The sequence below is a fragment of the Condylostylus longicornis genome, unplaced genomic scaffold (assembly GCF_029603195.1).
Source record: "Condylostylus longicornis isolate FDR11 unplaced genomic scaffold, ASM2960319v2 ptg000064l, whole genome shotgun sequence".
Taxonomy (NCBI): Eukaryota; Metazoa; Arthropoda; class Insecta; order Diptera; family Dolichopodidae; genus Condylostylus; species Condylostylus longicornis.
In genome coordinates, this window is record NW_026578032.1 from 56164 (window position 1) to 344521 (window position 288358).

The following is a 288358-nucleotide window of genomic DNA, read 5'->3' on the forward strand; positions in this document are numbered from 1 at the left end:
AGTTTAGCCAGAAAACGCGTTTAAAATTTTGCAAGTGATTTTTTCATATATCTCCAAAAATATTTTTGCTACAACCTGTTATCATATATCGGCAGAATCTGTGCATTCCCAGTGATCACAAAAAACACGTAGAATCGCTCTATCTCTTCTAGTTTAGCCAGAAAACGCGTTTAAAATTTTGCAAGTGATTTTTTCATATATCTCCAAAAATATTTTTGCTACAACCTATTATCATATATCGGCAGAATCTGTGCATTCCCAGTGATCACAAAAAACACATAGAATCGCTCTATCTCTTCTAGTTTAGCCAGAAAACGCGTTTAAAGTTTTGCAAGTGATTTTTTCAAATATCTCCAAAAATATTTTTGCTACAACCTATTATCATATATCGGCAGAATCTGTGCATTCCCAGTGATCACAAAAAACACATAGAATCGCTCTATCTCTTCTAGTTTAGCCAGAAAACGCGTTTAAAATTTTGCAAGTGATTTTTTCATATATCTCCAAAAATATTTTTGCTACAACCTATTATCATATATCGGCAGAATCTGTGCATTCCCAGTGATCACAAAAAACACGTAGAATCGCTCTATCTCTTCTAGTTTAGCCAGAAAACGCGTTTAAAGTTTTGCAAGTGATTTTTTCAAATATCTCCAAAAATATTTTTGCTACAACCTATTATCATATATCGGCAGAATCTGTGCATTCCCAGTGATCACAAAAAACACATAGAATCGCTCTATCTCTTCTAGTTTAGCCAGAAAACGCGTTTAAAATTTTGCAAGTGATTTTTTCATATATCTCCAAAAATATTTTTGCTACAACCTGTTATCATATATCGGCAGAATCTGTGCATTCCCAGTGATCACAAAAAACACGTAGAATCGCTCTATCTCTTCTAGTTTAGCCAGAAAACGCGTTTAAAGTTTTGCAAGTGATTTTTTCAAATATCTCCAAAAATATTTTTGCTACAGCCTATTGTCATATATTGGCAGAATCTGTGAATTCCCATTAATCTTCTCGTTTAGCCAGAAAACGCGTTTAAAATTTTCTAAAAGATTTTTTTAAATATCTCCAAAAATATTTTTGCTACAGCCTATTGTCATATATTGGCAGAATCTGTGAATTCCCAGTGATCACAAAAAACACCTAAAATCGCTGTATCTCTTCTAGTTTGGCCAGAAAATGCGTTTAAAGTTTTCCAAAAGACTTTTTTTAAATATCTCCAAAAATATTTTTGCTACAACCTATTATAATATATCGGCAGAATCTGTGCATTCCCAGTGATCACAAAAAACAAGTAGAATCGCTCTATCTCTTCTAGTTTAGCCAGAAAACGCGTTTAAAGTTTTGCAAGTGATTTTTTCAAATATCTCCAAAAATATTTTTGCTACAGCCTATTGTCATATATTGGCAGAATCTGTGAATTCCCATTAATCTTCTCGTTTAGCCAGAAAACGCGTTTAAAATTTTCTAAAAGATTTTTTTAAATATCTCCAAAAATATTTTTGCTACAGCCTATTATCATATATTGGTAGAATCTGCGAATTGCGATTGACCACAAAAAATACTTACAATTGCTCTATCTCTTCTAGTTTAGCCAGAAAACGCGTTTAAAATTTTCTAAAATATTTTTTAAATATCTCCAAAAATATTTTTGCTACAACCTATTATCATATATCGGCAGAATCTGTGCATTCCCAGTGATCACAAAAAACACGTAGAATCGCTCTATCTCTTCTAGTTTAGCCAGAAAACGCGTTTAAAGTTTTGCAAGTGATTTTTTCAAATATCTCCAAAAATATTTTTGCTACAACCTGTTATCATATATCGGCAGAATCTGTGCATTCCCAGTGATCACAAAAAACACGTAGAATCGCTCTATCTCTTCTAGTTTAGCCAGAAAACGCGTTTAAAGTTTTGCAAGTGATTTTTTCAAATAACTCCAAAAATATTTTTGCTACAGCCTATTGTCATATATTGGCAGAATCTGTGAATTCCCATTAATCTTCTCGTTTAGCCAGAAAACGCGTTTAAAATTTTCTAAAAGATTTTTTTAAATATCTCCAAAAATATTTTTGCTACAGCCTATTATCATATATTGGCAGAATCTGTGAATTCCCAGTGATCACAAAAAACACCTAAAATCGCTGTATCTCTTCTAGTTTGGCCAGAAAACGCTTTTAAAATTTTCCAAAAGATTTTTTTAAATATCTCCAAAAATATTTTGCAGCCTATTATCATATATTGGCGGAATCTGTGAATTGCCAGTGATCACAAAAAACACTTAAAATCGCTCTATCTCTCGTAGTTTAGCCAGAAAACGCGTTTAAAGTTTTCCAAAAGAGTTTTTTAAATATCTCCAAAAATATTTTTGCTACAGCCTATTGTCATGTATTGGCAGAATCTGTGAACTCCCAGTGATCACAAAAAATACCTAAAATCGCTGTATCTCTTCTAGTTTGGCCAGAAAACGCGTTTAAACTTTTCCAAAAGGTTTGTTTAAATATCTCCAAAAATGTTTTTGCTACAGCCTATTATCATATATTGACGGAATCTGTGATCCCAGTGATCACAAAAAACACTTAAAATCGCTCTATCTCTTCTAGTTTAGCCAGAAAACGCGTTTAAAGTTTTCCAAAAGAGTTTTTTAAATATCTCCAAAAATATTTTTGCTACAGCCTATTATCATATATTGACGGAATCTGTGATCTCAGTGATCACAAAAAACACTTAAAATCGCTCTATCTCTTCTAGTTTAGCCAGAAAACGCGTTTAAAGTTTTCCAAAAGAGTTTTTTAAATATCTCCAAAAATATTTTTGCTACAGCCTATTATCATATATTGGCGCAATCTGTGAATTCCCAGTGATCACAAAAAATACCTAAAATCGCTGTATCTCTTCTAGTTTGGCCAGAAAACGCGTATAAAATTTTCCAAAAGATTTTTCTAAATATCTCCAAAAATATTTTGTTTTATTTTTACATTGATACTTGAGCTATTGTATCAAGAATTGGGACACCATATCTGTTGTCCCAAACAACGAACAATAGAAGCTTAGTTGCCTTCTCAATTCTCCAACTTTTGACAGAAGTTTTTTTATTAAATATCAAAAATTACAAAGGCAAAGGCATAATGTACTCTTTGCATGCTTTAAACACATTTACTTTCTGCAGTGTACCTTCTATAGAATGTCAAAGTGTGTAAAATTTTTTTCAAATATAGTATACGAGTATGTATTACTTTTTTGTGAATTTGGGCTCATTTTTTTGTGAAAATTAGTGATTTTTCTATTAACACATCTGGGCACTCTGATTCCTAACCTATGCATACATTATTATTTTTGAAATATACCTATACATAGCTAACTTTTTCTTTTAGAGATGCAAAAGAATATTTGGAAAAAAAATAATCTCTTTACAAGTAAAATGGCAGAACCGTTTTCGTATAAAACAGTTAAGACAAAAAAAAAATCTCTTAAAAGCTTTTCGAAGTAATATTTGAAAAATATTAAAGACAAAGAAAACGGAAGAACAAAAAAAATTATAGATTAATTGCGGATTATAGGGTACTTCTGAAACTGTTATATTAAAATAGACTCTTTCGAAAATATGCTTAGAAAAATAAAAGTAGAAGGCACCAAATTCTCCGAAAATGAATAAAATTTGTAATAACAATGAATTGAATTTATGGAAATTAAAAATTTTCAATTCAATTGAATTTATAAAAGTTTAGCTTTTAATCTATGCGCAGGTACCAGTTAGGAATGGTACACCAACTTTATAAGAAATATTTAAAAAAATTTTTCTTCACTTCTTTTTCTAGACACATAAAAAACTTTTAAAAGAAAAAAAAAAAAAAAATTTTTTTATGGCAGTGCATATCTTTTTGATACGCCTGTTTATCACAGGTGAAAAGAAAGACAAACTTTTAGACACAAAAAACAAAATTCTCGACTTCTACTTAGCAATAATAATAATGTACTTTTTATACCGCTATTTAAAATACATTCATAAATATAATTGTATATGTACGTAGTATGTGTATCAGCAGGTTATACTAAATTTTATTTGATTTTCAGATTATTATCCTTTTCGGAAGTTTTAAAGTACACCGCATGTTACGAAAGCGTATAACATAATGGCAATAATAATGCTCCTTTATAAGAGTTAAAGTTCAAAATATAAGTTTGTTATAATTTTTTTCTCATGTTTCTCTGAGGGGGTTTTTTCATATATCAATATGATTTTTTATAAAAAAAAATTTCTCTTTCATATTCTCTCTTTCTTTATTAATTTTAGGAAGGAAGATTTTATCATGTAATAATGTCCCATATTTTTTGTACATATTCAATTTATTTAAGTTCTTATAAAGAGCAAAGTTGACAATATTGAAAGTTAAATTTGAAGGATATTGAAAGTTAGTATGTCTGATATTTATGATGTAGATTTACTAACTAAGTAGAATGTATAATTTTTTTGATTTTCCGTCAATTGGTTGAGATTTAAAATTTTGCTTGTGAAAAATCCATTAAAGCAATATTAATGTTTTGATATTTTTTTTTAGTAAGTCTGTTTTTTAGAAAACACATCGTGTCGCCTCCATGACTTATAAATAAAAATTTATATGAGATGTTTTAAAATTTCATATGCATTTTTAAAGAGTATAATAAAAGATAATAGAATATTCTTAACTGATGCATAATGATAACCTGAGTTAAATATAGTAAATGCATTGTCTTAAAAAATCTACACTTTTTTTAATAAAATGCAGAGCCATACAAGCTGACATTTCTTTAAAAATAATACCTATTTGCTGTTCCGGAAAGGTATTTTATAATAAAATGCATATATGGTTGGTTGAGGCAATAATTTCTGGTTCCTTGAAGTCAAAGCATTCGGATACCTTTAATTTGTTTAAAAATATTTTAAACAAATTAAATGAATTATTAATGCGTGATATGTGAAGAGATAAATTTTTCCAATTTTTCTAATATTAGCAGAGAGGTATGTTAACGAACAGACAGAAAACCTGGGTTCTGTGCAATATATCAGAATTCTAGATAATGTAAATAAATTATGTATAATGAAAATATAGATCATCAAAAATAGATACTTATATATGCAAACACTACAACTTCTTAAATTATATGGCCTTGTTAGAGTCTGCATCAATAGCTTTGTGCTGAGTTTTTGCTACAATTGTTTAGTTTTTATTTCAGCAATGGGGGGTTAGCTAAAAGCGATTATGGAAGGATGAACCAAACTCATTTTTGTAAAATGTCTCTTGCGAATTCCGAAAACTTTGTGACCTTCTTGAAGCTTTTGAAGCTAAAAAATGTAAAAAGAATTAATTAATATTACTAATTCTCTTTAGGGTCGTGGAATGCAATAATACTTTTAAAATTTGTCAGACCTCTGAATGTATCAGAGTTTAACAGTGTCTAAGCATTATTGAAAAATCATTATTAAAACTATTCTCTTTTAGAATATTTATAGTGAGCACATTCAGAAACTTATTGAATTTTGTCACTGCATCTTAATTTAGTTTTTTTATTTCAGAAGCATAAATGAAAATATTTGAATTAATTTCTAAACTATGAATAACACATTTTTAAAGAAACTAAAAAAATAAGCTAAACCTTGTAAATATTAAAACTGTGTTAGGACTAGAAGAACAAAAAAAAAAATAAGGAACATATGTACAACAAGAACAACAATGTTCATTACTTGCTGATATTCAGAAAATTATCCCTTTTGTTGGTAAAATATAAAATTCAGCAATAAAATCAAAATTTAAAGAGTTCATTGATTAAACCAAAAATTGAAAACAATATTGCATTTTTTGATAAATAAATTTGTTTGTATGAAATTACAAATTCCAGAGTTGTCACACTCACCAAAATATTTAATACAATAATGTCAAATTAATGTCAAATTAATTTTAAGAACCCGTCTATTGTAAAATCGTTTCTTTAAAAAATTAATTTTTACATGAACAGTCATTTGCTTATATTACGCTTCTTGCATTTGACCCAGTAATGCAAACGTATTTCGAAAAGTATTTGTTCAACATAAGTATTAACAGTTATCAAGCAATGGTACTACAAAATATAATGGTATTTTTTCGAAAGAAGAAGGTACTACACACCTTATAAGTGGAAGAATAATTAAGGTAGGATTATTAGGTTAGTTAGAACACCACGAAATATTAAACTTTCTAGGAACTTTAGTATTTACTCGTCGCAAAATCGAAATGTGATGATTTTATAGTCAAAATAAAGTAAAGTAATGGTCGTTGGCCAAAGAAAAGCCAAAACGAGAATGTGCGACAACACTACTTCTCAATGTAAATGAACCTTTGCAAAACACATAAACATTTTATTTTAATTCGTTTTTAGTCATTTAACAAGTTTTTACCACAACAAAAAAAAAACCGGACCAAAAATTACAAACAAAATGTCCTTTAACAACAATTTCTTAATGTTTTTACTATTTTCTTTTTTTTTAATTTGCATAAACATGAACATAAGCTTTTTTAACTGCTCTGTGAAAACAACATAAAAAAATCTGATGCGATCAGCACATAACCGACTGCAAAGTATATTGCTTAGTTTAGTGAAAGTATAACAGAAGATTTTGAAAATGCGTCTTAGTTAACAAATGTAAAAAACCCTAAATTTGTTACTTGGCAAAGTTTCGTTTTGTACCATTCGAATTCACTGAAAAGTTCGGTAACAGTTAGTTTTAGTAACAATCAGAACTTAAGTATTAAATTCCAAGGAATTTCATCTATTAGTTCTGTAGATCTGATAAAATCGGCTCCTATTTTGATTCCCGAGTCCTGATCTTTCAAAAAAAACATTTATAGGTTAATTGTTTTTACAACCGGAAAATTTAAATATTAAATATCAAGGAAATTGGTTGATTATTGCCCTTTATAATATGGCCACAAATATAAAATCGGCCCGCAAAAGCGTCGAATTTCCAACGCCTGACATGTCCCTAAAGTGAATCAATTTGCAACATAGCCGAAATAAACTCACATATAAAATTCCATCAAAATTGATTTAGCTGAATTTAAAATAGACGCTTGCTTACAGAACCCAACAGGCCGACAGACAGATAGACCGGTATCTCCCAAAAAATAATTTATTTACGCTATCCTACCAAGAAGAAATGCGTTCTCACCGAAAACTCTAAATCCGAAATTTGATGTTATCACATAACCTCCCTTTTTAATTATAAGCAATGCGGTCAGTAAAAATTATTAAAATAAAAATCAAATAATAAAACACAGAAATTCTTTTTTTTTAACTATGAATGTTGCTGAAACATACTAAATAAATTGCAGTCATGTTGTTTGTCATTAGAGTTCTATATCATTTATTTTATATATATATATAAAAATGTATGTGAATGATAAAGGAATAGGGTAAAAAATATTTCTCTGTTATTTTGTTATTATGTTATAAATTTTGTTGTACATGAAAGTAAAATGTCATCCGCAGGACACACAAATGAACTAACAAAATGTGAGAAATTTTGAAAAATTGTATTATAAATATAGAAACAATCAGTTTCCATAGCATTTTTAACTATGACTGATTATACTTTTAACAGATTTCATATAGATAAGATTACCATATGTAACACGTATGATTCATATTGGACAAATGATTGTGTTTTGAGTAAATTTTTAAAAATATTAGGAAAAAACGTATAATTATAATATCCGTTCGTATGAAATGCATTCCATACGTCTTTTTACGAAACTTTAACAATGGTACAAAAATCCTATAGAATTGTTGTAAAAAAATTTTGTAAAAATGTCCACGGACAGACGGACGGACAGGCGGAAAGAATGAATTTATACTTTATTTGGATATAAAATTAATAAAGTTTTAATAGTGTGTTCAAAACAAAATTTTAAATAGCATTCTAAATACAAAATATTATTATGCAATTCCATTATTTAAATTTAATTCAATTGTTTCAAAAATTATAATATTTTTCATATATTCTTACTTAATTTAGTCTATAAAACACATATACATACCTTAATTTATGTATGTATGCGGACTATATTGAAAAATATAAAAAATTTGGTATCTAAAAGTTTTTCGTTTCCAAAACAAATACGTAATTTTTTTCTTCTTTTCTTTATTAAACAAACATAAAACTTTTTTTTTTTTTTTAAATTTAATTTTCTGCTTGTTTAACTCAAATGTGCTTAATATAATAATATAATTCTTAATCTAAATATAGTTCGTAACCTCCCTCATAAAAACAAACAGAAAATGATTTCAATTTTTCAATAGCCTAACTTGAAAACTTTTCATTATATTATGTTTGCAGAATATCAAAAAATACACTGTTATACATATAATTATATAGTAATATAGATACTGTAATACATACTATATTAAATAGACCATTTCAATACTATATCATATATTGAATAAATAGAATAAATAGTGGCCATAATAGCCAAAAGGATAATAATATTTGTATTTTGTATTATTGAAAAATGAAAAGGAACAGGAAAAAATATAATAATATTGTTATCCTTTCTATTCTAATGATAATCATGTTGATAATAATAATATCTATATATAAAAATAATAAATTGAGTATAACAAATAATATAACAATAAAGAGGAAATAAATGCAAAATAAACATAAGGAAAATTCATTGTATAAAATAGACGAATAATATTATTATGATAATAATATATTAAACAAATATTTATTATTATATTAATAATTACAGAGTATTCTGGTACCCTCTCTTGGACTAACATATTTTACTTTTGCTTTTACTTTTTGTTATTAGTACAATTTATTAGTATATTTGTTGTTTCTTGGTATAACAGAGAAACTTTCCAAATATTTTGATAAACTTAAAAAAATTAGGTTGCTGATTGGAGCAATTGGACCCGGATCAAAAAGGATACTTCTGGATCGAATTCAAACTGAGAACGATAACAAAAATTAATGGTAAAATTAAATTATACACAAAACTGTATTTAATATATACGATTCTTTTAATGAATTGTAGACACTGTTTAAAAAATTTGAATTTTTTTTCTAACATAATTTATAAAATAAGCAAGAAACTGTGATTAAAAAGTGACCCAAAGTATTACAAATTAAGTATCTCTATTTCTTATTATATTTATAAGTACTGATAAAATTTTAAAAGTTTTAAACTTTAACTTCTTGTATAAATAGTCTACCAAATTCAAGTACAATATACAAAATATTTTAAATTATCTCAACTTCAATGAAAAAACAGAAAATACTTTTTATAAAAATAAATTTCCGAAATAAAAATATTTTTTAATTAAATTTTAATAAAGTTGAGTCAAACCAATGATTTGTAAATTAACAACCATCAGCAAGTAAAAAGATTGCCTTTGAGAACAATCTACTATATTGTTAAAATACATAGGTAAACTAAAATTACATATTAAATTTACTTTCATTCATATACCAAAATATTTAAAAAAATTGCATATATTTAGGATGAGGCAAAAAAAAAAAAATTGGATTCAAGGGTTAATTGCATGAGTTAAAGAAAATAATTGTATTTTTTAATGGCATGGCATATACCGTTCGCTTCCTTTTTGAATTTATAGAAATTTTAGAAATGCTTACGGTTTCGGAAATATAAGGTGCCGAAAATTCAAATTTTACAAATTTCGAAGAGCAATAACTTGAGATTGGATCAAGATACGAGTATAAAACAAATTTTCTGCTAAAGAAATAAACTCTTTATTAATATCTAAGAGTTGTTATTCAAGCAACTTATCGCCTAAAAGGAAAATAATGCCAAAAATTAAAAAAAAAAAAACGATTTTAAATAACGGTTAATTTTAACGGCCATTTTGTTTTTTTTTTTAAATTCAGTTAAGCTGTATCGCGGTAAAAAAAAAACCATTTATGCATTTGCAAAATTTTAGAATTGCTTATGGTTTAGTTACAACTAAATGCCATTTACCATAGTTACAAAATGACATTTTTAGGGCTTTGTAAGGGCTATAATTTCCCGAGAGGGGAAGGAGAACGGTAAAAATGTCCTTTTACGGAAATAAGTTTCTAGTAAAAATCTATGTACGAGTACGTATAAAATTTAAGCTTTCTATCTCCAAGGCTGTAGAATTTTTGTAAGCGTATCCTCTGGCGGGCGAACGGGCAGATAAACAGAGTAAAACTAATTAGCACCTTTTTTCTAAATTTTTTTTTGCATTATTTTATATAGAACATTATCTTCTACGTAGACACATTCTAAAAATTTAATTTATAGACATTGTCTGTGCTATTAAATTACATGAACACATGCATTTCAAAATGCATACCAACATTACATGATTATATATTTCAAGTTTTAAATAAAACGGATATATAAAATGATTTATTAGATATATATATACATATTTCCAATATATAATATATTATATACATATATACTTTATAACAATATCTAATTTTAATTTATGGTGTTTTTATTACAAGGAATTATGCAGCGTATTTAATTAGATATGAGAATTTTTATTGTATTGCATAAACTAGAATTTATTTAATGTAATAATTTTGAATTTACAATAATTGAAGAAGAAATTAATTTTTAAAATTTTCTAAGTAGCTTCTTTACTTCATCAATATCAGAAAAATTAATTTCAATTGTATTTTCAGTAGAACTTCAAGTACTTGTGCTGGGTACTATACTGTAGTTCTACTGAAAATAATTAATTATTGCTCTGTTGTAATTTTGTTTATTAAACCCGGGAATCTTATATGAAAACATAAATTATCCCGACTTATATAATAAATTTTAAATTCACAAAAAGTATATCATAACGATAATTGGAATTAAAGTATTTTATAAACTCATATGGGCTATTTTTGCAATTTAATGTCCTTTGCAATGTCCTTTTTAACAAAAATAATAAAAATGTAAAACAATATTTTAAAAAACTTAATATAATTTCAGATGGGGCCAGAAAAAATTTTAATCAAATGCAGAATTTTGAATTTCTAAAAATTATTAAAATTTTATTGTTAGAAAAAGATTTTTTTTTAATAAAAATTCGATTACAAAAATATGCACATCTGAATTATTAGAAAAATTATAATTCAATAAATTTACTAAACAAAATTTTAACAGTATAAAAAAATTTTATATTAAATTTAAAATTTAATTTTTAATTTTGAATAAATTTAAAATATATAATGTTATACTATAATTATTGAGACGTTAACTTTCAATTATTAAGATTTAAAAAATAATTTAGAATTAATCCATTCATTTTACAGAATAGAGAAAGAAGAAATTTAACAAAATAGCAACAAAAGTTGCTTAGAAATAACCAGAAATAATTCAACTAAAAGTACTACCACGTAGTAATATTGTGGTGAATGGCATACATTATACCATAACTGATTAAATATCAAAAATCGACTGTCTATATAGTCAAATATCAAAGTACAATTAGTGAGGAATACTGCATTAGAACAACAATCCTTCTACTAACTCATAAAATATTAGAAACCAAAACAAAACTTGATATTATTTATGAGGCAACCTGATTGTACATTTAAATGTATTTTTTTTTCTTTATCAAGGACAAAGGATAAAACCTACCACTATAAAAATTTTTTGAAAATACTATTAAAAATTTTTTTTTTTGTTTTCTCTTTTCCTACATTTTCTCTTCAGTTTTTTTATTTCCTTAAACCCAAATTACTTTAAACATAATAAATTTAATTTTGTTCTTTCTATTATACTTGGAATATAAAGACATTCTTGAAAATAAATTCTTTTTTTCTTTTTACAAATATACTTAAAACAATTCAATATAAATCAATAAAAAAAAAAAAAAAATAAAATGAAAAAAAAAGAATGGAAAAAAAGGATACAAATAATTTCAATTTTGGTCCTTTTGTTTTCTTTATATGTACATGTATAAAAGTTTAGGGTTTTTAGCAATTTTTCCTTATTTAACTTTTATATTCATGTAATACAAATATAGTTCTTATAGGACTGTAAAAATCTAAAATGAATTTAAGACACTTTTTTTTTTTCAAATTATTTTATATTTTTAAGATATGGGTCTAAAGGCAACCAATATTTCTTTAAAACGAGCTCAGAGGGAAAACAAAAAGAAAAAAAAAAAAAACGAAAATAAATAATTGTTGACTAAAGGTCAGACCCACTTTTTATTACATTTAAATTTGCGTGTTTTTTTTTGTTTTTATTTTCTTTCCTAATTAATTTAAAAATATCTTTTATATTTGTTCAGCTGCTATATAAAAGAAGCATTCATTTCATTTCTTAGAAATTTTTAAATGATTTTTAAACTTTAGATTTGCCCATACTAGTATAAAAATACAAAAAGAAATTGAAAAACATAAAATCCAGCCAAAAATTTTTTTTTTGTTTTTTATTTCGAACATTAAATTTTTCACATGGATTATTTTTATTACGAAAAAAATTAAAAAAAAAGAAGCAGAAGAAAAGAAATTATAATATTTTTTTAATGAATTATAATTATGACAAGAGCCATTCAAAAATTCAACAAGTTTTCAATTTTATTACTTATGCTTCCATAGTGTTTGGTCCAGCTTTTTTCTTTGCATCTACTATTTAAATTATTGTTTTCAATCTAATATGTATTTATATAAAGAAAAAATTTAACTAAATTTTGTTAATGGTTAAAAAAAAAATGCACTTGAGAGAATAAAATAAATGTATTAAAATTTTATTATACAGTTACATTATAACAGTTTTTTTTTGTATAACAGTTTTTGTATAACAGTTTTTGTATAACAGTTTCTGTATAACAGTTTTTGTGTAACCGTTTCTGTATAATATGTATTACAAAGTTTCAAATTTTACTGTCTAATAATTTACAATGCTGTTTTCGGTCGAAAAAAATGTAAAATGAAGAATTTACATATCATCACTGTAATGGTTACTATTGATAATTTTTCATATTAATATTATTACTAAATACCCTAGTGATTTACAACATACAATTAATTTTGAACTGCTATTATAATGAAGCTTCTGCTTATTGAAATAAAAGGCTTTATGACATTGTCTTTTTCTGTAGCAATAAAATATGAAAATTTTAAAAAATAGTAAAATTTTGCATAGAGGCCATAGACTTTTAAAGTTTGATTTGAATAGTTTTAGTTAAAATCTATTCATTTTGATAACTTTAAAAACAATTTTATTAAAATTATTAAAAACTATAAGAATTTTAAGCAGAGCAATATAACAAAATTAATAATAGTTAATATTAAGCCTATGAAAAATTTCCAAAATAAAAGTTTTCATGAAAAACAAAATATCATCTAATTTTTTTCAATTTTTTATACAAATTCAGTGTTTTAAATTTATAGTTCAATTAAATAATAAAATATTTTTGAAATCAAATCCATGTATATAAGTTAAATATAATTTTAATGTTCAAAATAATGGTTTTCATAATAAAAATCATGATAAACAATTTTTTCATAATAAGTCCTACAAAACTATATTATTAATTTCCAAGAATTTATTTACGATTTCCTTTTAATAAATTTGCAACTTAGTTTTATAAAAATTTAAGACAGATTCCAATTACAAAATCAAAATGACGATAAAGTTTAACCCTAATCATATTATACTTGATTAACTTTCATTTTATTTCATATATCATATACCTTTTCATACTTTATATATATCATATACCTTTTCATACTTTATACGGTATATAGGAATTTAATATATAAGAATGTACCACTGAATTTTACCACTAAACAGGCTTAATAAATATTTCGTCACGTCCGTAATAAGTAAAAAAAAAAAACTATTAATATAATAAAATAACTTATAATTAAAACGTGTAGTTATGTTTATCCTTGACCATTTTCAATATAACATATAAATTGAAAATAATTTTATTATTTATAAAAGTATAAAAGTAAAAAGTATGTGACAAAAATTAACTTTTAATTTATTTAATGAGAAAACCTAAAAGTTATAAAAGCTTTAACTAATTTTTTTTACTTTTTGCTTTATTTTTCATTTTACTTTTTTTTTTTTTTCGTTTTTTGCATTTAGACAAGTCAAAGATCATAAAATCTCTTAAATATATAAAATTAATTATTCAATATAATATTGGTATATATGTATATAACAAGAAAAAAGTTATAATAAATTTGCAGTAATAAAATATTAGTAGTTTATCAAAAAAAAAAAAAAAACTGTTATATACAGCAATAAAGTCATAAAACGTAATAATTATTATTAATAACTGAAATTAATGGAATAATATTTTTATTATTATATAATAAATGAAATGTTCTAAAATCAATCAGAATATAGAGAGCAAAAATTCTTTTGTTTTTGATCATTTTTTATTACATTATTTATATTATAACAGTATAACATTATAGGTGTTATCAAAATTTCACAATTGTAGATGAGATTCCTATAGATATAGTGTGTATTTTGTTATTGAATATCGAATAAATTTAATATATTTTTTTTGATTTAATCAGTGTTACGAGTACCATAATAATAAACGTACCTAAAATTTTTGGTGAAAGTTATACCCCCCCAAAAACCCTAAACATAATATTTTCCATATATTTATTGTAATGAAAGATAAGGATTTTTCAAATTTTGCAAACGCATTTCATGAACTTTACAAAAATAAAAACTTTAAAAAAATGGCTGTTAAAATTTACCGTTATCTAAAATTCGTTTTTGATTTCATTTTCCTTTTAGACCGCAAGGTTTAAGAATCTGAAATTTTGGCAGCTTATAAATACTAACAAATAGTTCAATCCATTAGTAGAAAATTTTTTTCCACCTTCACCCCCTCTCAAGTTATCGGCTGTAGAAATTTCTAAACTTCGAATTTTTCGCAAAACTTATATTTCCGAAACTGTAAGCTTTTACAAATTTTTTTAAATGCCATTAAGAAATATAATTATTTAACATAAATCACGCAAAGAACCTTTAAATTCGAGCATTATGTTAATGCCCCATTCAATTTTTTTCTTTTTTTTTATTTAAACAATTCAAATATATTGCTCGACCTAAAAGTATGCAATTTTTTTAAATATATTTGAATGTCAATGAAAGTTATTTTAATAATGTAGTACATCGCTAGTTTGTTTTTAAAAGCAGTATTTTTATTTGTTGAAGAAAAAAGTGCTTCATTACAAACCATTGGTTTGATCCTACATTCGAATGTAATTGGGTACACAGGCTTACACAAATCCTATAAGTTTAGAAAACATTATACAATTTGAATGTTCCACATTTGTTCTGCTTTTATAAATAAAATTAAGGACAAAATTGATTCTCAATTATAAGCTATTATAATAAATAGTAAGAAATAATTTTATTTCGAGAAACATTGAAATCTTTCAATTATAATGGTAACACTTTGATGATTTTCATCAGCAAATAGAATAAAAAAAAAAATTTTAATTTTATAATCTGAAAATATTTGATAATATTATATATGTATATATATACTAATATTTATGCATATAATGAAAATTTAATTTTCTATTATATTACTAGATTTATGGTATTATTAATATTTTTTATTAAGAGGACAAGAAACAACCTTGATCCTTTATTAACATTACAAAATATAATTTTTAATACAAATACGTGTTTATTCCATTAATAAATTTTCATTCAGAAAAAATGAAATTATTCAATTGTGTTCTTGGTGTAATATAACAAAAATGAAGTTAATATACTTAAAGAAATTATTCAAGATTAGTTGAGAATTGCATATAACATAAATAATTCTGAATTAGATAAAATATTATTAAATGCATTATTATTTTTGTTAGCGAAATTTTCACTAAGTCAAATCAATTTTTTTGCTTTTTCTATTAATTATTAATATTCTTAATTTAATAACAATTAATCAACATAATTTTTATTATGGTTTTTGGATATGATATACATGTTCGTCTGCCAAGCATCTTATGAATAATGCAAAAATTATTTATATTTTTATAATATTTTTAATGTCATGTTTCAAAAATATCATTTGTCATATTTTATCATATTTGCGTAGAATCATATAGAAATCTATTAATCTCCGCTTCTAAAATATGAAATCATGTCACTATAACATCATTAATTCCATATCTAGTTTATGTATAACAGATTATATATTAAGTAATTTAATTGAAGAATAACTTAAAAGTAACACAAAAATATTTTTCAATTATTTTATTTTTAGATTTGTTCTGCAGATGTTACTAATATTCCTTAAAAATAATTTTTAATTATTTCTTAAAAAATCCACTCTACATTAACATTGTTAATTGTCCTATATACTTTTTATTTTATTAATTTAATTTAATATAGATGATTATCATAGACTCAAGTGAATATGAATTGCAATTTATTTTGATAATGAAAATTCAGGACACTTAATATTAAATGTAGAATGTTCTTGTATAATTAATTATTTCTAAATATTATAGAATCTCTTTTAGAAAATTAATAAATGTGAATTATAAGTAATGCACAAAATTAGACTAATAAATTTTTAAATTTAAAATTCATAGAAAAAAAGATGGTGTAAAATTTCTTTAATATTTTGATATGATCGTAAATTTTTATATTGGTAAGAATCTAATAGAACAAATTTTTTAATTATTTACTAATTTATTAATTAAAGAAACAAAAATTACTTAATCAATATTAAAATAATAAGCAAATTACCTTTTTCTTAGAATAACTTTGGCATTGCATCCAACAAAATTTTCTTAATGAAAAAATATCCTTAAAATTTTAGAAATTTTCTCTTTTTTCGGCTCTTTTTAGAAAACTGTTGAATACTATTGTTTTTTTCAATAATATTATGCATTTTCAATTAAATTTCCTAAATTGAATTTCATTTTAAAAAATATTAAAAAATTTTTGCATCCTTTTAGTGTCTCTGAATTTATATTCCCGGTAAGGAAATAATTACCCTAAAATACGAAAAATTTTACAAATTTTTTTTATTTAACAAGAAAATATCGTATATAACAATTGCGTGTACCGAATAGATCTACAAATAATTTATAACTGAACTGTGTATGAACAATATATTTTAATCTTGTGAAAATTTTTATACTTTCAAATGAAAAAATATTTTTTTTTTTTTTTGAAAGAAAATCGAAATGAAAATTATACCCAATTCAAAAACGAAAAAAAAAAATTTTTTTTACGATATTAAAATCAAAAATCGGAAAAATGCAAAATGAAATTGTTGGTGTTGCGTTTTTGCGCAGTCAACAGTTGGGTAAGTTTTAGTTTTTTTTTTTTTTCTTTGTAATTTGACAATGTTATTTGGAAAGCAATATTCTGAATTTTCACAAAAAAAGCTTTGATGCTATTCAAAACAATGGGGAAATAAATTGTAGGTACATAAATAGAAAATTTTTAAAAAATATAATAATAGTGTGGTGAAAATTCACTAATTCACCACATCACATACATAAGTTTTTGTACTATAAATAATAATAATGTAGCGGAGTTAGATATTTTGTAGTGGAGAAAAAATTTATTTTTTAGAATAATCACAAGAGAATTTCAAAAAAAAAATAAAACAAAGCAAAATAAAATCCAACAAGTTGTTATTTCCTATAAAGCAACAAGTGGCATCTAAACAAGTGGGCGAAAATTAAATATTTTGTTTTTAATAGAACACATAACACTGCCACATATTATGTACTTTTTGTATAATTGATACTCTTTTCGAATTCTATAGAAATTTTGGATTTGCTCTTTAGGGTTTAATCTGGATTCATAAGAATCAAAATTAAATCCTGATTATACGAGACAATACGTTTTCTTAGAATAATAGTGGTGGATAGAAAAACAGCCCCTATAAAACACGAATAATTCTTAAACTCGAATACTTTTGTGAAAAAATTGGGAATATATAGAATTTTCTATACTTTAGTCAGTTCTATATAGCAATTCACATATATTAATAATTTTTATGTAATTGAAAAAGGAGTACGCAAATTGCACTTGCTATAATAGTCTTCCGGGAGCTTAAGTAAAAATGTAAAAGAGAATACTTTACACAACAAACAATATTGTTAGGGGCCAATAGTTTAAGATTAAAAAAATGAAATTATCCTTATTATATTTTGTTTGTCTATGATCTTGCTTCTGGAATCAGGAATAAGTGAATAACGAATGAAAATTTTTTATATACACACATTACACACTAAAATTTCACCAAAACATGAAAATTTAATTCCAAAACTTAAATTTTTTTTAATGCTAAAGGTCATTTAACAATTTTTTAATTCAACTACAATTTTCACTTCCCAATTCTATTTTATTGTTATCTGACATTTATTTACTACTTCTTTTTATAGTTTTTTTTTTTTATTTCTTATTGCTTAAAATTAAGTTGTTAATTACTTGTATGCATACACTTTTAGTTTTTTATTACTCACCATAATCATTTAACACGCATTTTAATAAAAATTTAATTAAACAAAACATATCATAATTACACTAGGCAGAAAATTAATTATGTGAAAATGCCTGACAACAAATAATAAATTTTAAAACATTGTCCAAAAAATAATTTCATTAACCCTCAATTAGGCGTATGGGGTCAACTGTCTATCTTCCTAATTTGCTGTCAGCTACAAAAATTGGTTGTGAACAGAAAACACTTATTCTAAAACCACATTTTAAATTATTTTATTGGGGTCTCCGAAAATTTATGATTTTATTGACGGCCTAACTCTGATTGAATTTGAGAATTGAGAATTTACAGTTTATTAATAATATTCACAGGTCCATTTCGGTACTCATTTATTTTTTCAAATGATATGCAATGTTTCATAAACGTTATGTGCAAGTAATTTATGATTCTTACCTCCTCAATGTTCTGTATAAATATACTCTACTTGATTTTTCGTTCCCTTCATAATTTGTTAGCTCATTGCCAATAAAATTCATGCAAAAACAATGGATTTTTAGACAAAAATTTTTAAAAATTTCGTTTCCTATTCGTTTTGTTTTCATATCCCGGATTTTTTCATTTTCTATTTCATTATAAGATTGTATATGTATGTATAACAAGACCTCAATTTTTAATTTATCCCGTTCAAAAACATAATTTTCGTTAAGGTCATAAAATATAATCCTTGACCCATTTTATACATTTAAACCAGACCATGTCATTTAAATACGAAATATATTTTGACCTAATTATATTATTAAGGTGAACAAGGATAAAATTATTATGTATACGCAACTGAAATGTATTATGTACTAAAATTTCTAAATTTAACCATTTTTTACAATAATTTATTTGTATACTTTTTAACTATAAGAAAACTGTTATATTCAAATGCATTATAACTGCTTTACCAATAACGCGCACCTTATATATTTTAAACACTAAGAATATTAATATTATATTACGTATTAAATCTAGCGTGGATACAAACCAATTTTACGAAAATTTATTTTCAATATTTTATTGAATTCAATTATTTGAAATTGAAACTTAAATTATTTGAATTATATTCGATTTACAGTGAAGCGAAACATATGAAATGCAATTTCGAAAAAGTTTAAAATAATGTTGATAAAAAAAAAATCTTTAAAAGCTTTCAAAAGCTGCTTAAAAATGTAGAAGTGAAATTCGAAATAAATTGAATTTTTTTGTGGATATTGCAAAGTAAAGAGAGATTGAACACATGAATTTTAAACAAATGTAATGGAAATTTTTTTGGCACTGTAATGAACGTAAAGCACTCTGAACATACTATAAACAGCCCATGCATTATTTCTCTGTTTTGGTTCTCATAAACTGTTATAAACACAAGGACGAGGATTGTTTTTCATAAATTTTCAATATCATGACCAAGATTACATTTCTTCTTTATTACAAAATTTAAATATAAATTCCAAATACCTTGAAGAAATTTTCATTTACTTTAATCATAGAAAACAAATCATCACTTGTTCGTTTCAAATTACAGCAAGAAAAAAAGAAAAAACCGAAACGCGAAAACCACAAATTAAACATCAAAAGTTTCCTCATTTAAAAGTAACCTGCTGTCTAAAATGCCACTCTCTTACAATTATTTTCTTTCAACTCTTGTCTCATTTATAGCCCCAAGGAAAACGAAAAACTCAAATGGGATATTATAAAAGTAAGAATAATAAGGAAAAAATATTTAAAATGCTAAAACTTTTATAAAAGGGAAAAAGTAAAAACAAAAGAAAAAAGGAAGACGGAAACTATCACAAAAGGATTAAAATGCTTTTCATTTTTGTTTCAATTTTTTGGGTTCTTTTAAAGAGTAACTTAAGAAATGAAATTATATTGGGAGATTTTTTTATATCCCTTCATTTCCAAATTAATTTTTCGCGCTCTAAAAGTTCTTTTTAAAATTTTATTAATTTTTCTATAAAAAACGCTTATATAAAATGAAAGTGTTGAAAAAGAACCATTTTACTTAACCTGTCCCGACTAATAAAAGCAATTTCATTCTGATATTGAATTTCTGTTTTAAAAAAAAAATCTTTATGAAAGTGTTAAGAGTTTATAAAACAATTTAGAAAAGAAATGTATTGGACATTTCCACGAATGTGCGTCGTTCTGCTACGCAATGTTGTTCGTTGCTTTTTTATACACGAGAATGCGTGTAAAAATGAGTTGAAAAATTATTGGAACGAGCGGCTTCAATTGAAAACTTAACATTATGATATTAAAATTTTCGAACAATTGTTAAATCCAAACAAATAACTAACAAATTAATAGTTGTTATAATAGAATAGTATAACAATATTATTAACACAACTAATAAAAATAAGAAATTAATAATTATATTAAGAATAGCATAATCGGCTGAATTATAATAATAATAATCTCTCAGATGGGAGAATATGAGTGCTGTATAGTAGAGGTCTAAGGCGTCATTTGTTTAACTGGCGAACATTTGAAAAGGACAGCCCGCCCCATAAGTGATCCCTGTAGAAGCTGCTGTGACGAAGAGGAAAAAGAAATGTTAACCTACCCTCTATGTTCACATCCAGCGCTGGAAAATTTCAGGCAGAGATTTCTTGGGTCTTATTTTCTCGGACGGGCTGTCGACTTAGCGAATGTGAACATAAAGCATTTTAGCCAGTTTTTGAGGAGCTCGTACTGATTCGAATGAGAGCCGGAAATATTTTGTTTTCCCCTCCTACCCTCCGGTAGACCACGACAACCTAATCTAACTTAAAAAAGGGAAGAACATAACATTTCTTCTCTCTATAATTTTATTTAAATAAATTTAACTTTAATCTTTTCTATGACCAGAAACTCAATGTACGAAAAATAAATTTTTATAACCCCGGATAGATAAAAATTCCACAAGTAAGAAAAAAACTTCATAATTAAATCATACCATTCATCAATGATTTTACCTCAAAATTTATTATGGACATTATGAAACAAAAATAAATTTCGAAAAATATCCTTTAACATGAACTCGTTATCCTTTAATATTTATTTAAATTTCTTTTTTACAAAATTTTAATAATTCGTTAATAGTATAGAAAAATTTCATAATGAAAAATTACTAACTAAAGAACTTCGTCTTCGGCAAAAAATTCTCAACTTTGAATTATCAAAATATTAAGAAAAAAAGACAGAAGAAGAAGAAGAACATGAAATAAAATTTTCATCAGGATCACAAAATTCTATAAAAAATTCTTTTTTTCTATTTTCTAAAATATTCTATTTCTATCTATCTTCAAATTATTAAGGACATTGTCCTTTATTTGATTAGTAAAATTTTTATGTGAAAACCTTTTCAAAAAAAAAAAAAAAATAAAAATAAAATGAAAATAAAATATATATAAAATAGATCTATGGAGTGATAAGGATCCTTCTTAGAATCACTCTATTTCTATTTAAATACATGGTTATATGAGCCTTCCAATATTTACAGAATCTACATATGTTTATTTCCAATATATTTACGTATATCATAAGCACATATCAGCTGGAACATATACATTAATTGTAATATATCATCCACCTTGGAAAAGGGTTATTTACTCGCTGATATGTATCTACTTGTTTACTAACTGTTCTCGACCAAATTTTACAAAAATGATTGAAAAAAAAATTTTTTTTATAAACTAATAGACGTCGTATAAGCTATAATTATTCTAGATTCTTAGAGAATAAGAACTATACCTAGCACGAATTCAGTCATTGTATAAGTATGTTGCCAGGATCCACCAATTTTGGATCCAGTCGTTCAAAATGTTGAAGGGATCTACCTAACTAGATTCATCTAACGCTACAGTTCCAGCAAAATTGGATATTTTAAAAAAAAAATTTACTTGATTTGAAAAATATTTTAACAGTACGTTATTAATAAGAGAGTGATGTTTAACGTTAATGTATGTACATAATCCAGCGTTAACTTGGACAAACAAATTAATATAATAGTAATTATCGTGTTTACCGTTTTAAAATTTAGCTGTACATCTAAAATTCGCCGATTTGGATTTACCGTTATAGGATTTTAATATAATTTTACTGATATTAAGTTTCACTTCTAATATTCTGCATTTGCTCCATGTACAAACAGGTCAGTAAGTATTAACAAACCCATTGGATACAGAGCAATGGCTAAAATTACCAACCTCAAAAAAAATTTAATTTCTCCAAAAAATCTAGACTTCGACAGATGAAATTTTACTACGTAGTACACAAATAATTAATAAAGTAAACTGCAAAATTTAGACAAAATCATTGGAACATATTTTTTTTAAATTAAGGTTGAAACTTTCTTTTTCAAATTGCTCGAATTCGTGCTGGTGGCGAATTAGAACACAGCCAACGATTTGCAATTATTATAGATTCTATTTTCAGAAAATAATTTTGTTTTTTATTATTTGTACATAGTAAGTTTTTTCAAGTTTGCAAATATTAACATTTTTTTTTCCAACAAAAAGGATACTCTTGAAGACTTAAGACTTTTATTTTTTTTTTTGCTTGTACAAACAAGTTTTTTTCTTCATTTCTATTACTAGAAAAGAATCTTTTATTTTATTCATTTTCCTCTTCAATCATATCGAAACACAATCAAATTTTATCTCTATATTGGGGTTGAAATCAAATCCTTTGAAGATGATTTCTCTGACCTAATGCTATCTGGATATATATGGTATTACTTTGACCAATAAAACAAATTTATACAATTGAATAAAGATTTTTTTTTTCTTCAAGTTTAAGCTACTTATTCGAATTTAAAAAATTTGTTTTTTTTTTCAGTAAAAATTTAAATTTATAATAATTTTGTTCCTTAGTCCCTTATTGAAAGACTCGTAATAATTATTTGTGTTAAATAATTTAAATAATAAAATATTATTGAAAATTTTAATATAAAATATGTGAAATTATTTTGTTAAATTTAATTTACATTACAGTCATTTAATTCATAAAGAAAAGCAATTTATTTAATTTTAAAATTAACAGGACTATAATTAATATTATCCTTTAAGGATTTGATGATATGTGTAATATTTATTTTTGTTTATTCACTTAATGTTTAATTCTCTTTTGGAAATTTTTATTTATTTACCAATCGGGTAGAACTTTTAAAAACTGGAAATTTTATTTCTCTATTAGAATCAATACTGGTATCAATATTTAATTTTTTCGATCTTCGAACAAAAACTCAAAAATTTTCAAAATCATTTTAAAAAAATTGTCTATCGTTTCATTATTTTCCCCCCGGGTAAAATATTAAAACTTTTCAATTGAATTCCATTAGTATGAAATTTTAAAATTGATTTTTATAAATTTTAATTTTAAAATCTATCATATGGTGAATCTATCTCATAAAATACAAAACTATTAGCGTTAACTATAAATTATATGTGCATTGTAATGGAATTCTAATACTCGTACTCGTATATCAAAATCCTTAAGCGTACATCATTTCAAAATTCACAGATAAATTTCATATCCTTTTCGTTTAAATTTTATGATGGTTACAATATTAAAGCTAAAAATTTAATTTCCTTAATTTTATAAACGCCATCGTTAATCATATTATTGCTTATAGTGTACATGTATATGTACATTTCACATACATATTATGTGTACAAGTAATGAAATTATTTTAATTTTATTATGAAAATTTCAAAGTTATTTATGATTATTTCAGTCTTTTATATGATTTTTTACACCATTAAATCAAAATTTTAGTGAAAATTTTATTTTGATAATCTAGTTTAAGGTTATACAAGGACCATATGAATGATTATAAATTTTTTTAACTACATTATTTTACTATTGAAAATTCAAAATTAGAAAGGACTTTGTAAGTTGTGCTCAATCAACCTCTATTATTTACTATAGTATATTTTTTTGCATAAAAGATGTGCTGTGTAAAATTGATACACAAGTATGTTATATTGTGATGCAAGAATCTTTAATACAAGTATATGAGTCTATATATTTGAAAATAATTTATCAGCCATCCTAAAAATATGCAAAATATGTAAAATAAATTTATTCATAATGCGGTACTTTAATAACATTTTTCCAAAAAAAAAATTTTAAATAAAATTTCTTATTAGTTTCACTTTGTCCGTCGGTCCGTTGACTCATTTACACGTGGACTTGAAGAGTCCGTGAACTTGAAGATAGAAAACTGAAATTTCATACGTATACATACATAGATCTTTACTATATAGAAACTTATTTCCGTAGAAGAAAATTTTTTACCTATTCATTCAATATTAAATTTAATGGTGTGCGCAAAACTTCTATACTCACATATGTATATAGTTAATTAATTATAATTTCAAATTCGATTGAACTCAAGATCAAATTGGTCATATAAAACTTAATTATTATTTTTTTCTTTTGATTTTATCTAGTATAAATTTTTGTATTATAAAAATTATATGATTTTACGAAATTCCAGACATAATATAAAAATATCATCATAAATTATTGTTCAAGATTGAAGGATGAATTCCTAATTTCCTCTCCCGTTTTCTCTCTCTATATATTAACTTCAATACGTATATATATTTGACTTAGTATCTCCAAGTAATAGAATTTTCTATATAAATGACGAAAACAATATTTTCAAATTTCTTATCAATATTTCAAATTAGATTGAAGATTATTAATCATCATAAATTTAATCTCAATTTAGTCTCAAGAGAATCATAGAGACCATATATATATACATATATTATATCTACATATATAAATTGTTGAACTCATCATTATAAGTTAATATAAATTCAATATATGAATGTATATGTGTGGACACAATATGTAATAACGCCCATGTTAATAAAATAATAAAGATTGCTATTTAAACGAAAATAAATTAAGTTCAAAAGTTATAGAATAATTAATACATGTATATGTATATGTGTATATAGAGCAATTTAATATTTTTTTATATTTTACAAAAATATATACATACATTCATACATATTTTCATTATATAATGTAAGTTATAAAAGTTTTATTTTATATAAAAAACATATTATCAAAAATTATTCGTCAATATGTAAGGATTACAGTGATAATGTGGTCAAAAGTCGGGTCATAAAGTTAGGAATAAATAAGAAATAAAGTTGGGTCAAACCAATGGTTTTTATTGTAGCACTTTTCCCTTCAACAAGTGAAAATTCTGCTTTTAAATACAGTCTATGTATACCTATCACACTATTAAAATTATTTTCATTCATATACAAAACTATTTCTAGGATTGCATATATTTAGGATGAACGATTTATGCAGTCTTTGAAATAAAGCAAAATTTAATATGAAGAGGGGTTAACATTATATTCGATTTTAAGGGTTAATTGTGTGAGTTAAGGAAAATAATTATAATTTTTAATGTCATGGAATTTACCGTTAGCTTTTTGTGTTTATAGAAATTTGAAAAAGCTTGTGGTTTCAGAAATATAAGGTGTCAAAAATGCAAATTTTACAAATTTCAAGAGGCCATAACTTGAGAGGGGGTGGAGATGGAAAAAAATTTTATTCTAACGAAATGGACTATTTGTTAATGTCTAAAAGCCGCTAAAATTTCAAGCTTCTACAAGCTGAGGTCTAGCAGAAAAACGACATCAAAAATTTGGAAAGAAAAGACTTTAGATAACGGTAAATTTTAGACGGCCATTTTGTTTTTCTAAAGTTTGACTATAGTATACCGCGCTAGGGGAAGCAAGCCGCTGCCATTATGCTTTTGCAAAATTTCAAAAATGCTTACGGTTTCATTGCAACAAATAGTTAAAAAAGGCCAGTTTTAGGGTTTTGGGGGGAGATAGGTAAAAATTTTGTTCTACGGAAATAAGTTTCTAGTAAAGATCTATGAACGTACAAAATTTCAGCTTTCTATCTTCAAGGGTGTAGAAGTTTTGTAAACAGACACACGGACAGACGGACGGCCGGACGGACAAAGTGAAACTAATAAGCACTTTTTTTCAAAAATTTTTTGGAAAAGTGCTAAAAATAGAGTGATTAAAATAATTTGCAAGCATATACCATTAAAAATATATTTCTTAAACTTCCAATTATTATATTAACTCCCAATTCTTCTACTCTCAATTATTATATTAATTATTATTTTATAAATCTAGTATCTGAAGATTTCTGGAGAGCCTTCTTGTTAGCCAATAATGCATGACTTTTGCGTGGTTGACCAGATGGACCCCCTCTCTTATTACTATTACTACTACTACTACTACTACTACTACTACTACTACTATCAATATCATTTAAAATATATTCGAATGGTATACATAGAATATTTTATAAAAATTAATCAAAATATAATTACACTATTCAAAGATAATTTTAAAATACATACTTGAAATTTTTTCTAAATTTTCATAAATTTACTATATACATATGTAAACGATATTTGTATAACAATTATATATAATAATAATTTCTCTTCATCTCTTTCAAGTAAACACTATAAACTTGCTTTATGTTATCAAAAATGAAAATTATAAACACAAAATCATGAAAACTCTTAACTTTTACACTCATTAAATATATTTTAACAAAATTTTCACCCCATTTGATGTAATTCCAAGAATTCAGTAAAGTAAAATATTTACAAATATATATATATATACATAAAAAGTTTACATAAACATAATATGTTTATGTGTGCTCTACTATTGTACATAATTTTTAATAAACTCTTCCTAATTTGTGGGAAATGAAAATGTAATTGTTAATAAAAGGCAAGAGGATAATCATAAAACAAAAAACAAAAACAACAAATTACTTATACATATATATTTTATATTTATTTTTTATTTTCTTATGGGTAATCCAAAATGTTTTCCCTCAAAACACAAAAAAAAAAAAATAAATTGGAAGATCTGATGTGATCAGCACATAACCGACCGCAATGGATATTGTCTAAATTAGTGAAAGTATTTCAGAAAGATTATGAAAATGCATTTTAAACACTTCTTTACAATTTTATGGACACTAAAAACCGTTTAGTTAACATACCTACTCGTAGAAAAATGTGAATTTGGCTCATAGTAGAGCTTCATTTTGTGCCGTTCGATTTTGTGAGTAATAACCAAACCTCTTATATTAAATTTCAAAAAATTCCATCTATTCGTTCCGCAAATATGGTCAAATATGTAAAATTGACCACCGCAGATCAGTTTCCGAGCGCTGATCTTTCCAAATAATTTATAGATTCATTGTTTTAACACCTTAAATTCAAATATTAAATTTCAAGAAAATTGATTGATTATTTCTGTTTATATACCCAAAATTGTAAAAAACGGGCCGCAAACAGGTGTTGTTCCCGAGTTTTGATATATAACAAAAGTTGATCAATCCGTGCCATTGCCAAAATAAACTCACACATAAAATTTCATCAAAATTGGTTCAGTCCAACTTGAGATATACGCGTGCACACACAGACCGACAGGTTACTAAAAATAGTTTATTTACGCTTCCCTACTACGGAAAAGTGCGTTCCCACCGAAAAATCGACATCCGAAATTTGGTGCCATCACATGACCTACCTTATTTTATAAGAATTATTATTTACGTGCATGTGTATATGTTCGCGTATAATGTAAATTATGATATTATCCTAAACTCTAGAAATTAAAAATTTATAAATGCAAAAGAAAAATGTAAGAAATTTTAACAATTTCAAAAATTAAACAAAGAAATTCAAATATGAATGTGGAGGAAATTTTTGATATAAAAGTGTTAATCCCATTAGAATTAATTTTTAACAGCTATTATGTAAAAAAAAATTATATAACAAATAATATTTAATATGACAAGCAAAAGAATAATATTTGACAACAATATTTTGTGATCTACATAATATGTGCTCATGAATTGTCATTTTGACACTTTTGCGAGTCAAATCTTTAATAAACAATTTTTTTTTACCATTTTACAGGGTAAATATTTTACAATCCTTCATCATTTGACTTGCAAAACTTATTTTCATAAAAATATCGAACCATTGAAAACTCTCGGGTTTTCGAATTCGAGCTAAATATCTTCTTCATTGCCCATAGTGATATCTATAAGGGAAGATATACAAGTCAGAATCATATTTAACATTTAAAAATGTACAATATTAAAATGTTCATAAATATTAAAATTATATTTGTATCACAGTGTCAATACAAACTGGCAACAAATTTTGCATATCGAGTTTTCGGTGGGAACGCACTTCTCCATGGAAGGGAAGTGTAAATAAAATATTTTTAATAACCTGCCGGTCTGTCTGTGTGCGCACGCGTTTATCTCAAGTTCGGCATTTATTTTGACTACGGCACGAATTGATCAACTTTTGAGATATATCAGGGCTTGGGAACTGCACTTTATAGCGAGCCTGTTTTATATTTTTGATAATTTTCATGAAGATAATATTCAACAGATTTACTAGAAATTTCATATATAAGCTTCATTCGAACATCCGCGAAATCTCATAACTTTTGGAAGAAATCAGGCGTCAGCAACTGGACGTTTACTACGGGCCAAATATACATTTTTACGTATATAAAGAGAAGTAATCAACCGATTTCATTAAAATTTAATATTTGAATTCTTGGGAACCATATCTACGGAACAATTTGATGGAATTTCTTGCAATTTGATATTTGAGTTCTGGTTGTTAACGAAACTAACTCGTGAGCATTTTAGGGAATTTGGGTAGCCAAAAGCGAAAATATTAAGAGCAAAATTTACATTTTTGTAGGTATGTTAACTATAAGCTTACTAATGTACTAAAAATTGGAAACAAGTATTTAACAGGCATTTTTATAATGTTCTGTAACACATTCAATTAACTAGACAATACACATTGTGGTCGGTTATGTGCTGATCACATCAAATTATTTGTAAATATTTTTATATTATCGATACTGTGTATAAAAATATTTGGTTCTGCTGTCGCTGAATTTAAAACGTTTAAGTGTTTTATCGTACAAGTGACTAGTTCTATTTAAATTTTATTTTAGAAAGCAATAATCAACAATAATTATAATTCCTCTACATGTTAAAAATTTATAATTAAAATTATATATTTTTAAAACAACAGAATAAAAGTCCAGTGATCTATTTTTACTTTCTTATTTTAAATTAAGTATACTTTCTTATTTTACTTTCATTAAATATTTATTAATTTATTTCCAGAAATAAATTATAAACTTTAATACTCTTATAATTTTAAAATTATATTGTGAATGTGTAAATATTTACTTAACATTTTTTACAGTTAAAGAAAGCAAACATTTATTTAGCTTCGGTTTAACATTTTCAACTTTCATTTCATTTCTTTACATAAGTGTATTTTTATAAATTTACCAAACAATAAATTAATTATCAATATTTATTTGAAATATATTCAACATTTAATTTTAAAAAAATATTATTATTAATTATTTTCTTTATATAAAAGTGTAATAAATAGTTAATTTTTGTAAATTTATAATTCAGTTAACAATTGGTTTTTTTAGCACAAAGCAGCCGTATACCATTTAATTATTTTATTAAAATGAGGATCACAACTTTATTATTGTTTCTTTTTTGTTTTTATTATAAGGTAAAATTTTAAATATTAAAAATTAAATAATTAATTTAAATTAAAATTCATTTGTATATACAATTTTAGATGAAATTTATTCAATGCAGAGAAATAAATCTTTTTACAAATTTATTATCAAATTCTAATGCAGACATTTCACCAACAATAAATTTATTAAATGGTTATTCATCTGGCCCTGATAAATTATTTTGTAATCAAGTTATAAATAAAATAAGTAATCAAAGAAATTCAGATACAAAAAGTTTAATAGAAAATGTTCTTACATCAATACACCAAGAACAAAATTCAAATTTACAAATTAGTGGACAATTATGGAGTGATTTAAATAATTTAGTTCCAAATATAAAACCACCATGGATTTCATTAAATGGATTTGATACAAGTATTACTTATTATTATAATGGTATACAGGTATATGGTGGACCAATTGATGTAATATGTTTAACAAGTTGTGATCCATTTTGTGTTTGGGTTGGTGATCTTGGACAATAATTACATATAGAAAAAGTGAATTGTGATAATATAAAAAAATTAAATGGCATTTCAATTAAAAAATGAAATTAAAATGAATATTTTATTATTTATATAAAACATAAAATATAACAACTATAATTAATATTAAAAATCGATAAATTTATAATTCAAACATTTCAGTAGAAGTACCAGCATTTAACATAATTATTTCAGGTGTAGTTGGTGCACCAAGATGATACCATTTCTTTTCAATACCAGCATCTTTACGAGCTGAATCTAAAGCATGTCGAATTGCAAATACTATTGAAACAGATAAAGCAATAGCTGGTTCACCAGTTGCTAAAAACATAAATAATATTAAATTTTATATATAAAAAATGTTATCAATTAAATTATCATACTTTTTGATCGCAAAAATCCAGCTGGATTTGGTGATTTTTGTACTAAATTTATACGAAAATCTACTGGAATATCTTTAACACCCGGTGGTTTATAATTCCATGTTCGTGTTGTTAATAATTCTCCGGTTTCTCTATTAACAACTAATAATTCAGTTAACCAATAACCTAAACCCATTATAAAAGCACCCTCAATTTGTCCTATATCAATTAATGGACTTAAACTTTCACCTGTATCTTCTAAAATATCAACACGATTTACTAAAACATTTCCAGTTAAAATATCAATTTCAACTTCTGATAATGATATTCCCCAAACATCATAATCTTTTAAATCTCCTGGCTTAAAAATACCTGAAGCAGTTAAATCAATATTTTTTAATTGGGCGGCATGAATTAATTCTTCCCAAGTACTATTTTTCATTGTATCTTTAATTGGTTTTAATCGTTCTAAAATTGTTTCACAAGCTCTTTGTGTTGCCTATGTAGAAGATAATATTTTTTTTTTTTTTAATTTTAATTAACTTTTTTTTTTTTTTGTAAAAAACTTACTAGACAAGCGCTTTCACTACCAACACCACCACCTGTAACCACATTATTTGGCGATGTAAATGTAGAACTCGGTTCTATTTTGATTTTTTCAATTGGAATACCCAAAGTAAAGGCAGCTACTTGAACAACTTTTGTATTTACACCTTGTCCCATTTCAATGCATCCATGACTAATTGCTACAGTTCCATCAGAATGAAAAACGGAAACAGTAGCATTAATATTTCCAAAATATTCTATTGGATATTTCATTATAGCAATTCCAAGACCTTTCTTTCTCCATCTATTCTCCTTATTGAATTTTTCAATATCATTTTTACGCTGCTTATATTCGGTAGATTTAAGAAATTCTGGTAATAATTTGGCCATTTTTTCCGTTTTTGTTAAATTTTCTAAACGTACATCAACTGGATCTTTATTAGTTTCAAAAGCAATATGTTCAATTATAGTTTCAATCATTGCAATTCCTTCAATAGCACCCGGACCTCTACACCATGTTGTACTTGGAGCATCTGTTTTAACAACTTTACCATCAATTTTCCAATTTTTATCAACTTGATAACAGTTTTTAGTGCATGCTATCGATAAAATAGGTATTGGATTTTCATTAGCTGTGCATCCGCCATCTTCATAAAATATATTCTTTAAAGCCAATATTTTACCGGCATCATTGAATTCAACTTCATAATCAGAATGACATGAATAACGTTTTCCCATACAACTCATCATAGATTCAATTGTTTGTATAAATCTTGTTGGACGATTTAATTTATGTGCAACTAAAGCACAAGCTGCTGCAACTTGACAACTTCTAGATATTTTTGCACCATAACCGCCACCAACTCGACGCACCTGCATTTTAATTGAATTTTGTTGAACATTTAAAGCTTTTGCGATTACAACTTGTGTAAGATCCATCCATTGACTAGCACAATATACTTCCATACCATCTTCAATTGGAATACATACAGTTGTTTGCGGTTCCATTGTATAATGATATTGACTATCAATATCTAAATATCCAGTTATTTTTTTGTTCTTATTAAAATCTGTACCAGATAATGAAGTCTCTTCACCTATTGAAAGGCAATCAACAATTCGCTCATTTGCTGCATTTTTAAAAACATCCTTCATTGTTGGTAAAACTTTTTTATTGCTAACTTTTTCGTATATAACCTTAACTAATTTAGCTGCTTTTTCAGCTAATTTAGTGCTACTAGCAGCTATAACACCAACTGGTTGACTAAAATATGCAACAACCGATGAACAAAATATTTCTTCAGCATCAGGGAATAAAAATGGCATCGTTTCTGAATCTATAAAATTATTTACACCTGGTATATCTTTTGCTGAATAAAATGCTTCAACGCCATCAAGTTTAAGAGCATCGCTAGCATCAATACCAACTACTTTTGAATCTGCTTTTGTTGCAAATACAAAAGCACAATATAATTCATCTTTTCTTAATGGTAAATCATTCATATAGAATGCTTCTCCAGCACATTGTACTAAAGCTTCAATTTTTGGAATTGCTTTTGTTAAGGGATAATTTTTTTCTATTGTTTCATAAGTTTGTTTACCACTTGATAATGGTCTATGCAATATTTCAGAACCTGTTTTATATAAAGGATTCATTTTTGCAGTAGGTACATTTGATAAAATACATTTATAAAATAATCCACAAGCTAATAATTGACGATATTCTGGGGATGCATCTGGTAAAATCCAATCAGGTTTAAGTTCATTTTTAAGAATTTTCATTGTTTCTTTAATCACTTTTGCATCAGATAAATCTTTTCCATTTAAAAATTCTTCTGTATTTTTTGCATGTACAAAATTTTCAGTTATCCCACCAAAACAAATTCGAGCTGATTTCACTATTTTATTAGTTGCCGGTGGTTTATTATCATATTGTATAAGAAAACTTCCATTTACATAAGCATGAGCATTTTGTGCTCTCGGCATTATCTATAAAATAATTATATATAAAGGTATGTAATTTTAAATTTACATATAAAAATTCATTAACTTCTACTTTATATGAATTAAATGAGAACTCATTAGCTGAATATCCGGGTAATACAAGTTCTTTTAATATTTTCTTTCTCATATCAGTTTTAATAAAATCTAGTACACTCATAGTTTGAGTTTTTACTGGATCTTCTAAAATAATTACTTGAGCATTTAGTGCTTCAAATGTTAAAAAAATATCTGATGGAAATTCATTGTTAGCATTTTTCATCATTAAATTTCCACCTAATGTTCCCATCTGAAATTTAAAATATGTAATTAGAATTTAATTATTCTATCATGAATTAAATTTTTAAAGTAATTTATTTTTTAACAATTCAAATAAAATTAATTGAAATTATAAAAGTCATTATGACTTGTAGTATTTTAAGTATTTTTTTATTTCAAAGTATTCGCGCTTAAAACTTAATGTACCATGTTAAAATTTTGAAATGTGCACATATGTATGTAAATAAAAATGAAGCTATTTATAGTACAGTAAGAGTATGATATATAATAAATAATTACTTAATAATATTATGGCCGTACTTAATGAGAATTAATAATGCAATTGAAATTTTTATATTGCCACATAACAATATTTATCATGCAAAAATCAGTATACCTAATTATATTAACTACATTTTGCAAATGCATAAGCATATTCTGTACTTACATTTCGTACAGGAACATTTGCAATAATATCAAAATGTTTCCATAATACACTACAATATTCAAAATTTTTTTGTTTAGATGCTTTATTAAAAATATCCATAGCTTCTGTTAAATTAACACAAGCACCCAAACGTATTTCATTTTCTTTAATTTCACTTGAATGCAAATCCATTATTTTATTTAAATCAATAAATATTTTTATATCATCTGGCCTTCTATAAACACCATGTCCAGTATTACCAGCAACTAACATATATTTTTCATTATTTGTTATATCATCGAAAGCTTTAAATATATCATCATAATTTTTTGCTAAATACCATTTAGCATCATCATTAGCCCGATCATATTCAATAAATTTCATTTCATTTCGTTTATAACATTTTCCATTTTGAGTACATTGTAAACCAGTTTTTGAACATATATTTTTTATTTTATATGAATCTTCAATATCAATATTATTTTTACATAAATCATAATCTTTAGCAAATGATTTCATTGCATCTAATATTGTTCTATAACCGGTACAACGGCATATATTACCACCAAATGAATTTTCAATCATTTCCATTGTTATATTATCATTACCAATTGATTCAATTAAACCGTACATATTCATTACCATAGCTGGTGAACAATAACCACATTGTGTACCATTTGTTTGGGCTAATCTTTCTTGTATTGGATGATAACCAATATTTCGATTACCAATACCTTCAATTGTTATAACATCTAATCCATCAATTGTATTTAATAATGTTAAACACTATAAAAAAAAATTTTTTTTTTTTTCTCCCAAAAATTATTAATTTAATTAGAAAAATAATAAATGTAATTATCTTACAGAATTTGTAGCATATGTACGAATATTTCGAGTAGCTGGATGTGGTCCTTTAAGTACACAAATACAAGCACCACAACCAGCTTCCAAACACATAAATTTAGTTCCGGTTAAACCAGCATGTTGACGAATAAATTCATTTAATGTAATATCAACTGGATAATCCTTGAGTTCAACTAAAATTGAAATTTTTGTTTTTTTTTGCAATAAATTAAAATTTATTTATTATTTTGCTTCAATATTTTTAAATATTTACTTGTATAAGGTTTAGAATTAATTGTAAAGCTTATAGACATTTTATGTGGGTCACACAATACAAATTTATTTTAAAATATACGAGCTTTATTTGTGAAAGGATTTTCTAATTTTTTTGTGCTTTATTCGAAAAAATTTTTCCGATTAAATTTAATTTTTAAACCGTTTGAATCGAGTACACTTTAATGACTAAATTTTGTTGAAAATATTCAGTTAGTTGAATTTGAAAACAAAAAAAGAAAACAGCAAAGTCATTAAGTCTTTTTTTTTCGTGACTTAATGATGACAGTATTTTAGTTTTTTTTTTCAAAATTTACAGCATCTACAGAATTTTTTTTAATTCGCGCTCTTTTATTATTAAAAAGTAAAAAAAAAATTAAAAATAAACAAATATTTTTTATAAATCATGAATTCACACGCATTTATTAAATATTTTATGTATGTATGTACAATATACAATTTATTATTACTTACATATAAGAGAAAGGATTAATTAATTATGCATGCTATTATTAAGATATATGTGCATATATTAAATAACTCTCATACAATATACAAAAATAAAATGCGCATAATTGAATTTCCATTAAAAATAATTTTAAAATCAGGTCAAAAGACCAAATTAAATAGTTGTCATTTAATTCTAATAAATTTGTAAGGAATTATTCGAAATCGAGGGAATTTTAATTTTTTTTTTTTTTTTTTGAGTTTTTATTAACAAATTAGTAAATTATTTTATATTCTTGTTCAGGAACGAATTCTGATTATACAAGACTATAATTCTCTTGAAATTACCCAAAACCCGATATCAGGAAATTTGTAAATTCCGATAAGGTAAATATCAGGTTCTGCAACTTGTTTAGTTCGAATTATATCATTATGATTTCAACAACTTTTAATATTCTTAATTTCTTAATTTGCTCATCGAGTGCTAGTAAAGCAAATATTGACTCTTTAGCATTTCAATTTTGTCACTAACTCAAGTTGACCAAAAAAAAAAAATGGTTTATCGGGTTTTGACAAAATATTTCCAGAGAATTACAATTAACACTTCTATGATAATTAATCGAAACAAAAAACAAATATAAATAGAAACTGGTATACAAACAAAAAATGAAAAATTCCTGTAATCTAATAAAAAATTTATTGTGTCATAAAATCAGCTGAATCTACCGTTAGAAAATTAAAAGTTGGTACTCAAGAATCTCAAAGTTTTAAAATAACAAATATTTTAAAAATTTCAGTTTTAGAAATATTGTATTTTTTTATAAATTTCACAAGAATTCAGGATATTTTAAATTAATCACTTAATTTAAACTTTAAAAATTTAAGCAAGTTTAACAAAACTGTTAAATTCCGTAGCATATAAGTACTAAAATTTTCTAAAAAGTTATATAGGAAATAGAAATTTATTAATTACGATATTAAATTTTATTATGGACACAAATCAATTGCGTAAATTGGTTTATGTATACACTAATAATATTGAAATTTTTTTGGTTAATAACACTGTTATTTGTTTGGTTTGTTGAGAGGACGGGGCCAGTAAGACAGGTGTTAGTCGCGTCGCATCCTAATCCACAAATTGTAATCCGATATTCAATTACAGATCGCTTATCTAAACCACGGGATTCTTTTGAACAATTTGTCTATGTTTCCGATATTAGTATAGAAGTATTGAGCAAACTGAAACAAAATAAGATTATTCTTAAAATATAATGTTCAAAGTGTAGGAATCAGAAATTAATCTTTTGTTATAAAACCGTTTCCTATACATATAAAAAAGCTTAAACAATCAAATAAGTTAGTTTACGAGTATTATAAACGTTTATGCTTTTAAACAATTCCTTATGAAATTATGCTACTATATAAAGTTTAATTTTTTAATATAAGTTTCTAAAACTATTATATAAACTAATCACTTACTCAGAATACTGAAATATTCAATTAAGAAAATTTAATTTTCATATTATTAGTATTCCAAACTGAATTATAAGTTTTTAATATCTTTAAAATTTATCGCTTGAATCTGAGATCGAAAATTTCACATTATTTTATTATGTAATTTAAATACACAATGAATGTATGCATAAGTGTGTGTATACATACGCGTACATATGCCTTAAGTACCTAATTATAAGTTATAACAACATTTTGTTGTCTTTTATATTCCCAAATATACTCAGCATAATTTATGGTTTCGAAATTATAGCAAAAGCAAAAAAAAAATAAAAAAATTTTTTTTTTGTCTAAAGTTTTTTGAATTGGTCACCGTGAAATTTTAATTTGTGAATTTTTTTTATATGCGTTTACCTAAAACGGCGTAATTCAGAATGGTTTGAATTCACTGTCATCTTCAACCTCTATTTTTTGTTTGTTTGCAGCTCGACTCATAAATTTAAAACCTTTTTCGGCAAAAGCTGGTTTTAAATTTTTTTTTTTTTTATCTATTCATTTTAATCTTTGGATCTTTTTAAATTTATTTTTATAATATTTTATAATATAAGAATTAGAAAATTTTAAAGTTTTAAGTTTATTTATAATTGAAAGCATTAAAAACAGCTTTTTTTTATATTAAAATTTTTTGCGAATATGCGCTGCGCGCGCCGGCTTTTATCTGTATTACCTTTGTAGAATTTTAAATATGTAGCCAACTACAAAAAGTAATTAACATAAATTAATTATTTTTATTTTATTTACTGTGTATATTAATAAATTTAAATTTAAAATAAATATTAAATTTATTATTGTAATTTTGCATTTTTTTATAATCAAGAGTCTTGTCTAGGTTTATGCTACTTAGTACCCGAAAATAATGACAAAATGATAAAATTTTAAAGATTTTTTTGTTACCAAGCAAAAATTTTTATTTAATATTAGAAAGAAGAGCTGCTTATGTGGGTCTGATAATCAATGAGTCAAAGACGAAATACATGCTAATGACACGAAATGATACAAGAAGGTACTCTCAAAACATATATGAAACTATTAGCAATTACAAAACTTTAAAGATGTAAGAAGTTTTACATACCTGGCTGCCTTAATAAATTATTACAAAAATTATATGCACATAGCAATTAATGAGAGAATTCAAGCATCACAAAAATGCTATTATACATTCAAACGACTAATCCAGGCTAATAGCCAAGTCAATTAAATTTCGAATGTACAAGACATTAATTCAACCTGTACTAACATATAGAAAAATGAACCATGACAACAATTGACGAGGAATGAAGTTAAAAATATTTCAAAAAAAAAAAATTGCTCTGAAAAATATTTGGTTCAAAATTAAATGAAAATGGGGAATATGAGATAAGATCAAATCGGGAGCTAGAAGAACTTATTGAGATGGATAGGACACGTATTTCGAATGCCAGAACATCGAGCGCAGAAAAGAATCCTAGATGCAAGACCATATAACACAAGGGCGAGAGGCAGGTTTAGATGGCTCAATTGAGTTTGACGGAAAATTGTGAACGAGGTTAAGGCTCACCTGGAACTGTAGAACCAAAAGATGATGATGAATTTTTATTTTTACTTTATAATGTTCTATAATTATATGAAGTTGTATGATAAATACATGAATGTAATTATTATCATAACAGTAGATATATAGTTATATAATTTCCTGTATTATTAATTCTTTTACAAAAACTAAAATTTTATAATTAAAATTACATTGTAACCTTATAATTAACAGAAATGATTTTCGATAAAAAAAAAAATATAGGTACAAAGTAGACGATCATTAATGAATGCATGTATGTATGAAGAATAATTACCATTTTTTTTTTTTGTGAATGTAATTATTATTTTTTCGCTATTTAGAAAATAAAATTGAAAATATAAAATTATAATAATGATTCAAGTCAAGTAATATGCAGTTAAAAAGCTTTATTTTAAGAATAGCCCATTTTTTTTTTCTTCTGTCTATCATTGTGCATCCATCAAATAAGTAAATAATTTTAACATACATACATACATGCATGTTAGTACTAATTCACAGAATGTATAAATAACGAGTTTTATTACAAGAATAATTATTTTTTCTCTTTCAACTGGGAATTAAATAAAGCTATTATACATACTAGTATAATAATTACATAATGTGAATATAATGTGAATATAAACAGACTACTTTGTAAAAATGTTAGTTATGACTTGATGTAATTATTATTCGACTTTCGAATTACTTTTAGATCATTTTTTCAACAAAGTGTTAGAGTATATAAAAGTATACACCGACTTCTGTTCAATTAAATGAACGGCTCCTATTCAATTAATTGACTTGAAATTTGTTTTAGATCAGACAGATTATAATAATATTAAACTTTAAGAAAGACAACTCCTATAGACAATACTAATATTTTTATTGTTATTTAAAAAATTTTTAACAATTTTAGCTTTTTTAATAAAGTAGCTAAATTTTTGCTTTTTTGACAAGGTAAGAACACATTCAAAATTTTAAATTTTCTTTTTAGGACAAGGCTTTCCAATTCTCAATATTTTAATTAAAGCTATTATTGTCCTAAATATAATTAATTCAAGTTTCCCTAGACTTACGACTCGCTAATCCCAAGTTCAACGAAAATGATAGAATAGATTTATTGATCGAAGTTGATATATTTGGTCAAATAGTCGTGGAAGGTTTAATTAAAGATGGAATTGTTTTTCTAATTGCCCAAAATACGGTGTTAGAAACTCTCCGGCGAAATGACTTTTAAACAGATTCACGGCATCTCGGATGCATCCATAAAAGCATATGACACAGCTGTTTACGTTTGCATAATTAATAACGATGGGAAAAAAATGTGTAGTTTGAAAATAAGGATATTGTAAATGCTTACGTCTCTGCCAGGAAATCACCAAATGAATCAGGTGACCAAAATGAGATCGTAGTTGAGTTTTCGAATACGGAAATCAATAAAATTTTGCAAGCGATAAGAAAGAAAAAACTAACAATAGATATATTTGGTAAAACAAAATCTTATTATGTAAACAACGGTAGTAATAGAAATACCATACAACTGCTTTTCGATAATGAAAGAACCATTAAGTATTTTGGTTCATTATTTAAAAAAGCTAAAAATCCAAAGAGAGATAAAAAGATTGCGTTTGGGTTAAGAATGGTAAACTGCTCATTAGAAAAACATTAACGTCTAAAATTATAAACGTTCTTCAGAAAACGGATTTAAATGTTCAGTGATGATACCCATGTTCAAAAAGATATATAACGATGTTTACAACATTCCTTTTTACAATAAAAATTCTTTAAAAATATTTTATTTAAACAATCGCAGCTTAAAATATAAATTAGATGATGTTAAATGTATGTTGGATGCTTTTCAATACGTTTTTGGAATAATTTTTATTACTGAAACTTTCATTCTGGTGTATGATGTTGGATCTAAAAATATTGATTGTTACTCCAAAGTTTTTTCGTGTAGGAAAACAAGAACAGGTGGGCACGCGGCAATCTTCATTCACAACTATTTGACGTACTCTGTGCAAGATATCAATTGTGATAACTACAATAGTTTAATAAAATATTAAATTATATCAATATGTATATCGCTCATGGTGCTGGCAATATATAGACCTTCTGTAAGCCCTTCTACTCTAGTAGAAAAATTTCTTGATAAATTTCAAACACAATTAGAGAATCTAAAAAAAAACTCTATGGTAATAGACGATTTTAATTTTAATATTAAAATTAAGATGAATAAAATATTTGCCACAAAGAAACTACCAGACCGGTACCAACTTCTGTCTAGATCAAGAAATATCTAACAATATTATAATTCGGGAATATGCATCACACTGTTTCACCATGATCTTTCTGATCATCTTGGAATAGTTGTAGAGGTGGAAGAACTATTTATTATTAACAAACAAAAACTTTAGCAAATTAAAATCATAAATTATTAATATGTCAAAAGTGAGTTAGGTAAAATTAATGTTTTTAGAACAGATGTAGATAAGATAGCATATGAATTGTCAACCGATGTCAAACATAATAAATGGTGCTATCGCCGTGAAAAAAAATTAATAAAACATGTAGTAAATTTACTGCACCGTGGAATAATGTAGATTGTGTTGAATTATCAAGTAAAAATAAATACTGAAATAATAAAAAATTAATATAAAACAAAGAGTCGGAGTTAGTGTACTTAAATTTAAATTTAAGTACTGGTAAAATAGATATACACGTTTAAAAAGAATAAAAAAAAGCGAATATGACAACAGGCAGTTTGTGAAGGCTAATGGAGATCCAAAAAAGAATTGGAATATTATTAAGAAGATGACGGTTTTGTACGGGTAGTTACGAGAACTAAAAATTCAACATTAAAACGCGTGATAACTGAAATATACGAACAATCGGTCAAGCAAGAGAACTTTAACGAAAAACTAATATCAAATTAAATTCAAATTAAACGAAATACGAACAAAATTACAAAAAAAAATTTTTTAAAAGCACTATACCAAAGAGACCGATCCAATTTAAAAATAACGCGAATTTAAGACCTAGCAAATTTCTACTTAAAAACAATTCTAATACTTGAAAAGTAAACAACTTAAAAATTATTCTAAATAAACTACTATAATATTAAAATTAAAAAAATTATGGTCGTTGCATTTCCTCCCGCATCCTTAAATCCTTTTGTTGCTGTAAGCAAATCATGGCGCTATAAGCCTTTTATTTTCTTATCGAATTTCTTCTTCCAGGTGACGTCATGTTCAACAGCAACAGCAAAATAAATTATAAGAATTTTAGTATACTCATAGGTAATATTTATAGCTAATAGTAAATGCGGAGGGTGGCGTCATTTTCATTCGGTGGTAGGGACTCGAACCAAGACTAGTTCATAAAAGTAAATATAGATGCCGCCCTCAGTAATTATATGTTTATTTTGTACTTTATTTTTTGTTTTGTTTATTTTGTATTTTTAAAAAAGAATTTGAATTTAAAACTTTATACACAAAGCAGAAAATTAACAATAAGTTTTTAGTTTTATTTATTAAACAAATAAACTTAAAAAAGAGAACAACAACAATATTAGAAGGTATTCGTTTTCTAATAAGGCATAATTGTTTTGTCTTATTCAGCTGCTACTTGTTGCGATCCATCATCATTTGCCGTGTACATTTTTGTTCCACTATCTATTCAAAGTGATCTTACCCTTGTTTTGATATGTATCCAATAGCAGCTGACATCTTGGTCTGTTTTAACATATAATTCTGGCACTACCTAATTGACCGAATGTAGCTACAAAATTATCAACTCCACAAAATAGTACGATTGTATAAGTACCATTTTAAGACGAAAAGGAAAGAGAAAAGAACAATGAATTCACACTCATCACAACCATATGTTTTAATAGAAAGGGCTAATACATTTTCAAGAAGAAAAAGTAAAAGTTAAATAGATCCATTGAATAGAATTCAAATTTCATTTGAACAAAAAAAAATCATAATTACATTGCAATAATTAGAAGAAAATATGTGTTTTTTTTATTTCAATTGCAAAAAAAAAGTGATCCAGATGAGTGGCGGAGTTACGTATAGTTTTTTGAAATTTTAAAATAGAAAATAATTTTAAATCCGCAAAAAGATGTTTAGTGGCGAAACACGCATAATTTTATTTCTTTCATTTTTCGTATAATTTCATTTTTACCTTAAGTTTGTTCATGAAATTCCGCCTTCCTCATGAAAATAATAATAAAGATTAACAAATCAATATTTCCAATGAGTATTCATAACATAACTTTCCGAAAATTTAATTCTAACTTAGTTTCAATGTTCGATAAATCAAAATTACAAAATCTTGCAATCAAATAATGTACAAATATTTTAAGTTTAAAAAAAAAAAAAACACTTAAGCGAATTTAAAAATTCGGAAAAGTAAGAACAGTAAACTAGTTAGTTCATGACGCATAAAAAGATTGTTAAGATTCCAGTTAGAATCTGCGATTTATTAGAATATAATTTATTAGAATATAATTAGAATATTTAAGTGCAAATCTGAACTATCGAAAATCTCCTTAATTTGTGACTGCTACTTATTTTAAGAAAAATTAAATTTAGTTTTTAATAATTTTTTATTGTTGCGATAATATAAATTTTGTTTTTTGTTTGTTTTTTTTTTTAAAGAAATAATTTAATATCAATACAATTTTTATTTTTTTTCTTTTTTCTCTTATTTTTTAGTTTTATTAATTCTTACTTAAGTGTAAAAAACTACAAATCTAATATTTTTTTGTTCATTTTAATAATCGATTTTTTTTTAATTTATTTGTTTTTTTTTTTTTAGTATTTATATAATAATATTAATAATATATTAATTTTGTTTTTATTTATTTATATATATATATATAGTCTTTCTCAAAAAATGTAGAAAAAATTTATTATTTTTATTTGTTTAAATTAAATTTTATAATTTTAACAAATATTTATTTTTTATTGTTTTTCCTAACATAATTTTTTTTTTTATATTTTATGTTAAATTATTTTGTATTTTTGTTTATTATTTTGAGATTTTTATTACAAGATTTTTGTTTTTTTTTACTTGAATATTTAAATTCTTATTTTTTTAATAAAATATTAGCTTATAAATTACAATGGAGCCTCTAGAACTCGAACCTCTACAACTCGAAAATCTCCTTACCTCAAAACCCATCTGAGTTCCCTTGAACATTGGCATAACTTTTTTTTTGTCTTCTCAACTCGAAATCTTCATAACTCGAACTGTTTCAGCGTTTCCGTGCGACTTCGAATTATAGAGCTCTCACCATATTTTATAAAATAATATTTTATTTTGTTGCGAATATTGTTTCGCTTCATTTTAGGAATATTTCTTATTATATTTTTTAATTTATAATTTATTTTTGATTTGGAAATTTTATAAATTTTTGTAATATTGTATTTTTTTTTTGTTTGTTTGTTTATTTATTTAATATTTTACAATTTGTCTGGAAGACAGTTGACATTATTTTTTATTTCATTTAATTTTGAATTTTTTGCTTTCTTTCAATTTCATGTCTCCAATTCAGGGGGGGGGGGGGCTAGAGTTCTCTAATTTATTAAAAATGTTTTATTTTCTAATTTTTTTAAATGTAAAAACAAATAATGTTTATTATAAATAATAATAATTTTTTATAATTAAAATTATAATTAAATTTTTAATATTTTAGGTGTACAGAATCAGAAGAAATTTGAAAATTACTTTTTAAACTTGTGATTTTTGAATTATTTAAAAAAATTAATATAAAATTTATAAATTAAACTTAATTAATTTGTATAGTTTTTAAAATAAAATTAAAATAATTTTGATATTTTAAATTTGAAATATTGTTTTCCGTCTACAAATTAACAATAAAAATTTTTTTATTAAATTTGAAATATAATTAAAAATATTTAATTTGAAAATTATTTATGTACATATAAAATGTATTCTGATAAAATTTAATATTATAAATTTAAGTTTTTTAATAAAAATATTTAAAAATAAAAAATTTCAAATTAAACTTAAAATTTACGTGAAAAAATTGTTCTTCCATTACAGTTCAAAATAAAATTATTCTCAAGAAGAAGTTTAATATTAAAAGTAAAAAATTAATATGAAATTGTAGGACAAAAATCAATTCAAAAAATTCTTTCAAAATTTACATAAATTTTTTAAACATTTTATATTAGTTATAAATGAAATGAAAATAAAATATAAGCTCATGACTCATTTAAAAATATTATTAATTAATTATTAGAATTATTAATTAATTTTATGTTACATAATTTTAAGTTTTTTTTTTACATATAATAAAATATAAATTATAATTTTTATATCTTTATTTAAATATTAAAATATATTTTTTTAAAAATGCATTATTAATAATATTAATATATATTTGATATATGCATTTATTCATACAATATATAGAATATAAAATGGCGAATTGAAGAAAAAAAATAACCTAAAATATAATCAAATCTATTTTACAATTTTGTATTTTAAAATATTTACCAATTTGTTTAAATTGAATTAATTCAAATTAATTAATTTTTTATTAACAATAATTTTGAATATTAATAATATTTTCGGTTTCCATAATCATAACTAATTTCAAAATCTACAATGTAACAGATTAAGTTTAGTTGGGATAACGGAATAAATTAATTAAAAAACATCATAATATTATTTACATACAAACATAAATAAATTTTATTTGTTTTCATATAAATTAGGAAAAATTAGGAAAATAATTTTTATAATTTTTATTTTTAATAAAAATTTAATTAAAAAAAAAATATAACAATTAAATAATAAAATAATTGTTATTCGTTTTAAAAATTTCGTTTTATTATTTGTTAATAAAGAAATAATTAATTATTTTTAGAATAAATTGTTATTAAGTTGATTGAATTGACAAAAAAAAAATGTTAAAATAATAATTTTTTCGTTTAAGTACAATTGCCATAATAATATTATGAAGTGAGCTACAAATTATTTCGGAATAACAGAATCAACTGGAGTACATAGAATTAATATTACAAATTATTTAAAATTTATAAGTAGTAAGAGTTTGTAAATTGTATTTTAAAAAATTCCTGGTTTCTTGAATGACAACAATATTTTTAATGGTATGCCGAAATTGAAATTGGAATTTAATTTATGTCAATGAAAGAGGCATTACTAGTATGGATTTGGATTACAAAGGGTTTTGATTAAAAATTACATTTAAACAGAATACATATTATTAATATAATATATGAAGAAATTCCAGAAATTCTAAATACTTATATGGAATACAATAAGTTGTGAATGGGGTAAAAGGTATTTTAATTGAAAATTTTTATTAATTTAAGAATTATTTTAAAATAATGAAGTTTTGCTATATATATGAATGACTATTTTTTTCTTTACAGTAATCCCTCTCATAATGTAATTTTGGGATTTCATTATAGGGGGGTTCCGAAAAAACTAATCAGCTCTATCACGAATTCCATTCGTAGAATCCTACGAATTACGAACATAACTACTACGTAGACTTTTGAATGATCATAAATTCCTTTCGTAGAGATTATAAATCACCAATAACAGTATCATTTTTCGGATTATCAAAATCACTATTTTATTTCAGCTATCAAGTGTAAAATTATACTTTATTGTTGCTATTTGAGGAAACAAATTTCATAAAAGAGGATATTTTTTAAAATTTTCAGAAAAAAAAAACTTTTGTTTTGGCAATATCAATTCACTTCTATTCATGGTAGCTGTATTAGAGTAACTCAAACAAAGAAATTTAAAACTTGAAATTTTAATACAACCATTCTCTTTAAATTGCTTAAGTGTGATTATTTCTTTCACACATTCTGAGGGTAATTTTTACTACGAACGTAAATTATGATTACTCCATTACGAATATCCGAAGCAGAATTTTTGTAATTCGTAATTAACAATATGATATTCATAATTTGCCGAATTTCTGAGCTATGAACGAAATTCATGATAGGGCTGAATGTTTGCCGAAATTACAATTTATTAATTGCATTTATGAATTTAGAGAGGAGTTCAAAAGTAGTAAAAATAGAAATTGGATTATTAAATATTACAAATGACTTTATTTTGATTTGGAAGTTTTTGATTGCTTTTATTTGCCGAATACGGTAAAAATTACGTTAAATGAAAATAATATGAGAAACAAAATCTACATACGAGTATTATATTGAAATTATTTAGCAAGAGGTTACGTTATAGGGAAGAGATATAATTGTTGTATGTATCAATTTGTATGAATATTTTATGCATATATCATCTTAATACTCTTATATAAAATAAAATTTATATATAAATATATATATTATTTTATACATTATTTTATACATTAATGTGTATACAAAATTTAATATTCTTATAGTATACAATATAATATTATAACTCTTAAATATGTAAGTCTATTTATCGCTTAAATTTTAATAATATTGTTTTCCAATTTTTTTTTCAAAATTCTTTTCAAATTTACAATAATATTTATTTTGAAAATTAATATAATTAAATAAAATAATAATAATTACAATATAACTGTATTAAAACACAATAATATTATGTTTTGTGTCGTCCGTCTTATGTGTTAGATTTTCTCTGTTTGTTTTTTTTTTGAACAAAATTCATTCTTACAAATATTTTTTATTATTTCTTAATTTTAATTTAGTTTTTATATTCTATTTTTTTTTTCTCTTTTGATTTTATTGTATTTTTGGCAGTGAGCACGAAATGAAAAATGAAATTTAAAAAATTGCCAAAATTGCCTATTTTAGAACAAATCAAAACAAAAAAAAAAATAATTAAGAAGTTTTTTTGTAAAATATTAAAAATTAATTTTATAATATAAAAAAGGGTTTTTTGTATTTTTTTTTTTTGTAAATTTATAATTTTTTAAATTTTTTTTATTTTATCACAATGTAGTCTTTTTTTTTTTTTTAATTATTATTATTTTTTTTCTTTCTTGGTATTTTTAATTTAGAATTAATCAATTTGATTGCAATTAATATCCGGATATTAAAAATTGAGAATTTAATTCTGAAATCGGTAAGAGTTTCGAACCGAAAATTATAAGAAATTAGAAATTATTAAGGGAATAATGAAATTTTGCCAGTAGGTTTTTTAATTTAATATATTCTTGTAAAAGAATTATCGAAAACTAGAAAACATATTTGAAAATTTAAGCTCCCTTGCAGGTCATATTGTTAAAATGAACATTTTAAATTAAAAACTTTTAGAAAACCAGTTGAATGCTGATGGAATACAGTAAATATTTTATATTCACAAAAATATTTCTAATAATTCATTATTTTCAATATGTTTTCAACAAATTTAAGGTTCCAATTGTCTGCTGAAACCAATTTTCGCTAAAATGAAATAAAATCCTACTGGCAACTGCTGCTAGAATATAAAAGAATATTTCATTTAAAATATTCCGATTGAAACGTACCATGAAATTAAATGAATTTATTATATGAGACTTGTGTTATCGATTTCAGAAATAATAATTTTAAAATAACCTCAATATATTTTAATTAATTTTGTTATTTCTTTATTTATTTTCCAAATAGTTATTAAGAATAGTTAAGGAATATTATAAGGTATAAGGTTATTTTATACAAACGGGTTTTATTTTTCAATTATTATTAGATATTTATAAAGCCATTAAATAAGTTTAAGTTATGTTCCAAGATTGAAAATATTTCAATTTAGAGATTTTAACTAAATTTTCCATTTAATTATTTGAAACGATTTGTTTTTCTTTTCTTTTCTAGTTTTTAATAAGAGCTTTGAATAAAAATTTTCGATTTTTAATTAATTAAATTAAAAATTTTAGGATTTTAACTGGCGTAGGAACGTCGAACTGGAACTGGTGGTGGAATTTTTGATTTTTTCATTGGTGACGGTTGTTTTTTAATTGGTTGTTCTTCCTAAAAATAGAAAAATGGAAAAAATTCGAATTAAATTAAAGAAATATAAGAAAATATGCCGAAAGATAAATTTAAAATACAAGATAAAATCAAATATACAAGATTCGGTTCAAAATGCATTTCTTTTACCTTTTTAGGTGAAGTTGTAGCTATTCTTTTCCAGCCATTACTTTTTCGCCATACTGAATTTGATGTACTATAACTAGTGCTAGGTATTGCAATTTCTTTTAATTTAATTGCCGATTGCGGTATCATAGATGATTGTACTTCACTTTTTATTGATAATTTATTTTTACTTGTATTCGTTTTATTATTAAGCGTTAATAGATTTTCATCAATACTATAGGAAGGATTTAAATTTTCACATTCTTTTAAATAACAATTTGTATTTGATATTATTGGTATTCCTTCAGATTCACTTGAAGAACAGCTTGTAACTAATGCACGACCAGCTTCACTTGGTGTTGGACTTGGTCCTGATTTTTTATTTTTTGTTGTTCTAATATTTAATTTTTTATCACTATTACTATTATTTTCTTTATTTAAATTATTATTATTTTGTCCTCCCATTTCAATAATAATTTCATCATCATCATTAGAATTATTTTCTATTTGATAATGATTATTTTCATTATCATCATCATCGTCATCATCATCTTCATCATCAGTTTCAGCATCCATATGAGAATAAAGACTATGTGTACTACCGGATGGAATATTAACAAGTTTATAAAAATCTCTAGTAAAATCAGTACATGTTAATTCTTCATCATCAGAATAAACGATCTATGTAAGAATGAAACAAAATTAACAAAATTAATATAATATATTCTTAATTAGGCAACATATTAATTAATTATTACCGTTTCTTTTAATAATTGTGATATTTCTTCTGATTGTGAATCAATCATTGTTGAATTTAAATAACTTGAATTCCATATCCAATCATGTTCATGTTCATTACCATCATCATCTAATGTTATAACACCCAATTCATCTTGTGACATACTCCAATCTTCCATTTCAGCTGAACATGGTTCAGCTGCTAATAGCCATTGTTCTGGTTCTTCTGGTAAATCTTCTAAATGACTATTTGATGGTTGAGGTTGTCCGCTACTCATAGTACAATAACCTTCATCTTTACCTTTAGCAGGACTTGCTGATAATGCAGCATTTTGAGCTTCTAAATCTTTAACACGATTTTTTAACATAGAAACCTCTAACTTAAGACTATCTTCATTAACTAATGCATGAACTATTTTGCCCATAACATCATCTAAACAATGCTCATATTGTCTAACACGTTGCTGTAATTGTTTATTCTCTTGTTGTAATGTATTAAGAATAGTTTCTTGTCTAGCGAATCGAGCCTATTTTATTAAATACGAATAATATTATTAAAATTATTTTAAATTTTATATAAAATTTTTTTCAATTCTGTAATCACCTGTAAAGCTTTATGATCTCGACATACTTGAATTGCTCTCCTTTCTTTTGATTTTATTGTGCGATTCATACTAAAAATATAAGATAAAATAATTATTAAAAACATTTTATCACATAAACGATTAAAGCTGATTATATAGTTCAAATTTTAATATCATAAGCTGTTGAGGGTTTCTTTAGTACTGCGCGCTTAGTAATTTATAGATTCCTTTTAAATAAAATCAAAATCAAGAAGGTATTTTTGATTTTATTGAATGCATCCCACTTTTCACAAGAGGGTGTTACCTGTCTTCATTTACTACTCTATAACTGATGTTATAAAATATTAAAGAACGTCAAGAACACAAAAATATTAAATTTTATTAAAGACTAGACGAAAGATGTGTGATACCGTAGCATGTAGGTATATAAATTATTATTTTGTTTAGCAACTTATATGACACCCGTCAACACAAAAATAAGGTAAACAATAATTTATATAATAAAATTTACCTACAAAATACTTGAAAATTTAATATTAACTTTATTTTGCTTCGGTATTTTGTTGAGAATTTTTTAGAAAGCAATGAAATTTTTTTTTATTGAAGTAGAATATTGCAGTAGATTTACTGCACATTATTAATTGATCTAATTATTGATTTAGGATGAGACAACCATATGTTGAATAATTTTAAAGTTTTTAAAAGGTAAAATTTAAATTCAGGGAAAATTTGTGATATTAGGGTCGGCCCATTAAAGTTTGGTATATATTGAGGGCATTAATACTTGATTATTAATACCTGATTTAACATTCTTGCTTTTATTAGGATTTCTTTTATGATGTGCCGATCAAATTAATTTATTCCGAAAATATCAAAAATATTGTAGACGAGTTTTTGATTTTCAGTTTGAAATTTTTTTGTATCAATACAAAAATTAGCATATTATATTCACAAAATCATCGCAAATAATGGAATATGCAGACGATATACTGATAATGGCACGAAGATTCAGGGCGATGACTGAAAGCTTCGCAAAAGTTGAAAACGAAACATCCAAATTGGGCCTGAAAATAAATGAAAACAAGACCAAATACTTGAAAATGACCAGGCAAGTTAGTAGAAGGCAGTTGCAAAATATTACAATTATTTTATAGTTTATTAACAGTAGTTTTAATTATTTTGGCTATATAATTCGTCAAGATAGCAGCATGCATTCAACAATTCAGAGTAGAATTTAGGTGGGCGACTACACAAACAGGAAATTAATTACATCAAAGTTATTGCCACGAAACTCAAAATTGACGATTTATAAAACATTAATACGACCTGTGGTAACATACAGTAGTGAAACATGATCGATGACAACAGCTGATATGGATGCTTTACGAATTTTTGAGAATTTTCGAAAGATTTTTAATCCGAAAAAACTTGCAAATGGTGAATAGGAAAGACGGAGCAACAGTGAACTTAAGCATCTGATAGGGGGCGAAGATATAATTAGATTTATTATGTCACAAAGGTTAAAATGGGCTGGTCATGTCACTAGGATAGGTGAAAAAAGAGCATAAGGTAGAGTTTTTAGAAATCATCCTTATCTTACTCGGCCGAGAGAAAGACCCAGGACAAGATGGTTAGATGATGTTGAAAATAACGCACAAACTATTGAAGTTCTAAATTGGAGAACGATGGCTCAAGATAGATTAACATGGAGGGGCATTGTGAAGAAGGCAAAGGCTAACCTGGGGCTGTAGTCCAAAATGATAATGATGATGATGACAAAAATTAATAAACTTAAGAGTCGAATTGAATTGAAAACTATAATGAACATGAGTTCCTACTATACATAAAATGATATTGCATGTTATCCTTGAGGCAGAAACTTATGACCATTGCAGAAAAGAGACTCTGAATTTCTTATACATTACAGACATTTAATTATATTGTACAAGTAAAATAGAGAAAAAAAAAATAATTTGTAAAATAAATGAACAGTTATTCCTTGTTTTTTTTCTCTTACCTTTCTAATTGTTCCTTCAAATCTTTTTCTAGTGTCGGTGACCCGCATTGGCTCTGAAAACAAAAAAAAAGAGTAAAATGAAATTCGTTCATTAATAATAATGGTTTATAATAAAAAGAATAAAATTGCAAAAAAAGTTGAATATTAAAAAAAAATCCTAGTAATTTTTGAGATACCAAAAAAAAACAGTAGTGATTTCCTTTGTTTCGTCTCTAAATAAAATATAAAAATTACAATTCAAGCAAAAAAAAAAAAAACATGCAATATTTCAGAATTATTTTGAAAGAAAACAAAAGAAAAATGGTGGACTGAAAAGTGGACAAATAAAAAAAACCAAAATTGCATTAAAATAATTACAAGAAAAATTTTCTATTTTTATTGTTGTCAGCAACCGCACACTAATGATAATAAAATTTTAAATTTTTTTTGCTGTCATGATAGCAAATACATAGCTAGTTGTGCTATCATCACAATGTCCGCCATGTTTATACTATTCATTTATAATTATAAATGCGAAGTCATCAACACAATATTGCGTTTTTCTATTCGCAAATTTTTTTGACATATAGAGCAGGTATGTATAATATTAATTTTTATTCTATATAATTTATATAACAGCTACTAACTAAAACAATTATATATACTTCAATTATTATTAATATTAATATCAAAATTGAAGTTTTTTCTTCGGAATTACGAAGATAACACTTCGATTTTCACATATAAATAGATTGTTATATTAGCAATATTCCGTATTGTCAAAAATAAAGTTTGGAGGCCGCCTTTATACCGTACTTAAATCTTAAACTAGATACAATAACTCGGCATTGTCCAATTTGTCAAATTCGGCAAAACAAAATTTTTGCTTTGCGTTTCGGAATAAAAATTATTACTTTTTTACAATACTATGATTAACGGACGCTGGTAATACTTATCGTTAAAATTTTACCGAAAAAACACTTAAACTAATAAGGAAGGCGATAAATGGTCAAAATTTGCGTTTTTTTACAATATGTAATACATATATTGTCACTTAAATAGTTCGTAAGTTTGGAGTTTGTTAGAAAGGCGGTAGCAATGTTTTTTTCCTGTAATTGAATTTTTTCCCAAAAAAAAAATCATTCTGTATAGGAAAAACAGGAAAATAGTTCTTCTGTTGAACAACCACGATAATAAAAAATTTTGACCAATTTAAAAAAATTACCAAAAAGAGTAAAAATGTATCACATAAAGGAGAGTCTGACTAATTTTTATATTTTATAGTTATTTTAGTGGTGCACCGCATTAAAGTTATGTAGGTACTTAAGAAAAACTAAGTTCTTATGTTTTCGGGACGTCTTTTTCATTTACTTAAAATTATAAATAATAGTAAAAAAATACTAGTATTTTTAACAAAAAACTGCTTCTTTGGTTATCCCATTCAAAAATTTTGTATTTAATTATTATACTTAATTTTTTACTAAAAACATTAATAGAAACTAATTAACACCATCATATACAATGTGCTGTCCGATGTCCAATCGCAATATGTTTAATTAAAATTGCATATTTTTTTTAATAAAGAAGCTTTAAGATTATAATTTGTTGAGACCTCATACTCAACACCCATGCTTATATAGAAGTGTTTTCATATAAAATCATTCATTTTAAATACAAAATTTTAATTTATTATGCATATGAAATTGTTCATTGAATTTAAATAAAAATTTTAATAAAAATTTTTCATAAATTTTTTCATTTTAAATTATTGGGAGGCATGGGAATTTCATCGAGATTAATGTGCATGAATTAATCCAAATCCTGTAAAATGATCAGAACTAGAAAGCAAAACATTTAATGTTCATTTCAATTTCATTTTAAATTTTCTATACATTTACAAAGAGTACAAAATTTTTTAAAGTTGAGCATATAAAAATAAAAGCGAAAATTTTGGGGTAAACGGACAAAAAAAAAAGAATTATGTTATGTCCTCATTAATATTCAAATATATTTTATCACATTATTATAAAAATATTTGTATATGTATAGTTATATATGTGACACGTACATAATATATATTTAAGGACAATGCAACAATCAACTGAAAAAAAAATCATCCCCCCAAGAAAAATATACTATAGAATGTTTTTTTTTAAGGAAAGAGGACAATTCAAGCAAACCTGGTTATTCTATATAATCTACATAGAGAACTACAATGAGATGAAAATGGTTTACATTCTAACATATATACATATATACATACATATACATAAATTTATAAATTGATATAACCATTAACCGGGAGATAAGTTTTTTGTATTTGTTTATATACAGAGAGAAAAAAAAAATGGAAACACTTAACTGTATATGATGTCCTTTTTAATGGTAATAATCTTTTTAATATTGTATGAATAAATATGTATGCAAAAAAAAAATATAACCTCAATAAATTTTCAAAATTTAAGGAACAGCTTGATTTAATGGAAAAAATGATTTTTTAGTTTTTTTTTTCTTAAATTTTCAATGTTCTTATATATAGAGGGAAAAATTAAAAAGAGTGCGTGAATTAAAATTTATGATTTTTAAATAAAAAATTTAAAATTTCCGCATGGTCATTGTACAAAAATATTTCGTAAATTTAGTACGAGAAAATTTGAGTTTTATTTAACTAAAATGAGAAATGTATGACGACCAACCTGGCCTCTTTTGTCTTTAAATATTTCGAGTAAATTTTTTTTTGTGAAAATTTTTAAAAATTTATTGATGTTTTCTCTTATATGTTCTTATTCTCTTTATATTGTTTGTTTACGCCAGCTAAAATAATTGTCATTCTACACAGTAAAAAATTTCTGTAATTTTACGCAATTTTTCCTACAACATTATTCATAGTACTCACAACGATTTATTAAGCAAAACTCTCAAAAACCTTATTTTCTCCGAGTAATTTTACATTCTTTATGCAATATTACAGATTTTGCTGTCTACATTACATTACGGTTAATATAAATTATTACAATGAAATAGTAAAAAACTGGAGTTCAGAATGAGGAAGTACACAAGAAGTATGTGACAATAAATTATTAGCCATTAAAATTCAAATAAATTCTACATAGCAATTAAAATTGTAACCCATAGCTGTATGAAGATGACCGTCATATAGCAATTAATGTTTTTTTTTCCGAAAGAAAGAACTGATGTGCCAAATACATAAATATAAAATTAGAAAAAACTTAAAATAGTAACAATTAATGCATGTTTTAACAATGAGTCCTAAATGAGAAAGTATAAAAAAATTTAGAGATGATGAAAATGCAGATATATTTGATGAACAGGATACAAAGACATTGGAAGCCGTTGATAATGAGTTATATCTGGTTGATGATCTGGGATATGCGACACCTACCATTCCCAAAATTTCCAAAAATTGAATATTAGTTGCTGCTACATGCGTAAACTATTGAATGGCAAATGTAAATTTTTAATTTGAAGATTAAATTGAAAACCATTTTGAAAGTGTCCTACAAATATATCCATATCAAGGAAGATCCTATTTTCAATTTTGAATAAAAGTCAAAGAGAAGTCAAAATTGAAAAGCTAAATAAAGTATGTATACAGTATTGTCAAGTACAAGTTAGAAATTCTAATTCAATTGCGAGGCAAGCTATTAAATAATAATGAAAAGAGAGCACCTACTAACAACATTATAAATTCAATAAATTATGTAAGTATACGAAATATGCCATAATTAAGTTTATTTATAATTTTGAAAAAGGAGCGACATTTTAATTATAAAATATTATGATCGTCACACAAGAACTGTTAATATCCTCACTGTTATATCCTCAAAATTATTAGAGGTTTCCGAGTAAACATGAATATTAAATTTATTAATACAAAATTTGTTTTTACCTAATTTTAGAAGCACAAGGGCTATTAAACTACTACTTCTAATATAATTTTATTAAATTTTGGGGCAAACACATACATATATACAAAAATTATAATTTATGATCTGTAAACTAATATACTTTTCTAATTTATTTAATGTGGGGCATGTAGGCATTAAAAAAAAAACTATTCATTTGTTGTTTTAATTGTCCCTCTCTTACTCATTGTTTTTTAATTTATTTGTTTTGGTCAGCAATTTTTCACTATTATAATAATTAACTATTTTTCCAAGTTTACACTATACTATTATACAGTATAACATTTTAAATGTAATTTAAAAATTTTATTATGGAAATAAACAAAAATTTATTGTTTTTAATTTACTTAAACAAAACTAAAAGTTAATAAAAAAAAAATTTTACTGCAAATTTACTACAAATTTTTTTTTTCCAATTTCGCTCGAAATATTCGCGAAAATATGCTGACTCACATGAAATTTTCCTTGTAATAGAAAATCCTTACTATTTATAAATTTTAATATTGAATTATTATTGTTGTTGAATCAAAAACCAAAATAACATGTAAGAAAAGCGAACGCCGAACATAACTCCGTTTTTATGTGTGTCTGTGCGTCTGTCTATTCTATATAAATACACATAGAAACTTCTATTGTCTTCTTATTTATCTCTTATACTATGTGATTTTATTCTTATACACTTAAAACTCTTATGTATATGAAAGTGTGTATGTATATAAAATTACATAATCTATATATATTTACTTACATTATCTTTTAAATCATTAGATAAGTGAATTTCAATGCCATTTGAATTATTTTTCAATGTAAATAACCGCAATTTAAATATAAAATAGGAAACTATCACACCACATACTATAAAAAGTGAAAGCTTATAAAAAAATATTATATTATAAAAATCTACGGAATAGAAAATTTTTGGTTGTATCATAAAAAACCGACACCGGAAAACTGAGTCATACAAAAAATAAGAAAATACCTTAAGGCTACCATGTTGACTTGTTTTAAAAAATACAAAAGGATCAGAACAAGACAACAAACAGAAAAACAGAAAATATAAATGACAAACAAACCAAAAAATACAATAGAAAAATTTATAGGAAAAATTCTATTGTTAAAATAGAAGAAAAATAATAAAGGGAGAGTCCTTGTTGTAATTTTTCACATTCGCCGAATTAATCGTCGTCGTGTCTCTTAGGGTTGGCGGGTTCGATTTGGTCGTTTTTCATTGTGTTTATTCTTTTATTTTTTTAAACACGCGTTATTTTGAATATATGGAAAAGACACATTGGAAAACTCATCTACTTATGTGTAAATAAATGAAATTATTGTTGTTATTTCTAAGAGTTATTTATATACATACATACATATATGCAAATAGGTTTTGCAAATTTAAAAAATTATTGATAAAATATTTTGAACAGCTTGTTAAATAACATTGTATCTAATATGTTCACATATTTTGAAGAACAAAATAAGCTTTCGGTTCGTTAAAATGGGAACAGAAATTCCGGGTTTACTCAAAATATTTGAAATGTACTACCGAGTTTAAGACCCTCATATGAGATATTTTATAATTAATATTTTCTAGTCAAGGAGGAATTTATATTGATAAAACGAAAATTTAAGTTTCAGAACTTGCGAAATCGATTTCGAACTTTGTAAATGAACATATTTCTGTAGAAATTGAACAAATTACAATTTGAATATTGTTATTATAGAGATCCAAATCAACCATTTGACATTGATAACTGTAACTGTGACAGGCAAGTAGGCTGAGGATTTCCGGATCAGATGATTGCCGGGAGTGTTAAGACGTCGGGCTGATGGGGGACGAGTACGCGTTTTTTCAGCGAGAGGCCCAGTCTAATTCGAAGGAGAAGACGTTTTTTGAGAAAATATCGGTTTGATGGATTGAAAGAGCTTGAGAGACCCCTGTGGGTGATTTACTGAACTTTGTTTATCGATTTGGATGGGGAGATAAATTTAGCGGGTATTTCGAAGCAAATTAAACTATGACAAGTGAAACGTCAAAAGGGACAATTAAAACAAGAAAAATTAGAAACAGTAAAAAAAATTCCCGCTATATTTTTAAATGTTTGTTTATCTTCTATATAAATTTATGTATGAGTTAAAAATAGAATATGAGTAAACAAAAATTCCTAAATAAATAAAATTATGAATAAAAGAGAGCATAAGTGGTATTATAATAGTATAGTAGAGTATAGTTTTTATGGTAGTAGTAGTAAAATAATCGTAACATATAATGTCAATAACAATATTATTAAAAAAAAAAATTGCCAAGAGTAACATAATCGTAAATTATATGTGATTAAAAATTCCTTTTTAAGTTTTTCCACTCATACATATGTGAAATTTATTTTGCATTTTCATTATAAACTACTTACACACATACAATATATTTGAGTTCCATGGAAATTTTAAATAAGTGAATAAGTGCATGAAGGGAATTTTTTTTTTTTAAATGAAGTGGGCTAAATGGAAATGAAAAGAAAACATAATATTTGCACCCTTTTTAATAATAACTCACAAAATGAAAAACTCCGACCCTTCCGAAAATTTTTTCTCATTTTTTTTTTAAATGATTTGGTAAAATTCATTTTCGAAAAAAAAATCACAGTATGGGGTTGAATTGAATTTGTTAATACTAAAATTTTCATAAAATTTTCCTCTCTTATTTTTTTTACTATTGTTTTTTTTTCATAATAAGTTTAAAAGAAATGAAAGAAAAAAAAAACAAGTTGAAAATAACTGAGGTGAATATAAAAAGTAAATTAAGCGCATATTTGCATTTCACTTGCCGCCACACAGAATAAGGAATAAAAAACAACGCAAAAAAAAATTCGTAACAAATTGTGTGCAAATACTCACTTGCAGACATTAAAATAAAAAAAAAAGGCTAAAAGGACAACAGAAGAAAAAAAAAACATAGTATTAAAAGTTGCAAGCAAGTTCAAGAAATTTGTTGTTTATGTCCTTTTGAGTTAAAATGAGAGTATTATAGGGTAAATTATAAATTTGCGAATTATGTTCATATTTTTACAAGCCTTATTTGTCATTCCGTTAATATTATTAAGTTGCCGGGAAGTAATAAACTTGAAATAAAATTAAGCTAGTTGTGTTATGGAGTTAGGGCAGAATTTTTTTGCGAGGGGTATCCGAGCTCAATTGTAAATTTTATTGCCTCGAATTTTAGGCTACATTACTTTGATTATAGTCTAAACATTTCAAAATTCACAACAATTGTAAAGAAATTTAAAGTTTTCTCGAAATTCTTAAGTAATTTTTTGTAATTTTACAATTAATTAAAGATATTTGCATACATACCCGAGAGTAACGAATACGAGTACACTTGATTATAAAACAGATTTACTCTCTTGGTCTTGTATACATTTTTCTAATTTAAATATTTGGCTGTAATCTATATTCAACTATGCCAAAACCAATATCCAAAATTTGGAATTAGTTGATTTAAATTGGTGTTGTAGTAGCTATACTTTCGTAAATTTAGAAAAATGACTTCATGTAATACGCAAATCGCAAATGTGCGCATGTGTAATTAGATAAATTACTACTATATATTGATTGCGCACATTTTTGACAAATGTCATTCGCTAAATATTTTGTGTTTTCATTTATATTAATTAAAAATAGAAAATACGAAGTACATAGAATCTTTCATTTTTATATTTTATTTTACTTTAGAATTTGTCAAATATTCTAGCAAATGTTGGCCAAAAAACCGTTAGCAACCTTGCGTTAGCAACTATATTTTCGTGCATATTTTTGTCACAAAATTATTTACGCATCGCACCGCAAATGCGCAAAGACTTGTGATGCGTGTTTTTTTACATGTTAGGGCCCCTTGCGTAAAATATAATTTATTGGACCTACAATTTTAAGATTTGATATTTTCTTTTGAACTTGATGCAATATTTTGACCTATTTTATCTCATCAAAAGTAAAAAATTTGAAAATTTGTACTAACTTTATAAAATTACTCAAATTCAATTCTAATATAAATACAAAAAATAACATCAATTCAGAAGGTATTCTACAACATTTACTCGAGCAATGTGTACAGTCATATATACATTCATATTTATATCACAAAACCATTAAGACCTTTCGTATAATATAAATGGCATAACTAATTTATAAATACTGATCACAACTGTACCAAAACGACAACAAATAATTATTATTACAAAAAATAGGAAAAAAAAGGCAACCATTTAAATATTAACAACCATTTTTATAACATAGATAATGTTTTAATTAAAACCTAAAACATAACATGGGTCAGTTCCATCATCCTATATAATTATCTCTCTTTTTTCCTTTAATAATATAAAAATGTATAATCTTTTCAGAAAATTAAAAATAAATAATGCATTAAACTGGCATTAACTGACTTGTGATTGAAGTGACTCTACTATTCATTCATTTATATTTCAAACACAATACAAAAGAATACATACTTGTTTGACAGTTTACAAATCCAAAAAAATTCTACCCCAAAACAAAATTATTTTGCATTAAATTGTGCCAAACGAAACACACAAAAAAATTTCATTTTAAAGAAGAAAAAGAAAAAAGAAGGGGCCAAATAAATTAAAGCACTTCCAATGTTCTTCATTGGAAATTCCCATATTTTTCTTCTTAAAAAATGTTGATAAATACTTGGTAATCCTTTGAATTAATGTGATGTCACGATAACGAAATGTGACGTCGGTGGCGGCAGCGGAAGCAACAGTGACATTCACTGTAACAATATTAACGGATATTTCTTACAAAACCAAAGAAAACACATGTATATGAGACGTAAAGCTGTGAGTAGAATGATTTGAAAATGTTATAAAGATTAAAAACAATGAAAAAAAATTAAAGAGAAATAAAAAATATTATGATAAATACCTTCTTTTCTCCTTGTTTTTGAATTATTCTTATATTATATACAAAGAAAAATGTACAATTGTGCATTCAAACAAAAAATGAATTAATTTCATTTCTTGTAAAATGACATAAACTAATGATTCTGTTAAAGGTCCATAAAAAACACACACAGAAAACAAAAAACCAAATCGTTAATACTTGATGGAGTGTGGATCTGTGTTCAAATTACTCATACATTATAGTCCGTAACCCATGCGAAGCACTAATTCGTGCATATTTGTATGTATGTATAAGAAAACAGGAATATTCTGCAAATGATTGAAATGGCACGTGCTTAATATTAAAGTGAAAAAATATCAGATGGAATGGTAGATTTCAAATCGCTCTTTCACAACAGTGGCTCTTATAATACATATTATGTAAAATTGTAAAGCTATACGTAAGAAAGAGTATAATTTTTGAGAAATTTGGCTAAAATTTTTATGAATTATTAAAATTCTGAGTGAAATTATTAAAATTCTGTTCTGAGGTGAAAACATAATATTTTAACTGCTTTTGATTGTAATAAGAGTGTAGTTTAGATTGTCGTAAATAGTGTAAGAGATTTGAAGTGATAAGGTATATATACCTCATGTTGAGGTGTGTTTGGTGTGTTGCAACAAACTGTTTTTCACTGTTTCACATTTCTTTTTGTTAAGTTAAAGTGAGAAACCGTCAAAAGAGTGCTTATTGCAATATGTGAGATAAATAAAAGAATGCATACATCTCAGACACAGAAATTTGCAGTGTGATCAAGTTTTTAGAGTTTCCCGACATTATGGAGAATGAAATTAAAATTCCAAATAGAAATTGACTTAGAAATTTTTGTTTTTGCAAATTCTACCAAAAAGAGCCAAATAGGTGAAAAACTCTTAAATTTGTATAATATCCTTGTAATTATAGTTGACTCTCTGTAAACAAATGCCGCCCTAATTTAAGTTGAGGTATCAGTCATAAACACAAGAGTAGCTGAGCAGTATTTTTCAGTATTTTTTCCTGTAGATGTCGTTAATATTGTTATAATGAGAGAAATAATTTCAAATTCTAAAAATTTGTTTACTTTACTTACTTCTCGGGAAATTTACGTAATTCTGTATGAAAATCTGCATTTTTTTTTCAGAAAGATGAATTATCAGATGAAGATGAATTATATTGGTAATCATATATGTAGTGCTTATGAGTGCAATAATATAAAAAATAAGAATAACATTTCTTATAAATTATTTGCTTTTATTATTTTAAATGGGAAAATATAAAAAAAAATTGAAGGGAGAAAACAATTGTTTCTAGGACGATGATTTTTTATAAAAAGGATATGATTAAAATCATAATTTCTATTGAAACTACTTATAAATTTTTGTGTAGAAACATAAGGATATGACATTCTTCTCATCTATATAGCTATACAGAAATTAATAATAATTGTTGAATTCCTTCTTGCGTTATTTTAATTTTTTTTTTTACAATTTTCACAATTTTTATATTAGGGGTAATTGTAAATTTGTATATATATTCTTTATAAATATAAAAGGATTTAAATTTTGCATTTTGCAATTTAAAAAGAAAAATTATAACACAAATGGGATGCAATTGTATGCAAAAATTGAAAAGACTCATTCAATATATAAAATTGTTGCTTTGATAAATGTGTTTATTAGCTTTAACTCATTTTCTTAAGGATACTAAAGAAAAAAGCTAATTATCCTTATTCAAAATTTTAAGTACAAAATGTATATGTGAACTAGAATATATATATGGTATATACCGCTATATACAAGGATTATATTGGCGCCAGGATTATGAAAGGATAGAATATTTTAAATAAGTGTTATTCATTTATTTTTTTTTTGTGTACCGTGATTTGGTAATTTTGCAAATGACATTTTCAATCTTGTGTAGATGACAATAATTAATATTTTTTTTTTGAATTTTATAGTGAAAAATATTGTTGTGTTTAAATATTCTTGTGCAATTGGAAAGCAATGTGAAAAACAGCAAAGATAAACAACGAAATTTTGTAGTAAATCTCCCAATTTCAGGCTCTCCAGAAATTTTGGAAATCTCATAAAATATAGCATTTAAACGATTTTTGAACTTGGAAAACAGATATAACTATAAGATTCCTACTTAAAAATAAAATACCGAGAATCTCTTCAAGAATATTAACGTTAAATCATATGAAAGAGGTAGCGGCAAGGAGAAAATTCCAAAAACCAACTATTTTTTAATCCACCACTGTATGTTAAACCCTGCGAGCAGTACAACGAAACTAACAGTCGTATTTGATGCTTCGTGCAAGACCGCACATTCAACCTGTCATTGAATGATATTATGATGAAGGAAGGAAAATTACAAATTGACTTGTTTGACATTCTCATCAGATTCAAAAAGCGGAAGTACATTTTTACAGCCGACATCAAATAATTGTAAAGACAAATACGAGTAATCGAAGAGGATCAACCAATGCAATTGATCATTTAGAGGGGCAATCATGCAGATAGGCTAAGATAGTTTTGACTAACCAATGCAACATATTTAAAAAAAATAATAATAATTAATTACATATTTACAAAAAACATGAAATTACAATAATTTTTCAATTATAATTGCGATTTTAAGTTTATTAAAATATTGATATATACATATACATGCACATATATGTATACATTTAGATTATTGTAAGATATTTAAGTATTGTATTTAATTTTCACATATAAGATTTAAATCATGTAAAAAAATTTCAATTTACGCAAATTAATATAAAATCCTTTCTATTTCAAGTGATTTATTAGACAGATTCTTTCTTCAATTGATGAATACATAACCATTAATTTATAATTGAAATATTTGAATTTTTTACATCAAACTAATTATATGAAATTGACCTCATATACACATTAATAATTAAATCTACATATGATTGATTAAAACTAATTATTTACAAAAAAAAATTTTACATACACACATACAAATTTAAGCCATTTTGTTTTATTGATGTTCACATTACTAAGTGAACGTCCGCATTAAAACCAGCATTTTGTAAAATATTTCGAATTGTTTGAGGACTGCAGTTCTTCTCTTCTAAATCTTTCATTTTTTACTGAATAGAAAGAGCTGAAATTTTTTGGTTCTTTTATTTACCATGTTAATAGTAGCTCGCTGTTTTTTCGATGTGATAGTTGCTGTCCCGTTTTCTTCATAAATTTTTATCAAATATTGAACCGTGGCATGACTTATACCTACACTGGCTCAATTTTCTCAAAGAGATAATTGCTCCAAATGTAATTTTACAATTAAATTGCGCATGTCTGTTGAAATTTCTTTGCTTCTGCCCATATTTTTTTATAACAGTAATTTTATTATAACAGTTATTTTATTTATAACAGTAATAGAATGATTTTTGAATCGTCTGAATTATTGAAATACCAAGACTGCATGAAAACTTTTTTAACTAACTGTATATGATTTTTTCGCCTACGTAGACCTACGTATTTCCGAGCCCATGTACTTTTATATATTACGTACAAATAAAATAAACCCAAAACAATGATAAATTCCAATTCAATTTTATATGGTTTTTTTAATAATCTTCAGCTTAACTGTTATACAATATAACAATTTTACGTAGTATACGAAATCCTTGCATATAATTTAAAAATTCCAAATCGACTTATTCATTGTAAGGATTAATTATTTAATTTTTTTAATAATTCGCATAAATTTCGAAATAAAAATAAAAAAAAAAAATACAAAAAAAGGGGGAAACCCCATTTTTTTATTAATTGCTGCCGATTATTTTAACTAAAAACTCTCTTATTAGGTTTATTCTTGTTTTTGTTTTAATAAAATAAATACCAAGTCCTTTCAAATTATTATAAAAAAAAAAAAACAAAAAGATTTCAAAAACCAAATTTCGTCTCCCTTACCTCAGTTATTTATTAGTAGTATTTGGGGAAAATAAAAAATACATCAATCATTTCCGGAAAACGGGCCCCGGTTGTTAAACCAAAAACATTTTCAACATTATATTTTTATCAAATTAAAATATTCAACGATCTGTAAATGAAAATTAACTAAAAAAAGAAAACAAAAAAAAATCCCCAAAATCAATTTCCTTTTTCTCCTTCCTATATAAATGTATCCACACTTATCCTTTTCCACTATACACATTCTTCTTCTTCTATAGTGGAAAAAGGATACAAAATTTATTAAGGGTAAACCCATTAATTTATTATTTTATTTTTTGTTTATTTTATATCCGAGAAATTGTTAAATAACAATTGAATTTTATATTTTTTGTAAATGGCAATGCACCCACGCACCTTTCTTCTTCCATCAAAGTCGTCTCCATTACTTTTATATAGTCTATGTCTCTCTATTTCAATTCTATATTTTAAAAGTACTTGTATATGTGTTCATTCATTTAAAATGATGATTAAATATCGAATTTAAAATAAACTAAAATTAACTTCTATGATTTTGTTTTTTAATATTGTTTTGTTATGTACACATAATGTTATACAAGTTTACAGTATATACACACGAACATGCAGTTAATGATGTTTGTTATTTATCCTTTTAATCATTTTTATACTACTATTTTGAATGTATAAATAATCTTGTTATATTACAAAATTCATTCATTAGTAAAATTGATTTGTGTTTTATAAAAGTGTATAACAGTATGTTGTGTAGTTGTATATGAGTAGGTATAGAATTTTCCTATGGAGTTTATAGTGTTCTCATTCTAAATACTGTAATCGTCTCTATATTGTTTAATGAATTTGAAGGGTTTCGACTTCAATATTTTATCATTGCTTGTATATTGTGTGTAATATAGATATTAACTAAATTTTTAAACAATTCAGGAATGGATTTTTAACGTTATATATGTATAACAACTCTAATGAAACTAGTTACATTAATTTTAAATTAATATTTTAAATTAATAGTCAAAAAAAAAAACGGGATTGATTTGCTTGATTAACAATTAATTATGTAATGGTTTGGATGACACATAATGAAAAATATTTCAAAGTTATTCATTATTTAGTTATTGAAAACAAATCGGGTTCTGAATTCTTAAGTGATGGTCCATTGAATAAAATGCCATTCATATACATGATTTTTTAAAATAAAAAATATAAGGAGACATCTCTGGTGCGTTTGCCGAATTTTCACGACTTTATTAAGTTATACAATTGAGATTTGCAAAGGATGAGAGTTCTACAAAGGAGAGGAAATACATATATAAAAATTTTCGGTTCACTATATATCACAATATATTATATATATAGAACTATATATAAATTATTACATTGGCATAAATTGAAATTTTTCTAAAGTTCGAATGCTTGTATTTCCGAAAAAAAAAATGTAAAACTTAATACTGCGTGTCTCTTTATTTGCAGCCTTCCAATAGCCCTTTCAGAAACTGTTTGTTTGAAGCTTCTATCTTTTGTGGAATTAAAGCTATTAGCAACTTAAAATCCCTATAAAATAGCTCGAAAACGGTTCCGATTTAATATTATGTCCCGAACAAAAATTTTACTCATTTTTGACCCTCTACCCGGTGATATATGGTTCTTAACTTCCTGAATCACCTTATACATTGTTCTTTATTAAAAATCCTTATTAACAATATTTTTGAAATCATTTGAATTTTCAAGAAGATTCTTTAAAAGTTTTGGCACCTTAAATTAACGCCTTTTTATGGAAATCCACAACCAAGTCTCCATTATACGGAAAATTATTGAAAAAGTGAAAATTACTTTCAAATACATTATAAAATTTTACATAATTTTTAATTCAAATTTTTAACTATTCTGCACAAATAACAGTTTACTGCGCCACTCATACTAATGTCGCTATATAACGCAAAAAATTAGTGCTATTTCTGAATAAATTAGGTTCGAAACATGACTAATTAATATGAAACCAAAAATTTCGCCGAGTTTTCGCTGTATATCGCGATATATTGCATTTATGAAAAGACCTAAAATGATAGGATCTGTTCCCAATTATTTGTATTTAGTATGCCAGTCCAAGATTTAGATCCAACTATTCTTAAATTCTCATATACATATTATTTGAAATTGAAACCAATTTTGTGTTTTCAACTATTAAAAATTTTAAATAATTCGCCCCCTCCTGCTGTCTATCATTGTCGTAATTTCCTTCATTATTAAAATTTTTTTTTATTGGAATTCGACCTTTATGTTTATTTTTCGTTTTCATTTAATTCTATTTTATAGTTAGTTTCATTTAAGGGTGATTATTGTTTAAGTATCCCATTTTATATCATTTTACATTTACAACTAATTTTCATTGAAAACATTAAAAAAAATTTCATTAAAATAGGAAAAAAAAAATAAAATAACAAGAACAACAATTAAGGAAATGGAAGAAAAAAAGAATTACTAGAAATTTCATCCGCTTACCATAGCTTTTTTAGCTTCTTCCTACACATACTGTGACTCTGCTAATATGGAAGCAATATACATAGGAATTATTTTTTTTTTTTTTATTTTCAATCTTAATCTTTCCCCAAATTGTTATTATATGCATGTTTGTATAATTTTGAATTTAAACAATTCACATGTACCTTTTATTTTTGGGGTTTATAGACTGCATTTGTTTTTTTTTTTTGTATAATGTTTGCAATGCGAATGAGTCTTGGAGTCATTCTATATTAGGTAATAGGAAAGTATGAAAAAAGGGTGGCTGGCACACTATACTATTATATTTAATATTATTTGTATAATTGTATATATATGCTTATGTAATTATATATAACAAAAGGTACATCAGTATAGGTTTTATTGGTAAAAACAAAATAAAAGTTAAGATTTTTTTGGGGTATTTAAAATATATTGCAAATGGGGAGAGAGAGAGAAAAGAAAATTAGAAAGGGTGTTGAAGAGAATTACCAAAGGCAACGACCTCATATAAAACACTATAAGTTACAATATTTTATATATATATATATATATATATATATATATATATATATGTCGATATATATAAAACTAACTAATAATATATATATTAAGGCCCATCATATTCTATCATCCCCCAATTTCTATCCATAAATTATTTGTACAGAAGAAGTAGGCATTTGAACATTACGTATTTGGTTTGGGGCTGTTTTTTTTTTTTGTTTTATTTTTCGGGGGGTAAATAATGGTTTTTCTTATATTAATGTATGTACATAGAATATTTAGATTTTATTGTGAAATATTTTGCTTTAGATCTATGGTACAAAATTTCGAAATTCAAAATTTTTTAATTAATTTAATACAATTTTTCGAAATTAATAAGTACGAATTGTAAGTAGATATTTATGTACTTGAAAAAATTTGCTTTCATTTATTTAATATGACTGGGGAGAGAGCCGTATACCATAAGTATTTAAAACGGAATATTATTGAAGGCAAGAACCAAGTATAATTTTTTCTCATACGGAGTAAAAGCAAGTAAATAACTTATCAAATTTTTAATTGACATTTTTTATTGTTCATAGTTCTGAATGGCTGCTTCTAAATTCTATTGGAATAGTAATGTTCATATTGATGCGGTTAATGCCATAATTCAATGTGCGATTTTTAACAGGATACTCGATCCAAATTCAAATTTCGACCAAGTAAACAAGAATTTTACAGCTTTTAATCAAAAAATTGCACCGAAATAACAAACCATGACATAAGAAAAATATGGAATTTTTTTTTTTGGAAAAACGTGACAAAAATTTTCTAAAATTCCAAATATTTGTACAAAAGATAATTGTAAAAAGATATTTGTACACGTTTGAATGTCACATTTTAACTTTGAAAGATATCAAATGATAAACAAATAGTGTGCAGGAATACCCTTTAGAAAAAAAAAATTGGAACAAGAAATTTCGAGAAAAAAGGACGAAAGTTTTAGAAATTTATGGTAACAAAAAAAAAAATGAGCAAACAAACAAAAATAAAAAAGCGATATTAAACAGATCAAAAGCAAAAAAATTATGGGGAGGTCTCCCCTTTATTGTTTTTTGCCATAAATTCATCCGGTGCAGGAAATTCATCTTATCGTGCCTCTAATTTAGTTCTTTTTAATTTAAAAATAAACAAAAAAAGAAAATATCAGAATATAAACACATATTTACACTTTACAAATATATATGTATGTAAGTGTTTGTACGTTTTTGTAACTTTGAAACGCAAGGACGTAATGTTGCAATGGTAACAAAAATCTCTATATATACAAGGCTTAATATTTCTTCTAGATTCATTCATTGCTTTTATTTGCATATTGTATATCTACGTACGTATACGCAGTTCTCGTTTTCAAAATATATTGTAGGTGTACAAGGTGTCCAACTATTGATTTGAGTGTTAAACAATTTTGATTTTACGCGAGTGAAGGATTAAATTTGAAAATTACTAACAATTTTTAGTATATTGAGGCACATCCATCGCACCTGAATATGGAGCATTACTAATGACTTATTTCTATGAATTTCACGAACCATTCGCTCTTTATCTTCGATAAAATACAATTTTCCAAAATCTCTCTTCTCTTATGAATCAAAGCACATTATTTACACATAATATGCATGAGCTCTTTCCTTGAACAGCCTACAAAATTTGTATAGGTACATAATTATAACAACTTGCTTATAGATATTTTCTAAATTTGCATTTCGATCTGATTCATTTCCATTTTTCATAAATAATATATCCGTAATTCTTTGGACTGTTTTTGATTACAATTACATAAAACATGTGTAGCTCATTAACACTGTAGAAGATCCTGCAATATCATAATATACGAGAAATTCATATTGTTTTATAATTGAATCTTCACTTACGTAAATGATTTTCTTCTTCATTTCCGCTCAAAATGGACGAATGCGAAAAATGTAAATTTATGAAGTTTTTTAATTAACTTTTCAGTTTCTACATAGGGTAGACATCATTAATCATCAACACGTTACTACCCAAATAAATTAATTTACTTTGGTACACCTTGTATTTATACATAATAATTATCTATGGTATAAAATTGTTATTCCTAAGCAATATTTGCGTAAAATGTTTGTTATTTTTACATTAAAGCTACAATAACCCCCAAAATTTTTGATTTTTTTTTTAACCGAAATCAAAAACAAAAGGGAAAAAAGAAAACTAGAAAACATTAAAAACACTAAAGAGAAATTTTAGAAAATGTAGGAAGGAAAATAAGAGAAAATGAGATGGGTATGAGAAGTAGGAGGCGGAGGCAGGGAAGTTAAAAGTTTTAAAATGTGGTGTTTTTGTTTTTTTTTTTTCGAAATCAGTCAAGGATAAGATAAAAAAATAAAACATTTTTTTTTTGTGTTTCTAAAACTCAAGGTGATGAGGACATTCAGCCGTATAGCTTGAGGTAAAGTTTGTTTCAAAAAAAAAAAATAATAAAAACGGGTATGAATTTTACGTTTTTTGACGTTTCCGTCTTGAGGTTTCGTATTTGTTTTTTTCTTTTTTATTTACAAAAGAATTATATTCTGTTTGCTCATATATTTTAAAATTTATAATGTTTAAAATGAATAAAATTTAAAGGGAAATTCGAAAAAAACACAAACAAAAAGCAAAGAAAAAAAAAGTAAAAAGTTTAAAAAATTTTTCGTTTACTCATGGGATTAAAAACAATAACAACAACAAAACAAATAAAAATTTTATTAGCTATCAGTGTAGAAAAAAACAAATAAATACATAGAAAGAATAGAAAAAGATTTTCAAAGTTAAGTTGATTTTCGTAATTTACATTTAAAATTAAATTTAATTCAAATTTAAAGAATCTTTGGTAGCGTAAATATGGTTGATTTAGTTATAGGTGAAAAAGTTTATACCTACAAAGGATTTATAGGTTAGGGTACTCTATATATATACTTCATGTATTATGTGGTATTGTAACAGGTGTCATAAAGGTAATTTATGTATATACGAAGCATATGAATATTAAATTATTTTTTTGGGTTTTGATTTTTCCTCATGCTTTTTATTTAGAAAAGAAAAATAATAAATTTAACATTGAATTTTTCGAAAAATGCGGCTTCTATTGAAAATTATTGTATGAATAATATTTTTTTGTGCTATTAATAAAATTTTCAATTCGTGATTCCTGATAACAAGATTACACATAACCGCAAATAATAAATTCAAGAATTTGATTTTGAAATTGAATTTTTTATTTAAAATTACAAAATTGCTAAAAATTCTTTTATTTTGAAAAATATTTTTATTCTTGTATACAAAAATTGTACTGAAAATTTGCCTTTCCATAAAGCAAACAATAGAATTTCATATAATGGAAAAGTTTTGGAAACAAATGGTATTCTTTAAACAAAACTGTTTAAGATCAGTTTTTGTATATGATCTTGAAAATTTTGATGACTTAAGAGAATTAGACCTCCAAAAATAAGGTGTCTTTTTGGCCTTTTAAAGTGCTCACATCGCCAAATATTCGGGATCACAGTTTCTTGTTCTATCATAAAGCTATATGAAGCCAAAAAATATTAAACGACTCGCGGGATCATCTTTTCGCTACGCAAAGGCCATAGTTGTTAAATTTGGAATTTGATATAGCTGATCCTTGTTTTTTCGTAAAACCAATTATAACTATGATGATTCATTCTTTCCAATAAATATCAATAATTTTTTAATGAATTGTGAATAAATTTGAATTTGCCATAGCTTTAATTTTAGAATTTTCTAAAATTTTCTATTAACCAAAATTTTTAAAATTATTGCTAAAAATCTATTGAAATTGTTAATTTTATTCCTGTTCAAAATCTTGTCTACCTATATATAAAATACTTTGTTCCAATTATCAAGCCCATAAAATTTATGATTACTATAGTAATTTGTTTTAATAAAATCATTCTAGTCATTAGCAAAAACTATAAAATCTAAAAACAATTTAATTTATGAGTATACATAAACACGTTATACATACATACTAGTGTTAAAATTTCTTATATGTGACCATGAGCATCTGCTAATTTAGAATTAAATCTACGCAGTTAAACATTAAGAGGGTATAGAATTTTTAAAAAATTTTTATGATAAACATTAGTTTTTAATAACTCCTCCGAAATTTTTCATCCAAACTTTTAATATAAAACTCTATTTAGTATATAGTTACATACATAATCTTTTCAAGAAAATCTTTTAAGTGATTTTTATAAATACTCTATTAAAATCAATGGAATACTCTAAATTATAAATCTATATTCGTGTACCCTAAATTTTCTTTTCTATCTTAAACAACAGAAAAGAACTAGATAATTCTTTCGAATACCCTCTTAATAATATCAACTGACTGAATAGGGATGGGGAAAGAAAAAAAGCTCAGTTGATCACATTATTATATAAAATATATTGTTATAAAATTAAGGGACTTCTATACACTATACTTTAAATTTAAGGAAAAATAAATAAGGAAGATGAAAAGATATCGGATAACATTTACTTGCACTATATTTAAAATGAGATGTTCCACTGATTCACTTCAAAAAGGATATACGTATATGAGCACTTTTAATAGGACAGACACGGTAACATATTATATATGCATAAATATATATATATCGGGTATACATATTGTAAAGATAAACCATTATTAAACCTTGAAAATTGGTTCACTGAATAAATACACTCCAAGTTCTTAAATAATAATCATTAGTTTTTCTCTTCTCTTATCCTTCAACTTCTTCAAAGCTATACTTGTTATATAATATGTTATATATGGCTTCTTCCACTTTCATTTAATATTGGAATATATTATTTTATGTGCGTATGTGTGTATAGTAAATAATTTTCATTCAATATCAATTACATTTTCTTAAGCTTCCAAAATATGTTTTTAAAAAATCTTCTTATTTTCTATTCAGTATAGAGCATATATGAAGAGTTTCTTAGACGTAAGTAAGTAAGTAAGTAGAATGATAGAGGAATATTCTTATTTAAGTGGGTGATATTTTTTTTCGAATTTGTTGCTTTTTTTTTGCTGAAGGTAATTTTCAATACATATTCAACAAAAAAAAATTGAAGTGCTGTTGAATTTATGTTGAACCTTTTTCACTTCATTCTCAATTTTTTTTATATAAATTATTTTTTTCACTATTAACTTCCTCGATAATATGAGAGAAAAAATATGTTTATGTTTAAAATTTCACATCTTACTTAAATGTCACGAAATTTTAATTCCGAATATTCTGAAATTTTAATGAGAAAATTGCGAGCTTTTAAAAATTCTCCACAAACTCTCATCTCAACAATATGGCAACTAAAATTATCTTGGATTCTTTCAATTTATAATGAATTTATAATGTAATCAAAGTTAAGAAATTATAAGAAAACATGACAGTATAGTCTTGTGTCTTGTCTCGGCTGATCTGATATGGCGCTAAAGGAAGCACATAAAAAACTGACAGTAATAATTAAAACACTATCTACGAATTAACCGGAGGTAACTAAAATTTAAAAAAGTTTTAATAGAATTTTTTTAAAGAATTGCTTTAGGAATTGAGTTGAAATCACATCATAGCCGGGAGAATTACAAGTACTAGAAGAGCTTCTCCAATTCCTGTTTGATTATTTACTATAATATTATAGTTTTTTTTTTATTCTTATCCACTTGAATTATTTTTCAGCAATATTCTTTTTCTTTCATCTGAAATTTTTTAGTTTATTACATAAAATACACATCTTCTAGTTCCGCTTCCACTTTTTCTATTTATATTCTTATTTTTCTCCCTCTTATATCATTATATCGTATCTGTTCAGTATACTTTTCTTTTTATTATCCATTTCAAGTTGAAGAAAAATTCAAGAAAATTTATACTCATCTTTAACTTTACTAACATAAGACACATTATCTAATGAATGGCTCTAATAAATTTAGCCCTATTTATATGAAAACGAAAGATTCTTTACAATTTCAATTCCTGTACATATGGCAAAGAAGGAATTTTTTTTGTTGAGGAAATGAACAAAAAATATAAAGAACAATATTCTTATATCCTTAATTTTATGATGATACCTTCCATTATTTCAATCGATTTAGCCATAATTTTTGAATTTCTAATAATTTCTATTCTGCTCTTTTTTTTTTTCTTTATCTGCTAATTTATTTTTTTTTTACTTTCTATTTAAAATGATTCCGTTAAAATGGCATTTTGCTACGGTACAGTAATAAATAATATTAAGGGATTTTTTCCGTCATGAATATTCTTAACTGTATAATATTAGAAAAGGAATGTGTTTTGTAAAGCTCCGCTCTACTTTTGCCTCTCTTCTGCAGTAAGGATATATAATTTTCGGCAAAAACAGAAAATTTGAAATTGGAGAACCAATACATTGAATTAATTGGTTACTTATCGCTAAACTATCGCATATACGATGTAATACCCCAGCTGTTCCAATGGATTGTAAAAAATAAGTAAATATCAGGTGTTACCGACAGTCTGTCCGGTGTAAGCAACTTTTTTCCAAATTTTTAAAAAAATTCATTTCGAAATTTTTTAATATAGAAAATTTCGCGAAAATCCATTGAAAATAATTCCAGTTCGAATCGGCCAGTTATTATCCAAAAGTTTGACTAAAAACCTTGGAAATTTTGAGAAAACCTAGACTCTAAATTTTGTAAAGCAGACTTTAAAATTCCACTGATTTATTTTATTTTTATTTAAAAGCAAGGTTCTGTTTTTGAAATCTAGAAAAATGACGATCGAAAAATAAATTATTTTAAGGCATTTTATTGGAATAAAATTTGAGAACGAGTGGCGTACGACCGTGGACCAAATTTTTTTTTTGACTCATGCTAGGAGCGTTGTCTTCTCTCTATAATGAAGCAAAATATCGTACAGGGACTAAACATCATGCCATCTTGCGCGGAAACTATAGCATTTATATATACATATATTTATATTTATATATTACAAGTAAGATTTCAAGAGGGAAACTTAATAATATTCCAAAATTTAAGTTTATTTTAAATTTATTTGTTGTATAAAAATAGCGCTATACTATATACTTAATTATAGCTACTATTTAATTAAAATGTGCAAGGTAAATGCAAGGAATTTCAATGCAACTACTATATTTAATTAACAAAATTTAAACTATAAATGTAGTGTGAAGAAGGAAAATACAAAAAAAAAATATTTTGTATGAACTTACATGATTCAATTGATCTTGAACTTTTTGTAAAGCATTTTCAAGTTCAAGAACTCGACGCTCCAACATCTCCTAAAATAAAAAAGAAAATAAAAAATACAAAAATAAATAAATGCAAAATTAAAAATGAAAACTTAAAATAAAATAAAATTTTATAAAATTTTAAATTAAGATCTAAATGAAATATCAAGCAGTTGTACACGGAAGCATACAAGTATAATGATAATGAAATTAGCATAATAAATTTCATGATAATATAAAATTAATGTAATTGTATTTTCACTGCATAGGGGGCAATTAAAAAAGTTAAAATGACAATAAAAGATAGAAAATACGGTCATTTAGGTACGTGTGCAAAGTTTGGTGTATGGGAAAATGAGGCTGCTGACCTAGCAAAGTAGAAGCTAAATCATTCTTATTCCCATATTTAAAGAAACTTTCTTCAGAGTAACTAAAACCGGGTAAGAAAAAGGTCCGTCTAATAATAAACATTTGTATAGTGGCTTGATGCAGTAAACAAAAAACTGTATGCTATAGGGAAATCCCAGATTAATTTATATAAATTTAAGGTGCACTGCGGGGGATGGTACAGCGCTTAACATTTTATGTATGAACTAGTGTCTATATATCGAGGTTATTACAATAGATCACGATTGGATACTGTAAAATTGCAACTTTATGAAGCAATCAAAATATAATCTACAGTTTAAAGTTTCTTCAATTATTGTGTACATGGAAATTTCTTTATGAGTTTCTTAATTCGTTAATCAACATTCACTAATCAGCATTTTAAATTAATTAACATGGGTTTCATTTTGTAGAAAAGGTTTTTATTATTTTTCACTTAATGTATCTTTAAAAATATATTCAAGTCACTCAAATACATTAAACTCACCTTATTTGAATCATTGCCAGAACAAGATTTAAAACTTTCATTAAGATCAATGTCATAAAAATCATTTGATTTAACCAAATTTGTTTCAAAATAATTTTCATTTTGTAAACTACACTCATTATTAATATTATTACTACTATTACTGTTATTGTCATTATTATTATTATTAATGTTATTATTACTATTATTGCTACTCTTATTGCTATTATTATTAATATTATTACTGCAGTTATTATTATTATTGCTATTATTGCTTCTATTGTTATTATTATTGCTGCTATTGATATTATTGCTTTTATTGCTATGATTATTATTATTACTGTTATTATTACTATTATTGCTATTATTATTATTATTATTACTGCTATTATTTTTATTATTATCATTACTATTAATTTTCCTATTATTATTACTGTTATTGCTATTATTATTACTGCTATTATTATTATTACTATTAATTTTGCTATTATTATTGTTATTATTATTACTCGTAATATTATTATTTAATTTATGTTGCTTATTAATTTGATTATTTAATTTATGTTGCTTATTAATTTGATTATTTAATATTTTCTGTTGCAATTTATTTGATTCGAAAGATTTAGTTGATTTAAAGTTATGTGTTCTATTGCTTTTAAAAGTTCTAAACCTATTCGATTCTATATTATTCTTATAGATTTCTAGATCTTCTAGAGTTACTCGAATAATTTCATAATATAAAAAATTATTTTCATTGTCATAATGTTCAATAAATTTAAATTCCATTTTTGTTTTATTTAAAAATTTAATTTCAATTTAAATATTTAAAAAATTTTTCTTTTTTTAAAATTCACTAATTTGATTTGAATAAAAAGCGAACTGCACTAAAGGAATGCGAACTATCAACTAAAATAATTATTTTGCGAAATTTTTTTTTGGTAGGTACATTAGGAGGTATCTGTTATGTTTATTCACAAAATATTCGGTAGGATCAGGTAGATATGTATATTTTACGATAGTGAATATGTATATTGTGTATTAATAATTAAATATTCTGTCGCGACATAAATTATCTCAAAAATAATTATATATTCACATGGAATTGTAAGCAAGCATCATTGCGGGTGTGTTTTAAAAATTTACCTTAAATGATACGTAAATATCGTCACCTTAGATCAGAAGTATCCTAAGTCCAACTTTTGACAAAATACATTTTTTTTACTCATTAGATTTTAGGACTCTTTTTGCTGCTGCTGAAACATAGGCTTCTTTAGAGTGGTTTTTCTTTTTTAAAATCCGTCAATTCTTTCTCCAAATTACAAACTAATTTTATCTCCAAAGCATCTTATCTGGACTTAAGATTCTTCTCCCCTTAAAACTTTTAATGGAAAAATATCCTAAGTCGTGATTTCCTAATAAAAAAATCCCATAAAAAATTACCTCTCAAAAGCTATAAACTTCTATTACTTCGATTTTGCCTAAGTGTAAAACCATAAAAGAAATGAAGTTTAACATATTTAAAATTGCTCTCCTGTAAAATTTTTGAAATGGGACTTATGATACTTCTGATCTGGGGTGACGATATGTCTTCTTTCTGTGAAATCTCTTTTGAAAACCAAAAAGGTAGGTTTTTTAAGATAAGAAGGTAAAAAAAAGGTTAAACACATAAAGTAAGTACCTTTCCCATGTGGAATGTTATGAAAATTCCGAATTTTAATTCTGAGTAATTTAAAATATTTTTATTATTTCCAAAAAAAATTGCAAGAACTAATTTACATATTTTGTTTAAAATATAGTGATAAAATTATGGTGAGTTAAAATGGGTGATTTTTTGTTGTTTGATTTTTACTATTTTTGACACTTTATTCGTTTATTCTGACACTATATTCGCGTAAAATTTATTCAGTTGTAAAAGTCAAATATATTATTGAATTGCCAAATGCCATTTAATTATGAGAAAACTGGTGTCCGAACTATAATTTTAAATTTTTTAAACTATTTAATTAATCGAATTACATAAAAAAATTCCGGATGCACGGTATAGATTACACTTTTGAAAAATAATTACATCGTACTTGTGGCCAATGCTCACAAAGTACTGTATATAAGAAGCAAGGACGGATGATTGATTTGTTGGTTAAAACAATAATTACTTGCAAATTTACAAGTTTTACAGTATAAACATAGATTCAGAAATAAATGCTTAATTATGCAGGTCAAAATTCTTTAATCTCTTAATAGAATTCCTTCTTAATTTTTCCAAAATTGTAATTTTAACACTATTTTTAACACAAGACAGGTAAAATTAGCATTTTGCAAGTCAATAAGCTGTTTATGAGAATACTTTTCTCTTTGTCACTCTCCTTCTAATTTTTTTTTTTTAAAATACTCCTATACTGTCTCGATGAATATATTATTAAATGTCACCACATGGAATTAAAATGTTCATACACACTTAGATATAATACGTTTTATCTGGAGTATAAATAATAATTACATGTGTGTGTGTGGAAAGAGGAGCAGTCAAATTGACAAACCAATTTATATCGTAAATGCAATTACTCCCGAAATTGTTCGATCAATTAAGTTTTAAATAGTCTATTAAACAATTAATTATGGGAATTTTAAATTTCCTTTCTTTTTATTAACAAATTAATTTTATTAATATGCTTTTTACAATTTTATTTTTATTTTGAAATAATTAAATTTTCCTGTAATTTTCACATGGTATACAATGTTTTTATACGTATTACATTGTATTTAATATCGACAGTATCAGTAATTTTTACGCTATGGGATATTAATAAATTAATATCCCATTTTACGCTATGGGATATTATAAAGGCGAGAGATAGAGAGAGCACATAATAAAATTAATTGGCAGCTTGTATAAATTATTTAAAAGAGCATTAATTTTCGTAATGTTTATATGGCAACTGTGGTAAAATAAAAATTTAATATTAATATTTTAATTGGGTTTATTATTCAGAAATATTTATAAAAGAAATAATGTGGTATTAATAATAAACTATAATTGTTATGGATATTTTATCAATTATTAATGTGTATTTTTGGCCTCTAAGGAAAAATCATCCTGACTGAAATATATTCAGTGTACTAATCAAATAAATTCAACAGAATTTTTAAAGAAAATTTGTCGAAAAGTCAAGAAGAATATTCGAAGAAAAACTGTTATATAATTGTGATAAATAAATTAACCATTCAAATTCAAGTGGATACAGGAAGAAAATGACAAATTCACAAAAGTGCATCTGGGTCTGAAAGGAATAAATTAATGTTGCGCGTCATGGCAATTTAGACTCTGTCACTGAATCATGTCAAGTCTGAAGACAAAGATGGATTCTTTAAGGAAGAATTTGTAATTGCTTAAAATTCACTTAGAACTAACAAACGGGGTTAGTAACATAAAAATGTTCATAATAAAATAAGTAACAAAATAAGATCAAATTTTTAATTTATTGCTATTAAAATGTGATCACACTTAAAATACCAATCCCGCCTATTGACATTATTTATGCTGTGCGTCATGGCAATTTAGACTCTGTCACTGAATCATGTCAAGTCTGAAGACAAAGATGGATTCTTTAAGGAAGAATTTGTAATTGCTTAAAATTCACTTAGAACTAACAAACGGGGTTAGTAACGTAAAATGTTCATAATAAAATAAGTAACAAAATAAGATCAAATTTTTAATTTATTGCTATTAAAATGTGATCACACTTAAAATACCAATCCCGCCTATTGACATTATTTTTATTTAAACATGAAATAGTTTAAAATGAAATCAAAATATTCGATACGATAAAAAATTTCCATTGAATAAATTATTAATTTAAAATTATAAATAAGACTTAATATAAAAAGTAAATAAGTTATAGATAAAAAAAAAAAAACATGCATTATAATTCACTATCTTCTGTCTGTTCAAATATTTAAAGATCTCTTTTAATTTTTGAGTCCTTACTTTTTAATACCCACTTAATTATCGATTCTAAACTTAAACATTTTTTCAACCAGTTTATGATAAACGGTAAAATTTTTATAATCAATGAATATTCATGCAGTTTCTATAGTGTTTCTAAGTAGAGTTGCCATCTTGTAAGAAATATGAAAGTAGATTAAGAAGTATGTGTGGGTGAAATCGATTTTCAAATATAATTTTATAAAATATTTCGGTACATAATGTAAAAATTACCAACTAATCATTATCCCGAACATAATAATTGTGATTACCAGATCTTTGTATGTATTTAACCCTTTCAAGCTGAGCTTAGTTGAATTTGTTCCCTATATTCATGAGATTTACTCATTTGATTTTTTCGCACAACCCCCCTTTCAAAACGATCCTTAATTTAATTTATCTTCTGCGTTATCATGTCAGAAATGTCACTCTTTTTTCCTGAGTGTGGCAATGCTAAATTTGTTGAACATGTTCGAAAATAGATACTAGATAAGTATTTGTTGTAAAATTTTATTTAACTCTTTTTTAATTATTTTGGTTTTGTAATTGTAAGAAAATAAAATTTTAAACACCATAAGGTTCTATCCAAATTTAACAAAGACTACTTTACAAAGATATTTTTTTGATTAACACTAGAGACATGTTTGACCCAATAAGTTCTCAAATTTTTAAACGAATAGACTTCAAATATCGAAGACTCATTTCCCTCAATAATCAAATTCGATTTTTCGAATAATATTAATTGGTCGCGATTGGTACAGGATGGCAATCTCAAAATTTAATTGAAGCATAAATTTTTGAAAATAAATAAAAAAGTTTTTTTATTAATGATAAAATTACTTTATAAATATTACAAACTATATAAATATAATATGTAAACTGCCTTGCTGTTTAATGATCATTATTAAAATTTCTTCATTATTGCTGCACTCATATACGATACGTCGCACATATATGGATTTTGTGCTATGCATTCACATTTATTTCGGTACAAGAATTTGTGCTCACAAAATAGAATATGGTATTAGTAATCGAATATGTGTATATTATGACGAGTCATATATAGGTACATACATAATATATTAAATTAAATATGGATATTGTTTCAGCTAAATAAATCACGGAAATTGTATATTATTAATTTCAGTTTATTAACCATTAAATTGTATGTACATTGGTTCGTTCCACCTTAACTCTTTTAATGTTTTTTTTTGTATTGACTTTCTTCTTAATTTTATTATGGAAAAAAGTGTAAATAATCAAGCTGCATGTTTATTTGTTGTTTTATTATTTTATGCATTCACCTGTTTCAAATTTTATGCATTGTAAGATTGCATGCAAAATTTTATTATAAAATTTTGCAAATCACTAGATTAGAAAATGATTTTTATGTAAAATATTTTTTCTGATGTTTTCAACTTTTGAGAATATTAGATTTGTATGAAGATTTTTGTAAAAGATTTAGTTCTGTGTATGATTCTTTATTAAGAATAATTTGGACACAAATATGAAGAGATCAAATTATAATTTGGACACAAATATGAAGAGTTCGAAATAAGAAATTTTGGATTAACTTTTAATAGAATTGGAAGAGGAAAGAACTGCGGCGGAGTTAGTTTATTGTAATTAATCAAATTCCTTCAAACATGTTTGAAAGCTATATTGGGAACTTTCAAACATGTTTGAAAATTCTATTGTGTTTCGAGATAACACCAACCAAGAAAGTGAATAACAGCCATTGAATATAATCAGAATTTGAGATTTTTGTTGGACAGTGTTACTGGATTTCTTGCATAGTGAGTTAATAAGTATCTTCTTTTTTAATTTCAATTATGAATATATAACTCTACTTTCAGTATCGAATCATATTATACGAATTATCATAACATATTTACTAATATGTGCCACGTTTATAAAAAGTATAAGAGAATAATTGTAATTCTTATTTTGAATAAGGTATTCGGAACGATATTATAATTAATTTTTTTTTTATCCAAGCTCCGATAGTTATCATTCCATATCACATTATTCATCTATGTTCTACAGTATAATTATTATATGGAAATATGACTTATCGTTATCGAAAAATCAAATTTTATATTCAATTTCTAATATATTGCAGTTAAAAAACTAACTTAATCATAAAGACATAACAATACAAACATACAAAGTGTATCAACTGCAACATACAACCGCAACATACAAACTGAAATATAATTAAATATTATAAGAATTTTATAAATCGCATTAACAGATGAGTTACGATCGCATTTGTACGCCTAAACTATTTACAAATAAATTAAAAATTTGTTTTTTTTTTTCTCTCTACGTTATGTTGCTTCCCTAAATACTGTGATGCTCAAAACAAATTCAAATCTCATAGAAATTGCTTGCTTCTATAATAGAAATTATTGATATAATCTTGAACTTGATTTTCCCACTTATTATTATTGTAACAGGCAGTAGTTGTTGTTGTGTTGTTATTGTTGTTATTATCGTTATGCTACTATTACTGTTTCTTTTTCCCCCTTTTCTTATATTTATGTACCTTGAAATTCTTTATTTATATTATTATTCATTTTTAAACAAAGTAATTTTATTTATTAGTTTATAAATTTTCTTGTCTTGTTTTTCTTGTTCAAGAAGACTATTTTGATAATTATGGCAATGCTGTATAAATATAAAATCTGTGTATAATAGTAAATTAGGAAAAAAATTCTAAATAATTTTTGTAATGCTTATAGACTTTTGTTTATGTTTTTTTTTGTTGGTGTACACGGTTGATATCTTACCTTAATTAGTCAATTGCCCATATAGATGTAATATGGCAAGAATTAAAAAAGAGAGCTTTGAACTCTTTGTATGTACAGTGAATAAATATAAAAAGGGGTAATAACAATTCTCGTATAAAATTAACTCTTTTAATGCAAAAAATAAAATTATAGAAAATTATTTGAATTTATAATTAAATTTGAGAATTAATGGTAACAGAATAATTACTATATATATAAAAGTATGTATATTGTTAACTATGGGATATGATCGGTATTGCTGATCGGTTATTACCGGTATTGTTGCTTGAAAGTTCTTGCTTGTTACCTAACCCACTAGTGGTGAGGCAATCAGTCCACTAGTGGCTATACTTGCTTATAGATATATATTCCCGCAGCCACCTTCTTCTGAATTTAAAATATAATTTTTGACTAACAACAATCCCGCTCTATTTAAAAATACTTTGAAGTATGTTCAACTTTCAGAGTAAGTTTAAATAAATCACTTTTATAAATATTTTTTATACTTATTTAGAAGCAATACAATTCGCCTACTACGTTTTCTGTTCCTCTCAAAAATCTTAGTATTTACGTACTGTGAAATTCGGAAAAACAACTATCTTTTACAAAGAAGTTTGCAAACAAATAATTATTATAAAAAAATGTTTGTCTCGAATTGTGTGTACGTATTGGGTTCTTTTAAAAATTTACTTGATTTTGTTTGTGTATTAGTTATCTTCTGATTAGGAAGCTGTTATTTTGTCTACATTTGCTTTATCGCCTTGTTCCTCAACAATAATTTCAGAAATATGAGAACAAAGCGCAAAAAATGTAATATTACACAAAAGTGAAAGAAATTAGTAGAATATTTTGATTTACTTACAGAATTAACGCACTTTTATCAAAGCATAATTAACGATATTCTAAAAATCTACATTCTGCCCCTATTTGCTTTTCTTCCAGAACATAAATTTAGCATAGTACGCATAATAATGCGCACATGCATAATAATAATAAGAATGAAATTTGCATTTTATGTATAATTATATGGTTGAATACCGTAACCATATATTATTTATTATTACGATATCTTACAGAAATATGTATAAGATCGTTAATATAGAAAATCAGTTTAGATAAAAATAACAATATTGTTTGATAAAAATTTAATTAAAAGAATAATATTGTAAGTATCACAATTAAGTATATCATGTGTACATTACAATTTATTCATTATTAAGATAATCTAAGATACACGCAAGAAAATTAATTCTAACCGGAACATAAAGCATTTCTTTAATAAACAAATTAACTCAAATAGCTTAAAATTCTTATTATTTTGTATTTACATTTGTAAGTAAATCAACATTTTCTTATACAGATGATAAAGATCTTAAATTTTTTTTGTCCTCTTAAGGAATGAATAAACTGTGAACAAATATTTTTAAAATTACAATATCAAAGTTTACGCATCATACAACTACTAACGCTATTTGCCGTGAAAGTTTACAAGTTTCAAACAATAAAAAACAATGTTTGATTACTAACTCAAAACAATTACAGAACAATTACACTGTGAAACAATACAACTAAAAACAATCACAGAACAATTATAATGTGATTTATATGTACAGCAACAATGACAATGTTATATATTATGTCTAAGCCTTAAGGCAATTTTTGTCTCCTAAAACAAATAAATTAGAAAAATCCATTAAATTTTGTGCAAAGTGAGAATTTGTAAAGTTAAAGTTTTAAACTTAAAGTTTTTGTCAATTCGAATATTGAAAATTTTCCTTGAGAAACTTGTTTTTTTTTTTTTTGAAAAATAAAATTAAAATCTTAATAATTAAAATGTATTGAAAGTAAAATGTTAATACATTCTCTAGGATTTTAGTTCTTTCTTAATAAATGAAGGATAATAAATTCATGAATAACGAATCACTGCCTATATAACAATCTACTACTTCGATTTTAATAAAATTATTTATTGAGTATAGAATCAAACATGATTGTGGAGTTGAGTATACAATCAAACACAGACATACCGTTTAGTTTGATTTATATGATTTAATTGTCATGTTTTTATTTAACTGTGTATGTTTATGTATATATATCCTCCCCACATTCGTAGTAAAAAAAGGTTTCAAACATAGTGCATAGCATTTACTCTTTACTGTGACTGTAATAATTAAATAAGCAAATATATTTATCATACATATTGTATGACACACATGTTGTATTTGGCAATGTTGTTTGTGCTTTGTGTATTTTCAATGTTTCAGTGTACTACGTACATATTTAGATTTTACAAAGAAAATGTTGAATTAAAACAAATAACAATTTATAGAACTATGAATTATTCTTGATAAGAAGGTCTCGCAATATTGAAATGAAATGGAGATGAAAAATCTTACAATTTTCCGACAAAACTTCTGTATTTATACATTATATACTTACATTTATGCATTCATTTTATCTTTTCGGTTTGGAACTAAATTCAAGTTCATTAAAACTCAGTATATAATAAAATAATCACTGTAGATTAAGTGACATTATATAATTTAAAATAATCGAATTTAAAATTTTATTGTACACAAGAAAATAATGAAACTTTAAAAAATGAATTTTCTTTTATCATTTTGCCTTTTTAGATGCATTACAGAATGATATCGTAATTTTTGCATTGAAATTTTTATCCCGCTATCTTTTTTTTTTAATTTAGAATAAAAATGAATAAAATTCACAATATAAAAAAAACGAAAATAATCGCCGTATACCTTAAGGAATTCAAAATTTATTTTATTGCATGTTAATTGATAAATCTTGTATATAACTTATATACATTTTAGATATACCAATATATAGAGTAGACTGTAAAAGACAAGATCATGATTTGACTGTACCTACATAATATGAGCATATTACGGTGAACAGGGCTTTTAAATCAAAGGAAAAACAACAGTAAATAAAATTATTATCGTAAAACCTTTTAGTTGCAAAAAAAAAAAAATGAAAGTTTTTTTTTCTTTTAATTGCATCCTGATGAAAAAATAAAAAAAAAAACCAAGACCATTTTTATTTTTTTATTGATCCCATAATTTTATATTGTGAATCACAGAGTGAATACGAAAGATAAAAATTTTATTTAGTTGAAGAGAAAAAAAATTGAATGTTATCAGCGAAATTCATGCATGACCATGCAAATTTTAATCGTAAACTTTCTTTTAAAGTGTAATACTTGTATACATATATATATATGTGTATGTGTATGTATGATATGGTCATACATTCATAATTATTTCACGGAGAATTTAAGTACAACGGATACCTTATAAATTTTTATACAATGAAGATATCACCATATAGCCAATTTCAAAATACGTTCATTATTTTTATGGCTATAATGATTGGCTGGTTACCTGTAGATTCGATTGAGAAGGGACAAAATCTACATTCGCATAAATTTTAATAAAATGTCGGTTGGTCGGTCTTTTTTTATAATTTTCTTATAATACAATATTGCTATTACAACATACAATTAATAAAATGATAACCAGCTTAAATTTTGATTGAATTTTTAAGAGCAATAATTTTGCTCTTAAAAATTTTTTGCCAAAAAAAAAAGGGACATGCAAAAGTTATTACAAATTTTTAGTAAATTTTTTTTTTGCACGACATTTCAAAAGTGATTAAACAATTTTCTCATTTTTTTTTTTGGGAAATCACATGTAAAGCACGAGTCATTTAAATTTCGGGTATGAAAAAATCTGGTTATTGCAATTAATGTAAATTTGTATAATGTTATCAAAATTTTTACAAATTACAAACATTGTTGCGTATGTAAAAGAAAATTAAATGAATTAATTTTGATATGAGTGGGTTTGATAATTAAGGCAAATCTGTTGATTAAGGTGCACAAATAAGAGTGTAATTGAATTGAAAAACTTGAAATCACAGCTAAAATTCTTGTGATGTAATTTTTACCCTTTCTCTGGAGTCATGATTTAAAAATTACCAAAATTTTATGACTTATTGTGGGAAAAATTTAACCTTTAACTGGATATGTACGTGGTAGAATTTATGACAATGCAAAAATTATTCGTTTAAAATGTGTGTAGCAACATCATGTCACTTGTAGTCTTCTCTTTTGCCGCTAATATTAATTTAGGTTTTAAAAGAGTGAGAGTAATTGTTTAAAATATAGTTTAGTAGCAAAAAGAAATACCAACATAAAAGGTAGCTGTTGAAGTTTTAAGAAGAGAATTTTTTTTCAACTCGTTCATATAAAGGTTTATCTTTAGTTGGAATTATTTGTGAAACACGTATAACATACACCAATTTTTTCAGGAAAACTACGAAGAATATCTTCCAGTGTCGTATTCGAAGTTTAAAGAAAAGTTAGCTTTATAGGCATGTTCCCCACTACTTAAACGTCGAATTGAATCTGAAAAAGAAGTCCAAAAATTCAATTTACCATTATGGCCTCGTACATAGTTAAGGGTTAAGAATTGATATATTAATTATATGAATTAGTATTCGAATATTTTATAAATTTTGAATGTTTGTTATAAAATTTAAAATATCAAACAGAGTTAGTGATCTTTTTAAGGAGGAGATCCTTTTGATTGTATAAAAAAAGCAATACAGTTCTGAACATATGACAACATTTTCATATAGCATATAATTACTAGTTCACTTCACTAACTGGGAATTATTCACTTATATTTATTTGATTAGAAGAAAATGAACTTGGATAAAATCTATAAATTTTCTAATATTTTCTTTTGACCTCCAAGTCATAGAGGTCTCAATATACATAAGTTTAATTTTCATTATTAATGAAATATTTGTAGCGTAAATAATACAAAAAAAAATTCAAATCTTTCTTTATTTAAAATAAATCCAATTTTCCAGAGATTAAATTTTTTTTCCATTTTATATAAAAGGATATTCAAAAAATTCCTTTGAATTATAAATTGCATTGATTCGACGTATATAAGAAGCTTTTCAAAGCAAAACTAATCAATGGTTATTTAAATTTTTTTTTTCCTTTTGCTTATTTTAATCTTTTTCTTTAAAAATAAATTCAATGTCCTTGTTACATAAGAAAGACCAGATGAATTATTTGTATATGATTAAGAAGAGAAGAGCATGATCTAGAGTTTAATCATTGTTAAATTAAAAATTCCGGATTTAAAAGAGAAATGAAGATTTTCATTAGAGAAATGAAGATTTTATGAGAACTAATAATTAGATATTTATTCTGTATTGAATTTTTATAATATCTTTGCCTTAGAAAATTTTCAAAATTGGCAAATTACATAGAATTTATATCAATTTTTGGAAATTTGACTTAAATATTTGCAGAAATAGCTCACATATAATAAGAAGAAAGAGAACATAAATAAAGAAAGAGAACATAAATAAAGCAAGAGAACTGAAAATTTCTCTCTTTGAAATAATTCGAAATACATATAAGCATAAAGAGGTGTCTTTTAGAGAAAAGAAATAATAAAAGTGAGAGATTTTTAAGGCAGTGAACAAAAATTATCACCGAATTTTCAGTTCCATAATAAAATCGCACCCGATTGCAAATTCCAATGTAAAATAAATTAATGTTGAAATTTTGAGTTTCATTCAACACTTAAGATTAATCTTGAAATCACAATATTATTAATTATTGTCCTAGGATATTGCGATGCGTCTTGAAAAATTCGAAGCTGCTTTAAATTTTTTCTTGACATTTAGAAATTTGTGACTTTCTGTACGATTTAAAAACTCTTGTTTGTCCTTACTTAAATATATGCAATTTTAAATTCTTTGAAGAGCACTAATGAAAGATCACTAAAAAATAGTTAAGAAAAATGTTACAAATGTTTGAGTAACGAATCTAAAATATTTTTCAAAGAAAACTTAAGTTTACTTAAGAATTTATTTTGTGTGCATCTTATGCATTTATATTCAAAAGAAGGAAACTTTTAAAGTTTCAAAAAGGCAAGTTTCAAAATTTCTTTATATGAGTTCAGTCAGACAATGTAAATATACTATGCATTTTATAAGCTCACTTAACTGTATACAATATTATAATTTTTCTCTTTAAGACTTTATTTTTCTCTTTATTTTGAAGAGGTTTTGTACACTTGAATACACTAACTTTCTTTATGATTTTATCACTTAAATTTTCCAAAAACTTTATGAATGAAATTTACAAAAGACTGAAAAGCATAGAGAGAAAATTTTTTTTTATAACCCTATACAAAAAAAAGAGGAAAAGTTCACTGCCCTATCATATTATAATTTTTCTTTAACTTGAAGAAGTTAAGGTTTTTAAAAAAATATTCTGATTTTTCCAAAAAAAAAAGTGTTTACTTGTTTCGCTTCGTTCGGTCGTCTGTGTACATGTTTACAAAACTTCTACACCCTTGAAAATAGAAAAGCTGAAATTTTTGTACATCCCCTTCCCCCTAACCCCTAGTCTTAACCACTCAAATTCCTAAAAATGTATTTTTTTTTACTTTTTATTGTTTAAGATTGCAACCAAAAACATTTTTTAATTTCGGCAAATGCAGAAAGGTAGCAACATGTTTCTTCAACTTCTGCTGTTAAAATTAACCGTTATTAGACGATAACCTCTAGGAGACTGAAATTTTACTAACTAACAAACGATTTATTTCGTTAGAAGAAAATTTTTTTCCACCTTCAACTTATTTTATATGACCTTCCAAGTTATTAATTCTCGAAATTCGTAAAATTTGAATTTTCGGAACTTTATACAATATTTCCGAAATTGGCGATTTTTTGTTTTTAATTTTCATAAAAGCAAAAAGGTGTCATCAAAAAATACTTTTTTTAGCCCTATTACTTTACCGTCGAATTCGACCTTTATAATGATTCTTTCTTTATTTTTTTTTTCATCCTAAATGTATGCAAAATTTTGAAATATTATGGTATTTTAATAAAAGTTTATAATTTAAATACATAGCTTGTTAGAAAAATATTTTTACATGTTCAAGTGAAAATTGCTACTTCATAAACCATTGGTTTATGAAGTACATTGCACATGCAAACACACAAAATTTATACATTGCACATGCAAACACACAAAATTTATAAACATAGCATATGTTTATGAGTGTGTACATACATGGTATCAGTTTCTTGAACTAAAGTTCTTCAAAGTTCATTTTTGTATACTGATACTTTTGAAAAAAATAAATAAATTTTTTGTTATTCTCTCCTTATGACAAACTGCGTGTGTGTGTGTATACAAAGCATCACTAACTAAAGTTTTTTATAAAAAAAAATTCAAAAATATAAATTTTTTGGAAAAAATCATAAAAAAACCTTTTCAGTTGATAACAAAGACACTATTTTAATTTGGTTATTTTATAGTATGTAAAAAAGAAATACAATTACACACTCGTATAGGAACCGTATAACTTTAATGTTGTGCGCGTTCCTACCAAAACAAAAAGAAAAACAAAACGTGTCCTTTAAATTTATATTGTTGCTGTTTTATACGATTTTTAAAGGATCTATATTGAAAGTAATATCTACCTTCAATGTAATATTGTAGTTGTTTTATGGGTTCTTGTTTTGGAAATAGCATGTGAAAGGACGCATATGTATAATAATTTTTAAAGAAATTGAGTTAAGTATAATTTTTTTAAAGACGAAATTTCGTTATCAGAAAAATAAATGAATTTTCACTTAAATTTGAATATACTATATATGTAGCATGTATCTGTACTGTCAAAGTATCAAATGTAAAATAACTTGCATAGAGTACGGCGAGACAAAGTTTGATTTCATTTATGTATATACAAAAGTTATTTGTTGTAAGAGCTCATATTAAGCTATAATATATAATACTCGTAATAATAAAGAATAACTGAAATTGCTTCTGGAATTGAATTATAAGAACCCACAGAAATTTCATATGAAGTACTATATGTAGTGATAAATGTGCTGTCAAAAACTAATAACAGCAATTAATTGCTTAGGACTGAATAAATTTGTTATACAATTTTATATATACCTGGAAATGCCATTTCAGAATTATACGGTGAATATTGCATGTATACACATAAATAAAAAGGAACAACTAGAATTTTTTAGAAATTCAATAAATTTATTAAGAAGTTTATTATTGAATTTTGTTGTTAGAAATTTTTGAGCCTTGCTAAATATTGTTAATTATTAGTTTTATTGAGAATAAAACACTTAATGTAACTTAGTGATTGGAAAAAATGTCAATATATAAACGTTCCCCTAAATTCGAATATCTATAATTTTCGTATTTCGATGGATCGACGTGAAAAGTATACGTCTAGGATAATTGCATTTTGATTAAAAAATTCATTGTATTAAAAATTTTTATTAATAATAGAATTTTTATCTTCTATTTTAAAATTTAAGCACAATCTTTTCGAAAAAATTTAATTTTAAAAAAAAATTTCATTTGGCTCAAAAAACTTTTTTGTTATTATTTTCGCGTTTCTTCTTTAAACTCTTCCGAATATTTTTATTTTCTGAACAATAAGATTGCCGTTTCATATCCTTTCTACATTATAGTATTTCTATAATTTTTAACTGTAAATTTGCCTTTTAAAAGCAGAAAAACATATTTAAAATCAAAGTTAAAACCAAAATCACGAAAAAACAGAGAAACATAAGAGAAAAATGATTTTTCGTACGTGATTTCCACCCTGTCGTTCTTGTATACTGTGTACGAGTCCTTTTAACCTTAAGATAAATTGCGCTGAAATAATTTTCCATTCACCATTTTTTGTTTTTAAATAAAATACAAATGATATAAATCGCAATTTTATTTTGATTTTTAATTTCTATATAGGATAGGATGTAGTGCAAATTAAATGGCTTGAATATTGGAAATATGTATGTATACAATATTTATACATACAATATTAAAATTAACCTTTAACGTAAACGTAAATAACTTCCGTCACGTATATCTACAAATAACCGCACGCATATGTGTTTTATTTTTTTAAAAATAAAAAGGTTCCTTACGTGCGTAACCTGCTGTTTGTATTTTATATTAAGAAGGATTCATTATTGCATGAATCCGGTATGTATGTAGAATAATTAAATTTAATGATTAACAATATTTTTTTTTTAAATTATAGATATATAAAATTTTTCCGGGAGCTTTAGAGAATCATCTTTTTTTTCCAAGAGTAAAAAAAAAGCAGGTGATTCTCTAAATTATAAAAGAAATTTGGGGTAATTAAAATCACTTTGGATAATTTGCAATTAAATATTTCCAGAAATGGAAATTGGGCAACGGAAAAGAACTCATTCTTATACATAATATTCATTCATTTAAATGATGGGCTAAGAACAAATTTTGCATATTTATAGGCTCCGGTGCATAATTTATTTTCATATACCAATCGAAATTAATTTGGAAAACTTGCAGATTTTAGAATTTATTAACAAAATTAAACATTTATTTTTATGAATGGCAATTAGAGTTGTCATATGTCCCATACCTATGAAGTCATATGAAGTTAGCTATGAATCCTTCAAAACCGTTAGAGCATTTCTTTACGTTTCTTACTATTTAAGTTGACCAGCTAACCTACATCTTCCAATATCAAAAACACAAAATTTACAGCATTATTATTACCATATGCACATAAATTTGTTTTTGTTTTTTCAATAAATTTTTTAATTTAAAGATTCATCATCATAATTTTCTCCATATGTATATGCAATTATTATTGATTACTATAAATCAAAATGTTTACATGCTATATAACTGGGTAAACATGCTAAAAAAAAATAATGTTTGTATGTGTATATGTATATGTTGTGTAAGTTTGTAACAGGATGAATACAAAATATTGATTTTGTGGTTTGGTTTACTTTTTCTTTTTCTGTTTTTAACAATTTTCTCTGTTTTGTCCCAATTTGTTTCTCTTTAAATCATTCATTCATCCATCTGTCTATATTATATCAATAGGGCTGTCATGAAGAGTCTATCGAAAAATTTGTTAAATTTGATTAAAATTTTTGAAAAATTTTTTTTGAAACAGAAAACAAATTACATATATGAGCATTTATGCAAGTATGCTTGTATATGGGTCAAAATTTAAAAGTTTGCACAAATGAATTTTTTTTTTTCCAAATTATTTTTTTAGAATTTTTTATTAAAATAATTTTTTTATAGTTGCCTAATATATAATGTACAATCTCCTCAAGTGGTCCGGAGGTTTTGTAAATATTTTAGAAATTATAACCAAAACAGTAAGCTCAGGTTTGAATTTAGTTCAACTACGTTACCGATAAAAATATCTTAAATTTTTCGATCTCTTCAGTGGAAATTATTATTTTCATATTTTACTCTCATTTGTAATTAAAGTTATAAATTAATTTATTCTGTAATATTGAAAAATCATTTTTATAAAAAAATAAATAATAAGTTATTTCAACTGTGTTACTAATTTTAAATTTAAAGTTTTTATTTTTAAAATAAAACTATTTAATAGTTTTTTTCTTGCAGGAATTTTTACATAACTGCTTTAGAAATTAATTTTTTATTCTAAAAATGTCCATAACAAAAAAATTAAGAGCTTAAATTTGAAGAAAAAAGTTTAAAACAATATTTTTTTTTGATTTTTTTTGTGACAAAACAGTAACGCAGTGGAAAATATAGTAACACTGTTGAAAAATTTGATTCAGTCTTCAGTATATTAACAAAAAAAATTAAAACAAAAACAGTAAATTTCATGCTGTTGTTTAATATGCTAAGATATTAACTTTTTTCCTCTCGATGAAGTTGTATATATTCGGTTAAGTTTTTCATTTGCATTTTTAACAATATACATATTTAAAATATAAATAGATAGTGGCATTTTGTATAATAATCAATAAAATATGTTATCGCCTATTTGTATGTAAAATTATTAAGAATTTATTCACCAACTTAGAGTAAACTGCCTTAAAAATCAACTTTCTTACCATGTCTTCAGTAGTGTTACTTAAATTTAGTAACACAGTTGAACAGTAACGCAGTAGAATATTTTAAAATAAAAAGTATATTAACATAAAACTACAACATATTTTTGCATTTTAAAGTATACAGTTGGTTAGTTTACTTGGTTTGCTTAATAATATGCCACTTTTTTGAATTTTTAAAAAAAATATTTAAACAAAAACCACGTAACACAGTTGAAAAAAGCGTTTTACATTCACGGCAAAAAAAATTCAAACTATCTCCAGCGATGTGTTTGGAACAACATTCACCACTAGTCCGAACAGACTTATTGCGTATTCTTTAAAACAAATAATGATGCCAAAATATTTAAAAAAATGATTAATTTTAAAAAATTTTATGATGTAACATAGTTGAAGTAACGCAGTTGAACAATTCTAGTGACACACTTTTTTTCTGTTAAAATTACATTAAAATAAATTAAAACTTAAAAACTAATTTTGGATTTTTATTTAAAAATAATGAAATAATTTTGCAATGTAATTTAAAATATATCCTTCTGTGGGGGAAGTTCATGAAAATTTAAATTGAAAATTAAAAATGTGGTCTGTGACAAGTTTCATTTATATGAAAACAGAAAACGCGCTCCGACAATTTTCCAAAATTTTCCAAAAATACTTACTTTTGCAATCTAAAAATTTTTTTTATTTAAAATTAAAGATTTTATAATTTTTATTTTATTAATTAAAATTTGATTTATTTTCTAAAAAAGTATTTATTTAAGCTTACTTTTTTGTGACGCAAATGTGCTAACTTTTAAATTTTCACCCATATACTGTACTGCATAGTACAGAATCATTAATAATGTAGACATTATAACTGTATATAGATATACTTATGTATATAAAGTAAACCGACAATATGATGTTGGAAAATTATGCTGGTAAAAAATCATTAATCTTCGTTCTGTTTTTCCTTTCTTATTTTTTTGTTGGTGACTTGAAACAATCTAACATGAAGATAAAAAAAAAATTATACATTAGATATTAATGGGGAAGTTAATGGATGGAAAGAGTACGAGAGAAATGGGTGGCTATAAGGAGACGTACAAAATAATATAGGCATCTATGTACGTACATCCACTTTAGATTTTGAAAAAGTGAGAAAATCATTTAAATTTTTTTTTGTTTTGTTGGTGTTGTTTTGTTTGTCTTTTTTTATGACGTTGTGGCAGGTGAAAATTATATAATTTAAGGTTAATGTTTTAAAAGGTTATGTAGTTCAAAACAAAATTTTTTTGTGTTATCAATAATTTTTTTTCCTCTTGAACAATTTGTTAATGCTTTTAAAATTTAATTTTTTTAAAGAGTTATTATTTGTGCATGAAAAATAATTGTTGTTTTTAAAGGGTCCAAAAAAAAATTTTTAATTATTGATCGGTCTAGAATAAAAGAGAGAATATTTGAAGGTTTTTAAGATTATTTGAAGGGAGTTTTGATAAGAAACTAGATTGTAGATTGCCAAGAAGGCATAACAGTGCACTTTCCCAGCACCTCTCTCCTCATGCGGGCGAGGGCCCTGCAACCCTCTAGAAGATATGACGAGGAGTCCTCGTCCTGCTAACAAAACCAGCACACAGCTTCACTTTTCAGGCCAAGCCTTCTAAGTGGACCCCTAAGCCTACAATGCCCCGTCAAGATCTTATAGTGAGAATTCTCACCTGATTCCTGCCGAACCCTATTATTTTTCTAAAGAGCACTTGGTCATAATTTCCCAGAAGGTCCTTAGAATTTCCGGAATTGGTCATAGTTTCCGGAAGGCCCTGGAAGGTCTCTCCGGCGCTGGGAACGCCGCTTCTCCATCGCCTGCCTTAATTCTCCTCGAATCGTATGCGGCCCAGAAGGGTTCCTCCCCAAAAGAACATACATGTCAATGACTTGCACCTCCACCTGAAAGACGCTGGAATACATTCCCATGGGTTTGGAAAATTTGGTTCTTGTGCCAGATACGCCCGCACCCATCCCATCACTTGTCTTTGATCCATCCGTGTACCAAATATGATCTGACCGAGTAGACCGCAAAATCTTCCTTCCAGTTTTTCTGTTGCTCAGCAACGAGGTGAAGTTTTTCTCGAAGCTATATCTTCTTGCCATATCATCTCTAGGAAGTGCGAGTATTGGAATTGGGCCAGTGAGATGTTCCCGATCCTCCCCTCCGAGCACTCCAATCCCATTCTTCTCCAATCTCAGAATGGCCGCTGTCTCGACAACAAGGTTTAGTGGAGTTAGTCCCAAAATCACCTCCATTGCCGCGGTTGGACATGTTCTCATAGCGCCAGTAATGCAAACAAATGCAAGTCTCTACAATCGTTCCAGGTTTCTTCTAATTGCCTCAAGTGCAATGCTTCTGCCTCAAGCAACCGCCAATATGTTATACATCCACCTCATGATAGACGGGGAGCATTCCCATGTTCTACCTGAAATGGCTCTGCACATCATGAGGGCCCAGGTAACCTTTGCGCTTATCACTTTTCGTGTATTCACCAAAGAAGTTCGCTGTCAAATACCACATGAAGGTATTTCACATTCGTTTTTCTTTCTACTGTTTCTCCGCAAACCTGAATAGTTCGCAGACGTTCCAGCTTGTTAGCGTTAAGTTTGAGCTCCACAGTGCCACACCAAGCCTGTGTCTCCTGTGGAATAAAACTAAGAAAAATTTTTGCTTTTAGTTTATAAGACAGAACAAGCGAATTTTTTGTTGTTGGTGCTTTTGGAAATAATTACTGGCCGTCACTAGTTAGTTGAACTCCCCATTTTGTTCAGGTTCCTGTACGTTATATGAAAAGGAGATAACAAAATTCGCAATACAAAAAAAAAATGTTAGAGATTTGAATATCACAATATATTTTGGAGATTCTCCGATAATTTCTTAGTGACTCAGTTGTTTAGTTTTGCGAAAATTCACAACCGAATATAGGACTCGGCTACTTCTGCAGATTACTTGCAAAAATTTTTTTCTGTTTTTAAAAATAATTTTTGTAAAATTTTATAATTTTTCTTTGTTTACCCTAATTTTTATATTGTAAAAAGTATTAAATTTCGTCGGGTTTATTAAAAATGGTTTTTTTTTCTTGTCATTTGTATTTTCAAGATAAAGTGTTAACATGTTTTATTAAACCATTTAAAAGCCAAAAAATTTACAATAAACAAACTAGAAACCGCAACCTGAATTTGATATCATATTGTAACACATATTTATTGTATTAGTAGACAACATTAATGGTATAAAACTGAACAATAATTTGAACATTATTGTGTACTAAAATATTTAATACTTGAACAAGTGTATATACAGTGAAGAATGTCTTTTGTCGTATGAAGCGTATAACAAATGGGAAAAAATAAGACTGAGAAAGTGAATAAAATCAACGTCAACAATGTAATTTTATAACGAAAATATGCAAACTAAAATCAAATTAATCTAGCGGTCTGTCAAAAAGTAGCGTAGGTTTGAAAAAAAAAAACAAGCAGTTTAGTCGTTTTGCGAGCATAGGGCTTTCAAAAAGCCTCTCTATCGAATTTCTTTGTGACTGACAACAGCTAGTTGTCTTCTTTTAGAGTTCTGTCTTCTTTTAAATGTTGCAATATGGATATGCAATTTTTCTATATAACGACAAAGAAATGTAGCTCGTTGAACTATTTTCCGCTGTTAATCACTGCTTATCTATTGCACCTTATAATACAAAGCAAATTTTTCAATAGAATTTTATACAATTACACACGATTATGCGTATATTTATTTTTTTTTTTTGTGGGAATGATTATAGAGTTACCATTGTTAGTTTATTATAAAAAACAAATAAAATTATTTTTTTTTTTCTTCACTTTTATGTTTGTTTGTTTTTGTGTTTTATAAGTATTGTATGTATACATGGTTATATTTATTATTATTATTTTTATATAAAATTTTATATTGTATCCGATTAAATTAAATTGAATGACAGTTGATTGCGGTTATGCGATTGTCACATCATAACACTTTTAAGTAGCTAAATTTATATTTATTGTATATACATAAGTACATACATAGATAGGTAGGTAGCGTTTACATAATAAAATCAAATTCTTACAATCATACATGTATATTATAATATCTACATTAGATATTGTGATAAATAAAAAAGGAGTATTGAATTGATGCCTGTAATATGCGTTTGAATTGATATAGCAGGAATTCCTGCTTATATATACATACACACATCTATATTTAACAAACATCTATTTGATTTTTTGCAAAATGAGAATTTTTTTATTTGTTTCCATAATTCGAATTCAATCCAACATAAAGCATATTAGATTCGTAGATTCGTAGATTCTAAGGGAACCGAGTGGGACAGGAGCATCCCCCCAAGCCACCGCAGCCATTTTTGACTTATTGTAGCCATCCCACTCTCCCGTCTATAATATCCCCGTCCCAATCACAAAGCCGGCGATATCCCTAAGGGAGTTGGACAATAGTTCCCGAACACTTAGGGACCCATGTCCAAGACAATTGCGGCGCCGAACAGCCAGTGCCGGACAGTCGCAGAGAATGTGCACGGCGGTCTCATCGCCACCCCCACAAAATCTGCACAGGGGGGAGCCCGACTTCCCCAGCCTGTGCAGGTGGTATTTCACCGGGCAGTGCCCCGTGAAGAAATTCGCAATAGTGCGAACCCGGCTCCTGCTCATCCCCAGCAACTCCGCAGCGAATCCGCCGATAAAGCATGTTAAAGTTAGTTTATCACTTATAAATATATTACTTAATGTGTTATGTCTCCGAATTTTTATGTCCTCATATACGAGTAATACTTAGTATGACTTTAAAAGTACCTATACTATTATTGTGTTATGTGTATATAACAAACTTTTTAAACATTGTTAAGGTGAATGAAACTGAAATAAAGGTACTATATAAAGTAAGAAAGAAACGAACGTATAAAAATAGTAAAATTACGTCGGGAACTTTTTATGATTGTTAAGATCAAAATTAGATTATACCTATTGTATATCATAGAGAGCATAAACGGCAAGGTAGGTAATATGGCAACAATACCGCATTTATTAACAATTTAAAATAAAATGAATTGAATTTTATTATTTTCAGAGAGTAAAGAGAGTATATGAACTCACGCATTTTTATTAAAGAATTGTATATTGTTGACTTGAGTATTTTACAATAATCTCATTTGATCAAAAGATATGAGAACTGAAAAAGTTTCATTCACTTCAGGAATTTTTTGATTGAAAGTAATTGAATTGAAAATACGACAAGCAAAAAAAAAAAAAAATTATGTTAAAATTTTATCAATGAACGTGTCTAATGGATTTTATATGAAAAATATGTGCTTTGCTTTATCATATAGACTTTCATTTTATTAAATTTTTGGAATTTTATAAAAATTAGAAATTGTGCATTTTATAATTGTTGCATTATTCATTATGTTTATAGGCTTTTATACATGTTATTGTGCTTATGATAATTTCTAATCTTGTTATTCGTATCAGTGAATCATTATCATACTAGATTGTCTATCTATATTAATATGACATTTTATATACAGTGTTATTTAATATTTAAAAAGTTTTAGGAATTTTAAATGAGAGAAGTTTCTTGAACTTTAATTTTATTTTAATAAAATGTTCAAATACGTTTCACATGTAGTGAAAGTTTTCTTATTGTTCAAATATTTTAATGATTAGATTATAAAAATATAGTGATCATTTGGTCACTTTATACGATGGTATGAAGACTTGGTATTTTTATACATTCATGTTGGACACATTGTTTGTGTTTTAGGGGTATAAGCTCTTCTAAATCACATTAAGGTTGGGAGTACCTTATAAATTGAAGTGAAAACAAAAATTAATCTATAAATATGAAAATTAAAAAATTGGCCTTTATTTTACACATAGAAAAAAATTTCGTAATTACACCGGGCACTTAGTTATTTCAAACAATTTTTGTGTTCTATTTAAAGACATGTAACATCGTAGGTTTTTAATACTCCCAAAAAACACCAACATATGCGCAAGAGTAGTCACGCATGGTTATTCCGGTAGGTGGCTTCAATTTCGTTAAATCTCCGTTATTTACATTTAAAGGTAAGTTTTTCTCTTATATATAATAAGATTCCCACATACAACAGATGTTATTTACAAAGTATTCCTATCTACTCTAGAGTAATGTTGAATGTTATATTCTTCTCAAACGGACTCAAAGACCCCATATGTAATTGAATGAAAGACGAGTTAAACTGCCGAAAACACGTCTATTTCAATATTATTTTGTAATAGTCACATGTGAACGATCTTCCCCTATCAATTTTCTTATTTACTATGGTAAAAACTAAAATTCATCGAAAAATTCTAGAAGTGTTCCGAATATTCTATATCGAATTTTACGTTATATTTTAATGTTTGAAAAGTTTTGAGACTTTAAAATTTTCTCAAATTTTATTTGATAAACTGCCCGAAAAATTTTGCACTTTTAAATTATTTTTCGTGCTGCAAATGGGGTTGCTGATTGCAAATACAACGTGCAGTTGATTATATTTATCTCAAGGCCGAAAATTTAATAAACTTTTCTTCTCGAATTGGACTCAAATCAGTGATCTACCGCTCTTTAAGCGGACGCTCTACCAACAAAGCTACAGAGGTATGAAGAAATTACGGGCAGATTTCTTCACATTGCTTTATACTGTATTCTACATCATTACCAGGTATTGTTTATTAACTGAGGTTAATACTCTCTCTGTTTATATTCATGAAACTTGCCGTTTATTTTGGTAACACTATTAAAATTTGTGTGGATCTGATTCTTTTGTGTTCAAGTAACTAAAGAATGATTTTGGCTAAATTTTTTTTTTAAAATTCAGGTTTAATAATCATTTTTATTTCTCAAATTAATTTTTTTAATAAAAAATAATAAATTTTTAAAAAAATTTTTCAAGTTTTCTTAATTTTTTAAAATAAAAACCGAATTTATTGCAAACTGTTTGGTGTTAAAATTTTTGTATAAGATTGCAAATTGAATTAGATTAAAAGAAAAATGCTTGAATTCGCACTAAAACAAAGTTGAAAGAAAAAAAAAATTATTTAATTTAAAATTTTTAAAATTTCTATACTGCTATACGCGACCGTATGTGTTTTTGATGTTTCTTCTGCTTTTTCTTGTTTTTGCATTAATCGGTTTCTTTTAACCTCGACAATGTTTTACGTTCTTTATTGTGACAATAAAGAACTTCTAATGATTGCCATTATAAAATTAATTTTCTTAAGTATTTTAAGTACAGGCACTTAAAATGTTATTTAATGCAATTTTCTGATATCAGAATTTAATAAAAATAAAAAAATTTTTTTTAGTACATACTGCAATAAAAATACAAAGAATGAATACTGAGTGCACCTTTACAAAAAATATACAATCAACTAAAATAAGTAGTTTTTTTTGTATGTACAACCAGTTAAAAAGTGTTCACTTATATCGATATTTTTATGTATTCAATTCACATATTGTGTATGGTATAATAAACACGATCAGATTAGCTACTATACTAAGTACATTTTTACTTAAGTAAGAGGGCAGAACTTAAATAATTATTATTGGGAAGTACTATGAGTATGAATTTAAAGACTCTATTTGAGTAATTGTATAGCGAATAAGATTATTAATTGAATTTAAAAATTGGTTAATGATTTCGAAATCCTATTGTTGTATTCGGAATTTTGCATAAAAAATTTAGAAAAGCATTCGTATTTGAAGATAATTTGAGTTTTGAAAGAGAAGAGAATTTTTTTCGTTGCTGTCGTCATTTTTGCTCTATGATTATTTGAAATATTTACTGTTTTCACTGCAAAGTTTTAAGTTTAAAAAAGAGAGAATTAATCAATTATCATTTCTCTTTTAATTTGCTTATATTATATACTGTTAAATTTTACTTTTAATATCTTATTAAACAGTTGGCAATAGAAGTGAATAAACGGAAACTACTACGAATATAATTGTACTTGCTAATAATTCTGTGCCATTGTCGATCCCTGTCTTACATACAAATAAGGCATAACGGGCCTATCAGGGTAGTGGATTTCGTAGAAATACTAGGAAGAATGCTGTACGGGAGAGCGAATTTATTATTCTGTTATTCTGAGTTTAATTATGATCGCACTTCAAAGTGATTTAAGTGATCGCATATACGAATGAATAAATTATCCAAAGAGTAGTTATAAGGCCTGCAAAATCGATGATTTATATTTAAATTCTCTTGTACAAGTTTAGTTTAAAATCATCCATAAGGGTTTAAAATCCCATAAACAGAATACAGTTCTAATATTTTTTTTTAAATTCAAATTTATGGGAAGAGAAATATGATACCAACCAGTTGATTTTCAATACAATGATGTTACAAACTGAACAATAACCATAAAATGTTTTTTAAATTACTCCAAAATATCAAAAATAAAAAAAAGGTAAAACAAGAGGATGAAATGATACGGCAAGAGAATTAAACAAGAAAAAACCAAAAATTCTTGAAATCATGTTGAACAATTTTTTCCTTTTGTTTTGTGTCTTTATTTTTTTGTCCACATTTTTATCTTCGATTTCAATTTTAATTTTTTGGTTTTTGTCCTTTTATTTTGAATTCTGTTGTTTTTTAAACATGGTATTTTTTTTTCCATGCATCGCAGTTTTCTGAATAAAATTTTTGTAGTCCGTGTGTTGTTCCATGAAAATCAATAAATTCTTATAGTTAAAATATCGTGTAAATTCACTTTCTTGTTTATAATAAGTTTCAAAGTTTTCATTATTTAACAAGTTGCATGTAAGTATTTTTACTAACTAGGTTTTTGTAATGAAGAAATTCAAATGGAATTGTACAAAATTAAATAGATTTTAATTTTTAGTCTTTTGGTTTGCTTTGATTTTAGTTGTTATTTTACTTTCTTATTTGTAAACCATTTAGAGAAGAATTGATAAAAAAAGAACCTTCTTTAGAATGTTGTCTTAAATTCAAAGATGATCTTTATTTTTGCAATGGTATTCTTATTTGAAATTAACTGTGTTGATACATTCTGCTTATTGGAAAGTGAAACATTCTGGCAAATATTCTTGTCTAGGCCATGATAAGGGAAGGAATTGTGAATGATGCAAGAATAAGAGGCGGTCCGAGAACGGATATGATAGAAATAGAATGGAAAAGGTGTTGCTGCTGTCTGAGCCAACCATGGTTGCAGGCCTAAGTTTGGAATTTTGAAAGCAGAAGGATTTATAGGTCCATACAAACTTGGAACAGAAAATATTGTTCTTTTCAAGTATTGGCAATATCCTCACGATGTCCTGAATTGCAGTCATCTACTCATGGTTGTGTATACCCAATAAATGTGAATGTCTTGACAGTATGAACCACCTATGTCTCCTTTTCTACGTGAGAATAATTTTTAGACACTTTCTTATCTTTATAAGAAAGAGTCCAGGAAGGTTATCAAACGCCTCGATTCTATCCAAGAACACTATCAAATACTTCAGTATTTTAACCGTTCCTTGTTGCTTGTCGTCGTGATTCGATTATAAATAGAAGATTTTCTCCATCTCCTTCATTTTTTAAGCTTAACAACTTCAGAGTTAGTAGCATTAATTTTTAGTTTATCCTAAAATTGTCTTGTACAAAATAATCATTGTATACATACAATAAATTTATTTATAATTTATTCATTTGGAATTAAACTACAATACCATTACGTATTATGTCTGATATTAATTGTAAAATGGAAAATCTATACCTATCTGTATGTACTTATATTTTAATTGAATTAATCAAGCTCCCGAACGGAATATTTTAACTAAATGTACATTGTCACTACTGTTTTGCTATGCATTCAATACGAATATTTCGATATCAAATAAAATTTTAAGAGGAAAACCACAATATGTTAAGGGGTTTTAAATTTAATTCAAAATTTTTGTTTACTCTTATTTTTGTTATAATAGTTGGTTGGTTAACTTTTTGCATATACATATATGATTATACTATACCATCCATATGGGTGAAATATATGGGTATAGTCATCGACTACAGGCATCATAATATCATTGAGAACAACAGAACAGAAGTGAGTATAGAAGTACAAAAATCACAATGAATTCATGTATGCCGTTTCTGTAAAGGAAATCGATACAAATGGTTTTTCTATAAAGTTTTGTATAAGTTTGCATTCAATTTGACTTAGTGAGTTTGTAGATTGGTTAGTTGGTTGGTGGTGGTATTGGCTTTGAATTGAAAAATGCAACAATAAAATTAAAAAGGTGTTTTTTTTTTTATATTTTTTTTTTTACAGAAAACTGTCTTAAAAAAAGAAAATATTGACAGCATAAAAATTTCAGGCAACACAAAAACAAAAAAAAAAGGATAGTCGAATTGTATGTCAACGTCAGCACTGAACGTCGTACGTATAAGCTTCTTTACTTATTTCTTTTGTCATTTTTCTTGGTTATGTTCGCATGTTGTTAATTCATTTACTATCAAATGTTGTTCGTGTTCTTGTTCAATTTTTAATTTTATTAGTTATGGGCGATAATTAAATTCAGAGATAAAACAAAAAGCACAACACGAAAAGAGCACAAAATCAAAAAAAAAACAAAAAAATTGCACCTGCTAACTGAGAACGTGTTTCATATAAACTGATGTCATTTTGGTTGGATGATGTTATAAATTGGGAACAGAACAAAAAATCTTACTTCTTTTAAATTGTGCGCGATTTCGATTTAATATTTTATCTTCTATTGCATGTTTTATATCTTGATGGCAAGAAAAAATACAATTTGATTGAGTCAGGATAAAATATCATAGCGGTTGATTCATCAATATTTATAGCACAGCGATAAAACTGAATTTTATTTTGTTTAAATTATTCTGGAATTAATTTATCACAAAAAATAGAGAAGAATTAAAAATATCTTACTGAATTATTTATAATTCAAGATAAAAAGGATTCTACATTATTCTACTGCGATTTATGTTTTAGCTTTCAAGTCATCCGAATTGCAAAAGTAAGTAAGTTACTGCAATATATTTGATCTGTTACTCACTCCGAATTAAATTAATTTCAGAATTTTACAAAATCTAATGGAATGGAATAAAATCAATGAGGTTAGATTATAGATTAAATTGAAAAGGTGGGGATGAACGAGCAAAATGAGTTACTGGAGCCTAAACGGCTTACTGTAACATGCTACGAAATCATAAGACCTCCACTAAACTTATCGCCTGAAAACATAGATACCCAAAATAACCAATTTCCAAAATTCAGAATCCTCAAACACGGAATCCTGTAGATATAAAATCCGCTTCCTGCCCAACCGTGTACATTAAAAAGAATGTATACATCGCCGATTTTTCTTTCTCATTGTAGAATTTGCACAATAACGGATTACGGCAACTCCCAACTGGTACTAATTGCTTTTCTTAACTGGTATTGAAGTAGCTCGATCATGTGATAGCTTGACAAATCACAAACTCACAGAATCATAAAAAAAAGTCAGGGTCGTAAACTAGTGTATCTTCGATACGTTTCGTTGTCGATTCTCTTTTTGCGATATGTTCTTACATGGTGGATGACAGAAAGTCAAGACGACTTCATTTTTTCAACCCAATTGCTTCGAAATAATATCAGCCAACTTTACAAAATTTTGTAGGTAGATTAAGTTTTTCTAAAAATATTAAAAATTTTACTTATATACCCTAATTAAAATTTAAGATTTTATACTAATACTTTTCTATTATATTATTTCTTGGCCTACTCAAGCTTTAAATTGATTTCATTTCTATATTCTCAGATACACACATAAATTATGCTTTCATAAAAATAAGAAAATTAAAAATATGGTAAATTTCAATTAATTCCAACATAACGTTTAACAACCACATTACAAATCGTATTACTGTTATAACACTAATAAATACTAGTAAATCAACATAATTTTTAAATTTTACATTAAGAAGTCGAACAATAACCAGTTTCTTATTGAATAGGTAGAATTAATTTTTTGTTTCAAAATATTTGTGTTATATGCAGCGTTAAGTATCAACATAACACTTTTGTATCTCTTATACACATGTAATACATATTATGTTATATATACTTTTATGGCAATGCTATAATCTCATTTGTTTTATATGTAGGTATTATAGGTATGTATATATGTATATGTATTTTTTAAATTGTGAGAATTATTTTATAATCCGTATAACACAAACAATTTATTTTTACGCTCAAATTTATACAAAATAATTAATTAAAATGACATATGAATGGGATATAATTCGATACCAATTATGGGAATTTTGAGATTATCAATTAAAATAGATTTGAAATTAAGAATAATTGAGTTATTACAGATTTTATATAAGTAAATAGTTGATAAGTTAATTTTGTTTTACATTAAATTATGACACTTTAAATGTTTGTGTTGATTTTTCAGATAATATAGCGTTATTTATTCTATAAACTGGGTGTATAGAAAATTGTTATACAAATTGTTCAAATTTAAAATTCTAAATTGCAAAACAATAAAAAAAAATACAAAAGTTCACTCACCTTTTCTTTATTATTGTCAGAAATATTTGGTGGTCCAAGTGATATTTTACCATCCGAGATTTTAATAAATCGCGGTGGTGCAACATCTTGCTGTTGTTCATCCCTATCATCTTCTGCAGTTTTAATGACCGCATCTAGTAAAGGCCTATAAATAAAAAATAATAAATAATTAAATTTTTTTTTTATAAAATATTAATTACAAATTTTATGTAAATTAATTTTTAAATAAAAGAAATTCGTACATAAATTTTATTACATTTAAAAAAAAAAAATTTTTTTTTTTGTTTGCTCGTTCGGTAATTAATTATTTGCATCCTATTCATTGTACTTAATTTATGTACCTATATGTATTTCATTTGATGACAACATTACAACATAAATCAAGGCTTATAAGAGGCTCGAAAGTTGACTAATTTAAATTTTAAATCTATGTGGTGAAAATTGTACAATATTTTCATTATAATTATTGTTATGCTTGTGTTACGCGCTTATGAATACAAGTGCTATAACAATTTTTGTATTATGTAAGTATTTTCTGTAATATAATGTTTACATAACAATATAATGTTATAATAAAATTGACTATTATGTAATTGTAAAATATAATTGCAATCAAATTATGTACATATTTCGAAAATGCAAATGAAATTGGAATATTGTTTTTGATATTAAGGACATTTTTTAATTTAATTTTTTATTTTATTGAAATAAATAACAATAAATTTTTTTTTATTTATATTGTATAATTTTACATTGAATTATTGTTAAAATTTAATTAACTGAATAATCTGTTAATTATAGCTTGTTGAAAATAAAAATAAAATTTTAAAATAGAAACGAATCCGATGTATCGACCTAAAACTTCGACTAATTTTGAAAAGAAGTAAACCTTTCCACATTGAAAATAAAAATGAATCATTCTTATTGCTATTTGGTTACATTTTATTGTAAAAATTCAGATAATTACATAAAAGTATCATACAACTAGGCAAGAACCCATTGGGGATAAGTAATTCGTACTATACATATATATATATGAGACATGGGGTGTATGAATCTAATCGATTTTTTGATGGGTGGAGTGTCTTTCAGTCGGAAGTTTTTGCCATATTGAATTCATGCGAGATTTTGAGGGATCTCTTTGTTGTGGCTAGTAATGTCGAAATAATGACTGACACCCGGCCCGCGATTTTGGTTCTAAGGTTGCCTAGGATATCCTCGAAATTATGCTGTTGTGAGCTGTCGTGGGTCAATGCTGTTGTGAACTGGCGGGGATGTGCGATTGCCATAGTGCCACACTTCTTTTTGTACCCATAATATAGCGAGAAATGAGCGTATAGATAAACTGGCTTGATGTGTACGCTCAATGACGGCCTGGAGATCATATGGGGTGGTGATAGCAAAACGGCGTGTTTGTGCTAATTGGGGTACATTGGGCCTGCTACACGTCAACCAATGCACAAAACAAACATTTTTTTTCAATGAATTTCAACAAATAAACCTTTTAGGTGTTTATGAAATTCTCTTATGTTACATCTAGTACGTACTTATGATAAAATTAAAATCCGAATTCAATTCACCTGATTCCAATGCATATCAGAAAAATTCTATTCGAATTAAATGCAATAAATTGTAAATGAACACATTTTTTTTTTCTTCATTTCAATAGGAAAATTAAGAAATATAAAAATTAAGTTTACAAATAAAAATTTGTTAGTTGCAACACCCCAAAAAATAATGCCATAGTAAAACACACATAAACTCACTTACATTTATGAAGAATAAATTTAATAATGAAATTAAAATGTTACAACTAATTTTATTTTGAAAAATACAAAATTATAGTACAAAACTTTATTACTATTATTGAATTTTTATTTGTTTTTAGTGTTATAGAATCATAAAAGCTTGCAATCTAAGTTAATATTACTATATATTTGCCTATATATATCGAGAAACGGAAACGCCTACAGTAGTATCGGGAAAAAAGACCATTATCATGATCATAACCACTTTTATTGTATGTGTACAAAATAAAAACAAAACTTCACTTTATATCATTAAAACTCCTAGATATTGCAAATACAAAATTACAAATGAATGTTTTGTTCGAGGCGGAATAAAAGAGAAGGTTATCTCTTTCTTCACTATTCTAGTTTCACATACCAACATTATTAATTTATTTGAATGTTGATTCAAATGTTCTCTCGAATTAGACAAACCTGAAAAGCAAATATAGATTTCTATTTTTTTGTGTTATGCAATAAAAAAAAAAGCGGGATAGAATTCTAACCTCACTTTGTACAAAATACATAAAAAAAGGCATATAAACCTAGTAAGAATGAGATAAAATATGATTACATGTTGTTATCTTTCTTTATTCTATATATATTTTGGTATACTCTGAAATGCTAGATTGCTATGTTTGCATTTTATTTGATTTGCTTTAGTGTTTTCAATATCTTACTTGCTTTCAGCATTCAAATTATAAAAATGTAATATTGCGAAATTGTATCACTTTATATTTTGAATAATATTCACACAGATCATAATAATCACCTAGATATTTTTTGGTATATATTGTTCTGCTTTGAATAAAAGAAGTTGGAAGTACAAAATCCTGGTGTACAAATTTTTGAGTATTATGTTATGTGGTGACCATTTCCCTCATCTTCTATATATAACAAAATTATATTTGGAGCTTACGCATCAGTACACCTATCACGCGGGAAAGTCCACCGATATGACTCTGCCGAACCTCACTTCTAAGATCGAGAAGTCCTTGGATATATAGGGGTAAAAAAGAGAATGAAACTAATAATTCCTTAGCCAGGGGAGGATTGAACTGTTCCAGAGCCTTAATAAAGACGAAGGAAACTTTCTGAGACCAGAATCATTTTCCGGAATTGGATTACAAACTCTTCATAGTGAACTTGGTAAGAAGAGGAAAAGGCACAAGCCAAGTCGATGTATAAGTTTATAATACTGAACAAGAACCAAATGAGAATTTTTATCAAATGAGAACAAGAATCAAATGAAATCACTGAAGTGAGGTTTCCATTTATCAAAAGAAGAGAAATACTAAAAAGCTACACATTCGCAACGACGAAATTCGAATCTGTCTATCTATGTTGGGAACAAGGGGCAAAATACCCTTACTGCTGTCTACGGTAAGTGGTAAGTAATGTAATCTGTAATCTACATCAGGCGATATTTAAAAGTTTCAAATAACAATTAAGGCGTTACTTCCAATAAGAAACAGCACTAACAAATGATAATGAACAAACGGTCACTATAAAACTACAAAATACTTATGTTTTTTGCACTTTGTCATAATAACAAACGATACACATAAGTGTATGCACTGTCATTTATAAAGATTATTTCCATATTCATCTGGTTTTTATGTGTACTCGTATATTGAACATATAGTAGATACAAATATTTGCATTTGCATTATTGTCATATAAGATTAGTGGCGTATACTTATGGTAGAGGTAAAAATGCTCTATATACTACACTCTGTATATATATACATGTTATATTTATATTGATGGCAATCTGAAGTGTTATAGTATTCTCTTTTTACATTATATAGGCTGGCATACAATTTTCAACTTCTATTTTATATTTTTAATGATTATTACACTATATACACCCATAGATTTGGCTCAAATAATGTAGATATAAAATATCAGCTGGAATGCAATTTAATACAACCCAGGGCGTTTGAGTTCTACATAATATCAATATAAATGTGTTATATGTGTAAATATGGACAAATGATAAAGTGGTACTTTTAAATCTGCAACTAAAATGGTTATTGCTCTCTCTGTATAAGGTATACCTAAGAGAACATATAAGACAATAAAAAAATTATAATCTGTGTCAAAACAGTGAAAACTTGACCTGTAATTTGTGTGTTCATTATTTGGTTTAGAGGTTTTTTTTATAACATATTTGCTTTTATTTACAAGTACGTATTTATATACGTATATGTTTATTTGCAGGTATATAGTCTAGATTTTATATAAGGTGTAATTTAAGAGAAAATAGATTTGTTTCAAAAGAGATCTTTTGAAACAAAAAATTCTATTTTTGCCTTAAAAATAATATAAGAATGTGTTATACAAGATTCCATATTTTGAAGTTTTATGAAATATTCTAAATTAAAAGTACCTGTTGAATTAAGTATGTTAAAATTGTGACAATCTAATCTAAAGGCATTTCTATATAAATTTAAGTAAACTAATTGTTTGGTTTCGTACTAACTTGAATATTGAAGCCAAGTTTTAATATAGAAGTTAAAAGTCTTCCAGAATTATAAAATAATCTAAATTCTTTAATGTAGTAGACCAATTCACATCTTCAATTCCCTAAATAAACGCGTCATCTGGTATGCAGCTGTTCAAAATTCTGGAATTTGAAAATGGAACCCTGCAACAGTATGCAAAATATCAAAAATAATGAAGATAATTGTAGGCACACAGTTTGGCACATTAGTTATCCCTCAAAGCATATATTCGCTGGACGAAATGTTTGAAGAGTATATTATGTGGAAACACGTGCTGCTTACATTATTGCTTACAATTGAACATAAATACACTATAATAAATTATAAGAATATGTATTGAATAATGAAATAAATCAGTCTTGAAACAGAACTTAACTAAAGAGGTATTTTAACTACATCTACACTTGCTGTTATAATAATATTTTAATTCCTACAAGTCACGCTTGGAACTGAAAATTTCCGTCTAATGTGATCCGCGCGTGGCAATTTCAATATTATATATTTAAAATGAATAACCTGATGCCGCATATATTAACAAATAGTGGTTCCTCATGAGATATAATTTGTTTTGAATTTCGCTATATTAGAGTTTGCTTATTTTCTGAGAGTTATAGTTGAATTATTGAAATTATACGGGAAGTACCATTTAACAGAATACCAAAATTGACTCCAACTGAGTTTGATCCAACTATTTAATTTCAACTAAGTTTATATTGCTCATTTAACTAGCTGGTTTATCAGGAGATGATTTTGTTTTGTTCAGAACTTATTAAGATCCACTTTTCCGAATGCTTGAATAGTTGTAGAACAAAATTTAAACGAGAGTAAATGCAGGGTGCCCCTTATTATATCCAATTTTTTCAAAAACAATACATGAAGTAGAGAAATGTAGAGAAACATTTTTTAAATATTTTTTTAAAACCCGCTAAACTAATAAAACAGTATTTGGAAACATCACCATCTAACATTATAAAAATTGTTTAACAAGCAGTTTTTTAACACAAACGAAAATTTATTGATACTCGTAAAATTTTCGAATTTCTTATATGATGTTGCCATAAAACATAAATTGTAAATTTTCATGTCTATAAAAATAATTTTTTTTACATGCACATTAATCAAGTCATTAGAGTACTTCCCTAATTCAATTTTAATAATTTTTTATAAACGATCTTTAAAGTTCCGTCATTAAATAAGAAAAAGTTAAAAATATTTCTAAATATCTTACTTAGCATGTAATACAAAATGTTTTTCTTAAATATTAAAACTCATTGCATGTACGCACATTCACAATAACACTAAATATTTTTCATCTATGTAAAATATTAATAATACAAAACTGTTATATTATTACTAAACTATTAATCAATTACTGTAATTTTTATTTCTAATTTTAATTGTATTTCGTAATGAAAAAAAAAAAATATTACAACCTACTCAATTAATTTCCTAAGATAATAACAATTAATGTTAAAAGATTTATTTTATTTTTAAATTAAAAATATTTTTTTATTTTTCTGATTTCCTAAATTATAACTAAAAAAAAATAACAAGTTAACATCTTAAATCTGTAATTTTCAATTTTCTATATATGCCGCTGTAATACAACGTTTGCCAAAAATGTGTTCAACAATTTTTTGCAAAAAAAAAAATATATAAAATCAAAAAAACATAAATTATATTTCGCCTACTCTTTACTTTAAATCCAAAAATACTACGAGTTATAAGAGTAGAGCGCACATATACCCATAACCTATACAAGAAAATTTTATTTTACCAAAATATGGTACGAAAAAATTGATTCAAAACCTTAATTTTCGAATTCTAAATTATCACGCACAATAATTTTTTTTTTTTTATTCTTAAAAACTAAGAGTATAACAAAAAGTATACCACTTATATAAAAATATAGTATTTTTAATAGGATAAGGTTTGAATTATACTCAAGTGTATTTATTTTAATTTTCAACAAGTGCTGACATATATCACAATAATATTATATTAAAAAATAAAAATAAACTACAACGCCACGTTTGCAATTTTACAATTATTTATATTATAGTATAAGGTACTGTATATATACTTATTGTACATGTGTGTATATGAATTGTGTTTAAATATAAAATGATATACCTATCAAGATTTCCGATTTCAATTCAATGATTAAGTATACCACACACAATAATATTATGAACTGTATAAGTACCTACATTCATATGATCAAGTAGTACAATCAATAAATTCTCAGAATATCTTATATATTAACAAATAGCAATGAGTATAGCTGAGAGCATTGCTTATGAGTGAAACATTAATTTTGTTACATACAAAAATGGAGATTAACATTAAAAAAATTTGAATGGCAAAGAATTGAAGAAAAATTATTAGCTATTGTTAAAAAAATATTGAACCCATCTATCGGAATAAATCGAAATAATTTCTCTCCAACTAGCGTTTTACAGATATAATTGGTATTCGATGATAATATCAAAATGCCTACCTAGAAATGACTTTGGATGTCAAGCTCAGATGGAAAGAACATGTCAAAAATAAAAAAATATGTACTTAAAACTAGAAAGCAAATATAGAGAAAATTATTAGCTCCTATAGATCGTGGGCTCAAATTGACTAGATATACAACAAAGTGTTGATATATAATCAAAAAATAAAGCCTATATGGGTACACAGCGATGGGGTTGTACCAAGCAAACACATATCAAGCAAATACAAACTTTCTTTGAGGTTCTTGGTAATAGGGTAGGTGGTTCCTCGTATATGCCCAATAGTGATTTGATTCCTAAGGATTTGCATGTCCCTGGAGTATGTGAAGAAATAAGGAATGAAAATAAGGTACGTTTGAAGCATTATGTGAATATTGAAACACTTTGGTCCCTTTCTTCACATAAATAGAATATAGACATAAAAACGCGATAGAGCAAACTATAATATTTAGTGAGTTTGATTAGTTTTAGGAAATTATTAGCAGATCAGAGGTGTTTTGCGGTTAGGTTAAAGAACCTTACAATTGATAGGCCTCACTGACGACAATTTGAGTCCGCCTATCTTTGTCTGTCGTTGGTTATTAAACGAATTTCATTTCGAAAATTTATTGACGTTAGTATGTAATTTTTGTTACTTTATGGTTTTTCTATATAAGAAAAATGCCTTACCACCCATAATCATAAATTTTTTAAGTTCCGATCTTCCATGGGTCACAAATTTATGTAATACAAGTTTTTATACATTTAATTATATTACTGTTACCCTATATTTCTTACAATATATTAAAAATGTTAGGTTAGGTCTAAAAGTTTTTGTTTTTTAGTATACGTGTATTAAGAGCAACACAATTTCACCTCATTTTTTCTCTTTATTTAAATGGCAATTTTATAATCAAGTAAAAATTTGTTTTTTTTTTTTTTTTATAAAATAAAATGAAAGAAAAATGTTTAATGATCCTTGTTTCTTCTTCCAATTTAATGTTAATATAAAAATTTTCAAATTCGGAAGCAATTCTTAACACTATAATTTTCGAATGTAAGTGCATGCTCTCCTTCTGTTCGATTGTATTTTGAAATTTTATCACGTACATAAAAATCAATTCAAACTATTTTCATGTGATAGAAATATCTTGTTTTCTAATTTATTCGAATCACAAAATTTAAGGTTATTTTCAGAGATGGAGATAATTAGGTCCTTTCCAATTCATACACTTATTATGATGTGTATCAATTGGAAAGAACCTAATTTGAATGATTAACTTTTATATTACGTATTGAATTCGTGATGTGCTTAAAAAAAAAAAATTGTTTTCCTCTAAATTTTCAAGTTTTAAGTGTGGCAGTAGGCTGGTTAATTGTGAATCGTCATGAAATTTTTACATTCAACACATTTTAATGAATTTAGTTGGCGTTAGAGAGTACAGGAACCTCATTCTTTAACGTTTAATCAATAAAATTACACTTTTTTTATAATTTTGTTTTATTACTTAAATGCCCATAAAATTGACTTTTAATAAAATATCAACATTCCAGGAGTGCATTGTAAACACAAACCGTGTTCATAAACACTTGTATAGCAACATTTTATGTGTAATACTCGTATGCATATAATGTACATAAGTGTGAAAATGAAAATCACTTTTATCATTTTGAAAAGTAGTTGCACACGTAGTAGAGGTACACTTAAAATTTTTATTATTATACTGCATAATTTTATTTATTTATGTTTTTAGAGCACAAAAGTAAAACTTCAATCATTGAAGGAATAAAAAATTTTGTATGTAGGTGGTTCAATGAATTGCGGTTTTATTATAAAAGTTTTCGAATATTTAATGATCACTTTTAGAAAATTTTGTAGAAAAGTGTTATATTTTAACTTAAAATACTTGTGAATTCAAATTTGTAAAATTTTCATTTTATACAACTTAAGTACCAATGACAAGTACCATTAGGTTATTTTGGAACTCGTGTAAGTAAAGCAGCTAATGAATACAAATTGAAAATAGCCTTTAAAATGAATTTTCACAATAAAATTTTCTTAATTACTAAAATATTAATTAATCTAATCTAATTCGTCAATTTTTTTTTATTACTTCAATTCGTCCTATTGCTATTTAAAATAACAGATATTAATTTAGCCTAAAAGTATGCAATTTTTTGTAAAATTTGCACTCAACCTGTGCTTAATTTCTAAATACATCAATTAGTGACGTTACAAGTTTTTCCATTTGTCCATTCATGAAACTGCTGCTAGTTAATAAATATCATATAAATCGAAATCTGACATTTTTATATTTATATCAAAAAGGAAGAGGAAATTATCAATTTTACAGTTATATAACAAAAATTTTCTGAGTTCAATTAAGCAAAGATGAAGTCTTCTTTTGGCTATCCACTGTTCAATGTATACAAATAATATAAAAGTATAAATTATTTGATTAAAATGCCTATTAATTTTTAATTGTATAAAAAAAAATCTTTTAAAAAATTAAAAGAAAAAAATTTTAAGAAAAATAAGTGCCTACTTACTCGAAACTACTATTTATAAACTTGATGCGGTAAAACCACCCCACATACTTTGATCAAAAAATTAAATTTACACTTCCGTATTTTTATTTCTTTTGAGTTTTTGAAGTGAATCTAATCAACTTTAATTTATTAATAATGTTGACGATAAGGAAAAGACATAAGCAAGATATCAACACTCTTTGTACTCTACATTATGTAGATGCGTTTATTCAGACTAATCATAATTTAACGTGTCCATCCATCTTTATATACATATACATATGTACATAAGTAAATTCTTTAATAATAAAATTCCCATTCATTTCAAATTAAATCATAATTTTTCGTTTTACATTCACAGTAATTTTATTTTTCCTTGTCTTCTTTGCTTATACAGCAACACATGAGCTAAATGTGTACAAAATATAATTCGAATCTTAGGAACTCAAGAGAATTTATATACAACACAATCTTAACTTTTATCTACATGCATATGAACATACGAATTGTGCATAAATAAATTAAAGATCCTGCACTCTATATATGTGTATACCAAAAATATCAAAACATCTATAATAAATTCTTATTCCCATATCAAAATTGAATTCGACTCGATGAGTCCCAGACTTCAATACTCCCAAGTACTCCCAGTATTCATCGTTTATCTGATTTATAAATTTGTTTTTTTTTCTCTTTTACTTTCTATTTCTATTATTGTTGTTATTATGATTTTAATCTATTTGGTTTCCCCCCTTAATCTATTCTATTATTATCATCATTTTCACGATAATAATAATCAGTATCATCTTCATTAGATTCCCTTGATTTATTTACAATTTTTTTTTTTTTTTTGATTATAATAATATGCGATGATGATGATGATGAGTGGCCATATAATAACGCAAACGAAAAAAATATAATAATAAAACATCAAAGGAATAATTTTATTAGAAATAAAGATGAATTAAGAATGAAAAAAAATTATAATAATAAAAATAAAAGAGCAAAAACGCCATCTATATGTATATGGCATAAAGTAAAAAATAAATTGAATCAATACGTAAAATACACGGTATACAATAACGCGCTATAGTTGATGCGATAATAAAAACATCAAACGCCAATTTCTTTCATTTTCTCTTATTTTTCTATTTTTTTTTTAATAAACGGTCGCTTCAATTCCCCACGAATGTAACAATTTATCTACATATATAAAATCTAAATATCTAGAGAAGAAAATAAACTTAAAAAATCAAAAATAAAAGTCAAAGAAAACGTAGACAATTGTGAATTATGATTATGCTGCTGCGATTATATGATCAGCAAGCAGGCATTATTTTTTTGATGATGTGTGATATGACATGATGGAAGATTATTGAACAATGTAACGAAATTACTATATTTATGTATATGGATAAAATATTAAAGGAAAATCACAAAATGAATATTGTCTATTCAATTTTGATATGAATCAAATATTGACAAATAATTAAGTAGATTAACAATTTTATGAATGTATTTCATGTAAATATGTCAAACACAAGTTGGTGAAACTATTGCGTGCTTATTTAAAATTAAAATTTAATTTAAAACGCAGTAAAATAAAATACGTTAATATTAAAAATGAATTTTAAGCGTAAATTAGGAGTAGCTACTACAGGCGCAAATATTGGAGCAATAGCTACATAAAACCACTAAATGTCATACAATAAAAATGTCAGATGAATTTTTTTTTCTTCATTTGTCAGATTACTGCTATCATTTACCGTCCTTTTGCGGGACTTAAGAAATCCGATTTTTGTTGAAGAAGTATATGTTTGCAATGGTTAGCTATTACTCTATTTTCTCCTTCCCTGGCAAGAACGGAATTTTCAAATTAATATTGTTGTCTAAATATATTTTGACATTTACTCTCTTTTATTTCTTGTTTTTTTTTAAGAGACAACTTACAGCTGATTATATCGTTCTCTTTTTTTTGGTACTTTCAATTTAATTAATTTCAATGAGTTAAACTTAACCTGTTTAAATACACGCCTCTGATTAAACTTCAATGAAGCAAAAATTTTGTATAAAATCAAAGAGTTTAACTTTAATGCCTTCCATATTTTATGGAGTATTTAATTGGAGTCGCCTTGCATTAAATTTTTAAAAATAATTTCTGTACATTCTTGTTTAACTAATTTCAGAATTGACTGGCTAATACTTAAAATTGAAATATAACTTAGACAGCCACTATAAGTTTATTTAAAGAAATCAGTCTTGTTCAACATGAACATTTTGTGGTAAAGCTCTAACGTATATTAATTACTACAACACTAACTAGGTTAAAGGAAAAAAAGCAAAAAAAAAATTAAAATCAATACTTAAGTAAAATAAAGGAGGAAGAAGCTATTAGTTTCCAATATCTGTCTTGCAAGTTTGAATAACGTATTATTTTTCACGTCATTATAAAGCTCACCACAAACCTCTCTTACCTTTGTTTACGTTATTCAGTTTTCTATGTTATTGTGTAAGTGTTTACATTATTGTATTTGTTTGCTAGTACGTACGTGTCTATGCAATTGCAAATGAAGAGCCGCAACTAAAAAAACAAAACAAAATTTTTTTTTTATGGGAAATATTGTTGGGTCTTTTTCAATGAATTACTTTTTAATAATCATCTAATATGGGGAAGGGTTTGAAGATCATTTACTTGGAAAAAAAAAACTATAAAAATCATTAAAAATTCAATTTTATTATTATTTATTATTGTTGTCGTCTCATTTTGTTTAGTCATCTTTCTCTTACTTTTCTTTATTTTGCAGTACAGTGCACTTTGTATTAGAAATGGCAATGACTTTTTCATTATTTTTTGTTTTTTTTTTTTTGTTGAACTTTCGAATCTTTTGTTTTCTTTCTTAAATAAAATTTTTTCTTTTGAAGCCAACCTCCCTATCCAATTTTTTTTTTTATTATAAGAACAATTAAAAATCAAGGAAAACAAAAAAAAAATTCTTAAATGCACTTTTCTAGAGTGATGACTTTTTACTATTTTTATGATACAGATGGGCACACGTACCATGTACAGAGATGCATTATGCATCTATGATTTTTTTTCAAACAAAATTTCTATTGTTAAAAATTATTATTTTGTTGTTTTTATATAAATTTTAATTGTATTCTCGCCCTTTATTTGGATACAATTTTATAGTTAAAATTTCCATGAAAATTCTATTTGTTGTTTCTAGTTTTTTTTTTTTTTTTGGATACAAGCACTTATGCTTATGTAGTACACACTCATGCCCAATCGAGTTTAATGCATAATATTACGAAAGCAAAATATTGTCGCTGAGGCTCTTGTAACAAATTTTTTAAATAAAAGTTTTGTAGACATTTAAGTGTTTGTGTATGTGCGTGTATATTTATATTATATGTGAAAAATCAATAATGGGTGTTGGTTTTTGTTTAATTGTAGTGTCCGAAACGAATTTGTAAATTATATTCCCTTTTATTTTATTTTTTCTTTTTATTATAATTTTTGTTTATAATTTCCTAATTAGTTATACTTAAATTTTTTTTTTAATACCACAATAAAATTAAAAAATATTTTTTTTCTATAATTAAAATTTAGGAAAAAATTAAATAATGTTTAAACATGGTGAACCTATAACAAAACTTAATAGAATGGCAAAAAGAAAATTTTCACATATTTTTGTTATACAATGAATTTGTCGTTGTTTACTTATATGTTTTAGTTACAACTTGTATAATCCTCTGTCGGTATTTTTGAAAGGAAATTATTGGGTGATTATTATTGTCGGCCATTAAACTTTAAAAAAAAAAGAAACGATTTTCAAATATAATGACAAAGGAAGGCCGTTTTCTTTATTCTGGTACAAATTTCCAAGTAAGGTTTTGAAATATTTTCCTTAAAAGTACAGCCACTTTGAAATTATAGGTATTGTCACAAATATACTGGAAATTCGGCCTATTTAAAACAAGATTGTTGAAATACTTTAATAACCCACAGGAGAATTAGGATGTTGAATAAGTTAGTAGCACTCTGAATCAATTGTGTAAACACGTTTTCATACATCAATTCAATTTTCATCATTCCAATCACTGCTGTCGTAGCTTATTCCCACAATTTATTTACATTGTTGAGTTAATTGCCTAATAGTAAGTTAGAAATTTTTTTTATAACAAGATGTCGCTGCAAATCTGATGAATCTTTAAGACTGGAGTTGCAAACGTTTGTTACTGGTTGCATTAAATCAATTTTTATTGATGATATATTTAAAATCATATTAATATTTTCAGTTCTTTAATGGCCTATATTATGTATACTACATTGGATATATTCCGTGATGCGACCTTATCGTGAACAAGAGATTTTCTGTTTCTGGAAAGATACACTCTTCTAATCACTGCATGTTGTGTTGTACTTTCAAAATTACGCACTTCAGTTACAAAAATTTTCCTATTGAATTTTGTACAGCTGGCAATATTATAACTGTATTTTTTATTGCTTTTGCATTTTATAAAAACAAAAATTAACTTTAAATTTTAACATGATTTGTAAATTTGTAAAACAAATTTTTTAGAATTTATAATTTTCTTAATTATAATATATAAAAAAAAAACAAACAAACAAACTTAACAGCAATTAAAACTCTTCTGGATTTATAAAAGAAACAAAATTCAATTTAATTACTTAATTTTGAATTCATCCCTAATTTACATAATCTAAACATATGGTCGGTTTCCCATATCTAATTTAGCTAATATAAATCATTTAAAAAATTTTTTTTGGGGACTACATGGATTAAAAACAAATGACTTTTTTTCATAAGCGCCGTTTAACACAAAAACACAATTTTTATTTAATTTATGCGTGTAAATGTTTTTTTTTCTTTGCGTTTTGAAAGTGCATTTTGAAGATTAGTGATCACAGTGCATAATTAAAATGACTTGTGTTTCTCAGATTGTGTATTAGTTGAAATCTTCAAATCATGTAAGCAATTTCTCTTGGACAAGTCAGGTCTTTGTAGATGTGTTAGTTTGACGTTTTCATGTGAATAAGTGCATACATATATAGAAAAATAGTTGTTATTGATTAGCCATTAATGTAAATTCAAAACAGAAAATTGCTTTGAGACGTGCCGATTAATTAGATGTCCTCTTTAGTAGAGTGGAGTTGTAGCAATATTAATGCTACTGAATTACATTTGTAACGTCATCATTATGAAATGTAAGTAAATAAAATTTAATTTTGTAACAAACAGCCAATAATCTGACTGGGTACATATTTATTTTGATTGAATTTAAGATTTTTTCTTTTTTTTTTGCTTTTCTACTGGGGACTGAGGCACTTAAGCTTCCCTCACGTCCCCATCTACATCAGCCCCATACCTATAGGCAGTGGAAAAACCGAAGTATTGCAGCCACATCCCACCGCGAAATCCTCCCCGGTCTTACAAAAGACCACAATTTCATCTCCAATTAAAAAGTTGATTGAAAATTTGGAACGCCTTGCCGTTATGAAGTGTATCGATTTCACAGCCCTCCAATTATGACAAAAAATAATTTAGCAAGAACAAAACTATAGACTCTGCCACAGTTATAATATTTTTTTTATTTTTTTTTTTAATATATTTTATGAAAATTATTACAAAATTTTTTAAATTTAAATTTGACAAACAAAATTGTTCCATTTTCGGGTAAATTTGTTAGAATAAATTAAATTTTTTTTCCCAATTTTTTATTCGCTCTTATATAAATTATAAAAATTTTTAATTAAATTTTTTTTTCTTCAGCATTTTATTACGAGAAAAAAAAATTAAAAAGTTAAACCAAAAATTTTATATTTGTTTTAAATTTAAATATTTTATTAAATAACTTTCTTCGAATAATTTTATGCAAATCTATCTATCCTCTAGGACTTTTCTTAATAATTTCCTTTTTTTTTTTGGTTCCCAGTTATCTTCAAAGAACTTTTGTAGCAGATTATTGCCTTCCCGAAATAACCAACAAAAAAAAAGGAGCAAAGAAATCCCTTTTTTTTTCTGCTTGATACCCTAAAACGTATAATGTTTAAAAAAAAAAAGAAATTTGGTTTCTCTTTCTTTGTATTTGTTAAGGAAAACTTATCCTTTCTTGCTGTTTTTTTTTTAAAGATTTTTTTTTCAATTTAATAATTCCCATGGTTAACGTGTTAAAGCATACTGTAATGATATTTATTATAATCAAAAATTTGACCTATCCATGGTTCCATAAATACCAGATATGTATATGTATATATAAGATCAATTTACATACATAGTTCTGTTATATTGAATATCTATATGTGTAAAACGACCCCCATTCCTTGAAAAAAGAAAAATGAAAAAAATTATTTTAATAATAATTGTAACTATATACTTGGAATTATTTAAAAAAAGAACACCCAATTTAATACAGTCGTTCCCAAAAATTCTGACAATTTTGAAAAGAAATTTGAATTAAGATTAGTCCTCAGTATTCAATTGCAGTTCTCAGTATTCAAATCTGTGTAATGCTCTTACTACAATTGTCATTGTAGTGATAATTTTTTAATTTTGTATTGAATACCCAGAAGTTCCTTTACGTAACATTTTAAACATAACAGTAAAATCAAATTAATACTCTGAATTATTATCGAGAAATTAGAAACCGCAAATATACAAGACATTAATAAGATCTGTTCTAACATACGACTGTGAAGATTGGACGCTAAAATCTACATATATCAATGCACTTGCATCGTTTTGAAAGAAAAATATTAAGAGAAATTTATGAGCCTATCAGAACGGACGATGGATTTTACCATATTAAGTATAATTATGAAATTGAATACAATATAATACAAAGACGAAATGTAATCAGGTTCATAAATGCACAAAGAATTAGATGGCAGGGACGTTATAAGAATAAACGATGCAGGTAAACTAGTTTTAAATTAGTTCTGAAATGTCGTGTTATATTTTAGACCACCACATAGCGCCCTTAAAAATTGACAAAATTTTATAAAAAAAAAATATTCCAGAATACTTAACATTTCCGACTTAAATTCTACTTTCTCTCTATTATTTTATCTTTATTTTTATCCCTTCTATATTTGTTTTTTAATTTTTAACATATTTCTATGAAAAATATACGGAACCGCAAACAAAATAAGCAAAAAAAGAAATTTATATCCTAATTTTAATCCTTTTTAAACTATCTTAATTTTAAAATTTATATTAAATTAGATATTTTTGAATGAATTGAATAGAGAAGGAAGGAAGTTAAAAATAATAATATAAAAAGAAAGAGAAAGAAATAGAAAAAACAAAAACGTTTAACTTCTCTTTTCTCAACCTTATGTAGAAAAAAAAAAACTATTTAAATTTTTTTTTTTTTTATTTTTTTATTGCTTTCTATTCTATCTATATTTAAATGGGTAATTTCTAGTGGAAAAGTTTAAAACTTTTCTTAAAAACTAAAACGTTAACTACTTAAATATACAAAATAGGAAAGAGAGAAGAGGAAGACTATATGTCATCCACATATGTAAATGTTTATGCTTCTCTATACACAACCATACTGTAAACTTTATGATCGTACCCAAAAGGGGTACAAAAAAAAAGAGAAAATATAAAAAAAATGAAAAAAGGAACTGGGATTAACTTTCAGCCAATTTAACTTGTGGGAATTTAAATTGGTACAAATTATATTTGTTCCATACAAAAATTGTATACATATAGATACATATACATATATCACACATATATGAATATATTATACGTCTGGAAGGGTTATACTTCTATCATCCAGATAGTTCATATAATGTGTTCATACTTTCATTTCTTTAAGGCTCGTCATCTCTAAAAATAAAAAATTCCTATAAAAGAGAAAGAGTTAAACTTCTCAAATGCACATATTATATAAGTATGTACATACGATTCACATATGTGTGTATATCTATATATGTAAATAGGTACAATGTCGAATGATTATTTTAACTGATTACATAATATTTTGGTTAATGATGATAACTTCATACACGAAAAAGAGTAACTTTAATAAAATGTACCCTATATGTACCCACAGATATGTGATTGTATAGCTATCATTATGTGAGTTATATACCCACATATGTATACATATATGCACTTCCATGTCTATACATTTTTATGTTTAAGGCGAGACAAGCTACAATATACCTAAAAAGTAATTTCCCTTATTTTTGTTTTTATTTCTTTTTTAGGGTTTTTTTTTTTTGTATAACAAATTCATGTACTTTAACAAGTATTTCAAAAATTTAAAGTAATTTTTAGGTGTGTTTTGTTAAAAAAAAAAATGTATATTTGTATATATTGAAGTTTTGATGTGAATATCAGTGTGTATATATAAACACATATTTATGTAAATCTTGGAGCACGTGCTTTATTTAGTAAAGAGTTCCGAAACAGGCATATTAAACATGATAATATTTTTTTTGTAAGAGTTAAAGGAATTAAGTGAGAGCACTAATGATCCAAATATTTGAAATCATTTGAAAGCTATAAGGTTGTATGCAAATGAGTTCAAAATAAAATTGACATCAAAATTTAAGTTTGGTAGAGGCTTACAGTAACCTCAAAGTTTAACTTCTAATGTTTTATTATTTTCAGTACAACAGAAGTAATTCTTAGTATAACAGAATTATACCTCGACTCTAGTGGTAGAAGATTCGATAGCTTTTAAAGATTGTGTAAAGTTTTCACGTCGAACACCTTTTCAGTTCGCATACTGCCTACCTAATAAGATATGAAGTCACAAAGTATTAACCGACGTGAGAGAATCACCTATGCTCATATGTACATACGAGGGCTGTCCCAGAATTAAGTAGCCTAACCAAGAAAACACAAAAATTTTGAAAAAAAAAAATAAGCCTGGCAGAAAGCCCTATCATTTTAAGAATTAATTGTTACACTTTTATTTGTTTTTTTTTTCAGATTACCGACTATTAATAGTGAAGCTTTTCAGTAAATTTTTAATATGGATAAAATTGATCATCGTTACGTCATTCAATATTTTTATTTGAAAGGTCTTAGTCCAGCCGGTATCAAAAGTGAACTAAATTCTACACTAGTGGAGTCTGCTCCCTCATATACAATGATTAAAAATTGTGTAGCGCAGTTTAAACGTGGCCGTACGAGCTGAGAAGATGAACATCGCACTGGTCGACCAAATGAGGTCAGCACGCCAGAAACGGTTAAAAAAAATCCACAAAATTATACTAGACAGCCGTCGATTAAAAGTGCGTGAGTTAGCTGATATAGTAGGCTTATCAAAAAGTGCTGTACATCGGATATTGACCGAAAATTTGGACATGAAAAAGCTTTGCGCAAGGTGGGTGCCGCGTTTACTCACAATCGACCACAAACAACATCGTGAGGATGTTTCAATGAACTGTTTGGCCATGTTTACTAAAAATAAGATCGAATTTTTGCGTCGATTTATAACAATGGATGAAACATGGGTTCATCATTACACTCCTGAAACAAAAGAGCAGTCAAAACAATGGACCAGTAGGGGAGAACCGGCTCCGAAGAAAGCAAAAACAACTTTATCGACTGGAAAAGTTATGGCGTCCGTTTTTTGGGATGCGCGTGGGATAATTCTTATTGATTATCTTCAGAAGGGAAAAACAATCAACGGCGAGTATTATGAAAACTTATTGCAGCGTTTGAGTGAAGAAATCAAAGTAAAACGTCCACATTTGTCGAAGAAAAAAAGTGTTGTTTCATCAAGACAATGCACCAGTTCACATACATACATCGTTCACCAGTTCTCGTACATACATATATGCTTTCCTTTAAAATTCCTCTAAAATTGTCGAGTGTATAATTTTGATGAAAAGAAAAAGTGAGATAAAAAGAAAACAAATAGAATGAATAAAAAAAAAAAAAATTCGGTTCCGTTCGAAAATAAAATTTATTTTTGCTTATTTCTTTTCTGTTAGTTTTGTTGTTGATTGCTCAAATTTTTTAACAGGAAAAAATTAACTTTTTAAAATTGTTTACCGTCTGTCATTTTTTGGCATATTCCAATTATTATTATTATCATTATTATTTGATGTATGTAGATGTTTTGTACATAATATTCTTGTATTATATAATAAGTATGTAAGCATATATGTATGGAAGGTATAATACATATGAATCTGTCGAAAATATTATTAAAATTTTAACAAAATAAGAAAAAAATGAAAAATTATTCTAGATGGAAGAAAAAAATTTCTAAATGAAAAACTTTTTGAATTAAAAAACATTTTATTGTTGTTTTGTTTTTAGAATAGGCACTTCATTTTGTTTTTTAAGTATTGTGTATGGAAATTGAAGGCTGAAAAGAATATTTGAATAGGAGTTGTAATGTGCCCTCTAGAACAAAAATGTAGTATACAAATTTTCGGAAAAAAAAATCCAGATTTACTGAATTTTGTTTTTGGAAATGTTCCACACTTATTTTTAGAATTCTTATATAAGTTCAACGAATTTATATGTCATCATTAGTAAGAAATTATGAATTTTAATAATTAATGTCTTAAATTGTTTGGTGTATGACTAAATTTACATAAGTTATGTACCTATGTTGACAGACTAAACAATGAAAACCAAATAAGCAAAAAGGTAATTGAAAATATGTAGTTGTTTTAAATTTTTGGTATTAAAAATTATTCGAAACATACAAGTACCTGCAATGCCCAACAATTGTTGATGTTATCCGGCTGGAATTTTTCAATTAGTTTTGTTCTTTGTAATAATACTTATTACCGAACTACTTTCAAGTGAAGCCATCCAGGATATTGTGAATAAAACGTCAAACTAATTTCATGTTAAGGTGAATTAAGCACTAATATTAGATATTGATAGAGATTGGGCCTAGAGGCTGATTTAATAGAATTTGATTCTTCAGTGTTTCCGACAAATATCACAAGTAAGAATAAAAAGAGAAGAGAAATTGTCTTTTGAATGACAGGTAGATGGCTTGCAAGACGGCTATGTAGAATTATGATCGAAAAGGAATAACAAGAGGATACCTTGCTAAGCATAAAAAGCGTATCATTACTGACTACTCTTGGTTGTTTGGTAGGCAAGATTACTAAGACACTAGAATGGAACTCTGTTATTATGGCAATTCTATCTGCTTGATTTACATGGATCAAAATTTTTTGCAAAATATTTTTTGGTATTTACAAATGTACATCGGAGTAATTAGTTATCATTTGTATAATGTTTTTTTTTTGTTATGTTCATATGAATGAAGAACACAACATAATAACTATATTATTATACACATACATACATACACACATATCTACAATTTATTCATGTTTTTATGAATGTTAATACGAAAAATAACAAATATTTCGCATTTCCGTAGTTATTATTGAAAAAAACAAAATTCTTTTAAAACTTTATTTTTGTTTTTTTTTTCTCAGTTTTTATTTACTTACAGTTTTTTACAAAAAATTACTATACAAGTTGAAAATTTTTAGGTAAAATTGGGTCAAAATAGCGCCAGTAAAATTCAGACAACTAAACTATAAAACAACTAGCTTCAACTACTTATATTGTAAGCATATAACTACTGAACTTATATATATATAGATTGAATTTCGGCACAAACAAAAACAATAAGAGAAAAAGATAAAAGTTTTTACATAAATGAACTCGATTTTCTATACACACACGCTCACACAAATATTATATTGATGTTATTATCGTGTGATTATACTAGCTTACATAATATGTAGTACATACGTAAATATTTTTGGTTTTATTCACTTGTGCATACAATTACATAGTTACTCACAAAAATAGTTGTTTATTTGTTTGTAATATCCTGAATTTTAACAAGTTGAAAAATTTCCCACATATAGTTCTAGCTAACATGAAAATTATAATGAAAAATGTTTTAAGATACAAAAAAAAAAAAGATATGGTACATATTTGTTCAAACAATTGAACACTCGTATACATGAATGAGTTTTGCTATATACAGCAATGTATAGAATTTGTACCCACATTATATACTCGTAGTATGTACAAATTATGTTCTAAATAGCGGATATAGCAAATATACTTACATGCCTATTTAATGTTGGTAAACAAAAAATATCTCATACATTTATCAAGTTTTTAAAATCTCATAGTTAGACCTATAATTATTTTACTTTATCTTAGTTTATTTTTGGGGCTTTACAATCTTTTAAATGGCAGAATAATAACCCAATATTATTGAGCATGTATATGTACGTACATACTTATATGTATTTACGGTATGTGAGTATTGTGAGTGCTTTGTTATTTAATGGGGAAATATCAAAAATTAATTGCTTATAGAAGTTTTTATTTTCGAAAAAAAGATTCATACTTGAAATTTCTCTAATATTGAATAATTTGCAAAAAAAAAAAAAACAAAAATTAATTTATTTATTTTGAAAAATTTGGAAAATTTAATAATAATCATCAATTTAATAATAAAATCAATGGAATTTTTTTAAAGGATCTTACTTCAATTTCGTTTTAAGATAATCAAATTTGTTTTTTTCGAAAAATTTCTATTAAATTTCGAATATGGCACAATTAATTGGAAATGGAAATAGGAAAGAAAATTATTTAACATACTCTTTAATGGCATTTTGACAGACAATTTGCTAAGTTTTCTAATTGAGACGATTTTGGCGGGATTTTCTCTAATTTAAACTAATTTCCTGCCGTTTCCAAATTAGATTTCGAAAATACTAAAATTAGCGATTCAAGCTCCTGTTACAGAAATCTTTTATATTGTATTTTATTTTATAAATTGTATTAGTATCTTTTACATTTTTATATAAGTAGTAATCTTGAAAGAAATTGGTAAAAGTATCTGCCTCCTAAAAAAAAATTCAAGATTATTTTAAATTCGAAATGTCATGCTCGTGTAGTAAAGCCAGAAGGGTCATGACTATATCAAGTTGATATTATGTAACATGTACCATAGTCTGACGATCTTGTTTATTTAAGTGATTGCAAGGCACGAATCGTTACTAGATTAGCATGATTCGGCACTCAAGTAGCAGAATTCGGTACTAAATACTATACGATATTAAAGTGGTACGATTTGGTGGAATAATGCTGTGTTAATAAGAGAAAAGTTATCTAAATTGCGAATTTTACAATATTTCATTACTATTTAAAATTCGAACCCTTTTTGGATGAATTCTTGCTTTTGTCAAAATTTGATCAATTTGCTTCACCAATCCGTAAGCGTAAGTTCAGCAAACATTGAAATTATTATATAAAAAAAAAAAAAATATAATGCATTTTTTTTTTTTTTTTTGAAAAATTAATGTGAACTTAGAATGCAATTTAGTCAAAAACACAATATTTCGACATAGCAAGTCTTTCCTTTAGAACCACATACTATATGTAAATATATGTATGTGTGTATGTATAAATATTTATTGTAAATATGTTAAAATTCCTGTTATGATTTTGCAATTCAACTTTTATTTTTCATTTGATTTTCTTTTCTTTTCTCTTTTTGTGTTTTTTTACTTTGAACTTAATAAATATTTGCCATTCTCAAGAGTTAAAAAAGTACTCAAATTATTATTATTGTTGTTATTATTTTCTTTACAAATGTACAACACACACATATATGGATATTCATTAAAAGTTTGTATGTAGGCACATATATGAGCAGCATTCATATATAAAAATATTTCTTTTTTTATTTGTTACATAATAACACATAATTTCAGAATCGGAAAAGTTTCTTAGAAAATCGAATATATAAAATGCTTTTGTTTTTGGACCAGATGAATGAAGGGGCGCAACAAAATACTAAAAGAATTTTATGTTTATGACGGTATGTACAATTGTTAGAGAATTTCGATTTCAGACAGAAATTTGAGTTCACATACTCGTACTTATGTATGTATTCATACTCATATGTAATGGGTATATTAAAATATTTATAATAACATAACAGAGACTTCAGAATTTCAATGTTTTAGACATATTATAGAGAGAGAAGGAAAAAAAAATGATATATTATTATGCATAAATATGTTTTTTAAGAAAAAAAATTCAAAAAAATGAATAAAAAAGTCATCAAAGTTATTTTGTAAATAAGTTTAAAAACAGGATACCATAAAAAAGTAAGCAAAAAATACAAAAAATAACATAAATATAAAAGAACTGTTTAAAGATTTTAGGAGCGATATGGAAACACTTCCTTTTTCTTTCCATACACAACCATGCTAACATTAAAAAAAATTGGAATGAGGTTCCTTCTATTTATTTCAAATAATAGGGAGGGGCTACGTACATATATAAGAGTCTGTGAATGGTAATATTCGCCTTTAGTATGAAACTATAAAAATAAATTCATTAAAATGTTTAAACTGTGCATAACAAATTTAAAGCCATAATAAAGCTAAATTTACAGACATTATGACTACAACTCTTGAAATTTTTTTATTTTAGATTTTGAATTTTAAGAATTAATTTGCAACAAAATATAAATTGTGAAAATCAAGTCCACTATATAGGAAAATGTAATCATGACCTTGTTTTTCTGCATAAAATGGACATTATTGTAAACTTCACAATATATGAAAATTATTGATTTATAATAGAAGATTTCTCGTGTAGAATTTCATTTAATAAGCTTAACCAAAGGTAATTACAGCAAGTACCAAATTTAAGCAATAATCACACTTAAGAACAGGTGAATATTCGCCGTTCCCGATTTCCACGTTTCAACTTTCAACCATAATACTTTCAGGTAATTTTAAGCCGATAAATGAGAAAGGTTTGTACGCCTTTAAGCATAAAAAAATTTCTTAAAAACTTCCTTAAAAGAGAAGAGAACTCGTATCTGAACTTCATATAGCATACTACACTTCTGGCCCAGTCTCGTATCAGGAAATGCCACTTTATAACTACAAATGACAATCATTTTTTCAATTTGTGTACCTTGAATCGAAATTATACCATGGGAGACAGTCGTCCGTGATGGTTATGAGGAAAATAAAAATCCTGCTCGATGAAGTGTTTCTAATTTTCATGGATCCAATTTTTTTTGTTTTGTCACTTCCTCATATAAGTGAACAGTTGATAAATTGAATTTTAAGATTTGACTCGGACGAAGAAGGTCACATTTTCGGCTGAGCCTCTACCCCCTCCTCGAACCTGATGGATCAAGTTTTTCTTCTGATATCAAGTCAACAAGTCATCCACAACAATAGAAAACAGAAGTAATGAAAAAACACAACTTTGAGTGTACCCTTATGCAGCAGAAATATAGAGTGTATCGTCAGCTATAATCAACTTTATAATTACTGTTTTGTAGTATGCTACTAATATAAGTATGTGTACGTCGTCTGTAGAATGTTTCCAGTACTTGCTGTGTGGATATATGGAACGTTATTTATCAAACGTCTCTCCAAGAAAAACAGTCAACCGCAATATTCCGCGCATCTTATGATTCCTCGAGAATCTCTACTAGACTTTGCAGGACGAGTTCAGTTGACTTTTCCATTTATACATATTTTAAATTTTTTTGTAGTAAAACGTCATTATAACACGAATAAATAATGAACCATCAAATAAACCGAATTATCTCTTCCCTTAAATCTTCCTGAATTTAAAAGGACTGTATTGTACATCAAATTAAAAATGCATGGCTACCTTCAAATATTATAGGATACAGGAACTCTTGAACTGTTTTCTTCAGAGCTTTATTATCAAAAAGAGGCACGAGACAACATCAATTGATTTTATTGTTATTTATTCACATATGAATATTCAAAAATTCGATTTACTTTTTTATTAATGCTCATGAGACAAGTTAAAAAAATAAATTTTTTTTTTAAATTATAAATTGAATACAAAATTTTTTTATAAAAATTATTTATATACAAATAATATATATAGCAAATCTATTTACATATATACGCGTATACAAAATGATGTAGGAGGATGAACAACCAGTAACTATTTGTATACTCTAAATGTACATAAATAAATATTGAAATCTTGGGACTACAAATACGATTGTAGCCGAGGTAACCGGAATATGAAAAGTATATTGTATAATGAGAGAATGACAACTGCAAATGAACATATTTTAATTTTTCATTTTGATTTCATACACATACGTTTGTCTGTATATTATGTGCAATATATAATTCATAATATTGTCAATTTGCTGTTAACATAAAATATGCTGATGTTAAAAAGTGTTATACATATATGATTAAGTAAAAAGTGTTATACATATATGATACAGACAAAAAAAAACTTGATTTATGTATTCATGTTTGTGTTACTTTTATAAAAAATACTTACATTGTAACATGATATCTGTTATACATTTGTGCGAATATTCGTGTAGGTATACTATTGTTATAAGTACAAAAGGTTCATAAAAAAGTTTTATTACTTATCAGTTATCATGTTCATAATATACATACGTCATTCTTATACTTTGTGTGTATGTAAAAATACAAAATGTGTTACAAATTTATATTTTGAAGTTTTCATATCTTATTAAATGTTTTGGAATATTTATGGAAAAAGAAATTTATAGAAAAACTTTTACTCTTATACAAGTTATAAAAAAGTCAATTTTATTTTAGTGTTTCCGTTCTTTTTTTTTTTTTTTTTTAAATTCTCCAATTTTTCCATTCAATTTGACAAATTTTAGATCGAAAATAATGATTAGTTTTTTGCCATATGGCAAATTTTTTGATAAAATTTTTATTTCAAATTTGAAAATGAAAGACGAATTTCGTATAGCTACGCTACGTACAGGGCATGCTTACTTGTATAGGGCTTATTATACGTGAAATCAAAGAATAATAATTGGGGGCTTTATTATTACATATTCAGAAAAGACGATTTAAATTTTTTCGGACATCATTTGAAGGCTCCAACTTTAACTTAATTTTTTGTGTATTTCGGCCTCGAATGCCAATAATTTGGCTTTTATAATATTATTTTTTAAAGTTGAAATCGTTGTCGGCTATTTAATATAAATGAAAAATGCCACGTACCCGCCATCAAATAAAATGATCTGGAGAAGGTATATCGGATGATTTCGACAGTAAATTGATTTTTTACACGAATTGCTCAACGAGCACAATTGATTTCACAAGTTTAACAATTCAATTGTTGGGAAATGTTGTTAGGATAACAGTGCCTCCTGATGATGAAATATAATGAGAACTAAACTGAGCCGATTTAACGTTGACAACTTTAAAGATTACGTAAGAATTTGAAAAATTTTAGCACTTAATCGCTTACAATGTTTTCTTTTAAGTACACGAAAATTTCACTACTCTTGCACTTTTTTGCAATATTTGTTTTACTCTATAGTGTCAGCTTTTATGTCAAGTTTTCTATAGAATGTACCTACATTTTGACTTATATTAAAAATTACTATAATGAAAATTTTAGAATTTATATTTGAGAAAAATTTATGAAAATTTATAATTTCACTATGCGTACCTATTTACATACATATAAATATGTATGTATGTACATATGTTAAATATATGAATAGTTTCTAAATAAAAAAATTTTTAAATTAAAATGTTAAATGTAAATATTATTGAAAGGGTGTTACAAAACATTCATGTTAAACATTCATGATTTTACTTTAAACGCACATAGGTACACACTCATCATTCATATAAATATATTGTAATATTTACACTTTGAATTAATGCATGTAATGTATGAACATAATATGTAGATATATATATAGACAGATAGAATAGGAAAATATTTTTGTCTCAGGTGTAAATTTATTATGCAAATAGGCAATTTCTCATTGTTAAATGAATATATAATATTTTATGAATGTTAATCTGTCTCATTCTATTTTGAAATTTTACTAGATTTTCATATTTCATTTACATAGATACAGATATAAATATAAACGTGTGTATGTAATTTTACAAAATACAATAGAACATTAAATTGTATATATGTATGTAATTGCATATTTTGATAGTTAATTTAAAAGTTAAAACTTTTGTAAATATTTATTAGTTTATATACAATTGACAATATAATGAAATTTTTGACATATGTATGAACATTGTGTATTGCATATTCATATTGGTAATATATTTTTCATGTAAATTAAATTTCATAGAAATGACTTAAGGGAATTTGAATTAAACTCATCAATTGACACCACAAATGTAAGTAATATCATATATTCGTAACTGTAATGTTAAGAGTGACAAAAAAGTAAACACCTTTTAGAAGAATGTACGTATGCACTTACATGTAAAAAAGTTTTATTTATTGTAGGTTAGTACAATTAGTACAGTTATAATTTCGAAATTTATTTTACTTTGTACATTATTGTCACATTTTTGACATTTTTCTTCCAGTGACACAAAAGATCCAACTAATAATGAATCGAAATGCATTGTCAACATGTTCTTGCAATCTACAATCTACATAATATTTTACCTGAAGATGACACGAGGGACTGATGACATGCCATTGCAGACATACACTGATACTTTTAATATATGAAAATACAAAACAAATACATTCCCTCTAAATATTTGGCTGTTACATAATCGGAAAATAGAAACCAGTAAATGTAGCCGCTAATTTCAGAGATAAAGAAAGTATTTTGACATATTAGATGTCAAATTTTGGTTAAATGTCACTGCCGGTATTTTTATTGTTTTATTTGATATTAAAAATTTTGTAATTTTGACAAAAATTGAAAATCATAATACGAACAATTTTTTATATGTATATTCGGCCTTTTTTAATTAATAATGAAAACTTTTGCCATTATACAATATAAATTTTGTGTTTTCACTTGCGTCACAAAGAGACTACTTTGACATTTCATTTTATGCCGTGGTACAACAGTAAATCTCCCGTTGTTTTTGACTACAAATGCCAAATATGTTTTAGAGAGAACAACTCGATTTGTATAAGTGCATTGAATTAGTGGTAGCACTCCTTAATACGACTGCGGGGAGGTCGTACAATATGCATAAACATTATGTAAATGTAAAATTTTTGGAAATCATTTTTAAAATGCATTATTCTTTCAAAAAAAAAAATAATATAAAAATTTAAAATGCAGATTCTACAAAATTTCTTTAATATATTCTGTGATAATCTAAAAAAAAAAAAAAAAAATCCAGACCATATTGGAAAATTATAGAGCAAATTTTTTTTTAAATATTAAAATGTTTTTCTTTCTATACTTTCAAAAAGTTCTCAATATTATAAAAGAAATGAAAAAAAAAATTGATAGACTAAGCATTTTTACTGTTTTTCCATTTGGGTGGTCAAATTGTGCTATTGACCGCAAAAATGAAAATAAATCAGAAATAAAATTTATAAATTTGTGTTCATCTATTGACTATAGTTATACTGTGTGTACGTGAACAAGAATATAGAACCAGTCCGACAATAAAAGAAACTGAGAATACTATAAGAAGTTCACTTTAATGTTATCTTAACAAATTTATTATTATTTTATTTTATAAAGAATTTAAAAAAAAAAAAAAACAATTTACATATTTATTTTATGATCTTGATATTTCTTTAAAAAAATTCTCTAAATGTCTACGACCATGGCAAATATACATACATTACAAATATACAATTGTGGTTCCATTGAATTTTAAATATTTACTAAATTATTTCTGAGCTTAAATTGCGTAGGAATTCATAAAAATAATCTGAACAATCAGTTTAAATGGATTTGTATTTTCTTTAATTTTGTTGTTTTTCTAAAGGATATTTTATATTAAGTGTACTATTAAAGCACTTTAAAAGGATTATTTTTATCACATTTATAAGTATAGACAAAAATGCAAATGAATTTTTGGTTTTCATTTCTAAAAATTTTGAAATAGTGGCATACAAGAGTATGTGTTTGGAAAATTTATTTTTTGAAAATGAGAAGTTCTAATCATTTGTTATTCTAAAATCTAAAGGATCAGTCGAAATGAATTTTAAAAAAGGATTTCGAAATCAGCACTTATTGCAATAAGTGCTGCTGGAGCTTCTGAGATATTTTAAGAAAATTTAACTTTAAAAATGTAGTAGATTTTTATTGATTTTGCTTGAAGTAAGTAATGAGACTAAGAACGTTTTGCAATTTAATTAAGTTTTGTAAAATTTAATTTTGTAATGATGCACAATGGGGCAGTAGTTATTGCACCGGTCTTTTAACCGAATGGTCTTGGGTTTAAAAGACGGGTAAAATTTTTGGTTGAAAACTTATATTCCTACCTACAATATCATGCACCAGTCCTATACATCTGCCAGACGTGAAATAGGAGAAAAACAAAAAAAAAATTTATAATAAAGTTAGCAGATAACTTTTTACATAATGGCGGGCTTCTGTTGTAAATGCTAGTAATTGCTTAGTTGGTGGACTGTTTGCCTAGAAAACAATTCGCTATTGACTTGAATTAAATTTGCGGAATAAGGAATTTAAATTAATAAACGAACCACTTGGAATACCTTATATTTAGGAGTACTTTACTTAATGAAATAATTTTAAATTTAAAATCAAATAAATTTTTTTTATTTTTCTAAAAATTTTTGATTTATTTCATTTTTATTTAGCGTTTTTTTTTTTGCTAATATTGATGATTTTTTTTTGAGAATATTTGCATTTTAATTAAAATTTTTTTTGTATTCAAAATTGATAAATTAAATTAGGATTACTTACAAATTTTACTACATGTGTGTAGCCTTTGTTATTAATAATGATTGATGAAACTTACCTGAAAAATAAAATAAAAAAAAAAATTAAAATTAATCTTGAAATCCGAATATTTTTAATGGAATAAGTTCTAGTTGTCTATACAAAATTTCTAAATTTATTCAAAAACAATGACAGAATAAAGACATAAAAGCTTGCATTATTAAAGGTTTTGTGACAGAAAATACGTATTATATGCAACACACTTGAATATTATTGTCAAACTATTCAAAATGTTGAAGAATATCATTAAATGCTTAGAAGACTTAAAAAACACCTTCTAAATCACGGAAACTGGTAATAATCTTCACAATATTACTACAATACAGTGATCTATTATAGACCCTTGAAACAAGTTTGTAAATAATTTTAAAACTATTGACAATATTGACAACTTAGTACTAAATAAAATAATATTGAATTTACCGCAAAGTCCGAATAAACGACAAGGAACTATCGAAGCCCCATATTTATTTTCACCTACTTTTTTTTTCAAATTAAATTAATTTTAATTATTTTAGTTGTTAAAGGAAATGTTTAGATTTTCTTATTATATAAAATTATTTTTAAAATTAAAACAAAAATTCTTATATAAAAGCGCTAATTTGGCCAAAAAAAAAATATATTTTACGGCAATCAACCTACACCAATTCACTTTTGTTACAAGTTAATTTTTCTTTTCTAAATCTAAATCTAATCATTTTAAATGTCATTAAAATTGCATTTTAGGTCAACAAAAAAAAATAAAAAATATTTGCAATATTTTTAAGAATTTTTCTTCTTGGTTTTTGCAATAGTTCAAAATAATTTTCATTCGCGGGACACACCTTTTATCCCCCCTGATAACGTACACATTTAGAATAATTTTCACTTTTTGATGAACGTTCAACTCTTTCTATAAAATTAATGTTGTAAACAATATACATATATAATTTTTGCAATATAATTTCATAGTCAAGTGATGTTGATGGTAATAATGATGAAAATAATGATTAAGTCATTAATTAAAGAGAAAAAATAATGTTGTCGTTGTGCGGGATGTTTGGCATCATTATTATATATTATATGATATGGCAAGTGATTCGAACATCATGATGGCATGGAAAATTGAATAAATGTTCCGAAATCAAATTAAAAAAACAAAAAAAGAGAAATTATAATTAACAAAAATAGTAATAAAAATGAAAAAAATTAAAAATGCGAATAAACAAAATATTACGAAAAATTGAAGTTATTCTGCACAATATTGAGAAACTTGAGAAAGGAAGTTGACTATTTTATAGCAGGAAAATAAGAATTTTCTTTCACGCACTCAAAAAGGTAGGAAACACAAAAACTTCATTATTGTCTACTTTCTACATAAATTTTTGCCAATAAGTTAGTAGAATCTGAATTTGCTTCGACCATTGCACTTAAGGTTTGCAAACAGTTTTCTTCATTTTCGTTTGGGATTAATGAAAATCGGATTCTCCTCAACAGTAGCTTGTTTATATATATTGGACGGCACTGACTTGTACCTGATCATATATTTCTAATGGTTGTACGTTACTCAACCCTGGAAAACAACCCTGGATGTTCAATTAGGGAGGGACAGGGTACCGGAATAACACAGGCGAAGAATATTAGGATAATACAGACACTTATTGTTTATCCACAACACAAAGCCATATATAATTAAAGTATTATGAATGAAAAAAATAACTGGTTCGCATCTCTTTTTCATGATGATTGTTGTGAATCGTGATCTTTCGCATTTTCGTACGAACAAATGAAATTCGAAAAATGTTATGGCAGTGAAAATTTTGTGCAATGTAAAAGAAATATGAGAAAATTTCAAATGTATGTATTTAAAATAAAGAGTAGAAGAGGTAAAAATAAATGAAGACATAAAAAATTAAAAGTGAAATTGGAATTTTCATAAAATTATTTTCGTAAATGTTACATATTTAAGCACATATGCAAGTTCACATATACATATGTACACATGTGAATATAATAATTTTATAGCTAAAATTACATTGCATATTCTTCAAATCCCAAGTGTAAAGCACCAGAATAATACGAAAAAAAAAAAAAAAAAATTAAATCAGAAAAGAGAACAAAAAAAAAAAGGAAAAACCAAAGCATTAAAAATGCGAAAATCCAAAAAACCATAAAATTAAATTTTTCATTTCCCCCAGAAGTCATCATTTTTAAATTCCCAAATGTTAATGTGCGTACTTTATTATATGGCCATTTTTTTTTTTTTTTGTCAGAGCACATCAGACACAAACAACAACGTTGACTACCTAATTGAAAATTTTTTTAATAATTAGTGAAATTTTTTTTTATTTTTTGGAGAATTAAGCAAAAGGTATTTCAGATTGGAGTGCCGGAGTTATATAAAATGCATTTAATATATAATTGGCCATTTCAACAAAAGTTATTTGATTAAAAATTTTAATAATCATCTTTAACAATAAAAAACAGAATAAAACGGCGAAAGAATAAAAGGATCTACATAAAATTTAATTTTAATAAAATTTCACATTTTATAAATTTTTTTTTTTATTACACTGTCAGCATGTTATTTAGCACACATAATATTTTTCAGGTTCAACCTTTTTATTGTTTGTGTTTTTGAATTTTATTCTTTGGTTTTATGATCATTCGAATTTTAAAAATTCATACTTTCTTTTCAACATCGCAAATTTTAATCAGGATACATAATTGAGGTATTGAACAATTAACTGCATTAAGCATATTGGATACGTTCCATTCAGTGCACTGAAACACTGTGATGCAGCGCAACACTTAAATTAAGACAGACATATTTTATTTCCGTGTATTTCCCGTATTCCTTATTTGATACATTATAATGTCAAATGTGAAATAAAGTGACAACCAATAAAAAGCCATTACTGATTAGGCATGTTTTTGTGCCGAGAAATTTATAAAGTGTTTTAAAGAACCGCTTTATATCGAAAATTAATCAGTGAAAAAATTTATATTAGATAATTTTAAAATGCTTTATTTACTGAATATTTACTCTCAAAACCTGAAATGCTAATTGTCGTTTATCAATACTGAAATGTCAACTGTCAAAGCATATTAAATGACATTGTGAATTAGAATAAAATTTGTTGTCAAAACCTCTATTAAGTACTATGCCGTTGGAAATATGATATTATTTGCTGGCCAACTCAATAAGCAGAATGGAATAAAATTGGTCTTCTTAGTTTTTTTACAGTAATTAGTTATTACCATGCATATAATTACATTGCATACCTGAAAAAACGGTCATTTCAAATAAAAATTGCAAAACAAATCGTAAAATTTTTTATATATACGTACATGAGTATACGTATTCCATTATGATTAATTCGTTAAGATATCGTAAATTAGAACGCAATGTAATAAACAAATAAATAAATTGGCAAAGTTCAAAAATAGAACATTTATTTTGGTAAAAAAGAAAACCGCGTAAAAAATGAAAAAAATTCCACACAAAATTTCATAAAAAATTTTTCCTAGTCAAATTTTACGAATCAAAATATTGTGCTATAAAATTGTGTGCTCTAGAGTGTGTCAAAAGGAACCTTAAGGAGAGCAGGATCTTTATTATGTCCGATGTATGGTACGTTCTTAGGGCTCTTTCATCTGATGTAGGGTGATCCAAACGGTTAATGCGACGAATAGCATTCCAATGCGATTCAATGCAACGAATAGCATTCGAAAGGGCGAAACGTTGGAGCACTTATTGTATGAATGTAAAGCGGTCGTTCACCTGAGCAATTATTGTATTGAATGTGAAGCGGCTGTTATGCTTCGGAATGTTTAGGCTTTTGTGGCTCCGATACAAGTGTCGCAGCTTAAGGTGGCTGCTGCACTGAAAATTTTCAGGCGCCAAGATATAATCATAATGTAGATGCGGATGGGTATCACAAAAGATTACATGGGTTGACGTGAGAACGGTCAAAGAACCCCGATAGAGGAAAAAAAAGAATATTCTTTTTCCCCCGTAAGAAGTGTATTTTAAAAGAAAGAAGAACGTGAACTTCATTTCTCAAAGTACTCTTCTCTCCCTATTTATAATTTGCCAAAATTTTTCATTGAGCAAAAAAATCATTTTAGCAATATAATGATATTTTAGTTCTTCATAGTTACTTATTATTACAATTTTCTCACGAAACTACATACATAGATTATTGTTATTGATTTCTACATGTACCTATTTACACAATTGCACATTAAATTAATTATTTACATCCCGTATCAAAATGTCTCTTTTATTATACTACAAGGGCAATGGCCCAATCACTTATAGTCTATTTTCATAAAAACTAGGTTTTACAAATTGTATGTAATTTACAAAATATTATGTAATAAAAAAATATAAATATAGTCACGTATATTTTTGCAAAAATTAATAATTTTCGTATAACCACACTCTCTACACGACAATATTTTGATGTAGTTATCAAAATATTGCTATAGCAAGGCGATCAGTGACCTTATACTGATTTGGTAGTGTACATAAATTTATTTTGTAATTAATTTTATTAATATTACTTTGCGTTTTTAATTATTGTAACTTCTAAGTAAAGTGTTTTCCATATAAATATTTCCATTTTTAGTTCTTCCATATTAATTTAAGTACATTTAACAACCCAAATTTGTACTAAGCATATTTTAAAGAAAACAAAATTAACATGCGTTAAAATACTTATATAGGCTATAAAAATATTGCATTGTAATTTAAAATAGAAGCGAACGTATTTAACACTTTTTACTCATGTTTTTCTTTAAAACTTCTTTTTTTTTTTGGTATGCACAATAAGTACTCCAAATATGGTGTTTCAAAATAAAACCTTCCTGTATTAGAACCACACGCACGTAAAATGCATAAGTATAATTAATGGTATGAAGTACCATTGTATTTCTATATATATATGTATGCGAACTATATAGAGAATATAAAGAGACATGATTGTAATATTGATCGATGATCTTATGTAATACAAAAAAACATATACAGTGTCCATAAGTACACAGCGCGAAATTTAGATTTAATGGTAATGATGTCCCGCATAGTCATTCTGTGAGGTATTTAAAATGTAGTTAAATCTCTTCAATATTTTTTGCTATAAATTATAATATTTCTATGGTTTTCTGTCAACATACTCAAATTGTAAATTATATTGAATTGTGATATAAGTACTAATAATGTTAAAAATATTCAAATTTTGCAAAATAGTTTGGAATGTCCCAAATAAAATGAATTTATTTTATAATTGCGAATTTGCAAGAACCAGAGCTTACGTTCTAATAATAGAGAAGAATTTAACACTGGCACAGGATTGTCAAGCTATAACTCATTAGAAATTGATGTTACTAACAGAAAAATTGCAAATGCTTACTCCTACACAGTAAAATTCAAGTTACTACTTAAAAATCAATTCAATCTACTGAGCTAAAGAAAGTTTAGATAAACATTTACCCGTCCGTATTCAGAACCTGTTATTACTTACATAATAATTGAACAATAGTAGTAGAAATTATTGTATAACAGTAGTATCCTATAGTTGTTGTCGGTAATTACCATTTATTACGTCCAATAGTTACATAAATGAATTAACAAGTTAAATGTGTACAAAAACTCTTTTTAAAAACATTAAAAAGGAAGCCATTCAATATAAAATATAATAAAAATAATAAAAAAACAAGAATAAAAAAAAATGTTTTTAATCAAAGACCGCCTCCCTGCCTTTTAAAATGTAAAGTGTTTTGCAAAACGTACACTAAATAATAATGAAATCAGTAAGGAAAGAAAATAAAGAAACACACAAATATTTGCTAAGTTTTTTCTAACTTTGTAATTTAAATTTACTTGACTTTGGAACTCATTTGTATCTTATACCCTACCTAACCTTATACAAATAATTGAGCAACTGAAATACATACATGTAGAGGATGTCATAGCTGTAGTAAAAAGACGGCTTCTAAAAATGATTGGTCAAAATACTCGAATCATTCCTGTAAAACTTCTGAACTAAATTTTTTGTCAAGTCATTGTACTTTTACCAATACGCTTTTAGTAAGAGGTTCCAGAAGGTTTTAGCAACTACTTCAATTACTTTACTATGTAATTTGAACTAAGTAAATCAGTTGTTGGGTATAAAAAACGACAAATGCTTGAACAGTAAATTTTTGTCGACCACATTACATTCAATAAGGGAGGTATTGTTATTACATCAAATTGAACATATCACGTTGTCGGGGAAAATGCGTTTCTGCATGCAATGGAAGTGAAAATAAATTATTTTTAGCAAGGTGTCAGTCTGGGTGTGCTTACGCATATTTTAAGCTTGGCTAAACTGATTTTGATGAAAATTATATGAGTTTACTTTGGGTATTTCACGGTTTGATCAACTTTCGATGTTAGACCCCGGGAACTGAACCTTTTACATTTTTGTTTCAGGAAAATATTTAACAGGTTAACTTGCTACTTTATACATAAACTTCGTGCAATACAATATGAGAAAGCTCTGTAAGCTTGAAAGAAGTGTTTAAAGGGTATTCTCATAATTTTGTATAACATTTTCGTTAAAATAGACAATACACCTTGCGGTCGGTTATGTGCTGATCACATCATATATTTTTTCTTGCTTATTTCCATACAAGTTAGTATTTTCTACTCATATGCTTATTTTTTTAGTTTTTGCGTTGTCTTTCGCTGATATTTTTGTGATGTGACGTGGAATTCATTGAGAAATTCAAATGAATTCAGGAAATTGTTATTTATAATTTTTGAAAAGGATGTACGTATATATGTAAGTTTATATTACAAATACCTAGATATTCGCATTATATTATATTTATATATGTTTGCACAGATAGATTAACATACTAACATTTAAAAAGTAACCATCGTGTAGATACTATTGTAAGTAGTAATATAGTTAAGGCGAAATTGTAAGCAGCTCATAAATAGCAGCAAAAAAAACACTGACAATAAAAAAATTGCTTTACTTTGTTGTTTAAATCGCGATATTCTCCTTTTTTTCCGCTGAATTATTTAAAAAATCGCAAAGAAAAATTATAAAAATGAGCAAAAATCGCATGCGACAAAAAATTTGTTTTTTAATCTGCGATAGCAATGACAACACATCAGGAATATCTCGCAAAAAAAAAAACCAACATTGTTGTCTTCTTGTACTCTCAAAAATTTGCATAATTCCTTCAGAGAGAGAGAGGTGGCATGGCGAGTGCATATTTAATTTAATATCTCTGGTTAGTGTTACTAGGCAGTCACTCGATTTTTCTTTCTTCTTTTTAATAGATTCATTTTTTACTAGACATTCTGGTGACAATTTAATTCTTATAATTAAAAAAATAAAAAAAAAAAGTGAAATTATGCAAATTCATTTCGGAATTTTATTAATTTTTTAATGTAAATCGAAATCGGTGAAGGAGAGGGGGGTTAGTTGGAGGAATTGTTGATTGTATACAATGAGCACCATATTTTTATATTGCTTTTTGTATTTCCGGTCGACGTTTTTTATTTTTGTATAATATCGGAATTTTAAAAGAGTTGGAATTATGCAATTGCAAATAAGTATATGGTTAGTTAAAAGGAAACAGAAAATTTATTAAGGAATTAATTTTTATGAATTAGTTGGAAGAATGTAGCCTCAGGGTAAATAAATATTAGTCACACGTGTGGCTATTGATTTAGTTTTTAGTGCAAAATTATGATAATTTTTTTAATTGATTATTTGGTTTACTTGGCGGTAAGTATTTTAGGAGTACTTCTATTTTTAATTTATACAAAATGACATTGAAAAATCGCTTGAAAACTCAAAATTGATATTGTTTACTGGTGATACGTTATTATATGCTTGTGGTGATGGTGCGTTAGAATGTGTTACCAAAATAAAAGTTGACCTTTCAGATATAAATAATTGCTTAGAAAGGAATAGATTGAAATTGAATGCAACAAAAAACTATATGCATGGTATACAACAATAGTGGCGAAATAGAATTATAAAAACTGACAACTAAAAAATCTACGCTGTAAAAGAAATTAAATATCTAGGTGTAATTATAGATAATAAGCTAGAATTTAAAAGCCATCATCAATATATCAGCAAAAAAAATTGCAAAAAAATTTTTTTCGAAAATTCGTTTAAGAAATTCCATGGGATGTGCAATTAAGGTATATAACACTGTGATAAAACATCATTTTGAGTGTCATAATATTATCAATACCTTCGGCTGCCAGGGCCAAGGCTAATTATGGCTTTACAATGCTAATTTATCTCAATAATTATGTTGTAAGAATAGTTTTGTTTTAATTTACAATTCATTATTACATCATTATAAGTCACAACTGTTCTCAATGCAGCAAGACTCCAAAACACTGCTTGTTACAGAGCATTGACACAGGAACAAGTTGGCACATTAGTATTATCAAATAGATAATTCTTCGTGAACCGCTTATGATCTAGACGCAATCTGCGAAAGAAAATACCTCTGGTTACTTCTTTAGACGCCATTGACCGCATACAACTCTTCTGCTGTAAAACATAGGCAACAAGTTTGTAAAAACGAAAATCTGCAGATTTTGTTTTTGTTTAATAATGAAATATTGGACAGGCTTCAAAAGCTACAAAATAAATCAATGAGAAATAATTTCTTCGTGTTAATCCTTATGTATAGATGATTTTTACGTTAGAATGTCTTCAGTGGCTATGTCAGTATACATCAACGGATTAAAATGATCCAGAAATTAAGGTTTAAATATGTACTAAACTAAACTAAACTAAAATAAATAAAAATTCATTATCCAAGTTACTTGTTGCATTGCAATTTATAGTAGAAGTAGAACTCATGGAAAATCTTTGCAGTACCAGTCTAGTACTGCAATAGTTTTACTAGTAAACCTTTTTAATATAACCTAAAAGAACTGAACCTGGGGGTCTGGTCTGGGAGCAACAGGGTAGCAACTGATTGGTCGCTGACCCAGTTGTGTAACTGTTTAGGTTCCTGGGCAAGTGCTTACTCTACCTCCACGTGGTGGGCCCTGGCAACTTTTCTTCCAGCACCCGCTGGCAGAACTGGCCGAAACTGTAAGCGCGAACTTTGGCCCCGGTTTGGGGTTGGCGTAAGGTTAACTACCTTACCCGTAAAACTCGTCAGTTATGGGAGACTTAAGTGAAGCCTCGGATAGACTGGTTGGATCTAATGGTAACAGACACGGCAAATGTATCAAGGACTATGATTTACGGATATGCACTTGGAATATAAGAACACTCTACACGCCAGGTGCATCTAATAATTTGGAAAACATTCTCGTGCAGTATAAGGCAGACATTACTGCAATACAGGAAATACGTTGGATAGGATCTGGAATTTTAAGGAAAAAGAAATGCGATATTTATTACAGCTGCCACAAAAAACATCACATATTGGGATGCGGGTTCGTAGTTGGTGACAGGCTTAGACGTAACGTCATCGGGTTTAAGCCAATCAATGAGCGTTTGGCCGTTATCCGCATCAGGGCCAAATTTTACATCAGTCTAATATGCGCACATTTCCCAACCAATGAGGCAAAGGAGTCCGCCAAGGAGAATTTCCATGATGTTCTCTACAAAACTTATGGAGCCTGCCCACGATATGATGCAAAAATCTTGTTGGGGGATTTCAATTCGAAGATTGGTCGAGAGCAAATATTTGGGAAAACTATCGGCACCCATAGTCTTCACCACACCACCAACGACAATGGGTTCCGCTTGATCGATCTGGCGGCGTCTTGCAACATGGTCATAAGTAGCACGTATTTTCCGCACCAAGATATCCACAAGGGGACCTGGCTGGCCCCGGATGGTCGCACAACCAATCAGATTGACCATATTCTCATCTACGCTCGTCACTGCTCGAGTGTTTTGGATGTGCGTACGTATAGAAGGGCAAATATCGACTCTGACCACTTTTTAGTTGTAGCTAGATTCAGGGCTCGAATATGCAATGTTAGAAAACTGCATACTGCGACAACGCGGAAATTCAACATTGGAAATTTGCAATCCACCGAGCTAGCCGGAGCCTTTAGAGACCATCTTTGCGAGAAAATTAATTCCGCGCCTCTTGTTTTTACGTCCGTTAATGAACCTTTACAAAGATTGATCAGAAAAGCCTTTACAAAGATTGATCAGGAAGCAAAAAAAGTGGGTCTGAATGTTAACGAGACCAAGACAAAATATATGCTGTCAACCACCAAGACGACCCTTGTCCATCATATTGGCCAAAACATCACGGTTGACTCATATAATTTTGAGGTAGTTAAGGAGTTCATCTACCTGGGAACTAATGTAAATTCCGCCAATGACATCAGTGTGGAGGTGCGACGTAGAATAACCCTGGCAAATCGCTGCTACTTCGGTTTGCGAAAACAACTGGGTTCAAAACTCCTATCCAGAAACACTAAGCTGCAGCAGTACAAGACGCTCGTTCTTCCGGTCTTACTTTATGGCTCGGAAGCTTGCACACTGTCTAGGACAAGTGAGCAATGCCTTATTGTCTTTGAGCGAAAAATTCTTCGTCGCATATTTGGTCCTGTGAATGAGCAGGGGGTCTGGAGGACAAGATATAACGCCGAACTCTACGAGCTGTATCAGGACATTGATGTAGTCAGCAAAATCAAGATAAAGAGGCTACACTGGGCCACATTGCACGAATGTCCGAAAGCGCCCCAGCAAGGAGAGTGTTCGAATCCAGACCCGAAGGAATGAGACGTCGAGGTAGGCCGCATCTTCGTTGGAGAGACGAAACTTCGGCGGATTTCAAGAGGAGAGCCGACCAGGACCGCGGCGGATGGAAAAAAATGATAGGTCAAGCTCAGGACCTTCATGGTCTGTAAGGCCTATAAAATGAAAATGAAATGAAAAGAACTGAAAATATAAAATATTTTTGCGACTCTCATAATGTCAATGTCCTTAAATACTGAACACTCCTTTTTTTTTTTATAAAAATCATTTGTCGCAGCACTAAATAATTTTTTTGGGTTTTTGAATTTTTCTGATAAAATTTAAATATTTTCGCAATTTGATATGAAATCCTTTCGGATTATTCAAATTTTTTTATAAAACAAAAAAATTGAACATCATTTCAAGGGTTTAATTTTAATGTTTCTGGTCTTGTTTTTTTTTTTTTTGAGTACACCTGTAAGAGAAGATAAGATAAAACCTTAAAATAAATAAACAGAAATATCGTCCGATCAGTAGTGTAATAGTTACACGCTATAAGCAGATAAGATTAAATTTTTTTATTTACCAATTTAAATGTAATTAAGACTTAAAACTCGAATAAGTAAAGCGAGTTACTACAGGGTTGCCAATTCTACCGATAAAGTAGTGTGTTATCATTGCTGCAAAAATTTTTTTTTTCATTAAACAACGACACATTTTTTTAGGTATATGAAAAGAAAACTCGCTTCTCTTCGGAATACAAGAGAGAGTAAAAGTTTTTAAGGGAATGTTACATTTGCTTGACTCTTCTCATTAATTTATCCTTCAGTCGTCTGTCTACCATACCATTTTAATCCTTAATTATGTCAATTGTCATATACAAGTTTTTCTCTGTATCACGAACAACATGCAAGTGCAACAATTATTATGTAATAATTTTTTAATTTCATATATTTGTCCTTGTTGTGCGAGTTGCTACTACAGTGTTGTCGTTTAAATTTTTTATTAAATAGTTAAAAACTATTTAATTTTGAATTTTCATTGCTATGCCATTATTGCTGTTAGATCGAGGAGAAAAATATTGATAACAGTTTATAAATCATTTGTTATTTAAAGATTTAAGAGTATTGAATAAAATTTCGGCCAACAAAATTTTCTATCCCTGCATTGAAAATGCAATCAATTTTGATTCTAACCTACATGTACGAAAGAAATTTTTTAATATTATTATTTGAACGGAACGTTATAAAAATTAATTTAGTCTTGCTTATCCCCCAGACTTAAAAATATTTCTCTAGTAAAAGCAAATTAGATTTAACGTTGTGTAAAAAAAAACTTTGTTTCCTTGATTTTATATTTTAATTTGCACAAAACATTTCAAATTATTTAATTAAAATCGTTTCTAATTAATTTTTAATGTACTTATGATGCCATAAAACTTCAATGACAAGCTTTTATCGTCACACCAAACCAATGTTAAGTCGTAAAACATAAAAATTAATTTTCAATTTTTGAATTTCTGTGTGTATGCTTTATGACGTCCATAAAATCTTTGAAGAAAATTTTGTCCTCAAGGGTAATCAAAGACCAAGAAACATAAAAAATGAATTTTTACTACTTTCGGTAAAGTTCCCAGTTTAATTTTCAAATCTTTTATTATTTGCATCTTGTATATTTTGTATAGCATAGAATTGCCTATAAAATATAATAAGGTCAAAAATTTCATTAATGTTAAAGGTGAAAAAATAAAAGTAGTAGAGAAACAAAAAAAAAAATTTTCTACTAATCACAAAGGATGAAAAAAAAATTTTATGCAAACAAAGTTTTCTTTTTCTTTTTCGAATTAACCTCATTTTTTTTTGTTTTGTTTTTTTTTTAATAATTCTCGATAACAATAAAGGTAGTGACCTATAAAATTTTAATTGTCGCACTAAAAAGATATGAATTGGAAAGCAAGAACAAGGAATTCCTTTATATAAGTATGAGAAAAAAAATGAAGACGGCTCTGACGATGATTGCGACTACAGCAACAAAAATAATTGGCATCGAAAACAAACGATTCCATTTTGAGTACACACAACCAAACTTATTAACCTAGATTTTGTTTTTTTTTCTTTTCTAACATTTTTATATTTGCGTGTGTATATGTGCTTGTTTATTCTTTAAAAATTCTTAGATATTTAAAAAAAAATTTCTTTTCTTCCCGCCATTCACTTTATCCTTTCTTTTATCCTTTTGCATATAACGTATTATTGGGCTCCTTTATACTACTTAGCATAATATGCAGCACTAAAACTAAAACTAAAAATTCTGAATTTGTTGAATATTTCATTTTATATAATCTTTAAAAATTATGTTGGAGTCTAGGACGAATTTTTTTATATTTTTGTTTTTTCTTTAAAACGATTAAAAAATTTTTTTTATGCTTTAGTTTCTTTGTTTTGCTTTGCATTTGCAGCAAGAAACGATGAAAATCGTAAATGAAAAATGGAAAATGAAGAGGAAAATATAAAATTTTTTTTCTTCCTTATTCATAATGTGGTCGGATAGCAATACTAGTAAAGAGAAATAATCAATAATATTGTAGAATAGTATGTGTGTTTGTGTGTTCGTTTATTTGTATGTAAATGTAAATTGTAAATGAGAAAATCACACAACATATCAGACTATAAGAACTATAAGGAAATATAGGCAGGCATAGGCATTTTAAATATATTATGAATGCTTTATGACAAATAAGAATGTTATCCTTGTGATTCAAAAGATCCTTGTATAAAATAAAAAGAAAAATTTAATATTTAAAATATAAGGAACTGCAAAATTGTTGGAATTGAATTCAATGGAGAGTATAACGTACATACACGACGATGTGTTCGTCATTCATTTTTATTTCCCTTCTATATACTCTCTTCTCTTCATTATTAAATTCCAGGATGTATAGCTGTAAATATGTGCATGTTATTATGTATGTAGATATACTGGCAAATACATACTAAGTAAAATAATACAAAACAGGATATTTTGAGTAAAAAGTGAAGGGATTGCTTAAAGCTTTAGGCTTTATAATATTATACAAAAATATATAAGACAATACAAGAATTCCCTATAACCATGTATACATATACATATATACACAATTTAAGGTTCATAAAACTTCTTTAACTGATAATATTTTATAATATACAATATGAAAGCTAAGAAGTTTATTTTAGAAAAGAAAAATAAAAAAGGTAGCTTAAGAAAAAAGGATTCAATGATAAGATTTCTTCCTTCTTAAAATTCATAAAAGTATGTGAAATTTGGATAAGGAAAAATGAATTTTAAACAATATTCAAATCTAAAGAGTTTAGAATTCTAACTGCAATTATTCGGTTCTAAAATCTATTGAATTTTGTCACGGTGTTATTGGAATGAAATACGTAAATTTGAGGAATTTTCAATAAATTTTTACAAGCCAATAATTCGAGTAAAACCAATAATTCTAATTCGATTCGGTTATATTTGCTACTAAACACTAAACAGTTATATGCGTAAAAATATCCATTATTTACAGAACAGAATGCTCCCCAATCTCCATTCCATGTACTAAATTTGGCTAGCCTCTATGATTAATCAATATATTTTGAATTTAAATAAAGCAAATATCATCGTACATTCAAATTGATCAAATTCATAAGATTTCTAGTTGGATTCTGTAGAAAATTTCCGCGGAACATTTTCCAATACCTATACGACGAAAAATATGTGGTGGTACTAATTTTCTATTCTAAAAAACGGTCATTCATCTTTAGAATTTCCTTTGGATATAATGTTGGAACAAAATTCTTCTATTTGAATCTCATAGGATTTTTTATTGGAATTTCTTAATGACGGTTGGAATTTTTTCGGCTGATGTGATATTTCCGAAACAGAAAAAAGAATTTCGAAATGAAAATGGAAAAAATTCCATTAGAAGAAAATTGCTTGGAATTTTTTGAAAACTGGTATACATTTTTCAAGAAACTTGTCGGAATTCACAGGGGAAAATTAGTTGGTACATCTTAGATTCGTACAGCAAACGGTAAATATTAAAAACTATAATGTTAAATTGTCTTCTCGTCTTTTCTGTAAATTTGGGTATCAAAAAATTGTGTTTTCCTGTCCTCAATTGTTATTTCGCTCGGTACCAAAACTTTAAGAATAAATTCTACATAAAATCTAAATTGTTCCTTAATTAATGCTCATAAATTAAGCCGTTGACTGTATTGAATAGCCAAGTCCAGGATTTCAATTTAATTTTCCTATTCCAATGTCTTGAAATATAAACCAAGAATTATTTCAACATTGCTTTATTGAATCTTTGTTTTTTTTTACTCTTCTGCTCACATTTTCAAAAATAGCTTTATAGGGTGTTATATATCATCACTATTATGATCTTTTATTACTATTCTTTTTCAAATATATATTTATATACATACATATATACGAGTATGTATATATCTAAGTAAACCAGAAAAATATCATCATAAAAGGGAGAAAAAAGGAGTTGGAAAAAAAAAATTATTTTTTCATTTTGCTTTTTTAAATTCTACATACTAAAAAAGAATATTTTTTTTTTAGATATGGTGATAAGAAAATATAAGGGGTGTTTACTGCGATAAGCAACAAATAATATTGTTTTGAAGACCTTTGAAGAAATGTTGGTATAGAAAATTTTGTTTTCTCAAGGAATTTTATTTGACATTAAATTGAAATCATGGTTTCTGTTCAGATTGCTTTGATTATGACTAATTTGTTTTGATTATGAAAATTGAAAACAGCAAGCACGAAACAGGCACCTATTTTCTAGTATCTATTCCCCATTTTTAAGATTTCTCGCCATACACCACACAAAATTATTATTACATTTCAACCCAGAGGACACCTTGTATTATCATTTATCCTTATAGTCAATAGTTCTTAATAACTATAAAAAATAGAGCCTATAACTGAAAAAGAAATGTAAAATATGAGAAAATCTACATTTTTCTATATTCATCCTATTTATTACAATAATTTTATATAAGAAGTTATGAATTATGAAGTTATGAGAATATTCTTTTTACCAATTTTCTATCTCTATTTAATATATGGTTTACTCTGAATACCTTATACATATTAAGAATTCCTTATAGAATCACGAATAAATGCATAATATACAAGCGTATACATATACCTAAGTTTTAAGAAATGAATAATTCCATGATATTATAAGTAAGAGGCACATTCCACCAAAACGTAAGAGAAAACGGAGAAGTTCTGTTTTTTTAAAGGCATTCTTATATTATAGGCTTTGCTTAAGGCAGGGTTGCAAAATTTCCATGTAAATTTTTCTTTTTTTTTTTCAATATTTTCATAATATTTTTTATCCTTCTTTGGTATAGGTTCCTGAGTTACAGAAATATTGGATTTTTTTTGTTTTGGGAAATTCTGTGTTATGGTAAAGACATTTTTGGATTCATTTTTACTTATGTTTGCCTTAAAGACAAATTGAATCTAGTATGAGGGTCATGTGGTGTTTTAAATTCTTCTTAATTTCTCCATTTTCCTTATTTTTCCTCTCTTCAAAAGTAAAAATCAAAAATAATATTTACTATTAAAATTTATTTTAATATTTTCGATTGTTAAAAACGCAAAAATATTAAAAAATTCAAAAAAAAAAAATAAGGAATTGAAAATAAAGAAAAAATTTTAATGGAAAATTTTGTAGGTCCCATTGTTTTTTTTTTTTTTTTTTACTTAGCTGACCTCTTGCCAGTTCAATTTAATTTCCAAAAATTAATATTAAAAATTGAATTTCTTTTTTAACTTTTGCCCTTTAGGATTTTCTCCTTAATAATCGAATTCCTTATTTTTGTGGGTTTCTGTTTTAAAAAAAAAAAATTCAAAATTTTATAAAAATCCTTGAATATAAAGTAGGAGAGGGTAGTGTAAAATTACTTTGAATAAAAATAAACTCAAATAATCACATTTGGAATTGAATCGGGTTCCTGAACGCTTGAATAATAAAAACTTCTTAAAGTTTAATAACTTGAGAATTATTTGATTTGCGTTTCTTTAAAAAATTTTCGGCTTCCATGAGTTTTAAAATGTTAAGAAACGTATTGATTGGCATGTGACGTAATAAAATTGAAATATTTTTGTTATATATCTTACTGTTTATAATCCAGTAGAAATTTCCATAATTTCAAATTTTGCATTGGGGACCCTGTGTAAATTAAATCGAATAGGTGCCGTCATAATATTAAGATTAGTTGTAGAAATTAGTTTTCTTGGAACCAAATAAATTCAAGTAAGTCATACTTATTCTTCAGTTTATATTTTAGAAAATATTTTCTTTTGTGTTATTTCAGCGATCATTTTTTTAGGAATAATCCGAAAAGTTTATGATTCAACATACACCAAATGACATACACTCAAACATAAAAATTGCAATGGGAAATGTGAGAGCAGAAAACGTTATCGCTCCATTTGCACAAAGAGAAATAGTAGAAAAAATAAAATGTTTAAACTCAAGGAAAGCACCGGGTTTAATGATTTAATTACCTATGAGAAAAAGCAATTACCAAAAAAAGGGTATAAAAATGTTGACTTTTTTAATGAATTTTGCATTAAGGTTAAAATATGTGCCTAATGAGACCAAGTCTTATATAGACCGATTTCTCTGCTACCAATTTTGTCAAAACTTTTTGAAAAGTTATTCTACAGGGAGCTGTTTGAATTGACTATACAAGAACGTTATATATATTTTTGCATTATTTCCTGGAGCCCTTTGGCACAATACTTATCCCATTCCCTTACCATTATATGATGAATCTGTTGCTTATAAACACCGACAGGCGCTTATTGCAAGTATACTTTTTACATTTCCTTACTGGTTTAATGGCTTTATTTAAAGTATGATGTAAGAGTTTCTATGCATTCCCAAGGTATTCTTTGAAAAAATTTTTCATAAAGATGATTTATCTATTAAATTTTTAAAACCTAGGTTTTTTGTATTCACAAATTGTATGAAATACTCTTTGCCTTTACTGCAGTATAGAACCTAGAAATCGCTATAGATACCCTAATATTTACCCTAACATCAAGATATTCTTATATACGATTATAATTACATAATGTAGGCCACTTCAACTTCATATACCACCAACGATGGTTTTAAAATACTTGAAAGCACATTCTTCTATAAACGGAATTCCTGTAATCTTTATACACACACATACTTAAAACAAACGACTATAAAGTTTAGATTTGCCAAATATGTGCATATGATTTAATAAACTTTATTTTTATAACATTAAACTCTTTTCAAAAAGGAGTGTATATATTTAGTTTTTGGAATGAACTTTATTAAATTGAACAATAAAGTGCTGAGATAATAAAATTTTTAAATATTATGTAAGTATGTACAATAATCTATAAGCTTTCAATTATATTTTAATTATTGTTTATTTGTGGATACTTTATGAATATTGTACCCTATATCTACATATATACCAGTTTGTATATCAAGTTTATGAGCACATGTTATTAGAAATAGAACCATATTAAACACATGCTATTCAATAAAAAAACAAGATTTTGTTTTTTCCTCTAAAATTTTAATAAATTTCAAATTTTGCTTTATTTAATAAAAAGATAACATAAAATCATTTTTAATATACTTGGGTTATAAGAGTACATGTGTGGTTATCAAACCATGCCATCGAATTTTTGAAAAATCTTAAAAAGCATTCGATTTATCGAAAAAAAAATTTTTTTTTTGAAGAGAAGCTCTTGAAAACCCACACGAAATTTATATACTTATATAAAAAAAAAAACCAGAGTGTTTTAGCAGATTTTCAAGAAAATTTGGGAGAATAATTTTTAGTCTCACTTTGTTTGCCCGCTCATTTATCTGTCCGATTGACGATTCATAAAGCTTCGATAATTTTTAAGACAAAAAATTTGAATTTTGCAAACAATCCTAAATATACGTATACCTGCATTCTTTCACCCGTTTTAAAATTTATGGTACCTTAAAATTGTGGGTCCATAACTCTGGGATTTATTTTGTGATTTATTACTTTAAAACCTTAAATGTTTTTTTTAAAACTTGCAAATCTAAACCAATAGCGACTTGCTATGGTTCTGCTGCTAAACAGAACGATATTCTTAACCCAACTTCAAGTTTCTAAACGTCGCTTATCTAAAAAAATTATATTATATTCTTTAGGAGTCTGAAATCTCAACAATTTCTAGACGCTAAGTATAATAAGAAATTCTTTTCGTTAAAAGTTATTTTTTTCCACAGTTCCTAATCTTCTGAATTATTGCCACTCAAAATTAGTAAAATTTTAATTTAAATTTTAGTTTTCGGAACTATAAACTTTATTAAATTTCTAAACCAGTTGTCATTAAATTCTCGCTAAGAAATAAATTGTCTTCTTATTAGAAAGCCCCAATCAATCGGAAAATTCGATCATTTTGCCACTGCTTCATTGAATTTTGTTTTCATCCTAAGGGTATGGAATAATTTTTCTTTATTAAATATTATCTTAAGAGAACAGTGTATAAATATATAATAAAAGAGTATTTATGAAGTATATTTAAAGGAAATATGCTCATTTACAAACCAAAAACTTGATTTTTTTTGTATTTTATTCGTACAAAGTCAATAATTTTCATTTTATTTCTTATAAATCTTGAGAAAAATTTTTTTAGTGTCTTAAAAAAAAAATTTGATAAATATTTTTGTACTAAATTTTGTTTATTTTTGTACAATATTAATTGCTATATGATTTTTAATATTATTTTATTAATATTCAAAATTATACAGCCTCATATACTTGATCATACTATAATGGTTTATACACCCATATGTTACACTAGATTTTACATATTTCTTAATATAGATGCATTGCATTTTTTTTTTTTTTGCTGAACAAACCAGATCCACATTTGGGGGTTTTTGTAATTCTGCAGCTATACACAAGCTGGCATACATGAAAACCTTTAATGTATTATGTAATATTTTGGTATAAGTATGATGAAATTTTATGCATTTTTATTATTTAATAAAACAAAAAAAACACCAAAAATTAAGAAAAATTAATTTTTATTTTAGGAATTTTGTTATCAAACAATTAATTTAAAGATTATTAATATTAAATGTATGACATATATGGTAACATCACATATTTTTAATAAAAATTCATTTGATAAACTGATCGTTTCTCATTATAATTTTTAAAAGATCTAAAATAAAAAAAGAAAAACCCTTTAATTCGTTAATCGCAGCCATAAAAACTAAAATAGAATGTTTGTAGTTTGTAGTAAGTAGTGGAAGATTTCAGAAATTGTAGTAGATTTTTGAAATTACTCATATTTTTCTAACGGTGTTGCAATACTACGATAACTTGGGAAATAATATTCAGTAAGATCTATCTGATTCGTGGATTTAATAATAAATAATTTAAGAATTAAATTATCGAAATCACTTGCATATTTCATGAGGTTATTTACTAGTATTTAATGTTAATTTCAAATTAACACCACCCCCGACCCCCTTTTTAAGTGAATAATGAAAATTAAATTTTTACAACATTAAGTTTTTGAAATCGTAAAATTTACTAAATTATTATAAAATCTAAGAAGTAACTTTAAATACCTCTCTGTATAAAAAAAAAAAAGCAAAAAAATAATTTCCCATCGCCTAAAGGTATGCAATAAAATAATAATTAACGTAATGTTCGAGGCGTCTTGCTAACGTAAATATTCTTGGAAGAAAAAATCAAGCATCTTTACAAACCACTGATCCCGTCTTTATATATTAGAGAACAACCTGTACAATAACCGTATAGTTAACATATCTAACTGATTGTGCGTAATTATATAAGCTGCATTAGATGCGGTTTCTTTAAATAATAAACAAAATATCACGTCTAATAATAATTTTAATATTGCATTTTATTAAGAAAACAAAAAACAAAATTTAATTACAAATAAGTAGTATAAAAATATTTTTTGACAATTTAAAATAAAGTAATCTATCATAATTTTTTATATTTGTGTTGAAGAAAATGTCATAAAAAGATTCATTTAAATTTTTTATTTTGGGCTATTAACAAAATTCTTTAAAACATTTTTTTTTATTATTTATGAAGACATAAAATTAATTTTAGTTTTTTTTATTTTTTTTTTTTCTATTAATTATGGAGCCTGTTAAGTACTTGTATTTTAAATACATAGATGCGGTAGGGTTGAGAAACTTTAAATATACTTGTACTGCAATTCTAGTTTAAATTTTATTTCTTTAAGTGTACGCGATTATTTTTTGTTAAATAAATGAAGCCCCCATTTTGTATAAGTAATATACAGAAATTTTTTATGTTTTAAATCTGAAAATAAATAAGGTTTCTTAAAAGACAATTCTGAAAATTTTTCTTTATTAAAACAAGCAGACGCCAGTTTGGTGAATAAACATATTACATTATTTACAAATTAAAAGCGGAAACAGGGTGTTCCACAAATCGTCAAACAAAAGTATGAGTCGAAATGGGAAATAGAAAGAGTCGATTATATTGAGTCGTTATGAGGCTGTAACTCACTAAATATTATCTCAATTAAAAGAAATGACTACAATAGACAGTGATTGTTTCTTTTTGCCTAAGAATAAGCGAAACGAGACGATGGAACATCTACTATGCGAATCTGAGGCGTCACATCTGCTTTCGGAAGTAATTATTTCGGAAATAATATCATGAATTACACAGGATTAATTGACTATAAACGAGAAGGACCGAACAATCCCATTACTTAAGGGAACAAAATCCCTAGATTCAGCTAAATTTACGTAAACTTTAAATTCAACGTTCTCAATAATAATTCATGCTGTAAAAATCGTCTTAAATTTTTATTTGTATATTTCTACATTTCAATTAAATCATAAAGTTCCTCTTAAATAAAAATGGTAATTCAACAAAGATGTCGCGCTTTTACTTATATGTATTCATATATGTGCTCATATGAGCGCAACAACATCAAATAACTTTATTTTATATAAGCAACTTGACATTTTTCCACGTTCTATACTTAAAAACAACAAACTCTATGACGTGCTTTATGATATGAGAATTTTGATGAAATCTTTAATTTACAAAAATAGTTTTATGAAAAAAGAAAAAACACGTTCACATTTTTTTAATTTATACACTTATAAAGTTTAAGTGTAAATTAAACAATCAAACATTAAACATATTTTAAGTGTGTGTCTCCAAACAATCAACATTAAAAATGTAATGGAATACATAAAAGAAGTATAGTAGAAGGTTTGTTGCCAATAAAATATTCATTGTTGAAATTTAATTAATAAGAAAATGAAAGAAAGTAAAAGCATTTCTTTTAAAGAAACAAGACTAAATTTCCAAGAAAAAACGAGAGTAAAATGTTTTATAAAGAATATTAAATCAGACACTTGTCAGAAAAAGAGAAATAAGTACACACTCGTAGCTTCACATAAAAATTATGGGTGTGATTGTGGTATTCATTTAAATGACACGCGATAAAAGTGCTTGTATTTGCTCAATACTAATTAGTAAAGACAATTTGACATAAAATTGTTACAAAATATGTGTTATAATTATTATAGGGATACAAAATTCAATTCAAACGAGTAAAATATAGTTTTAGTGAGAATATTTGAAGTATTTGACACAATATAGGAGATAAGAGATAATTTACAATTTGTCATGTCACAATTATTATGAAAATCGTAACGTACTTAGACATCTCAAATATTTTTAGGTTAAATTTAATGGAGTAGAAACGGACCACTTGACCGACTGTATACATATAATATAACATATATAAGGACTTATATATACAGAATGAAGAATTTTATGTGTATTCTAGCAATGGTTAAATTAGCAAATTCTTTTAAATTGCACACAATTCGGTAAAGTGTATATCAAGTAAATAAAAGCGAGATCTGTCGAAAATTTCGAAAGAATCGTGTCAATATTCACCACTGTCAATATTCACCACTAATTATTCACCACTTTATATCTGTTTATTTAAGTTTTTTAGTTTTATATTCTCACATTAAGAAATGACTAATAACTTAAAATTAATGAAAAACTGTCTTTACAATAGCTGTCATAGATGTCAAAATTTGACATATATAAAGAAAATATTTTTTTTATTTAAAATAAATTGTCAAATTTCCGTCAATAAAGAAATAGAACATTAAGCGACATCTATGAAAATTGTTTTATTTTATTTTTAATTAAACATCTTGTGTTTTTAATTGTACATACAGAATTTAGTGCCAAAAGTAGCACATTAAATTCATTCAGTGAAATATTTTTTTAATGATAACTATATTTATGCAAATGTTCGCTTACGACAGACTTTCTTCATTACTCTTCATCTACCTCGTTACAAACGCAATGACGTATACGAAACTTGTGGCATAGCTACGATATCATGCCCCAGCCCAATGCTTAGCATAGGATGATCCTATTCACATCTTAGAGGTGAATAGGAAAAGGACAAAAATTCTGAGGGTTATTTTACATCACTGAATATTTAAAAATCTCTTGAATATTTAAAAAAAAACTCAACTCATATCTACAATCACTCTCATTATTTTTTAGAATTAATATATAAATGAGCAAAAAAATATCTCATTATTTTATACTTATAACAATATAACATGAAATTTTAGTCAAAGTTTTCTATTGAAACCCCCCAAAAAATATTAAAAAGAAAATATTCTATGGAAAAATGATTATTGCATGAGATTTTTGTTTTTTTTTTTTAATTTCTGAATTTGATTCAAAATTTCATTCCGAAAATTCATATTCAAAAGATTTTTCTAAATATTTTCTATTTCAAACTTTTGAAATATCCGGCTTTTAAACAATATGGACTACGTATACAAAATGTTAAGAGTTTTTGTATAAAAGTTTTCCGTACCAACTCCCTCTAATAGAATTTTTGGCAAATAAAAACCTTGAAATTCTTTCCTTTATATTTTTATACCCTTAGTTTATTAATTATATAACATAAATTTTTAATTAAAAAGTTTTTTTTTTCAATTCCTTTAATTCCTTTTTTGATTCCTTTTGATCTTCCTGTTTTCTTTCATTTCCTATTCAAAAATTCAACAATAAGTACTCATAAAATAGAAAGAATTTTATTTTTTTTTTATTTTCTTCGACTCTTACATTATTGTATATAGGGTTCCAAATAATAAAACAACTTATTAAAGTGAATCTTTAATTCTTTAAAAGAATTTCAAATTAAAAATTAAATTTATTACAAAAGTGCTTATATAAGTAAGTAAAAAAATATATGGGAATGTATTTGTGTCTCTGTATTAAAGAAATAAATAAGAATAAAAAAATGTTGAGTAGAGAAATGAAATCGCCGAATGATACGCTATACATATTTATTCAAATTCAGTGTGAGCACCTGTTTTATCGAAAAATTATTCGTTCAAATAAAATCTTACTTAAGAGAATATTTTGCATGCGAATTTTAAATTCTTTAGATTAAAACAAAATGCATACAAGACCTCAATATAATGAACTTCTCAAATCTCGATTTAATCAGCAGCTTTTTAAACTGTTTTTACTTTCATAATACCTTCGTATAAGTGATAAGTACAACTCGAAATCAAATTGTTTAGTCGTCTTCTTATATCATTAGAGAAGAATGTTCACATAATTACGGCACATAAATTCAATAATGTTTTCTGACCTCACATTCCCCCCCCCCCCCCCCCTTAACAACTATCATTCCTAACACATTATTAGGCCTCCAATTCAATTTACTTTAATTTAGTTAACGAACTAGCGTGCTTACTTCTCTATAGCTTACTAGTGTCTGGAGTCATTTTATTTGTTAGTTAAAACCTCAAAATTGTTATGTTTGAAACTGTATGCAAAAATTTTATTTTTCATTTCGAAATCATTGCCATTCCGAATTCCAATCAAATGTTCTAGAAAACTGACGTTAATATGTTTACGAACGAAACTTGCCATAAAGTTGTCAAATCAATTTTAATATTTTCCCTACTTCAATCTTCTTAATCCTAATGAATAAATCCATAATTCTAAAATATTTCCAACATTCAGATCACCATATAAGTATTTCAACTAAGTATATGTATTTTAATTCTGGCATTTCTTTTAATTGCTTGGACATTTTATTTTCTGCAATTTTAAATTCGAAATCATGTCAATAACCGATTCATTTAAATGTCACCTAAAATAACCTGCCAATATAAGTAATTTTTATTTCAAAATACGTTTACATTTCAGGTGTATCATGTTAGAATACACGATAATAAATAAAGAACATAAAATCAATAATTCTACCTGTTTGTGTCGAACATGTTAAAATGCATCGTCTTTTATAATATGGTGGTTAAATGAATAACAAAAATATACAATAAATGATTGGAAAATCGCATGCAAAAATATTTTATTAAGCTGTACGTTTCTTTTTAAGCACATATTGACAAATACGCGATATCATAAAATTCGCTATAAATGTTTTAAGTAAGAAAATGATATGACACCAAAGACGTAGTATGTTCGATAAATTGTGTAACTTGTTAAAGTTCTCACTCATAGATGGCTTTCTGTCTGTTCAAATTTGTTAGATATTTCCTTTCCAACTTTCAGCATGGGAAAGGAGAATAACATAATGGTGTGAAATTGAGAAAAAAAAAACAGGGGAGAGTGCTAGCGACGATGGGTAAACAACAACACACTTTTCGAACAAAAATACTTTAATGAGTTAGACTACAAAGAAATAAAGGCAATAATGGAAAGTCAGAAATTAAAGCAAAAAAATATTGAAAGGCGGAGATCAAATTGTTTGGGGTATACTACCGATTTGCGAAAATGGCTATAAGTAGAAACGTTGACGGAAAGTAAAGAAATGGTTAAGAACCGAGTAAGAATGCTCATGGTGACTTAGTGGGATATTGCCGATTAATTGGTTGACTTAAATAAAATTTTATTAGAATGTTGTGTGTTGATGCAAGAGTGTCTTGTCGATTAACAGAAGTGAGAATTATTCTCTGTGTAATTAAGCTGTCGCAGTAGAAGAACTGTGACCAATCGATTTTCAAAGTTAAAAATAAATGCTTGCAGGGTTAGGTCTTGAGATAGGTTAACTGAATTTAAAGTTAAAATTCTTCAATTTTGTGAATTTATTGAACGGCCTATTAACATTAAGTAGTCTTCAAAACAGCTTACTTTTAGATTAACGTTTTTAAAATTCTTATATCTGCTTTTTTTTATACATAAATGTAAAGAATATCGTTTTTCCATTCCGTGACTTCTAATCAAAGATAAAAATTAAAACAAAAGAGGAAATTATAAAATGTAATTTTTTTATGACGAGGTCTTCCACCTCATCTAAAATAATATTCTTATAGTTCTATTTGAGGCGTAAAATGTTTTTCTTCCTGAACTAAGATTGACAAAAAAAAAAATAAATTAAAACATTTCTTGTAACAGTTAGAGAAAAAAAAATAACCATAAATTTCCAAAGCATACACAATCAAATGAACAAAAATATTAAAGACCCGAAAAAAAAACCTACTAAAAATAAGATACACGCGATCTTTAAATCAACAAATGATTGGCAATTGGATTGAATGATGACGTGACACATAAAATAAACCACTTGTATTTTTCTTATATACATTCAAGAGTTCGTCAATTGCATTAAGTAACAAACAAAAATAAAATAAAATCAAAAACAATATTTAGGGAAATTTTAGGGTCGACTAGAGCTCATGAATTTCCTAGATAAAATATTGTGTACTTAATAAGTATTGCGTGTAAGATGTACGTGCTATTTCGAGGAAGTTGGTGTATATATATTAGAATGCTTGGGAAAAATTCCCACATCTCAAAATATTTTCATATTTTTCATTATTCATATATGCTTATTTAAGTTTAAGTAGGATGTGTTAAATTAGGAAAAATTAAGAAAATTCAAAAAGATTAAATTTTGTGATTCTATAATTTCAAAAATTCTCAAAATATTTTAAAATTTAACTATTAAACTTTATTATTATAGTAAGCACGCATAATTTGCTTGAAATTCATGTACGAACTGTATAATAATTAAAATCAATTAATCTACTTAATGCTGCAAAAGTAAATTAAATCTCAAGAATACCAAAACTAGTGGTTATTTGATTTTAAAATTTCAAAGCCTGGTATAGGACAAACAGTACTACCGTATTAACTACTCCAAATATTCTTGAGTATATGCTCTCGATCATATTTCATTGAATTTTCGATCGTCACCCTTTTTAAATGTTTATACAGTTGGTAGCCACTAAAGCGCTCCCATTTAACTCATTTTCTTTTATTCGTACAGCCTTGCCAAAATTCAAGGTTTTAGTATTTTGCGTATGGCTATTAGCGTTTCCGATAAATAAACGAACGAGCGACATATTATGTAGCTAAATCGAGTTAAAAGAAAGTCAATATAGATACATATATACCCTATATAAATCAATGGTATATGAACGGGTTCAAGAATAGCACAAAATTTAAAAAGGAAAATTTTTTAATCTTATAAAATTCGAATTTTGCATTTAATGCAAAAGAGCCGTTTGTTCTGTAAAAAGTCCAATTAAATCAATTCAAATCCTATAATAAATTCAATAAATCCAAGTACGTATGGGTCTTAGAAGACCTTTATAAATTAAAAAATAATCTATTTAAAACATTTTACATGATTTTTTATAGCCTTGCATCGATTTTTGCATATAATATCATTGCAATTACTCTAAATCCCTTCAATTTAAGTATTTTGAATTTTTAAAAATCAATTGTATTACAATATGCTTTAGTATCTAATAAAATACTTGAAATCTAATATGAAGGGTTTCATTGATGATTATTTGAAAAAGATTTATTTAAATCTATTCTTGTAAAAATCTGTTTTCTTCTTTATATTCTTCTATAATATTAAAAAAATCATGGAAAGAAATCATGAACTAAAAACCTCAATAATCAACCACCTTCTAAATATGTACTTTTACATTTTTACATTGTAAATCAAAATCATTTTAGTTTAACGTTGCATTAAAACCTCATTAGCGTTTAGTTATCTTAATAACGTGTAGCTTATGTAAATATGCGGGTAGTTAGTAAGTAGGTACCACTTTGCTATTTTTTATAAATAAATTTCTTCTTTAATTTTAAAAGTGATATACCTATCACATTACATGTCGTCTATTTGTAATAATAATAAAAGTATAAGTAAATAGAAATCTTGTATATAAGTATTTATAATAAAAGTAGAAAAACAATTTGTTTAACCTATATTTTTATAATTTTTCCCATATTTTACATCATTATTTGTTCGTTACTAACTAAAATATTGTACTAAAATAAGTGGTAGCAATCGCTAATTACCCATGACAAATAAAGTGGAACAAAATTAACAATAGTGTTTGTTATATTTTTTATTTTTTTATTTGTTTAGGACGCCATTATCACAAATGATATTCATTTTAAGAAAAATAAAAAATATAAAAATGAATTTGTTATAAGTATTAATTTTGTTCATTTATTGTAAAAACTAAGATTCACTTAATGAACTCACTTACGTAGGAATGATATGTTTAGTACAGCTATAAATAAAAATTAATTTCATTTATAGGCGTATAACAGTTAAAATGTATAACACTCAAATTTTATTACATTTTTACTGCTTTATATTTAGTTTAAGGGCGTATAACAGTTTAAACGTATAGCACTTGAGTTGTATAACACTTCTACCGAGCCTAGCTTATGTAGGCGTAGCTGTGAAAAATAAATTAACGTAAATTTAGTTATTTCAATGAATGACTTCATATTTTTGTATCGAAAACGAATATCAAATTTTAAGGATTGTATAACACTTCCACCAAAACTATATACATAGTCGCTGCTTTGAGGAGTAGGTTAAAGTAAGTGCAGTAACTCCACCTGACGGCTACATATTTTTGTATGGAAAATGAACGTCAAAGCTTAAGTATTTAAATTTATAGGTGAGCTTTTTAATTCTATATAACAGATTCCATGTAAAACAGCGTTTCGTTTACTAACTGTTCCGAACCGAACTTCTTCAACAGTTCTGAGTGTTATACTCCTGTAAAAGGAATGCACCAATAGAGATGTTTACTCACACATGTCACATTCACTTTTATTTTTTAAAAATTTTCAAACAATTTTTGTTTTTCCAATATCATTTTATGTACTCATTTCAAATATTTTTATTTAAATAAATTACACGTTTCAATTCTTAACACAAACAAAAACAACTTCTAAACTTCCTGTACAAGTCATTTATTTTGTGCATATGCACCAGCATACGTACATACATTTATTTTTATATAAATATGTACAATCATATATTTTCTCCGCATTGACCTAGAAAACCAACGCAAAAATTTTCAACCTATAAAATAATAAAAATATTCTATTGAACTAACAACCAAACTATTATAAACATAATAATTTAGATATGAGTGCTTGCATGATAAAATTAAAAAACAAAACTCCAAAAATCTTATCTTCAAAAACTGGCAACAGCAACATTATTTATCAACAAAACAACATTACTTATATTAAATTTATACAAACACTACACACACAAACATTGAAAATTAAAAAAGAAATTAATAGATGACTGCAAAAATGTGCAGCATTTATAAAAATTACGTAAAACCTAGTGTCGCGACACTTTTAATTTTTTCTAGTTGTGATTTTTTCCCTTTAATATTAAATAATTTGAAATGGTTTGTTATATTTTAATATGTATAATAATTATGTGTGTTCAGCAATCTCATTTCTAGGTTGCCAACATTAATTTATGGGCACTTGCCTTGAATAGAAGTTTGTGTTAATAGAATAACTGATGGCATTGTTGATAAACAGACCTTGGTCATTAATTGGACATTGAACATTTATTACATCATTTAAATAGTGGAAATATTGTATAACGGTTATTTCACATATAATTGAGTAATATAGATTCTCTTTATCGAGCCCAATCTGTTGAAGTTGATAATTTCATTACATTCACAAACTAAGTATTTGCTGCACGTCGATTAGACAAAAATTGAAATACGTTGCAGAGTACAACCAGGCAAAGAGACAGACACACATCTTAGTGATCAACTGGATTATCTCTAAATTTTTTATTCTGCGTCTCAAATTAGAACAATAAAATCAAATTTTTCCTTTGCCGAATTCGGCAATGCTTCTTTAATTGTATTTCTGACGTATTTCATTCAATGTCACGATATTCCGATAGAAGAGTACTTGATTATTTAATGTAAATGAGAGATAGATTATTAAATGTAAACAGCCCCCTTTAATAAGTTCATTAAAAAGATTATCGTACCGTACGTGAACGTATGTTTAAAGTTGTATACATATCAAAAGTTTTTCAAAAACAACACCATGAGTTATTTTATTTAATTTTTTTTTTTTTGGTTGAACTTTTTGCGTTGGAATTGCATGCATGTAAATTCTTCACTAATGTTTCCGCCTCTTCCAAACAGGAAAATAAAATATTTCTTTTCCATTTAATCTTATACTACTGTCGCCACAATATTTATACTGATATGGTCATTTTATTTAACTGTCAAAATAGTAAAAATAGACAAAGATATAAAAAAAAAGTGTAACGATTGTAAAATTCTAGCATATCATGTGTTCGTTGATTATACAATCTCACGTATATTTACGTCACAGTTACAGTCCCGTGAATGTATAAGCAAATAAAATACTTTCAATTAGTGTGTTGTAAATAAAGAGAAAACCAAGTAAGTATGAAAAAATAATTAAAATGTTTTAAAAGTACTCACTGATAAATAGATAATATTTAACAGTAGATTGTTCTAGGTTTAATGAAGTTTGAGAAGAGAGTTTGATTTTTACGTAAGTATGACATTAGCTCCTGGCTTCATAAGATTAGTACAATCCTTACTTCTAAATACATACATTCTTTTACTTTTGGAATATATATATAGCTATATTAATGACCGATTGACTTGTTAGCGCTTTCTAACCAGGAGCAACAGTCGAGGGGAGAATGTAGATAATGAAAAAAGGAAAGAAATGTTACAGCAATAATCAGACATGAGAAATTGATGCAAGAGCCTGACGTACAGGTTAAGTATAAATGTGGCGAGATTAATTGCTACATAACTTAGTGACGATATGAGTGGTCATTTAAATGAGCCATCATGAGGAACAGAAGGCATAAAATGGAGAGATTGCACCCTACACTGCAATATTGAAATTGAAAAAAAGGGTATTCTGTAAAAGTGTTAAAATGTTCGCAAAAGCATTGTTAAAATAAATTAAGAATATCCGTTTTCTTTGGACAAGAACCAGTACGAATTATTTCGAACAAGTACGAAGTATTTCAAAACACGTAAGTACAAGTCATTCCCCTTTATATATTCTAGTAAATTTAAAACGAATTAATGTGTGGTCCAAAACTTTACAAGTACAAGTTCTATACATAATTTTCTATACCCGAGCTTGTTTTAGTACAGTTTAATTTACATATACACGAACACTTATACATAGTTATAACAGAAATTGACCCATATTTCTTTTTTCACTTGAATATTTATGTTGTACTTAATTGTTATTTAACAAAAAAATTGTATTTTTTCTAATTAATAGTAATAAGTTTTAAGTACACAGAGAAATTATAAAATAAAGAAATCTTATTATATTCTTAGACCGTGTAACATTTCCGTTTTAGTTTTTTTTGATTTTACGAACACTAGTTTTTAATCTAAACGCATAATTTTCACTTATGATAAAAGTTGAAATAACAAAAGAAAAATTAAATTTATTACATAAAATGTTGTAGAGCTAAGTGTCATTAAAAACAAAAGGGCAAAAAATGCTGTAGTGAAAGCTTATGTTATACTTTTGACAAGCAAAATATTATTTAGTTTCTCCCGTTTTAAAAGAATTTTGCTTCGGGGAATAGAGTAAGCTAACAGAGTTTGCCAAAAACAATATTTTGTAGTTATAATTTCATATTAAACATAGGGACAACGAAGGCTGGGAGTGATAGGGCCTGGGTACTTAATTCGTAAGAAAGTGAAGTTGAAGAGATTTTAACTATAGAACCTCAGGAATATTGAAAATTGCGAAAATTTCTGTTAAGTCACCCATTTATATGTTATGTGATAGGCATAATAGATTTCAATGAAGGCTGTCCTTTGTAAATCAAAAAATATCACGCTATTGAGTAGTACAACTATCAGCAATGCTCTTTGGGACCTCTAATATTTCCAATACTCCTAGTTTGTAATCGTTACAGATTTTACTACAGTTTAGTCGTCTGCTAAATTACTTAATGACGTAAACTGCAATTAAAAAATTTCCCAAGTTTTATTTCTCATAAGCTATTGTCGAGAGAGTTTTACTATACGTTTGTTTATATTTGAACAATTTATGTACTTTTAGTGTACTAAAGTTGAATTAGTTATAGTAGAAAAGGCTAAAATGAATGAACGTACAAGCAATCATTAATTAGCCATTTAAATATTATGTTTATGAAATTATTTACAATCTAGTCGGGATTCACAATGTATATACGCGTGTTATGTACAACTATACCACACACATAATCCATAAAAGGCTTTAAGATTTTAAACATTTAAGAACAAAAAGACACACAGAACAAAAAAAATCATTTATTCAAAAATATAATCGTGAGATTACGAAAATTTTATAATAAAATCTGAGAAAATTTATTACAATTAAAAGTTAGAAGTTGTAATAAAAAACGCACAGCGATTTTGTAACCTTTTGTTTTTTTTTTCAACTAACTAGTATAACTAAAAAGTTCTAACAATTAAGCATGTTATAACAAAAAAAAAATTCTTTAATAAAATTTATTATTTGTTCACTTGTCAAAAATTACGAAAAATTTTTTGTGATGATGGATTAGTGAGTAAATATATAAGTAACTAGTTGCTACTTTGTAAACACACTTAAGAATGTTATAATAAAAAAGTTTGTTATGTTATCCGGTATATTGTATACATTAATGGTATTAATTAATGACGGTAAAAGAAAAGTGTTAAATTTTTTATCACGCAATTTTATTTTAATTTTTCCTAGTAACAAAATTTTTTATACTATCCTACATAAATTATTTTGAGGAAGTTTGTCAAATTAAAGCAAAAACATTAACTTGTAACTAATTAGCATACTAAAATAAATAAGGAAGTTTAAGAAATGTTTTTGTTTTACTCCCCTTCCCTTAAATGGAAGTTTAATTTGCTACATGGGTAGCCAAAATATTTTTAAAAATTTTCGTAGTACAAAAGTTGTAGTACAAAAATTACAAGATATTATGAGCGGTTGGACATTTATTCGCAGCTACTTAATACTTCAATCGATGTTGAAAATTAAATAAAAAAAACTTATTTAAATAAACTGTCAGCGGTATCTGTAATCTGTTTACAACACTAATAAAGCAGTTAATTTGATTTGAAAATGGTAAAATTATCAGACCACCAACTGATATCTAAAAGAGAAGACAAGTCTTTCATTTGTTTGGTTGCAAATGACTATTGTCGACACAAACTATGTATACGTAACATTCCGGTTAGTAACTATAGACCGTTTAATGGTTCCAATTAACCTTCTTGCTTTTAATTCTCTTTTGCTGTTGTTATTTTGCATTAAAAAAATCGTTATAACGTAATTCACTATAGGTCATCTTTATAGAACCTTCCTCGTTCTCTTACCGACCTAGATTAGCCAATCTAGTTATATGCACTACACTCTTTTCCGTTTCACTTGCAGCAAAGCAAGATTTTTTGTTTCCGAATTGGGGCGAATTACTCACAATCTCTCATTTATACCTAAATTTTCTAATTTCCATTATAGATCGTCTATATTTGCTTTACTTTTCTGAGACATTGGAAGACATATTGTCAATTTCATAAAATCTGACTGTCTTTTTGCTCCATTATCCTTTCACATAAGACGAAACATTGCGTGCCTTTACTTAATTGGCATCTATTGTTCTATACAAAGTTCTTAAAAAACTACAAAATAAATAGTTTCATTCCCAAATCAAAGCATATAACAAATAATTAAATGCACATCATGCTTAGTATAATCCCGTATTTTTCTCAAAGCTCAACATTTCATACATAATTCACGCTTAGTAATAACGATTTTAATCACAACACATTAAGTGTCTCTTATACAAAATTTTAAGTGCCGATTTTGCAAAAATTTTTTTTTTATTTTTTTTATTCATAAGTGAGTACTTAATCCTTTACTTATTTTGTTTTTTTAATGCACCACGATAATATATCATTTTTAATCCGATGCTTTATTATCAACCCATCACTTCATATTATGTTCTTAGTGACAAAAACTGCTTAATAATCTATAAGTTTCATTAACGAAATATTTTGTTAAATTTTTGAGTGTAATAAAAAAAAAATTATTTTTATAATTTATTGGCATTTAAAAGATAAATTTTTTTTGCATTTACTAAAATAAATCACAAAAAATAAAATAAAACCGAAAAAATTTTTTTTTTTTGGCTTGTTTGACTTAAAACGTACCCAAAAAGAAAAGCATTAAAAGTCCAGTAGAATTTATTAAAGTAAAAAAAAGACCTTCAGAATAACAAAAAAAAAATTTAAAAAAAATAAAACCGAAAAAAATGCTTATATTTGCATTATTTTTTTTTTTGCATAGGTTTTTCAAATGAAAGAATTTTAAATTTATGGTCGAGGAGATAGAGAGAATTGTAAATTTTTTGTTAGCTGCAAAAAAAAACAGAACAGAACAGAAATGACATAAAATTCAAAAAATTATTATAAATTATATTTTCAGCAAATATCAGCGAATTTGTAAAGAACACACAATAATGTGCCTGCATATTAAATGCATTTGAATCTTAATGCAATGTACTACACACCACCAACCACCTGGGCTATGAACTTACGGTGAATTAATGTTCACACATTTTATATATTATTGTATATCTACGTATGTAAATCATTAATATTATTATTTATGTAAATAAAATGCCATTTTATATTAAATTATAGGCAATTTGTAATAAAAAAACAAAATTGCATAAGATATTTATTGACCCCAAGTACTTATAATATGAGGCAGAGAAAAAAATTTTTAAAAAGCAACTTAAATTTAAAATTGGGGTAAATATAAATTGAATTTTTTCATATTTTAAATCAAATTATAGCACTATTTTACATACTTATTTATAAATTTTTTCATTTAATTTTAGGTGACAGTTAAAAATTTTTAAGATTCACAAATCACACAATATTTAGTTTTCTTTTGGCTCTGGCTTAATTTAAATGATTGAAATAAATTTTTAGTGCATTATAATGTAAGTATTTATTGAATTGTAAATGTATAATAAATAAATATTTTGGACAAGTATATACGAAGGCGGGATTTCATGCAAAACTATTGTTATTTTCAAAAAAATTACGATATAACATTTACGATATACATGTATGTTCATTTTTTTTAGGATTTTAATTAAATACGAAGGGAATTTCATACAAAACTATTGTTATTTTCCGACAAATTATTATATATAATTTACGATATACGTAAATTTACGATTTATGTAAATTTTTTTTTGGATTTTGATTAAACGAAACGGTTTCCATACAAAACTATTGTTATTTTCAAATAAATTACGATATATAATAATTTACGATACATTTCTAAATTTACGATCTACAAAAACTGATTCCGTTGAGATTTCTGAAATGTTTTTCCAGAAATCGCGTGTTAAAAAATGAAAACATATGCTCTAGCCTCCAAGTAGAAATGATACCGGTACGAGACATTATTTTGAAGAAATGAACGATATTAAACAAAATTTTGGGGAACAAAATCTAAAATCTTAATTTAATGTCAACAATTTGATCGATAAAACAAATTTCACTTTGCACTTCACATTAGAATGAATTTACTGGACATAGTGCAATAATAATTATTGTTTAGGTATTGTCATAATTAAATTTAATCCTGGCTTCAAGTATTGTCATAATTAATTTTCAGTGACTTTATGATTTCAAAAAAGAAAAACAAAATATTTTTAATAAATAACATTTTAAAAAATAAATTTAAATGACGTTGTATTTAACATAAGATTTTCATTTTTACCTTCTATTTGTTTTCCATTTCTTAAGAACTCCAAGCATTTTTTCATATAAATTATTTTAGCAGCGAAAACAAAAAAAAAAAAACACGAAAAAAATAAAATTTAATGCCAAATTATCACAATCGAACTAAAAAATTGCATTAAAAAATTTTTTAAGAAATAAATTCGTAAATTTTTTAGCTATAACTTTTTTCCCTTTTTTTTGCAATTTTAGCTCAAAATTATTTGAAACATTTTGCCGGGTGTGACAACACTTTAATTTTTACTTTTATTTTTCACAAAAAAAAATAATTTAATGCGTAAATAATGCATAAAAAAATTAAATTTTTTTTTTCTTATTATTTTTATTTTATGTAGCGTATGCAACAAAAACTTAAAAAAAAAATTTTTTTTTTATTCACTTTAATTTTGAAATTTTTATTTCTTTCGAAATTTATTGAATTTACTGCAAATTTTGTAAAAAAAAAAAACAAAAATTAAATAAATAAATTAATAAAATAAATTAAAATAATTGGAGATTTTAAAACAGGAAATAATAAAAATATGAAATGAAAATTTCATAAATTAAAAATTTTTTTAAAAAGCAACAAAGCGACAAATCACTAAAACGTCTTCATTTTTTCTCTTGCTGCGTATTTTTTTTTTTTTTTGCTTTTTTGTTTGTTGTTTTTTCTTCTCTTTTATTTTTTGTGCGTTAATAAATTATTCTTACTTTGGAAATATTAATTTTTAATTTTAATTAATTTTAAATAAAAAAATATTCACTTTTACATTTATATACACTATTTATTTTGCTCTATGTGAGTATAATTTTATTTTTTAATTGTCGATGGAACGAGATTCAAACTGCAAATTAAATTGTAAGCTTCTTTTAAACTTTTAATCGCACTGTAGAATATTATTTTTTAATTACTGTAAATAGTTCTGATTTTATGACAAATTGTGTATGTTGTTGTTCTCTGGCATAAAATAGTAGCTACATTACATATAATATTATTGTTTGAAATTCTCATTAGTATGTAGCTTTGCATGCGTGCCATATGACGATTTATAACAAAATGTTTGAAACGTTTTGTCGCGTTGCATTCACAGTAGTTGACTGTTTAACTAAAAATAATTTTTTTTTTTTTTGATTTTTAATCTTTGCCTTCATTTAACGCTTAGGTAGACAAAACAACAGAAAGTCATTTGTTATTTTAATTTTTTTTGGAGCAAAAGTTAAAAAGAGAAAAATAAAGAAGAATAAATATTTTTTTTTCTGTTTGTTAATTCTGAGACGACAGCAAGGAGCAAAAAACAAAAATTTGCAAATTGAGAATTTTTTTTTTTTTTAAATTTTTATCTGACCGTAAAATCTTTTTTCCTTTGTTTTGTGTTTGCTATTTTTTTTTGCTTTTCAGTCTTATTTTTTTTTATTTAGGCAAAAAAATCACTGTTTTTTTTATTTTTATTCGTTTGCCTGATTATATTTTTAACACTTTAACCACCGAATGTCATAAATAATGTAAATTTTTTTCTTCATTATTTTTTTATTTTATTATTTTTTTTTTTTGCATTTGAATTATCACATATGATTGTGTTCCCTATATATTGTATGTATAGGTAAGCAATTTCAACACATTACAAAAATAATAATAATAAAAAAAAAAGAGTTAAGAAAGTTTCAAGAGAAATAATAAAAGAAAAACGGAAATACACGAACAAGCATAACACAGATTTTTAAATTTTTTTACAGATCAAATCGGATATGTTTTTTTTCGTTCGGTTTTCTGTTATGTTACTCTCTTTTTTGTTTTTGTTCTCTTCGTTGTTATTTTATTTAATGCAATGTTTCGCCTTTATTTATATTTTTTATGCTTTATTATCTTACTGTTCATAAATTTTATTTTAATATTTTTTTTATAGTTTTTCTATTTTTTTTTTCTTTTTAATTTTAATGTTCCATTATTTTATATTTTTCTGTAAAAAAAAAAAAACAAACAAAAAACGAAAACGTAAATAAAATTAAGTTTCTATATGGAAGATTAAACCCTAAATTTTCGTCAAATTCAAGTATGCACATAATATGATGAAAATATAGGGTTCAGGCTCTCAGTATATGTTCATTTTAGAAGAACATATTGAAAGTTTCTTATTAAAATTATATTAAGTATAAAAGTTTTTAAAAAATCACTTAAATGTAAAAAATTTTGATATTACACAGTGGTGAGTTTTAAAATTCAACATGTCATTGCGGTTCTCATATAAAATTTTAAATAACAAAAAATGTTTAATTAATTTCAATATTGTTCTATATTCCGCGTTTATTAAAAACTATTTAAATACACTAATAACATAAATATTAAGTAGAGTTTATAATAGTTTTTTTTTTTAACACCGGCCTCATTTTTAATCTCATTTTTTTATCACTCAATTCTGTTTTTCACTAAATACAATTACTTTTCTTATTAGAATTTCGATTTTTTCCAATTAGATTTTCAAAATTTATATACGAGAAACATAAAACATGAAAAATATTCTCACTTGATCAAAATGTCTCACTTGCCTCTGCATGAATTTACAGTGACTCGTGAGTTGAGTTGTGAATGTGGGTAAAATTTAAAATACAAAATGAGACGGAATGCTCAATTTTTGTTAAAAAATTTATATGTAATAAAGCTATGAATTCTCCAAGAAACCATATTAAATTTCAAGTTCTTAGAAATTTCTCGGAAATATTCAAACAAAAATTTTATTTTTAATTTTTAATAAATCAAATTATTTAAGAATTTTAATCGCAAAAAATGTCTGTATATTCTAAGTCAAGAAGCAGAAATATATTCAAAAAGTTTTTTAATTTTTTCTAATTTTTCCTTAAATTATAAATATTTAAATGAATAAATTTTCCATCTATTCCTATATACTTAAATAATGTTCTATTTAATCAAACATCGTAATTACTTACTTAAAATACTTAAAATATTCATTACTTACAATTAACATAATATAATGTACATACATATTTTTGTATTTATAAATAGAAAATAAAGATAATAGTAAAATGATAACACTATAAAAAGTGACAAAATATCCATGTAAAGTGGTTTTAAGTATCATACGTACACATCTGTTTTTAGTCTTGTTCATATAAGTAGTTGGTTTGCTTGAATGCGTGTGTTATTTATACAATATGTTTGAATGTATACTTACAAGTTCTATACCTTATTGTAAATGTATTATAAATAATTCATATTTGTTTGTATTTACATATAGTGTATAAAATGTTTTTACGATGAAATTAATAATGTTAAGTGTACATATACATTCATTCATATGTAAATTTTTAAATGTATGTATGTAAAATGAATTTAAGAAAATTTAATGATAATGTTAAAATTTTATAATGACATTTTCTTTCTTTTGTATTCAAATTAGTAAAGATTTTCACTTTGTGTAAAATTTAAACTGTTTTTATGCATAATATTATGAAAGCTAAATTTATAACATTTAAAAAAATAAAAAACCTATTAAAACTGTTATGGGAATTTATTATTTAGATATTAAATGTTGACTGTAATTTATATATTGTGAATGGAAGATAAGTAATTTGAATTTACAAGAAAATATTGGTATCTTTGTTATAATATTTAAATTAGATCAAATTTTACATACATGTTATATCTATTGAATTTACATATTATATTTTAAGGGTAATCTTAACCACTAACTTATATATTTCTAATTATTTTTTATATAAGTAATACAAATCAAATTGTATGAGTCACAAAACAAGCTAATTAAAATTCTAGAAATAAAATTTGAATTAAAACATTTGGTCATAATATACTTACTGAAAAAATTATCTAAAGTAGATTATCCTACTTAAAATCATTCAGTAAATTTCATTAATACATGTTCGATTCGGTTTGACACAACATGTTCTCAAGTTCCAGTGTTACATGTTATTGCATGCTATATTTTCTAATTATTCTCAAAAAGAGAGGGGGAGGAGGAGAGAAAAAAGTTATAGAAAATGAGGTAGAAAACAAATTTGATGCTTGCGTTCCAACATGTTGTATTGCATTCAAACTTGTATGCAATACAAAATAAATAATTTATTTTGTTCTTTCAATGAAAATCTTTATATATTTTAAAAAATTAATCTAAAAAAATACAATTCTTAATTAATTAATTTGTTTGGTATTTCTATCACACAAAAGGTTTGATTTCTTATATGCTAGACAAATATCATATATCAAACATTGTTCAATAATTCTTTTTTAATTTTATTAAAATTTGATGCTTTTAAAAATTGTTAAATATCATTTGATTCTCATCAAACAAATTACATATTCTTTGATGTCCGATCTAATACCCCAAATATAATGAATTTGCAACTCAAGCTTCTCATTTTATATTTATACAATTGCAATAATACAAGAAAATTTTGAATTGCCCTAAATGTACAAACTTTTACAAATACTAAAAGACAATTAGATTTTGTTCATTTATTGTAAGTTTTTCAAAAGCAACATGTCATATAAGTTTGTACATATGTATATGTACCGTTCATTTTTATCAAATTTTCTTTTATGCATAGACAATGCCATTTTTGTTTTTTTTTATCCCTCCATATAGAATTCTAATATCAACTACTTGTACTTGATATGCAATTAATGTTGAAAATTTATTAGTTTTTTTTATCAAAATGCATTTTAAACATAAAATTTTAGAATATACTCACAACAACACTATACCAAAATGAAATGATATAAAGAGGGAACATACATGAATGTATTGTATATCAGTGCCATAACATTAAGTGTTGTAAAAATGTTAAGTGATCTGAAGAAACAAGAACAATTAAAAGAAACACTTTTTCATTGGGGAACTCTTATATGTGTATGTATCTAAAATATTGAAAGAATTTCGCAGAACTAATTATGTTTTTATGCTATCAGTACATTAATGTATAATAGTTTCTTGTATGATTACGGATGTCAATACAAATATTATATTGTATGTTTACTATGCAATATGCATACGTTCATACTAATTTGTTGTGGAGGGATACATATACACGGTTTTATAGTTAAATAGATCATCTTATGCATTTTGATGCATAAATTATGCTTGTAAAATAATCTGTTTTTCTTTAGTTTTCTTATGGTTTTTTTGCTTGTTGTTCTCTTTTTATTAGAGCATTGAGATCTTGATATTGTTTTCTCTTTAGTCTGGTTTAAAGGTAAATGTATAAAATGAAATTGAACAAATTTTTGTTGGACTGAAAATAGTATGATTGTAAAACTTAAAATTTAGTATAATTTTGTTTGAAAGATAACGTTTATATTTTAATTTCAAAGCATTTATTTAAGCTTCTTTAACTTTACTCTTCTGGATTCTGAGCAATTTAGATGATTTATCCAAACTTTGGTTGAATCAAACCAAAAAAATCATAATGATTATATACATATTGTGTTTGATCAAACACATTCAATTATCAATAAATAATTGTTGTGCCATAATGATTGTATCATTAATTTGGGATTCAAATAGCGTTAAGGCGTATACCTAACTCCTGATCTGTCACTTACTTGTCTTATTTACTGATTCATAGTTTCAATTACAGTATTCAAATTAAGCACTACGGCAGACGTGCAATTTTAATTTTGCAATTATAGATTGATTGCAAATTGACTGGGCGCAAATTAAACTTTTTTACAATTACTAAATTGCAATCAATTTTTAAAAATTTTCAAACTGTTTGATTGTACAATTCCGTATGATCATACAGTTGCATGTATTCGCGCTTGAAGTTTTTCAAATTCAATAGTCGGTAAAACCGTACATTGTTAAGTTTAATAATATTTACTTTGTACCCAAAGACAATATACTTATGTTATATTTGTTCTGTTGTTTTAAGATGATGCACCAAGAATGACATTATACTTAATGCAATGCATCTTCATCAGTATATTGTAGACTAAAGAGCGATTTAATCTAAAATGCATATTATGTATTACTGTTATACATACATTTGTATATTATATACAAAAAAAAATATTTGAATTTATTTACATAAATTACATAAGAGTAATGAACTTTTACAATTACTTATATTGTTATACTGTGTGATTTTACAAAATGAAGCTTTTATTTTAAAAAAAAAAAAAAAGCAATTTTGTTTATATGCTATTATAACATACTGTAGCTCTTTATTACCATGTAGTATATTAAATTATCTTCTTGAAAATTATGTTTTTCCATTGTTTATAAGTACATTCAATAAAATTGTATACAAAGAAACTGATACCTTATGAATATAAATGAGAAAAACTTAAAATATGCTTGTATTTATAAAATTAAAATAAAAATTTTGAATACTTTATTTGAATAAAATGACATTGAATAAGTTGTTTTTGAAGGAAAACCTAGCAGATTTACAAATTTTAGAGATAAAGTATAACAAAATGACAATATTAAATTATGAGGCGAGAATTTTCATTCAATACTTGGCCCATCTGTACAAGGGTAAAAAGAAGCTTAAAATAATTATAATTTTCATGAAATTTCGCATTCCTGATTAAATTTTGAGCAGATATTTTTCCATTGATTGAAATTTAGGGGCAACCTCTAAATCATAAAATTCACATAAGTATCTAATTACAGGTATTCTATTTCATTTTCTATAATCTCGATGTTTACACCATTTTGCATGCTACCGCATTTAAATTTTATTCTGCGTCATGTGATTTTTATAAAACCTTCGAATATCTCTTTAAAGAGAGGAAAATAGACAGAAAGAGATTTAAATAAATTTCTTTATTTTGTCCTCATAAAATAATACATCTTAACCGAATTCAAGGATTTCTGCAACTAAAAGTAAATCACTCTGTCCTTGAAAGGGTCATATACAAACACAAAAAAATGTACTTAGTAGTTCATTTTCGTTTTTGAAGTCATTGTTACATAATTCTTAAGAAAGAATTGTAAAGAGAATAAAAAAAAAAATGTTGCAACTTCATTTTTACTTTCCTCTTTTGTACATTATCGTATTCTATGGGATTTCAAATCATCAACAATGATAATAAAAACAACAATACCAGCAACAACAACAACAACAACAATAACAATAATAAACAACAATATTTTATTATAAGAATGCATGAAAGAGCGTTATTCTTTTAATTGTAATTTTTCAAAAAATTAACTGTTATGTTCCTTGTATACCTAGACCTACCTACTTATATAACGTATATGTACATATACCTAAGTATATGTGGGTATGAAAACTTAATGTTGAATAATTGTACATAATCAGTTGTGTAAATATACGACGTGTAAAATGTTATGTGCATTAGAAGTTAAAAGAAAAAAAAAAGAGGAGTTGCGCAATAATTCTACTCTTGGCACTCTTGTTAATGATGATGAAAATTTATGAGTACCTACTTTTTTTTTCTGTTTTTTGCTTTTCTTATATTAACGTTCTTATCTCATTATATTCAAGAAAGAACCAAGTTTTTTTAAGTAATTCTAAATTTCTAATTCAATTCAAAATATACTGGAATCGGAATGTAAAACAGATTTGTTCACAGGTACCTAAATGAGTAGTGTCGGGATGGGCCTTTAAAATTTTGGTGTCCAATATTACAGTCACAATTGCCAAAATATTTAAATTAACGTGCTGCAATGCAATACAAAATATACAATTTTAGGAGTATCGGTACCAAAATTTATTTGTCGACTATTTCGACCAAAATATTTTAACATTTTCTGTTATAATCCCAAAAGTATGCAATAAGTTGTCCTATTGTGATGTTAAGAAAATTTTACATTTATTGACCCGGAAAATCAATTTACCTTATAAATTGACGAGTGCCACGTTTCGAACTTAAACATTTCGCCAATTTAAAACTAAATCAGCCATAATTTAAAAAAAAATCAGGTAGGAATAATAATTTTGTAAAACCTGCTCATAGTTTTGGTATCAAATATTTTCTTCTAAATTCATAAGTCTCATTTCATTCTGTTGCTGTAATTTACGGTTGATGTACGTTATAGTCAAAGTTTTCGAATTAGATTTTTGAGTATGAATTGTCTTAGAATATACTACAATAATTCTTATAGTTTACTTAAAAGCAACATTGTTAATCCTATAACTACTCAGGTAATCACTAACTTCTTCATGTCTTTCGTTTTCAACAATATGATGTCTACTTTAATGATATTTTTCTTCTCTGTTAAGTAATCATTTCGTTAAGTTCATTTACGTGAAAATACGACCAAAAAAAAAGTTTTCTGTTCTTCTTATTTATATATAACAAAAAAAAAAATGTTTATAATAAATAAACTTTTAGTGTTGATCTGTAATGTTGTTTATTAGAAAACACTCCTAATGTTCAAGAGGAAAAACAAAAAATAATTTAGGAAATTTTCTCTTCATCATTCTATGCCTACAATATACGAGTGTTCTTATTCAAACATAAATAGAAAATAAAGTATTTACAACTTATGAAAGGTTCTCAGGCGGCTTGTCAAAAACAAAACTTAAAATATTATATAAATTTCGATTTCCATTTAAGTTTGTAATAAGTATGTACAAAAATCATGTAATGAAATGACATAAAATTGATGTCGAATTTAAAGGATTTAATGAAGGGCTTATTGACAGTCATCTTCTAATATTTTAAAATTGAAAGGCTAAAGAATTTATTGAATTTATTTTGAGTTGAAACGTATGCCTGAAACAAAGATAATCTGACGATTATTACGTTATTTATAAGTCGTCCAATTCACTGATGATATTTTGTTCCTACGATATTGAATTATAAAGATTAATAAATCATAAATTTGTAGATATTTTCTTAATCTGATTGACATTTTGAATTAATTTTGAATTCCATCCAGGGTAATTAAAAATTAAATTTTACTCGCACTTTTAATTTTGGTTTTCCCTATGAATTTTTCGTTCAAATCCAAGAATATTTCCAATTTTATTATGGTAGAATCATCGATACAAATAATTTTTCCAAAAAAAAATTCTCATAATTTCATTCTATATCCAATTGGAATTCTACATTCAATTGATTTGAAAAAAAAAAAACTCACTCATGTTAAAGTGATTAGTTCTCCAAAAGCAGAAAACAAATTCTTTATCTTCATAAATTTCATTCAAGAAAATTAAAAAGAAAACAAATGTAAACTTTAATATGTTACAAGTCATGACATTAATCGCTGCTTTTTTACTACACACACACATACATACAATAATAATAAATTCTGACTCTCACAGTCAGTCTTACAATTCACCTACATTATAATATAAAATTCGACATCAATTTGTTTAGTTTAGAATTTATCCGTGAACTTTTTAACATGATTTTCATGCCATATTTTTTTTTTTTTTTATTATGTTTTAGATAATTCAAGGCCACTTAACGGTATAAAAAGGTAAATTATAATTCACGATTTTTTCTAGTTTTTATTTTTTTGTACAAGATATCAAAATGAGTTTGAATATTAACATGGAAACGTGAGAAAGTGATGATAATTTTATTTTTCTTGTGTAAATCCTTATAAAAATTTTAAGATTTACATTATAGGTATGTATGTGAATAGGGTAAAAATCTAAGGTGAATGATAATAAAAAAATAAAATAAAATTAGAGATTTTTTGCAGGTGAAAAAATTTCAAATATCATAAGGTACTAATATGAAAATTATAGAAAATCGATAATGTCGGTAGGTCATCATGATTTTGTAAAATTTTTGCTTTTCGGTTTTTGGGTCTCCTTATGATTAAATCGAATACATTAGAATATGAGAATATAGAAAAAAAAATTGAAATTTAATTTTTCATATTAATAAAAATTATATGGGTCTTTGGTATAACAGATATGGTGTACAGTTCTGATATGGCATACATAACATTTTTTGAACATAAATTTTAAATTATTTCTAATTTTTTTTAGTATTGAAATGTTATTGCCTTTTACTTATACGAGTATGCTAAGCAAAAAATTTGAATATTCGATTGAAAAACTCATGAATTTTAAATACATACATACGTATATAAAAAAAATGTGAACTTTTTAATAGTTCACCTAAAGACTTTTAGGGGGAAACATGGAAAAGCTGTTCAATTACAGTATAGTTAGTTAGTTAGTTAGAAAGAAAGATGGCAGCTTTGGCAATACCTGCCCAATACCAGCAGCCCTTTCATTCTCTTGTACCGCTCGTTTTCGGTCACAGAGCCTTTGTTGTTGCACAAGTCAGACTGCCATACCAAAGCAAAGCAAGTTTTCCTTTCTTCTTGTTTCCTCTTCAAATACAGTAAATATAACCTCGTAATATGAGCTAGTGAACATAACAAGAAATTCAAGAGTTATTGAAGTATTAATTTGTTGTAAGTACTCTTTTTGAGCATATTACTGCAGTTCTAAGATGGACTTATAAACGAAATAGTGATTGGTTAGATTTGTATAGCAATGACATAAAAATTATAAATTTGAGACTTCCCTGTTTTCAATACTGAAAAAAATACTTTCGTGCTGTATAGCTTTTATTTTGAATACTTTTCTTTGGGAATGGCCCTTTTCTATTCAAATTAAGATTCTTAGTGACTATCTAAATTAATAAGGGCTCGAAATTAAGATTAATTACGGAAAAAAAAAATTTTAAATCTTGAAAATTTAGAATTTTAAAATTTTTTACTCAAAAACTACTTTTGGACCCGAAGAAATTTGGCAGCTGCACTCAATTATTATACAATTTACTCCATAGATTTTTAGCAAATGATTGGTTTTAGTGAAATTTTAATTAATTTTGTTTAATTCACAAATAATTGTAGATTATTAATGTAGAACTTCAATAGAATGGTGCGACAGTAACAGTTTCTTCAGGAAATTGGAAAAGAAAGGAAATCAACATTCAATATAACTGTGTTTACAATAATTATTATAAGCAGTTAGAATTTAAGCAGTTAGAGAAAATTGTGCGCTATTAAAAACTCGTTATAGTTTTGGTGGGAATTAAGTGCACTAACTTTAGCAAACATTTTACAATACAAATTTAAGTAGTCACTGTCACAATTTTCAAATAAATTAATCACTATTAATCACTTTAAGTATAACAAAATCTCACTACATAATTTTAATATTTATTAATTCTTCATTTCCTTGTTCTTGATAATTCAATTTGTATTTTAATTGGAATAATTTTGCTATTAAACTAATTAAAATTTGTTAAATTTTTGATATAAAAAATAATTATTCGTAATAATATTAAGCGCGTACAAACCTAGTGCTCTTACGTTATCAATTCAAAATTAAAGTATTTCAGGGTTATTTAAAAAAAAAAAACTCAACATAATTAAATTTCTTATCAAAATACAAAAAAAATTAGTTTTAAATTAATAAATTTGAGCACAATTTTAATTATCAAAAATTAGAAAATTTTTCAAATTCTTTTCATACACAAAATTTTTTTACAATAGTTTCGTAAAGTTTTACTAAAAGTTTTGATACGTAGGGGTATTGTACTTGGGAGAGCACTTTGTTTTTTTTTAATAATGTCTTATACAAGTGCAAAAATATTGATAAAAAATACAAGTACATAAAATATTTGTGATAAAATGACAGAAAAAAGTTTATTAAATGACAATTAAATTGATGATAACATTGAAAATGTTAATAAAACGTCATTGAAAATTTTATCTTATCTCTAACAGTATATGGCAATACCTACGAGCATACGATAATATTTTATTATTATAAATTGAAAAGGTGGATAATACTTGAACTACACATATAATTGACATGAATGTAAATAAGTTAATGTTATAATAGTAATTATTAGGAAAGTACGCAGTAGACGCCAGGAAAAGTAAAAATAATTTTATAGAAATGTATAGGTTTAGTTTTTAAAAATTTATTATACTCGTAATTAAAATGAGATTAGATAGTAAAATAATTGGACGGAAATTGTTTTTATTCATATGTGTATATGTGTATATTTAAATAATGCTATTTTTATTATAATTATTTTAATAGTGCTCTTATAAATTCTGCAAATTTATTGTTTCTCAATGTATAATTACAATTCAATTAGATAGTTATTTAGTAAAACAATTACTATTTAAGAAATTGCTGCATAAAAATTTTATCTATAAATTTCGAAAAATTGTCGAATCGAATAAGTATAGCAAATTTTTTGAGTAATATTGGAAAAGTCGCAACGAGTTCTGTAACTTTTATTTCGAGAGATTTTTGGAAAACAGTCCTTTGTCACACAAGCTGTGTGGCCCTAGATCCCAGTAAAAAATATATTTCATCGCTCTATTTTTTATGTACAGATTTTGTGTAACTATATTCTATTCGATTGTAGTAGATTTAAGGTAAATTTATTAAAAAGGTCACCGGAAATTTTAGACATTAATATAAGTTTAATGTGATTATGTTTTCTTCTCTCTTTATATGAGTTGTCTTCTAGCGATATTAATTTCGGAGAGTATAACAGTTAGGTTAATAGCATATTATTTTATTTTTTTACATATTGTTTACCTGACAATAGTTCATTTTTATGCATTTATACATGATAAAACAAGTATACAGTGAGAGTTCGAACTCTCTAAATTTCGGAACAAAATTCGAGTTAGAGAAACTTAAATACACTTGCACAAGTTTTTTAAACTTCTAAGTAAACAAAAATAAATTCGTTTCGTTCGAATTAAAGAAGAGTTCTTCTTTTAGAAAGAGCTAGATAGGGAAGTTGAACTTTGTGGAGTATTTAGTTCTCAATTTAAAAAGCAGTAAAGATGGTATGTTTTAAAAAAATAAGTGATTTAATCTCTCTATATGTTCTTTCAATTTAATCCTTATATAATTAAAGGTTCGTAATCGGATTAAAATCCGGGAATAAGACAAAAAACAAGTAAATATAGGAAATAAACCAAAAAGAAAAATGAAAACAAAAATATCCGCCTTTCCTCCTGTCAAATATTATTTTTGTTTTATATAGTAGCACTCATTTCGCAGCACCCACTTAATTAATGTTATACGTATTAATAATATTAAAAATTCTTTGATAGATAATTAAAAATAGTAACGAATTTTCATAATTTTTCAAAGTATTTTATTTTTTTCTTATTTCCTTCATTTTCCGTTTTGTTTTTTTTTTCCTCTTAATCTTTATTATCATTATTTTGCCATCATTAAAAAACTCCATTTTTTTCCTTATTCGGTTCTTATATAAATCTTGTTGCTTATCTTCTTCTTTTTGTCTACCCTACTATATTCGTATACGTATGTATGTTGTTATGAAAAGCTACAACATGAAAATCATGCTCTTTACCATACTAAAAACGAGAATAGGTGGAGTTGACCGTGTCTACTGTGTGATACCCGTACGAATGAATGATTTTAAGTGTTGCATGTTAATTACCATATTGGCCTACGTACTATGTTAATTTCAACATCGCAATTTCAATAATTTTCATAATATTCGGCCAAATAATTTTTGAAGTTATATGGCAACTATTACAAGTAGTCAAGATATTTAAATGATTTTTGTTAAAAATAACAGCCCTAATAATATTTACTTAAACGAAATTTTGATATTATAACTTTAATAATTTCGGAAATATATCCGCTACCCGAACCACTGCCTCCATCACATCCATTTTAAATATGGTTTCGAAAAGCGACAAGTCAAATTTATAATACCTTTGGAAGATACGTTTGTATGGGTATAATGAGAAAAAGAAAAATACTAAAGTAGAGAAAAAAATTTTTTTAGACTCAGAAACCTCATCTTTTCTCCTTAAACACCGCACAATCATTCTCTTGCTTTGTATACATTGAAAAATAAAGTCTAAATTTATTTCAATTCAACCAATTTTTATATGGAAAATTCTTTTTTTCTGACTTTGGTTTGTTTTACATGTTGAGGCTTTGCTAACTGCCTTGTTCGTCCCGTCACAGCACAAGGTCTTTGTTTCTTTCTTCTTCTTTTTTTAAAAAAAAAAAACAGTTAACATTTTTTTCTTTTCTTAATTTTTATTTGGAAATGTTTTAATTTACAATTTTTTTTTACCATTTTCCATTCTTGCCTGTTTCATTTTATTTTTAATTAAAATATTTTGATGCCATATTACCTTTCATAAAAAAAAAATGAGCAAACAAAGAAAAAAAGAAGACGAGCCGAGCCAAACTTTCTTATCTTACAAGTGTCTGTTACAAGCAAAAATATTTTTCTCTTTTCTCTCTAATTGTTTTTGTTTTTGTTGTTCTTATATATACCATTTCCTCCTTACAAGAACAAAACATGGGAGATAAGTAAAAACAACAATAACAAAAATTTTTTTTATTTTAAAAAAGGATTTTGCCGACAATAAACCGAAAAAATTGAAAAAAAAAAAATAAATAAAAATATTTGAAATCGGAGTAATTTTTTAATTAAGAGAAATAAAAATTACATGAAAAATAAGAGAAAAAAAAGAACAAGAAAAAGAAGGCATTTCCCTGCATTGGAATGGAATAGAACGGAACCGTAAGAAATGTGTAAACGGTAAAATCTAAATTAAAAAAAAATATCAACCTTGTAAAAATTTGAAATTACAATTATAGAGAGAGAGAGAGAGGCAGAGAAAAAAAAACAACAAGAAAATAATTAAAAATGAATTTGTGACTTAGAACCCTTTAGTTGGTATGCAAAACTAAAAAAATAAAAATAAAAAAAATTTTAGATTAAAAAACAATTTTTTTCATTTTTGGAATTTTCGGATCTTTTGGGTTTCTTATTGGGAAAATACTTAGTAAAAATTTTGACCTAAAAATTAATAAAATTACACTTTGTAACTGTCATATAGGAAAGCATTTTGTGAATATACAATAATTCTCTTAATTCAAAGTTGTAGGGGGGTCCATCGGGGATCTTTCTATTAAAGTCTATACATATATTTGCATGAAAATATTATTGGTTGCGGAGACTGTGCAAAAAAAAAATTTTGGCATATTCTAGTGTTATAAGTATTTCGACATTTGACAAAATTATGGCAAAATATTGAAACTTGTACCAGGCGAACTTTAAAACAAAAGATGATAAAAAAATTAAGGGTATACGAGTAAAAGTAAAAAGTAATTTATTAAGTAAAAGTAATTTATTCAAAAAGTTAGTAAATATTTTATAAAATTTTGTTTTAGACATCACAAAAGTAGAACAGCTTATATTGGTGGCATCGAATAAGAACAATAACAGGGGGAGGCAACTCTAAATTTTCATCATCATTCAATCACTATGAAAAGAAGAAATTTAATATTCAGATACCTGAGACTATACCTGTAAGGAAATTTTATTAAATTGTTCGAAACACAATATATAAGCCAAGCGAAAAGCGAAATAACCGAAAATTTAAGGAATATTTAATTTAAAGGGTATAAATACATTTCAAAGTAGGTATACTTACAAGAATTTTCAATTAAAAGTTGTGAATCACATGTGAAACATTACGATAATGGAGAAAATTTAATTATTTATTAATGAGAAAGATAAATTAGAACAATAAATTAGAGCACTTTACGAGTTTGAGAACATACAATGTAAATTAAACAAGGGTTAATCTTTAAAAAATGAACACAGATGACATATAGTAGCAATGAGGGCTTGACTAATATGGCAACTAAGTATTTTAAGTTAATCTCGAAATAATACTATAGGTAAATCGTTTTAAATATAAGTAGTATAGAACGCAGTCCTTATTTTCGTGGTCCTAATATAAAATGTACACCGAATTTGAGCGAATCTTCACCAAGTTCAATAACCTTATTCTGTTATACTGAAAAATAACCAAATAAGTAATGGCAAAATTTTATTTAATTTATTTAGCCCTACTTTTTTGCCATTTGCGTTCCATAATTTATATTTATAAATTTCAAATTCTTTTATTCCATTAAAAAATTTTTTTTTTTACAAAATTCAATTAAAATTATCTATTAAAACAAAGTCACAGTCACATATATTATTTTTACCTGCATGGTTAGATGATCGATAAAAAATTTTTTTAATTCCATCATCAATTTACGACATAAAAAAACAAAATGTTCTCGGATTATATTTTTAAAATTTAATAAAAACAAAAAACCATTGAACATCAGATACCGAAAAAAAACAAACAGAGTTTGGGTTTTCATTATTGTTAACATTACAGCAAGTGCAAACCACGAAAATATTTTCAACCTGCATTTTTAATAAAATTCACCACTACAGTTATTAAATGTATAAAAATTTTAAAACAGTGATATTCAAATTTGCTCATTCAACACGTCTCATTCAATTTCCTCATTAATTTTTAAAATTAATGTGTCATTTAAATCTTATTATGTACATAGTTTTGGGTCACTCATTAGTTCAAGGCGAATTCATTAAACTTTACCTGTTATCACTTATTTTGTTCTAAAAATTGACTGAATAATTAACTTAATTCAATTTTAGGCCAGTGTTTTGTGAATTGTCCGAAACTTGGGTAAGACTGAAGCAGAAAACTTCCGATATTTGCGTGATATTTGTGATAAAGAATCTCTTACAACTGTGCTTATACAATTGTATGATTTGAGAAATCACGAATGAACGACTAATCTATAATAATCCCTTCAAATTATTACTTGCCTTTAATTGTCTACATCATATTCTAAGAATTAATATGTGCCACGAACCGTTATTCATAATAACAAGATGAGAGCCACTGACTCCAATATTGGGAACCTTTTAAATTATCGAATGCAAATTGCATTAGAGAAAAATCAATAATAATTTTTTATTTTATTTTTTATTTTCAGTAATTTTTCAGCATAAAAAACCGAGAATAAATTTTCAACATTTTTTTGCAGATTACATTAAACCTGATCGTTTTTTCTATTATTTTTTTTAATATTTTTGGGTTTCAATCAAGGTACTCAATTATTTTCTAAAATATTTTTCGTTTTTTTTCGTTCCGATTCATCAGTATAAATGCTTGCTCTAGGTTAATATTACTCTGCTTGTGTAAGTAAAACTTTTTAGTAAAAAAAAAAAATGAGTTAAAAAACGCATCTACGTACACATTTTATGTAACTTATGCAAATTATGGGATATTGGAATTTTTTTTTTGATAAAAGCAAATATTTAAAGCTTAATCTTTAATTTATTCGAATTCGGTACGAAATATTTGTCTTTTAAAAAATTTTTGAATGCTCCTTGAAAAACTTCTAATTTTTGATACCTATATGTAATAATTTTCGTTTTTGGGCAAGCCGTAGTGGAAGATGCTGTACAAATCTCAGTAATGCTGTATTATAAAATAATTTAGCTTACATGCAAATTGCTGAATTATGTAACGGTAAAATTTTAACTGAAATTTAAATGGTCAAATATGTGTTTCAAAGCAAACATGTTTGCTTATTCTAAAATAAAGTAAAATTAATGAAAAATTTAATCGTGTAAATCCATTTTCCATTTCATTTTCAGCTACCAGATGAAAGAGATTTGGGTAGTGTTTAACCCATACTTTCAACATTTTTAGAAATGAATTCAGTTTGAATGAATACTTAGTTCGAATGAATAGTGAAATGTAAAATTATAAGAAAAATAGTGACATCTATGAAATGTAGATTAAGAGTAAACGTTCAAAATGAAGCCAAAATTCGGCAATTCATAATATTTTAAATTCAGCAATTAAACTCACAATTTAATTCTAAATTAAACTGAATTCAGCAATTAATATCTAAGCTGAATTGAATTTAATTGTGAGAAAACTGAATTGAGACGTTAAAAGAAATTCGCTTATAGCAATTTTGATTTTAAAAATTGGTGGGAACATTTGCCGTTTAACCGTAAAACTTTTGTATTCAAATTTTATGAATCATTATTAAAAAAATTTCAAATTACAAATGTAATTTTTTTGTTTTCGTGTTTTGAAGCCTTAAACCTGAATTTTTCATTACTAACTACTTATTTTTTTTTTTTTGTTTTTACCACAAAAACTTATTCTACCTATACGCTTTTGTTTTTAAAAAGTTGAAAAAATTTTATAAAAAAAAAGTAAGCATAACCGCAAAAATAAATTGAGAATAAGAAAAATTTCAGGGGGAAAAAGCAAATCATTTTTTTTTTGTTTTCCACCATAATTTAAATTTTTTTTTTGTAGGTAAAAAACTATTAAAAAATGTTTTTTATAAGTGCATCTTATGAGCAGCCATAAAAAAAAACTTGGAAGAAATATTTTTTTCCTTTCTCATCTCTAAATTCAAGATGAAGGTATATTTAGGCAAATTGCATCATAAAGTCAAAAAAACAATTATAGAGAATTGGTTTTATTAAATTATTAAAAAAAAAACGTGTGGAAAATCACTATTTTTCTACTTATAAGAAAATTCTTTGAAAACTTCTTCATACTTAAAAAAAAATAGAAGTAGGTTGCATATTTAGTGTAAAAAACGGTTTACTACCAAGCACTTATGTAATTTATTCTACTATAATTTTTGTTTTTTACATTTCCACTCTCTATTTAACTAATTAAATTTAACACTTTACTCATAGAACGTATATACGATATAAGAATGATTTGATCAAGTGTGATTTTCATCATTAAGATTTTCTAAAGAAAAAAAAAATGGTAACCTTAATAATAATAGTCTGTTATATGTATTATTAATAATGCATTACAATTTAATATTTAAACTAGATCCTGTAAGAAGACGCTGCGTATATTAAAGATCGTTTGCTCTAAAATAGTTTAAAACATAAGAAAATACAAAGAATATTGATTCAATCATTTTAATTGCATAACCATACACATTTATTATACACTAGGACTAGGCTATAGAGAATTTATAAGAGTGCATGTAATTATAAAATTGCGTTTACGCAAAAAAAGACAAAAACGTTGATTATTAATTTTCAAATTACTTATATAGTCTGTAGGTAATGACAAAAGTAACGGATTGAAATACAAATCTATGATTACGATATTAAATAAATTTCTCGGATTTTATAATTTAGTCGAACTATCACAGAGCATTTAATCACAGTTTTGTACATATACTTAAAAATTTTGCACGATAATTTTTCTGAGTGCACATTACGGAAAACTATACGGTTTTGATTCATCTTGTACCATTCGTTTTGTAGTAATTTTTCGATTTAATTGAGAAACTAGGAAATATGCTGCATGTGTTAAGAATCGGCAAGTAATGACAAGCCCAATTTTTTTAATTTTAGATCAAAAATTCGGCAAGAAATTTAACAATATCCCGAAAACAAGAGTACAAAATATCATTGTTCGATTTTTTTTGCTTCTGAATGGGACCTACAATTGTAGCCTAGTTTAAAATTTGTTGAAATTCTAACAGTTCTATTATTAATAAATGTGCCTAGTTTTATCTGTACCCGGATCGGAAATTTGATCAAATACAACACTTTCGGTCATTCAACAGAAAACTATCAAATAAGTTTATTGAAGTTTCGAATAAGTCTATTGTCCACCAAAACATTTTATAACAGGATTTCCGGATCCACCGAGAAAAATTTCGGCATTATAAATTTTTTTCTGGATATTTTATTTTCAATTGGGAAAACACAAGTTATTTCTGTTTACGTACTTCTTATGTGCAGTAATTATGTTTGAATAAATAATAATGTATGAAATCTCGCATACACTAACACATGTGCCTACCTAAAACAATTATACAAATTCTCTGGAAAATCATACTTTAAACTATAATATGATTTCAAAATTTATTTTATTTAATTACACAAAATCTAAATATTAACAAACTTAATCTTCATTTCAAATTCATCATTTTTTTTTTTTCAATCATAAATTATAGTGTACATAAGTTCATAATGATTTACACGACAGAAGACAAAAAAAAAACAAATTAATTTTCACAAATAGAGAAATTGATCTCTTCTAATATTACATGACCATATTTTAATCTCAAATAAAGATCAATGGAATGAAGCCGAAACAAATCTTGTGCACATGTGTATGTTTGCATGCATCATAATTGCAATTTATTTACTGTAATTGCATATATATATACAATGTACGAGAGGATACTTATATGTAAGAATAACAGCCATAGAGTGCATCATATTGTAAGCTATAAGCAGTAAAGATAATGAAGTTTTCAAACTATAAAGAAGAGTACATGGGTATGAAAATGGAATCATCACGATGCAAAAATATAAAATAAAAGAAAACAATATTGTGAAAATGTTGACCAGACAAAGAAGAATCGTTTATTAAAATTAAACATTCTTAAGAGTTCTAGAGAAAAACACAAAAGCCAAACAAATAAAATAAATTATTAAAGAATCTTTCTGATGAGCGAACCAAAGACTGGAAATGAAAAATATAAAAAAAAAAATATATAATTATTTTTCAAGATAAATTGAGATTTCAGAAGATTCTCAGATTCCCTTATATTTATAATGATTATTCCCTTATACAATGTTTAAAGATTTGTTTCTCTTAATTATTTTACTGTACATTAGAGCGATGATATGAAGGCAATCATGTGAAACTTCATCACGAATGAAATTTATGTGTTTATGTTTTTATTGCAATTGTTATCATTTCAAATTGTTTTTTGCATTTTCTATTTTCTTTTTTTTAACTAATTGACTTTAACTTTTCTTTGGTCTCTTAGTCATGAGTATAGATAGAGTTAAATGTGTAAAGATTAGGAAAGTATATAGGATTGCAATCAATCAATGTAACCACAAGATCTATTACGCAAAAAGGATAACATTCCTGTTCAATATTGCCTGTCCTACTGCATTTGTGGTAAACGGTTTTTGCCGTTTCTGAGAATAACCCTTAGTTTTCACTCAAAACAATGCCATTCAAATGGTGAATCTTAATAGTTGAAAAAAATATTAAGTAAAAATCATTACTGAGTCTGATTACATGCAACTATTCTCGGAAAATAAATTAAGCTTTATAAAATTGTCAGGTAGTGTTCCTGCATCAAACATGATTCTGTATGATCTATGTATGATGTGTAATAAATGTATCTATTATGAATATAATGAAGTTTGAAAAATGTATGAATGTATGATATGCAAACGTTTTTGGATGTCATTCGGTCACATAATAAATTAATAAAATTACTCATACTTTCATAAAACCTTGTTCGATCTCATAGATGTATGATAATAGTTTTTAAAATGCCTTTTGTATGATGTTTGATATCACAACTTTGTTTGATAAAAAAACGAAGATCACGTAATTCTCGTTAGATTTCAAAAAAATTTATTGAAAATTACGAAAATCGTTGATTTCTCGAAATAAGGCTTTACAAATGTTTCATTGATAAACAGAATATGGATTTTGTTTGATTAGATTAAGATTTATGTATTTTTACAGTTGAAATTTGATAAATTTAAAATCTTCTTCAAAAGAGTTCTAAAAAATATTATAAACTTGAAGCGAAAACTATGAAGTACAATTATTTTGTTAAGATATTTGCATATATAAACACAAATTGTAAAAAATAATTTTCAAATTAAATTTAAAATTGAAAACATATAGCGCAAAACAAAGGACAACTAAACTTAAAAAAATTTTATTTAAATATTATAAGTAATATTGGAAAAAGAGAGAGAAAATAAGACTAATATTAAGTCACGAAAAGTCAATTTTGACAATTTAGAAAATCTTACTATACGCGATTACATATGCGATTATAAATTTATTGTAGCAGCAAATGATGAGAATTCAAAATATAAAGTAAAAGAAGGAACATGATGACATGCAGGGTAAAGAAGCAATAAATAACCTTTAGGTGAAAGAAAAATAAATTGATAATAATTGCATCGAAATTGAGATGTGATTTTCAAAAAAAAACAAAAGTTTCCACGATAGCAATGAAACAATAAAAAAAAATACGAAATAAGAATTATGATTTTGAACTTTCGTACTTTATCGGAGACTCGCCAAATAGTAGTTAAAATAAATTTTAACCGTTACTTACTGTTACTTTGTTAACAACAACAATAAACTTAAAAAGCATAAAATTTTTTAATTTATTAAAGTTATAAAAAATAGTTATAATTTATTCCATCTAACACCTAACTGCCTTCCAGTAATATTAAAAATTTAATGGTTAATTTTTCAAAAAAAAAAAAATAAAAGCCTTAAAACTTAAATGAAAAATAAGAGACAAAATGTCATGACACACGAAGGTATTGGAGATAAAAATTGCCTGATGTTCAGTAGTGAAATTTAATTTATGACAGTAAGCACAATTTGCAGATTATGTGCTTATTAGTTTGTTATATGGAATGGTTGACTATATACTTATTATATTATGGAATATTTTAGTTATCTATGTGATGAGATTAAAGAAATTTAAGGAATCATTTAATTTCAAGACGAAAAAATTCTAATCATAATTAAATTAGAATAGAGTTGCAACGAGTTGGTCCTATTTCTACTATAAATTATAAAATATTGAATTTTAGAGAAGAATGAGTTGAACCAGACCAATGGTTTGTGAAATAGTATATTTTCCTTAGGCAATTTAAATACTTGCAAAATACAATGAATTTAAAATTTCAATCAAACTTATCGACTCATAATAGTTTGATTTACAACCATACCGATACAAACATGTTTGTTATCAACATAACGAATGCAGGTTTGATGTTCGAACAAAACTGGTGACAGTTGTATATAACAACAACTTCAAAACGAACTCATATTGCACGCATTGAATATAATTTGTATATAAATTGTAAATACAAAAGTGTTAAATAGAAAATTTTGTAAATTTTTTATTTTTCAAACATGTTCGATTACTCAATATTAATTTATCTATAAATAATCAAACACACTTTCTCATACATTTATGAGCATAACAACAAAATTAATTTCATTAAATTATGCGGCATGCAACATGTTTTTGGTGTGCATGATTTCTGTGAACTGTTTTCAATGATTAATTACTTTATAAATTATAATACCGTTAAAATAATATAATTTACAGTTTATTGAATACACTTTTTGTGAATTTAATATGCATTCATTGTATTTTCTGGTCTATGAATTTCAATTACTCACTAGTTTTTTTTATGTCAAAATAAGTTTAATTTAAAGTTTGCCTCGTATGTAAATAATTAAATCGTATATGAATATTAATTGTTTTTTAAAAGTTTAAGAAAAATATTGAAAATTAATTGTCTATAGGCAAATAAATGACTGATTTGAAAATTTAACATTGATCACACATTGTTAACGAGTTATTTATCGTATTTTCGTGACGAATAAATCAATTTTTAAGTGTTTAAAAACGAGAATAAATAATACATTGTTGTAAATATTTAACCCTTTGAGGCACATCATTGCAAATACAGTTCGTTGTTAGAGTCACAGATGTATTTATAATAACAATCTTTTAATTCAAATATAAAGAAGATCATTCAAAAAGTAATAGAAGCTCATTCACAGTAGCGTTGAGAAGGGCGGTGAGTAAATTATTCGAATTTCTAACTTTGACGAGGAAAACAAACTTCACTGATGAAATTCTGACTATCCCTCAAAGAGGAAGGCAATACTGTTTTAAAATTTTAATGGTCAAAAAGAACTTGTAAACACGAATGCTTGTCAGCGGAAAACGGACAACTACAACATCTTTAGCTCTTAAATCTAAGTTCATTTATTTAAAAATACCATGCTGCAAATCATAAATAATCAAAATTTATGATAACTATTAAAAATTCATTCTTAATTTAATGAAAAATAATCTTCTCATACAATAATAAAAAAAAAAGTGTTATTAATATTCCTGTATATTCTAAATTTGCTCTAATTTTAAGAATATTAATGTAATAGGATTATTCAACTACATTATTCACAATATTAAACGTATTAATTTTTATATATACACGTATGTGAATCTATTTTTAGTGCAGTGTAAATAATCTTTACGTATACCAGTTAAAGTTTGTGCTATATAATTTATGAGTTCAAATTATAAATGGATTAAAAACACCCGGAATATATTATAAAAAAAAAATCATGTATAGTAACATAGGTAAGAATATGCAACTATAACAGAAAGCATTGATGCAAAAATGATATACGTAAGCACAAAAGTGAGTATTATTTTTTTACAATAATAATTAAAATGTAGACGAATAATTAAAGAGAATTAATTTTGAATTTTAAATAATAATTTGCGGAACCACCGAATGGGAGCATACTAAATAAGATAAATTGTGAATTACAGTTATTGGTGATGAATTCGTAAAAATATACTATGTACTTAAGATGCATATGCATGTAGTAGACATGAATTAAGTATCAGTACAGGAAAATCTATTTGAATGTGCTTAACGTATATATGTCAAAATTTAGGTTAAGATTTCATTTCAGGAAAAACAAAATATTCTAATGAAAAGATAGCTGATTTCCAAATTTAAGTGCTAACAAATTGAATTCTTTCGGGATAGTGAGGAATTATTATATTGCTATATAATAGTGTGTTTTCCAGGGATAAATTTGTCGGCTGTGTTTTCTTTTTTGAGTTAAACGTATTATATTAATGGTTATATAAATTACAAAAGCTTAGCATTAATTTTCAAGAAATCATTATTTTGGAGACGCAGCAAAGGGTTAATTTAAAATATATTTCTGTTATCAAATCGTAACGTAATTATCTTATATGAGAGATTATGGATAACGGGACAGGATCTACATCTATTTAATAAAAATACTGTTAATTTAACATTGTTATTTTTAATTTAAAAACGATCTGTTTCAGGACCTTAAATTGAATTAAAGACGTTGGACTACGTTTGATCTAGTATTTTGTTACAATATAAAATGAAAACTTTCATATATTCTTTAAAAACTTCAATCTTTGTATTGAAACCTTTAAAAATATTTCGCAGTTCCAATAACTATAAATAATATGCTTATCACATATTTTATTTCATTTCTCTATATATTTCTTTATATATTACATATACGAGTATATATATTATAATATAATTAAGGCATTAAATTTCAATATAAAATTATATTTGTACAAAAACTCTTATAAAAACATAACCTAAATCCTATATCTCTATATTAATTACAAAGTGAAAAGAAAACAATTTCCCTGAGGAAAAATTTCCCAATTAATTCTATTCGCATAAAATAATCTTGCATATACTATACACATTATGCACATACATTTATAGATATACTTATGTTATTAATATATTTTGTTTTTATATAACAATAAATAATATGTCATCAAGTTAGATTTATTATTATTTATCATATTATAAATCAATAATAGAGTGAGTGTGTCATTTTGAAATCATGTTAGTTTAAAATACAAGCACAAATAAGAGAAGGTAAAATAAATTCAATTTGTAGCCTACTTACAGGAGTTTTTAACATAAAAATTTTCTTGAGAGTTCTATTTATTATTCTGTTCGTATGCAGATTTGTTCTGTAAAATGTTGGTAAACTGTAAAATTACTTAAGCAGCTGCTTGTTAAGGTTTTCTTGAAGCATAAATGAAAACAAAAATAAATTGAAGGGAATAACATTCAAGTGGGTAATCTCAGCACTATACACAAATTTTAAAATACAACTATTTTTAACAATCTTCCGATTTACAAACAACAATGCAAAACTTAATTATAAAAATCAAATTTCCACTATTTTTCGACTATGCAACATGTTTGATTTCAACTTCATACCTTATTTTATTCACATTATTAACTTTAATTGTGATACACTTTGTATATGTACCTACTTAGTAATGACTTTTACTATATGTGAAATATGTGAGCCAACTTAGTACATACATATATTTATAAAATATAATAATAATTATTAAGTTATAAAAATTTCTATGATAAACATAAAAAAATAATAAATAAAAAGTGTTTTAATCTGAATTTATAAATAAGTTGTGTATAAAAACCAGAAAAAAAATAATAAAGTCAAACACATCAATCCTAAAAATATGCTATCAGCAATTTTATTCAAACAACATTTTATTAAGTATAATATCATACTTATATCTACAATGTATGCTGCACACTTATGTCTATCTGTATTTTATTACTTCATACACAAAAATGTGTGATGTGATATGACATGTTGTATTTTGATATGATATATGATCAACGAAGTAAGTTGAGTTGAGTAAAGCCATAAAATTGCAGCATAGCAATAATGTAATAAAAAACAAAAGCATAATAAAAAAAAAAAAATTGAGTTTTAAGTCAATTTTCTATAAACATCTCTCTCTCACTCTTTCTCTCTATACTGTTATAATTATATTTTGTTTATTTTCTTATTTTTTTCATTAATTTCTCTTTTATTTTTGTTTGTTTTTTTTTTTTTTGCATTGATATTATGTACTTAACTTATATACTTTCTCTCCCATCATTATTATTATTTTGCCACCCATTTTCATTGTTTGTTGTTTTTCTCTTATGTTATTTTTTTAAAAAAAAAAGGAAAAATTTGCACGATTTTCTCTTTATTATTTTAGTTATACAATTCATAGTTAATAAAATTTTTCTGAACATCTGAATTTATGCATGTATCATACACAACATATAAGAATGTGTGATTGTTCACAATTACTCAGTGTATATAACAGAAACTGTCCTGGTAATATTAAATTATTAGAAAAATTATTTATAAAAAATTTTAAATTTTCTGTTATACTATTTTTGATATTCAGCCTGAGCTCTTATTCTGTCATTACCATACTTACTCAAAATGGTATTAAATTATTAGATATTTTTATTTAAGTTCCCTGTCCGCTGAGCTACATATGGTTCAGGAAACGTGCGCTTGATAAGAACTGATACGTTCCTGAGCCTTATGTGCGTCATGGGGTATATGAAACATCTAAAGCAAATTAGTCGACTATACGTAACGGAATTGTACAGTTTCTGCACTGGACGTGCAAAATGACAACAAAAGGACGTCCTATGACTACAAAAAAAAAAAAATTATTCAAAAAACATTGTTGAAGTTGTCGGTCAATTTTGCATTTTTTTATTGGGACAGGGAACGTGTTAAAATCTTGCTCAACAAAAACCAACAATAGACTGTTGATGTTATTAATATATGAACAAATATTATTGATGTATGAGTTGTATGAGCAACAAACAATAAAATCTATATCATGCATGGTCTTAGCACTCCAATCATACTCTAACTTGAATATTTTCGGTCATATTATTGAATTATTATTGAAGTGAAATTGTATGACAGATATTTGAACCAGTGTTCTAAACTGAATTCTTACCCTAATTATCAAGGTTATATTATTGCAAATTGATTAACCAATTTACAAAAATTGGTTAAGCTTACTTAAATTAGTGTTGAAGTAGGAGATATCGTTACAGGGACGAACATTCGAATGGCAAAAAGTAAATCAGGAATTTATTTAGACATGCATACATGCCAATATTCTACAACTCAGGTTATTAATTTTCAACGTTTCAAACGGATTATAACACGTACATATTTTGTGTTGATATATATGCATACAAAATAGATGGAAAAAGTTTTGTTTGATTGGAACCCCATATACAAGTATTATATGAGATTAAAAATGTTGTTTGAAAAAACGAAATCTCAATTATAAAGATAACTATCATTTCATATAATATAATAATATACTTATTATAGTAGTTAAATCAACTATCATCACCATAATGAATAATAAAATATAATGTTATCGATATAAAAATAAACAGACAGACATGTATGATATAAGTTATTGGTATATATGCATACTTAACTGCATGTATGAAGCAGTTTAAAGCTAAAACAATCAGCAAAATGGTATAGGCTATCAAAATAACAGTTTATGTATAGTTTAAAATGAGTTCAAATCTGATTGAAAATCATTTTTTATCATTATTTTTCCATTTTACATCAGTAAGTCTACTTACTGTATAGCACTACTTAATTAATATAAAATTCCTTTTTTGTTTTCATTTTTTAAGGGTGTGTCCACCATAATTTAATTTAAATATCATTCAATTAATTTATTTTTTTATTTTACATACAGGTATTTATTTGATACGTATAGACATTAATTATGTTCATTACATACGTGTATATATATGTATATACAAATATCAAATTACTTTCTCTTCTAAAGATCGAAAAACTTTGATAATACAAAAATAGAAATCCCGATATGAGATCAAATTTGTATGAAACAAGAGAATAGCTGGTAATAAGTAAATATTGACTGTCATACCATCATAACAAAATTTAATTTTGATGATAGTTGAATTATAACAGGAGTGAGTAATTTATCATTTGGATTAAGTGTGTCAGTAGGAAAATGGTTATATGCAACATGTATAATTTTATTGTTGAATACAAGTTTGATTCTATATATTTTAAATCTGTGATTATCAAAGAATCATTATTTAAAGAGCAACTGCAAAAACTATAAGAATGTTCGACTAAAAGAGTACTTATTTTAAATTTATCACGAAATTGTTAGAAGAATAAAGAATGTTCGACTAAACTGAACACTAAAAATTTTGTATGAAATCGTTCAATCGAATTTGGCTGCAATAACTGCAATAATGAAGGGGAATCAATATTAAGTGGATGAAAATTCAATGTTTAAGATCTTTAATAGTAAAGGAACAGAGTGGGTTTCGGTAATGACGGAGGATAGAAAAGTTATTGAAATGAGCAAAGTTATATTCGTGTTGTGGTCATGTCCCGCGGCGAATCATTTGCTTTGTGAATTTCAGCCTGATATCTATACGTCAGCTAACAACAGGCATCACAAATCAAGTTGGAACAGCATATGCCGATGATTGCGTGCCTTAAGGGGAGCTTAGTCGTTAATATACGGACTCTGGATACCAGACGCATTCCAGTTTAAATTAGCCTTTTGTTATGCCGGACTCTGCTCTGGGTGATCGTACTTCCCGCGCTACTCGTGATACCACAAATGGATTTAGTAAAGGAGAAGTTATGATTACGGCCTATTAAATATTAGATTCAATACCTGAGTATCTTTATTTCCTTTAAAAATACATTTAATATAATATTTTACACTTTACTGCTATACAATATTATAAAAACTTGAACAATTTTAATTTTTCTACTATTTTGTTCCTTTTCATCTGTTAAAAAAAAAAATCCTATTAAATATTTTTAATTACTCCATAAACGTTACAAAAAATTATTACTATGAAAAAAAAACAATAATAAAAAACAAATTTCAAATTGATATTGCTATCAATAAATCGTCAATAATCTTTATTTAGTTTACGATATACACATACGTATGTAGATACAAAAACGTGCATACATTTATGGAAACTGAAATCATAATTTTTAATTAAAATTTTTATTTGCACCTATAGCTAGTTATTTTTAACCAACACTATTTAAACTACATTGTATTTGCAGAAGAATGGTGTACATGCAGAAGAAAAAAAGTGAGAGTTTAAGATCGAAAAATGGCCAATAATTTCAACACTTTTCTGTAATGAAATTAAAAATGCCTTTTAAAGAAATTTTTTTATAAGTGATTAATAAATTTGATATAATATTAAAATTTAATGATTTAAAGGAAATGTTGTTGTGATGACAGAGCACTTAAAAACAATTTTTTGCAATATGACTTGCAGAACTACTTTAAATTGTTCGTAAATAGTTTTATTTTAAATTTGCAGAATCTTGAGTACAATTGGGTTAAAAAATTAATATAAAGCACAAACTATTGCAAAAATCTTTTAAATTTTTAAATTTAACACAATTTATAATTCAATTGTATAGCTGACCTATGTCATCAAACACAATATCGAAATTGCCTTCCAAAACATTCTTTTATTAAATTATTCATGCAAATCACCTGTAAGGGTATTCCGGGAAATATGAGTAAAAAGTGAAAATGTTACTAATTGCATAATTCAAATAGCATCAATAAAGCTACTTTTTCCAGGATGAAAGTAATCAAACATGTATTCTACAACGTAGTCCCTAAAGTTTGATCAACTAATAGTTTGAAATACTTGTATGATAGTCAAAGAAATATGTAACTGGTTAAAATCAACCTTATTTTTAAGTGCCAAATGCTAAAATAAATTGCGTATTTTTTGTTATACGCTTAGATAATAACCAAAATTTTGTATAAAATTATTATTAATTTTGTATTAAGATCTATCGGTATTTATAGTAATAAAAATTTTATTTTTAGAACTTTGTTTTCATCAAATTACAATAAGTAACAATAAATTACAAAAAATAAAAATTTGCATTTGAAAAAATATTCAATCAATAAAATACAACGAAAGCATAAGTAAATAAAGTTGTATATAGATTGTATGATTGAAATTACAAATTAGTTAGATCATTATTCAAACAATATACATATATACAAAATATACTAGTATGAAACATGTATGTATATAAGTATATGTTTTGTCATTTGAGAATTTTAAATATGTAAAAATATTAATTTAAAATTTTCTATTGAAATATAAAACCAGTTACTTTTATATTTAAATTTTGTATAATATAACTACTATGTATGTGTATATTGTGTATGATTGTAAAGAATAATAATATGTAAAAAGATTTTAAATTGAAAAAAATTTAAATTGATGATCCCATCACAGATACATGATGTAATCTTAAAAATATACTTAGAAACGAAAATTTTATAGAAAAATTTTTTATAATAAGTAAATAAAATTTTCAATATTTTCAATATCATCTTCTATTGTAAAATTAAATTATAAAAATTACTTAATTAATTGTAAATTACATAAGGTTTTAATTATAAAAGAAGTTGGATACTTTTGTAATAGAGAAATTTGTTAAAATATTAAAACAGGAATTAATTAACAAGTTCTTTTCATTAAAAATTGTCTTATTTGTTTAATTAATTACTAAAATTAGAGAATTAATTTTCTATTTGAATCTGAACAGTTTCCTTTTTTCATTGGTTAAAATTTATGTAAGAAAATTTTTAAAGAATTTCATAAAATTTTCTATTATTTTCAGATTTTATTCAAAATTTTCGATATTTTGAACTTGACTTATTGAATAACACAATTTCAAATACATATATTGAAAATAAGGCAAGTTGACCTTAAATCGGAATTGATTGTGACATTTTGTATCAATGGGGATTACTCAAGAGTCAATGAACAAACACAAGTTTATGTACATTTTTCCTTTCAAACTACAATGAGGAGCGTATAGGGCTTTGATTAAATCTCTCCATCTTTCTCTATTTTGAGAAATCAGTTTTATTTATGCTGAAGGTATGACGACGACTGCCATTTCTTTTTCTGTTACTCTCCGAAATGTATTGCGTCTATCTTGGGAATTCTATTCTAATACTTGTTTGGCTTTGGATTGTTCTGGTTTTGAACCAAACCTTCATTTTAATTTTATTTTGCAAAATAATATGTAAGTACTCGAAGTTATTACTTACGTAAATAAAACTACATGTATGCCAATATTTAATGTTCGGAATATAGGGGATGACTCCCAATTATAGACAGCAGCCAAATAATACCGACAAGTATTCGACTACCTCATTAATCATTTGATTAAGCATAAAATTGCATTGTGTATTTACTGTTTCAAATTTTTAGATCAATTGGAACTAAATTTAAATAAAACTCAATAAGGAGGCCAGAATTATTCTTTAACCCTATGCCAATTTTCAAATTTTCAAATTGAAATCTAATTAAGAGCTTAATATTGTATATAAAATTGTTATAAATTATTTTTATATATAAATGCCTTAATCAAAAAACACAAATCATGTTAATTACAAAAACAGTTTTGAAAAAAAAATACTTTAAAATTTAAAAAATCATTATTATTCTAAGTTTTTTTCTCTATTGATTTGATCTTAAAATCATTACGTATAATAGACATAATTAACTTACTGTTATTAATTCATTATTATTAACAAACAAATTCAAAATAAAAAAATATAAGTAAAATCATTTTTTTCCTCATTCCTCTTTCTTCTATTTCAATTTCAATTAAATTGTTTAACATAAACCTTTAAAAGATGCGAAAATAATTACGATAATAATTAAATGAGAAAAAAATTTTATTTAATGACATAATAATTATCATCACATACATACTCATACATATTGTATTAAAGCAAGTGCATCAACATACACACATTGTATGAATTACGTACTAAGTACGTGCGTATAAAACTGAATGAATAAAGAAAAAATCATTCTTTTTGATTTGTAAACAAATCTACCTTTAATTTCATTTTAAATTAAAATTCCATTATAGATCAAATTAAATGCAGATACACGCACACAAAAACATGTATGATGAACGCACACAAGAACATGTATGAACGCATACAAAATCAATGAAAATTTTTTTCCTACAATAAGTAAAGTTCAATGGTCAGCGGTTAATAAAACACAAAATATTCTAAATAAAATAACAACAAACAGCATTTGGGTAGCTCAGATCAACTTTATAAAATTCAATTCAATAGAAAATACTAAAGCGGAATTCAATTTTTCATTAATTTTCAATTATTATTTTTTTTTTCTTTTCCATCTTTTCATCATTATTAATGAAAAATTTCATTTATTTTCAAACAAAACAAAAAAAAAAATTCAAATTTTAAAAATAAACTTTTTTCGTTCTATTTTTTTTTCTTTCTCTTAACAGATTTGAAACCCAATTTTGTTGAACAATTGAAAATTTCGAACAATAAAAGAAAATAAGTTTGATTTGAAAACGATGATGGGTTTGAAATGATTAAATTCAATTAATTTGCAATTTTCATTAGCTATCATAGTAGGGGAGAGAAATTTATAAATACAAAATAATTAGAAATTATTATTGGAAGAATAACAAATTAGATTTTAATTACAAGTACAAGTTTGATTTGGTAAAAATTTTTTCACTTTAATCACGTGGAGAAGCTCAATAATTTAAGATTTTCTAAACATTTGGATATTAAGTATTGACAAAATTGTCAAAAAGCCTTTTCGATCATGTTTGATTTGCGTTTGCGTATTAAAAATTTTTAAAGAATTTGAAAGGGAAACAACACGTTCTATATGTATAAATCCAGAAAGCTCGCAAGAATGAATTTCCTAAATGACAGTCTAAGTGATAGTAGTGACAAACTATTGATTGAATAATGAACTACTTAAACACACACTTGACTATTTGTTATTTTGACAAACAATATTATTAATTACAGTAAAATAAAGCCCTCTTGTGGCTGTAGCATGCAGTTTTGTCAATTTTCCAAACCGTCGAACTCAAAATTGTAAATGCGGTCATTATAAAGCAAAGCAATAAGCTGAAAAATACTTGGATTAATGCTGTGAAATATTTATGAATAAATAAAATGTCAAGGAGTTCGAAATTCGATCATAATTTATTTCGTCGAATTTTCATCAAAAAAATTCGTCGATTTTTCAGATTGACATTCGGTAACTTGATGTCAACTATACTGTCAATTAATATGGTGATTTTTATTTTAATTCTTTGGTCAATTCTCGTATAATTGAAACGTAACTACTTTTTAAAGTTTCTAAAACAGAATTGCAATTTGAACTCCGTATTGTATTTGATGTATTTAGAAAAGAAAAACAAAAAGCAAAAAAAAAAAATTAATTGTTTAATAAATTTTCTAAACCCTTTCTTTCTTTCGCATTTCCATTTACGTTATCAAATACACTTTAAAGGTAAAAAACAAAAAAAAAAAATTCACCTTTTCCATTTTTTTTCTGGTAATTTAAAAAGGTGAAGCTACGATAAAGTGAGTCATAAAAGCGTTAAAAATGCTTTTTTCTTTTGCCTTTTTTTTCTTTATTTAAAATCGAAATGCACAATCAAGTGTATAAGCAATTAATGTTGAATGCGAATGGCCGCTTACTCTATCAAGTGTGACTAATTTTTCAATTTTGTTGGGAAAATATTTTTTATAATAAGTAAGTACTTAAAATACACTAAATAAAGAGTTGGAAAAAAAAATCATTTCAAAAAAAATTTTTACGCGACCTAGTAAAAAAAAAATGGAAAAAAATGCGAGGCGAACTTTTTGATAACAACCACATGGTAGGTGAACAAATGTAGTTTTTTTTTTTTGCTTTTAGTTGGTGGCTATTTTTAAAATGCCTTCAAGTAATTTTTATACTTAATTCTTTTTTAATTTTTTTTTTATTTTTTCATATCAGTTACAGGAAATTGCGTATACGTTCACATTATTTCGATTTGATTCTTTTATTGAGTACCATAAATAATTTTTTTTGGAGTGTATTGTGTTCGCATATTTATAGGGTGTGCTAGAGATCAAAAAGGTTTAACTAATTCATGTACTTGCAATAAATTCTTGCAATTCTTGTACTTGCAAAATCGTGAATTAAAGACAAATAAAAAATTATAGTGCAACAGTTTGAAATTGAATTTTTGCTTTAGAAGTAAGAGAACAGGGAATTAAATTGAATGCAGTGCTCAATTGGTCTTACTATCCGATTCGATATTACCTTTGTGGTCGAAAATTAACTTCTATATAAGAGTGGAAGTATTTTGTAATCAAAATTTTATTGAAAGTTTTACTGAACCACCTTGTATTTTTCTCAATTTATTTTTACGTTTTCCGATTATATTTCTTTTCTCTTTACTTATTTCGTCTTCAATGAAGCTCATTTCAATTTAATTTTATCGAAAATTTTACATAATTAAAAAATTTATGAAAATTGAAAGTAAAAATGTAAGTATGACAGTAATGAAAATAATATTAAAAAAAAATAAATTTTACAATTTTAATTTTAATAATTAATTACTTGTTAATCAAGTTAATTAATTGAAAATTAATTTTATACACTTACTTTGTTTTCAAAATTAAAATGTCATTGAATATTTCTTGAGAATATTCGAGTTAATATGTAAGTATGCACGTACTTTTAGCACATTTCAATTTATGCGTATCTAGAGAGGGAGAATATGTAATGCAGCGATAATGTAGGACGAACTGGTACTAGGGCACATAAGAGTATATACGGACATTCGTTTAAAATATTCCAAATCGAGATACGAGTATATGTAATAGAAATCTGCCTAAAAGAAAATTTTAAAACGGAAGATAAAAATTACAATATCACAACGAACAGGAGTGACAATCATTTGAATAATACATTGTACATGTTGTTGCTAATGGACTGACGCAAAATAGGTTGAATTTTATAGACTGACCATTTCTGTCACTAATATTTAAATTGTATTTAAATTTTCAGGGATATTTTAATCAGTAATCACGAATTTTTCATAATTTTGAGTAATTTTTTCGATCAACCATTAATATAAATTATGCACGAACTTTGAATTATGCATACATACTTAAGCATTGTGCCCTCTTAATTGGAATTTTAAATTTTACAAGATTAAAACCGCATATAAAATGTATACGTATGTCATACACAATCATACAAATATTTACAATTTTAAGTCAAAGATTGCATTCAATTATTGCATAATTTATTATTTAATAAGTGGACTAAGTATATAAATAATAATTAATTAAATTTAAAGTATTATAAATACAAATAAATATTGAAAGTAATTGAGTATTGCATAAAATTTTTACAATTTAATATTGCTGCAGTACAAAATTTTGCTGTTGCTTTGTGTCAGTAATTACTTAGCATATGTTACCAGTTATTATGTATGGCGTTAAACGATTATTTTGGAAAGCTTCTGAATAATACTGTTATAAATTATAGCAATATCAACGGAATATAGAAATTTTCAAATCAAGATATAAATTCATCAAAAATTCTTCCAACTACGTATACCTTATTTATCATTTTATTTAAGTATCTTTAATTAAGCTAATTTTTCATATTCATATTATAAATTCTAATCAACCATTTTAAATTTCTGATTATACAGCAATTCTGATTCATATTTCTTTTTCTTATTTAATTATACTATGAATTCTTTAAATAAGAAACGCCACTATACTCGTAATATATCAAAAGAGACGCCAATTATGTTCTTCTGAACTTTGCGCGCAGTATGTTTTTTTTAAAAATTCATATAGTACGACTAAGGTCTACCTAATATACATAAATAATATTATGATTCTTCTTTATGAGAACTTGTTTTGAACCGCAATACTTAAAATACTTAAGTATACAATTTTTAAGTTTTATGATAATAATCAAAAGTTGAGAATCCAAAAAAATATACATAAATTTTTAGTAGAAAAAGAAATGATTTTATAAATACGTTTAAGTAAGTATGTACTCATGTAATAAAAAAAAATTATGATTTTCGAGTTTGAGGAAAAAAAAAGGCCGAAAAGATTTGTTTGTGTGCTTAATTTTTGTATAAGAAATCGTGAAATACGACCATACCCTGAGTTATACATTTACAATTGGAAAACTGAATCGTACAGTTGAATAAAATTATTACTGCAAATAGGAAATCATAGCTATGGAAATTTTGGGAACTAAAATTGACAGAATTTAAATTTCAATACTCCAGCCAAATAATCACGAAATCATTGACCCTATTTTAGGTAAATGTTTTACTAACAACAAATTTCTTTCCGAAATACAAGTTAAATATTAATTTTACTTCTAAATTAATCAAAATAATGTTACCAAAGGAGCCTGAATAACTTTAGTTTTGCATTTTGGTGGGGCCACATTTTAGCATGGAAATAAGGCATCATGATCTTATTCACCACATACAGGAATTCGATGCCGGCAATATTTTATAAATCGCTATATTAAGTATGTGTGTTGCATTTACATTGTTCTACTTTTTTTCAACATTACAAATGAATACAAAATTTATTAACAAACCTGAAATAAAATACTTAAGTACGATTCAATAAATAGACCGATAATAATAGAAATTAATTTATAAAAGAAAATCTAAACTCTAAATACTTAATAATAAAAACAACATAGAAAATAAAGAGAGCAAAATTGTAACACAAGAAAAAAAAAATTTATGAAGATCTTTTAAACCAGGAAATGTTATCCAATTACCTCCATGGAAAAAAAATCATAGAAATGGAGAAAATTATCATTACACATCAGCGCATTCATTGATAAAAAATAACAAAATATTAAAATAAATAATTGACATATTAAATGGCTTCATTACACACACATACTTATGCATCACATTTATATATTTACAAAATACAAAATGACATTTGTAAATATTGTAAAAAGATAACTGTAATAACAATATAACAATTTTGTTATATAGAATGAAATGAAATTGGGGCATAACTAAATAGAAGTGTAATAAAACATCACTTACATATTAGAACAGAACATGCACTAAATAACAAAATGGCTTCAAAAAATGGCTTCAGTTATACTTACATATATGAAATTTAATAAAGATGCTCTACTAATACAAAATAATGCATTAAAGGTCACATATTAACCACAAAATATTTTTTTTGAAAAAATGACTTAAGTAACTAGTTAAAATTATTTAATTGCATCTCTTCGAGAAAAAATGTTCTAAGTCAAAAATATTTGTTTTCGAAGAAACTGAGAAAAACTGTTTTCAACAAAATTATTAAAGAAATTTATGATACAAATCAGAGTTGAATCAGGGTTCATAAAGGATCAATGGATCCATGAGTTAATCAATGCATTTATTTTAGACTTAATTTACAACCTGTAGATAAATGAATATTTCCAATTGCAATAACAAATCGCAACTGAAACCAAATTTCAAAAATGTGTTCAAAGCGACTGTAAAAGAAGAGACAACTTGTGAAAAAGATAAAAAAAAGATCGAAGCGAAAAAAAAACTGCTTCTGAATGTTATCATTGATTTTGATTTGAAAAACTAAATGATAAACCTACCACGCCATCCATTGTGAGAAAAGTAAAACTCTTGTGTATGCATTTAAATGAGAGAAAATATTAAAGTGGATGAGAAGGAGAATAAAAAAAAGTGATTGGTTTTAAAAGAGATAAGAGTAAAAGCACAAAGTTTTTAAACTTAACAGCGCAATGTCGTCTAAAACCGAGCACAAATCCTTAGCTTATTTTATCTTAATATCAAATATTGGCGAAATCTCTGAGTTCCTAGCGATAACCAAAACACTTAGAATCTCTTTTAGTTTAGCCAGAAAACGAGTTTAAAGTTTTTCAAAATATTTTTTTAAATATCTCCAAAAATATTTTTGACACAGCCTATTATCATATATTGACAGAATCTGTGGATTCCCAGTGATCACAAAAAACACTTAGAATCGCTCTATCTCTTCTAGTTTAGCCAGAAAACGCGTTTAAAGTTTTGCAAGTGATTTTTTCAAATAACTCCAAAAATATTTTTACCACAGCCTATTATCATATATTGGCAGAATCTGTGGATTCCCAGTGATCACAAAAAACACTTAGAATCGCTCTACCTCTTCTAGTTTAGTCAGAAAACGCGTTTAAAGTTTTTAAAAGTATTTTTTTAAATATCTCCAAAAATATTTTTGCCACAGCCTATTATCATATATTGGCAGAATCTGTGGATTCCCAGTGATCACAAAAAACACTTAGAATCGTTCTATCTCTTCTAGTTTAGCCAGAAAATGCATTTAAAGTTTTTCAAAAGATTTTTTTAAATATCACCAAAAATATTTTTGCCACAGCCTATTATCATATATTGGCAGAATCATATATTGGCAGAAGATTTTTTTAAATATCTCCAAAAATATTTTTGCCACAGCCTATTATCATATATTGACAGAATCTGTGGATTCCCAGTGATCACAAAAAACACTTAGAATCGTTCTATCTCTTCTAGTTTAGTCAGAAAACGCGTTTAAAGTTTTTCAAAGTATTTTTTTAAATATCTCCAAAAATATTTTTACCACAGCCTATTATCATATATTGGCAGAATCTGTGGATTCCCAGTGATCACAAAAAACACTTAGAATCGTTCTATCTCTTCTAGTTTAGTCAGAAAACGCGTTTAAAGTTTTTAAAAGTATTTTTTTAAATATCTCCAAAAATATTTTTGCCACAGCCTATTATCATATATTGCCAGAATCTGTAGATTCCTATTGATCACAAAAAACACTTAGAATCGCTCTATCTCTTCTAGTTTAGCCATAGAAAATGCGTCTAAAGTTTTTCAATAGATTTTCCAAATATTTCGCGATACCTTACAAATAACATTTTTTTAGTTAAACATTTTTATCACAGAGTTGCCTCAAATTCTTTAAACAAGAAAATTTTCAATATTCATTTTTAATAATCTTGATCATTTGAACAAAATCTACATTTTAATATTCGGTCAACTGTATTATTAAGATTGCCACAAAACATTGCTTTTTATAGTATTTATAAGAGTTAATTTTATTTCACGAAAGCCTCATTTTAAAACTAGATTTTTAAAATTAATGAAGTACAAAATTTGAGTATAAAATGATAAGATGGTAATTTGTTAAAATAATAAAAATAAAATATCAAACTAATCCTATATAAGATGATTATTTATTTAATGAAAGTTGTTTAGAGTATAAGAAATCAAGAGCTATTTCAAGTTATTTTTCTACTTTTAAGATTATTTCTCATTAATTAGAGTGAGAGCTGCTGCTACCTTTTCAAGAAAATTTTAATTGCAAATAATCTCATATTAAAAAAAAAAAATCACTCATTTTTTTTCTTCATATTTTTACCCAAAAAACCTTTTCCTTCTCATTTTAATTAAAACGGTAGCTCCCATGTGGTTAATACATACGCTTCCCTGTACACAAAAATTTAATCTCTATATAATTTATTAATATTTAAATATGTAAAAATAAAATCGAAGAAAAAAAAAATTTTGCCTATAAAAAAAATATTGAGTTGTTAAGAATTGATTGAAGAATATATTTTTTTTTTTCATTTAATAGTCTGACCCTTTTCCGAATAAGTATATAAAAATTTACATATAAGTAAATAGGCATTAACTTATGAATATGGACGCAACAACTCAACACTATAAATGTATATAATAAAAATTTAGTGGCACATTTCTCACACTGTGCCATTTGACATTTCTGTAATAAAAATGACTCTATAAATTGTTTAAAAATTAATTTTTGAAAAGAAACAAAATATAAAATTAAAAAACTATTAAAAAAATTTTATTGTTAAAATGTCATAAAAATGAAACGGAAGAGCGTGAAAGTTCAAAAAAGAAGCAAAAGTTTTTTTGACTATTCGAAATTCAAGTTTGAATATGGAAACATTTTCCATTTTCCATAATTTGAAATAAGTGCATAAAAATCATAATTTTTTTCAAGAATATTTTCTAGAAACACTCCGGAATTCAATTGAGGCACAAGTGGATTTTGAAAATTGGACAGCGGTTTTATAGTTGAAATTTAAATTTTTCGAATTGTTTCCTCACTTCCCGGAAATTAAACGGAAATCTTAGTAGAAACGGTACTTAAATTTCACAAAGACAATTTACTTAGACAATCATTCATAGTTTTACTAGGCATAGAAACATTGCAGAAATTAAGGAACACTCATGTATGCACCTATCGGAGTTACTATACTTTCTTCATTTTCGTATTGTAACAAGCGCTGTTTGGCATGTTAAGTACACTTGTTACAAGTAAGTTAAGTGTTGTTTGGCAAACTTGCCTCCTCTTAAAATCCACAAATCAGTCTTTAAATCCGATTTGTATAACACTTTTAAAACCAATTTTTTCAGATTTGAAGCATTTTGCATAAAGGGGTAGATTGTAGATTCTAAGGGAACCGAGTGGGACAGGAGCATCCCCCAAGCCACCGCAGCCATTTTTGACTTATTGTAGTCACCCCACTCTCCCGTCTATAATATCCCCGTCCCAATCACAAAGCCGGAGATATCCTTAAGGGAGTTGGACAACAGTTCCCGAACACTTAGGGACCCATGTCCAAGACAATTGAGGCGCCGAACAGCCAGTGCCGGACAGTCGCAGAGAATGTGCACGGCGGTCTCACCGCCACCCCCACAAAATCTGCACAGGGGGTAGCCCGACTTCCCCAGCCTATGCAGGTGGTACTTCACCGGGCAGTGCCCCGTGAAGAAATTCGCAATAGTGCGAACCCGGCTCCTGCTCATCCCCAGCAACTCCGTGGCGAATCCGCCGGAGCACGCCGGAAGAAACACCTTCGCATGACGGCACCCCTTCGTGTCCCGCCAGTGACGGCCGCATTCCGCCGCGAGTAGGCAGGCAAGCCTGGCCCCTACGGCGGAAGAAGGCAGACCGCAGAAAGGCAGCGGCTGCACAAAGGCAGCCCCAGATCCCCTCCGCGCCAACTCATCGGCAACTTCGTTGCCCGCATGACCACTATGGTCCGGCACCCAAATGAGCATCACTCTGTTCTCCGATGCCAATTCCATAAGTGCAGCAAGGCAGCGGCCTGCCGTTATGAAGTGAATCGGTTTCACAGCCTGCTAATTATGAAAACAAAATAAATCAACAAAACCACTGCATAAAGGGGTTATCCACAGCGCTAAGAACATTTCTGATACTTAATTTATATAACCATTACTTCTACTTCTCAAAAATTATTAAATTTTATGACATTTATATGACGTTTATTAGTCATTATTGTTATGACATTTATTTGACAACTATAAATGCTTTTAATATGATTGAAATTGAAATAAAAACTCAAGTATAGTACTTAACTCAGAAGTAAAATTGATCTTGAATTTGTTTTAAAGCACTGGTCTAAAGGTACTTCCATTGCTCACTTTTAGAATTTCGTAAACAATAGTTTAAAAAGACTTGAATTTTAATAATGCATAATAAAAAAAAAATAACAAAATTCATTCAATATTTTCATAAAAAAAAAAAAAATTGGATATTAAATCCCTTTATTACTGCAAGTAACATAAAAAGAGACAAGCTTTTCCAGAAACACTCCAACAACAAAAAACACATTACAAAATATTAGGTTTTTAGGTTACAAAAACATTTATTGTATATCACCGCGCGTATTGTAATTCAAATTCATTTCCGAAAATGAAAAACTCTTATTTGATTTTTAAACAAAAGCTTGTTGTAAACCTATTTAGTAGACAACAAAGAAAATTTCATGTATGTGTACCTATATATTTGCCTTTATTTTTCTTGTTTCTTATTATTATTAATATGAATTTTTTAACTACAAAGGTCATTTTCTGTACATATGTATACAAAGAGGAGGAAGAGAGGGCATATTAAACAATCGGAAAATCAATATATCAATAAAATTTATTATGAATAATAAGGCTTTAAAACAGCATAAACACATCAACCCATAAACAATATACACATTCATATAGGTGAGTTACAAAAAGTTATATTACTCGTATATACTTATATATACATATGTACGAGTATATTATGTTTTATGAGAAATTTACCTGTGGAAAACAATAAATAAATCTTAATTTATGAATCCAAGCAGCAGCTAAAAACTCATCATAATAATAACGAGCCTAAAATCGCATGTTTTATACCAGTTTTCATGTTACTTCGTTCTATGTATACCAAAAGCAAAATAAATGTACCTTGTGTGCCATATCTACATGTGTGCATCATAATGTTATACATTTGTAAGTTTTTCTATAAATAATTTTTTTTTGCTTATTTTTTATTGTTTAGTATTATGGTACGTTAAAGGCTAGCTATAAGAGGAAGTTATATAATGAAATTTTAATAAAACTGAAAAAAAAAACAAAAACAAGCATTCGAGTTGAGAATAATAAATTTTAAATTAGACCCCATTTATTTAAAATTTTTTTTTATATAGGTGAGGCTACAAAAAATTATTCAATTTGGTTTTAATTTTTTTCTTTCTAATTTTAATTCTGTTACACATTTTTAGAGCCAATATTTTCAATGTATACAACTAACTATTTGTTTTCCCAATGAAATGTATTGTAATTAATAAATTAAATGAGGAAGATTATATAATTCCTATATTGAAATTGAGCGTCAACTCTATGCCATTGATTAAAAATAATTCAATTCCATAAAATCATAAGTTACTCAATGAGAATGTGTTAAATATTGCAACCATTGGCCCTTTTTATTGGATAACTGTCATCATTTTAAAAACTCTACCCTGCGACTTAGACAAATGACATAATTTTAATTTTGCAATTGATATTGGTAGCTCTTTCGAAAATGTCAAATATGTCAAAATTGCAGTTTTAATTGTGTCATTTATGCATCTTTAAAAATGTAATTGTGAAAATTAGCGAAGTGGAAAAGAATCGAAATTTAAATGAAAAATTAGCGAATCTGATGCAGATGGAACTTGCAGATTGTAAGTGTTGATTCTTTCTTTATAGATATATAAAAATATTAATTAACGTGATTTTTGTAGAATAGTTTTTTTAGACTGCACAACGTGAATTACATTTGAATTTACAAATATTAAATGATTTTTTTGACAATAGTGTGATTAATTTTAAAAGTCAAATGATTAGAGTTTCCAGATGATGGTCATTTGCAGAAATCATATGATCATCATAATGACATTTTTTAAAAATAGCCATTGTAAGGTTCAAGAATTAAGTATATCAGTTAAAATTATCAAAAATTTGATGAGGTATTCAGTTGTACGGTTTGCGTTGTGTTTGTCAGCAAATTTTTTTGAAAGAATTGCAGGAATATTTAGTTTTTATGAAAATTTGCGATAAACCACGGTACATTTGAGACCATTTTGGATTTTTTTAATTGAATATTAAATTTTAAAAAATAATTGAAAATTGAAATTTTTTAAACGAGTACTTTTGGTTACATTTTCTAAGAAGTCAACAAAAAGAAGTCCGCCGAAAAAATTTCTTAATACACCATGGCTTGGTATTTTTAAAGGAAAATTAATTGGTACATTTTGAATTTACAAGCAAAACATTTGATAATTTCCCTTATATCAGAGCCTATAATACGGACGGACATTTAGAAAACAAATTTATAATACACTTTGCAATATAAAAAAATTACCTAATACCCTAACGATGTACTCATATGTAAAGCTTCCCGAGAGTGCCATTTTATTGCATTCATAATAAAAGAAAAAAAATACAAGGTAATTAAAAGGTAAATAAATTTTTGTATAAAACAAACTTTTTTTTTTATAAAAAAAAAAATATTCAATGAACTATCAAGGGTTATTAATTTAACAATTTTTTTATTTTTATATTGTTTTTTAAAATTAACATTTTTATTGTTTAGTACAAACTTGACATTCTTGTTACAAAATAATTTATAGTTAAAGCTTTAACACATCATTTGAAAATTTAAAATAAATAATGGGCAAATTAGACACTTTCGTGAAAAATATAAATAAAAAAACAAAATTAATTAAAAATTTAAAAACTTTAACAGTTTATAAGAAAATTTACAGTTTTTCATTTAAAATTACAGTTCTTAAGGGCGGAAAATTAATATTTAACAGAAATTTATGTTAGAATTTTTAATTGTAATTATAGGACGGTGCAAATTTGAACTTGATTTAAGAAATTTCGAAACTTTTATAAAAAATATTTTTAATTTAAATTGAAATTACAGCAAGAGGATTCAATAAAACAATTGTAAAACATTTTAAGAATTACTGAAAGAGCATCATTCTTGCAGAACTTGGATATCATAATGTAGTTGCCTAATAGAATGTTAATTTTGGATAAACGAAATTTGGAAATCAAAAAAAAAAACTTACAATGGCAATTGTGATGAAGATTACTGCAGAAAAAAAATTAAGAGAACAATATTTGCCTACAATTTCTTCATACCTCTGTAGCTCAGTTGGTAAAGTATCCGTTTAGAAAACGGTAGGTCACAAATTCGAGTCCAGTTGAAGGAGAATAATTGTTTTCCTTGGACTTGTTCGTTTGACTGCGCCGTCCATCAGTTCAAATTAAATAACAAGTCTCTTATTCCCTGCGCCGTCTAACAGTCCAAATTAATTTAACAAGTCTCTTGTTCCCAGCTAGACTTCCAACAATAATTTCTTAAGTTAATCGTAGACTTCCAACAATAAGCTATTAAGTATTAAATTTTTAACATTTTTATATAAAGCACGCATATATTCTACTTAAATTTGTAATACATAAGTAACTATCAAAAATCTATATTAGTCAAAATATTTCTGCCAATAATTTTAAGAATTTAAGAGCTATTCCACAATAAAATATTGGTATTTAAAAAATATTTTATGAAAATTATGTTTTCCACAAAAAAAAAATTCTATCATAAAAATTTATCTTATAACTCAGTATTTGTATATTTCTCTTAACATGGTTATAATCTATACAGTATGTTATAAAACATACTCGTATTCGAACGTTGTCTCTACGTAACAGTTTAGTTAAAAATCTACTTATTTTACCTTTTATAATAAATTGTGGTTTCTCTGTTATTCCGCATAAGTGTATATATATATATACGTTCATTTTATATAACTTTTTTGTTTAATATTATAACCATAGACGTAATTTTATTCGACAGCTGTGGTTTTCATATAAAAATGTAAGTATACATATATGAATACGTAAGTTACGTATAATTTGCATAATATTACCAATATTAAAAATAAAAAGTTTCTACTTATTTTCTACCCTTCTATTTTGTATACTTACAATAAAATTAAAATGAAACTTTTCCATTCGAAATGTGTGTAAGTATATAAGAAGTTTTTATTAATTTGCAAAATGTTTTAATAATTTTCAATACATACATACGTAACGTACTTGTATGTACTTGTATGAATGTAAAAAAAAAACCACGAAATCTGAAAATTTTATAAAATTTAAAATTAATTTAATTTTGCATATGTAAATAAGCACATAAATACACACTATATTAATAAATTTTGTAGATTAATTTACTTAAATATTGTCAAGTTTTTTTTAAGAATTTTGGTTTTTATAGTATTTTCTGATTAATACCGAGATTTCGTAATATGAGCATAACATTGGGTAATGAATTAATAAATTTTATTCAAACTTATTGTAAATTTTATTAATTTGATTTTCAACACTAGAAAATTTAAGAGATTATAAAAAGTAGACTACCACATATTTTTGAAATCAATGGAGTATTTATGCAATAATAATGAACGTATGAAACGTTGGGACTTAGAAAAAATCATACTGAATATAACATAGCTATGTGTTGTTGATATGAAAATAATGAAATCTGAACTTAAAAGGCGGTTGAGTTATGCTGCATTCGCAATGAATATTTGAAGTTAATAAATTTGACTTGAAATAATTCATTGATGAATATTGGACGTAGCCAAATAAATAATCACAAAGATATTCAACGAATTCAGTGGGAAGTGCCTAGTTACAAAGTAAAGATTCCATCTGTAGCTCATAATATGAACGAATGCAAGTTTATTGAGAATTCACTTGGATTATGACAATTTTATTTTACCCATTTCTCGTGCCTAATATTTTTCATTTTAGGGAAAAAAGAAGATTTTGAATGAAAAATTATTTATTTATTTCTAGACACGCTATATACGATTACTCCAATTCAAAATTAAATTATAATGAAGAAATCAATTGGAATAGCAATTTTTTAAAAATATCTTAAGAGAATAATAATAAATTATAAGCATAATGATAAGCAAATCTTAAAATCATTAGTGAATTCCCCGTTCTATTTCCAGTTTAAATTCGCTTTATACACGAAATTATTTTCGTAATTTCATGAATATTAATGTAATCATTACTCATTTTTTTAAAATTTTATTATAAATATTAACTATCGCATATTGTTTTATCTAAAATTTAATGTGCTTCCCCGTACAAGCTGCTTTTTACATTAGTATATGATATTATTACGCGTGTGTGTCTCTAAATACATAAAGTTTGTTTAATGCCATACAAATAAATGTAATATCTTCCTAAATACTTCACAATTATGATAATCACAATTTTGAAAATCAGACATGAGCAACCTAAGATTCTTCGCTGGAATCGAAACCGATAATTAGCGTTTCATCAGGAGGGTATTTGGCTGCCTAAGAAGATTTTCGAATAAATATTGTATTCCTTACTTATAGGGATTAAAATGTAAAATTTTCTTTGAAAACAATTAAATATTCACGAAATAACAAATTTAGAACCTTCTATACTTTTGTCTGTTCGGCATTATTAAATGAATATAGAGACATCTTTCGGAATTTTAAATTAAGTAACTCAAAATTTTAATTTTATTTTTAAGTTGAAAAAATATTTAAGCCACCTAGCTAAAAATAAAGTACCGTGCGATATTTAATTATTTTTGAATTCGGGCCCCCAGCCTGTTAAAGGTTGCTCCATACTTTTTCTAAACACTTTCATCATACTTTCTAATTTCAGTTGGAAAATGTGTTTGCTTACGAATATTTATCTATTAATACAGTTGTTTCAAATTATTACTTATAAAAAGCCGCAACTCAATTATGATAATTCAGAAATATTTACATAAATACATTTGTATAAATATTAATTATCAATACAAATTCATACTATGTACTAAGATACATACATACATTACCTCGTGGAAAATTATAAAATTAATTTATTTACTTATATTTAGTCATCATTATATAGAATTATCAACTCTCTCAATACAAATTTCACTAAATATTATTAACTCTTAAAATTTGTTTAGGAATTTCTTCTCAAAATTCTTAGACTCGTGGTAGTTCTTAATTTTAATCCGAAAGTAGTCTGTTGAATCTTGAATGCAGAGTTAATAGTTTTTTTTTTAAATACTATATTGCACCATAAATACCAAATTGTACCATAAATAGTAAAGGATTGCATTCTAAATAACGTCTCAGACGGCAAATTTCTCATTGACACGAAAGTATTTTTAAATAAAATTTGTATATAAAAGTACGATATAATTATATACGAGTACAATATAAATTGATTAAGCGGGTATAATTTTAAAATTATATCTAAATTGAAATTGATTCGCTTTAGAAATTTCATTATAAAGATAAGCTATAGCTTGAAAATAACGCAAGATTAAGTAATTTAAAACTCAATTTAATCATAACAGAAAACCTACATTTATTTATTACTTAAATGTTATCTGTATTGTTCCCTATAATTTCACGAAAATCCATTAATTTTCTGCTAAGTATATTAAAAGAAGAAAAAGTAGAATAAGAAAAAAACCTTATCTACTTAATTTTTGAATTATTGCCTCTACTTAGTTAACCTTTTTTTAAAAACCTAAATTCTAAAAATATCGAAGAATAATAACAAAAACTACTTATTGTTTTATTTCATTAACTTCGAAAATTTTAAAATTGTTCTTATTCTAATTAAAAAAAAAAATGATAACCCTATTAATATTGAAAATCAACCAAAAATATTCGTTCAAGATCACTCAAATTTCTTTATTACAATTATTCCATTAAAATATCACTTTAAACGCTCAATTAAGTTGTCAATTTTTTTTTTTTTCAAGAATTTGTAAACCATATTACTTATACATATACGAGTACAAGAAAGGAAATAAATTTTACCAAGGAAATTAAATGGAAATTAAGTATGAAATGACTGACTGACTGACCATAGTCTGCACCAATAATTTTTAATGCATCGGTTAAAAATGTGCGGTTAACGAACCCCAAAAATGTAAAACGAACCGAAACAAAAAAAAAATTTTTTTTTCTTACATTTAACAATTTTGAAATTCTAAGAAAGAAAGTGAGTATCGTTTGACATTTCATGACTTTACTAAAACAAAAAAAAAGCAAGAGAGAGAAAAAATTCTACCCCTTTTACTTACTAAGGAATTGATTTTTTTTCGGTTTTTTCTAAATTTGATATTTTATGATACTCGTATTTTCAGAAATTCGATGATTTTCTAAAGAAAATTTCGTTAATGAAAAAAATATGACAATGAAATTTGAAGATTTCAAAGTGATTTTGTTGCTTAAAAATAAAGAAAATTAAAACGATTTTGATTACTTTTAAATTATGCTCATTAATTAAAAAATAATTGTTAGAATGTGTTCTTGAAATTGAAGCTTTATGAAAAATATTGTAGAAAAAATTGCTTTTAATCAATTGTTATACAATCAATTTGGAAGTATATAACTGTATACACTTATCGGTTAACTAAAAAGTTTACTCAGTTATTTAACAAATTATTTAGAAATACGATCACCTGCAATGTTGCAAGAGAGAAGGAGTAATGTAAAAAATAACATTGAGAGTAAAACAAGAAATTTAATCTGAAAGGGGAAAATAGATAGCATATATGGAACAAAAGTTTCTTCTACAGACAATCTTTTGCTCTCAACAGTAAAAACCAACACTCGGTTGAATTTTTAGTTCTTGGAGAGTGAGATATGCCCATTTTGAAATAAAAAATACTTTGTTTGAGTTCAGTACAGCACTCTTCATTCGAATGAGAGGCGACATCTACTTTGTGTATCCACCGAAAGAGGTTTTGTGAAGGCTTCGGAAGTCTTACGGATTGCCGGACTTCGGATCACAGCTGCATTTATCAAATTCTTTAATGTACTACTTATATTGTTGTAAATGAAAGTTACACATTACAACTGCCCAGCAAGTGAGCAATTTCTGAACTTGAAAGAGTAAAATTATCTCACATTAGACTATAGATTCGAAAAATTATCATTAACGTCGGACGTATATAACAGTACGTATCAGTACCATAAACTTCGATTATTCGATGACTCTGCCTAATTAATCTTAATTAGCTATTGCAACTTGAATTCCCTTTCAATTTATCTTACTTGACACAAATATAATTAATTCGTTCTAATAGATTAGGTTTGTTTTTTAGAACCTAATTAAAATCTAATAATTTTATAAAGTTTAAACTAAACTTATACCCAACTCAGCATAATTTCGAAAACAAAAAAACAACTTTTTTCCCTCCTCCAATTTAATTTGGTGTTTTTTTTTTTGTAATGAATTGCATAACTATTAGAATTTTTTTTTTTTGTTCATTATTCAACAAAACCAAACTTTAAATCTAAATTTTAAGAAATTTTATAAGGAAGTGTGCAATAACAAAAACAGAAATAAAAAACTTTTCTTAATTACTTTTATTTTTACATAAGCTCTACTGACAATGAAAAACTTTACCGACTTTTAGATGCCATCATGCTCCAATTCACAAAAATATCCTTTTTGTTTTTCTTCACTTATTTTTCACTTCGTATACATATAAAACTTTTAGCAATTTAATTAAAATCCTTATACTTAGAGTGTATTATACATAAAATAAAAAAAAAAAAACAGAGTGTTCGGTAGGGATGTGGAGTCCAGTTACTTTGTGGTATTCATGAATACATTTTGTTTTTTTTTTAGTTTCTATTACAAGATCGGGGAGCACGTTTTTTGAATTAAAGGGGAGCACCGATTGGAGCTGTGGTCCGCAAGATATGCGAACATATTTAATAAGAGAATACTCATTGGAGTTTTTTATCAAAATTCAGTAATACGTTCTTTGAAACATAACTGTAATTTTAATGTGACGTTAACGCCATTCCAACTAAATTTTAGTTTTACACTTGCATATAGATACTCTAATAATTGAAATATTCAAATGTAAAAAGAAATTCATAAATTCTTTCCATAAAGAAGTGAGATATGGCACGTAATCATTTATAGTGTTCGATATTCATAAATCAGTAAGTGCCTCAGAAAAATATGCGGAATCTTTTTGGCAAGAAGAATTTCGAATGCTCAGCGTGGGGACTCGCAGTTGGAGGGCTCATTTTGCTACAAATAAGAAGTAAACGGCGACAATTGGGGCATACGCTAAGAGGACTACAAAATGCAATATCAAGTTAAGCATTAGAGTGGAATCCGCAAGGTAAATGTAAAGTTGGAAGGCCGAAAATGACTTGAATTAATAGAAAAAAAACCATCGGTAAACAAAGGTGTATTAACAAATAAACAGGGTTAGTTAAACTAGCTATAAAATTAATTGTACAAACCCTATACTGTACATCTTATATGAAAATAAAAATATAAGTAATTTAATTTCAGGGTCCATTATGTAATTATATACTTAAGAATAAAATTATCAATATACATCCATATAACCACTATTAATTCCGATTTTTATTTTTAGAATCGTTGCCAAATTATCATAGAAGAATGAATATAGGAGCATATTTTTTTTCTTATTTGCTTTTTTGTGCAAAATCATTCAAAACCATTGAAAGCAAATTAAAAGATTATAAAGGAACTATAACTTAAGTTCTACACATAGTTAAGAAGATTTCAAGAAAATTAAATGTCATATTTAAAGATATTTCGGATACGAATTTAAGCTAAAATATCAGTTAACTATAAAACTATTAATAAACAATAAACTTTAAATGTTTTAAACAAAATAAGGCAAAAAGTAAAAAAAAAAGTTAGGATGGCGCCACAGACATTCAATCGTACTCTAAAGAAAATTATTATAAACACAAACAAAATTGTATACTTATCTATATTTTTTGTATTAAGTTTATTAGTATACAGAATAGAATTCACACAGTGAAGTATAAATATAAGTACAAAATGTAAACACAAGGTGTACCAGCGAAACATTTTCTAACTTATACAAAATACTTTTTGAATTTGAATCAGTTTTCTCTTTTACAAATTGCCAATATATGTATTTGCTAACTTTCAATATATTATCTACGAATCTCTTCTCCTACCAACAATCCTTAAGACCAGATATAAAATGACAAGATATGACATAAATACTTAAGCCAAATTCTTATTTGAAACAAAAACAAAACATTCTCCGAAATAATTTTTCGAAACGCGCATTTCCCGAAAATTCAAAACAAATATAACACTTTTCTACAATTTTCGACTAATCTAAAGTTTGCCAGGTAATTTTTCTCGAAAAATTCTTTGAAATTTGTACAACAAAAACTGTAAGCAATTTTTATTTAAAATTTCGAGTTAAGACACAATGAATTCGTAAATTCAAACAGAAAATGAGCTTACATTTATGTGACTAATTCAGATATGTATATCCCCTACAGCAGAAAATTTTCTATTCCGAATGCTATTGGTGATCCAATTTATTCGAATGTAAAATAAATTTTCTCCTAAATATTAAAGTACTAAACCAACTTATACGAATATCTTAGACAAACCAACAGTATTGCCTACTATACTAATTAAAATTTTGAAATTCTCTTAAATATATTTTATAGAGAACACCTTGTTGGTATATACCATATATACAGGTCGTCCACATAAATATTTTTAATTTTTTTTTTTTTTTTTCTTCAAAGGTAATCAAAGATTATCTTAAAGTGTCATCTGCGTCTCTTGACAAATATAAAATGTCACTGAAAATAAGTATTGATTTATGATCATGATATTTACATATTTTTTTGACAACAATACACACACAGACCTTATTATATAATATACAACCATAGCTGTTTAGTAAAAGCTTTGATGTATGTAGGTAGCAAACAATATTTAGAATAAAATAAGTAAAAAATATTTGGAATAAAAGGAAAAAAGAACGTAAAATAATAATTCTGCTGTTGATTGAATATCAAAAAGTAACTATTAATATTCTTATACATAAAAAGTTATAAATAAGATTTATAAGCAGATATAAGTGGAAACACAATAAATTCTGTGAAAAGAAAATGTTGCCTTGAGCGAAATATTAAAATACGTTTTTGAAATAAAATCGAAAAATAATAATAAATGTGATAAAATATTGATTTGATAGACTGAGTTTTTTAACAAAACATTTTTTTTTTTGTAATGCGAAATAGAAAAAAACATGAATTTATTTAAAAAAATATAAAATTTAGAAAAGGGGGCAATTTCATAACATTAGATAACTTTGATTAATACCGTAAATTTTAAGAGTACATAAAATTTTTAAAATTAGTTTGCGGAAAGTGTTCTTACAACCATAGCACCTTAGATCATGAACTAAATCCTGACTAAACAACCTTATTGCATTAGGAATTGAATTACAAATGAATTCAGCGACAGACACTAAATCTAAAATGTTATTGTCACGGGTTCAATTTACAAAAATTATTTAATTTATCATCAATTTATCGCAGAATAATAATAAATATGTGGTAAGTGTTATATAAATTTTAATATGAGAGTCTTACATTCATTTATAAATGTTACTTATGTATTTAGACTTTCTCTCTCTATTTAAGATTTATAATTATTGAATTGAATATTATTGTAGATTTTACATTGAGATTACGGAATAAAGAAGCATCACTGATATTCAATAGCAAGCAAACACAATACTGAATAATGAGAGCCGCAGCTGTACGAACGCAAGCATTCAAATTTAACAGAATTTCTATTCATTTAAGTATTGAACAAAAAATTGGATTATTTATTTTGGAAGGGACCTGTTTAATTCATTTGGGATCCTCAAACTCTTTTTTTTAATAATCATTAAAATCATATTAAGTATTCCAATAGTCACAGTTCATTTTGAATTTGTATAAAGAGTGCAAATAAATCATATTATTCACGATAGTCAATTTTTAGAGAACAAGACACCTATATCTATTCGCTTACTACTAAGTACTAGAAATATAAAATATTTTAAATATTAACACGAGATTTGTGTTACTTATAGTACCTAGCTCAATTTTATTCAAGATTACCCATATTACTTATAAAAACAAAAATATAACTAAAAAAAAAAATCTTGATTATAACCTATACCATGGATATTTTGTCACATTATGTTATTTTTGTTTATTATATAAGTAAATATTTAAATATACTTACTAGATAATTTGAGGAAAATAATTATTAAATTTTTATATTTAAAGAAATATTTTTTATATTATAATTTAAATTGTTTACGTCTCATTTTTTTTTTTAACGTAAACAAAATTACTAATAAAATTACTAGTGCTAGTACACCGAAAATACTATTCAATATGGTTATAAAGAGTGACCAATAATTTTTTGCTCTCGCATTTGAGCGAAATTGAAAGTATTTACTTAATTACTTGCTTCAATTTAACAAACACCTACTAAGTATTCTAGTTATAATTAATATTATTTACCTATATTTTTAATACTTATAAATATTTATGCCTTTAAAATTAAACATATCTTTAGTATAAATGGTGTTAGACCAAAAATTTTAATATTTTATACTTTTTTCAAAATAATTTTAAATAAAAAATATTAAATAGAGTATAAGCCTTCAAATCATAAATATCGTCAACATATGTAAACGTAAACAACATACGTAAATAATATAATCTACCTACTTACATATATATAATATAGATCAAGTATTTAAATATATATTTAACTATTATACAAAATTTCAAGTATATTTTCATATTAAAATTCAAAATTTTAAATTCTGGTTTCTTCTATACTTACTATACTGTTATACTTAATAATAATGATTATATTATTATAATCTACATTAATAATTAATTAAAATTTAATGCAAAAAATATTTTTTTTTAAAGCGAATTTAAACGATTTTAAGTTTTTATTAAAAAAAAATTAATTTGTATTTTTTTTTATAACTTTAAAATTCAAAAGCTTAAGATTTATTTAATTTGATTTTTATGTTATTAGCGAATTAAATTACTATACGAGTTGTATAATATCGTAAAACGTGATGGTAGAAAATACTGAAAATATTATTGTTGAATATTAATTATTAAAAATATTTCTTCTCATAAAATTTATTCAGAAAATTATTAATAATTTTATATAACAATAAAATAAACTGTTTTTAATAAAATAATTTCGTATATACTTATACATACAATGGTAATTTTAAAACTCATAATCGATTTTTATAAAAAAATTCCACTGGTAATCCGATTAAATATTTTTAAAATTTTCTTTGAAAATATTTTTCACTTTTAAATTTAATAATTACGAAATTAATATTATATTTATTTCAAATTATTATATTTAATTATTACCAATATAAAATATGTTACTTGAATATTAAAACACACCTTAATCTTTTTCAATAAATTAAGATTTTATAATCGATTAATAATGCAATTATAATGAAACTGTTATATTATTGATAAGTAGGTATAATAAAATCTGTTTTGAATAATTTTCAATTAATATTTAATAATGTTATGATAAAATTATAATTAATTATTATGTAGAATATTTTCCTAATTATTTATTAATTCACAATAATTAATAACATTCAAATGAATCTTTATTATTCGATTTTATTTTTCGATACTGTAAGTAGGTATATACAAAATCTTAGTTATTTAATAAACTTTTTATAATATTCTTATCTTTATTAAGTTATTATAATTTTCGATTATTTTTTAAATTACGGTAATAACTTATTATATTATGCTAAGTATATCGTTGACATATTCTCATTGTTATGTCATAATTCTTTACCGGAAAACACAATATTTTTTCAATCACCAATTACGAAAATGAAAATAAAATCCAAAATTTAATTTTTGATAATTTTAATTTCAAATTGTGTATTACATTTTAATTAATTATTAGTAGACGTTCACAATCAAATAAATTCACAATGAGACCAAAAAAATTAAAGCACTATAAATTTATTAAGAAAAATAAAAAAAACAAAATTCAACATAAATTTATAATAATACGGAGACAATAAGACGCCAAATAATTATAGACTATTTATAATATAGACACACACCTATTGACAGACAATATTTATTTGTAAACGACCATATCGTTAGAGCTTCCGAGTAAAACTGAATTTTAATTCATTTATCGTTTTTTACTCTACCCTTTTTCAAAAAAAAAAATTTTTTTCTTCTTCTTCTTTCTTTTGTTTTTAATTATTTTGCTTTAAAAAAATAAACAAAAGTGAATAGAATAATGGAAAGAGAATTTTATAATAAACAACAACAATAACAGTAAATATAACAGTGATAAAATACAAAAAAAAAAAAATAAAGCACATAACAGAAACTTTATTTTCCTTTTCTACCATTATTTGCACTCTTTATACAAGAAAAATTCAAAATAATAAATGAATTATAACAGGAAAAACACAAAAAAAATTACCAAAATACTCACTTCTTATATTTTTCATATTTTACTCATTTTATACGTCGCTACATTTTTTCAAAAATCAACAATATTATGAATTCATAACAATCAACAGAAACAAAAGAAAAATTTGAAAAAAAATCAACAAAAAAAAAAGAAAAAGTTCATCAAACGGCTAAGAATCCAGACAGAAGCTCACCATTCCATAGTTCAAAAAAAAAAAACACACCACACATATTTTTTACGTTCATTCATATGCGACAGTTACCCCAGTCTGGGTTGTTTTCCCATTTTAACCCTATACAATTATTGTTTTCAAAGCACGCACATGCAACTCATTTTTCTTACATGTAAACACGATTTTTATGTTTTTCTGTATATATATACGTTTTTAAAATAACAAAATGCAAACAAGAAAGATAACAGTTAAAGATTACTAAGAATTGATTTTAGAGTACAGATGTACCGTACCGGCTTATTTCTAATATAAAAATCTCTCTTATAACCGCGCACCTTTTACAATATTATTCAACATATGTTCACGATAAGCTCTTTTTCGAATATTATTTATTATAAAAAAAATGTTAGAAGAAAATTTATCTCGCAAATTCTATGTCGTTTACCTTACTCTTACTCTCTAACTCTGACATCGAAATTTTCCTTAGAGAGAACGTTTACATAAAAAACAACAGCACAATATTATCTCTTATCTGTTTTGTTTTTATACTTCTTATAGTTTTCTGTAAAACTTAAAAATATTACATGAAAACAAATGAAAAATTTTACAGTTTCTGTTAAAATTTTCTGTTATCATTTTATACGATGGTGAATATTATTCTTTTATTATAACAGTTTCATTCTAAAATTTTGTATAGTACAACATTATTTTGTGGTAGTTGTGAGTTTTTACTATAAATTTGAGTAAAAATTTTTTGAGTTAAATTTTATCAATTTCAACATTATATTTCAACATTTTTATTAAAATGAATTTTTGAGTAAATTTTATAGTGAGTAAATATTTTGAGTGAGTTTTATGAGAATGTTGAAAATTGGTAAGTCTTGTTCTCAATATTTTTTTTGATAATTAGAAATTAATTAGCATGTTTTTGAATTATTAATTTGAAATTATTTATTAATTTAGATAAATTATTTAAATTGAATGATCTGTTCGGAGATATTTTAGAAATTTACACGCAACAGGCACAAAAAGAGAATTAGTATTTTGTGTTATTTGCTATGCAGAGTGAGTCTCTAACGATAAAGAATAAAGCAGAGTGACCTGTATAACAATAAATATTTTTTAAATTGCTGCATAAATGACTAGAGTTTTCAACCGAAACCAACATTTAAAATGTTTGAGTTTATCGGTTCGGTAAGGTATTAACAAAAAATTTAACTATCAGATTAAAAATTTAGGTAAGTGACGAGCTCCTTAAGCTGCTGCGGGTACAATATTGCATACAAATACATTCATATTCACGTACCTAAAGCAATTTATAGCTTACTGCAGTCGTCACACAAAAATTAACAACAATCTTTAATATTTCCGCCTAAGTTATATGCTACACATCTATACCCATACTCATAATTTACTGCTATAATAAAAAAAAATTCAGCTTCTTTCATGTTTAATATAAGCATCAAATTTTAACGAAATAGTTAAAGTCAATAAACGGTTTAATTTGCACGCGACCAAACATCAAGCATTAAAATAAATTCTTTATATACAAATTAACTTTGAACATCAAAAGAATTGATTTTTTTATTTGCTGAACTGAAAAAAAATCTCTTAAAATTAAAAATCAACTTACATAATATAAAACCAAAAAAAAACGAGAAAAAAATAGAGTTGACCTTGTCAACTCTGTGATACCCGTACGAATTCGTTATCCTATGTGGAAATAAAGATGCCATAACTGACTATGGGACAGACTATGACTTTAAGATGCCGTATTACCATATTAATTTATACAAAATTTCACTACTGTGTGTTTTTCAAAATACTGTGTGTGCCAAACTACTATTTAAGTTGTATGGCAGCTACCAGAAAGAGCTAAGATATTTTAACAAATTTTATCAAACACATTGGCCCTACTAATATATTCGCTTGTGTGAAATTTCAATACCACACCTTTTATAGTTTCTGAGATATAGCCAAATAAATTTTGAAGTTGTATGGCAGCTATCCGAACCGGTGCCCCAATCATGTCCAATTTAAATAGGGTTCTGGTACTTAGTACAATAAATCATATGTGAAAATTTGGTGAACTTAGCTCAATTAGTTTTTGAGTTATCGCTGGGACGGACGGACGGACGGACAGACGGACGGACGGACGGACGGACAGACAAAGCTAAATCAACTCAGAATTTGACGCTGATCAAAAACATACACTTGAGTCTATATCTAAGACCGTTATTTCTTAGCGTTACAAACGGTAAAGCAAATTTAGTATACCCTTCGAACATACGTTCGTACGGGTATAATTACAAACGGTAAAGCAAATTTAGTATACCCTTCGAACATACGTTCGTACGGGTATAAAAAGGATGTGTTCAAATGCATGATGTCAAAAAAGAAACAGGATTTTTGATATTAAACCAAATATTGATTGATTTATCAATTCATCATACTTGCATATTGATTTTCCTATAATCATTTTTATTTGCAATTCTAGCATAATTCAAAGGGGAGTGAAAATAAATTAGAATATGTTTCTAAAATTGATTGACAGCGGTATCTACATATGTATAAATTGTTCCATATTAGAAGCAGGACATTCTCTTTTACCAATTATGAATATAGAATATACTTTTATATATGTGTTATTTAATTAGACCATATTGGACACACAAATAACAACACTATATAATATGTAGAACAAAATGTAATATTGAAACGAAATAGTTTTTTGATGGACTTTGAAAAATAAACACAATAATGCAAATCAATGCCATTTAAAATGAAAGTCAACTTTAATAACAACAATTCCATGGTGCATAGGTATACACACATACACATATTATATGCAACATTGAAAAGGAATTAATAAAACAAAATCGCTTTAATCTATTTTAGGATACATACTTACATAGAAGCAAGGGATCGGGATCGTTTTATCGGGTAGGTAAAATTTTAGGATCGGGTAGGATCGTTTTATCGGGTAGGTGATTTTTTAGGTCAGAACACACATTATGGGGTATGGGAGTATGGGGACGGGTGGAGGGTGTTTGGATCAAGAACCAAATTCTCCGAACTTATGGGAGCTTTTCCGATCGTGTTTCAGGCCGAGGTGCACGCCATTAAATTGTACGTGCGGTTCAGCGTCGGGGACAAGAGACAATAATTAAATCGAATAACGGGGATTTCATGCGCTAGCGAGGAAAGGGCAAACCCACCTCTTCTTGGGCCGGAACCCTTCTGCGGAATCGGACCACATACTATTCGTTGAGAATTAAGGAACAAATTAAAAGGGAGACGGTCGAAGCGCTAGAAAAGTCTTCCGGGGCTATGGCAGGCCAAGGGAGATTATGATTAGAAGGGATTTAAGAAAATTATATGGATGGGCAAGAATCAGGTGATAATTTTCGCCGAGGTTTTATCGGATCACTTCAGACTTAGGGGGTACCTCAGTAGGCAGGGCCTGGAAAGTGCCAACAGTTGCACATTCTGTGTGGAGGATAAGGAGAGCTCAGTGCACCTTCTGGAGGAGTGAGATGCTCTCGCTAATAGAAGAAGGCAGTTGCTGGCAAAACTTATAAATACATGGTTATATTTTGAAACATAATAATTAAGCAGTTGTTTTAACAAAAAATCATTGACCCTTCTTCTATGTTTATCTTAATTAATTTTAAAGAGCTATTTTTTAATAAGTAAAGAGCACGACTCACCAAACCAAAAGAACTAATTTTGTCCCCCATTGTAATGTTATAAATTTTATAAGAAACCAATCATACCTTTCTCAATACCTATATGGTTTTCTTATATCTAGGTACATACATTATGTTCGTGAAAATAATGTGGAAAATTTCTGCTAGAGAATATTGTGTCCGGATGTACTGATTAAAAAATATTTAATTAACAATGCATTTAGTGCTCATAAATAAAGGGCTATACTATATAAATAGTAATATACATACGATTCCGGATGTTGATTCGTAAATAAAAGCCTTTCTATATTTGCAATATTTTGTATTTTGCAGAATTGTATAATAAATGCAGTCCCTATATATATATATATATATATATATATATATATATATATATATATATATATTTCAATGTCTTTAAATAAACTTTAAACAGAGGACTATGTACGTGAGTACATTGAATTTCATTTATTATTATTTAAAAGGGAAATTGTTCAATTAATTTTACATGAAAATTGTCGTTTTATAACTATTTTTTTTTTGTTATATCGAGTATTTGGTCTTCATTCTATAATAAAGTTAATAAATATATAGTTGAATTATGTAAGTATATTGTATTGTATTGTAATGTAATTATTGTGGACTTCTTTTGAATTTAAATTTAAAATCAAGCGCCTCACTGAAGAATTTTTAATTTTTTATGAATTTAAAATTAAGTGACTCATAAAAATTCTTAAAATCAAAATTATAGAAAACTTTATTTCCAGAAAAATTCTCATGAAATCGTCATGAAAAACTAATGAAAATCTAACAACTGCGACTAATAATCATCATGATTGACTGAGACTTATGCTGTCCGTCAACACAATGAAGACATTCTCATATACAGTTGATTCAAAACTTATCTTTAAACTGTGACAGAATCAACAATAAACATATTCTAGTTACCACCTTGCTGGTGTTCTCAAAATAGAGAAGATAAAGTAAATAATATTTTAAATAATTTTTTTCATCACTTACTCATACGTTCATGGTTCCTGATTCTTTGTTTATTTGCTTTTTAAATCAATTCTATTTAAAAGTTTTTCCATTTTTATCAGGGAATTCAGAAATTTTTCTTATGTGAAGAGAGCATCTTATATGAACGTACCTATCTACGTCCTTGTAGTTAGTGTATACCTTCTTATATTAATTCTTCTGTGTCTGCAGTATGGCTTACAACTTTCTTAACTAATAGTTTCCATTTTTTTGTGTTTTGTCTTCTGCTTTTCACATTTAAAGGAATAAGAGAAAAGAATTTCTTGGCTTTTTCCATTTTAACTTTTTATTCCTTTATTCATCTTAAAATTTTCCATTATTTTTCTTATTCTTGAAAAAAGTTTTTCCTTTTATAGAAAAGTTTACATTGTTATTGTTTTAAAGGAATAAATAAAAATCGAATTGAAAAATTCAGAGAAAAAAAAATTTTTAATTTTTAAAAGTTTTTAAAATAAAAATGAAATGAAAAGTCATTGTTTTTTAAGAAAACTATACAAAATTTTCAGGCACTCTTCGATTCGAATAATTTAGGAAATTTTTAAAAATCGAAGTATGAAATCAGAAGAAATAATTAAGAGTACATGTCAGATTAGTTACTTATGCGCTGGAACTTTATTCTTTGCTGACTTCGGGTAGGTTCTTCTATTTCGAGACCTGTGGACGATATGGTAAAAGGGTACAGCTTCGAGAACATTTTTGCTTTGTTGTGAGCAACAGAAGGCACTGGGAACGTGACTTTTCAGGTTACCCAATAGGAACACACATTATCAGATGGTACGCTTTATCCTAATTTTATTAGAGAGGAACGTATAATAAGAAACAGATAGTTCTCATTATTGAACTTAAAATCACAATTTTCTTAAAAAATTGTCATTCTAATCCAGCTACTTTTTCAACTAAATATTCGTCCTCCTTTAAATCTTGATTTATTTAATCAAAATTCTACAAAGTAACACCATTGTATTCTTTAAATTTAATCCAGTCATTTCTGATTACTTTATAAATTATTTCAATTTTGTTATTTATGCAAATAAAGAATAATATGCTACATTTTAAGAAAGATTAATAAAAAAAACTGTACATTAATACCATTTATTTGTTTTTCGCTCAAAAAGAACAAGAAAGCCGAAAAAAAAGAGCAGAAAATTACTCATTATTCTCATTTGAAAATGAAATGCAATTGAAACATTCCAAAAATTCTAAAACAATAACTTAAGCAAATGGAAAGAAAATTCAGTCTTATACATATGAGAAAAATGTGTAAAAAAAAACGAGCAAACATAAAGTATAAAAGCTGGATTTCCATCGGTCATTGAAATTTAAATAAATCTTTTAAAAGTTTAAATTAAAAAACAAACAAAATTTTAAAGCAAAAGAAAAAAAAAACAAGAAGAAGAAGAAACAAGTAAAAACGTTTCAGTCGGTATAAACCGATTGAATAATACCCTGCACCTTTCGTTATTGTGTAGCAATTACTCGAACCTGTGAAGTCATTCTATAGAAACTTCACGGATATGTCTGACCTATAATTGGACATCCGACTGCCAAGTTTCATAAATCTGACTTTATAATTTTTCCAAATATTTAAAATTAGCTTTTGGAGTTGTATGGCAAGTACCTGAACCTGTCAAACAATTCCATCAAAACTTCACAAATATATCTGATCTACAATCGGACACACAACTGCCAAGTATCATGAATCTGACTTTATTATTTTTCCAAATATTTAAAATATGCTTTTGGAGTTGTTTGGCAAGTCCCCGAACCTGTCAAGCAATTCCACTAAAACTTCACAAATATATATGATCTATAATCGGACACACAACTGCCAAGTTTCATGGATCTGACTTTATTATTTTTCCAAATATTAAGAATAAGCTTTAAGACTTGTATGGGAGCTACTCGAACCTGTCAAGCAATCCCATTAAAACTTTAGAAATATGTCTGACCTATAATTGGACACACAACTGCCAAGTTTCATCAATCTGACTTTATTATTTCTCCAAATATTTAAAATTAGCTTCTGGAGTTGTATGGCAGGTACCCGAACCTGTCAAGCAATTCCTCTAAAACTTCACAAATATATCTGATCTATAATCGGACATCCAACTGCCAAGTTTCATGAATCTGACTTTATTATTTTTCCAAATATTTAAAATTAGCTTCTGGAGTTGTATGGCAGGTACCCGAACCTGTAAAGCAATTCCTCTAAAACTTCAGAAGTATATTTGACCTATAATTGGACACATGACTGCCAAGTTTCATGAATCTGACTTTATTATTTTGCCGAATATAAAAAATTTGCTGTTGGAGTTGTATGGCAGCCACCCGAACCGGTGCAGCTATCCCATTATAATTTTTAGAGCATGTGTAGAATATAATTGGACACATGTGTACAAAGTTTTATATTTACAGCTTTATTAGTTTTTGAAATATTCAAAATAAACTCTTTGAGTTGTATGGCAGCTACCCGAACCCGTTGTCCGAATTAGTCCAATAACAATAGGGCTCGTCCTTGGCACAAAAGAAAAAACTTGTGAAAGTTTGGTGTCGATTGCATTATTCGTTTTTGAGTTATCGTGCGAACGGACGGACGGACGGACGGACGGACGGACGGACGGACAGACGGACATGTCTAAATCGACGCAGAATTTTACGCTGAGCAAGAATATATATATATGTCCATACCGCAGATGACTCCTTCAAGTAGTTACAAACTCCATACCAAAGTTAATATACCCTTCACGAAGTGCAGGGTATAAAAAATGCAAATAAGATTTTGTTTTAAAAAAAGTTTTTTTTTTCTCTCTCTCTTTCTCGTTTTTATAGTTACAGAGTTGCAGATTGAAGAATAATTGGATAAAACTGATGTCGTATTCAAACACAATGCAAGTACAAGGGACAATTCAAAAATACTCACGATATATTAGAGAAAAGTAGTGATTACAAAGCTAGTGGATTTTTGGAAAATGGTAAAAAGAAATTTTGAGGAAATAAGATCTGACCTTACGGGTGTAACGGGACATAAAATAACAAGAAAATGGACTACAACGATCTTCATTTGACCGTAATTTTCGTACAAGGTCGTATTAAATGCGTCTTAATCGAGAGTAACTGAAAAAAGTTAAAAAATGAAATATGGCAAGGGTCCTGGTTGCATGAGTTCAACAAGGAGTATCTTTCGACTACAACAATTTTTGGCCCTATTTTTAGGCCTCTGACAAACTGCAGTATGGCAGCCACATCAAGCTGCGAGATCCTTCCCGGGGTCATAAAGCCCCCACCGAAGCACCTCAGTCGCAATTGTTCATGGTTTCGTCCTCCTCCAGGCATAAACGGCAGACCTCATCCTGCCCCCCCAGTCCCAGGGGACGCACAAATTTCCTAGAGTGCGACAGGCCCAGGCAGTTGTCCCAGTGTTCAACTCTGGCCCGCTTCTCCTATTCACTGAGAGTACGCAAGACCGTTGTCTTGGGCACCCCAAAGCATGATTCCGGCCCAATAAAGGGAGCCGCTGTTCCCTCCCTGGCAAGACCATCAGCTCTCTCGTTCCCGTCCACCCCGTAGTGTCTCGGCACCCACATCAACATCTTACCCTGGCATTTATGATTGTGGATTGAGACAAAATTTTGGAACTTTTTTGAGACTTCGAGATTACTTTAAACTTCGAAACTTGGAGTGGGCCACGCATACACCCGTAATGCGTTTTATCACTTCAACAGATTTTTTTACAGTATGATTCTAAATTTTATTAACCGCCGTATGTACTTTACACTCGTATATAAATTTTGCCATTGAGTAATGAAAAAAAAAGGATTTTCACAACTAATAGCAAATAAATGAGAGGGATAATAAACTATATCCTCATAATATTTTTCTATATGCATACGACAACATCAAACAAAGAACACATACACTCCCACATTCACTGGAATATTTTATGTATAAAAAAAAGCACCGTTCACGCTTCTTATGTAGAAGACTAAATCGTAGTTAATAAGAAAAAAAAAAATTGTTACTACAGAGTGAATGGAATCATTGGTGCGTAAAAATTTATTTTGATTTCTAATTTGAATTTAATTTGATTTTATAATTATTGCTGAGATTTTGCAAATATAAGTAGTAAGTTTAAAATTCAAAGTTAAATCCGTGTATAGTGAGAAGGTCATTAAACTTTTCGTATAATGCAGAAATGGTACAGTGTACAAATTAAGAATTTATCGCGAGAGATTAAGCTGATTCAGAATTCAATGATTACAGAATAAAGGCTCCTGTAACGTAACGCAAATTTGTTTAGAAACTTATGTTTAAGGTGGTTATTTTTGGCTAGTGATTTGCATTGAAGGATGTTATGAAGTGGTCATTTTCTTTAAAACTCCTTATATTATTAAAACTTAGTTTAGTTTTTATCGAACATCCAAGGCAATGTGATGTTGTAACGCTATGTTAGAAAAACAATGTGATGTTGTAACGCTATGTTAGAAAAACAATGTGATGTTGTAACACCGCGGAACCTAAAACACTATAAAAAAACTATTGAAAAATGTGGTCGAATTCTTTATGACCAAACGTTCTGAATGACGCATCGCATACAAAAGTTCCAGTAATTCGAAAACATCGAAGTCTAAATAAAGGTTGCGGTCATGAACTTCTTTTTCCAAATTTTAAAATTAAATTTTGTTACTCATTCAATGCAATTTCATATATTCCCCATGTTACAACCTCAAAATAATTAAAATATCACGAAGAGTCTCCAAAACAATAAAATTGAAAAACAAAAACTGATTGTTTTTCTTTGAACTACCCATGAAATTTATTCATCACAGATAAAAATGTAAGCATTCATCAGATTGATGTATATGGTCAGGGAATATTTTAGGGCATCGATTATGGTCTATGACTAATACAATTCTTAATTATACAAATATATTATTTGGTACACGAACCAACCTATTGAGTTCAAAGTCGAAAAGTTTTCTATTCTAATAAAAGTTAAATATTTTTAGAAATTCATAGAAAGGCAAGGAGAATAGATGCACTATGCCTATATATACATTGAAAATGCATTATTTATGTCCAAACGAATTTCATTAAATTATTTATTTAGTAAAAAAAACAAGAAAATAAAGGGAAAATTTAAATATAAAAACAATTATTTTCAAAAGCAATTTATATCAATTGGAATTTAATTGAAAAAAAAAAAAAAGAGAAAAATCCCTTCTAACATTTTATTATTGTTGATGGTGGCGCGTGTACGAGCATATGCACTTATTGTAAATTAACAAGAATAATTTCGCATTTAAACACAATGAAAACAAAATTTTTTTTTGCAACAATTGCCAAGTAATCATACACGTATGTAAATTGACATGCAATACTGCAAACCAACTTATACATTGTATGATAATACAATTATTGTGATGCGATGATAATTTTGGAATGAATATGAAGTGTTTTTCATATGACTTGTGACCAAGAATATATATGCATATGAACTGCGTCTAAGAAGTTTTTTATTTTTGTTGTTAGATGACTCAATTTGTTAGAATGCCTCAAAATACAATAGAATAATTTAATTTTAACAATTTTAAATTAAATTTTCTCATATTTATTTTAAATTAACAAAATGGAAATTGTTGGAAAATTTCTTTTATTATTCTTTTGAATGAATCATTTTTGAAAATGTTGCAAGAAATTAAAAGAAATAAGAAAATTGTAATTAATTTGGACAACTAATACTCGTAATTGGCAATAATCCTGCCTTTTTGATTTTGTTTATATTTTTCAAAATTTGACTGTTGTCGAATTATTATGGTAATAATTGTGTCGGACTATTATGGCAAAGGAAGTAATTTTGCGAAACGAATTACATAAGGAAGATGAAATATTATTTTTCCGAACTAATTTCCTCCAGTACATTTACAAACGAAACAAAACGAATTCATTGGAATAGCATTTTCGAGAAACTGAAATTAAAAACTGCTTTTCGAATTGCAGACTGTTATCAACAGATAACATAAAAGTTGTATACCCCCGAAAAGAGAAGGCATTTGAGAGAGTAAAAAAATTCACTACTCATTTCCAATTCGTTAATATTTCACTTATGTACATAGATTCCCAAAATTCTTATGTGAGTTATAATTATAGAATTAAAAAATTGAAGTTAATAATAATTAACAATTTTAAGTTGTACTTAGCTGGTTCACCTACTGATGCTAACCTGGTGGTGAAAGAGCAAAACAACCTCTAATTCAACATAATTTTTAGAAAACCAAAAATTGTGCTTTGCGTCTTTGACTAACTCTCACAGTAGATAGCTACAATATTGCCAATTTCTTTAAGAATTTTCATTTACTTATATTATAGCTTTTATTTCTCCTTTTAGATGAAAATCCGCTGCTGAAAGACCAAAACAACCCCAAAGTTAACAAAATCTTTAGAAAACCAAGACTTGTACTCTGTTTCTCCTCTATCCAGCCTCCACAGTAGATGACTGCAATTACTAATTTCTTCCTAAATTTTTATTTTCTTTTATAAACTGCTACTTCCCCTTCCAGAATATACAAAATTTATATAGAAATACTAAAATATTTTCAATTTAAATTTATTATTAAATTATTTTAAAAAAATTTCTCAGTTCTCATTCATTCAAATTAACTTTAATTTTTTTTAATTAGTTTATAGCATATTATAACAAAAAACCATATTAATTTTAACTTTGATAAAATATTTAAAGAAATAAATTAATTCCTGACCTTTCTTCACCTTGCCTTACCTGTTCCATACACACACGTATAATGAATGAAACATAAATAAAAAAAAATTAGTTGAACTTCTTGAAAATGTCAACTTCCAGAGAGTTCTATTCATACAATATTTTATGAGCAAACGAACTTATTCCTACTTATTTTTAGTATACTTTAAAAATAAAATTTTGAATATTTTTATGGAATTTTCAAAATTATTTATTTTCCATAAATAATTTTTCTGTTTTCTTCCTGACTATAAAATCCATTTAATTTTCATTATACGAAAATGAATTTTAAATGCTCCAAATGTTGCATATCACCCCTCTAGTATAGATCTCTTTTTATTACTGCACATTGTGCTTAAGTCAAGTAAGAGTAATTCATTGTTTCGTGTTTCCACCAACAATTCCTATAAGTATATTTATACAAGGCTGCTCTTATATACGTGATGTTATTTTAAGTTAAAAGGGTTTTTCGGTTTAGTTTAAAATTTTTTTGGTTTTTTTTTCGTTGAAACTCCAAATCTCTAAATGAAAAATATGATTTATTTTATTTTATTTAATTTTTTTTTTGTTTCTCAAAATATCCGATCCAATGTACTAGGATGAGCATATGTTTTTGTCGTTGTTATTTTTTTTAGAATAAAACAATTTTTATCACAGCATGTGACACTTTATCATATATGAATTAGAAGAATGGCATTGGAAATGAAATTTTAAACAACGAAGAAAAAACTAAAAATATAAGAATTTTCAATTTTCCCCGAGATTTTTTTTTTTTTTTGGTAATAGTTTTTGGTTTCTTTTTCTGGTCGTAAATTGAAATTTTAAGAAATAATTCACTAAAAGGAAATAATTTTGTTTTTGCTTTCATGATTATAGAATGAAACAAAAAATAAAGTAGAAGAGACAAGGAGTAAAATTTGTGAGCCGGAGAAAAAAGTTTTCGTATACAACGAAAAAAAAGAAAACAAGAAAAAATGCATACGCAAGTACCGCAATTAAAAAAGTTTTCCCATAAAATTTTGTTTTTGTTTTGGATTTAATAAAATTACAGCCAGTCATATGACATGGAAATGGTTTTGACAATAATTAATAAGACTGCAAAAAAAAGTTTTCAATTAGCGGAAAATTTTTTTAATAATTTTTTCTTAAATATTTTAACATTGCGTTTAATAAATTTTCCGGAAAAACTTTAAGTATTTTATCTCTGTAATAATCGTAGCGGTCTCGTTCTCGAATACTTTACTTTATAATTGGGATCTTGGCCGGTTTCTGAGGAATTCAGGCTGGTTCTAGTGAGGGAGAGAGGGAGGATCTGGCAGCATCAAAACGGGCCTTAGTGACCTAAGTCTACCCTTCGGTTGGCAGTGCAACCTAACCTAACCTAACCTACTTTATAATTAATCAATTTGTATAATTTCTTAAAATTGGACGATCCAGCATTTATTATCCAGAATTCAAAACATTAGCCGAAGTAAATCAACATTTATAATCTATAATAGAGAAGCTACTGCTTAAATGGGCAGGCATTCTCTTAGAGAATGGTTTAACAGGTGATATATAATTGCTTAGTCAAGAAAATGTTCCCGTTCAAATGCAATCAAATAAGTTTAATTAATCATATACAACGGAATAATATTTACTCCATTCTTTATTTACCCTATGTCAATAGGGTAAATAGAGAAATATTCGTGATAACAGTGATCAGATATACATATATCAATTCAGCATATATGATGACACTGTGCACTAAAAGAGACAGAGCATCAGGAAACAAACAAAACAAAAGATGATAGATGTTGCTTGAAAATCATTTATATTTCGCAATGTACTATCACAAATCCGAAATAATTGAAATTCTTACGAAGATCAGTTCTAGTGTCATCTGTTGATACTATTACATGAGAATTATAAAATTTGTCATCAAGAGAATTATAAAGTAATTGTATTATCAAGAGAATATTGTAAAATCATCAATTAAACAACACAAAAACGAAACTTTCATTGTCGAAGCGCGGTTATTGCACTTACTTCAAATACTGATTTGAATAAGAACAAATAGACACTTATACTAAATCCATTAGACATTAAAAAATTACAAAGAGTCGCTTCAATTTAATTTGTGTTCAATTTTAAAATTAACCACAACAGTTGTACCTTCTTGAATCAATTCACAATTATTACTACAGCAGCATTTGAATTCTTTATTTTGGACTTTGAAATAGAATGGAACTTGCCTTCTATGTGATAAGTTTTAACATCTTTGTGCAGATATTTCAAATACAAGTCAATGTCCAATTCATATTTCAACTGGAATTACTTGTTACATAATCCGAAAATAGACAATTTCGAAGAAAAAGCAAAACTGGTTGCTTACATAAGTAAAAAGACTATTTTTCAATTAAAGATAATGGAAAATCTTATTCTCCTATTTTAGCTTTAACGCTAAATTCAACTTCAATAAAAATTATAAAAAACTTTACGTTTTAAAACTTGTAAGTAAAAATCAAATAACCATATATGTAAGTAAAAAATTCACTCACCGTTCTTCTAGCTTTATAAATTCCCACGATGTTGAAAGCTGTTGCATACTAGCGCTACCACTTTCATCATCATCATTATTTAAAAAATGATTATTACTATTACAGGATTTTGTTTTATTCATAAAATAATTTCGTTTTGTTACAGCACTACCATTGTGATGACCATTACTATTATCACAATTATAATTATGTTTAGAAGCTGTTGTTGTACTTAAAACTTCTTTACTATTAAATAAAAAAGGCACTCCTTTTGATTTAATTCTTTTTATATCAGAAGTTTTTATATCACTTGTAATTACTGTTGGTGTTATTTTCATATCAGATGGTATACTAATTGTTGTTGGCCTTTTTACTGTTGATATTAAATTATCTTTATAATTTATATCATTTTTAGCTAAAGCCAATGATGTTTGTAATTCTGTTAAAACTGCTTTTAATGATTTTTGTCTATTATGTCCAGATACATCATCATCTTTATTTAAAGTACGTCGTATAGATTTGATTTTCAATGCAGCTGCTTGATTTTGTTGTTGCATTTTATTATAATTTGATGTCGATGATGATGTTGGATTTTTTGATGCTATTGCTGTCATTGATGTTGTTTTTATTCCATTGTTTTTATATTTTTGTGAAATGTTATTATAACAATCAAAACTATTAAAACTTGTACTCTTACATTTCTTACTATTATTGTTGATAGAGTAACAATGAATTAAATCAGAAGATAATGATGTTGATGACAGTAGTAGTGATGGTGGTGGTGGTAGTGGTGGCGGCGGCGGCGGCGGTGGTGACGGTTTTAAAGACAATGACATTGACGTTGATAATGTTGTTGAAGTTGTAGATAATGGTGAAAGAGATTTTTCATTTACTGTTTGTATACCATTATAATATGATGGCAGTATATTACGTAATGGTAATGGTGATAGTTGATGCCTTTGTTTCTGTTTTTGCTGATGTTCTGATTGTTGCTGAGATGATAAGAATTGTTGAGGTGATGGTGGTGATGGAGAAGGTGGTGTACGACTAGACGATATACAAGATAAATATAAAGAACTATGATGATTGCATTTACTATTATTGCTATTATTGAAATAATTATAATAGTTCATTGCTGTATTATATTTTATTGATGAATGTGTAATGTTTTGAGAATTTGATAATGAATAAAATTTTGTTTGATCACTGGAATGAATTTTAATGCAATTGAAAAGTGCAAATTTTAGAAAATTAATGAAGTATAATGGTGTATATGAATATAATATGTATATATGAATGTAAGTATTTATATATTTATAAACTTATATTTGATAATGTACTTCAATATGTGCATTTGAAATTAATATTTATGAATGTGATAATTTGAGAGTGTAAAAACTAAATGTAAATTTTTGTAAATGAATAAACAATATTGTTAGCACTTAACACTTATTTTCACATATGTATACGTATATAATAAATATATATACATAAATATATTATTATATTAGTATAAAAGCGACAATTGTTAATGGTTTTGCCTACAATATCATTATGAATTTTGTAAATATCACAAACAATTTTTGATTATTTATGAAATGGGTATAAGAGAGCCTAAGAATCTGGATAAAACTGTCGTTATAGACTGTCGAATACCAGGTTTTACAATTTTATGGCGTTGCCAATATTTTTCGTATTAAATAGTTTTAGGAAAGATTTTTATAAATATATGCGGTATGAAACGATATAGACTGTTATTGACCTACACATTCCATGGAACTTAAATTAATTCTTTTTGGCTTGTATAACATTTATTCATCTACTTCTTTTTCTGAGTTTATGAGTACCGTCTCGTTGCTTCAAAGAGATTTCGTTTGAAAATTGCCTGAGAAACTTTAATTTTGTGTAAGGAATGTGAAATAATTGGGAAAATATTGAGAATGTGACGAAAGTTTTGCGTATAAGTAATGTTAATTTTAATTCTCTGTATAAGTACTTCAATACTAAATTAGCAAGAGTATTTTACTCTTGATTCTACTTAAAATTGTAATAATGGTGAATTGTGTGTGAATTTTTCTCACGGCAAATAGTTTAACTCAATTCTGAATTCGTATTACTACAAAATCGAATTTGTTTTTCGTAATTCCCTATCAATCTTTTAATTACAAGCACCTACTTCTTGTTTATAACATGCGTTTACATCGTAATTAACAAGTTTTCATTAATTTTTTTTTGCAATTCAATGATTAAGTATATTCAATGATTAAGTATAATTATAAAATCATCTCAAATTTTATATAATTCTATAAATTTAAATTAGCCTTTTTGTTATTCTAATATAACCCCATGTACACATACTTATTATATATGAATGTATAACATGTAAATGTTTGGCAATTTCAAAAACAATTGCTGTAAAAGTCATTTATCTGTTGATCTGCCATACTATTTTCTATATATGTGTGTACGCCTATAAGTATATATAATTGATTTCAATACTATAATTCCGGCTGTATGCTCCATTCACGTACGCTAGTATACATAAGGGAAAACTTAATTAAAAATTCAATTCTTGTTTATTTGAAAAATTTTATAATTTTTTTATTATTATAAATGAAAACTGAAACCTCCGTTTATTTAAATTGTATTTAATTATAAATTGACCAGAGAAGACAAACAAACAAACAAAATTATTACATTACATAGGTATTGATTTCAATACAAAACAATTGTAACTATGTAATCAAGTATAATGCCTATATACAGTCCAATATAATTTATAATTTCTTATATACTTCATATACATAATTTCTTATATACATATACCTATGTAGTACGTGTATATTTTACTAATATGAATAAAAAAGAATAATCAATTTACCCATCATCATCATCATCATTATTGTCTATAATTTCATTTATATCATTTGTTGCATTTCCTCTTCCGGTTTCTATACTATTATTACTACTGCTGTTACCACCATTATTACTATTACTACTACTACCATTACTTGTGTTATTCCATGAGGACAATGATACAAGATTTTTTATTGGTGTTGCGAAAATTTTATCCGAAAATAGACCCATACCTTTTCCTCTATTTTTTCTTTTATTTTTAATTATTTTTTTAATTTTTAAATTATTTTAGTATTTAAAAATTTAAAATTTTCATATAAATTTTATGTGTTATACTTGGAATTAATTAATATATGCAAATTTTTTTATTTTAATTTTAAATTATACAAATTTAATTGTGGTTTCCATTGATTATAGAGAAGCGCAATTATTTAATTAACATAAACATTTTTTAATACTAGAAGTATGCAATTATTATTTTTTATTTTTTACCTTTTTTTGTGGTTTTCTTTTAACAATTGTATTGCATTTCTTTTTATAACAGTAATTTAAAAATTATAAAATATGAATAATATTATAAACTATAGCAGATTTTAGTTGTTATACATTTATAACTAATTTTATTAATTAGGTTACTTGTACATACTTAACTGTTCTATTTGCCTATATACATATATAAATAATAAAAAATATGTAAAATTGCAATTATTTTTTTATATTTTTTTCTATGAAATTAGCGCACGAAAACCTCTACTATTAAGTTTAAATTCAAATAAAAAATTTTGTTATACAAAATGAAGTTGGTTGCATATTTAATGTTATATTAAGTTTATAACAGAATATGTATGCGTACATAAGTATATTTAATTATATTGTTGCGTTACATGGCTTGTTAAATGTATATAAGTAAAAGTGTATATGACTATATAACTGTATATACTATATAATTATAATTTTGTTATACGACAATATTGTTCTAAATATAATGGTTTAAATTAATTAATAATATAAATTTTGAATGTTATTTTTCTAGGTATATAGAAAATTAGAGATTTTGGACCTTACTATGTACATAATTCGATTTTCGTAAGACAATTTTCGTTTTTGCAGAAATGGAAAGGCAGTACACCATACAAAATGATGGATACTATCTAACAATTTTTCCGAATACGAAAATCGTTTCATTAAAATCGAATTACATATATGTATGTATAGTAAAGCTCACATGAACAGTGAATTATTTTTAAAAATTATTATTCATTTTACTGAATAAGACATGAAAAACACCATATATTGCCCCTCAATAGATATTTTATTGTTCCTGAATTGATATATAAAATTTAGAAGTAAATTAAAATATTGTGATATCCAGTCAAAATATTATGATATCCGAAACAAGATCCCGAATCGAGCAAAGATTTTTTCTGAAATGTAAATTAAAAGCAAATTGCAGTAATTCAATAATACGAATTTCTCGGCGACTCATATTGTATATAGAAGTTCATATACTGACATTAGATCGACATTTATAGGTTTTTGTCCTTGTTTATGTTCATCCATCTTAAAATTCACCTCAATTATTAAAAATATTCTACGAATTTTTGAATTAAAAATGAGTAGGTACTACTACATTGAATATTTTAAAAAATTCAAAATTTTAATCAAGTAACAAGTTGAAGTAACAATTAAATTAAATGAATTAAAAAGTAAATATTTCTACACTCAGAAAAAAAAAATGTAATTACATTTCATTTAACTGTAAAATTGTAAATTTAATATTCGGAAAATTATGATGATTTTTATTAAGTAACCCAGCAAAATAACTTATAAAATTTAAAATACAATAATAGTGAATTAAGAACTGTTCTAAATATGAGTTGGTACATACATACATACATACAATATATGTATACATTTAGTTAAATTAATTATTCTTATTCAAATTACTTATTGCATTACAATTGAACATAGTATTTTTCTCTCAACTGCAAATTAAGATAAGCCTGTGACATGAACTTACAATATTGTTATACATTAAATATAAATTAACATAATTACATACTTATTTATATATGCATATAATACACCCATATAGTGAACTTATATCTAAATAACATAAATATTAATGTTATAATGTGTATTACATTTTATATTCACAATAATAATATGATTAATTGGAAAAACTACACAATATAATTTATTTACGTACACTAACACAAATAGAACTTCAAAATGTAGTTATACATATGTATACATATGTATGTATGTATACACAATTTTAATACGGTATATTTTTATACAACGAAACAAAAAAAGTAAGCCAAACTTAAAATGATTTTATGTGAGTTTTTTGTGCTTTTCTCAAATTCAATTAAATTTATTAAATGTATAAAAGAAAAATTTTTTATTATAAAATAATTATAATTTAAATTCACTGTTATAATATTTATTACAAATTAATAATTTAATTTTCATATTATATTTAAAAAAAAAAAAAATTTAATTTCACTTTCCGACATTTTTAGATTTCAATTAGAAAAAGAACACTATCCAGCCGGAACAATTTAAAATAATAAAATATATGTATAACAAAAAAAAAGAACACGCATTTTCAACCCGACATTATTATATTTTTTCATCGCTAATAAATACCGCATACTGACGATGAGAATAGTTTCTAAAAAGATTTTTAATTCAACTCCGTAATACAACTACATAATATAATAAAAATTTGTAAGTTCTACTGTTATACACAACACACTTTAAAATTATACGAAGAGCAGACAAGAGGAGCAATATTTATTATTGTTTTTGTATTCTTATTACAACATGGTGTGGTGAATATTTTTTTTTATTTATTATTATTCTGCAGATGCATTCAATTTTTATTTTTTTTTTTCGGTATACTTAAAAACTATTATAAAACGAAAATAAAATACTAATAAAGAAGAAAGAAAAATAAAAAACTCTCACACAGATTTGGAAATGGAAACATTGAAAGAACTTTGACAAATCTTCAAAAAAATTTTTTTTTTTTTTACTTTTAATGTACTCCCTTGTTATGTGGTATATGGACTGACTTTATTTGGGTTTTATATATGTATACACATACATACACACATGCATTCATAATGATATATTTAGGTGCCTCCATATGTACCTATATTTTTAAGAGTCATTTTTTAATATATGATAATGTAAACATTTAATGTCATAATAACACATTAATATAATGCACATAATATTATAAATATAAATGTAGATAATATTATAATTCATTCACAAATTATGCATATTATAAGTCACCGGCAATATGTTATTGGGCAAGTGATATTGTTATACCGGAACTGTATTGTTTTCAGAAGAATTCCAAAATAATAACAAAAATTGTTTAAGTAGAAAACAAACTTTGGCAAAAGTGGATCGTAATTAGTTTAATTTCACTAATTCTCAGACTCATTGTACAATAAGTGCAGTCATGTGATGGTGAAAAATTCCGCATGTTGAGTTTTCGATGGAAACGCACTTCTCCGTGGTAAGGAAGCGTAAGTAAACTATTTTTATCAGGATGCCGATCTGTTGATCTGTGTGTGTGTACGCGTGTATCTCAAGTTTAGCTGAATCGACTTTAATAAACATTTGTATATGCGTTCACTTTAGCTATGGCATGGATTGAATAACTTTTGAAGTATATAAATTTTGAAGTACTAGACCTTTGGAACTGGATCGATTTTACATATTTGATTGAAATATGTATGTAATTAACTTGAAATTTTATATATGTAAAAGCTTTGTCTGACAGTACGAGAAATCATATAACTTTTGAAAGAAATCAAGTGCCAGCAACTGGATATTTATTACGAGCCAAATTTAAAGTTTTACGTATATAAAGAAAAGTAATAAACTGATTTTCACCGAAACTGATACACGTTTTCGTGTTTTCGTAATATCCGGATGAATTTAAGGTGAAATTCTACTAAGAGCAAAACTCAAATTTCTATATGTGTGCTAAGTAAGCGAGGCCACATTAGATATTTTTTTTTATTTTAAACTATTCTTAATAAAGTTGGGTCAAACCAATGGTTTGTATTGTAGCACTTTTCCCTTCAACAAGTGAAAATTCTGCTTTTAAATACAGTCTATGTATAGCTATCACACTATTAAAATTATTTTCATTCATATAAAAAACTATTTCTAGGATTGCATATATTTAGGATGATGCATATATGCAGTCTTTGAAATAAAGCAAAAATTAATATAAAAAGGGGTTAACATAATGCTCGATTTTAAGGTCTAATTGTGTGAGTTAAGAAAAATAATTATATTTTTTAATGTCATGGAATTTACCGTTAGCTTTTTGCGTTTATAAAAATTTGGAAAAGCTTGCGGTTTCGGAAATATAAGGTGTCAAAAATTCAAATTTTACGAATTTCAAGAGGTGATAACTTGAGAGGGGGTGGAGATGGAAAAAAATTTTCTTCTAACAAAATGAACTATTTATTAATATCTAAAAGCTCCTAAAATTTCAAGCTTCTACAGTCTGGGGTCTAGAAGAAAAACGACATCAAAAATTTGGAAAAAAAGGACTTTAAATAACGGTAAATTTGAACGGCCATTTTGTTTTTCTTAAATTGAACTATAGTATACCGCGCAAGGGGAAGCAAGCCACTGCCTTTCTGCGTTTGCAAAATTTCAAAAATGCTTATGGTTTCATTGCAACAAATATTTAAAAAAGGCCAATTTTAGGGTTTTGGGGGGGTATAACTTCTAGAGGAGGGGAGTTAGGTAAAAATTTTGTTCTACGGAAATAAGTTTCTAGTGAAGATCTATGTACGTATTAAATTTCAGCTTTCTATCTTCAAAGGTGTAGAAGTTTTGTAAACAGACACACGGACAGACGGACGGACGGACGGACGGACGGACGGACGGACGGACGGACGGACGGACGGACAGAGTGAAACTAATAAGCACTTTTTTCAAAAAATTTTTTGGAAAAGTGCTAAAAAATGTATATTTTGCCAGGTACTTTGAATTATTTATTTAAAATTCTGTTTATGTACCATATTATTATAAAATATGGGTTGCGAGTAGGTTTACAAAACCAATCAACTGAAGAACTATTAAAATGAAAATTATGGAATTCAACTTCACCATCTCATATTTTAATATTTATACCTACATATGTACATACACTCAAAATTTTTTCAGAATAGCGAATATCAAAAATTCTCTTTTCATAATAATTTAGTTTTATTTATATTTATTAATGTACTGACGTACGTACATCCGCACATGTATAGAAAAATATTAATTTGAAATGAATCAAAATAATAAGAAAACAAAATTTCGGTATATAGGAGTATAAGCTACCTATAAACATGTGTATTTTCATATTTTATGCCTCTAATATGAAATGTGAGTCATGCGTTAGTAGTTTTAAACTTATTGTAACTACAAATACACCACATGAATATTAAAACATGAAAGTGTATAATAGTTGAGAGCAAACAAAAAATTGAATTCAGAAGGTGTGTGTGAGTGTATGAAATTATGCATTTTATGCAGTTGCATTTATTCTTATGAAAATCAAAAGTCAAATTTAGTTTCCACTTCATTTTGTGCTATTATAGACAAATAAATGATAAACGTATACAACCGTATATAGTATAAACTTATACCGCTATACCTAGATCCGTTGGAATGGTCCAATCTTCATCATACTTCTTCCTGAATATCATATTTATATAGATAACGAACAGGCATATTGGCAGCCAACCGACAATTTCGAAACGTTAAATTAATGACGCATATATTCACCGAAATTAATCTGAATCAATAGTTGTCATCTACAAATGATGTGGAAACATTGTTCAAACATCACTATCTCCATTTTGAAAGGGCAAATTACATTGAACCGACTTGATATGACGCGAAAGGTGTTAAAATTAAAAGCAATGACTTCAAATCAAACAATATACTTCAAAATTGTACTTTTGTTTTTCTACATATAACGGTTTAGTAAAAAAAGCAAAAGGACAAAAACTGCTTGAGGATCTTTTTATACTTTACTATCTTCTATAATAACCCCCAGTCATAAAAACACTAAACAAAATATAATTTCAACTCTCAATATTCTCAAAATAAATATCCGTGTTGAAGTAGAAAATTATAATATAATAAAAATAATAATAATGTAAACAATATAATCTCAATTTTATAAAATTCAACACAAATAGACACGTGATCCGCATGCGCTCTTGAACTTCTTTGAAAATATTGACATAAAGAAGAAATTAGAATGAAACTTGTAAGGAAATCGTGGTGAATTAATTTTTCTCTGTTGAGATGGTTAATAACCTATTGAAATAAAAATATTGTAAAGCCTTTACATATTATTATTATGTTCATGATTATTCATATACAACACATGTAATAATTTCATATGTGTGTACATTATGAATTCATGTTTTTGTGTTTAAGTGTTGTTTTCGGCAAACCCCGGTATCTTTTACAGTTAAATCTATAAATGTATTACATACTATAATATTTAGACTCATATGGTACCATTGTAGCAAAACAATAATTTAATTTCATTTCTTTTTTTACTAAGATGATTTATGTTTGTTCAACCATATGCCTCTTTAAATTATTTAAAAGACATCCGAATCGTGACTGTAGTTTGACATTCAATTAATTTAGTGCAAAAATGATTTGTTACCGAAAATTGCAATCTGTAATTATGACATTTTTGTTAGAATCTCCTTCTTCAGTTAAATTCCAAAATCATAACTTCGATTGTATGTATGTACATATATACTGTTTTAAAATATTTTACGTCAAAACTTTGTGTCAGATTTATGTTGCAAAGGATACCGATATGAAACTAATATTAATTCATAACAGTTTCATTTAACGAGTAGCAATTAACAGTGAAGGGGAAATTTTGTTTAAATAGGCCGAAAATATATGGAAAAATCCCTTTTCTGTTTGTAATTTCCAGTCAAAATAACTGCAAATTTCTCTTCTAGCTTTCGAATATTTATTCGGAAAAAGATTTCTACAGCTGGACATTCTGATGCATCCGGTCTAGAATAAGGAATGTCAAATTTGTACATTTCTCAATTCAAAAAAAAAAATTCAGCATAATGTTCGATATTAAACAATCTTAAACGTACAATTGAGAAATTGCCGAAATATAAATCTTTGTCGAGAAGTAGTTGTTAGACATTGAACACACCCAAAATTAGTAAAAATTAAAAAAAAAAACTTTTTTTTTTATATACCGAAAGTTTTTTTCCATGACTTTTTCCAGATTTTTCCTGCGACTTTTTCTGGAGACTTCCATGATAACTATTCGACAATATGTATATCACACAATTGTATTTGACTCTTTGCGCATTAGATTTGATTAGCCTGAGATCTATGGTGACTTATTTTCAAAACAGGTCTCACAGTGTACTTGCAGTGATCTTTAAATCTTTTTAAATTACTAAAGTCTCCCATGGATATTATCGGCAGCCATGTTGTAGTCCCTTTTCGAAATTTTTTTTGCGGTCTGACCAAAACATTGTCGAATAAAATTTTGAGCGAATTTTACGTGGCCTTCTATTATTTGACATAGGAATTTTTGAAATGTTGATTTTTCAGTAAAGAATGATAAGAACAAAGCTGGAATAAAAATTATTTTCGAATTGATATGGTCAATATTGTTTTACGAAATCTTGAAATTATTCGAGAAAACCATTGTATTGGTCTACTTGAAATTCCAATTGATGAAAAATTCTAACTAAATTGATGAATAAATAAAAATTTTATGTTCAATTTTTAATTCTTTTGTATATTGTCGTAAAAATATTTTTAATTACATTTTCTCTTAAATAAAAGTTTTAATTAAATTTCTTATATACATAAAAAATAATAGGTATAATTGACCAAATGCAAATATTGCACATTAAATTTATTTCATGCTTAAAATTTTCCTTTTATATTAAAAATATTTTATTTGAATTCTGTTCCTTTAAGAGCATTGTTAGGCACTACATAGAATTATTTCTAAAACAAATAATAAAAAAAAAGTTTTTAATCCTTTTATATCCTTACATTTATTTTATTGTCCAATTGTACAATTATAATCAGAATTGGCTCACATAAATGTTCCATGTTATTCATATATCTAGTAACATACTAATAATACCTACTAACATTATGTGCATGCATGCCTATTATTATGTAATTTTATCATAAACAAGGGTAGTTACAATTTGACTATAAAATTCTGAATAGTAATGCTATGAGTAGATATTAAATTATTGTAAGGCACAGGAGCAGATCTTAAATAAAGATGTTCTGTCGTTTTACGACTCGAATGAATGGTAAAAAAGAACAGGGTATGTGTTCGAAAATTTAAATACAATAAAGCGTATATATAAAGCCTTCCGAAAAATTGAACCAATTTAAGATTCTCAATTAGAATTAATATTGCTGGCCGACTATGTTAAAGTGCTGAATTAACCATGAGGAGAACCGAACAATCGGCAAATATTTTTGCCAAATTAATTCGAATATAAGTGATCAAAAAATCATGCAGATGAATACACACATCAGAATTTTGTTTCCAAATCTTTTTCAAATTGAAAACATAAGTCTTTGCGATTAAATCTTTTTGGTAAACAAGAAAAATTATTTTTAGCAGACTGAGTAGAGTCGTCAAAATCATGCTCTGGATGTAACTTTCACAAACACTTGAAAACTCTAACAAGAGGAACTTGTAAAATTCAGATTTATATTTCTATTAAACACGTTTTAAAATATGATTGAACAGATTTTCAGAAAATCTATTTGGTCAATTTAATTATGTCGAGGGATTTACGGCAGGCTATAGTAACCTGCCTAATTAAAACTCTATGACGCAATAAAACTGGGACATGAATATCTATTCTATAATGCACTTTACCTATGCTCCTCCTAGGAGTGAAGAAAAAAAAAATTGTCGAGGGAGTAAGGTTTTTCTCACGTTGAGCTAGCCACCTTAGAATAGTCTAAATTGATCTTGTATTCCACTGAATTAATAAATAGAATTCGATTATAGCAACTCGATTTTATGCTTAGTTAGTTTGGACAATCTTATTTCATGCGGCACAGAAATTTTAAGGATATTTTTTTTTTGGTTTTTTAGCTGCTCCACTTTTAAAAATAACATTTCTCAATTTTTCTACACAATATTCATTTATTTATATTTAAACTTCTTACATAATAAAATGTGTGTGTTTAAGAATCTCAAAATAACTAATGATATTTTTGAACTGAATTTTTATTGCTTCAAAAGCAAAAATAAAAAAAAAAATAAAAAATATCGAAATATGAAACCAAGTTAAAATTTTAAATCTAAATAAATATCACACGTTCTCAGACTATAAACTCTAAACTACTATATAAATACATTGACAATGAGAAAGCCTTGTGTAAATTTCCACAATACAAAAAAAAAATGTAAAACTTTTATTGCAAAATTTCAATTTTTGGATATTCTCCAACTATACTTTTAATATTATCTAAATCAAATATATTATGCACACATAGAGATTCAATTGTATACACTGATTTGCAACTTTATATACTCGTATATACACAGAATAGGCACCTGAAGTTGCTTAAGGCAATCAATATCAAACACTATTATGGTAAAAAATCTACACAATATTTTCTCTTACTGACTTTTCATTTGAGGCTATTTTGAAATTTTGTTAGAATTCTATGTGTAGGTGCACTTATATACATTTTATTGAAGCAGTGGCGTTGTTGATTATAGATTTGTACAACCGAGACGCACCGCAATCAATACTCTGACCTGTCTAATGTGCCCCAAATCCAATTTAGGGGCGTACCCCTAAATCATCCTTTCGAAAAACCCAAACTCGCCCTCTGAAAGAAAAAGCCACTCAATACTACCCTTCTCCTGCATCTGAAAGCAACACACTCTCCCAGAAGTTGTACTGAAGTCGCCTCATCCACCACTTTTTAGGCATAGCTGAGGTGCCCGCTTAGAATCAGGTATCTACTGACCTGATTCTTATCTATCCCTTCAATCTTCTGAAGTCGCTTCTGACTTCTTAGTGCCCGAAAAGAATGTGATCCGAGGAAGTGTGATAATCCTCTTCCTTTTCATCGCACTTGCTGCCATATTTTCTTCTACGCCCACTTAGCCTGCCACCCATTAAAGAGTGACCTGGTTGCGTCTACCTAATAAGTCCTTGAGTTTCCCATGACAGCTTTTTACTGCCGCAAAGGATACTGAAAATAAATTCAGTGCTCTGATGGCAGTCCGGCTATCCGATATAATCATTATCTCCTGTCCCCAATTTCTTGTTTCAAGGCTCAGTCGGACGCACAATTCAATTGCCTGCATCACGGCCGGAAACATGTTTGGAAACATTCCGATAGGTTGAAATAATTTGATTCTTGACCCAAAAACTCCGCATCCGTCCGCTTGGAGGTCTTTGAACAATCAGTGTACCACATAATAGCATGTAATCGCACCGCGGGATCCAAAAATTCGCGCTCCCAGTTCCTTTTATAGCTGAGAAAGAGGCTTTCGTCAGAAGCAGTCGCATTTATGTTTTTTCAATAAGGTCATCAATCGTATTGCTCACAAATTCGAATATTTTTTTACGATTTCATAACCTAAATATGCGGTTCAACTCCTGTAGGAAGTTCATATGATGTCCTATGTAATGCTACTTACGATTCCTATATTTCTTGATTCTTTTTACTATATACATTAACCAAAATAGAAATGAAAAAGGAAATGAAATAAAAAATTTGAGAAAGGAAGGAATTTCAAGGAAAGGCAACTAAAGAGTAAAAGAGTAAAAGGAAGAATTTTTTGTATATTACAATAATTTTCATAATAAACTACGGTTCGTATGTTTGTATATATATTGTAAGTATAACATTTTTATTCTCCTATATATTATTTAACAATTTAATGTGTGTATATTTTATAGGTTTTAAAGAATCATGTTATACGAGATCATGGGAAGAAATTAAGGAAATGCTTTATGGTATTCTTTTTATTATTATTATTGTTTTTTTTTCTGTCCGGATATTATTCATATATACATTACATACACACATACACTCACAAATATTTCCATATCATATAATTTTTACTTATTTCTCATGATTTATAACTGTTTTAAATGCAAGTTTTTACTACTTTACGGTCATTGCCGTAACGCAAATTCTAAAAATGTTATATAAATTTTTTTTTTTATTTTGTAAAAAAAAATCCTTATTTTATTTTTATTTTCAAAATTTTGTTTTTCGATTTTTTGGTTTTTTTGGTTTTTAAGTATATTTTATTGTCAGGATTTCTAAAATAATTGTATATTTTTCTTTCATTTTTTTTTTTGGTATTTTTTATTATAAAAATTTACTTATAATAAAGTTGGGTCAAACCAACGGTTTGTATTGTAGCACTTTTCCCTTCAACAAGTGAAAATTCTGCTTTTACAAACACTCTATGTATACCTATCACGCTATAAAAATTATTTTCATTCATACACAAAACTATTTCTAGGATTGCATATATTTAGGATGACGCATATATGCATAGTCTTTGAAATAAAGCAAAAATTAATATAAAAAGGGGTTAACATAATGCTCGATTTTAAGGGTCAATTGTGTGAGTTAAGAAAAATAATTATATTTTTTAATTTCATGGAATTTACCGTTAGCCTTTTGAGTTCATAAAAATTTGGAAAAGCTTGCGGTTTCGGAAATATAAGGTGTCAAAAATTCAAATTTTACGAATTTCAAGAGGTGATAACTTGAGAGGGGGTGGAGATGGAAAAAAATTTTCTTCTAACAAAATGAACTATTTGTTAATATCTAAAAGCCCCTAAAATTTCAAAGTTCTAGATTATGGGGTCTAGAAGAAAAACGACATCAAAAATTTGGAAAAAAAGGGACTTTAGATAACGGTAAATTTGAACGGCCATTTTGTTTTTATAAAGTTTAACTATAGTATATCACGCTAGGGGAAGCAAGCCTTTCTGCGTTTGCAAAATTTCAAAAATGCTTATGGTTTCATTGCAACAAATATTTAAAAAATGCCATTTTTAGGGTTTTGGGGGGGTATAACTTCTATCGGGGGGGAGATAGGTAAAAATTTTGTTCTACGGAAATAAGTTTCTAGTAAAGATCTATGTACCTATGAAATTTCAGCTTTCTATCATCAAGGGTGTAGAAGTTTTGTAAACAAAAAAAGTGTCCACGGACGGACGGACGGACGGACGGACGGACGGACGGACAGAGTGAAACTAATAAGCACTTTTTTCAAAAAAATTTTTGGAAAAGTGCTAAAAAGGATAATTATAATATAATGAATATATTTTACAAAGTGTACTTTAGTTGAAGGGAACTAGTTGTGTAGAAAAATGTTGGATTAAAGATTGATTTAAAATTATGAGTGTGATTAATGCGAGATACTAGGAAAATTTACTTTTGACGAGTTTACACATAAATCATTTTAGAAGTTGATATTTTGAGATGATTGGTAACTGCTGCTGCAGTTATCCAGGAGAAAAAAATTAGGAAAATTTAAGTATAAAATTGAGCAAATATTGTATGAAATCTTGCAATTTAAATTGTTCATCACGAATTTTCTATAATTTGCAAAATTTTTCAATCAAACAGTCTTTAAGTAGTGGAACAATCAGCAGTAGCCACAACTTTGAAAATTAATCGAATAATTCATGCATACTATTCACACAAAATAATCATACATATAACATTTAATCATACCAAATAATCATACATATTTGATCAAACATTTTTGTATTGTTGCGAAAATTTATTAAATTAAACTTTTTTTGTAGACTTTATAGTAGAACTGGATAGATTCTAAAAGGAGAGCCCTTGATTTTCTTAAATTTTTCGATCTTTGACAAATGGTTGTATCAAACATCTTATTCATACAATACATGTCCATACGACAAAGTGTTATGCATGCGTTAATAAGAAGAAGATATATAAAGAATATCCATTATTTTCGCCAGTTTACCGTTACTCTTTATGTTTAAAATCAATATTTTCTCGAAAGCAAAGTAACTTGATTTGTATAGCGGGTTCATCCTGTATTTTATAACTACAGATATAGCATTCTATCATATAAACCTATACAATAATATACCAAGATTAAACATTTTTCCAGTTGACGGATAACTTATTTTCGTACAATATTTGTTGGAAAAAAGTTTTCTTTGCTAAATGTATATATATAGACTTATAATTCACGTAAATCTTATGCATGAATAACAATTTATAACGGATTGACTTGAATTCTCATTTAAAAATTTAACTTCTATAATTGCTTAATATTCATTTTCTTCTATAAAATATTAAAAAGTTTGGTCTCGCCTTTAAAATCAACTTGCAAATTATCCTTTAATAGTTTAAGAAAAATTCTAAAGTTTAAATTGAGTGAAAATTACATATTATAGTCCAAATGTAATTTGTTTGTGTGGTATATGTGCTTGGAAAATTTAAAATTCCATTATTTTAGAGTTTATTTTAAATGCATAATAAATAAAATTTTTCTTTTATTTTAAATTTTAAATTAATGTAGAAATTCTGTGTATGAAGTTTAAAAAATATTTAAAAATCTTTTTTAATTATTTTTGGAATATGCACATATGCACCATTTTTTTTATATTTTATTTTGATAGTTACAAAGAAAAATTATGCGGTTATTCAAAGAAAAGGGTTATTAATGTTAAAAGTTACTTCTTTTAGTGCTAGTAAATGTGCAGTTCAAAATTTTTGGATTTTCATTCCAAAAGACGTGAAAAATATGAATTTTGTTAAGTGAGAAGTGATGAAAATTTAAAAATTTTCAAAATTATTTTACAATTTATCCATAGAATATGTGTGTGCTTAAATTGCAGTGTGCTGAGCTCTTTCAATATAACATTATTTTAATGATTCAGATTAGTGATTTAAAAACTTTTCATTCTAACATCATGCTAATTTCCAAGTGTTAGAACGGTTTGTTTTTCCAACTTATGAAGCATTCAATTAAATGGAATATGAGGACACAACACATCATTATTCAAAAAGCTCAATTCCACTCATCCTCGCTTACATTAACTCTACACCTAGGCTCTTAACAAACTGCAGCCCTCCGACCACCTCAAACCGTTCTTTTGTGGTTTTCACCTTCTTCTTTTATTGACATCACATTATCCAACTTTTTTAGCTGTTCTTCCAACCGGCAATATTTCATCAAAACCTTCTCGCTCGGTTATTATGCAATAGAAGTTTTAAATTACGTAAAACTCATCCAAGGGCTTGCAATTTTCTGACCCAACCTTCATCGATAAATCAAGTATTATTGCAGTAGAGAGAAAGTATATGATTGCAATACAGAAGTTGCAGATCATTTTTAGTTTTCTAGTGATCGAATCGAATTACAATTGATCCAAACATCCGATCCAATCATCTATGCCTTACTTAATTTCTATTTTTTACCTTATGTTATTCTTTCGAGTTAAGTTATAAATTGCCACTAAAGCAGTTCCTACTCGATATATTTTCCATTGGTATTCCATTTACTTTTTAAGTATTTTTAAGTATTTTTGAGTATTTTTGAGTATTTTAGTAAGTTTTTAATATATTCATTTTGTTAGCATTTATTGTGAGTACAAGTTATTCTCTTCAGCTGTAAGCAGAACACCAACTTAAACACTTTAAATAAAATTAATAATTATCATATCTCCTGCAGTTGTAAAGAAATTTAAATTATAATCACATTATAAATTTTTAACAATAAAAATTAACTTAAATTTAATTATTTATTAAAAATTTAATATATTCCATTTATTTCCTTTTGTAAATCATATTTGTATTGTCATGCAAATCCGACTCTTTTTTGTAAGAATCAAAAACATTTTTGCAATGAAAATCCTCCCACAATAGAAATTATAACCCTTTCTCTTGCTGTTTTTTGTACAATACAGTAAATATCATAATAATAATCATAAAAATATCCTTCCATATTTTATACTGCATGAACCTAATTAGAATTTTGGATGAAAAGTTAAATTCCCCATAAATTCCAAACAAAACAAGAAAAATCAGAAAAAGTACATTTTTTGCATTCCTTTAAAGGTTTTCACCGCCTCCACATAATTTTCCCTTAATTCATAAAAGTGTTAGTTTTTATTTTAAGGTTTCTATATACATTATATGAGAAGGACATGATGGTTCGTTTGCGAAAAGAAAAAAAAAAGAGGTTAGAAATTGGGTCAATATTCTGCCTTGAAATCTAATCCCCTTAAGCAATGAATAGAAATAACAAGAGCAGCAACAATTCAAAATGAAAAAAAAAGAAAAGAGTAGAATACGAGTATATGGAAAAAGAGGATATTCAACAAAAGGCATAAAATATGACAATATAATATTATAAAATAAATCAGAAATCATTCAGCTTCAGAGCTAATATACGTATATGTATTTGAAATAAGGACAAAAATAACAAAAATATAAAAACAAATAGAAGGAAAGCTAACAGCAAAAAAATAAAAATTAAGGACAACGCACTATTATAAACATTTATTTTCGATACATGAAAATTCTACTGTCATGTTATCCTTTAAATTATTTCATGACATATAATATTTTATAAACACAGTGTGAATGAAAAATAACGTAACCCTAATTCGGAAAATTTTGGAATCATTATTTTCGTTCCATGCCATTTTATGAGTAGTAAGAATGTTCTCCAAATTATGTAGATATTTGTCCAGAAATTCAATGTGAAAATTGGGATCTTCTATTTCAGATGCCTTAGATATGATCACTCCTTTAACTTTTAAATCAATGTAGAATCTCACTATATACGCATATAAAAATTTAATGGAATTTTATAGGCGAAGTATGAGGCTATTGTCACGTGTTTCTCCTTTACTTTTCCATTATAAGTGTTGTGTGAGCTATACTAATTCTTAAGGCATTAGAGACTAATTGAAACAAAGAGCATTTCACAGTATTTTTTGAAGAACATTAGCGGTTTTCAGATCCAGATTAGTCCCCTGACCACAAGCCTTATTTGATCACGTTTAAAGGTTGCCAGATACATTTGTATGGAATAACGGCGAAAAGTTTATGAAAGTTCAATTTTGTGATATTTTGTAATAAAAATAAATCTTACTTCAAAAACCGACGAAAGAAAAAGTTGTTGAATATAATCGTGTGGCATGTCATCGGAAAGGTATTGAAGAGTTCTACAAACTCTTTTTGTATTTTTTTTTAGGTTGTTCCACTAGAAAGCAGAGTCCGAACCAGCAAATCGGTCTGAGAAGGGGAAAAAAACAAACTGTTATGGCCTGAAATATCGACAAATTTTGAAGTGTTATTTGGAGACTTTTGAAAAATCACTCCATAAAGCTTCAAATCCAGAAAAATTTCAAGCAAAAATGTTCAAGAATCGAATATGATTCGGGCCTATATCAAAAATCCTGAACAACCTCTATTAATCAAAGAATTGCAAGTATTGTTTTTTCTTCAATTCTATTCGAATAAAATTTTTAATTTTTTGTTAACACTATGTAACCACATCCATAAATTTTTATAAATGTTGGTAATATACAATGTATATATACGTTAAGTCATTTTATTGTAGATGATTGACAGAAACATTGTTTAGGATTTCTTTTTCATTTCTATATAAATCTGATTTAATTCTGAGGTTTGTTTTTCTGGTTCGTTTTTGTTTGGTTGATGAAAAACGATAAATCTATATAAATAAGTGAACGTGATGAATACGATTGTCCTATAGACATATCAGTGGCCTCAAACACAAACCGCCTAACTCGAGTTAAGACAAAAATGAGATATGTTTACCAGCAAATTCTCCGTTTTGAGTTTCATATGCTCACAAAATTTGGTAGTTCTACGACAGTTGTAGCCGGAGTTATTGTCGAATTCACACATGACCTAACTCGAAATGGTAACTAAGTGCACTTGCACTAATCGCCTAAATCGAGTTAAGATCAGAAAACATCTTTTTTATGTTTTTGACAAACCACTTATTTCGAGATAGGCTATTGTTGCAAATCGAAATTAGTGATATTTTTTTTTATTTGTATGAATTTTTACAACCGCTTATCTCGAGTTAAGCGTTTGTTGCAAAATTAATTTTGAGTTTTTTTAAATACTAACTCGAAATAAGCGATTTGTGTAAAATAATAATTGTTGGTTGTTTAAACTCATCTCGAGTTAGGCGATTATTGCAAATACAATTATATTCCAAAAGGCTTCTTATGTTGAGTTAGGTTTTAATAACGCGTGCAAATAAGAACCAAAAACCAAAGTTAAGCGTTTAGTGTTCGAAATAATACATGATTAGTATAGAATATTTTTTAGTTTTTTATAATAAAAAATATTTTATAACGCTTAACATATTATTTTATGTGATATATAGTGTAGGTACTTTATGTCCATGGTTTAAAACTTGTTCACTATAGTTAAAATTAAATCTTACATTCAGCGACAAGTAAGATAGTTGTATTTTTTAACCCAAAATATAAAACATGTACACAAGTTACCTGCATTTTTAATGCTCTAATTACCCAAATATTCCATGTTTAAGATTTGAATTTTTTTTATTTAACAAATAATCTTGTAGGTCATTTCGTGATTTACCTGCGACAAATGTTTTTTTCAATTGACGGAGTTCCCATGTTAAAATGACACGTGGCTAGCTACCTGATGGTAGATTGTTTTGCCTTTGTGGTCTAATTGTATTATTAAACAAAGTCTTGTTTTATTACGCCCTTGTAAAACACATGTTATTAGGAAGATCAAATTTTTGTGTTTAACAAGAGTTTTCATTCTAATTATTGTACTACAAAGCAATATTTTTATTATAAACTAGTAAAACACATTTTGTTTGGAAATTCAAATTTTTATAATTTGTAAGGGTTTTCAATAAATAAAATTGGTGCATCTGGGAATAACAATATTTTGTTATACTTTTTATTACTCATTTCCGTGAGATCAAATTTCTTCGATTTTCAAATATCTATTATATTTTTGTTATTTCGAAGGAAGTATTTTTTACAAAGACAGTTATTTATTATTGTTTTTAAATGTGCTTATGTTAGAAATTGTTAAATAATATAAAAATTATCTAATATAAACTTTATCCACGCTTAATCAATATACCTTAAAAATTTTGGAACTTGCTAGGCGACTGAAATGATTGTGGTGGATATTAGATGTATTGCAATATATTTGAAATTAACATAACGGATTCAAAGTGTTTTTAAGCATAGAAATTAGCGCAACTGGTTCTATAGTAAATAAACAAGTATCAACAGATCTTACTTTGAAAAGCGAAGTAAATACAGTTTTGAAAACCGCAATTGACTTTGGTCGTGGTGACTGTATTAATGATCCTGATTTTAAAATTTCTAAAAAAAAAATTCTTCAGGATCCGACGTAAATGACGGGCTCATTGAAATAAAATAAAGTAGAACAAGATGTTCAGAAAAATACAGAAAATTCGGTTTCAAAGCAAAACAAATTAAAGAAATATTCAAGAGAAAGGGCTTTCAACGATAGGAATTTGGGAAATGAATATGAAAATTGACAAGGCAAGTAAGTTTCTTTTGTCGTAAAAACTACAGATGTAAGATTTTCAATAACATTCAAAAGCAAATTTTCTAGTCCTATCGGGCACGAGAACATATTTGTAGATAACTGTATATGTGGTTTCATTAATGGGCATATCTGAAACAAAAGCAATATGCAAGATACAACATATCAGCAATTTCAGAGAACGTAAATATCACACATAATGGTCTCCTTTAAACAATGCCTTGATGAAACTTGTTTCCAAAAAAGGGTTTTAAACAAAAACGAATAGATACTACATATAAATATCTTTATGCTACAACTTTATTTATTTGCTTTGTCAGATCCGTTGCACAATGAAGCCTTTTTGTAATTGAAATACTTTTTGAAATTCTCTTAAGTGGAAAGAGTCGCACCACAGATTTCAAAAAATTGACTTCCAAAAATATTTTACAAGAATAGTTTATACAAACAACGCTTTCTTATACTTTAAGACGAGGTGTTAACTAGTTAGATTTTCAAGATATACTCCGAATTGAAGAAGAAGAGAAAATTAGTCCCAAAAAAGAAAAACTTAGAGTATTTGATGCAATTTATTGATCCTTTGCTTCGAAAATTTTACAAAACGATTAAGACTATGGAGATTTAGCAGATACTCCTCCATATTTAGTCGGAGAATCCGAGAGAGAATAAAAGATACTGTCACCTTTCTTAAATTTAATGAAACAATTTTTTTTAAGTTTTTAGAAATAATTTTTCCTTGAAGTTTATTCATTTCTTACCTCAATTTATGGTTTTTATGACACTGATTTGAAAAAAGAGTGAAAAATCAAATAACCTAAAAATAATATATATATTTCTTCCCTTTTTAGTATAACTTAAGTCACCTAAAACCATATCTTCAGTTTTGCAACAACAGCTTAAGTCGACTTAAGTTTGACGAAAATACAAAAGTAATTTTTCACAAATCGCCTAACTCGAGATATGCTTTGCAAAATGCTGTTTATAAATTTTGTATAACCGCCTATCTCTCTTTTTTCATAATTATGAGAATACTATTAGTTGTTTTACTTCAGATTATGAGTTAATCGCTTCCTTTTTTAATTATCTTTCGATCAAAAAAAAATTGGTTCAAAAAACTTCATAACTTTTTTCAAAATTAAATTTAAAGTTTAAAATGCATTTATCTCGAAATCACTAAAACAGACTTAAGTCGTTTGTGCTTGAGGCCACTGATATAAGGTATAGATTCGCACATAAATACATACAGACACATATCCTTTTTTTAAGAAGCGAGTTTTTCGGGTTGTTGGCGTTCTTGTTTATTGTTCTTATTGTTTATTATAAATATTTTTAGGACAATGTAATAAATTCATAGCTTTTATCGGTTTTGTAACATGTTGTATTTTCTATAAAAAAAGAAAATTTACAATAAAAAAAGTAGAAAAATCTGTTATAATAATAGCATGGGATCTATGGAATGATGTGCTTTTAAATCATATTCTATACATACATACATACACAATAAAAATCACATACTTTATGTATTTATTTTGATTTTTCGTCATTTTTTTAGGCAACCAAAAAAAAAAAAAAGGATAAAATATTGAAATTTATATCGTATAGAAAAATGTAGAAGGAGGAAGCACACAATACAACAAATCAAAAATATGTAAAAAAATAAATGAATAACGAACGCATAATTGGATAACAGTCGGTGCGGTTATTATTACATACATTTACATTTCAGCATATACCAACACACATGCCATACAATACACAGCAATATCCGCTGATATACCAATGTATGACGGATAATATCCGCGTATACAGGAGTACAAGTTGCGACACACATAGCAAATAGCATTGACTTTAGTTCTCTTATTATTAAAACGTTATATAAAGTTGTCCAACTGTGTGGTTAACATTCTTCAACTCATATAATAAAAGGCATATAAAAAGATACTACATTTTATGCCATCACTGATTTAATAAAAGTGATTTTATATGAATTTTATGATTTTTTCATAATGAATAATTAATTTGATTTTTGCATTTTGATCTATACGACCTTTTATAAATGTATTAAGTAAATGAGGTTAAAAAGTAATCAAATTATGTTGTCATTAAAAATTATAATTTAAATGTAAATATGCGATAAAAAAAAAATAAGCAAATTGCGGTTGACTTACTTGTAAGAATAAAATTAAAAGAGAATGAGAGTTAATTTTTCATATTGCCTTTATCCTGCTGCTTCCGCGATTTAATTCAATTTTGGAAGTTGTAGGAAAAATAAAGAGTAACTAAATTACTTACTCGTATTTCTCATTTTTTTATAAGTAAGGAGCAGGATTAAAATAATTATAATGGTCGGATTACAGAGTAAATTTTATGTGATTGTACAGTGGTCGAATAAACATGATGATATCGTTTTGAGCACTAATAGGTGCCTCAAAAATAACAATTCGACACAAAAAATTCAAGGTAATTACAAAAATGCTCGAGGAACTTTTATGGAGTATATTTTAACATTTTTCATTTAAGCTAGTGATATTTGTTTTTTGGACTTTGCACTGTTGAGCTTCGACCTTTCAACGATCGGCAGTGTCAAGGTGGATCCCTGACCGAGGTTATTATGCTCCAGCCACTTCTATACATTGTATTTTAACATTTTTCATTTAAGCTAGTGATATTTGTTTTTTTCACTTTGCACTGTTGAGCTTCGACCTTCCAACGCTCAGCAGTGTCTTGGAGGATCGCTGATCGAGGTAAAGTCTCGATCACCGAGGCTGACTACGACTGAACCAGAGAAAAACGGAGCTAGTACTTTTTACGACAAAAACCAAAATTATGAACTACCGTCTGTCCAAAGTAAGTGGTGTTATCATTGTTGTTAGTTCGACGATTAAGTACTTGGGTATTGTGTTGGACTCAAAGCTTAACTAGAGTATTAATGCGGTGTATTAAGAATTCAAACTTAGCATGAGTATTACACGGCAATTTTCACTTATGTATTATTTGTATAGATTTTCAGCGAAAGAGAGGGCATACAGCCGTGCCAAGATAATAGTATTCTTGAGTCGCTTCCTGCGGGAGCAGCCGATATGACCACAAACTGTTATATCCCAAGATTGAGCTTCGACAAGTATTGTTGTAGAGAACTTCCCTCTCTAGGCCAGTGGAGAGGTTGGTTTCATTTAACAAAAATTTGATTTTAATCGAATGAAAAACAGATCCAATCAAACAATGATGCTGTTTTTCCGGGGACTGAAGGTTAGAACTGTTTATTTAAACTAAAAGGAACTCCAGATCTCTTTGAGAAGGAGCGAGAATTCTCAATTACCAAAGCGTTTTTGCCAAGTGTGGTGAAATAACAACGTCACAGGTCAGATAATGAGAACGAATTTCGATTTTCGGAAAAGATAATTTTATTAAACGGAATAATCCTTGGATAAGGAAACATTAAGAATGGAAATGTGTGTTTTGGAATTATCCAATTTGTGATCTAATGAATATGCAGTTTTCTCACCTATTCCTTAAAAGATAAAATATTTGACTACATATTATATACAATTGATAAATTCGATTAAAAAAAAAATTTTTTTACAATCCACTAAATCCTTTCAACCATATCATATGACAAGTCTAAATTACATAACACTATCAATTATTACTTAATTTTGACTTAAATAATAAATCATTCCTTTTATTACCACAATTTCCTGTCACAATGAACAACAGACCTAGTTTTTATTTTTATCTCTGTACATAGGTACATGCATTATTTTACATGTATTACTTAACATTTAAGCTGTCTTCTGAAGTTCAAATATAATTCACGGTCCATTAGTTATGGGATTAAAAATCATTATGTCATTCTTTGTTATTCTTATACACATACTATGGCTACACTTACTTTCATATAGTCGATGAATTTCATGTCATTAAATAATAATAATTTGCCCTAATTATCTCTTGTTGCTTTTGGGTAGTTAAATTTAATATTAATAATTTTATATGAATGGAAGTTGCATGCTAGTTAATATATTGGGTTTTTTTTTAAAACGGAAATGTAAGTTCTGCTCTTGCTTTAAATTAAATTTAAAGTAAGCCTAATTATATCTTAATAATACAAACAAGTGCCTTATATATTGAAGTTCACGTAAGAAGATTAATTTTTAAAGTAATTATTAAAAAAAAAAAAACAAGATGATGAAGAAGAAAATCAAAGATTGGAGACTGTTTGCGTGTAACAAACATAATTTAATATTGTTTTGTAACAAATATGTATGTATGTGTTACAGGATGAGATAAGTTCAGGCTCGTTCACGAGTGCGTTATACTCGTATAAGAGGAAGTAATTATTGAAATGAAAGGGAAATGATCAAAGTATTAATTTTTTAATGTTCATATGTTGCGTGTAATGCCGTAAAATCTTCAATTGCATGTAATGCAACTGCATAACACATATTTTGTCGGATATAAATCGTGTATCGGTTAAAAATTGTTAATAAATACTTACTGATTGTTAATGTAATTAATTTTTAGGACAGAAATTAACTATACTACATTTAACTATAAACAAATGTCTAAATGTGGATTCAGCTTAACTAAACTATGTTTACTATACGTTGCCGTAGATTATGCAACGTATAGTAAACACTATAAGACCTGATTTGCATAGTAAATATTTTCGGGCTTGCTTCATTTTCGTTCAATTCCGTTTCGTTCCACCTTTCAAATAAATTTCTTCTTTAATACAACAATTGCATATTTATTAACGAAAAGATACCACAATCGGTTCACTTTTGAACAAATACAGCTAATACGCACTTCGTTTTATATTATGAAAAGTAGAGAATAGCAGAATCTGGCAATATAACCCCAAAATATCACGAGGAATTTTTAATTTTCAATATTAATTTTGCAAAATTTGCTTAGAACGGCAATTCTAAGAAAATCAAGTAACAAGTTTCTTAAGAAAACAAAGATTTGAATATTAAAGTTCAGCTTTGAGCGGAATTAAATTATAAAATCCGCTAATACGCAATAAATTTCGAAAATTAACAACATATTTACCTTAAACAATTATATAAAATTTTACGATAAGCCGTATATTTTTCGAATCTGAGCTTCAGTGCACCAAATTTTTCTTTATAAAATTGATCTAATACGAGCCTCAACCTATGAGAAGTCCCTTTTATTATTCCTATTACGTTGTTCAATTTCCAATACAATTAGTTTGTTTTCTTTTTGTTCTTCCAAGTTGCATAAACTTTCAAAAATGCAACCAAGTTCTTCTACAACCAATTACTATGAAATTTACATCAATCTCTTTAAAATTATTGATCGCTTGTCATTTATTTGAATATAAAATGGAAAAAAAAATTTTTTTAAATAAAGAATAATATAGTCTTCTTGTTTCTTTTTTTTTTAATAACAAAAGAAAATGAAGGACATGAACATTATGTAAAAAAACAACAACAAACAACACAAAAAAAAAAGATGAATGAACGGATCAGACACGTATCCTTTTTATTAAATTCAAATAATCTTTCCGCTTCCATAGTTCTATGTTTTGTCGTTAGAATTTCGGTTTTTTTTCTTTTTGTTGCTGTTCTCTTCTTTTATTATTTTTTTCCTATTCTATTCTTTGTTATTAAAACATTATTATGTAGCCATTGTGTCCCATTCTCTCTAACATCTCCCAAAAAAACATATAAACTAAGTTTCAATTCAAAAAAACATAAACTGAAAGCACAAAGACAAAAAAAAATCGAATCCTTGTTTCGAAGGAATTGTATAGAGAGAAGAGAGTGAGGCGAAGAAAGAGAGTAAATGAAAAACAGAATTATTTTTTTTTTCCTTCTTCTTATTTTTCAAGGATAAAATTATTATTTTGTAAATGAACGGTTTAACTTAAAGATTAATAAAGGATTTTCTTTTATATTTCTCTACTTTATTAATAATAAAATATGCACGAATAATAAATGTTATGTGTGTGTGTGTATTTAAAGATTTTTATATAATGATATTAAAAAAAATAACAACGTTATTATTTTAGAATAGTAAATTTTAGTACAATTTTATAGAGATTTTATTGTATGCATAGTTTAAAAACTATAATATAAAAATTTCTGTATAGTGCCATGAAGATTGTTTAACAAAACAGAGGATAAACGATGCTATTTGAACAAGTATTGCAAGATTTCTGAAAACATTTTTGGATTTTTATTACCATGAAACGAGAATAATGAAGAATAAAGAATTTCAATTTTCTTTAGAGTGGTTCACAAATAATGAACTCCAATCATTCATAAGTTTTAATAAAATTTACCGATATAATTTTCGATAGCATAAATAAGATATTCGAGAATAAGTGCTTAAGTGAACAATTACAATATTTACAGAATTCCATTTGAGGGAATATAACACTCTGTCTAAATGTATAACTATGCCAGTACACTATAGAAGTACTTCGCATCAATCATTCGCTTAGTTAAAGTTCAAAAATGACTGACTATATGAAACTAAGACTGACTTCTTTGTGGTGATAGAACAATTCTTATACACCAGTTTTCTTGCTTCGAGAATAGAAAAAGAGAATCCGATAAATGACTTTCATGTTGAATATAAACGTCAAATTTTCAGTTTAATGTGTTTTAATTTATCGGTTGTAGATTTTAGTAAATTTGTATAACCGGAGCAACAGTGGACGGCGATCGCGTATTAGGATCTATTTTGCCACTACTGCTTCCGCTCGAGATTCAATGTTCTGATGAATTGGTGTACCTTGTGAGGCCTAGAAGACCGCAACTTCGCCACGGCGAAAGCAAAGTTGCCTAGTGTTTAGTAGTCTCCATTCTCAAACAAGCGAGAGCATCGTATAATTCCAGAAGGTGTGTTGAGGTCTTCTCATCTTTACTACAGAATCTACAAAGTCTTTTTACTATCCACGCTCAATTTACTGAGTGCCTTGCAATAACCGGTAAGATCCTAGTGAGAATTTGCATCAGATTATCGCCTAACTCTATAAATTTTTTAAATAGTCATAATCTCCTAGAAACTTCCTATTTATAGGTTAGTTTTTACTCCTGCATGCACAAGGAGAACCATATGCGTGGTATCATAAATTTTTCAAATTACACGGCAACACTGTCAATGTAAAATTTTTCCTATTCATTTTATAATTTCACATTTTATTTGATTAAAAACTAAACTTTTTCATATTCAATTCTATTGTTTTAATGTTACAATAAAAATTATAATGGGAATTCTTCTCTTATTATCGCCTTGAAAGGAACTGAAATTGAAAAATCTTTATTTCCTTTATTTTTTTTTCCTTACATATTTTTTGTTCAAGTTAATTAAGTTAAATTATGACACTTCCGTCAAAATTATTCAATGAAGTAACGACTGTACAAAAAGGGTGTAAAAAAAAATAATTGAAATTATTCCAAACTTTTCCTTTCCCTATTGTTTTCTAATGAAAATGAAAATTATCTTAGCCAAAATAGAAGTTGAATAATCGCGAATTTTTTCAATTGTTTTTTTTTTTTAATTATAAATTGCGATAGAAAAATATCCGCAAATATAAAAATAAAAAATTTTTCTTCCTTTATTTTTTTGCTAAAGATTTTCATTTCCCTTACATTTTTCTTGTTTAGAGACGCTTTTTTTGTTTTTATTCCATTGCGGATTAATTAATATTAATAATGAATGGAAAATTCCAAATTAAATTGGAAATTGGCTTTAGAATTCGAAAAATAAGAATTGTCTTACACTTTTTACTTAAATAATCACTTAAATAAGTGATTATTTAAGTAAAAGTGTGTATTTGCAGTGCTCTTCAACGGAGGGAGACAGACTGAAAAAGAAAATTTATTTGCCAAAGAATGTCTGCATTAATAAATAATTATTGATTTTAAAAATAACAACGCTAAACTGGTAAATTGAATTTTTTTGGAATTGGAGAAATAAGAAAATATTTATTCTGGGATTGCATTTAAGTCAACAATAATATTGTGAAAAATTAAATTCAATATTCCAAATTTAATTGAATTATTGCATAATCCTAAACAAGAATATTACGTTTCATATATAAGGTTATTGGATTAGATTATATAATCTTTAATGACTTTTAGTAGAAGTCACTCAATTCTAGATGGTATTAACATGGTTCTTATGCTACACTAAAATAATTTAGCAATAAGATCTTCAATATAAATTTCAACAGATTATACTAATGTACTTCAGAAAATCAAAAATTGACCAACTATATAAGGTTTGTGTATACCTACATAAATCCACAATTTGCAACAGCTTCATTATCTAGATATATTTCTGAGGTTATACCAGTACTCCTGGGAACACCAAAGCTTTGGAACAAACAATATTTACACCCTTCTTGTGGCCGGATTGAAAAAATATCCAGCGATTACCGTATACGTATTATGCTTTACCGAATTCATCCACAAAAGTCTCCCAATATCCACTGAATCTTTTTGCTGTTTAAATGACGATTAACTGATTAAAAGGGGCACAAAAATAAGAAAAATAAGAATCTTCGACGCGTGCGTCAAATCGGTGCTCCTGTACGGCAGCGAAACATGGTTGGTGAGGAAGAGCTATATATATAAGGTGCAGACCTTCATAAATAGATGTCTACGAGTAATATGCGGAATATTCTGGCTGAGAACTATAAGCAGTAAAGATCTCTGGGAACTAACAGGGCAGGAACCAATATACACCCAGATCAGAAGAAGGAAGTACTGCTGGATAGACCACACACTTCGAAGGCCAGTAAGTAGCATTCTACGAAGGGTCCTTGAATGGAATCCGCAGGGTAAAAGGAGAATAGGCAGACCCAAAGAAACATGGCGCAGATCAGTAGAAAAAGAAGAGAGGGTCGCCCGTAAAACATGGTCTGAAATAAAAGAAATGGCGCAAAACAGAGTCAGATGGCGAAACTCTGTAGATGCCCTATGCTCTCAAAGGGAGTAAAAAGGGAAAAAAAAACTGATTAAAATTATTATTTAGAATGGTCTGCTAACAGAAGATTAATCATCAACAGAGTTGTGAAAACTTTTAATTTTTTTTTTATTATAATCCCGGTATACAATTACTCGTATATTTGCTGATTTTTTTTGAAGATTCTTTTTAACACTGTCCGGTACAAAAATATAATTTTCAGCAAAAACCTCCAAATATCTAGATGTTGTAGAGCTCTTTAAGATTTCTCTAATAATACTATGTTGGCCTTCAATTTTTATGTAATTTTTTTTGAGAATCACACCACAAAGATAAGAGATTACTAAATGAAATTTAGAGAACTCAATAAAACTTATACAAAGATTTGCATAATATTGGAATCCTCTATGTAAAATTCAACTGCTGCAAAATCAATAAATAACAAAATAAATCAAAATTTTAAAATTTCAAAATTAAATCACATTCCAATAGTGAATTTAACCCCAAAAAAAAATTAAGAGTTCGACTTATTTTGCCAAATAAATTTAAAATAAAAATATAGTTTACTAGAGTAATAATTTAATTGAATGCACAAAATATAATAAATTCAAATTTTATAATTTAAAAGAAAAATTTTATTGCTTCTAAAATGCATTCATAAAATAAATACTAAAATTAAAATTATATCCCTCTTTTACTAATAAAAAGGATACATGCAAAGGATGTAATAAAAATTCAATCTTAATTTCCATTTTTTTTTTTGTCCCTACAATGCAATATGAGTGCATTTTTTTATTTCTGAAATTCTTTTCATGTATTCAATCTTAGTGCTCGTACTCGTACATAAAAATTGTTCACATAATTTCGAGTACCACCATGGTATTGCATATGATTATTTTTTTTTTTTTAATAAAAAATAAAACTTTAGAGAAGACAAAGAGGACTCCTGTTTTCCTTCTTTTTTGTTTTTAATATACAATTAAAATTTTGTAAAAGTCATCAGACTTGAGAATTAAAACAATAAAAAATCTACTCTATGGAATTTTGAATACATACATACATAGTGTACGTACGTGAAGGCACATACAATACAAACACATACGTTTATTAATTTAACAATAAATGAAATTAAAACAAAAGGACATTGGAATCCTTATGCACACATACGTACATATATATGTAATAATGCAAGAGGAGAACACTTCTCATCATGTAAAATGTTTTAAGAATAAATTGAAACAAATGAGTTTTTTTTTTTTGTATGCAGCTACTACTTTAATTGCTCTTTCAATGTCGGTGACCCGCATTTTCTTTCTATACACAAAATTGATAAAGAATATTACGCATTTAATGTAAAATAGAAGAAGAAATAAGAGAAATAAGAGAAGAAAATTTTTATATCAATAACACAAAAAAAAAAACGTAGAGCTATAAAAAGTATACAGTAAAACACATAAAAACTGAACCATGAAAATTAACTTTCATTTTATTCGAAATTTTTATTCGATCAGTTATGCAAAGCTCAATCAGGAAACAATGATTTTCAATACAAAATTTGATAGTTACAAAATGTAATTCAAATGTACCGAGTAAAGTATAATCAAAATGCAAGACTAGTACTTAAAAATTTTACACTTTCTGAATTGAATAATGAAAAAACAGCAACAACTTAAATTTGCTGTGAAGCCATGAAATTCGATAGGCAGCAGATTCTAAATTAAAAAATTTTGAAGAATTAAAAAACAATTTTGAAGAGCTGCTTTGAAATTGCATTTTTAAGTCTACTTTTTTCCAGCAGTCTAGTTTTTAATTGCATCTTTCCAATCTAAACAGGCACGATTTGGAATTATTCGGTGCCATAAGCGGTTTCCAAAAAGTGCACCCTCCCGCTTTCAAAGAAATGAACAATATGCAATAAACATTTCAAACTGTGCATTATAATTGCGTTCCTGTATTCCGGCCCTCATTACTTTACACATGTGGTAGATCCGTCGCTGAATCTGATTAATTTTATAGCTTTAAAGTCAAGTGTTCAGTCACTATTCAACGGACGCAACATCATTCCAATATTCGCTCGAATTTATTTTGTATCGGGTTTAATTACCATTCACGACCCATAAAATATTCAACTCCCGTAAGTTTACAAACTAAAGCCAGTGAAAAGAAGTCACAAATTCTCAGATTTTACTGTATACTCAAAAAATTTTATGAAAAAGATGATATTTTTTTAATATGGTTGCCTTTTTCTTTTTTCTTTCATTATTTAAAATTCTCCTATTCAAAAACCAGCATGCAAGCATTTTTCTCTTAAATTATTTTTGAAAATATTAAAAAAAAGTGATAAAATGGCGAACTTCAAATTGAACAAAAGAAATTTTCCACATAGTAAAATCGTTTTTATTTTCTATAAAATTTTTCTATTTATTTTTTTTCCCAATATAAACCGTTATTAAAATAGTGATAACGACGATTATATTGATGATAATAAATTTAAAAATTCTTATGCATATGAGAGTCGACTGACTCTCATAACAACTTTAATAGTTACTTTGGAATCGCAATAAGCACTTCTAAACGTTTAGTCCTACATTTTATGCACTCAAAATTTAATGGTATGAGTACATACTTAAAAAATTTTATAAATTCATTATGGGTTTAAAAAAAAAAAATTCTATGCACACAGAAAGAAAAAAAAAAAATTAAAGAAATTTCTCACCCTCTTTTCTACACTTGTTATTAAACAAAGCAAGAACAAATAAAAAAAAATCCAAAAACCTTCAGCTTGAAAGGAGGCTAGACAAACACATAAAATTTATAGTTATAATTTTTTTTTAAAGTAATAAATCACCCTTAACAAAAATAATAAACCATAGAATTTGGAGAGCGTATATTTTATTTAAACATGCACAAGTATACACATATAATACTTATACCAAGCTCGAATTCTATATATTGGGGGTTTTTGTCGGCATTTGCGACTAAATATTACTAATTTTTCTTACAAAATTTCTATAGCAAGCAATGCTCCACTTTAAATAAAATTTTTAAGAAGCTTAAAAATTAGGAAGGGGAGAGTTTCCAGCAATGTGTTACGACATAAATATATTTTCCCTGATGGGAAATGAAAATATCTTTTTGAAAATACGTTATATACAAGGGAGAAACACGGCGAACGACACGGCGAAAAAAATTCAAAGTTCAAGTTAATTTTTTGAAATACCCAAATTTGTAACAAAATTGCATATTTATAGGCGTTCAAATAATTAAAATTAATATATTATCAAATCTATAATTGTGTCAAATAATTTATATTCGGTATGTGGAATTGAAATTGTGAGACTGGCGATTCGTGCCTGATTAAACTAACTCTGCAAGAACTTCATGGCTCTAAAGCGAAAATGAAGAAATTGGAAGTAAAACTGACTGACTAGATATTTTCTTTTCGCTCAGCAACATTTATCTCTTTTAAGATCCTTTGATGAAATTTCAAGTCTGTAGTAAAATGATATTTATCTAATGCGAATACGGGTCAGAAGCTCGCTTCAGGATGAACCTTAGTTGTGCAGTTAAAATTTCAATATATTAATTTAAAAATTTTTTATTTATGAAATAATTTTTAATACTATGTTACGAGTACTAACATCTGCCTAAAAATAAAAAATAAACTTATAAAATGGTAAGTAGCAATGGACTGAAGAAAAGACACAAATCTTCCATTAATTACACATATACATTCCTAAATACATAAATAAACAACTAACATCTGTACACAAAATAGAAGAGAACGGAAGAAAATTGCATTATTCAGCAAAAAAAATATGGAAAAAAACAAAAACGCAATGTTCTTCTATAAAATGCTCATCATGGGAGTGAAGATTGATTGATGTAATTAGAATAGAGTATAGCTTTTTATAGCAATATTTATAACAGCATGAGAATGTCAATGGAACAGAATTTTAAGAATGCGTTTCCATTCTTTACAAATATTATCTATAAGCTTTTTTATATATGTATATATAAATTTAATTTAAAGTATGACACCCGCCAAATTGGCAATTTTTTCATATTAATGAAATTGTTAAGATTTTTGATTTTTTTTTGTAAATTTTTATTCCACATTCTTTATGGCATTCTCAGGGTGTGTTATACGTTTAATAAATTAAATTATATATACATAAATCTTAGTCAAATAATTAGATAAAATTATTTATATAGGAAGATTATAAATTAAATATTTGCTTGAAAAATGTTCGCTGCTCAATATGACGGTCGTTATTTTTTAAATTAAGTAATGGAGGACATAAATTTTTTTTTAAATTATGAGATTTAGGATTAGGTAGTATGAGAAGAAATTGACGAATAATATGATGTTAAAAAATAAATTAAAATATTTTGATTTATTGGAAGCGCTTTATCATCTAAAGATAAGATGATAAAGCGCTTCCTCGAGATCCCTCCTTTGAGTCCCCTTAGAGGATCCGTGAGTATTTTTACCTGGTTCCTATCCATTTGTTATATTATTTTCTTACACCGCTTCTGGTCACAATTGCCAAGACGCCCGCTGGCCTTCACTAGCCAAGGAAGGTCTCTAACTCCAATCTCGCCTCTATCTTTGTCCTGAATTCCTCCCGGATCTCCTGCGGCTCAATTCCACAAAATGGTTTCGGTCCTGGTAAGAGTTAAGGGAGGTGCTTCCCCTCCGTAATTCAAGGCAGGAATCATTAGCAAGGTATACATCCACCTCATTATAAACGGCGAGCCGTTTCACGTTCTTTTCGAATTGAACTTTTTAATGGCTCTTTTGTCTAATATCTTCTCATGCTTCCTCCAAAAAAGCTTGTTAAAAAAAATAATTCCTAAATATTTTACTTCGTTCTTCATCTCTACCTCATCTACGTGTAGACGGTGGAGGCAGGTGACTGTGCTTTCTTCTACTAGTAAAGAGTATCGTTGTGCTCTTGCTTTCCTAGCATGATAACAATATCATCAGCATTGGCTTGGGTGTCAATGGATTGGTTATGCAGTTCACTCAGTATGTCATCCACAGTAACACTCCACATCAGAGGAGACAATACCACATTCTGGTATGAAAGCTGATTATATATGTAATTTATCATCACTTAATGGTCAAAAAATAAAATATTGCTAGCTTATTGAAATAAATCAATGGCACTACACAGTACCAAAGAAGGACATTGTGAAATTTCATATCGAATGTCCTTGAAGACCCTTTCGCAGAAAGAATTTCCTTAGAATGAACCACACCACGTGGGACAAAAATTATTGTGCACGTTGCAGTTAAGCGTGAATAGCAGCAAATGGTTTCTTTCAATGTGATATTTTGGACAAAGCATTTAATAAATATTTTAATTTTTGCGTGCTTACGAATTCCTATAAAAGAATAATTTGTACCCATATAAATGTAACAGCAGTCATTCACATATTATTTTTATATACAATATATTTTGAATTCCGCCTGCTTTTCAATTTTTCCAGAAATTACTCAAAAACCAAAATATAAAACATTATTTTCTGTAATTAAATTAACCAGCATTAAACGTTTAACATTGTAATAACATTGTTTTTGATGAAAAACAACCAAAAACAAAAAAAAATATTGTAAATATCTAAAAACAATTAATTCATTCAACGTGCGCCATTCCCTACCACAACTGCCATTATACACGCAAAACTTAAAACAATACAACAGATGAAATAACTATTAAGCTGATAATTTCACCCAGACTCATGTCATTTTTTTATTTTTTTTTTAACTCAGCATATGGGGTAAGGAATTGTAAAATGCTTTAAAATATTTTTGATTAATTCCATGTTATGCCGGCTGTCTTTTGCAATATACAGGAGAAAAAAAAGTGACAGTAAAAAAGGTTAAACTGTGAAAATCAACATAAGGAAATGGGACAGAGAAAAGAAAAAGTTGTTAATAAAATATCTTATTTGGGATGTACACGATGCTATAATAATGATTGTCTTCTGACAACCTCTTTTTGATGACCTATAAATAAATTTCATTTATCCTTATTTTGTCTGAACTCTCAAGCAACCCTCTATTAAACCACCTTTTTAATACTTTACTGATGGATCACAAATTTTTGAGCATTAAAAAATTAGTTTGTACGTATGTATATGAATAATTTATAATATTTATATCAAACAGAGTTGATATACTTTTGGTACATTTGCACTTTTGGTACATTTGCACTTTTGGTACATTATAACAGTACTTCTTTTGGCACTCATTCGAATTTTGTATAGATTGGGAGAATGTTTAAAAAAAACACTGAAAAATTATAAATTTCCATGTAGAGTACCCGCTGCTGTTTACTTTTTACACCTAATATCTAATTGCTGGATAAGATCACATTTTAAGATGGTTCTTTCAGGTAATCCGATTTGGATTTATTTTTTTTTTCATGCAATTCGATTGAACCATAATATCGTCGATTGCACATTCAATACTGTTTTCCGTAGTTGCAATAATTGGACTTTTAACAGAAGCAACCAGGGTTTCATATTTTACATGATCTAGAGGTAGACAATCAATTCGCCAATATAAAACGTGATGAAAAGTGATATTAATTAATAACCTAAAGCTATGAATTCTACATTTTCAAAAATATAATCATTTGAAATTAGTGTTCTGCAGGCATCAATCTTTCTATATCGAGTATGCCAAATCATCTCACTTTAGATTTGACATTGACAAGTTCAACAAATCATAAGTGACATACAAAACAATAACAGAATCTCTCCTATGAATTAATATACTCCGCATACATTCTAAATTACAGAAACCTGTCATTTGCTTTCAATTTTCACTGAGAAAAATCATTCGTATAAAAAGTATAATTTACACAATTTTAGTACAATTTACAATTTATTTTAACAACTTCACTGAAAATTTATAAAGGTGACCCAAAGTGATACTTATATGTACACATAGATACAAAAAAAAAAATAAATTTCGAAATTAAGTATGAATTCACGAATATGTTAAAAATAATTGAAATGACACGTGCTAATAATCATACAAAGTATATAAAAATAAAATGTTTCTCTTTAGTCTTCCACAGTATAACGGCGAAACTCAGAATTCATATACATAAGTTTGTTATGTATATACATATATATGTATATGTGTGTACTCTAAATTTATAATAGCAGTTTTTATGGCACATATAACATATACATAATTTAATATTAAGGTGCATGATGGGTGATGGCAGCAGTAATCATTGAGTTACAATTGTTACGTATATGATAAATTGGTTTATTTCTTGCTGTGCGAATTTACTCTTTGTTTAAATGATATGGGGGTCAAAGTATAAGATATATAGAAGTAGAATATGCAGAAAATCCAAAAACAGAAATATATGTGTATAATTATATACATACATACGCACATGGTATCTACATAACATGAAATATAAGTTGGACCATTCCGTATACATAAGGCATTTTATATTGCAGCAGTCAAAAAGTGATGAATGAGTTCATGAGTGCATTTAATGGCAAAAATTTATACTTATTCGAATATACCTAAGTGCGTGTGTGTGTAATATGTAAGAAAAGATAAAAGAAGGCAACGACAGCAACATCACCATAATAATTTTTCTTGCAAAAATTTTTCATTTCTGTTTTCTTGCCATTTTTCTGTTTTCTTACTTATGCTTTAAGCACAATTACATTCAGAATGACTCGATATTCATTTACGACACACATTTGTGTGTGTATGTGTAGAATTCCTTTTTATTTTACTTAAAGTACAATTCATAAAGAATAACCTTAACATAAGGACAAAATGCAATTTCCTCTTTTTCTTTTTCCTATTTTAAAAATATTGCAAATGGGGCAAAAAAATTTTTTTTTTTATTTGAAATCAAACAAAAATTAAATTATTGTTCTTCCTTAAGAAGCTTTTCATATTATTATAAAATTATTTTTACAATTAGATGCATTTATACAGCATTTAATCATATGCTATGTAAGCATTTTTAAGAGAGAGACTCTATACTCGTATAATAAAATGACTGGGGGACTGCTGCGCATTCATAATTTATTGTTTCTTTCACATTCTTTAATTTAACAAAGTGCAATTGTTTGAAATTATATTTGAAACAATATTATATTTTTTTTATAGAATCTATATACTTGAGTATCTGTGTAAGGCGTGTATCTATGTCCTTAAAAGGTTAATTGGATCTTAATACTTAATAAAATCATTTGATCTCACACAACAATACAAAAAAAAATTAAAAATGTTCGAAGAGAATTTTTCATTGAAAAGCTTTTTATATTATACATTATGACATTGAATGATGCACTCTTATAAGTTAAAATAATTCAATAGCAATATTATGACATTAGGTATTTGTATATGTATTTGTGATATATTTAGTGCAATTATTCTCACTCTTTGAGTTTGATACATTTAAAATTGAATAAATGGAACAAAATGTTCTTGAATAGTATGTAAAAGTATATTCGCATTAAGGACCAAAATACACCCATGTACATGCCTATATAATAATGTAGGCACCTATATATAATCTCCCCTTGATATTGCAGTTGATATTGGTAGTTGGGAATAGAAGGTTCAATCAGACAGAAAACGTTTGTGAACAGGAATTGAAAAGTGTGTTATGTTAGAAAAGCAATGCAGGAGAAATAAATCATGTTTCTGGAGCTAAAGTTGTGAAGTGTTTCTGTCGCATTCAAAAAGCTCACGAGTTTGCAGAAATATAATAACAGATCATTAAAACGCTATAAGACAATCTTCATCAATCATTAGAAATAATGCTGTTAGTCGCCTTTATTTGATGCTGCTGTAAAGGAAAAATAAAAACGTTGTGATATTAATAAGTAAACTTTATCTTAACAAAGATGAACCAAAACGGAGACGATGAGAAAGCAGAACCAGAAGTTACTTTGGTTATTCATCCTATAAAAAGTTTTCGACCATTATGAACGGAGCAGTAAAGGGTGTCATCTGCATTAGAAGCAACAAATTATACGAAATGAGCTGCTATCTAACAATAAATCAAACTTGAATAGAGTTACATGACTGAAAACAAAAAAAAGTTGTGGATATTGCAAATGAAATAGCGAAGCAGAAACATGTAGTTTTGGCAGAGTCTTATTACAATAAAATATAGAGGAGGCGTAAATCGAGGGAAATCAACTAATTGAGAGTGAAAATATAGATGGACGGCAATAGCTGTCAACAATGGAAACAGAATAGAACTTTACCTGCACTCGTAATATGAGTAAGTATGATGTTAAATATTTTTGTGACTAGACATGTTTTGATTTTTATGCAATTTTTGTAAGCAATTTAACTCGAATCCTGGGCTAGTTTGCAATCCCGGGGACAACAGAGATACCAACCCGGTTGAATCAACATGATTGAATTTCTTAATATTTTTTGCTCCATATTTATTCAATTTTTGTTTTTGCATATTGTGTAAGTTCACGATGAACCAGAAAAGCTGTAATTCAATTTCAAGAAATTTTAATTTAACTGTAAAGAAATCTGTATTTAAATGCAAAATGTAAAATTTTGTTATGATTTCTATGTTGACATATTAAGCAAAAATTTTATACAATACGTTAATCAAAATTGAAATACAATCAACTCCCATAATCCTTGTCTCTAATTCCCATTGGATTCCCAATATATAAAATTTTTTCAATAGAAAAATCCAAATATGTATACAATAATATTATAATTGCTTATATTATTGGTAATTCAATTACAATACCATTAAGAATTCAACACCTATTCAATATTGTATCTATTAAAAAAAAATAAATTGAATAATCCAAAATCAATTTGACTTTGGCTTATAGAAACGATAAAATGGGAAATATAGAGCCACAACGTGCATATGCACATTAAAGTTGCATGTTTCTTTTTAAAATACTAATATAAAATTATAGTAAAACAAGAAGCAATCCAAAAATCCTCTGCCATCTCCCCCTTCCGATTTTACTCAATCATTCTCTTTAACCCTCTAATAATATACCCTATTCAAATGACGTACATGGAAAGCTCTGTGTGAGGAAAGGAAAAATATTTGATTTATAACTAAAATTTAATTAACTTTAATATTATCTGTGTGTTTTTTTACAAATTTTTCCAAATCATCCTCATTATTACTATTATTATTATTTATTTACTTAATGTCTAAAATAATTTAGTAGACAACCCTCTTGTTATTAGCATTAGTATGTAAATACTTTGTATATATGATGTTAATATAATGGAGTAAACCCATTCACTAACAGATTTATGAAATTTTATTCATTACTTAAATTGATTTATAAACAAATTACAAATCCATACATACATATATAGGTTTATAAAACTATAGGTATATATTGAAACCACATTCACCTGTTAAAATGTTAATGGATTTCAATGGCTTCAAAAATTAATCATGTAATCTGTATGTACTTCTTTGTGTATTTTATATACATACATACATACGTAGGTATGCATTATTTGGGATTAATTTTATTTCTTGTAAATAAATCATGTGTAATATTAGGGAGTGACCAAAATAATTTTTACATTATTATATTATTTCCTCTTTAATAATTTTCATTTTCATAATACCCTCCCAATTTTAATTATAAAAAATAATAAATTCATAATATGATAATGTAGAAATTTTAACATGAATAACCAAAATAAGTAATTTGTATACAAAATCTATACACGTAGCGTTGTCCGCCGAAACACCTATCGAGTTCATCGGTCTTACTTAAGCATCAATGTGGAATCTAGCCAAGTCAGGGACAGGAAGTAGTGATTATGTTAGATAGCCAGACTGTCATTGGAGCGCTGAATTCCTTTTTCACTATCCTTTGCAGCAGTTTGGGCCTGTCTCCAGAAACTCAATGAGTTGAATAGATACGACCGGATTATTTTGTGCTTACATTTCATTATAAGCCTGGCCTGGAGTGCTAGACCATGTGGACGTGGAAGAAAATGAGGCAAGTGATGTGCTGGCGAGGAGTGGGGTTAACACACCTATCCCAGGGCTGGAGCTCTTTTGCGATATCGGACCAGATACAATTCGTTGGGAATTAAGAAAGGAATCAGAGAGGAGGCGATTCTGCCGAATCCTGAAGATATTCCGGTAGAAGAAGCGAACCCAGTAGAAATAGAAGTAACCTTATTATTTGGCGAAAGTAATGTTATATTTATCGATTGACCGAAATGTTCTCACTATCATTTATTCCACACGATAACTATTTTTGCACACGAAACAAATTTGATAAGGAAAAGCTTTAAGAGTAATTCACTTGCCTGTAATTGAACTATACGCGGTCATGTGGTGGTATGTTTACATTATCTACGTTTATAAGTAAATATTTGTAAATGTAGAACATTTACTCTTTTAATTTTTCTAAAATTTTTCTTCTTTACTTTTAAATTTTTATTTTTTAGAGTTTTATTCTGTATAACACTTTTTTGGAATTAAATGGATTTGATTGTTTAATTTTGACTGCATTTAAACCATGTATTTATAAAAACTACGGATATAAGTAAGTGTATTAAATGACTAAAAAAGAGAGTTAAAAATTTTTATAATAGAAAAATAAAATAGTAAAATTATATTAAAAAGGGTGGCATCAACCGTAATACCACGAATAACCATTATGACTACATATACATTACACAATAAAGTATAAAATTAACATTAGATAGTAAAGAAAATTTACGACTTTTTAAGATTAAAATGAAATAATCACAAAAAAAAAAGTACACAAAATTCTGAAATTCTCAAAATGTTTAAAATATTAAATTACATTTTACATATAAGGATGAAATATATACTGAAAGAGAATTGTTATATACATAAGAAGCCAATGACCTTATATTATAAAAACCTATCATATATTGGGCTATTCTCCCCAATTTATTATCACCTCGTGTATTTTATTCATATTGTATATGTTTTTATTATATATATATTATATTATGGAATTGCATTATCCATTAAAGATCTTTGGGTTCACTGGGGAATATATGTATTTTTTATTTGTACGTTTTTTATTAAATATATCATCGTTTAATGTTGGTTTATCCATTAGCTCCAAATTTAAATTAGCATTTTCTTATGCACAAATAATTTATTTCACATGTATTAATAATTTTATGGGATTAAATATGAAAAATATGCACACATATATTTTGTTCTGTCACATATATTATTTTGATATTTAGAGTAATTTATTTGAAAACGCTACCTCAATATTGTATTTAACATATTTTCGAAAAATTTGGCCGACGAAATTTTTTTTTTTTCAAATTTTTACAATCGTTTCTTCTCTTAAATCAAAAAAATTCGAGAATATGAAAATTATTCAATATAGTGCATTTCATTAGGACATTTTTATGGTACGCTATATGCTAGTTCGAACATTTTACAAAACGGTTCAAATAGTATTTGCATTCGCAATGACCAGATTAGCAATCCTTAAAAAGAAATTCGGCCGAAAGAATCCTGACCCTTATTTTCTAAAGCTCCTAATCCGCCTTCGTCTCCATTTCTGTTTCTGTACTTTTTACACCATAATTCCTGTAAGATCATTAAAAGCTACCGAGGAGATCCTTTCAATATAGTAACATGTGTTCGCAGATTCGACAATGCCGCATTAAAGCTCCTAATATATTCTCTTTATTTCTCTCAAGAGAATACATTCTACATTCTTCAATTTGTCACATACAATTGGTTTGCCTTATTGCCGCAACAACTTACACATATTCAGATGTATTTTTAAGCATAAGACGTGGTAAAATTCATCTCCTTCGTAAATTACATTCCCACAGATATTTTACGAATATTCAGTATTTAAAAAATTTTCAATGTACAATCTTTTAACACAGTTATTAACCTATATACTATATACAAATTTCACCTCATGTTTACTGCATACTATTGAGAATGGTACTAAATACAATAGAGCCTATAATGTATGAACTAAAAATTAAACAACAAAACAAATGTATTCTTTAATGAGTTGCACATAGGTGCAAAATTTCTCTGCATTCATGGAGTACATTAATAGAAATGAATAAAATAGAAAACAAAGAACAAAACAAAAAGATAATGTAAAGGAAATAAGAGTTAAATAACAAGTAACACCATCAATATTTTTTGGAAGGGTGAGAATAATCACAGCAAAAATCCACAATAGACCTCCCCTTTAATTTTCCTCGAAACCACACATTCAAAACACTATTTTTTTTTGCTTTTATAAATTCTTCCGGTACAGGAAATTTGTTTTATATTATATTTTGAAAAAAAAAAACAAAAAAACAAACAAAATTAGGCATTTTGCGTATAAAATCCAAAAATATAAGCAAGATATCCCCATATAATGTCTAACTTGAGTTATCTATCTCTTTGACACTTTCAAGAGAATGTAATAACAAAAGATTTCGGTGGTAGTGGTAAATATATAAGTAAATATGCTAGAAGCGTTTAGATATAATAATTATATTTGCACTTTTTCATTCATAATATTCCTTTAGGCCACAAAATTTATATACCACTTTAGCATTCTGTCGCCATCTATGTATATATAAGTAGACTACAAAGTATAGATAACCCCATATGAATTTCCTTTTTTTATTGTTTGTTTATGGAGCACATATTATTATTATATAATATTGAAATGCATAGAAAAATCCATTGATTAAAATCACCAAGAGAATAAAAGATTTGATATTTTTGTTAAAAAACAGAAAAAAAAACTGGAGTTTTCCGCATTAAATTTACTATCAGGGGAAAATGAACCAATATGATATAAGAAAATTCCTTTAGAAAGCTGATTACTATATACGTAAAAGAAAAAGAGGATGATATAAAGATGAGACCATAAACTTTGATATTTCCATTTTTATATCATATTTATCTAATGGAGACTGCGAACCAGAGAGTATAGAGGACAAAGAGAAAATTTATTCTTAATGTTTTGATTTAGAAATGCAAAACAAGTAACAAAAATAGTAGAAAGAGGGCTTAAAAATTTCCTCTTTTTGGTTTACTCATGGGATTTTACTATATTGTACTTATTATAAACAATATTGCCATTTGAGTTAGAAGAATTTTTATTAAATTTATTAATCAAAAATAAAAATCTACAATAAAATTTCAAATTACCAAGATTTAGCCACTTATTGTATATGCAAGATTAAATTTAATTTTTATAATTAAATATTCATTTTGTATATGAAATAGATGAAGTCGATTTTATAATGGAATTTTCTAACAGAGACAATGTGATGATGATAAAAGGGAGTGATCCAAGTAGCATGTGTTGTTTAAATAATTTGAGCACTATAATAACTACTGGAAAAATGATATTACTAGTATGACAAATTCTTGTTTATAAACCAATGATTTTAATTTAAAAATTTTTTAAACATAAACTGGAATTCTAATTGATTTATTTGATTTTGAACTCGTTTTTCTTTAAAAACTACATTATCTCGTAATTTCATCAACGAATCGGGTTATTCTCACTGCATTTGCAAATTATACATACAGTCTTTTAGATATGTTTGGAAGAATACCTCTATCTTTGTTGGAGCATTAAATTTTATTTAAATATCTTAGGGAATTGGCCATTCCGGAATACATTAACAATAAACAACAAGACCTAAATGAATTTCAGCATTTAGTATTTGACTACAATCCTAACTTGTTGTTCTGGTACACCCCTTAATTTAGTTTTTCAACATTATTGTCTTACGTTTCAAATTGTTCTATACTCTAATTGAAGAGTTAGTTAGACTCCATTAAAAATATTAGCTTGCTAATTCAAAATTTGAGATTTCACGGAGTCAAAATTTAAAGGTAGCTTGTTTTTAAATTCCAAAATCAAATGACCTTACCTTACCATACTCATTTTTACAGTCCATCGTGCTTTATTTATTCGTATATTATTTACTCTTCTTCACTCCAAGTTGCAGCATTCACTCTACTTCACTCCAAGTAGCATTGAAGAATTTACTATTTCCGTAATATTAAACCGCTCCTATGGTATTTTAAACACGTAAC

General features: G+C 26.3%; 3 protein-coding genes across 7 annotated transcripts; all 3 read right to left on the reverse strand.

Annotated features, from left to right (window-relative positions):
- Positions 1 to 30692: 30692 nt before the first annotated feature.
- Positions 30693 to 35513, reverse strand: LOC129612212 (uncharacterized). 2 transcript variants are annotated; one of them, XM_055525732.1, is made up of 7 exons: positions 35349 to 35513; positions 35096 to 35268; positions 34253 to 35017; positions 33602 to 33835; positions 31570 to 33534; positions 31021 to 31498; positions 30693 to 30958 (listed from the first exon to the last, which is right to left on the reverse strand). In XM_055525732.1, exons 1-7 carry the CDS (start codon positions 35386 to 35388, stop codon positions 30780 to 30782), a joined length of 3834 nt encoding a protein of 1277 aa, XP_055381707.1. In that variant the 5' UTR covers positions 35389 to 35513; the 3' UTR covers positions 30693 to 30779. The 2 variants fall into 2 exon arrangements, with proteins under 2 accessions (XP_055381707.1, XP_055381706.1); XM_055525731.1 differs by having other exon boundaries at positions 33596 to 33835.
- A 12305-nt stretch (positions 35514 to 47818) lies between these two features.
- On the reverse strand, positions 47819 to 228311 carry LOC129612213 (putative uncharacterized protein DDB_G0287265). Of its 4 annotated transcripts, none has more exons than XM_055525734.1 (9): positions 228262 to 228311; positions 172589 to 174545; positions 106549 to 106693; positions 75330 to 75398; positions 52262 to 52314; positions 50265 to 50334; positions 49681 to 50187; positions 48947 to 49603; positions 47820 to 48817 (listed from the first exon to the last, which is right to left on the reverse strand). In XM_055525734.1, exons 2-9 carry the CDS (start codon positions 172624 to 172626, stop codon positions 48728 to 48730), a joined length of 1629 nt encoding a protein of 542 aa, XP_055381709.1. In that variant the 5' UTR covers positions 172627 to 174545; positions 228262 to 228311; the 3' UTR covers positions 47820 to 48727. The 4 variants fall into 4 exon arrangements, with proteins under 4 accessions (XP_055381712.1, XP_055381709.1, XP_055381710.1 ...); XM_055525735.1 differs by lacking the exon at positions 228262 to 228311 and adding an exon at positions 227570 to 227648; XM_055525736.1 differs by lacking the exon at positions 228262 to 228311 and adding an exon at positions 227534 to 227606.
- Positions 228312 to 242696: 14385 nt separating this feature from the next.
- On the reverse strand, positions 242697 to 247214 carry LOC129612241 (uncharacterized protein DDB_G0286379-like). Its single transcript, XM_055525781.1, has 5 exons — positions 247168 to 247214; positions 245680 to 245904; positions 243109 to 244004; positions 242971 to 243063; positions 242697 to 242731 (listed from the first exon to the last, which is right to left on the reverse strand). Exons 1-5 carry the CDS (start codon positions 247212 to 247214, stop codon positions 242697 to 242699), a joined length of 1296 nt encoding a protein of 431 aa, XP_055381756.1.
- Between the last annotated feature and the right edge of the window lie 41144 nt (positions 247215 to 288358).

Coding starts and splice junctions, on each gene's coding strand:
- LOC129612212 (XM_055525731.1), bottom strand. CDS start 35,388: ATGTCTATAAGCTTTACAATTAATTCTAAACCTTATACAA. Junction 35,018..35,095: donor GTACATATGCTACAAATTCT/GTAAGATAATTA, acceptor TTTTTTTTATAG/TGTTTAACATTATTAAATAC. Junction 33,836..34,252: donor CAAATGTTCCTGTACGAAAT/GTAAGTACAGAA, acceptor TTTAAATTTCAG/ATGGGAACATTAGGTGGAAA.
- LOC129612213 (XM_055525734.1), bottom strand. CDS start 172,626: ATGCTTGGAGTTCTTAAGAAATGGAAAACAAATAGAAG. Junction 106,694..172,588: donor AAATGGAAAACAAATAGAAG/GTAAAAATGAAA, acceptor TTTTATTTATAG/GCCTTTACTAGATGCGGTCA. Junction 48,818..48,946: donor CTACAACTTCACCTAAAAAG/GTAAAAGAAATG, acceptor TTCTATTTTTAG/GAAGAACAACCAATTAAAAA.
- LOC129612241 (XM_055525781.1), bottom strand. CDS start 247,214: ATGGATGAACATAAACAAGGACAAAAACCTATAAATGTCGATCTAAT. Junction 245,905..247,167: donor CCTATAAATGTCGATCTAAT/GTCAGTATATGA, acceptor TAAAAATAAAAG/AAAAAATAGAGGAAAAGGTA. Junction 243,064..243,108: donor AACACCAACAGTAATTACAA/GTGATATAAAAA, acceptor AATCAAAAGGAG/TGCCTTTTTTATTTAATAGT.